General features: G+C 38.1%; 1 protein-coding gene across 9 annotated transcripts; it reads right to left on the bottom strand.

The window, feature by feature from the left end:
• Positions 1–99,212: 99,212 nt before the first annotated feature.
• On the bottom strand, positions 99,213–226,079 carry ADGRL2 (adhesion G protein-coupled receptor L2; the record flags this gene model as incomplete). Of its 9 annotated transcripts, XM_084266516.1 has the most annotated exons (24): positions 99,213–101,292; positions 104,622–104,750; positions 107,572–107,668; positions 108,081–108,209; positions 111,474–111,642; positions 112,308–112,334; positions 112,623–112,667; positions 113,527–113,618; positions 121,667–121,733; positions 123,004–123,224; positions 124,230–124,439; positions 125,497–125,670; positions 126,784–126,989; positions 127,256–127,378; positions 129,188–129,371; positions 132,276–132,314; positions 133,350–133,535; positions 134,377–134,480; positions 135,023–135,319; positions 143,025–143,825; positions 144,757–144,771; positions 149,487–149,596; positions 170,224–170,437; positions 226,007–226,079. In XM_084266516.1, the coding sequence occupies 24 exons, from the start codon at positions 226,077–226,079 to the stop codon at positions 100,538–100,540; spliced, it is 4,467 nt and encodes a 1,488-aa protein (XP_084122642.1). The 9 variants fall into 9 exon arrangements, with proteins under 9 accessions (XP_084122642.1, XP_084122644.1, XP_084122643.1 ...); XM_084266518.1 differs by lacking the exons at positions 112,308–112,334; positions 112,623–112,667; positions 144,757–144,771 and adding an exon at positions 103,792–103,809; XM_084266521.1 differs by lacking the exons at positions 99,213–101,292; positions 112,308–112,334; positions 144,757–144,771 and adding an exon at positions 101,979–102,016.
• Positions 226,080–288,358: the final 62,279 nt, after the last annotated feature.

Below are 288,358 nucleotides of genomic sequence, written 5' to 3'. Positions count from 1 at the left end.
GAAAAGTCAGTCTTTATGTACATTTAGTCCTTGTAAATTCTTCCTGGACTACCAGCAAGGGTGAAAATTGTCCTAGTGGGTGTTCTGACATTGATTTTCTTCATTAGGAGTATAATGTGACCAGCAGCTTGTTCTAGACATGTACAGCTGCATATGACCTGTTTGCTTATAATAGGCTTGATGTATACTGCAAAAGTCTTTAAAAAAAGATACTTGTGCAATATTGCAACTCTCTTTTGAGGTCACAAAGTGTTGCTATCCCTAGTTTTATTGTCTCTAGAAGTTTCTCAAAAAGAGGCGCAGAAAGCATATATTACCAAAATGCTTGAGGTTTTGTCATGAATCAGCACCTTGCCTGTGCTGGATTTTGTAAATCTGTGGATCATGGGAATACCCTGAAGTCATCTGCGAAGCCACCATAAAATCTTTTAACTGCTAACCTTTTGCTAAGATCCCTCTTCGCAATACCACCTTGGCAGTAAAGGCAACAGTGACCAGCTTGAGTCATGTTTGAGCGGGGGTCTGCTTGTGCAAGTGGCTGTGTAGGGCGGTTCCTTATGTAGGCAGAGGTGGGAAATCTGTTCTGAGTTTGCTCAATCTGCCTGTACCCAGAATGGTGGTGAGGGAGCACAGTGGCTCTGTGATAGGGCAGAGCCTGGGAAGTCTGCTGTACATTACTGATGTTAGTATGCAGTCGTGCATAAAGGGAATAAATGAGATGCATGCATCTTTGTTCAACTTAAATTTCTCATTAGCAGTTGTAGTTATTTGTAAATAAAGATTATTGATGTCTCATCAGTTATACTAATAGCTGAACAACATAAAAAAATTACTGGTGCTTTTTCTCATCGTATCGCATACTCTTATTTTTTTCTTTTTTTCATGTTTGGAAATTTGTGGCAGAACATTCTTCACTCAAAATCACCAAAATGGGTGTTTACATTACAGTCTGTGCTCATGGGACTTGTTTGCCTTCATTATAAAATTGAGATCTTACAAGTTAAACATCTCCAGGTAAAGCCAGCAGTTTTGTCATAAATATTTATTTATGGACAGGGGTTTGCATTAGTTGTTTTTAAAAGATATAAGCTATAGTTTTCACATTTGGGTGTACTCCCACAATAAAGTGTTCTGTACAGCTGGTATTGATTTGCTTGCAGTGTCTTTCCATGGGAAGGGGAAGGCAGCTTCCTAGCAGGGATGAGTAACTGTTGTTTATTCTGCCTCTTTAACATCTGACCATTGAAGCAGTTTGTCTAAAATACTGGTTGGTCATCAGTGGGGAAACTGGACCAGGGCACACCGCCAGGCATGCAGATTTCACATCAGGAAGGCAGAGGGAGATAAAGTGGGTTCATCCCTAAAAGTGATCACTTAAATCATTGATACTGCTTCTGAAGGGCATAACACAGGTTCTTTATGCCAGTGTAGAATGAAGGGGAAAGGGCATGTAACATAGTACCTCTCCAATTTGGAATTATTTCAGACTGTTTTAGCACTTAACGGCAGGTTACAAAAAGAGCAAGGCAGAGAATCAGAGCACTGGGTTGACACTTGACAACAGGTCCCTGCAATTGCCTGTCTGCTGCACCCCGTACCTGGGATTTGAGAGCATGGCCATCCACCAGATTGCATAGCTAACCTTCTGCAAAGGGTCCAGGGAAAAGGACACAGAGTGCTGGTCTGTGACAACCCCACACTTTTCCTGAGGGTTTTTGTTTACACAGAGCGCGTTGGCATTGTTGGCTTCCTGGCTTAAGAGCCTGGGGCAAGTTTTCTGAGTCTTTGGGTGTTTTCCACTCTGGAAAGGATGCTCAGAGGCAAATTATTTGAGTACACCCAGGATTTTTTGAATGGAGATAAATGAAATGAGGTTATGTTAAGCTGGGATGTAGAGTGAGGGATAAAAACATCGACAACTGTTGTTGCTGGTTGGATGACTGCAGAACCTGCTAACACTGGCTGCTATCTCTGCCTCTGCTTTCATGTGTCACAGTTGCGATATGGTACCACAATTATAGGGGTTGCCCTTGCTTTACATTCTGGCTTTATTAACGTAAGGGGATTTTTGGTGAAGCGGAGGTGAATTTTGTTGCTGACATGTATGCCACCTTTATTTTGAAGCATAAAATCTCTTGCAGCACCTGAAGTGGCCTGGCCTGAAGCTACAAAGCAGACATTGTAATGATATACTTTTAGGAGGAACTGCTCTACATGTGCTTCTCTTTTGTAGAAATTTCTGTTTCCAGATAGTGTCCTTGATGCCTGGCAAAAATTTACTCCATTTTTTTTGCCCAAGATCTAATGCCACTGTGGCTGAGTGAAGATGCAGTCACACAGTGTGTCTGTAATTGGAGCAATATGTTCTCCTGGCCTGTTGGAATCACAAAATAAGTCAGGTTGGAAAGAACCTCATGAGGTCTTCAGTCCATCTGCCAGCTCAAAGCAGGGCCAGCTGGAGGTCAGACAATATGGCTCAGGCCTTTGTTCAGCTGGTGCTTGGAAACCTCCAAGGAAGGAGACTGCAGAACCTCTCAGGTCCCTGCTCCGCTGCTGAGATGGCCTCGTGGTGCCCCAGTAAGCTACAAACCTTCTTGCTCAGTGAGTCTGATGTCATATAGGTGCTGCTTTCCCTGCAGGAGAAGGTCACGCGTAACTGTCACCTGCTTCATCCTGTGGGTGATGCTGCCCCAAACAGAGGTTACATCCCCTGGTCTGCTACCAGGGAACTGAACCTATTTTGCAATTGCAGATCTGCAGGTGGAGAAGGAGCCTTCTGCCAGCTGCCAGAAGTTGCAAACCTCCAGCTTTCCCTATCTTGGGAGAGGAAAACTATTGCTTTTCTGTTCTTGTGGCTTATATATATTTTTAAGGAATTTCTAGTGTTCATTGCAAGGACCAGTAATGAATTCCTAGGGTAAAAATATCTTTACTTTTTTCCATTGGTACTGTCTTTCAATCCTGATCTTAAGAAACCTTGCTTTGCGAGTTAAGGCAGTAGTTCAGAGTCTTTGGCCCTAGGATAGCACCGTCATGACAGACACTTATTGTATAGCATGTGTGTGTCAGACGTTCAGAATGTGTTTAAACACAGGCTCCTACTACAATCCATAGAGAATGCCTGGGGGTAGTAGTGATTGTTCACTACTTGGTATTACAATATGGGGTTGTTTTTTTAGTAGCTGCTATCTGAAAAAAAAAAGAGAATAGAGAATTTTAAATAGAAAATGCTTATAAAGAATTTATTCTTTACAATATTTTGTCAGTGTAGCACTGCCATGCCAAGGTGCTCTGGATTTAAGAAAATGAGAAGCTGGGATTTATTATTCTTTTCTCTCTGTGCATTTTTCAGATGCTTAGTAACAACCTTGAGAATTAAAACCCAAGTCCTGGAGCCTAAGTGTAGTTATGCTTTAAGTTGGGAGTGTCACTTCTTACAGTTAATAGAATTACTTCACATACGCTTCATTTTAAGTGAAACAATGATCTTATTTTTATCAGAAGTAATTATATGGTAATAAACCTGTATTTCAGAAATGAGAATGGGCTTGTGACTATGCAGGAAAATACTGAAAGTATGGTAAAGTAGATCATTAGTAACAAAGTAATGACTTTCAGTTCAAAAAGTCTACAAAGAAACCTATTTTATGGTCAGGCAAAAGGAATAAATGTGAGCATGAAGGTGTCTTCTTCAGCAGCTATTTCCTATGAACACAAGGCAATGATGTGATCACAGAAAGGAAATTATTTTAAAGCACCTTTGCAATACTGCTTGACAAAGCTTGCAACTGCCAGTATTACTTTGCAGTTTATGGAGGCTATTCAAAATGTATGTAAAGAAGGAAGTGTTAGTGATAACAGCCAGAGCCAGCCATGTTACTGTATAAAAGCCTGTATGCTGCATTGCTACTGAATTTGGGTCACCGGGCATCTTAATGTTGTTACAGAAACAAAAATGCTCTGTTCAAAGGTCTATATTTACACATTTCTCTATTATTTTGTGCCACGCTTATATTTATACATTTCTCACAACATTTGAGTGAAGAAATTAAATAGTTTTTTATATTCTTTGTTAAATAAGACTTCAATTAACTTTAGTTGAATTCACCTGAAAACTTGATTGAATTCTGCTAAGTAAGCTGACATCCTTCAGATGAAAGGACACCTCTATTTTTGACTGTCAGTTGATCCATTAGTGAGAGTGTACAAAGTCCTGCTTCTCAGTTCAGCTGCACAGCAAGCTTTTTTCTTTGCTTTTTTTCCTGCCTTCCCCCCTCCCCAAATCAGTCATCTTACTAAGAAAACTCTCTGTTAAAAATACTTAGGATAATGAATGCACAATGGAAATGCTCTGTGTCTGGAGTATGGAAGAAAGCATCGTTTGTTAGAGAGAAGTTACTAGATATTAATTAAAAGCAAAATGATGGAACTTCCAAAAATAAATATTGAGGTACTTGACATTTGAGGTATTTTTGCACCACTTCCTTTCCTTCTTGAATAATATAATGTTTGTTTCCTTTACAAAATACTTTCATTGTTTTCCACTGTAGTTAATTTTCAGAATGGAAACATGACCTAAGAAGCGTATTGTTGTCTGTCAAGATAAAACACAATGCATTCTTGTGCTATCTCTCCCTTGTTCTGTCCCTATTTCTAGGCAGTTATTTGTGGTACTTTTCAGCCCTGCAAGTAGTGAGGCATCAGAGGAAGAACAGTTTTTTAGCTGCGGGGGATAAATACCTTGAATGGGGTCACAAGTGGGATCAAAGGTGGAAACAGTTTCACCATCCATAATTAAAAAAAATAAAGAAAAACAGAAGTACACCAAATGAACAGGCTGGACCTGAAAATGGATAGGGAAAATTCCAAGTATTTCTCTGCTATTAAGGTCAAGCAGATAACTTCTGTTTTAATCTTCCATCTTCTTAGTCAGAACTTGCTCTTCCTACTACTATTAGGCACTGGTTAAGTTCATTCTTAATTTTATTAACTTGTCCTTATGATAAACTACTAAGCTTGGCTCTCAGTGAACTTTTCTGTGAACCCTACCAAAGTTCAGGGCCCGAAGTCAGTGATATCTCTTATTCCTTTCCATGGACTGTTCCTACACACTGCATGGTGTATTTAGGGAATGTCTGTCAGCAGTAATCTTGTATTACCTCCTCTAGTTTTTTTTCATTTCCTCACTGTCTTTGCTTTTCTTTGTGGTCAGTCCACATGTGCCTGTAGCAGTGTTTGTCAGGATAGCTGGGCTAGTTGCATCCTGATAAACGTGCAGGGAGTACACAGAGGTCAGCCCCGGGCATGTTTTGCAGTGCAAGCAGCACAGGGCCAGATTGCTGTACAGACAGAGGATTAACTACGTGAAAATACAATTCAGACAAGACCCTTGACAAATTTTATGAAAATGATCTGCAATGAGGAATTTGAGGAGGCACTTAGTGCTGCAGTCAGCACTAAATCCCTTGTATTTTACAACCCAATAATCAACCTGCTGCTGTGATTATCAGAGTGGAAGAGAAAGAGTGGTGAGAGTAAGTGGCTGTTGGTATGGTGCCCAGACCTACCAGGGCCCTGAAGCAGCTCCAGCAGGAAGCTATCCCCATTTGATATCCTTGCAGTCTAAGCAGACAATGAAGATTTGGGGAAGAGGAGATGCATGTAGAAGGTCTTAATTCAGTTGCATTGTCCAATGTTTGTTCTGATCAGAATCCTTTCTTCACCCTTTTCACTACTGTCCTAAAGCCAATGAAAAAATAGTGCAAGGAGACATAGTAGAATGCTGTCATCTGAGAAAAATGTCATCTAACAGTTTGCAGCTTTACCAGCATTGATTTATTCTCCCAGACATAATTGTCACCAACCACTAGGGCTGCCAATAGTTTCAGTAAAATATCTTTAAGAACATGTCTTCCTTTTCCCTTCCTTTCTTTTCTTTTTCTGAAGTCCCATTTTTCCTCAGCAGGAGACAAAGTTTTCTGGCAGATTAAAAGGTCTGCATCTGTAAAACAGCAACAACAGAAAACTTGGGTGAAAATACCACTGAACTGGCTTTTTCAATTTTATTTAATGAATTTATTTCCAGTTCCTTTTCAGTTTGGGAACTCTCTGGCATTTTTAGTAAACCAGATACTCCTGGGGAGGTGTGCAATCCTATGGGTGGGAATTCATCCATTAAGGACTGCCTATGTAATTACCACACCAAGACTACGCGTGAAATCTGAGACCTGCCCAGACTTCCTCATGATTTTGGATGTATCTTGCTTGAATTATGGTGGTCTCACAAGCCCTTATCCACTCCAGACTTGCAGAAAAGAGAGCAAGCAGTGCCCAGGAGAGCCGGCCGTTTCATTCATTTGGCATGAACAGTTTCCAAGCCAAACAGGATATTAAATAATACAGATACTACGTAAGTTCAGTCAGATCACCTAGGCTGTAAAAAGAGAGATAAGGATTGGAAATATTCCTTGTCTATAACTGTTTCACTGCCCTCCAAAAGTGGCAGCGTGTGATAAAGCGGTACAGCTGAGGCTAACCCGCTCTTAAGTGACTTTCTCCTTAGCTAGGAACTGAAGTTAGCAACCCAAGTCTGTCTACTACTCTGTCCTCACTCCTGTCTTCATTTCCTATTTGCAGTCCTTAGTAGGGCCCAACTCAGCTAGAGGATTGAATTTGGAGAGGTTGGTCTAGTTGGTACGTATTGCTCTTGTCCTTATATGTTGAATTTTTTTCTCCAAGATATCACTGATCAGGAATTAAATAAGACCACCCGGAAAAAGCACATTTCACATGGATACAAGTAAAGATTGTTACTGTAGGCAGCTTTGAAGCTTATAAAGGCTAGATGTGCTCTTTCATTGGCACAGAAGTAGGGGAGTGGAGGAAAGGAATAGATATATTGAAAGGACAGGCTCCTCTGCACACAACGTGGAATTTCAGCGTTTCCTTTTGAGTTATCTGATGCAGCCTTTCGGCAGCAGGAGAGGGGTTTGTTTGTAATGAAATTTACCTTCTGAGATTCTAGGAAAAGTTGAACACTTACTGTTCAGTGACTTCAAAAAGATTTAGGACCATTGATCAGTTACCATGTTTTCTTGTACATGAAGGGGAGGATATCTGATTAATGACCTAAGACATAAGCTTTACCTGTCCAAAGCAAACCACATACTAGCTGAATGCTAAGACAACAAATTAAAAAAAGCATTTTATGCAGCCTTTATTGAAAAAGCATATGGGGTCTAGAGGTCAGTTTAACAAGTGCAAATACATGGTTATTTTTAATTATACATAATCTTTTCTTATCCTCTGGAATAGCACAGAGGATTGGGGGGGGAGTTTTGCCATCAAGTTTCGAGTGTGGACACACTTGTTTCTTTTATTGGTCTGGATATTTTCCAAATGTTAATCCTTTTAGAACTCAGCACTACAGCTTGCTTTATTTCTTCCTTCTTTTTTTTTTTTAATGAATGTGGTACAACCGACTCCTTATTTATAAGCCTGAATCTAGTCTTTTGTTTAGTGAGTATAGACAGATTAGACACACATCTGAATGACCTATTATGCATTGTAAGGGCTGTGTTTAATTAGAAAAAAAATAACAGCTGCTTAATTTATGGATATGCACAACAGGACAAACAATTTCAACATGGCAAGCAGAACACTCATCATTCATAGAGTTGGCATCATTTCCTCATGCATCACAGTTGTAATAGGAATCTCTTTCTTTTGGAGTTAATTTAGTGCTTTTGAAAGGTGCCGGATGGTAACCCTGGAGAGCGCAGTCCTATGCTGGGCACAGAAGCAGGTGCAGTGCAGGCAGGACAGACAGCACGGCAGTGGCAAGGCAGCCTCTGTGCCAGCATCAACACTAACATGCTCATCATGCTAGGAGGGAAATCATCAAAGGAGAGAAAACAAGGGTGCCAGTGTCCCATGGCCTCTCTTCTGAGATTTTCAGCTCTGGTGTCAGTTTGGAGACAGACATCTGACTCCCGGGAACTGGGCTCTTCTCAGGAAGGTGAGAGTGAACACTCAGTCGATAGTAATGAAGCTCTTGTCACTACACTGGCACCTTGTCTTTTATGAGGAATTTGCTCGTTAATGGAATAATGTCCCTTTTACACCATGGATTTTATATGTGCAGGAAGAAAAGCAACTAAACAACTGGAAACAAGACTTACACGGTCAGGTAGTCCATGCTTTCAGTTCTGTACAAGCGTTGTGCTGCACTCATTAATCTTTTGTGAGTGCCTTTCAGTAGGTTATTAGGAAACATCTGTTTAATTTTTATTATTTTATTTCCTTATTGCATTTTCTTTTTTATTTTCAAAATATTCTCCCTAGGGGCAAGAAAGCATGTGTAGTGGAGGCTATGTGTTTGACAGTATTATTGTTGGTGTTGATTGGGTTTTTTTCTTTTTTCTTTTTCCCTAATAACAATATGTATTTGGGAAAGATTGTAAGATAACAGAAATGCACACTGAATTAATTTCTGTCTTCCATAGTAGGGGATGTTCTATCTTCTAGGTAGACAAGTCGTAACTCTGTTTCTGAGCATTATATTACTGAAAGAGTGAAGTTGTATTTTAAGGTTGTAGATCCCAGAATTTTATTTAGTCTTCTAAAAACCTCAGGCCCAGGCCATTGTTTATCTGAAAAGTACTAATTGTGAATTTCCCTTGATTTAAGAGTCAGTAAGAAGAGTCACTGCAAGAGAGGATAGATTTGCTCAGGGCAGCCCATGTATTACAACACTTTGTACTAATTGGAGTTTCCTAAGGTGTGATGGCTTCATGCCCAGGAACCACATGGCTGTAATGCAGCTTAGAGGTGACACATGTAAATAAGTAAAGTCTGGACTTCATCTGCCAAAATGGGTAGCAATCAGTGATAATAGAAACTGCTGCTTATGGATAGCACTATGTAACTTAAATGCATCAAAGAACCCAAATATCCTCAAACTATGTATCAAGGAAGAATGCACCTTCCTGCAGATTCCTCCTAACACCCCTTAGCTATCTGTCTTTTTTAGATTCAAATGCAGCCAGGTGTTTTATAAATGAACTGATCTTATCTAAGCACTTTGTATACTGGAGAGGTAGTAAAACATAGAGCTGAGTATCATCATTGCTTTATTGACACATAAATCTAGATAATCTGACAAATTCACCTCGGTGATTGTGAGTAACATAGAAAAGGACTGAAGAAAATTGATTCTTGTGGAATGCCACAAATTAATAAAGTAAAAATTACTGTTTGAGAGGGACTGAAGTCCATGTATACTTGTCTCCTCTTTCAAAAACTCCTAAGGCATCTTCTGACGAACTGTTGAATGCATTTGTACAATAAGGGTGGATATCTTCCACTTGTTTACAATTAAAGATCAATCACTGTTTCTAAGGAGTTTGAGTTTCATCTTTGAGTTTTAATCTAGGTTGTTTCAGGTCTAGAGTTAAATTTTGTCTATCTCATTTTGGACCCTTTCAAAGTATATAAGGATTATTTCTAGATTATAGTTGAATGTGCAGGTTGGTCTTATCATTGAGGCCTGGGAAATTGTGGCATATTTGAAGAAGGAAGAAAACAGTCCGAATTTATATTTTTGATGGATATCAACTCTCATACCAGGAATCAAAGGTGTTGCTGTCATCTTTGACCATCCATCCGCAGCTCTACCACTCCCTGGTGTGCTATATGGTTCCTCAGTCTGGTTGTCTCATCAGCCCCACTACCATTGCACTGCTTGAATTCTTCGTAGCTAGACTATGATGATACTCCTTGGTTGGAATTTTCTGGTTTTTCTTAAACTAGGAAAGATACAGACTGCATTGTGAAGTGTTACAATGCAGGCTGTGATGAATGTGATGTGGTGCCAGGACTCAAGGTATACAGAAGAGTTAAGCAGCTCTGGGCAGAGCAGCCCACGGGATTTGTGAAGGCTTTCCAGTGGATGTCATCCCTAAGTGTAACAAGGTGATAAGTGTGACTCAAGTCCTTGCCATTGCTGAGTGGTCTGTTTCAAACCAATCTTTACAATGATCAATAATGTCTAAATAACAACATCTGGTATTGCAGAATTTCAAGGGTATCTTTTAAGTTTAGAAAATGAGACTCAGCCATGGAGCTAATTATCGAAGCTGCTCTCTTGGTACATCTCATCTGGATAGAAGTAGACAGTACTGGGTATTTTTTAAAAGCCTTTCTCACAAGGTTTCTAGCTTCATTGGGGAGGTCCATTAAGTATTTAAAAGTTAAGGAAGTTACTGAGCCTCCTAGCTCTCTGAGACTAACTCTTCACCAGCTGCAGAGACCATTACATATCTGTATATTATGCTGCAATTTATGAGAAAATAGCTAAATCTTTTTTTGCAGTCTGAGGGCGCTTAACCTCTGAGCACTATAACATAACCAATGAATTAGGCTGTTGAGGCAGTGTACTCTTTCTTTTCCAGTCTTTAAATTTAGGACAAAGCCCATGTATCCGCCATACCACATCAGTGTGTATGTGTCTTTGTTACGAAATGCGACGTGCAAGTTTTAGGCTTTATTGAGGTGAACTACAAAATTTCCTTTGATTTCAATGACAGATCATCCTTATATTTAGATGGACACAGTAGGCTAAAACTCATAAAAAGATTTAATCAAATTTCCTGTATTGTTAATTATACCCTAAATTATTAAATCGATGGAATTTTCTAAATACAATTTATTTTTCACCACCTGTTGCTGCTAGTCAACTTCCTGTTCAGTTTGGACAAGGAGAAAGGACTGGTGCTTTTATTTTCTGAACTACATAGTATTGTACTGTTGGGGTTTACATATAATGAAAAGGAAGGTTAAAAACCTAAAAAATGTTATTTTAACTGATATCATTACCTGTGATGCTATATCTCTTTCCACATTGATTAGCATGAAAATAATGAAAAGCTAGATCAACCATAGTAAATTTCTTTTTGTGGGAAATTCCCTACTACTTAGTGGACAGCACTACCTATTAACATGCACGTATTCTGCTTACCTTACTCTTAGAAGTGAATTTCTTATTGTAAAGAAGGAATAGTGCTGTGAAATACGCTCTCAAACTTCAATTGAAGGGAAAAATGATTAAAAAAAAAATCTCACTCAGATAGACCTGATTATGATCTTTGGACATAATCCATTGGGAGTTTTTCATTATTATTTTTTAAAGTTTAAAAAGTGAAGTTTAAAATACGGTCTGAAAAAAAAAGTTTAATATAGAGTACATCCTCCTTATGCAGTACTGCATCATAGAAAAAAATGAAGTGAGTGGAAGTCTTCAGCATAATAATATCTGATAAACTAAAAAAACCCTGCATACATCATGCAAACTGCAGTTTACAAGAGGCAGACTTTTTATGCATGTGCATAAGGAACTAAGAACAGACTCATGCTTGAACATAAATGAGAATTTAATTGACAACACCCACAATTATCTGTGTAACAATGCAGTCACCTAATTAGTATTAAAATAAATGTGCAAGCCAAAGATGATTATAGAAAATGCAGTTTTACTGCAACAAAGACTACTGACAGGAAGATACTGAACAACAGAAATGTGCTTAGAGTCTGTTCTTTAATCACTCTCAAAAGATATTAATTTTACTCACAGTAAAATCCAAGTGTTTTGTTTCAGCAGCATTAGCGTGGGAAAAGCAGTAGCTGAAGGGCACTTCTTGAAAATGGTCAGTAATATGATAATAATTGTGTAAGCAACCAATGTCTTATCCTAATATGAAGAGCAGATGAACACAGTACGTGCTGCAAAGATCACGCTTTTCTCAGCTTTGGCTGTATTGCCAATGCAACCAAAATAATTGGTAGCCAAACTTGCCTGTTCACATAAGGCTCTCCTGTTTCCCAGCTCTTAATTCATTTCTACCCCTGTGACATACACTAATGCTATTGGAAATAACTATATATCCACCTGCCAGTCTCATTGAGAAGAAACTTCTGCCACTCTAATTGAGAAGGAACTTCTTGGCTTAATTATGGGAAGGAAAGAACCTGGTTATTTTAAGACCAGTCTAGAAATCGTCACCTTGCTGCTAATTTCTACTCTCCAAATAATTGGTATTATAATGCTTCCAATTTTGTGAGGCCTTGCAATGTTCCTGAAGCTATCATTCATCATTAACGTAAAAGTTAGTAGGATACAGTTTTTTAGGAGATAAAAAATAATCGCTTATCTGTAAAGGTGTTTGCTACATAGTTCTAAGAAAAGTATTTTGAAATGTTCACTGTCTAAATTCACACCTTATATCACTTTGTCACTGATGCCCCTTATACCTAGATCACTTTATACTGCAATACATAAAAAGTCAGCACCTATGTGACTGCTGCTATCCTCGAGGTAAGTGTGAAACATTCCAGGGGATAACTATCACTATAAAGTCTGAGTGTAAAAATGTTTGGGATTTCATAAAGATGCCACTGTTTACTGTTTTGAGGTTTTGTGCTTTTGCTTACTGTGTCCTCACTTATTTATTTCCTAGCCTTTCCTTATATTTCTTTTGCATACCCGTATGTTGTTAGGCTATTGACGTTTGAATTGAGAACTTTTAGTACATCGCCATGGGAAATGTGAGATGTCGGGGATGAGGAGGATAAGATATGGCTTCTGAACAATGCAGTTTTAATTCTGTATTCTCTGTTCAGTTTTTTCCCACAAAATTTTATTTTCTGAAGTGAGCCAAAACTGCCATGTTTTTCAAAGGACAGATATTCTTCCTAGTCCAAACAAAGCTCATCACTCCTCCTCCTTTTTTTTTTTAAATGAAGTGGATTACATGCCATAGGATTGAAGTTAATGGATGCTAACAGAAATTGCATGGGAAAAACACATTTTAAATTTTGAAGGATACCTTGAAGACAAACAAACTCAGAGGTAAAGCATTAGCATCGTTTCAGTGTTCCACTGGAAACATTCCTCTGTTTCATCTAAATTCTTTTGTAAATCAAAACACTTTTTGCTGATGCTTTGCCAAATGCATATTTTGCTTTTTTGAGGGATCTGGAGCAGACAACTGATCTTGCTGTCTTGAAGTCCTCTGCAAAATGGGGATACGTTGTTGGCTCTAGCCAGCTACTTGAAGGATATTCTGGGTTGCCCCTTCAGTAACTGCAGTCAGCTGTATGGAGGAGGGTAATCAGCCACTGTATCTGCCTGACTTTGAGAGACTTGGAAAACCATCACAGAGTTTGCTATTTGGAGGAAGGGCTTTTACTTATCAAAGAAAAATGGAAGTTCCTTATTCCAGTCATGACATCTGGTAAAGATATTTGTCCTATGCAACGCAGGATTTTGCACCTGATGATGTCTCTTTAACAATCTTTGTTCAAAGAAAAAGCATTCCTTGCAGTAAGGCAGTTATTTTTAACCTCCAAAGCCAGAATAAAATCTTCCTGCTAAAACAGCAAACACACTACAGTTTTGCAAAGTCTTTGCTAATTGTAAATCTATTTAATTTGTTTTAATATTTCTTCTTTTCTTTCATTTTGTTTATGCAATTGGTCTTTATGCTAAAGAAGAAGAAGAAACCATGAGAAAATAAAAGGCAACTGCTGTTTTCTGTAAGTGGTTTTAATTCATTAGATTTCTTTATCCCTTGCTCACCCCCTCCTTCCCCCATTACAACAGCTTCTATCTTATGCCACAAGCAAATATAATTTCTGTTGTTGCTTCTTCACAAAATCCAATTTGTTATGATGTATTATGCATGCCAGTATAATTGCAGAGGAGGAGTTAAACTGAATGACAGTTTAAAGAAGTGCATTCCTTTGGCTGTGTCACTCACAGAGAGCAGCAAAAAGAAAAGTGGGACAAATTGATGTCCTGATGAAAGTATTAATCTGCTAAGATTTCAGATGAAACAATGGGACTGCCCTAATCAAGCCATATCCTCTAGAGAACAAAATGATGGTAGGGACTTCTGATACAGAGAAGATTACTATAGCCTCAGCAGAAATATCAGTTATAATATCTACCGTATTCTTTGTGTATACATTACTAGCAATTAAAAAAGTGCTTGTCAGTACCAATCTTAGCATAAACCATTATTCCAAGAAATGTGAAAGCTTTATGAGATCCTATATAATGAGTTAGTCTTTTGCCATTTATTTTCTTAGCAAAAATAGAATCAAATCTGTAATAATAATAATAAATAAGAGAAAAATAGCAAGGTAGGTAAGTATTCCAAGTAAAATCTCTTTAAAGAAAATGTGTAAGATTTTCACTGCAAATGAGGATAGAGGTTATAAATACAACAAATTATACCTTTGTAATTCTGATGCCGGGGAACATGATGTACCCATTAAAATAATGGTAAAGTGTTTTATACTTTTTTATTTTCTTCAACAAATTGCGGTGGTAAAAAACAGCATTTAAAGTCAAGTTGGTGTTTTGTTTTTTTTGTTTACTCTTTTACACCATTGAACTACAATTCCTCTGCAACATTTTAGAGACAGCTGATCTGAATACTTTGGTGACATTTATTTCTGCATGATTTCCTTGTCTGACCCACAGTCAGATCAGTTGGTAACAGATGTGTGGGGCAGGAAGATTTAAGCAGTAACTTTTGATACACTGGACACTTCATGATTTCAAAGTTACCACAGTGTACTGTGGGAAAGGACCCTGCAATCCAGGATGATTCCTCTCCCCCATAACCTCACATTATCCTGCTCCAGGTCTTCAAAAACAAGTGCTCCTCATGGTCCTTGAGCAGATAAATGAATTTATGAAGTGTTGTAACAAGTCCAGAGGAGGTCCACAAAGATGATCAGAGGGCTGGAGCACCTGTCCTACAAAGACAGACTTGGTCAGCTAAGAGAAGAGAAGGGTCTGGGGAGACCTTACAGCAGCCTTCCACTGCCGAAAGGAGGTCTATAGGAAAGATGAAGTGTTTATTAGGGAATGTAATGATAGGACAAGGGGTAATGGGTTTAAACTAAAAGAGGGTAGGTTTAGATTAGATATAAGGAAGAAATATTTTACTGTGGTGGTGGTGATGCACTGGCACAGGTTGTCCAGAGAAGCTGTGTCTGCTCCCTCCCTGGCAGTGTTCAAGACCAGGTTGGATGGGGCTTTGGGCAACCTGGGCTAGTGGAGGGTGTCCCTGCCCCTGACAGAGGGGTTGGAACTAGATGATATTTAAGGGACCTTAAATCATCTATCTATCTTAAGTATCATCTATCTTAAATATCATATATCTTAAATAGTCTTTAATCTTGAAGGAATTGGAATAGGTAAATCAGTTCTTCAAATGAATAGACAAGTTTTGATTGTTGAGTGGGAATTAGTAGCAACTGGCCAGTTGTAATATCATATCAGCTCTCTTCTTCGGGAGCATTGCAGAGTAAGAAGTCCTGTCCATTTCTAACGAACATCATGAATTTGGTACTGGAATCTTGCCTGTTACTCCTGGAGCCTCTGCTGTTAAATTTCTAAATATTTGTATGTGCAAATCACAAATTTGCTCATTCAGTCATGCCAAGTTATTTGTGGAAGGTGGGGCTTCCTGTAATTGTGAAAATTAGGCCCCTGTTTTTTGCAGCATGTCTCAGTGCATAAATTCTACAGTTCTTTTTAAGGACAATGTGACCTCTGAGTAAAGTGAGTACGCCATGTCCTCCTGGTTAGGTGTGAATACTACCAGATGAGAAACCAGTCTGGCATTGTAGGTGCAACATTATGAGATCTCCCCAGGAATCCTGAAATGGAGGAAACAATACATTTTTTTAAGGTTTTTTAAATTTTTATTGTTTAATGAAAACTTTTGTATACTGCTATCACCTACTGTTCCAGAATTTTTTCTCCTTAGATCTGGGTTCAGACAGAATCAAGTCATTCTTACGGACTGAACAGGATCCTACGATAATAGTTTTATCCAAGTGAATATCAATTCAAAGAAAAAGACCTCACTCATGAAAGCCTTTTCTGAGTGCTAGTTAGCAAGTCCATTATAAATAGAATCTGTTTATTATTTCCTCAGAGTTGTCTTATCAAGTCCTCATAGAAATGAGATCTATCTAAAAGCGTCTTTAGAAATTGCAAACAGACATACAAATTGAAGCAAAGTGTTGCTATTCATGAAAATAATCTTTTTACAGGATATTTTTGTACAAAGAGGAATATTATGTTTGGTAATTTCTTTTCAAAGAGACACTTTAGGCTTCTGTAATAAATACTGCTGTTATCAACACTCATGCACAAAAGTCAAGTGACTACAAATTCTTATAGAAGTGTCACGTACTTTAGTAAATATTTCTTACAGTCACAGAGCTTTATGGTCCTGAATAGAATGGAAGTACTTAGAAAACAAAGCAAAACACAACCCTTCCAAGTTTTAAGCCCTTTTTTCACCAGCTGGTGAAAAAATAATGTACCAGTATGTATTGCATATGTTTTCAAATATGATGAACTAAACTTTCAGAACACTCATCTTTCCCGCTGCCTTCAATGGGTATGTGGGTGCCAAGTACTTGGAAAAGTCAAGCCGCCAACTCAGGTGACAGTAGTCTATCCCAGGCAGCCTCACAAAAAACATCACTCCTAAAGAAAAGGTGAAAGAATCAGTATATAGAAGCATTTCAGAAATATTCATGAGCTGAAAGTACTGCTCTTCTAAGATAGTCTTGGCATCTGTGTGGCCACCAGCCCTCAGGATCATGGATCCACAGAGTGGAGATTGCCAAGGCAATATTTCACAGCTGATAGGAGCACAGTTCTCTCTCTGAAGTTCTGGTGCTACATATAGATCTGAAAACAAATAAACAGCTCCTTTCCATTTCATGGCAGATGAGACACTGCGCATAAAAATCAGCACTGACTTCTGACATGGAAATCCTGGTGAATATATTCATTGAGTGAAAAATGTAACTGATTTTAGGCATCAATAGTGAAATTAATAGAAATCGGTCAGTGGTCATTTAGTGCCAATTTAACAACAGTATTAACTCCAGATATTTTTATTTTTCTGCTCTTTTTTTTATAGAATGTCTGTTTAGACAAAGTAATTATTGAAGACCTATAAAGTTTGGCTCAGGCCAGCTTTTCTACAGTGAAGGATAGCTTTGTTCTTAAAGTCCGGATCAGAAGAAAAAGCACAGCCATTTCATGATGACTTGTATAGCTAGAGTCAAAATACAGGGGTAGAAGGTGGCTCTAATCCTCCCAGCCCATAAGGATTTAGATCTTCATGCTGCTCTGAATGATTTCTGGTAACTGGTTGTCCAAAGAAACCATACAGGTTAGATGGGATGACAAGTTTATCAGTATAATGAACTTCAGCGTTCTTTAAAAAGATTCCCTTTGTGGAAGATGGAAGGAAAGAAGAGATGATACAGCAGCCTCGCTCTGCATTATCCATAGAATAATCCCTAAGATCCAGTTAAGACATTTCAAAGGTGATTTCTCCTAACTTGTAAGTATGGCATAATGAGAAGCTCCACATATTATCATAGGAAAGTGAATCATTCACTGTATGGTACCTTTCCATTACCTCTCTGTATGTTATAGCTCAAAGAAGAACAAAAAGTGCCTTTCTTTTAAAGATATTGTATTCCACTTGGCATTTACAGTAGGTCATCTGAAAATAGCTGCTGGCATTGTTTTTTCATCTGGTGCTTGGACAGACAGGTCAGTTTGAAAAAGCGTCCTTCCCTGACTTTTAAACATAAGCTGAGAGTGTAGTATCAACTGTCTTTTTGCAATCCTTTTATCCATGTCCTATAATGATATAAGTGATCATTATTAAAATAAGGTCTTGAGACATATTAGTCACAGGTTGAAAAAAAAAATCACTATCAAGAACTACAGAATTTAGTCTGGAGCATTTAATACAGGAACTCATCTTGTTTTTTCCAGCAGCTGGTAGAATTCTTTCCATTTTTAAGTACCGGAACTTCCCAAACAAGTTCAGTTTTTAACATCTTGTACTATAGACTGTAAGCATCTATGGAAATAGCAGGATCACAGTTATTAGTGATTTTAAAAGACCTCTTCAGTCATTAAGCCAGCCCCCTTTCAACAAAAATGATGTTGTTTTCTGTAAAACATGTGCATGCCTTATCATGGGAGTCGTCAGTAGGGCACTGCCTGTTTCAGAAAAAAAAACCCAGACAAAGTAATGAGAATAAACACTTGGTCTCTGCACTTTCCTCCTAAGCCTGTGCACTATTCAGTTGTGATATATGTGGCAACTTCTTCAGAAATGCTCCTCCTTGCTGTACAGTGTATATTTCACTGGCAAGGTTTAAATCTGCAACTGTTATGACATTAATGCAGTTTCACAAAACAGCCCTGGCAACAATATGTTAAAGACTTTCAGAAGTCAAATATGTTTTTCAGTGAATCGCAACTTCTTAGCTAGACTTTGACCTGGAATCACCCCACACAAAGTCAAGTGCAGACGAATACAGGGTGGTCCCATTGCTTTCACTTGCAGCTATTCCTTACAACTTGGGGTAGTTTTGAATGTCATGTGGGTTTTATACTGGCCTTAAGGTCATCTTCCAGCCTGTGTAATCCTGACACAAGAGGGAGAGCCAAGGCTGGGCAGCTGTGGATAGCTGGAGCCTCAGTGACTCATACAGTTCGCTCGCACTCTTGGCCCACCATTAGTACTCTGAGCAGTAAGTGGCGTAAGGACAGTAAGATCTTCTCTGAGGTGATGGTTCAGCAAGAAGATTAAACATGAGTCCAACTTGAAGCTCTGCCATACGTCATGCAGAATCGGGGCCAGATTCAAGACCAAAGAATTTTCCTTCTATTTTTTGAGCCTTTATGATTCATCCAAGTTTATTTTTTTGTTCTGAAATTTATTAAAAGAAAAAGTGCATATCAAAAAGGAAACAGGTTTCACAATGTTAGCTTTGAAGCTCGTAATCTCCCACAGACGCACGACTGAAACTTCCAACATGGTTTGCCCCACAGAGAGCAGGTGAAAACATGATTTGGAACAGCATGACAATGGCTCTCAGCTGAAAATGCATCAATTAAAAAGAAAATCCCTCTGCCCACAAACTCTGCCTGTGTTCAGTTAGAATGAAAATGTAACAGAAAACTAGATGGATTAAAGAGTACTTGTTTTAGTTGCTCTCCAGTAGCCTAAATTCAATATAATGCAACTTTGTTGTTTTGTTTGTACAAATCTAGTTGCTTGCTTGGTCACACATTTCTGGCCCGGACTTCTTCAGCTGCTATAGTGGTGCTTCTGTTCTTTTCATATTATGTATACAATGAATTTGTATTATCTATTGTTTGTTCTAAACTTCTGACTTTATTTTGCCAGGGCTATCTGTTTTTAAATTAGTAATTTTCACTCCCTCGTGCAATTCTTCTAAATTACTTTTTGGAGTACTGGCTATTAATATTTTAGGTAGCTTTGATGTTTTACTTTATAGTCTTCAATTTTATTTTACATTTCACAGGTTCCTAGTTGCAAATAATCCTACAGGCAATTTTCTCACATTGCAACTATTCCTTGAAAGATATGCTAATGTAGCAAGGCACTTGCAATACTGGGGGTTAAGTTAATCACCCAAAATGAGCCGTATTACTGTCAGTGGTATATAAAGACATCCCATAGTGAATTACTAGGCAGACTAGCATTAAAGCTCCTTTATAAAATACCAGAACCTGAAGGTTTATAAAATACCAGAATCTGTTCAGCTAAGGAGTCTGTTTTTTTGTTATTGCTAGAATTGAAGGTACCAAACAAATTCAATGTTTGTGTTTCCTTTAAAAAATCTGCAATATTGTGAATTAAAAAAAAAAAAAACACACACCCCCCCAAACCTCACAAAAAACCAGCAAACCAGTAATTACTGCCTTTAATTTAATACAATTGCACAGAAAAAGGAGTTGCCTACTCTCTGTTCAAGCAAAGCATGGCACCCAAATAATAAATTGATTCATTAGATTACATACTTTAAATGAAAATTGGAACAATTCATACATACATGATAATTTGTCCTATATATAGTATAATTCACCATACATGTTAAATTCTTTGAAGGAACATTTTGGGCTCCTACACAGTAAATGTCTGCCAGGTATTTCTACGTGTCCCCTAGAATTCCCAATGAAGTAAACTTCAGCTAGGATTCATTGGGATGTGAAGGATGAACATTTTATCCAGAAAACTTGGACGCTGTGCTGGAAATGTAACCCCTTGTACCTAGAACTAACCAGATGATACCAAGTGTGGCTCTAGCTGAATGCAAAGAAACACATAGATATGCAGGCTGAATGATACAGTCAGGACCTTCTGCCAGGTCTGATTTTTGTGGTTGCATCATGTGTGATGTCACAGCACTGTTCTGTATGGATAGTAGATGGTCTTAATGTGTTCTGGCAGAAGGGTACTTTTCTCAGCACACTGTTTACAGGGAAGCAGAGGTACAGTTCAGGGCTGCATTTTCAAACAGTGGTACGACAGTACTTGTAATGATCTAGATTTCTGTTTCTTGTCTGGAAAAAAAATTGAAATAAGATTTAGTTACATTGTAGTGATATGCATTTTTATGAGAACAAATATATTTCAAAGCAGAAAAGATAGGGAGTGTGCAGGAAAGGTTTACGTGGAACACAGTATTTATTTGCCATGCATATTTGATATGCGTTCATTAAATACGCAATAGAAATGTCAACATAAAGTGCTGTTTAGATCCTCCTATAAAAACAAACTGCATTGGTATGAAAATTGGAATGCACTAATCTTTGGTTAAATACAAGCCTTATTTGCTATCCAGCAAAGAAATGTTTGGTTGAGTGTTGTTAAATAATCATATATTTAACCTAATTTAATTTGCCCTTCATTTATAAAGTCTGATAGAGTGATACTGTGTCAGTGTAACCAGAACTTCCACAAACCATCATCTGCCATTATATGGGAGTTCTTTCCCCAGTCTCACCCATTGACATTTAATCACTAACAATTATCAACAGCCCATGCCTAACTCAAAAGTGTTTTTGCAGTCTCACTGAACCATGGCCAGTGTTTCTTGGAGAGGAAAAAGCATCCATCAAATATCTTTGTATGACATACAGTCATCTGACACAACCACAACAGATAGATTGGTTCACTAGTAAAGTAACATTTGAACTAGATGGCTGGAATTTAGGCTTAAATGTTGAGCATCCCTAAATTCTAGTATTTTGGTTTGGGTTCTTTGAGCATTTTTTTGCTGGTGAATCCAGGTTGACTTAAAGAGTTTCATTAGATTGGATTCAGGCTTTTAAATAGTGTTTATAATGATGGTTTACATATACTGAAAAGATTCTTCTGCAACAATTACTGGAAAGGTACCTTTAATCAGAACGTCCAATTAGGAATATAAAAAACACCATTCAGGATTGTCATCCAAACCTTACCTGGCCCAGCAGTTTCTAGGGAGCTTTAAATTAGGGTTTATGCCCTGCAGCATAATAATGTCTTCCTTATAGCCTTTGCAATTATTTTGTTCTCTGTAATGCAATTGTGAACGTTCCTAATGCCTACATATCTAGTATTTTGGGAGGAGTCTTACTGCACTATACTATTAACTTAATAATACTTTTAGAAGGAGTTTCATAGGTGTACAATTTATCTAGAAACTGTCTTTCTACAAGTGTTTCGGTAGGTTTACCCAGCAATCATTCAAGTGCCTGCAGTGTAATGCAGAGAAACCTGAGCTAGATTTTAATTCAAACACCGGTAACAATCTAACCAAGGCAGCAGTGAGCTCAGCACAGCCAATTTACTTTGCTGAGAAGCTGGGTAAATTAGCTCATGCTGAGCTCTGGGCTGCTGTAGCTGACTGCTGGCAGTACCCGGGCTCACTAGTTTAAAGCTAGTGTGGGTATCTCTCTGGTGTCCTGCAGTCATTGCTGATGTACTCTCGCAGTACAGTGTATGCATACACTTAAATCATTGCTTTTCTGTTTCAATGGGTGGCTTTTTGTTGGGTATGTTCCATAGAAAAAAATTCCTCATTTCCCTCTGCCATTATTGTCATAATTTCCATCATATCCCCTTTTCTGGCTCTTCTTTTTTAAAAAAAAAAAAAAAACCAACAGCAGCTCAATTTTTAATTATTTTTGCCTTTGGCCTCTTCCCAGTATTGCCACATGTATTGAGTTGGAGTAACCAGACTAAGAAGTACTGTACCTCCTTCCACGTGCTCCAGACTGCTCTGTATCTGCCACATGTGAATGTCTTCTGTCTAAAATAAGTACCAGTACGGTACACTCTCCCCGCCACCTCCCCCCAAACTTTAGGGAGATGCAGATCACATAATGCCATCATGATTGCTTCCTCTGCCCAGCACGTCTAGGCCCAGTGTCCCAAGGAAGATACACAACAGGTTTCCTGCGTCCTAGTACACTGAAGGATATACATATACATATACATATACATGTTCTGGAATTACAAAGGAGTTACAATGTGCACGAGAGGTGCTGGCAGAAATTAAATTGAAGAGGTAATCAGAAAAAAATTTTGAAAAAATGAAAAGTATCAAGAATAAGTGATATCCAGTCATTTTTATATTCCCTCTCCAAATGTCAGTGTGCCTTTTTTTCTCTCCTCTCCCTGTTCCAGTTTCTTTGTCCTTTTCTACTCTGTCCACTGTGGGTCTGACTCTTTAAAAATATGCTTTGTTTGATACAGCATCCTCTCAGCTCATTAAAAGCACAGAAGGGTTATGCATTGCTTGCAACGGAATAATTCACCACATATCTTGGTACATGAGAAATGCAAAGGAAAACTAACACAAAATTTGTCTCATTCAACAGGTTTATTACAGTTTTTTATTTTTATTAAATAGCTGGTGACACAGATACTACCATGAGGGGAGCCAGGCAGGTAGCCAAACATGAAAGTGGCTCTCCGTACTTTATTGTTTTAGAGGATTGATGAAATATTCCCATCTTTGGCAGTAATTGTTATTTTTTATGAAAGGAGAAGGGCACAGAAAAGCAGTACTGTATTTAGGGATTCCATTACATCCTTCATTAAAGATCAGAATGAAAAACAAGTATTTTAATAATGAGGTATAATTCAAAATAATTAGATAATTAGAATAAATGCCTCATTAAAATAATGAGATTTTTGTGCTATGTAACGATGCTTGCTTTTTCCTCAATACAAAATATGGAAGTTTGATCAATATGTCGAACTCCCAGCAATGTTGTTCTGCTAAAGGTGGCTTTTATCAGAGGGCTGAGCAGGGACAGCCCAGCCTGTGTGGGGTTGGTGAGCACTGCAGGCATACCCTTCAGACTGGCAGGGACTGTACCCCTTAGCTGTCCTGAATGTTTTTTTGGAAATAATGATGTGAATTTTGTCACTTTAAAAATGATCCTTTTGGGGAAATAGCTGACATTAAAATGGGTGTTAGAATGACATGAACATCCTGCCCTCTGGGCTTTCTCATGAAAGAAAAGTATTTCATTGCCTGTTGAAACAACCAGACATATATATTTGTTTGCATTTTCGTATCACAAACACCTAATCAAAATGGTATGAAGAGACAGGGAAAGCCATTACCAAGCTGAGCCCAAATATGCCAGGTTTCAGCCTGAGAGAAATTTGTAGCCTGAAGTTATAAGCCACTGAAAATAGGTGTTTATAATGGAAGTGCCATCTTAACCTTATCTGTAGTGGCACTACTGCTTTGCTATAATATCTCCTCTCCTAGCATCTGTGAAATTGTAATCTGTCCTATGGCTGGTAACTGAGGAGATGATGAAACCCAGGGATACGCTCTGAACTACCTTAATTTATCTGTACTAGTTTTTTACTGACACATGAAAAGGGAAGGTGAGCAGGGGGTGAGGGGCTGATGTCAGATGGCTGAGTGCCTCAGACGTGTTTGGGAGAAAAGGAAACAGGGCACCAGATGCATTAGTCACCAGATTATCTTTTTATACCTCAATGTTTTTTCCTTTCTCTGCAGCAAACATGGAACAAAATTGTTCACAAGGTTTGAAGGTTTCATCTCTAATATTTGTTTTTCGGCCTAGTGGACCTAAAAGTAAGCCAGTGTAGGACAGCGTAGTCCTGCTAATGAAGATGTTATCTCTGGAAACTTTCTGCATTACTCAGCATTAATGCCATCCAGATGCCAAATAGCTGTATGTGCTACACTGATTCTTTGTAATTAAAATAGCTCTTCCGTTACTGCCTCTATCATGTAGACATGTTGAGAGACACCTGTAGTGCTATCTTAGGAAAAAAAAGCCATGGCAAATATTTTGCTTGTATAACCACCTAGTTATTTTTGTCTCCTAAACTCTTTGTTGCTTTACCTGACTTCTTTGTAAATTGGTCAATTGTATCCTTACTCACACAAATTATCTTTAATGATCCAATAAATGAAGTTAGTTTCGAGGTCGTTATGTTCAAGGATATAGGACTTGAGTCCTTAGAAGTTTTCTTAAAAAGTTAACCATTTTCCTGTTTGAACAAGAACACTTAAATATTGGGGGTACAAGTGTTGTGAGCCTTGAAAAAAGTCAGGATTATAACCTTTGACAGAGAAAGATTTGCTTATAACTCAAGTCGTATCTCATGTCTTACCTGGGATGAGGACCAAACAAGACAGAACTTCAATCCTACCATCTGTCTGCAGGGCTGTTAAGATAAGTCTGGTGAAGTTTTGGATGGATTGTCTACCGGTGAAAGGAACTGGCAGGTACTTCTGTTGTCTGGAAATCACTACATTTGAACTAATCCACTTAAAATGTCTTTCTGTAGCCAGTTTTCATTTATTTCATATGCATAACACAAACTGCTAGAATGAAGGGCCAGAGGGGCTCTCTTTTGGGCACTATGCAGTGTAGCGTGTGCTAGCCCTCTGGCCTCATTCTCTCAGAATTTACCCTTGTTAATACTCTGCTTTATCCTTGCATTACCTTCTGATACTCTTACATCTGTGTGAGTGCTCTTATTCTGGCTCACATGGATACACAAGAGTCATCAATGATTTCCCAGCACTTCACATTATTCAGTCTTCTGCTAATTCTGGGAACTATTTGACTAGAAGGGACTAAATTTGCCCAAGACCGTACAGTTTGTTAGTGTCCCTGGAGACAGTCAATGTAGGAAGATTTGGAGAGTCAACTTGTGTTTGTGCACACATGTGTTCAAGACTCAGAATGTGGAGCTCCCAGGCTATGTGAAAAGACCAGCTGTCTTTATAAATAACATTTATAATATTCTTTTCAAATACACTATTCCCATATACTTTTTTTTTAATGAAATAAGAGTACAGAAGGTTATGAAATAGATATTTTGGAAAATGAGGGAAATCCTGAAACAGAGACATACGTGTAAAATGTTTTCATCCTTAGGCCAAATCTAACTGTCAGGAGCATTCAACACCAAGGTTGCAATTCATTACTTTTGCAGGGATGTGTACAGACTCTTTCCTATTTTATACCTTGTAACAGTGTTTGCCAGGGCTCGGTGTTGGGTCCAGTCCTGTTTAATATCTTCATTGACGATCTTGATGAGGGTATAGCATCCACCCTCAGCAAGTACGCCGATGATACAAAGCTGGGAGGATTGGCTGACACGCAGGAACACTGCGCTGCCATCCAGAGAGACCTTGACAGGCTGGAGAGCTGGGCTGGGAGAAACCAGATGAGGTTCAACAAGAGCAAGTGTAAAGTCTTGCACCTGGGGAGGAACAACCGACTGTATCAGTACAGGCTGGGGGATGACCTGCTGGAAAGGAGCTCTGTGGAGAAGGACCTGGGGGTCCTGGTTGATGACAGGTTGGCTATGAGCCAGCAGTGCGCACTGGTGGTGAAGAGAGCCAATGGGATCCTGGGATGCATCAGGAAGAGTATGTCCAGCAGGTCGAAGGAAGTGATCCTCCCCCTCTACTCTGCGTTGGTCAGGCCCCACCTGGAGTACTGTGTCCAGTTCTGGGCTCCATGGTATAAAAAAGACAGGGATCTCCTGGAGAGAGTCCAGAGAAGGGCCACGAAGATGATTAGGGGCCTGGAACATCTCCCATATGAGGAAAGGCTGAGTAAGCTGGGTCTGTTCAGCCTGGAGAAAAGAAGGCTTAGGGGAGACCTAATTAGTGTTTATAAATATCTTAGACTTGGGACGCAGGGGGATTTGGCCAGCCCCTTTTCAGTGGTCTGTGGGGACAGGACTAGGGGCAATGGCTGTAAGCTGGAGCATAGGAAGTTCCGCACCAACATGCGGAAGAACTTTTTCACAGTGAGGGTGACGGAGCAGTGGAATAGGCTGCCCAGGGAGGTGGTTGAGTCTCCTTCTCTGGAGATATTCAAGTCTCGTCTGGATGCCTATCTGTGTAATATGAGATAGGGAGCCTGCTTTGGCAGGGGGGTTGGACCCGATGATCTCTTGAGGTCCCTTCCAACCCCTAAGATTCTGTGATTCTGTGATTCTGTGATTCTGTAATTATCAGAAGACTGTTTCAAACTGGTCTGATTTTTTTCCTTAGTAGTGAAAAATATTTTTTTAATTGGCATTACAATTTCACATGTCTTCCTGAAAAAAGAAAAACCAAACAAAAAAAGAAGATTGCTGTGTAAATAATGTTTAGATAAACAGGTTCTTATCTGAAATGTCAGTTTTTCTAATACTTGTTAGGACACTTTAGAGTAGTTCCAATCCAAAATTGCCATAACTCTTTTCCCATCCTATTTGCTGCATATACTGACACTCTTGTTCTGTCCGTTATCCAGATGTCCTTCATTACCAAGATAATTCTCTGAGCAGCTGCAACAGTGCTGGGAAATGCCACCTGAAATTGGAAGACAAGATCAAGTTTTGAGAAGAGATAATTCTTCTTATTTTATTAGTTTACAATGAGATATGTACCTTCTTTGGCAACAAACAAAGGAAGTCAGAGATTTTTATCAGCTGTTTGGCTGGCATGTGTTTGCAAGTCGAGTTTTCCAATTAGAGTCATGTTTCCTGGTAGGTAAGTACAGAACCACAGGCAAATAGAAATGTGCTTCCAGGGAGTCCTTGTAGATGTACTTGCAGCCTTTAGGTACACTGGACTTTTAAAGTAAAATAAAGAATTTTAACAGTGCCAGTACCATCTATAAAATAGAAGTGAGGACTTTAATAGTGTTAATTACGTGCAGACAAACTGCACATAAATATCTTGCTAAAGGAAGAAGTAGGTGTCCACCTCAGTGACTGAACAGTTAGTTAGCTTCATCACAGATGGGGTAATTGCTCATATGTGTCTGTGTGGTACTGTAGGAATGTTTCACTTGTAATAACTAGGCCTAAATATCTTTGCTGTTTGCTCTCCAGGATCTTGATAGAGACTGCAGCAGCATCCAGCAGCACTGGGTAAGTCCTCTAATTTTAGCCCCTCTTTCCCTTCCACATCAGAGTGTCTGCAGAAATTTATGTTTGAAAGAATCAATATGGCTGTTGCTTATCTGTTTTGTGTATCGTAGTTTCAAGCTATTAGCTAAGATGCTAGGGGTGTTTTCTACAGTCAAAATTTAACCAAGTTCACCTCAGTTGATTTCCTTCTGAAAGAAGGAAGTAAAGCCACCAGTAATTCAAGCAGGACGATGCTGAGAGCCTTCAAAGTAAAACTTTCGGCTCTCTCTGGTTAGATGCAAAAATGCCTGAGCTATCAGGTCTTGGTTTCTGATTAAATTCTGTGTGATTTGGTAAAATAAATCTATCCTTTTAAAGTTAGAATATATATTTATATAAAATTATATGTAAATCAAACAGTTTTGCTTTAGTGAAGCTAGCTTAAAAACATTCTCTAAAAGCATAAACCGCAGGAACAGAAGCTGAAAAAAGCATTCATTGAAATTCATGCCTCCAGAATTTATACATTTATATAACAAGTGTGTTGTGCTCTTTCAAACTGGTGAGCTGAAGTCTTTACTTTACAAAGATGATCCACTGCCTACACACACAGAGAGGCACTTACAACCCTTAATTTCAAGTAAAATCCATCTGCTGCTCCGTAGTGGTTACTTTTTAATTACCTCAAGTGCCCTAATTCTGTTGTTGAAAAACCTCGAGATTTCCAAGTCCACTTGTATACTGAAAAATTGCTAGTTTGTGAGCTATAACTGAAGTCAGAGCTCAGGTATTGATCTCAGAAAAAAAAATTACTGAGGATTGTGGGGATTTTGCTCTGACAAGAAAGAATGACTCTTAAGGCCTCCAAAGATGCAAAATTCTTTCAGTGACATGCGTTAGTGATAATCAGCGTGCGTTGCTATGGTTCAGTAGAAGTCAGCACTGAACTTCACAAAACTCTTTCAACCTTTCCTCTCTAACTGTATAAATGTGAAAGTAACAATAAATCTTGTTGACAATTACTTCCACATCTATTGGCAGTCAGTCAGCTGCAATGTGAACAGCATTGTGCACAATATGTGCAGCACAGCCAACACCCATTAACTATCTCCCTAGTTTCTCCTGTGACTTAGAGAACATGTTATTTTTCCCTAGTGAGCAGCCCTTTCAAATGCTGAATTAGTAATATTAGCACCAAATACTACTAATTTGTCAGCCAGGCTGTGTTTTTCCAAAGTGTTCACAATGGGGTTTGATAACTGCTTGCTAGTACAGCAAAGCAAAGATGAAAATTCAAAAACTTTTGTAAATCATTTGTAAAAGACATAAAAAAGTCGTGGACAATTCTTTTTTTTCCATTAAAATAGTCAGTATATACCTGAAAAAAACCCCAAAACAAAACCAAACACCAAAAAAAATGGAATTTCAACCCTATTTAGCATCAAACGTAAATGCATGCTAATATGGAAGTATATACATTTTTTTGAAGAAACAGAGCTAGAAACAATATAACAATATGAAATACTTGCTCAAAGAGGGTATTGTGAACACCTCTATATTTTCAGATTTTAGTGGCTAACTTAAATAATATTTATGAAGAAGAAAAGAAACCTCTCTACTATAAATAACAAATTTTTATTGTACATCATGTATTCATTGCTTGCATACCGTTTTCCTTGACATCAGTGTGAAATCTGAGCAAATAATTGCGTAGCATACGAAACTGAAAAGCACAAAAGGATCAGGGTTGATAGTCTTATTTTTCTAATCTGTTTTCCTATGCAGTTCTTACAGGCAAATGCACACACATATTTATATGTGAAACCATACACATATAGGTGGACCTGTATCTAATTTTCATAAATACATAGCTATCTACTATCAGTAAAAACATGACATTCAATAGACAAGAGAGATTTGCTCTGGACATCTGAAAAATTATTTCACCTTCTTTCCTTTCATGAAATTGGTTATTTTCAATTCATGCTTAGTCAAATGCAGCATATGAATGATATATAAGTAGGGGTTATTACAGATAAAGCTATCCATAGTTTTCCCCATTGCAAGATTTAGAACAAGTCAGCATTAAGCTGACTGATTTAGTACAAGGGGAGAAAGGGAACCGCTTTGGTGGCTAGGGAAGATGTAAAGGAAGTCTTTGCCAGAATAGCCTAAAAGTTGGAAGGAAGCTTGTGAATTATGTGGGATTTCCAAGGAGTTTTGTCCACATCTGTGTAGCACTATTTTTTTAAGAGAGAGGATGTAATTTAACTGAAGACCGGGTGGCATTATAAGAATACTGACTGCAGGGAGAGCATATGTTACCGCATAGCTTTGTTATCTCACACTCCCGGGAAGGTTCCTCACAAGAGAGGCAGCTGCCACACACTGGGAAGGGCCACAGTGTGAGAGACTGGATGTTGTCTTCTGTGACTGCCACTAATTTCTCAACTGGACTAATGAATTAGTTCCAATTTCTAGAGGAGTCAGAGAAGTCCACAGAGTCTCTCTTGTCTGCCTCTCAAACATCCTTCTTAGCTTTTCTGCTGAATAATTTGTGGATTTTCATAGAATTTGAGGTTTACCTTCTATGTTGCTTTTCTGTGCTCTAGAAGTTTTATTACAGGAAAGCTCATAATGCAGGAAATAATTGTATTTCATTGCTCATATATCAAGGTTGAATAAAAATTTAAAAAAATACAGTGGGAGTGAGGATGTTGGGGTAGGCTCTGATCTGGGAGCTATCACCAGTTTTCTTGACTCTAAGCCAATCACTGGCAGTTTCAGTGCTATATAAACTGGATATCAAAATTCATTTTAGACAACTGGCCTGATTAACACCCACAGTTCTCCCCAAAATAGTGACTCAGGCAGTTCCTTACAGATTTGATAATTTTGAGAGAAGAACGTTTCCCAGGGATTCTGGAAATAAAACAAATTTCATTACTCTAAAATGTGTTCTGAGGTACTTAACTTCTAGTTCCCAGTTTTGTCATTAACCTTTCTGGTCCTGTTGTGTGCATTGTGGAACAAACACAATTTTGATTTATGTTTTTCGGCATGGTTAGCCAATATTTTTAGAACACTGTAAGATCCTTTTGTGGAAATTTCTACGTAACAGAAATGTACTGCCCCTTGCAGAATGTGTTAGATACTACCTCTATCTTTTTACTTTACTTGAATTTGGATAAAAAGAGTTAACAGAATTATGCAGCACTAGCAGAACTAAAGCAATGATATTGGTTGTAAAAACTGCCCCTGTGAAAGAATGTTATTTTTTTTATTGAAGTCTTCTGTTTTACGCTCAGAAATTGCCCTGTGTTTTAATTCCCTCATAAGGATCACCAAAAAAAGGAGGAAAAAAAGCAAAATATAAGAGTGTATGCTGTAAATGTTATGTTCACATATTTTTTCCCCACAAAAAAAAGGAAACTGCTAGAAATGTTGGGGTGTTTTAAACCTTTCCACAATTGGAGATTATTGAAATACTAAATTACCAGCACACAAGAGAACTAGATGATTGTTGTTCCACATTTATAACACAACCCAAATGATGGCTTGGAAAAAAACAACAGCAGCAAATATTTTGAGTCTTAATTATCAGCCTGAAAAGGCTGATGAACAAAAGAGAGAAGGGGGAGAAATATGTGGAATGGTGAACGGAAAGACAAACGTTAAAAAAAAAAATTTAAAGCCTTTGTCAGGCTCAAAAAGAGAAACAGACTTAATTATTATTTTCCCTTCATTCCATTTTGGGAGCTTTATCTGAAACTATAACTTACAAAGAGCAATTATAAACAAATGGCACCCAGCATGAATACTTTGCCGAGGTTTGATTGTCTCATCCTTGGCTCTTACATCAGCACAATGATGTGTTGCCCATTGGAAACCAGCATGACTAGGAGTGTAGAAGAGAAGCCGTGCAGTGATTTAAACCTATAGCTTCATTTATCTGCTCCATATGGAATTGCAACCTGGACAATAGTATCAATCCATTAAAATGAAGGGCTTATTCCAATGGAACCTGGCTAGATTAGTTAAAGTATTCTGCAGTTCATGGAGAACAGCAGAGAATATGGAAATAATTTCCTAGAATAATCCAGAGAATTACTTTATGCTTCTGATATAGATCGCTGGGGAAATAATTTAAAAGCATTTTTAAATATCTTCCATTTTCTATTATGAGCCTTTGGATTTCCACAGTTTGAGAGAAGTGAGACATTGTGGCTTAGAAAACTAATTACAAAACATAAAAATGCTCAAGTCTAATGGAACAAATCAGACAGAAAAAAGATTTCCATACAGAAAGATCAACGTTGGAATGGAAGCTACAGCTTTTACGCAAGTGTCGTCCTCTCAACATCTTTGTTATACATTCTCTTTGTTCCTGTTAGCTTACTAATTAGCTGTGATTTTTTTTTTAATGCCCCTTACACTGGGTTAATTTTGTCTAACTCAACAGCAGGGGTTTGTGTAATAATAATTCACATAGCAATGTCAATGATTAAAATCCTTTCATTAACATGGTACCTTAAAGATAATGAATGTGAAGCTTTTAGCTAACCCAATCTCTAGGCTCAGAAAGGCAGTTTTTGCAGAAAATAATAAAAAAAATGCTTGTACAGATTAGCTTTTGCCAGCAGAACAAATGAGATCTTTGTTTGGGTGTATTACAAACACAAAGTCATACAAATCAAAGAGCATTTATTATGAATACAATGATGTAGCATGCTTCTTTTGACAAAAGAATTCTAATAATGTACTTGAAGAATGCAAAACAGGCATTCAGAAGTGCTAATTTTCTGGCATTTTTTGTAGACAGCACTGTCACGGCACAGATAATCAACTGAGGGGTCAGAGTGCCTTGAGCTGAATGTTGTCAGAGATGTGGCGGAAGGTGCTTTGGGCTGGATACGTCATTTCTCTTCAGCCTCTTCAAGAATTTTAAACAGGTTTATCTGTCAGGATACAAGAAGTGTGGCTCAGTAATTAGAGGCATAAGATGAAATACCATTTTGGAAAGTTTTAATAAGTGCCAGAACAACTGTTCTACTGAACTTACTGTCTTTTCTAAAAAATACCTTTCCACCTACATTCTAATGGTTCTTACATTTCATTTTTACTAAGTGCAAAAGATGTTTGCTGGATGAACTCATCCACATACAAATAGTATAACTAATAAAGAAAGGTGCCTTAGCAACAGCAGCAGGGTAACAACATTGAGAAGACCAGTAACTCTCATTCAAATCCAGTCACAGCATTTTACCCTTAATGTACTGTGCTTTCACTGCTGTAAGTCAAGTCTTGGTTTTTAAAGCTAATACATAACATGCCTGTGTTTTCTACCATCCCACTGTACTATATATCTGCTTTCTTTTTAGTGTCAAATAACATTTGTACAATAGCCAACTAATTTACATGAATAAATGCTGGCTTTAACTGTTTTATTTCAAAAACAGCAAAACACTGTCCTTGACACCATCTTTCCTAGTTAAGACTATAGGATTTTTGTACATTTTAAACTATTTTTTTCCACTGCAATGGAAACTTCTAAATCTCAAGTTAAGGGATCATGCTGCAAAGGCTCAAGTAAATCTGTGCCTTTGTTTATGTAGATGCTGTCATTGAAGTCAGCTGTGTGCTTGGCTAAGCCTTTACTGTATTACGATTTTTAGCAGTTGATCAACATGAGCAGAATTCCTCAGCAAACGAGCTCAGCTGACATTTTCAGTGGGGTGATAGCCAAATGGGTCTTTCAGATTGTCTCTCTGCTGTGTCATTCACTCAAGTAAGTAATTCAAGAAGGAGGTCAGTGAATGGGTAGTTAGTGGGAACACTTACTGCAGCTGTAGCTTCTCTGTAATTTTCCCGTGGATAATTTCATATATTTTTGTCTTTAGTGCATTGCTGTTCCCATTGCTCTCAGAAGCACAAATAATTGCTTCCATTTTTTAAAAGGAAAGAAAGCAGAAGATAGCCCCCTAGAAAGCTGAGTCACTAAGCTGGCTACTAAAATTAATATAAATATGACTAAGTAAAAGTTTCATTTGATAAAGACATTATATGAATGCTGAAATAAATGCTTTTGTGTAAGAAACTGCCAGGAAAAAGCTTCAGGGTTTGATTTTTTCCAGGAAGATGCAGAATCTGTGAAAATTCTTAATCTCAAATATGTAAACCAAAATGGACTGTATCTTGTTATTTTTCCTTGTATTTTGGCTTACAGGCAATAATCGCCTGTTACATTTGGTTCAGCTGAGGAGAGTTGTACACACTATGTCACTTGCCATGCTTTTCTCTCAAAAAACCTCTGCACTGATGCATATGGGTTCTTATTTCTTCCTGGAAAAGTGAGACCAAAAACCTTGTTCTATAGATAAAACCATGCTGCAAAATATGGGGCAGTTGCAACTTCTTTGAGCCTCACGGGTGAGGTCAGTTGCTAACTGGAAACTTTCATCACTCTTCTACTTCCAGGCCCATGGCAAAATAGAGCACAATGCTGGCACTTGCATAGTGATATGGCACCAGATTGGGATCAGAGATCAGATTGGAAAATAGGCTTCTTTACCCATGTAGAATGTAGAGAGCTCAAAAGTGCCATGAGACCAGCTTTCCCTCCTGACACACTTTCATGTCCACTCTTGGTACATCCCTGTGTACCACACTAGAACAGATTTTATCCCATTACACAATCTGAACAGGAATTTTGTATGATTCTTTGGATTTTATTGGCAAAACTCCCTGAGTTCTTCCTGAAGAACTAGCATTTTAAGTTTATTATTCTGATTATTTATTCTCTCATAGCAACTTCTTTCTAGACACTTAATGACATCATTAAATACCACAAAAGGGATTACTTGGCTGTGATAGGGTATTAGAAGGAAGGGACCTCAAAGCCCATCGAGTCCCACCGCTCTGCTATGGGCAGGAACACCCTCCCCTAGCCCAGGTTGCCCAATGGCCCATCCAGCCTGGCCTTGAACACTGCCAGGGAGGGGGTGGACACAACTCAAATCAGTATTTCTGTTTCAGCATAGACAATAAGAACGCTAACTCCAGACCCTCAGAAATTCTCCTGGGAAGGGCACATTTAAAATACCAGTTTGTATCTGTTTAGTATTGAAGTAATGTTTTCTGACTGAATATTGAGATAATATTTCAGTTTGGTTTTATGTTTAATACTTTTGTACCTCTTGAGCACTCATGGAAAAAGAAGTGCTTGACAAACTCCTTGCTCCTTTTCCAGGGATGTCCTCTCAGCTCCGTATTTCACTAATTCCCTCTCCCTTTTTTCCATTCTGTCTTGTAGTGCTCCCCTCATGCTTCCAAATAATAATAATAATCCGTTTGTAGTAATAAAATTATTCCTAAAAGAATGGGCTCAAGTGGATCTGACCTGGACCTCCACGCCTCTCTACTGAATGAGCTGTGCTCAACTGAGACATAGATAGTTACCTATCTGGAGATGCCTGCTTCAGTATGTTCTTTGTATCATGCTATGCCAATCATATATTATTGAATTGAAAAAAGCTTATCTTAAAAGAGTTATTCTCTTCTCAGCCTGCAGCTGTGTGAGAGTGTATCTCCAGTAAAGACTACTAATAAAAGAATTAGACCTATTGTTCCTACATATATATTTTGCCATATTCTGATAGACATTTCAACTTCTCTGGCAGGTGGAATGGCATACAAAATAAAAGGGAGAGGAAATCAAGTGAAAATTAATATATACAATTGCATGGTAGATGAAGGAGATATTCTTCCCCTATAAAATATTTTGAAGCAGCTTATTCTTGTATGAATGGGGAACAACCTCCAGTTACTATGGAAAGGCATTGGAACAACGTTTTTTATTTATTTTTTTATTTATTTGGTTTTGATATCTTGCTGGTCTGATCATAAAGGAAAAAATTGTGAAATAAATAGATAAAAATAGCTTCAGAGATGGAAACTATTCTTAATAACGTATTTTTTTTGAAATTTCTGGTTTGGGTGTTAGGGCTTCTCAGTGCATTGAGCTTTTGTGGCTACTTCTCATTATGGAGCTTATAAGAGGCCTGCTTGAAATTAGTATAGAATATTGTCTGGGCTGGGATTTAATTTTGGTACTTTATTTGCAATCAAGACAACCTTGGCATGGCAATTTGTCACACTTCTCTGTGAGCAATATCTCACTAAAGTACGTTCTCACCAGCCTGCAGCCATAGCCTGTGCTGGCTTTGGCTTGGATAGAATTAATATTCTTCACAGAGCTGGTATGAGGCTGTGGTTTGGATCTGTGCTGAAAACAGGGTTTACAGCACAGTGCTGTTTCGTTACTGCTGAACAGTGCTACACAGAGCCAAGACCTTTTCTACTTCTCACACCACCCCACCAGTGGGTGGGAAGGGGGTGCAAGAGAAGTTTGGAGGGGACATATTGCATAGCTCACCCTGACTGACCAGAGGGATATTCCATACCATATGATGTCATGCTCATATATAAAGTTGGCGGAAGAAGGAGAAAAGGGGGGATGTTTGGAGTGATGTCATTTGTTTTCCCAGGTCATCGTTACATGTGATGGAGCCCTGCTGACCTGGCTGAACACAATCCTGAACACCCATGGGAAGTGGTGAATGAATTCCTTGTTTTGCTTTGCTGGCATGCACGGCTTTTGCTTACTTATTAAACTGTCTTTACCTCAACCCATGACTTTTCTCACTTTCACTCCTACAGTTCTCTCCTGCATCTCACTGGTGGAGAGTGAGCGAGTGGCGGTGTGAGGCTGAGCTGCCAGCAGGGGTTAAACCAAAATAACTGACTATTCTGGAGTAAAATTCTTGCACATAATGAGAAAAGTAAAATCATACCAGAGAAAATTGACAGCCAGTCCTTTCTACTGGGTTTGTAAAGACTATGACCTCAGCACAGCTGAGTTAGTGTTCGTGCTGCTACTTCTGTCTGGAGCTCTGCAAGATTTCACACTTCTATAAAATTGGTCCAGGGGAAACATGTTTGTGCAGCCAAAAGCCAATAGAGGTGTAGGTCAGGATTTGGTCTCATAGGTCTTAAGAACAACAGTATATTCTTTGCCTGGATGATGTAAGTAGGTGTTCTGAAAACTTGTATCTTGTCCTTGTGTTTGGCTTTGCCTGCAGTGAATCTTGTTGACTTCTTTCACTTATGGCATGGTAGTGGTAGCTCAGTGTGTCATCCAGATGTACCGTAAGTCCAGACAGAGATTATTGCCCCATTCTGTCAGGCTTTTGAGAAGCCTAAGGCAGTGCTAAGAAAGAAGGGAAGAGAGATTTATAATACAGAGACTGGTGTGGTTAAAGTCTTCTGGATCCCCTAACCAAGAGCTTTGTGGTGCTTTCTGCTTTGTGGAAGAGAAGCACAGGACAGGCTATCATTCCTTAGAGTAATCATTCTGACATGTAACTTTCTGAATTATTACTCAAAAATAACTCTTTTTCTGTCACCAACAGGGGCAAGAGTTGCATATATGCAGAGAAAGGTCAGATTCCAAGGTTGAAGACCACCACTGTCCAAGTAAGACAACTCTGAAAGTATTTTGGAAGGATTATTTAATTTCTGTGGCTTTACCTTTAAGATAAAATATCAAATGTATGGAATTCCTCTCAAAATATTTTCTATTGCAAATGTTAACTGTCACTTCAATGATTACTTGAAAATGGCATGGTCTTACTAGTTTTGACAGGAGTTCAGGTTTTGTGTTTGTGACCTGTCTTTACTGTAGGTGTTGGTTTATTGTCCTATGTTCAGAAAATCTGCATGTGGTGAAGGAGCTGGAAGCAGAGACAACTGGCAGAAGTTAATAAACATTTGATACAGCCTTGTACTGCTACCTGTGCTCATTTCCTTACTGTTCCTGTGCTGCCATTCAGCGAGACCTGGACAGGCTGGAGAGCTGGGCAGTAAGAAACCAGATGAGGTTTAATAAAAGCAAGTGTGTAGTCTTGCACCTGGGAAGGAATAACTGCATGTATTGGTACAGGCTGGGGGATGACCTGCTGGAGAAGAGCTCTGCGGAGAAGGACCTGGGGGTCCTGGTGGATGACAGGTTGGCCATGAGCCAGCAGTCTGCCCTGGTGGCTAAGAGGGTCACAGAATCACAGAATTGTAGGGGTTGGAAGGGACCTCGAGAGATCATGGGGTCCTAGGGTGCATCAAAAGGAGAATGGCCAGCAGGTCAAAGGAGGTGATCCTCCTCCTCTACCCTGCCTTGGTCAGGCCCCACCTGGAGTATTGTGTCCAGTTCTGGGCTCCCCGGCATAAAAAAAAAAGACAGGGATCGCCTGGAGGGAGTCCAGTGGAGGGCAGAGATGATTAAAGGACTGGAGCATCTCCCCTACAAGGATAGGCTGAAAGAACTGGGGCTGTTCAGCCTTGAGAAAAGAAGACTGAGAGGGGATCTTATTAATGTTTATAAATATCTCAAGTGTGGATCACAAGAGGAAATGACCAGCCTCTATTATTTGTGGAGACAGACAGGGCAATGGCTCCAAGTTGGAGCACGGGAACTTCTGCAACAACGTGCGAAAGAACTTTTTCCCAGTGAGGGTGACAGAGCCCTGGGACAGGCTGCCCAGGAGGGTTGTGGGGTCTCCTTCTCTGGAGATATTCAAGACCCATCTGGACACCTACCTTTGCGACCTGTCCTAGGGAACCTGCTTTGGCAGGGGGGAGTTGGACCCAATTATCTCTTGAGGTCCCTTCCAACCCCTATGATTCTGTGATTCTGTGATTCCTGAAATAGTGAGATGCTTGAGGTGTATCTGAGGAATAGAGTATGGTTTAAATCATAAAGGTGCTCTTCTGATCATCAGGTGATGATTTTTTGTCTTCATCTTGGACTGGAAACTAAACAGGAGTCCATAATTAACTGATCATTGCAGAATTAGATGGCATTAAACTGAGTTTATTTTGAAAAGCTGTACTACTTACCCAAATGAAAGGCTCGGTGCTCTGAAGGACCTCCTGAAAAGAACAGGGAATAAGCTCTGTACAACCAATATCTTTTCTGCTAATATAAGTTACTGATATAATTATCTATGGTTTAAAAATGAAAGAAACTTAGCTGAGCCAAATATGTCTTTAATAACATATAATAATGGTAGTTGCTGCGTAACTGTCCTGGTTTCAGATAGGATGGAGTTAATTTCTTTTCTAATAGCGGATGGAATGCTGTGTTTGGGAGTTAGGATGAGAGCAGTGCTGATAGCACCCTGATGTTTCTAATTGTTGCCAAGCAATCAAGGACTTTTGTAGTCGGTCATATTTCCCTACTAACGAGAAGAGGGGACGCAGCCAGGACAGGTGACCCGAACTGGCCAAAGGGGGCTATTCCATGCCAATTACATCATGCTCAGTGAAAAGGGGGACTGGAGGGAGAAGGAGTAGGAGGCTCCAGGATGTACGGTTTTTGGGTACAGTCCGGTTCTGGGACGGCTGTGGGCTGCACGGCCTGAGTTGTGTGGTTCGGTGAGAAATTGCATTGTATATCACTAGTTTCATATATTTTGTGCTCTAAAGTCCTATTATCATTGTTATATCTATCTTTCTGCTAATCTAGTAAACTATCCTTATCCCAAACCGCAGGGTTTTGGTTTCTTGGTTTTGGGGTTTTTTCCCCTTTCCCTTCCCTTCTCCCCCCAGCCCCAACTTCCCCTCCCCTCTTCCTTTTAAAGAACAAGCAACTGCGTGGTGCTCGGCTATCAGCTGGGGCAAAACCACGACAGTAACCTTACACCACAATAGGAAAAAGGAGAAGGAAAGATGAAAATATGCTATAGGAAAGAATTATGAAGAAAAAGAGAGTATAAGCACATGTGGTAGAATTTCTTAGGTTAAAAAGCTTATTTCAGTGGGAAATTCATTATTGGTCACTAAAATGCTACAAATGCACATGCTGATACTTTGATGAGCAAGGATTTTAGCCTGCAGTGTCTGGAATTTACTGCCACACCCATTTTCCACCCCTCCAACTCCCAGCTCATTTCTGTCTTGATTTCATATGGGTAGAATAATTTTTGAAGGTCATTTATGCAGCTTTGACTTGGATGATGTGTTTCTGCCTTTTTCAGCACTTCCATCTCTTTGTGGTTTGATATCATGACAAACCCTAAGTTGACCTAAGTCTCTCCCACAAAACCTTGCAGAAAAGTAGTCTACTGTAATTTAGAAAACACTTTAAGAAAAGGAACAAATTCCAAGGCAGTAAGTTATGCTACTTGAACTCAGAATTACATAGATTACTCATACTGACACTCATGAGTACCAAATGGGCACATACATTTGTGCAAGTGAGATGGAATAAGGCATAGCAAAGATATAAATATGATATGATCTGCTTTTAGCATGCATCCTGTTAGTAACTGTTTCATCAGTTTTACTCTTCGCAGTAATTTTCAACATCAGTAGGTCAAATTCAGTAGCAATGTTTCAATTATACGCTGGTAAATGGTCCTGTGATAAATCTTAGGGACTCCCCTGGAAGAAAGTTAAAAATTGTAAGGACTCTTTCTAAATGTGTTTAGCTACACCTCTGAATTTGATATTATCTGTGTTCATGTCAATATAGATTACAGTATATAATTTTACTGCAGTATACATTAATTTGAAACAAAATTATCTTATATTTACTGGGTGGTATCAGAGTGATCTTTGCTGCAGTTAGGCAGTGGTGATGCTGTGATGACGGACATCAACACAGTGACAGAAAAAAGGGACATGTAAGTCATTCTGAGCATAACAGATGCTTGAGAATTTGACAATAACAATTTGAGAGTCAACAGGGAAGCTTGGAACGATGAAGTGCGGTGAATCAGGATGATCAAATGATTTTATTAGTTCGCTTTTATTAGTCAGATCTATTTCCATTTTTTAATATGACCAGGGAAAAAAGAAGTAATTGTAATCAGTTTATCAAATAAAACCTTGGCAGAGAGTATGCCACTGGTAACTTGATTTTGTTCTAACTGAACACACTATGTTTTGACTAATCTTCAGCATCTGAGATGATTCCTCTTAAAATGTCAGGAAGATGAGTCAGAGTAATAGTTTATTTGTTTTGTTTTGTTGTTTTATTTTAAATAATGTTGAAACATGTTTCAGAGCTGGCCTTGTTGTTTCTGGCAGACATGGGACAGATGAGGCTTAAAAAACTGAAAAACATCTCAATTTATCTTCAGACTAGAGACTGGGAATCTACCACGGGCATTCACAGTATAAGCTTTGCCAGTGCCCCTGCCCTCTCCCCTGTCACGTGAACTTCACCTGAAATAATCACGTACTCAGTGGGAGAGATGGGATTCTGTAACTGTGATAGCTAATGCCCAAAGCTCCCCTAAGCAGTGATGAACAATTATTATAAACTATTCCAAATTATAGACAGTAGGCACTGTGATGGAGACTTTTGTAGACTGGACTGAGACAATTACTAAATGAAGGAAAATATTATTATTTTAGGAAATGTAACATTTTAATACATTGTGAAAAATGATGAGGGAATAATAAATGGAGGGCATAAAAAGAGCTAATAATAAAAAGGAGCTTGGTGAGAAATCCCGCTGTCATATTTGCATTTACCCTGAAACTAATGCCGTGCACATTTTTGAATGCAAATAATTCACAAGAGGAAGCAAAATGAGGATGTTAATAATAATTTTTCCCTTAATGAGAAGCTGTACTTTGATTGAAACGAGCTTTAAGGTGGCCTAAACTAGGCTTGACAAAGGAGCTTTTTTTCTTTTTTTTTTTTTTGAGGTTTTAAAGGAATAAGCTAGAATAATATTCTGTCACTTAAAATCCCCAGCATTAACATTATTATCACAAATCTTATTTCAAATTAAAAAAGACGTGTTAGGAAAATTATTCATTCCATGTGGGATTTTCTTTTTCACTATGGCTATTAACTTAAAATGCTTTTTCTTTTGGGAACAGCTTAAGTTTTTAGGATTCTTTTCTTTTTTAAATCTCATTCACAAAATAGGTTGTTCTATCAGCTCCTTATCTCAGGACTTCCACACCAAGGCTCTAGGCTGCCTTCCTCATTCTTTGACCTAGTAAAGACTTGTTAGTCCCAGGCGGTTTAAATGGAAACTGGCCTCCTGAATTGACTGGAGTATCCATCTTCTTACTGCTGCTTAGAAACACTTATCTATTTCATATCAAAAATACTTTAATGAACTAAAACTAGGTTGAATTAAAAGCACCATTTCCAAACATTAGGAATATGGAAATTACATTAGACTGGAGACACCTTGCTGGTGTTGGCCAGCACCTTTTTATACACTCAAGGCAAATGCTAAGTGGATATAATTCTATTAAATCAAACACACCTTCTGTTAGAAGGAGGTGAACCGGATTGATTTCTCCCTGTTTGGCCTGAATCCTATTACTCTCCCCAACAGAGGAATACAGTTTAATTCTCTGTATGTCGTCATCAACATAGGGAAGAGCTAATCAAACATACTTCACTGCCATCCCACATATGCTGGAAGATGGTGGTCAGGTTTTCTGCGAGGAATTCCATCAAACAGAGTTTGATTTTTTCTTGTGTATTTGTTTTCGTGAGGTATTTTGCAAACAGCCTGTGGGTTATGTATGCTCTGCGCTGCGCACGGTGTGTGGCTGATCACTGATGGGTCATGTGATGCACTTCCTCCTTGATTGCCTCTATTTTGAACAGAAGGAGTGTAAAATGAAGGTGATGAAGCACACAGTAATGGGAGTAGTGGGAGGATCTACAAAGTGAGAAGGGAGAAGTGCCCCACGCCCTGCAGGCCATCATATGGGCTGCCTGCCCCTGAAGACCCGCCTCTTCCCGGGTCATGTGGCATCAGGAGCTGGAAGTCCCTCCCCCGCATGCGGGGCCTCCAGCCTTGTGCTCAGGTCTCCCACCTGCATGCTGCCAAGTCTAAAATCCTGCACCCACTTGTGTTGGCTGAAACCCATCATCTGAATCCTCAGAAGAGCCCTGAGAGGGTGAACACAATTTAGTTGACCTGGATCACCAAATCAGCACAACTGGCCACTAATAACTGTTTTCTGCTGTGACCGTTGTGCTGTAGTGTGCGTTCACAGGACACAATTAGCATTGCCTGTCGTTTAACATGCACCATCTTTCTTATATTGCACTTAATTACCTTGATTTGATGCTCCTCATTGCTCATCAGCTGGTAATGGCACTGTAGGATAGATGAATTTTTAAAAGCAAATGGTGACTTAGGGATCGTTGTTAGCTTTTTATGGAATTAGTTTCTTTCTGAGCTGAGCCAGGTAATCATCTTGGCCCCTGCAAGACTGAAAATAAGCAGGACTAAAGTTCAGTTAATAAGATTAATTTTGTTCTGTATGCCAACCTTGTACACTTAAGTAATTTTCTGTTCTATGTTTATAGTTTTTTAAGACATTATGATACCTCCAATATTGGCGTGGTTAATTGTCCTAAACAATGCATGAAAATAGTTTGATGATAACAATGACTAAAGATTTTAACATATTTTTTAATTAAAGAAACATTTCTTTGATTCTTCCCCCTGAGGTTTTTTCAGGCTTCTCATTAATGTTGTGGCATGATTATACCTTCAGGTTGATCAACCAAAAATTGTCATCTCTAATGGTGCAGTGCTGCCATTTTTCTCATGTTGTGTAGCATTAACTCCACAAGTAATCAAATTCAAATGCACTCAGTTGGATTACTCAATTAAATCTTAGCCATCATTGAGGATGGCTGAGTATCAATCTCAGGAACAGCTTCCCAATCATTTGAGCAAGGACTTATTTAGGATCTGATCCTGTAACAGCTCATCTGTCTTGAACTACATGCATAAGAGTTATCCATGAGGCTGTTTGTGTGCATAAACATATGCATAAATCTTTGCTTGATGAAGGCCTTACAGAATGTAACTAATGAAATGATATCTCCTCTTTTAGGGTCATGAGTATTTATTTCTCATAACAAGTATGTGTGGTTTTTATGGGCTGGTTTCTGATTACATCTTAGAAAAATATTATTTCATGTAGCTATGAAACTCTGCTCAGGAACTCTTTTCAGTTTTATTTTCTTAATGGTGGTATGAGTCCTTGTATTTGTGGAATGGCTTCCCCAGTATCTGACAACTTTTAGCTCAAATTTAATTGTTTAATTAAATTTTCTAATGTGTGCTAGAGTGCAGCTTATATATACTGAGGTATTAATGCAAAACTATAAAAAAAATCATTGTACACAGCAGAGGACTTTAAATATTTATATAGATCAACATGGAAAGTATTCTGCCTGGAAAGACAATCGCATGCCATTCCTGGACTTCATTTTGAGAGGGAAAAAAGTGCATGTAGGCACTATTGGCCTTTATCACACATAACTAATTATAGCAGATGCTCTTTAATGATTACAGTAATATAATTTTAGATATATATTATCTGGTTTTATATGCTGTGTTTGTTTAATTGAAATATTGATGTTTTAAAGTGTATCACAGTGCTCTACATCAACTAAGGTTATTTAAAGCAAAGCTTTTTTAAAAGGGTCTAAAATAAATCTGGGATTCCTATTAAAGAAAAATTAACATTAATTTGAACTTCAAAAAATTGCAATGAAAAGAACTATGAAGTCTTTGGCATGTACTCTGTGTGTCTGTCTTCGGTATTTTGTTGTCAGTGACACTTACAGTTGAACTCGATGGTCTTTTCCAACCAAAACCATTCTATGATTCTATAGTTCACTGTCTTGTGGCATTGGTATTTACTCTCACACTGATTTATTGGCTTGTCTGTATCTATGCATATATGTGTGCACTTATTTTCAAAATTTTTTGTCAGTGATAATTTCACTGGAAATATGCCTAGGAATCTATCATCCATGGTGCTAGTATTTGGATTCTACTTTATGCCCTTTTCCACAACTTGTGACCTTTTATCCAGACTATTTTTCTCTCTCTTTCACCCCCTGAGCTTTGTCCCCATAAGACTTTTGAAGTTTTATACCTTCAGATCTCCAGCAAAGAATAACAGGGGAGACAGAAACAATTCTTGGATAAAATGTCACGGATATAATCTAGTTTCAGATGAGAACTGTGATTTGTGTTTACTTAGTCTTTAGTTTTCAAGTATATATGACTGTTTACGTCCCTTCCGTTACCTTCAGCAAATACTGAGTCAATCTATATCACACTAGCTAATTGCAAATGTTTTTGCAGGTTCTGCCACATGACCACTGATGGAAACTTTATATGATCTCTCGAGGTCCCTTCCAACCCCTATGATTCTATGATTCTATGATTCTGAGCCAAAAGCATATGCACATAACAACCACAGGTACATATGCTATAAACTAGTATTTACAATTACTCTCTGTTTTTCCTCTGTTGTTGGCTGAAGAGCAACTATCCTTTATTCTTTAAGAATACTACAATTATTTATGTAATGTAAATCATGGCAGTATTCTTCTCTTGAAATCAGGATTTTCAAGCGTCGAGGGAAATGGAGAGATTAATGGATCATTTTTTTAACCATGTTCTCTATCTTTATAGATGCTTATACACACAAAAAGATCTGGTTCCTGTCGGTATTAAACATGTGAATGTGGTGCTTGGGGACATGGTTTAGTGGTTGGACTCAGCAGTGCTAGGTTAACAGTTGGACTTCATCATCTTAAAGGTCTTTTCCAATAAAAATGATTCAATGATGCTATGACACAAATAATGTCTAGCTGTATTTTAACTAATGATAGACCTAAAATTCTTTCAGGTTAAAAATACCAAGAATAAATATTTTTTTTTTAAAGTAATCTTAATTACAGAATATTCCTTAAGTAGACTCCTGGATCACAATAAAAAACTATCTTGACATCCCTAGGATTAAAGTTTTTGTTAAGGAAGAGAAACTTTTAATGTATTGAAAAGGTCAGTATATTATGTGCTACATAAAATGTTTTAGCATATACTCTACACTGCATTTTCATTCTTAGAATAGGATTTCCCACCTAGGCAGCCTTTTATCAGATTGTATTAGGATTTTTGTTTTCCCCTTGGCAGCTGTCATTAGTAGAGAAATCAGTGGGCTCCTCAACAAGAGACCTTACAGTTACAGTTTTACATGAGAGCACGAAATGGAATTACATGCCTTAACTGTACTAGGAATGCTTTTCTTTTAGCATTGGAGCTTGGAGACTGAATTGAGAAAGGTACTGTTGTAGCTTCTAGGTCTTGATTTCTCCCTGTGAGACAACATGCTGAATACTTTGCACTAGATCCCTGTTGGGAGTGGTAGAAATTGTACCTTTCATGCGACTTATGGTAGCTGGAAGCTAATGACTTGGGAAGAGTCATTGATATGGTTTGGGGAGCTTTGGTGATTTTGTTATTGTTCTTTGCACAGCAGGCATTAGGGCAAATGTTTATCAGGAAATAAACCTGAGGGTTAAACAGAACTAAAGAGAAATTCAAGCATGTTTAAACAGTTTTCTCCCAGGCATTGTTCCAGTTTTTGATTTGCATACCTCTACCAAAATTAAATGGTGTTTTAAATTTAGCAACTTTATTTAATCCTCAACTCCTAACTTGAGAATTATTAGTAACATTAAATATTAGTTTTACAATGTTGCTGACTAGTAAATGGAAAAGATGTCTAAAAAGTCATCTTATTACCCTTACTCGAATCATTTTAGGTACTTAAAAGGTACAAAAGACAAGCTATTATTAGAATCCGGCTACTGGAGCTATGCGATGAAGAATAAGACTATTCAATATGATACCAATTAAAATGAGATGTAAAAAGGGATCTAATACTAATTGGTTTTATCTCTAAATTACTAAATGGGTATAGTCTAGAGAAACAAGAATCCTATTATTCCTAATTTACTCTGTAACCGATAACTGCAGTGGTTTAGAGATAGACAGAGGAATTCAGTTTTAGGATTGGTAAATCCTTGCTGCCAATTTGGATTAGCCAACCAGTTAGTAAATGCAGAAGTGCAAGTGACTTGACCTACCAGAATTAAAGGTGTTTATCTTAAATAACGCAGTGCATATCAGTGGGTTTTGCTTGTTAGACCTCCCTCTATAAGGAGTGCTTTGGAACAGATAAAGTAACGTATATTGCAGATGTCAAATTAGAATAAATTCAATTTCTTTGTTCATGAAAGTTTATATTCTTTCCAGACTGCACTATACACAGCATAGTGCATTTGGAGTGATTTGTTACTACTTTAAGTTCTGGTATTCTCAAAATCCTATTTGTGAATTATAAAAACTGATTAAATCTAATCTCTTGGCAGATCTTTTGCCAATAATATCTCACCAATGAAGCTGAAACTAAATTGCAGAAACGATGGCTGTTTCTTCATGGCACTATAAGGCAGCTTTCTTTTTATCTTTAGCAGTTTACTAGTTTACGAGGAATAAGGTGAAAGTGTATAAATGCAGAATTAGCATCTCGCTTCAGAGAGAGGTGTGTTTAGCACTTGTATGTTTTCTTGAACTCTTTGTCTTTCCTGGCACAGTGAAGGACTTTTTTTCAGTAATTCAGGAACTCATTCCTTCATGAATGTAACATGGTATATTGGTAACATCTCATTTTATGAACATGCAGTCTGCTAGCATATGTGCAACAGTGCTGTAGTTCTTCCAACCCAGAATGTTTGGGCTGCATCGACAGATCTCTCTGAATCTTATTATTTAATTAAATGTATGAGGTTGAGCTTTTGTTCGATCACAAGTTATACGTCTGTTTCAAATTAATCTAAACTACACCTAATGTCTTGGCCCACGTTTCTGTATGTAAATGAACATCAATCACCAAGTTGTTTCTTAAGTTTTTCTAAAGCTGATTCTTCACTTTCTGAGTTTGTAAAGGAAACTGGAAAAACAGTTCCCTAGTTACTTAAATAATAAAAATATTTTATATTCAAAGAGATTCATGTACCAGTAACTAGTTACATTATGGTCATTAGATACTCTGCTCATGGAAAGAATATCAGACTATTTCTATAATAATACATAATGTCAGAAAAGATAGGAGAACATTTTCAAGAGGCAGCTAATCCACTAACATGATGAATTCCCAGTCTGGCAGGACAACTGTATTGTGAGCCGTGAGCTCTTAGTGCTCTAGTGTAGGCATAAACCACAATGACCACCACATTTTCTCTTACATACTTAAAAAACCATGCTAGTCAGTCTGTTCTTAAAAGGAAATGACAAATAGCTCCAGGATAAGTTAACTGTAGTTTTGTATAGATTTGTATCTTCTAGTTGGTTTATTCTCCTGTTTGCAGAAAGTGTTGCTCACTGATGAGCTTTTATAAGGCTGTCTTCCATCTGGTGTCATTTTTTGCCGTGCTGTAACTTTTACAAATACTCTCCTTTACTACTTGGCTTGGCTGTTTTCATAAGATTTGAGGGCAGTTAATGATCTTTAACAACTCCATCCTTCTGTCAAATTTGGTTAAGAAATTAAAAATTTGGTGGACCCATGCTGAAGCAGACAGCATTTATGTGCAAGTTTATTTGCATAAAAAATACTTTGGGGGAAGAAAAAAGCTTTATCGACAGCTGCCCAAATAACTGGTATTCCATCCTCATTTTCCTCTCTTCCCTTCAATGAGGAAAAGAAGGGGTTTTTGTCTGGTTTTTCTTTTTTCTGGTTTTGGGTTTTTTTTCTTTGGGAGGAGGGGAGAAGAGAAGAAGCCTTCTCTTTATAATTGTGCACTAATTGCAATTTATTGCTCTGCATCTTTTACAGTTCTGGGTTTCTCCAAATCAGAGAAAATGAAGAAACACAGTTTACAAATGTGATTTTCAGCCTTACCATGGGGGGGCCGTACATTCCAGCTGGCAACACATTAGCTTCCGATTTGAAAGCCATGAGCTTTGTTCCGGCTCAGTTCTTAATTAACTGCACGTCCTGAGGTTAGTTGTCTCAAATTCATTCATATCCTCTAATGCAATGGAAAGACATTTCTGATATCACTAAATTTGGGGATAGATCCCTTACAGATCTATTTCTGAAGTCTTCCTGAATCTAAAGTAGGATTTTTTTTTAAATGAAAATAATATTTATATAAAATAGGATTTTAATTTTCTGATCTTCACGTGAAGAGTCTTCTAAGTGCAAAGGGTATATAATAACTGATTAAGAGACTGGAAAGGTGCCATTTGTTTTGTGAATTGGAATTCCAGCTGATCTTGGGTTTAATACAATAGATATGTTTGATGACTGTGTATCTGCATGTGTCTGCACTGAAGAAACCAAAAATTGGCTTGTGAAGGTCCATTGACAGGGATTCAGCAGGAGTCTGGGATATGTCCTTCTGTACCTGGCTGGAGTAAAATCATTCCATTAATCTTTCACACATGTAAGTAATTAATTCACAGCTCTACAGAACTCTTCTAGTATTTTAAGGAAATGTGTATTTGTACCTGGTATTCTTAAGAAGAGTTCTCATTGAAAATGTTATTCCAGAAATGTTCCAAGACAAAGCAACCTTGAATTTTGTACAGTTTAAGGAGTTGACTCTGGGAATTAGAATTTTCCACTGTGCTCTAATTTGCACAGCTCATATCTGAGGATTTTTCCAATTCAAAATCAGTCTGAAATTAATTTTTGGAGAATTTTGTACTGTAGTCACTTTTGCTTAAATTACTCAAAATGTAAAGTTCTTTCTTTAAAAATTTAATCTTTTGGAATTAATTTTGGAAATGTTCCAGTAATGTTTTTCACAGCTATAATTGGTTCAAGATCAACTCTCTTCTTATTTTGCACCTTGGAGGTTGTTATGAACTTCTGCACTTCCATTAAATGATCCTATATTTTCCTCAATAAATGCTATTTAACTATTCCATTAATTAATAAAACCAAAGAATGGCTCCCACTGTGAGTTTTGCTTGCATGCTTTTAAGTCCTTGTATCATAGGTGAGGATATGCTTGTAAAGTCTGACATTTAATTAAGTTGTTTTGATCTTTTGTTCTCCTTTTTACACATATTAATTTTTATACCTATGAAGTCTAATTCAATTCTTTGATATGTGTTGATGTTTTCATAATATAACAGGGCTTTGTTTCTTGTGTACCAGAGTTATTGTGTAACTATGATCACAAGATTTCCAGAGCTTTGCAACATAGAATAAAAATACATTCATGACCCAAGTTTTCAATACTGATTATTTTCATTGTAGGGTAAATGTCAGTAATTTGAATACATGGATTGACTTCCTTTTTAAGAGCTACATTTGATAAAAATTCAAAGCTACAAGAAGGAAATGCTTTTAAAAGCAAAACAAGTGTGAGCCCTACTTTTTACTGTATATGATTTTTAACACTGAGTTTGCACAGTACATTTCAGGAGGATTCAGTGGAGTTCATATACAAATATGGTCATTTGAAAGAAATGTCCATATACTTCTATAAATAAATCTGCATTTCAAACCTCTCAGTAATGCACTGAGTGCAATTGTAAATTGAATCTCCTGGTAGGAGAATCTTTCTGGTATAAAGCAGTGATTCTACTGAATTTAAAAATGAATTCTCACTTCACTGAGCTAGCCACTATTCAAAATCACTGGATGTTTTGCTGAATACTTTGTAAGATGGAACCTTCTTTTGGTTGACTTTTGTTGCATCTTAACAGAATATACTTTGGATTAAGTAGGAAAGTACAGCAACAGGTCATAAATCATCTGTGGAAGATAAATTGTGAACTGAGGAAATAACTTAAGATTTTTCTTATACTTTGATTCGTATTAACTCTTTCATACCTTGGAGGTTCACAACTATATATATATTATATTCTCCCATTTGTTTGTGCACAGTTATTACCTTCCTAAAGCTGAAGGGAAGGACACAGGAAGTTGCACAACTGATCTGAGCTGCTTGTCTAGCCTTGATGGAGTTTGTTCTGTTTCTTTCACAATGCCTTGCCTGTAAAGCCAGGTTTCTCTTTTCCCTTCAAACACTATAGCAGTTAGCTGCTCATGTCACTCAATATGAAACTATATCCTTTTACCTTTGCTTTATGTGTGTTACTTTGTGATGAATGAATGGGGAAAAAATCATCATATAAATGCTTGCTATTAGTATTTTAGTAATTTAGAAATATTTTAAGTTTTTCCTGATTTGAATGTGAGTTGTACTTCAAAGTGAGTAAGAACGTTATTTGATTTTTTTTCCTTTTTTTTTTTTTTAGTGGGTCTTAGCTGGTAGAAGTCTTAAATGTTTAGGATATTTATTCACATAATCTGGAAAACGAATAATTTTGATGAGCTAAAGTTTAGGTTCTTCATTTGCTTTGATGTTTAAAAACTTTTTCTATTCCACATGGAACAGCCAGTTATTTTGCTACAATTCGTTGGTTGTTCTAGTAAAGTAGCCTATTATTTCCCAAATTTTACAGATTTTTTTTTCCAAAAAAACCCCTATTTTAAGTTGTCCTTGTGAACTGTTCGCATATTTTAAGATGCTAAGGATTATAAACTCCATTAGATTTGTTTTACTTGAAGAGAAATGAACAGTTCACAACATCTAGAAGATCTCCAGAGTTGTGTAGGTCTCCCAAAAGATACTCCAAGAATTGTCTGAGTGGAAACCTCCATGTTCTTTGACAGAATGTTCTGTATATATGTAGTAGTGCTGCTGCCAGTCCTCTTATGATCAATGAGTCCTTCATGCATCAGAGAAATGCCACAGGGTAGACAGGGAATATTCTCCCATTATTTAGGTATAAATTATTGCTAACAAGGGTTATTGTCTTGCTAACTCATTGGCGTTTTAGATGGTAGTTTGCTAATGAGCAGATTTATCCTTTTTTGTTTATATTATTATACAGATATGACTTGAATCAAAACTCTTCTGGAAGACACTGTACATGCCAGGGCCTTCAAGCATTATCTTGCTCTTTTGTAGGTATACAGGCAGCAAAACCACTGTAAAAGCTCAATGGAAAATTTCCGGGAAGCAGTTATGGCAAATACAGTTCTGCAGAGGCAGATGTTCATTCCTAATATCTCCATCTAATGTGCCTTAAATATAGAATGGATAAGGATATAAAGTCTTTGATTAGAAATATATGTCCCTTATTATTTTTCTCTGTTAATAAGGTTTTGCATCAGTTGCCTGACAAACAATTATGATTCTGTGAGTATTGAGAAAGTAAGTAATCATCTAGACAGCTGATAATTGTTATTCTTATCTGAAAAAAAAGGGAAAGAACAGCAAAAATTTGTCACTAAAAATACAGTCATGGGTAATTTTTCAATATTTTCAAATATGACCTAATCCAAGTCACAAAAACTGAATTCCAATGCAATAAGCTATTACTAAATTGGCAATTTTTCATAACAGAGGAACAAATTGTTAAAAACAAAGAAAAGAATAACCTGCAAATTGATCCTGTATGCATGAATGAATCATGTAAATGTTGAAAATCTCAGAACCTTGATTATAAGGAAATAAAGATTAGTTATTCAGCTACATTAAACTGGAATTCATCTTTGGATATTCAAAGCTACATAGTGATGCTTCATTAATATTTAAAATCACTATGGACAATGTTCAGATCTTGATATCATCTCTTAAAACCATGTCTCCCCTATCTCGAGAGCCCTTGTTTAACACAGTCTAGTGGATTTTCATACTAGAAAGACTGCTTAATTTTTAGTTCTGTAATTCCACTTACTATGTAATACTACACAATGACACTACTTACTACGTACCCATTTTCTTACAACAGCTGTAGGAGAAAAAAGTAATTGAAGAAAAGTATTGCAAAGTGAGTAAAATTGATAAATGTATTCATTTTTTTACTGGTTTTAGACATTTAAAAATAACCTCTTATTTTGTAGAAAAACATGTTTTTTCTGGAAGTTCTCCAGAAGGTGTCCACCTCTCACCTACCAGCACAAGGGACAATGGCACACTTTCCCACATCATATGAACTGATTGCAATTGCGTGCATAGCTCCTTTACCCATCCATTTCAATCAGAAATCTGCTTCAGAGTATGAGCCAACCATCATGTTTCTATGAGATCTGCAGCAGCTATATCTGACAAATCGGTTCCCCTCAGATTGGCTTCAGCCACTCTGTTCAGTGTGCCTGCAGACTCTTTTCATTATAAACAGTAGGGTTGTGGGGAAGAAAAGAATAAAGAAGAAACAAGTAGATTGATATGAGTGATTTGAGGAGGAAGAAAAAAAAACCTGCACAGCAGAGTGTTTTTAAGCTTATGTTATTGCAAATTTGTCTTCCCTCTTTCTCAAGAGGGAAGTGTCAAGTTTTAATAACAACACATGACAGGCTTAAGGAAAGGAAGACAAGATTTTCTTGCCTTCTCCTCAGCAGGTGTGAGCAGTTATTTTTCCTTCTGGCCAATCAGTACCTGAGCAAAGGGTGGGTTGGAAGTGGAACAATGTACATGTGACAGATAATAAATTAGGTAGAATGTGGAATTAACTAAAGATTTGAATACAACACAACCTGTTAAAATAAATAATACCTGTCAAGACCATCATCAAAACTTTCTAATGACAAGAAAAAACTGCGTATGGTGATGTCTTAAAAAATCTCAACAAACATCAAATATGTTCTTTTTGGACAAAGACCTAGAGAAGGTAATTGGAATTAAATCCAGCTGCACAGAGAAGGTAAATGAGAATCAGCTCCAGCTGCGCCTGATTTCCATAAGTATCTGGGATTGCAGTTTAGGCTACAGGCCTAGATACAGCACAATTTGCTGGATGCTTCTTATTGCCCTTGACACACACACAGAGGAAAAAAAAAAAAGCAAGCTTCATTTATGCTGATATCACTTCAACAATATGATATTGGCATGCTTACAGAGTGTGACAGAGCTAAGCTAATCACATACGAAATATTAAGATAGATGCTGAACAAATGTGTTTGCCTCCCAGAACGTAAGGACTGTATGATGTTTTAAGTAGGTCTGATTGTGTTTCTATTAAGGTTGCTTAACATTTTCCACTGGAGTACTGTGTTTTGTTGTCATATCCATGCCAAACTATAACTCTTTCATTGATTAAGACAAACACAGTCATAGGGTACATAGTCCAACTAAGTAAGTAGTGTTATATTTCTATCACAAGGGTATGTATATGTTCATAGTTCAGCACTGTCACAATCATTGCATCAGTATCTTCATAGATCTGCAATTTTAACTGTTATGATTGTCTCTTTAGTACAATGTAATTTACATAGCCTCTCCTACTCATTGAAGGTACTGATCTATTAAATTAATGCATTTATTTGAAGTAAAAGGCTATTTTGTGACTAAAGCAGAGAGGAAGAAAAAAAAAACCCAAACCAAAAAACAACCTATGAGTGGAACAAAATGAGACCATTTGTGAGTAAAGGTCCTTGGAATGCTAGAGAATACTAAATGCCTATTGTCTGGGGAAGAAAGTGATTTATAATACATGCTGAATGAATTCAGGGTTTGAAAATGAGCAAAGGGCTGAGGTTGATTGTTCCAGGACTGCTTTTATTAAGAAATCTGGCTTTGTGCTATATAGAGGGTCTATGTTTGAATGGTTCCTATTTGTCATACAACTGGCATAGTCCAACAGTGGCAGAGTGTTTTGATGAAATAGTGGCAGCTGACAAGTAACAGACAGATAGTTGTCATCTCTATTTACAAAGGCATATAGTGATAGGACAAGGGGTAATGGGTTTAAACTAAAAAAGGGTAGGTCTTTTGCTAATGGAATTTGGTGAATAAACTAACATAATGTAAAAATAACGCTTTACATTACTTTGTTTAAAAATAAAAAAGCAGAAAAGCACAAAGACCAGAACAGCATTAGCAGTTTTCTTTTCAAATGCACCTGTGAAGAAGAAACTTCATGGTTAAGTGTGGGGCTTTTTTTGCTGGGAGATATATCTTCATCTCAGAATGAAGGAATCAAACATGTTTCCTATTTATATTAAGTGCTCTCGCTCCTAGTTTATTACACCATCACGTTCTTGCATCCATTATGAAAGGATATTTAGCTGTATTTTCATGGAGAGTAAATTTTGTTTGTACGCTGTGTATATTTTCCACCACCATGGATTGCACCCTGCAGGATTTAAAGAATCCTCTGCATAATTTTTGGATTTCTATCAGACTTAAGACAAACTAAATGAACTGCTAAAACTGGAATGGTTTTGAACATGCTCTGAAACAGACTCCTAGATCCTAGAGGAATTAGACTAAGTCAAACAAAGAAATACTTCTGTGGTTAGATAGGAGTGAGATGGAGCTTTTTCAGACACCATTCTAGACTTTTCCTCACTGCAGTTGAATTCAGGGAGAAGGGGTGGGGTTAAAAAAAAAAGATTCTAATCATTAGTGTTTTTCACGTTAACACCCAAAAAGTTGAAAGACATAACATGCGACTTGGTAGAGAGACAGACCTCTTGATTGCAAAGACATTGGTGTTAGAAAAGATGGATCAAGAACTTGAAACATATCATATTTATCCAGAAAGGAAATAAAAAACAGCTTGCATTTTTTTTCTCCTGGAGACTAATCTTCCCCTCCCCCCATCTCTGAAAAATAACCAATTTTAGCTGTTTCTGTTCTTCCATTTATTTCAAATGTGTTAGAAGGAGAAAGACAGACTACATCTTCTTTTGTCAAGGAAATTACAGATAACAGTTTCAGTCTTGGAGTAATCTTTTGAAATTGTCCATGGCCAAATTCAACAATGCAACCCAGCCCAGCCAAGTACTTCGGTATGCACATAATTTTATTCACTTACTTAAATCCCTCTGACTTCAAGAGGATTTAAGCAGTGCTTAAGTGCTTTGCTGCAACAGTACCTTAAATTGGTAGATGGCAAATTTCAGACAGAAAAAGGAAGACCATCGTTTTTGTAGTCTTTGCTGGTAGATGCCTAAAAAATTGGATTTTTTCAGATGATCTTGTAATTCCTACTGCCTCCAATTTTCTTTTATTATTTGGGTGCTTTTTTTAAGAGCTATTTTTGTCTTTTTATTAGGGTTTTCAGTTATAGACCACTCCCAGCCTCATTCCAAACCGGAAAGAAGAGATGTTCTGGTCTGGCTTGGGAAAGGAAGTTTCAGCAATTACAGATGATGGAGATAACTTCAAGACAGATCAGGCATAACCTAAATCAAAACGCATGGATCAGGCAAGAACGCGCATCCAACACATAAGACGATAAAGGTAAAAAGGGACAATTTCTAATGGGTTATTTTCAAAAGCAGTCAGGTGCTAACCCGAGTGAATGTAAGTTGCAACATTGATAATGTCACGTTTTACATTTTCTTTTTGTTTGTTTTAGTTTATATAGATACAATCTTCTTACTGCAATGACTGCTTTTTATCAATGGTCATTCCACTTTACTGGCAAAAAGATTTCAAAGTGTTAAGATGATTAATGTAACTGTCAGGTGAAATATTCATAAATTTAGCTGACCTACCTCACATACAAAGAGATAATATATATCAGGGCTTATGTGCTTCACTTACTTTGCAAAACAGCTTCTGACTTAAGTAAATGCATGCTAAATTACACATATGAAGAGAGAAGAAAAGAGTAAAAAGCACACTATTTTTACTTTTTTATTTCAAATCAATCTTTAGAAACAGATCCCTTTACCACATGTTTGTACAAAACAGTCCTCACCCTGATTGGAAATTCTGGACTGCACAGAAGTTATTAATTAAAAAGTTAATAATTAAAAATGGTTTCCATTAAGAGAAATCCATGCATCGAGAGAGGGGGAGGAGATATTGCAGTGTCCTGTGAGCAGACTTAACTTTGTGCTATTGGTCTTTTCCCCATTGAACAGAAGGTACTTTCAGCACAAAACCTGGATCTGTAGCTCAGATAAGAAATGGAGCATGTGTATCAGGCAGTTGATGTGGGTTCAGCTCTGGCCAAACTCTGCCCATTGGAACCTGTCCTTAGCTGTATCTTCTGGGAGAGAAACATCTAATTTCTCTTCAACAAAAGCACTGCCACGTGCATTAAGCAAGTAGAGGACTCGCTAGCTGTGTTGAGAAAATAAACATTACATTTAATGTGGGCTTTTTTTTCAATTTTTTTTTGCAAGTATAAATTGAAAAAAACCTCCTTAGGTACAGTGTCATGTGGTAAACACTTGACTTGGGCCTGGGCAACATATTAATCCTCTTTAGAATATATAACTTGTAAACACAATAGATCAGGTGATCTGAATGGCACCATTTTTGGTTTTCCTCTCTTCCCCCAAATACTGCTGGTCTTGTAATCCAGCTAGTAAGTGAACAGAGGAATTGAGTGAATCTGACTGTAGATTTCATATAACTGTAGCTGTTTTAGGTAGCCCACTACATATATGTGTAAAATCTTTAAAGAATTTATTCAGAAAACACTTTGGACTTTTTTTTTCTTTTCTTTTTGGTGTTTCTTTGAATATTATTAATAACATGGAACATTTCTGAGTGCTGTGCTGGAGCTTTTTGTTTCCAACATAAACTGATGGAGATCAACAGTTTTTTGACACTCCTAGTACCAAGTGCTTATAAAGTGTTTATGTCTATAATTGTGTCAAATTATGTTAATTAAGTGCTGAAAGACACTAGTAAGTTGAAGTGCTCAAAAAGTACATTACTCTGAGTGTCACCCAGGGGCTCTTCACATCAGACACTTGGGGGACAATTTTTTTCCTGCCAAGCACCTTTAGAGCACTATGTCTTAAAGTGTCATTCTGGCATTAATTAAATTAAAAAAGCAAGTGCCAGTTAAGTGCACATGATTTACTCTAATCTTTTGAAATGCAAATGTATTTTAGACTAAAATGCCCTTCCCATTTTATAATTCACCATTTTCCTCCTCAATTGTCCCCCACACCTTTTCTTATTGAGTATTCAACTACTAAAAACAACATGGGAAAGGCTGGGAATTAATTCCATTATGAATGATTAGGAAGAAAACAGAACCATTCAAAGATTCAAATACCCATATTAAGGTTTCTAATAGCCTTATGAATAAAAATTGTATTAAGAGAAATGTTGTGTAGACCTTAGCCACTCTGAGATTGTTCTTCTTATGCCTGCCTCTACTCTGGGTTACTTATGAAATTTATGCTGCTGGTTTCTACAGCAACTGCAGCACACAAGAGTTATGGTTTTCTTACAGTGAACTTAAATCTTTAGTTGGTCATTAGCCATATGTTGGTCACATACATGAGCTTCCAAAGACTAAATGGACTGGCCAAGATGATCTAGTAAAATGGAAGATGATGTTCAACATTACATGGTTGATCTCTCCTGCTGTTGTAAGATGGAAGAGCTTCATATGACACTGTAGATATTAAGTAGAAAAAAAAAATTCAATTTCTGAAGAACAGTTTGAAGATAGAGACAGCAGCTCAAGGACACCAAAATTTAATATATGTTCCCCTGAAGAGTAATAAAAAAATCCGTAAAACATTCTGATTGAAGGCTGATCAAAAATAAACAGGCACTTTTAGGAATGTTATTATTGAATATCCTACTTCAAGGGCTATTCTGTTTCATGATAGAACATTCTTCTTTTCTGTGTGAGGATAACAATCCTTACATTACCTAATTCTGACTAGGTTCTATTGAAATTATTTTTTCACTTTTCTGAGAAACTGTACTTAATCCCTATGTCAATGTGCTGAGAAAGATAGTAAAGATATATCTGAACTTTAAACATCTTTAATCTTTCTCTTTAGCTTTCATTCTTCTTACACAGCCTCAGCAATCAGATTTCAACACTCCATTCCTCAGAAAAACTCACACATTTAGAAACCATAGTGAGATAAGATTCTCCTTTGACCCAAAGACACATTGTGCTCTATCTTTGGAAGGTCTTTTAAATAATGATGTCTACTGCAATTTTCTAAATACATAGGATTTTATTTGGTAAGGACTAGAAAGTATATGGCATGTGGTATGAGTCCACAGGCATGTAGAGGTTAGTTGTGTACTCCAGGTGAAGAGGGATCCCAGTCAGTCTTCACTAGAAGCCTTATCTGAAAGGTCCTTTTTAGCCTGGAGTTTGTAAACTGATTTGTCCTTAACTTCGTTCCCTGGGGAAAGTTATCCTTTTCACAAGTGTCTCTCAATGTAGCAGGAGTGAAGAAGCCAAGAAATGGGTAAACATTGAGCTTGTTTTACTAGCTCAAGGTAAAATATATTGTCAGGGTATCTGCAGCCTTTCTCAACAGCTGCTCACACTGTGTATGTTTTGGAGCAGCTTTCACTGCTGTACAAAGCAGAGGGTTTTATGCTCTACAGATCATAGTCCAGCTCTTACCTACAGGTTGATCCAGTTACTGGTGAAGTCAATTATCAAGGGACTGATTTAGAGTGAGCTGAATAAAGTCTCCAGAGTATCAATTAAATGTAGAAAAGAAAATTTGAATCGTGATTAGTTTGAACTGTTATTCTCTGCTGTTTGGAAGGAAAGGAATCAGTGCTCTGATTGTCTTCTGTAAGGTTGCCTATTATACACCGTATCCCTCTTTTCTGTCCTTCTAGCTACTTGATTGTCTATTTATTTGCAATAGTCTTTGGAGGTAATGAACAGATTAAATTTAGATAGAGGGCTCAGATTCACTGTTGGCACAGCTCTGCTGAAATAAGTGGAATTAGCCAGGAGAGTCAAAATACCTTGTGTTCAGCAACCATAAGCTATCTGACCTGTTGATGAATTCTAAAATCCCTCCAGCACGAGTTAGTGTGTGGCTGCAGAATGTAATTTTAAAGGGCAACACATACAGGTCTGAAAACTAGAAAGCATTGAAACACAGAAAGTATTACATTATATAGATGAAATAATTGTCAGAATGAGTAAAACTAAGAATTTGGAGGAGTGACAGAATTTGGTTGGGTTTTTCTTTATCTTGGGTAAAAGAAAGCTGGACTGGTTTGGATCCAGGTCTTCTTAATAAGAGGCACATGCCATACACCAAGTGTCTTGAGCAGTTAGACAAATGGTATTGGTTACTGTTATATAAATGACTTTGTAATCAAAGCATCGGCCAGGAATCCTTGCAGCATTCCTATTGTTGTACATGCTGCCAGTGTCCACTAATTCCAGGGTACGACAGGTCTTGAAAATCTCAAATCATCTGTCAGACTTTAGGACATTTGCCGCTTGTCTGTCTGGGAAAAGAAGGACTGGGAAGCATACAAAATCAGAGGGCTGTTAAGGTCCAGATTTAAAACCACAGCCATGTAAAGAGCAAGACAGAAAGGAGCACTAACACATACATTCTGAAGTTAAGACAACAAGCTTACACAACACAGAAAAAAATTAAGTCCTGGGAGCAAGATGAATGAACATTTACCTGAAAATACGTGCCTTGATATGTGGCAGGGCATGCAGAACATACCACTTTTTACTGCAGGCCATGAGGCTTTCTGGAATATGATGATACAAAACTGTGTGTTTTGCCACTAAGCTTTTAGGCCTTCAACTCATGAAAGCAGAAATGTTGAGTCTCTACTTTTTACTTTCCATGTCCCATTTGCATGAGGGAATGAAAATGTAGCCTTCAATAAAAATGTCTCATTTGATGAATAGCTTATGCTACAGAAATTTTTTAATAAAATATTCATACATGACATACTTGGCAATTATTTTCCATTGCCCTAAACTTGTATATATCTTCCTTATGCAGTCACTTAGTACACAACTCCAGTGATGTGTTTTTCCCTCCACACCTACAGTAAGTTAGTTTTCATAAGGATGAGAAAGTGCCTCCTGAGACAACACATTGCTGAGAAGAATTAGAAGACCAAAGGTAATAGATCTTTTAATTTAGGATAGAGCCACTTGCCATTTCTGTTCCTTCAAAAAACAGTCAATTCTAATTATAGAGATTTATCTTGGATTAAGGAATAAAAATACTAAAGTAAGCACTGCTGCTTCTACTATAACTCTAGGGTTAAGGCTTTTCTAAATGGGAATTATGTATACTGAGGACACTAAAGTGACTGCCATCAAATTCTGAATTAACTGTTCATGTGATAGAAGCTTAAAAAGTGGGAAAAAATAGGCACCGCTGGCAATTACCAATGTTGAGGAAGAAAAAAATAAGGAAAAGCTTTTTGAAAGGAGAACATTTCTAATAGCTTTTGTGAAGTAATATTCATTTTCATCCACAGAATATCTTAATACCAATGGAAGAAAACACTTGTTTTAGATCTTAAAGTGAATGTTTTCAGAGTCTAATGCAAATAGTGAAGGTTTCAATAAAAGCTGCAGATGCAGTGGTTGAAAAAGATCAGCATGGAAAGGGTCCCTTTGAGTGCAGTTTCAAAGACAACTGTTGCGTTTCCTCATCTTCCCTTTTTGTCTCATGTCCATGACATGTTTTTTGTTTTATCATGTCTTCCTTTTTTCTGGTAGTGTTTGTTCTCCATATGGAAATTCTTTACTACTCATCAAGATAACTGGTATCCTTCCCTGAGATACCATTTATCATGGGACTGTTTATCACTTTCCTTATCTGGGCCACAGATGTGCTGATCTGTATTTGGAGTTTTCATTCTTTTCTGAGCTGTCAAAAAATCCATGGGAAGGAATGGGATAACAAAAATCAAGTCACTTCCAGCAAACAAGGATTCAGACTTTTTGGAACTTTAAAAATATTCATCTCTTCTTTTGTCCTTGTCACCCTCTTGTTGTAGGAAATGTGATCTAACTTTATTTAGTATGGTAAAAAGTCAGCTTTATGCTAAACTTTCTAGTGTTTTGTTATTATCTAAATGGGGAAAGTGGTAGAAATGCTGTGCTACTTGGTATTGATATTGCTCAGCCTGCAATATGTAGTGCTTAGTCTGTTTCTGAGGCAGAACTAAGGAATCAGAGTATGTTTTCAATACATTTTATTATGGATATCTGTGCTCTTACCCTGAAAACTACAACCATCTCTTAAAGCACATATTCATGAAATAAAATGCCAGAGAAGACTTTTAAGATTCTCTATTACATGTAGCAAAACCCTATAGTTATATATACTCCTAACTTAAGCATTTTCTGTAAGCAACTTTGGTAGAGGATTGACACGTGGTGGATACTAGAATTTGGAATTAAATATGAATAACTGAAAAATATCTAGTTTGGTTTTACATATTTTATTAATTCAGTGTTCTCAAACTAATATACTACTAGATGATTAGAAGTTGTGTTCTTCCAACTGCATTATACTTTTTACTCAGCATGCCTTTCTCTTATTTCTTAATACAAATATGTTTGGAGTCACATTTTCTAAAGAAAACTGTCTCAAGATGAGAAGTCACCAGGGATGAACTCTTGAAGAGTATCTATGTGTACAAAATTAAGCGATAAATATATATGAAAAATGAATGCAAAATTATAAGAAGTATATGCAAAATTATCACAATGCAATCTAAATAACGTTAAAGGAAAATGTGGCTAAGTTTAATTGCAACCATAATTGAAGTAGTTTGCTGACTACAGATGACAGCTGAAAAATCTGTTCATGTATTGATGAACTGCAAGAAGAGATAGAACAAACAACAAGCCCTATGACAGTGCAAACATCCATTTGAATTTTGACTATTGGGTTTTTGTTATGTTATTTTTCTGAGTAATGAATGGAAGCATATACTCTACATCAGCTTGGCCATTTGTGGCCCAGAGGATGCACTAAGGACATAAACAGGAGTGCAGAGCCTTTGCCTAATTACAGAAATGTGTCTCCAGTAGACCGGACTGTACTATCCTGTTAAACCTCCTCCAAAGTATAAGGACAGGGATGAAAACAGTCCTGGCAGTGTGGTGAGAGGTAGTGAGAAGCTTGCAGAAGTCTTCAGGGTCTAAATGCACTATCTTGAGATCTCCCTTTCTCCAGCACAGATTGGATGAATGCCTGGACTTCTTTCACATCTCCAGCAGAGACTGTGTCTCTGTGGAGATGTGAAATGGAGACATAATGGATGCCTCAGGAGACATCTACGCAGCACCCTAAAAATCCCTCACAGTATCTATAAAGTGCTGATGCCAGGTTGGCCTGAGCAGAAATGACATTGCAGCTAGAGAGATCACCCAGCAGGTGAGATCTGAGCAGGCAATGCAGGTGAGAAGCAGGGCAGTAGTGCTTTCTCCTCCAGCCTACTTTCTCCTCCAGCTTGTCCAAACACCTTTGGGGCACTACTAATAGTCAGTTGTTCTAGACCCTGTTTGGGGGTATGTGTTTAAATGGTTTCACACCATTCTTTAAATGGTTACTGTCCTTTCCCAAACTAATGATGTGTTCCAGTGTGTTTAATGAAATTATTTGTTTTGTACCAAAACTGTTGGTTGCAAGTGGGAATGTCTTGTCGAGCGAGTGTTCCCAGGAAAATATTTGCTTCTCCTGTGTGGTTGCTGTTTTGGTATTGGTGTGGTTTTGGTATTTTGGGTTTGTTTGGTTTGGGTTGTTTGGGTTTTTTTTTTGGGGGGGGAGGGGGAAGGGGAAGGAGGAGGTGAGTATTGAGCTGGTTTTAATTAAATTTTTTAAGAACTCTGAGTTCTGAACCTGGCAGTTGCTGCTATTGAAAACTGACAGAGCACTCAAAATACTGAATACACTAGGAAAAAAATATCTCCAGTAAATAAAGTGGTAGTAATTCAATGTTGTAGTCATTAGTAATCTAATTAGAAATAATTAGAATTCTAAAAGAGTACATTTTTCAGTAAACCTGAAGAAAGCTTCCAGATTTAATGAATGATTCAATCCATAACTGGCCTGAAAGAAGAGTATTGAATACATTTGTTTAAGATATGAGTACCAGGCTTTGGCCAGGAGGAAAAATCTAATAGATATTCTGCATTAACTTTAAAGTGTCACTGAAACAAGTCTGCATGGAGTATGGAGCTTCTGGTAATGCTTGTGTGACCCCCTCCTAATATTAAAAATTGAATGCTACATGGCTAAATGTTTTTGAGTTTTGGGTTGGGTTTTGGTTTGGTTTTTTTCAGAATGTTTCCCTCACAGCATAATTAACTACTTCATGTTTCAGGTTTGAAATTAACACACTTGATTAGAGATAGGTATTAGTTGCTTCTTTCAGAGTATAAATGAGAAAATTTAATAGTTTCAGTGTAAAAATGAAAACAAAACCTGGCCAGATCCATGGGTTTATCCAGCTATTAAAATGAAACCTCAGTAGTGGTATATTTTCTGCTGAAACTATGACATGCTTCTTCAAAAGAGCTCAGATTTTCTTTGCAAACGGAACAGCCCAAGGATCTGTAGCAAGCATCCAATATTCTGTTATTCATCTGTTACAATGCCAAGGGAAAAAGGGGAGGAACTGTTATTTAGAAGTCTGTGGAGACAGTACTTGGTTATTTTCTTTAACTCAATGATGAATCTGCTTTTAATACATGTGGAGAACAAAGCAGTTCAGACCATTACACTTTCTAAACAGAATGTATGAAGAGAGGCAATTCCTCATGTGTTTGAATGAGGTGCTTGTAGGCAATACTTGTCTAGCACACCAGCTCTCCAGCTTGCAATCTGCATTATAAACGTCATGACACTGAAGAGCCATTTCCTCATGAGTGAGGAGACAGTAAGCAGGTAGCAAGTTAATCACAATGGAAATTATGTAAGAATAAAGAAGAGATTCTAAGGGTGCATAGTTGTACCTTTGCCCGTTTAAAATACTCATCCAGCTGTCCTTGGGTATTGTGGTGTGCCAGGGTGAGGCTGGATGGCACATGATTTGTCCTGCTCTGCAGTCTTTTGGTTGGGGTAGTTGCATTTTGGAAAATGCTCGTCAGAAAATAAGAGCATATTCAGCTGCAATGTTTGATAGTTTGTCTTCAACCTTGGCACGTCATGATGGTGCTAATCTGCACGACCCGTGGGTAAATTATCTGTGGTGTGTGACTGGATTCAGTAGTTCTGATATGACTTTAAATAGTATTTATTGTATGCACTGGCCTACAGTGGTAGGCTTTGGTTTTTTCCCTGTTTTCCCAAAAGGGTCAAAGATATTAGGCAATCCCAGTCTGACCTTGGAGCTGGGTTGCACCCATCTAGCAAGTGCCTGATTTTGCCCAGTGGTGCTGATAACTCCATCCCGAATGTGGGAGTCCTGGCTTCAGTTCCTGTCTGTGCTTGACGATTGAATCCACATCCCCTGCCGGCTCAGAGGTATTTGGGATGGAGATATTCCAAATATTAATTGGATGCAGAAACTGGAAGCCAGAATTCCCTTCTCCCAGGTGAATGCTGAATCAAATTAGGTTCTGGAGTAATGTTTGTTCTTTTTGCCTTTTGTCTATGGCTTTGTATTTAGGCTGTAACAGTAAATTATACTGTGATTTGTACATTTTTGGTTTAATTCACTGGAAAAGTTTTATGTTGATTTTCACTGAATCAACCAATGCTGGATTTTTTTATTGCACTTTTCACTATCTACAAACGTGTTACCAGCTTCCATCACAAACCAAGAGCACTGCAGTGTTTCTCATCTTTATGGTTTGACAGTGCACATTAACAGAGAGGGGGTTCAACCTCGTGGGTTCTTTTCCCTCTTCCACAAAAGGCAGTCTGCAAAAGCCAGATGTCTTACATTAGAAATCTTACATTTAAGCTGAATGTTTGTTGTTTTTTTCTGCAACAAATTCCTACTTTTGGTGATTATTTCATATATAATAACTAAACCTAAGCATGACTCTACCAGTCATTGCTCTTTTTACAGTTTACTGTTCAGTATTAGACAAGCAAAATATGATGAATAAAACCTTTCATGAATGTTGTGATGCTTATATTTGCAGAAGTAAGTCAGAAAAAAGGGGTATATTATGTAATTGAAATTACAATACATTTTAGGCAGTTATATAACAATTATTGAAGTTATAATTTGATGTTAACAATCTGTGCTGCGTTTCATGTTTATCTTTAACTTTCTAACGTGAATTTTGCAGAGGACAGTACAAATAAAATCTCTACAACAACTACCAAAGTAAATAGGCATAATCCACAGACTCAGCATCTCAAGGGTATTATATCATCTTTGTCTGTTAAACAGAGTTAACATTCGCCCTGTGCATGCTCTCTCACATTTAATAAGGACCCATTCTCAGTACTTATATATCTTGATTGGTAGCATTTTAATGCCAAAATTCTGTATTTTATTTCTGATGCTATAATAGAATGGATATGCTGCTTATTGCAAATCAGGGCAATAGTTTCCAAGCACCCCAGCCTTATCAGTGTGTTTCTCTCTCCCACTTCAGCAGAGCTCCCTTCAGTACATGATCAGAAGTGAAATCATTGGGATCTGAAGATAGATTTGAATAAGCCCATTTCTATGAAGACATAAGGAAGAAATGATCAGAAGTTCAAAGGTCAGAGCTCCCTGTTTAATTTTTTAATGATTTCCAATTGTTGCCGAGGTTCCCAGTATCAACATTCTGCTCAGTTATTTGCCCAGCAGTCATCCTATCCATATTTGATATGGGATAATTAGCAACTGGCCTTGAGAAGTGCAGCCCTTTCTACCATCTGCACAATCAATGTTAGAAAGTGTTTTGCTTCCTAGGGATAGCCATGTATTTTCTGAACAGCTCCTGATTTATTAAAAGGGATGTAATGATCATGAAAAGTGTTAAACTTACAGCCTTCTATTGACAGTGGTTCTGTTTAGCTTCATTAGATGTGATGCTAACATCTGTCCGGTGAGATGGAGGCCACCTGCTCATTTTATGTAAATTCTAATAATCATCAATTACTAAAGACCCATATATTCAGCACATTAAGCAGTGCCAATGATAAGAATGAAAGTGTTTGTAGTTCCTGATCAGCCTTCCAATTTCATTTTTTACGGCCGTTATTGTATTGCAACTTCATATACTCGTTTGGAAGCAGGCAAGGGTAACAGGTCTTTGTCCTTTCAAGTCTCACTAAGGAATGAGCCTGAGATGGTGGTGCCAGCTTCACTGGTTGGCGTGATGACTAGGGAATGCACAAGCTGGGAATGATCAGATTTGTAAATGGTTCATAAACACTGGAAAAATAAGGACATTCTCCAGCATGACTTGCCAATAGGAGCAGGTGACATTAACATGAATTTACCATAAATACTTGTAAAAGCAAAAACATTTTTTTGCTGATCAGTGACACATAAAATGATGCGTTATTCCTTCTTTCCTTTAAAAATAACCAGTAGAGTCTAAACTTCTCTGTATGCAGCAACTTATATCATCTGTTATTAGCTACTAGAATGGTATTTTTAAAAACAAGAACTATTTCTTTCTTTCATGTCTGGTAAGACCCTTTTCCTTTCCCCTTAAGGGGAGTTTATACTATGATGAATAAAAGGCGAGAGATAAATGGTATTAAAGCAATGTCAACCATAGCTAAACAAGTACCTTTATCAACAAGACAGACCATTCCTGAAATCATAAAGGGATATTCTTTTTCACAAGGCAACTCTAGCAAAGTCCTAGAAAACTCTGCTTTCATTAAATTAGTATGTCCATTCAGCATGCATGCATACCAAATGGGAATTTATGCTGTGTTAGACAATAATGCACTTATACAATTTTTATCTTAATAGAAACAATGATCTTAATAAGCATATTAAATTGGAAGACACTATCTGATGATGTACATTTTATTTCACTACTAACAAACTGAATTACATGCTAAAGGTTTGCTGTCAAATTGAAACCTAGTCAGTCCATAAAAATGATTTAATAACAGGTTCCTGCAGTGCAGTAATCTTGCATTTCCCTTTAACTACTGTGGGTTTAAAATCCATTTTTTCTCATCTCATTTATGAAAATGTTTCTCTCTCTTTTGAGCATTATAAAAAGTGAAAATGGGTAGAAGCGTTTAGGAGAGAAGGCAAAACCAGCCACATACGCTGACATAAAAGCTGGCCATAGTAAAGTCTGTAGAAAAACATCACATGGTGGAAATTCTCACAAAAAGTACACCTCACACAATAAAGACATTGAAAACAGACAGTAGCATTGTTACTATATATCTCTCAACCAAAAAAAATAAGCATTTTCAGATAGAAGGGGTTTTTTTAATAGGATTATTAATCTTTAATTGATTTTTTTAAGTGGCTTATTATCAGTTAAAATTTGTTGAAGCAAGTGGGGTCATTTACTAGGGACAAGCCTGTGGAAAAAAAATTACTTTTAAACTTTTTTTTTCTAAGATAATTCTCTGTGGCTGTATTTCAGGATTTTCCCATGTATTTAATCATTGTATTGTATGATTCCTGCTCTACTTTCCTACTCTGGGCAAAATATAATCTTGGAACCCAGCTCCATAATTTCAATATGCATATAATTTTACGTAGTTGATGAATCCAGTGTGCAATGGTAAACAGCAGGGAGGGGCTCAATGGAAACTCATTTGTTAGTTTTCCCACTTGGAGGCTGTTATTTTTATAAATTACTGATATTGGACACTGTAGGAGTGCCCTTTTTCATATACACTGAAGTACTTCACTGGCCCCAGGAGTCACTAAGACTAGTGGATTTTAATAGTTATAGATCTTAAATGGAGGGTTAGAAATTGTTTCTTTTCATTACAATTACAACAAGGAATTAACCCCAAGGGTATCCACTTAATTTCATAATATATAGACTGGAACGCTAATAATGTGGCTCTTCTAAAATGTAATAAAGAAGCAACTGCCCCTTGGCTCCCTGGGGTAGATTTTTGTAAAATGTATTGCAAAAAATGTAACGTGAAGAAGATTTTATGTTAACAAGCTTTGTAATGTCACTGGCTCCAGCGCTCAAAGTGCTCCGAAGCTCAGAGACACCAACCATTGGCACTGGGTTTACAGCAGGAATTTAATACCAGCACTTTGTCTCACAGAGCTTCACTGGTACAAGGAGAAACAGTGATAGAAGGAGTGGAGAGTAATTTACAATTAAGCACATAAAGATGTGGACGAGCAGAGGGAAAGAGTATAGTAGTGCAAAATAATTGCTTCCTTCAAGGTCCACTCAAACCTATCCACTAGCCAAGTTTCCTGTGTTATTTTAATCTTCTATGCCCTATTGCAAAGCAAGCCTTGGCCTTACAATTGGCAGCAAGTGAACTCCAGTACAGTTGCTGTTCCATTTGCACTTGTGAGTAGCAAAGCAGCCCCTGACCTCTCAGTCATTATGGATGGTGACTGTGGAACAAATTCCTGGCCAAGATATTAAATACTGGATCAGGCTGTGGTTTTAAATCTAGGTTAAAGACATTTCTATTTGCTGATGGTTTTAATGGGGTCTGACTAGATAGAGCATCCTCAGAAAGCTTTGCAGTAAAGACAGCAAGAAACGTACACTAGCTCTGCCTATTCTACACCAAAAGAAATGCAGTCAGAGGAAAAATCCCATTTTGATTTGGTTTGATTTTTAATGGTAATACTTCCAGGCATTTCTAACAGAGGTCCTAATATTGTTGCTTCTTTGGGAAAATTCATTAGGGAATTAACCTTTTTCCAGTGTTTTTTAATTATGCATGAATTCTGTGTGCCAACTTATATTGCAAATATTCTGTTTGTAGTAGCAAATTGAAATAATTTTCCTAACTAATTACAGGTATGTGCAAATGCTCAGCTGATGTGTTTGTACCCATTCCCTAAAACTGGATTCCCCCAGAGTTACTCAAGTGAGAATTTTGCCTATAATTTGTGGCTTGTACACATTTATTAGACTCCTACTCCAAAATCTGGGAATCCAAAATTATGGTCTCTGAACTATTTTTTCTACTTAAACTGGTAGTTCCCATTTAATTTATGTAAAATTTTCTGTAAAGATGCAGAAGCACCTGTCTTTAAGAAAAGTTACTCGTGCTGTCAGAGATATGCCAAGGCAAGAGAAAATAGATGTCTAGAAGGCTGCCAAGAAAAAGAATGGAAACTGAAAGAGCGAGATAGCATTTTGTTCACCAAGACAGTACATGGCAGTACATCCAGCAATACATAACGAGCAGAGGTGGGAATGCTAAACACCACACATACCCAGGATTGCCACTATATATAGGTCAGGCAGGAGAAGGCACAGCAGCAACTATTTGAAAGGTCGGGATATTAAATCAGAAAGATCACAATCAGAGAACAATTGAGGTTGGAAGGGACCTCTGGAGGTCATCTTGTCCAACCCCTGTGTTCAAGCAGGGCTACTACCTAGGGCACATTGTGCAGTACTGTGTCCAGGTAGCTTTTGAATATGTCTAAGGAGGGAGACTCCACAACCTCCATGGACAACCTGTGCCAGTGCTGTTACCCTCACAGTAAAAATGCTAATGCAGATGGCACCTCCCAAGGAGCCATTGCCCCTTGTCCTGTCACTGGGTACCACTGAGAATAGTCTGGCTCTGTCTTCTGTGCACTTTCCCTTCAGTTATTTATACACATTGATGAGATTCCCCCAGGGTCTTCTCATCTCCAGGCTCAACAGTCTCAGTTCTCTCAGCCTTTCCTCATAAGAAAGATTCTTTAGTTCCTTGATCATCTTCATGGCCCTTCTCTCCAGTATATCCATGTCTCACTTATACTGGGGTATACACTGGTGAGACACAGAAGTGGACTCTCAAGTGCTGAGTATGCTGTCTAGAGGGGAAGGATCACCCCCTTGCCCTACCCCAGCCTACTAGGAATGCTTTGCTGAACACAGCCCAGGATAAAATTAGCCATATTTAAAATTAAAAATAAAAATAAGCAAACCAAAAGACCTGGCCTCTTCAGCTGGCATTTTCAACTCAGGATGAAGTACAGTGGGTTGCTTCTGAGGTGCCTTTGTGTAGTTTCAAGCCTTCCCTCACTTTTTTTTCTTATTTTTTCCATTTTTTTTTCCGTTCCTGTTTTCCATGAGTAGTTACCTCAGTATTTTGACTGATAAACTCCATCTTAAAAAAAAAAAAAAAATCACAAAAATACCTGGGAGAAAAATCTAAATTCATAAGTCTTGCCAGCTGGTTTCAGTTAATTTTATTTTACTGGTATTAAATTTGGCGTTTCTGGGTCTTTTTTCCTTTATTGGCATTAAATTAAAATAGGAAAAAAATTTACATAAGAGAATTTACATTTTAACAACTTTCATCACCTTCTCCAGGTTGCAGTGTTAATGTTCTTAAATGTATCCTGAAGCCAGTTTACTCAATAAGAACAACAACAAGAATAAAAATGTCAAGGAAGAACAGGAGAGGCAGAATAGAAGTTCAGCATGTAACTGAGTTAGAACCCGAAGGCTGAAAGTGTCTCTGAAGAGAAAAGTTTCAGGATTAAAGGAAATGCTTGCAGCCATTTCTCCCACTCTGAGTAATTACTCATATGCAATTGAGTAATAATTGCAATTGAAATAATATAAGTTATTTCAGCACTCAGCGTTATGATTATGGATCCTAATCTGGATTTAAATCTGTTGTGGTTTGTCCACTCCCCCCCACAGCCCCTCTTACCCCCTTCCCCCAGTAGGATGGGGAAGAGAATCAAACCGAAAAAAAATCAGTAAACTTGGCAGGTTGAGACCTTCAGTTTAATAGGACAGAAAAGGAAGATAACTGCAGCAATAATAATAATAATAATAAATGCAGAAGAAATTATGCACAGTGCAGTTGCTTACCACATAATGCTGATACTCAGGTAGTTCCTGAATCACCCCACCTCCCAGCCCACACCCTCAGTTATATGCCAGACATGGTATGGATTATCCCTTTGACCAGTTTGGGTCAGCTGTTCTGGCTGTGTCCCCTCCCAGCTTCTTGTGCATCCCAGCCTCCTTGCTGGCAGGTCAGTACAAGAGGCTGGAAAGTCCTTGACTGCTTGGCAGCAACTAAAACATTCATATATTATCCATATTATTCTCATCCTAAATCCAAAGCACAGCTCTGTACCAGCTTCTAGGAAGAAAGTTAACTCTCAGCCAAAACCAGCACATAATCAAGGATTAATTGAAAATTAAAATGCTGTGCTATTCTTCAAGAACTGCTTTTGTAAATGATAAGTCAGAGTTTGACCAGGTGAAGACGAGTTGAAATTATATGAACTTTAGGAATTAAATTTGAGATCTGAGCACAAGGGCATCCATTTCCGTTCTTCATATGAAAATACCCATGCTAAATTTCTTCCATTTCTTCCATCTATTTCCAAGTGATTCAAGAGCAAGTCATTTCAAGGGAAATCCATGTTATAGCAAGATAACAAATGTGATGTACTTCACAAACAGTATTATCTTCTTCAACCAGATACACACATAGATACTATAGGCTAGGTGCCAATTTGTTTCACACAAATGACATGCTGTAAATCACTCCTGCTGTATTGCCATGTATCTAGTCATATTGCACCCAGCCTCTACAACTTACTCTTCATTTGTAATGTAAGAAATGTCTGGTAAAACATATACTATAAAAAAGAGACAAAAAAAAAAAGTACCACCATATTTGAGGACTGTAAGCAGAAATCTGAAGTATGAACTATTCCTTTTTCACCGGTATTGTAATTTTTGCCCTTTTTGTACTGCCCCCATGTAGTGATAGATAAGTATGTGCTTTTTTTTCCAGTAAGGGTGATTTCTGTGATAGGCACCAGATGCTCTGTAGCCTTTATTCTAAACCCCCCCTTCTTTTAAAATAAAATAGGGATGCATGCCCTTTATAAAAGTACAAAAATATGTTACTTGTCTATTTGCTAGCTTTTTGAAAAGTCATAAAAAAACAAGTAATCATAAGTAGTAAGGTCATATTTACATTTAAGAAATTGTTTTTGAGAAACTGTCTGTAAAATGGAAGAGGTTTTTTTTAAAGAATAATACCACTTAGGCATGGTCCAAATTGTACTGGATCTCTCTGTGTTGTACACAGTATGAAACAGCACTAGACTACTGCCTGCAGAAGGACTAATACACAGATCATGAAAACCAAAACTGGTTTGGACTCTTAAGAAGGGCAATGAAGGGGAGAGTGTTTAGAGCACTAGATATATCTGTGATGCTTTACAAGAGGTTAAGACTCGAAAATGCTTCATCATAAAGTCCCATAGGGAGCCCATGTGAAAGTAATAGGATTTTTGATGGAATGCCTAGTGCTCTGACTGTATGTGAGACTGCAGTTTCTATGCTACTGAGAGACCTCAGCAGAGAAATCATGGTCTCAGGTACTTACCCACCATGGACCGAACACAAAACTGTTTGCAGCTCATACTGACTCCAGTTGCAGATGTGAACAGTCAATACTTTGGAAAATGGAAACCCACAATAGGCAAGCAAGGACACCTGTTGCCTAAGTAGTAATTTTGCAGCAGGTACAACTGAGAAAACTCATAGAAAATGGAAGTTTCTTTTGAAATGGTTATTAGTGGAAAAGAGAGAATGCTCTGTTTTCTAGCCAGAAGTGACCAGTTTCAGTCACATAAATCACAATGTTCTGTCCACAAAATGCTACAGTGTTTATAGTCAATGTGGGGGTCATGCTGAATGCATCGCTGGAGGTGTGATGGACAGACTGAAGGGATGCGGATATAAAAGCATATTTGGGATGGTGAAGTTCTCTTTCCCCTTCACTGGAGAGCAGAAGCTAAGCAAACTGATTGCAATTAGTAATTTAGCAGTCCCTATTTATTTAAATTCTAGATCTTGCAAGACTATTACCCAGCCTCTCGACCTCACTCCCCAGTATGCAAACAGTTCCAGCTGGAAACATGGCATCTAAACAGTCACTTTTAGGGGATTAGAAGGGAAACTTCTTTGCATTTTTCAATGTAATAGAGTTGAAAACAGTTAAGATCCAGCAAGTTTAATATCAGAAAACATGACCATGTCATTTCATAATAACTTGTAGCTGATATTTGTTGCAGGTAAAGGCTGAAAATACAAGCTTCAAGGGGGAGTACATGAGAAAGGAATTCTGCTAATGGACTTCCTGTTCTCAGGAGAAGAAAAACATTGCAATTGCCTCATATGAGCTCTTTGAAAATATCTATTGTCCATAAAAAAAAGTATAGTTGATAAAGGAACTTTAAAAGTGGATGGAGTCCTAGAGGTAGTCTTTGGAAATTCCACCCTAGATTGCTGCTGTTATGAGCCGAAGAGCACTTGGGGCTTGGACTCAATGATCTCTGGACGTCACTTCTAACCCCTAAAATACTGTGAATCTGTGGGACTTGCATTGGATTCAGTTAAAAACCCAGAGTGCTAACATCAGGTAAATGCCTGGTATGTATATAAATGTGTGTGTGTTTATGTGTGTTTATTTATGTACCACAGCCTTCCAGTGTTAAGTGAATGAAGTTATGACCTTCTGTGTAAACCATTTCTCTATCAGATTTCACAAGATAAGACAAATATCTGAGCATTAAATTAGTGGAGAAAGGAAAAAATTCATTATATTCTTGATTGTTTGTCTGAAAACAAGAATGCCACTTTATCAGTTGTTAGAAAGTGAAAGGAGTTCTCAAGCAGCCATCATCAGAAAACATAAACCATCTATTAGAAACCACCTCAAAAACAACTGAAAGTAATTGGTGAATTAGCCAGACCTCTGAAGCATATCTAGTAAACATCATTGTCAGAACACTTTTATTCAACTGCCAAGTAAACTGCTGTCTGAACAGACGACTAGTGGGGGAAAACCATGTGAGGTTTTGCATGGAGGAAATTCAGCAGTGCCTTTCACCATTTGGTGTTCAGGCAGTCTGGGATAAAAAAGCAGCAGGCTTTTTGAAGACCATGGTAACTGGTTTAAGGAACTATTGGACTGGATCTGGTCCCTGAGACTAGCAAATAGAAAAGTTTAATTCTCTGCACTTCGGCATTACGTGTATCTCTGTTGTTCTCTGAGGTCTAAAACCCTTCCTGAAGAGGCCTCATTCCCACCTACTGCAAAACATTACGAATCTGAGTCCAGAGTGGCTGCTGCTTATCTGGAAGACTAGCCAAATTCTGAGGTATGTACTTGCACCTAGGAAAAAAGGTCTAAAGTGGTCAGGGAGTATATTTCAACCCGTGGGTCTCCTAGCCCTACAAAAAAAAGTGTTTGCAGATGTGGCAGAGGAAAGGGAAGCTAGAAAGACTGGCCTAGCCAGACAGGAAGGAAGATATTAAACTCCTGTTAAGGACAACTTTAAGCAAGTAAATAATCTGTTATCCTTGATGTAGAAAGTTTTATGCAACACATGGTTGAGTAGGGACTTAAATCAGACTGTGTTCAGGGAGTTTGTGTATTGGATATGGTACCTGGTACTCAGGAAGTGTGCTGAAAAGGACTGTGAAAATACTTGAAGTGGTCTTTTTGTAAAGATTTTTTAAAAACTTGATTTGGTTTATGAATCTGAAGAATTCTTCTCTGTCTCCCAGTTATAAATATCAAGGAATGAAAAGAATATAGTGCACCTTGTAACTAATCTTTTAGCTGCACCAAGCCTTTATTAGTGTGGAGGGGCATATATTGAAAGTGGGAGAGGCTTTTTAGAAGTGAAGGAAGTATTTCTGATACGGGGTATGACGTCTTGTTCATCTCTGACTATTTCAAATGTGTCATAATCTTTTATAAATCATACTCCTTTTATTAAGAAAATCTAACTGGTGCTTCTTGTTTTCACGATACCCATAGAATACGCTAAAGTTCACTTGAGGAAAAAAACCCATTCTACTTTCATCACAAAGTACACCTCACCGAGAGTTGTGAATGGACTACACTCTCATATTCACAGCAAATATTCATGTTCAAATCTCATATGCAAAGCAGGGTTTGTGCCACTGTTCTTAGTAAAGGCAACGTGCAGTTGTACTTCCTCTAGGGAGATAAAACTGTCCGAAAGACCAAAGATATACTGAAGTTTAGGATGTAAGAAGGTACAAATTTCATTCTTATTTTGAAAACTTAATTATGGCTTGGTTTTGGTGCATCCAGTAAAATTTGTGCAGAGCATTCATTGTAATTATTAGAGAAATGTGGTCTGATCACAGCCAAGACATTTTTTGTGGTCTTTCTTACTTGCCTTGAGCAAAGAGTGATGAGTAGCAGCAGAGACAGCTGTGCTTGGAGCCAAAGATTGTGGCTTTCAGCCTCACTCTGAGGCTGCTCAAAAGTACAGCTTACTGCTTGAAATTTCCAGCCATACTGCTTCTCTACACTGTATTTGTTATAAAGCATGCTTTTCTGCACCAAATAAATGCTTTTGCTTGAAAAAAGTCACCACAGGAAATGGTAATGCCATGGCTATTTAAACTTGCGTATAATCCATTTCCATATGGCCATTAAGATACTAGCTAAAAGACTTATAAACACCTTATGTCCGTGTTGTTCAAGACCCTAGAGAAACCATAAGTAGGTATAGCTAAACTAATTTCAGTAATAATATAAAATCTCTCTGGTTACTTGGGAGCAGATAACGAATCAGAACACTTAAAAGCTGTGGAACTGGTGTGAGTAGTATCTGTGAAACACAAAAAAGTAGCATCATGATCCTGGTTAGCTGTGGTCTCTTACATGCTGTCCATGTAAATGATCTTACCCATCTTTCACTGTTGGAGGAGGTATTCTTGATCAAAAAATACTGAAAATCATCAAGTCATGCATGAAGTTTCGTGTTTCTTTGTTTTATACTTAGAAGCAGTAGAGAAAGAAATTTTCTGGTGGAAAAAAATAAATGTGTGTGGCATCCAACTGGATGAGGGAGCTGTTGGGTAGGGTAGGTGGACTGCAGTTTTGCATGATGTGGTCGGTGTATAGTTCTGGGTATCTGCATCTTAATAATTTCCCACTGGAAATCTCTTTTTTAAGTTTAGACATTTAAATACCTTAAATTACCTGACTATCAAGGAACCAAAACTAGATATAACAGAAGTTGTTACACAGGACTTGTGTTTATGGCAAACAAGTTAATATTTCCATTGTGTGTGAACAGGGGACCAATATCGTAACATGTTGACTGTGACACTAAATGTGCTACCCAGCCTCTTTGTAGTCTGTGTTCAGTAGTCCGCAAAATTATCGTGATGATACCTATTATACACAACCGTTGAAAGAATTAATTCATTAATGTTTGCAAAGAACTTTGAGATCCTCTAGCAGAAGGTACTACACAATTGCTAAGTGTTAATTTATTATTCTTTATTATCAAATTCAATGGGACATGTAGCATAAATCTTTAAAAAAGCAAACAAAAAGCTAATCAGGAGTCTCTTATTCACACTGTCAAAGCTGGTAATGACCAAATAGTCTTGTTTGTGGAAGTACAAAAAAAATAACCCATGCTACTTGGTATGTTGAAGCAGCAATTAGCACACATTGTAGGGAGAAGAAGTGGAGCTAGACCAGAAATGAGCCTTGATGAGCCTAATTGCCTTTAATTATCCCTAAACATTTTCTTGTTGTCTGTCTTATGAAGGCAGAAGAAACCCTGTAGCTCTAAAAGGAAATAAGGCTTGGTTTTGTTTTCGTCTTTTAAAGAGGGACATAATAGCCACCATGGAAACATGTTCTTAATCAACGACATTAAACTCCTGGCTGCTCTGCTTCTCTTGAAATTGCCTAGCTTCATTATTGTCAGGGGGAAGGAGGAGGGGAAGGGGTTTAATCACTATTTAGCTTTTCTTAGCAAATTAAAATATTAATTACAATACACATTATTTTATCTTTGCTTAAGCTATTTGTAAGTATTGGTGAATGAGAGCTCACTTTATGTTGGAGTAATTTATTCTCAAACTATTCAGACTTACTTTTCAATTCCTTTTTATAAATCATCAGGGCATGAAATGCTGTCTTCTGAGAGCCAAGAAAAACTATCTTTTTTTTTTTTTTTTTTTTTTTGTCTTGAAGATAACTGTATAATTAAAGGTAGCTTTTCTAAAAACGAAAATGATTACTTCAGCACAGTCAAATGCTATGGGAAGCTGAGCAATGGAAGGCCAGACACCTCCAGGCTAATGGACGGATGTTTCTCTTTTGTTCCTATTTGCATGACGCAATGCAGTAATCAACCTGATTTTTTTTCAGTTCATGGAATAATGAAAAAGAGAGGAGGAGACTTTTGGTAAAAGGAACTATCATAGGAAATCCATGGCCCCTGCAAATCTACCCCTCTGAAAGCTTAAGTAATATTAGTGAAGTCAGTTCGGTTGATGGAATACAGAAATATGGTGGGATTAAAACGAGCAAGATCAGCACTATTATGCATTTTTCTGAGTATCATACATGTTTTTTGTGGTGTGTCCATGTCCCTTTTAATTTTTCACTATGAACATTGTGCAGTTACATTTCATAGGAAAGAAAATTTGCAGAAAGGGAACAAATTAAACAATGTCTCTGCATCAAATTGTGGCTCAGTAAACTTTTTTCAATTAAAATGTATGCTGGCATAAATCAGTATATTTCTATTAACTGTAATGTAGCTATGCTGATTTATACCAACTGCAGATATAATTATTCTATCTATTGAAACAGTTTGTGTAGAATTACACTAAAGGCTGTAGAAAACATAGCAATATGTCGAACAAATATAGTCGTACATGCATTGCTGTAAGTCACTGGACAATAGAGAGAACCAAAAGCATATTACTGTTTTTTCACTAAACAGTGGTCTGTGACTTGCACTTTCCTTATGATTGTCTTGCAAAGTTTGTGGCTATTGCCAGAAGAAGCAGGACATGACTGTAAGTAGCTGTGAGAGCTATCAAGAGAGACCTACTAGTCACTGGATTTACATTTTAAGCTTAAGAGAAATGTAGGTTGATTGAATTACACCAAATTACCAATATTAATTCTGTTGATAAGCAGAGGGGAAAAGACAATATGAATCTGCCCTTGAAAGCAAATCTTTTTTATTTTCTTTTAAACAGTGAAATTAGCAATTAGGAAAAAAGTGAAGCGAAATTTGCCAGTGGCAGCTTCCAGTTCAGTTCAGTTCTAGACCTGACCTCTTTCATCATCATGATCTCTTCCCTTCACCTTAAAGAACAAATACTTTAAAAGCTCAGGGTATATGTGCAGAGAGGGTCAGCCAACCCAAACAATATTTTTAATTGTAGCCATGGGATATTCATCTCAGAAGACATACCACGGGGTCAAAGGATTTTCTTTTCTTAATTGCAAAAACCTTACACAGGCTTACTCTTAGACATTTTTGCTGACCTACATTATTTATGTGGTCTGACACACTGGTCCTTATTTATTTTACATGGCACCTCTTTCTCCTGCCCCACTGCTGTGTTTTCTGAGCCTTTTCTAGTCATTCTCTTTATTGTTGCTATTGTTCTTGTGCCTCCAGTAAAGCTTCAAAAACTACATTGTGAAGCCTGGCTACAGCACCTCTAGTGACTGTGGAAGCTATTGCTATTTCTCATTTCTTCTATCTAAGCACAGACAAAGTCACCTCTTGATTAATACTGCAGACCTGTATATATACTACCTCTCACCAAATAGAATTTTTTTTTTCTTTGCAAGAATGCTTTTGGCCTGCACATGACAGGAAGAATTTCTTCCTAGGACCAAGACCATTGCAATGCCATCCTTTGCTTGCAACTTTCCAGTAAATTTGTGACCCAGGAGATGAAACTGGGTCTGTAGTCCAAGATTACTTGGAGTGGTGGAATGCTAAATACTGTCTGTCTTGGAGGCTTCAAGGGTTTGACTCATCCTGTGGGACCATTAAGCCGCTTGCTGAGTTACTTTGTCTTCCCATGTTGAAATGAATTTCCATTATTACATACAAATAAGAAATTCTGACAAGATTTTCACCCTACCAAACTGTTCTGTTTGAATTTTGTTTTCTGTAGAGCATATATACTAACAGCAGCATGAAGTGGGCTTGGTCTAAGCAATACTCCTCCCTATACTTGGGTTGTCACTTTAAAGGGTTCATTGTGTTACAGCTACTCATAGACCAGATGTGCTTTATCATAATTGCTTTCCTCTAGCATTCAGTATGTATTTCATTGTATGGAGATTTACAGAAGTGGTTTAAACACATGCAATTTCTACCATTGCCTTTATAATTCCCTCCTCCCCCAGGTTTCCTGGAGTAACTCATGTGAATTCCTAGCTGAACTAAGAAATTAAATCCTTAATAGTAAAATATCTATATTATCTGCTTGAGAATGATGAATGGGTGGTTTTGTGTAGGATTATGTACATCTTGTGCACAGATGTTTGACCTTTTCTTTAGACATGTGTTACTTATGTATTTAGTGGGGAATGGGATTGGCTTTCCAGCAAGATGTTGGATCAGGGCCTTTGAAGGCTTTGTTTATGCTTCTCTGTGGCAGAATCAATGCAAGGGAGCAAATGATTGCTGCTAGTTGCCCCTTTACCTGTGTCAGCACAATTCCTTACAAGCTGAGAGGAATCCAGGAATTAGAAGGCTTTTGGGGAGTACGGGGGAGAGAAGTTAATAGGAACCATATTACTACAGCTGCTAGATGTGTAACATTTTATTTGCTCTGTGATCTTTGCTTGCTGTATACAAGGCAGCAGTTGAAAGGAGAGTTTAGTCCTGAAATCAGGTTTAGCAGCTGGGCTGCCAGAGTGTAGTTTGGATTGGAAGCCAGCAGCAGCTGTTTTTACAAAGGCAAAATCCTGCATCAGTCTCTCACTGGTCCTGTTGATGTCACAGCCTCTTTAGGGTTCTTAGCTCCTCCTATTCTCAAAGGTACAACTCTATCTTCCTGAGGATCTTGACTTTGAAGAGTGGGAGGGTTGTTGTGATCCCCAGGTCAGGAGAAACAAGGTTTCCCAGCTCTTGGTAAGCTTAAAGAGAGCCTGAGCTAGTATTCAGTAGCTTGTTCTGGAAATGCAAAAATGGGAAGAAAGCAGCAGCTTCTACTGGGTTCCTGATGATCCTTCTAGTGTTGATTTTTGTTTTGTTTTGTTTTGTTTTATTTTTACATGACCATGAGGGCTGTATGCAATTTTTTACAAGTGCCTAAAATTATGTGCAACTTACTTTGAGCCTAGGAGACCTAGGGAAAGATAAAGAGATCTTCCAGACCGAAGTAGTTATCTTATGCCTCCATCAACACTTTGCTGCATTCTTCTGTGATAGTTATTTTACCAGGCTGCATATCTGTTGCTTAAAAAAATTGCCCTTTCCCCCACTACTGTGAAGGGAAGCATTCTGAAGAAAAAGCAGCCTCATAGGCTGACCATGAGAGGTCAGCCACAGTGGGATCTGACACTGACCTCTAAATTTGATCAGAGAAAAGCACTTGACTTTTACTTGAGTGTGCTTTTCTCTTTAGTTTTGGAAAAGCTTAAGTCCAGCAGCTAGTTGAAAGTAAAATCAGGAAATATACTTTGCTCTTGTTCAAGACAAAGAGGAGACAAAGGTCTCATAGCTTCCTACTGACTAACTGAATGCAGTGTAACAACATCTAGGGATACCAAAACAAGTCTTTAACTTGGTATAGCTGTGATAACAGTCTTCAGACTAAACCTCACAAAGTTAGCAACATCTAAAGGCTGCATTACAATACTGTAAGGAATACTTCTGATAGTTATTTAATTTCTCTTTGCCCTAACAAAAAATCTTTTCATGCATAGTAAAGATGACAAAGACTGAGAATATTTTTTTCTAATGGAACATTTATTAATATTTCTTATTTATCAATTACTTGCAATGAGTGGAAAAAAAAAACCCAAAACCAATGGACATGATCTTTCCCTACTCTTTGACAACACATCTCTTTGTCTGTTAGCAAGCTCAGAACTGTTCTCCTATAAAATTGTATTTTGTTCCACCCAGGAATTGGAAGTTCTGGTGAACAGTTTTAAAAGTTGATATACACTCAATAACAAATTTCAGATAGGCATTGTGAAGTTTGAAAGCAATTCCATCCTTTGTCATTCCATAACCACACAATTGTAATTGTGTTGCAGTGTGATGCTGTACAAAGATACCAAGATAATGCTGTCATAAGAAACTGTACTGTGTTTGTAGAGTGGTTCTTTGCCAGAATAAGTATGTTGTGTTCCTCATCAGAGTTGCTAAGCCCATCTAAGTGCCTAGCAGTACAGCTAGGCAGCAATTAGCTGTTTAATTCAGAGGTAACAATAATTCATGGAAATGCAATGTTTGAGATATACTTACCCTGGGAATATCCTCCTCAGGTGGGACACTCATACTAATCATCTTAGTTCCTTCAGAGTCTGCAACAGCGGAGAACCTGCGATGGTGTCCCTTAAGAATATGGTGAATGGAAAATCTTCTAAGATGTAAATGGTTAAATTGAGAGAGTTCAGGGAAGCCTGACTCAAAACAAAGCTGTGGTATATGAGAGTGAATGTTTTCCACTAATACAATTTTTCAAAGTTTTAATTTGCGTGTTCAGTGCTACCAACCATGGAAGCTTCTGTTTCAGGCAGGAACAAATTGGAAACTGTAACGCTCAGACAAACAGCAGCTCAGTAGTGAAAGCAGAAGCCTTGACTCTGGAGACTATTGAGCTGGTATCTTAAAGTGTAAAATTGTATTTCTAAAACTGCTAATAAACCACCACCCATGGTCTCCAAAGGGCAATTTTGTCTTGTATGTTATGCTATACTTCTAGTTATATTAATTAGAACTGTCCTCATTTCTGATCTTTGCTGCATTTTCTTCCTTCATCACTTTCATTTCTCACCAGCAAGCTTGTATATTTATGTGCAGAATGAATGTTAGTCCAGTGTAAACAGCCTAAATGTGGTTTATGTACCACTGAATTTCACTTAATTGCATTGAACTGGATGTGACTTGAAAGCTGCCTACACTTATATCAGCTATCAGCATGGGATGATCACCATCTCTTAGACAATGCTGTCTGGCCTGTTGTGGCTAGGAATTACAGTACACCACTGTTATGAATTCTCAGACCATTGCATATCCATCTATAGCAGCTGCTGACAAGCTGATATCACCCAAGTTATTTGGAAACTCATGGACTTTGGAACTGAAAGTTATTTCCTGCTGTATATTTGCTTTTTTCCTGGCAAAAATGGTAAATCCAAAGCAGGTATATGTATGCACACAGTGGCATAGGTACCTCTTATAATTCAGCAGAACTCAGTAAAAGATAAACCAGATGTATTTTGAGGTATTTCTTTACGTGCCATATAAAATACAGACAAGTTCCTATCACAGAATGTTTTTAGCATGAATGGACACATTCTTTCAGAAGTGGAGCTAGCCCTCTGGAAAAATCTTCCTGAAGACTTAAGTCCAGCCTCCTGTCTTCTCATTGGCAATGATTTTTTAGTTCCTACCACCTGTAAAATTGAAGGATCAGCTTTTATCTGGCTGCAGAGTTACCTGGGAAAAAAAGGAATCTTCAATTACAGCTGAAAGCAGATTTATTTCTAGCATTTGACATAGGTTCAAGGAGTCTATTGGCAATGCAATGTCAAATATAGTCCAACCCACTCTTTTACAGTAGTATTTGACATTGCAGAGTTTTATTTTATTTTTAATAACCTTAGTAACAATGCTTTCAAGATAGGTTTTTATCTTCCTCACCTATTTGACATTGTCAACAATGAATGCCAAGTAATCAATAGTCCTAACCTAGGATTTATTTTGCAGCCTAAGATTGGCTTTAAAATTTGTCAGATTGCATTTTCCCAATATTTTTCCCCCACACTGCAATGGATAAAATTGTAGGATAGAAGAGGAAGATGGAGATGAAAACTGAGACTCTCAAGACAGCAGTAGAATTAAAGTCCATCTCCATTGCATTCCTAAATACAGTGAAAGGTGGCAATAGCACATCTGACTAATCCTTCCCAGAGGTTACACCCCCTTCATGATGAAGAACAAAGCTTGAGACCAACCCAATACTTCCAGCTTGTTCTCCTAGCAACAGGAGAAGTAGTTGGCAGGCACTAGAGAGCAGGCAATGCAGGTCTTGCTATCATCTTCCAAAGAACTATTTTTTGTGATGGCAGGTTGGAATAGAAAACTGTACCCTCAAATGCTTGCTTGTGATTGATTGGCACTCAACTGACACAAGTAACCTGAGTTTGGAAAAGCAGGCAAACTTAAGATGCGGCTTGCAAGAAGAGGAGGAATGTTTGTTTTCCCCTCTGGCTACTCCTGAACTCCAGAAGTTTAGAGAAGAACATTTGTGGAGAATTATTCTGTGTGTCCAATCTCTGTAGATGAAAAAGTTTATTAACAGAGTGGAATGACCTGGGTCTTTGTTTCACGCAGGTAAATTACAAGATCTTGAGTCACTCTAAAACACTGATTTTTCATTTTCCACTTCAGAAATTACTGGTCCTATTGTAACACTTTTTACATCTTCTCTATCCACCCTGCAGATGGCAGTGGCTGAGGATATGACCATTGAAAGAGAAGCTGACATTTTGAGAATAAAGGCTGGGACTTTAAGAGAGAGAGATCAGGTATGTATTTTAATGTTGTGTTTAGTTTGGACTGAAGTATAATGTGTTTTTCACAATTGCACAGCATTTTTGGGGTATTGTATGGTACTTGTATGCCTTTAAGAATGCATACATGATTGAAACAAGGATGAAGGCTCTTAAGTCGCAATATTTCCAATTTAAACCACAGAATTAAACACAAAAGGATTTTTATTATTATCTCCTTGCTCAGCAGAATGAAAATGCATTTGAATGTAAAATAGCAAAGGTTGTAATATCTCACATTTTTCTGCTAAACCTCTTCATAAGGTTCTGTATCTCTTAGAAGACAATGTCTGAGAGGCAAGAAGTTCTAAGATGAGGTTAAATAAATGAAAGTCTCTTGGATTTTCTGAAAATTGTGAGCTTGAGCATTTTTCTAATGCCTTCAAATCAGCAGAAGTGCAAATCCTTACCTTTGTGTATAATTATGCTGTGATTAATATTAAATATTGTGCGATATTTTAAGGATCGTGGCCCTCAACTAATAAATATGGAAACATTGTAAACTTCTGTTTTCTGTTTAAAGGAATTAGACATGTAACAGCAATCACTCTGTCTTTCAGAATGGTCCCCTAAAGTCCCATCTGGGATGCTCCCTGGGCGGATGTCTTTACTCAGTGTCTAAAATGACACTAGACACTGTTTAAGCACAGAATTATTCTCACTGTTTATTGCTTGGCTGCTCCTTGTGTCTTACAGGGGCAGAGAAATCTCAAAGGTAATTAGGCAGCCTTGGAGATTTGCCCTGTGAGTGCAGATCTAAGCGTGGCTTTTCCCCAGCTGTGCCTGAAGCTGAAGCTTGCAAAGGGCCTGGTGGAAAGCAGCTCTTTTAAAATGTTCTTTCAAAAGGATCCTGCACCAGAGGACTCTATCCCAGTTTGTTATCAGTGCTTATGCTGGGTCATCCTCTTTGTGTAAAAGGGCTTTGCCCCATAGCTTTTGATCTAGACCATGTTGCAAGAGACTTGCTTGTCCAAGTCTTTCTTGGGACATACTGCTCCAGGGAAAAGAACAGGCACAGTTCAATAAAACAGGCATTAGTAAAAGTGTCTGTCTCATAATTCTGGAAAAGTATTTAAAACAATCTTGAGGGAGGTTTTTCTGGTGTAGGAGCACTATGTTCTCCCAAATGTCTTAACTTCTGAGTTATACCACCAAGTACACATCAAATTTATCAGCATTCTGTAGATTAATATAACAGAATAAATGTAATTTTGAACTTCCACACAAGTTTGAAGAAGTATATGAGAAGACAGTCTGGCTCGTATCTCAATAAGGAAAGGTAAATCAAGAATTCAAAACTGGGTTCAGAAATGAAAACACAACTGCAGCTCATCTATTCTTTCTGGTTTGAACAGGTATTCCAGAATTTAGCTCATCTGTATTCTTTCTGGTTTGAACAGGTATTCCAGAATTTAGACATTTTTCAGCAAAGAAACAATTTTATTTAAAAAAAGTATAATATTTTTAAATTACTTGCTTCAATTATCATTTATTTTCTATTGAGATTATCATTAAAAAGCTCCATGAAGCTGATGTTAGGTAGTTGTCTGACTGTCTTCCAAAATCTGAGCCAAGTTTTAGAATTTCTAATTAATAGTGCCACAGCATTGTAGCAGGTCTCTAGTAATGACTCATGCAGAAATCTGTAAAACCCCTGTAGCAGGACTGTAATACCTACTTAGGCAGAAATTTTACCAATGTGTTTTCATTGCTGTAAATATTTTAAATATATTAAGCTACCTAAAGGCACCTTTTAAAATGTACGTCCTTCATCTTGGCATTCTCCCAAAAACTGTCAAGAGACGTGCCTTTTGCAGCCTCTCAGAAGGTGACCAAAATGAGTTTATTTTAGAATAAAGAACAATTGGGCAAGCTTTATCTTACTCTGTATGCACAGAATGACAACTTAGGGGAGACTTCCTTTAAAAGTTTTCCATGGAAGGACATAGTTTATAGTTAGCATTGTCAGGAGTATAATTCTAACACGCTTTAGAAATGCATACATTAATTTTGCAACTTCATTTCAGAAGTGTTAACCTCAGCAGGGTATACAGATATTAGTTTCGTGCAGCTGTTGTGAAACCTCAACAGCATCAATGTAACAAATGTTTCTAGGTATCCCCTTTTCAAACCTGAACTAGGATTCATATGCACAGAATGAACAGGAGCTTTTGTGGTAGTGATGCTAATGGACTATTTTTATTAGAAATTTGGCAGGATTGGGTTATTTTAAAATACATCAATTTAGCTACAATAAAGATCTCCACCAGCTCTTTGTTCTTCACACCACAGAAGGAGACTCTATTTTGGATCCCTCCTTGTGCCATTATGCCTTCATGCTGAAATCTCTCTCTGGACAAATACTTGTGCTTATTTTAGTGCATCATTAAAATTCTTTTGGTTACGTGGGTTTTTTTTTAAAAATTTTGTTCCTCTTCCTCCTTTTGCAGTTTTTATTTCTCTGTCATTTTGCTTCCTTTTGGTCAGTTTTTACTTTCCAAGGGCTCATGTTACGTTCACTTGCCTTTCCTCATTAACGTTGTGGCCACAGTGAATAACCTGAAAGGAAAGGCCTCTGAGAGTCCAGTCCTTTCCTCAGCTTAATTTTATTCTGTTTCTGGGAAAAGAATGGTGTCTGTTGGATTTACCTTTTTGTTTTCTCCTGAGTGCAGATGACCCATTGTAAGAGAAAGCAATGAGCCATGCCCTGTTACTGGCGCTGCAGAAGTCAGTGTATGAAAATGAACAATCTGATTCTCTGTCCTTCACTATGATTTGTACTAGCCCACTCTTTATTGAATTAAATGTGTTAATAAAGGACTTATGTAGCGGCTAAGAAGGAGTTATCTGTCATTTATCAATTAATTACCCATGAAAACTGATGTTACATGGTAGTAGTAATCGTACCCCTGGTGTTAGGCATATGCTACATAAAAATGCAGTCACCTTGAAATAATATGGGCAAACCAGCTTGTAACCCACAGAATGCTATTAATAATGTAATTCCAAGTACTACAGGATTGAAATTTGTCTCTGAGTGATCTGTGTATAGATTGTGGGATATTTTATTTTTTACTCAATTTGGGTCATCATATTGCTTGAGCTACCACCTTAAATGGTAAAAATCAGGGATTTCTCTCTTACCAGATATTATGTGCATGGAGTAAGTTTAACATTTCTTTCGTGAGGGCAAGGAGGGGATGGATTATGGTAGACAAGTGGTGGAAAACCAAGTTGTAAGGCAAGTTAAAGATACATTGGTAGAACTTGCATTGACTTCAGCAGCTAATTTCTATAGCAGTGGAATGAAGGCTCTGATATGATACTTTCCTCATTGCTATTCTCTTTTAAAACCAGGCTAATACAACATCAGCTGCAGCCATTTTATCGTGAGGGGAGAAAAAGGTCTGTGGCTCAATAAACTTTTCTTGTTATGAGGACTAGAACAGACAGTGAGATTGTTCATTCTTTGTGGCTGGAGTGTCAGACAATGAATGCAAATGATAACACATCATTGTTTCTGTTTATATTAGAATTTAGGCATGCTAATTAGGTTGTCAACATCTATTCTTTTCTCTTCCTACAGAGAAAGATGTAGTCACTTCCCAGAAAGCTTACAGTCAACACTCGTAGATGAGGTACGAGTGAGCAGCAAATAAGAACACAAAGAGGTTGAATGAGCAATAGCAATATGATGACCTAAAGCCTGTTTAAATCAAATGCAATATGCTCATTAATGGCAATTGTCTGAGTCTAGAAAGATTATGCAAATAAAAAAAAACTTATGAGACTTCATTTTTTATTGATAAACTTATGTTTTAGTAGGCTTTGAGCACAAAATACAGTGAGTAACTTGGAAAGATAGTTGACTTTTCTTTTGGTTTAGTTAGATGTCTACGCAGTGTGTCTGACAGGCATATGTCAAAGGTTTTCATTATTCCCCCACACACATACCCACCAGCAAAAAAATCCCAACAACTTAATATGAATGTAATAGCATAAGCTACAATATAGTTGTAGTATAAAACATTTCTCTCTCTAACTTTAACCTATGGCTTAATAAACGAAAAAATTATATGCACCAAATTGTAAAAATTATGCACAGGCACTCATTTTAGAGTCAGAGCTATTTGGATGCAGCTATAAATGTACCAGTTGTGCCAATAACTAAACAATACATTTATTCTAGCTTCATTGTTGGAGCATTTTACACTTCAAGTATATTATATGCTTCTGATCATATGCTGTGCACTGTGTACTGTTTGTAATTATGGCAATCTGATTAGCTGCTGAGGTTGAAAAAGGTAGCTGCCACTAGAAATCTAGAAAAGTGAATTAATTAATACGTTTCGTTATGAAAGAGAGCACTGTCAAAGTTCCCACTTTCTGTCAGGTTCAGAGATATGCTAAAATGCCGCCTTTTGGGGGAAAGAAATTCTTATTGTTTCAGTTTCACTGACAAAGATTCACTTCAGATTTTATTCCAAAGTCATGTATGTGTCTCATTGAAATCTGGGCAGTAAATTGTGATGCAGTAGAGCAGAAGGTAGTAGCCTCTGGAAGCAAATCAGCATAAGGAGAAGTGAGGTCAGGGTATAGGTAAAGATTATGTTGCCTGGAATGTGAAATAAGACACTGTCACCTTTTTGAGGTATGTCACATAAAACTTCAGAGGTGGGGCACTCACTAAAGGAAATATCTCTGCATTGAGACTCATTCCCAAACCAGGCACTTTGGTGGTCGGTTCATGTCAGGGCCCAGGAGGGCGTCACTGGCAAGTGTGTACTGGGTGACAGGTGTCGCTGTAATTGGCTTATTCTTCCTTGAGCTGAGGTATCCATTGTTAAATCCTTTCCAGATGATTCAAAGCAGAGATTTCAGCCCTAAGGCACCAAAGGGGTGACTGCCTTAACTTTCCTGTTGCATCTCCATTTTGTTAAGAAGCTTTCAGCTGGACTGGAGAAAGTGAGCTGCTTTTTTTCTCTGGAAACTACTTTAAGACTACGGGTTTTAAGTCTCTACTGACAGTGAACATGGTTTATCTGGTTTTCAGACAGACAGATGGAAGCACGAGCTCCTCTGAAGACAAATGGCATGTCAGTGGCAAATTTCAGGAAAGGTAAAGGATTCCAAAAGCTGTGAATATTGCAGTCAACTATCTAGAGCTTCTTTAATATCTTTTTATTCCAGCTTCTTTCATCACTTCAGTCTTTGCCAGTCAAAATACAAGTGGTTCAGTTGAATATATTCACAGAAGATACACTAACTTCTGCTCTGTTCCCATATAGAATGGATTGCTTATATGTCTTTTTTGCCCTCCTACTCTTCTTCTGTTTCTATAAAACAAGTGTCCCAGTCAGTCTTTCCCATTTCCTATTTTGATCATCATCATCTTGTCTCCTAAGCTAGTGTGAACAGGAACTGAAGGTAAAATGTGTGTTTATAGGCAGCATTTTAAACCAGCTGCAATTTCAGTGCCGGACCAACCCTCTGATTAGACAACTGGAAAAGCTGTGATGTATACTCTATAATAAATGTCAGAGCAAAGAATAACAAAGAAGAAAAAACCCCAACCTATTAGAGGCAAGCAACAGACAGGAAGTCAAAGAAGAACCTATGTCAAAAAGCAAAAAAAAAAACTTCAAGAGCAGAACAGAAGTTCAAGGGTGACAAAGAAAAGGATCACAGCCCTTTTGGTGAGTAAATATTTTTAGACAGGTATTGATCTAGCAGGGAAAAACAGCGTATGTTCTCCATTGTGAAATAGCACTTGTTGGGGGTGACGTATGCAGGAACCAGGTTAGAAGTAGTGAAGAGAAACAAAGCACTTTCCTATGGTTGGAAAGAATTTTGAAAAAATGAAGGAGTTTGTTCTGTCTTTGTTTTTAATGCCCAACACCCAAGTCTAAGATTCAAAAAACTGAAATATGAAAATATACTCTTAATGATTCAGAAGAGAAATAATCACCAGCAAAACCTTTTGCCATTGATTTAACTGGGGCCAGGGTTTTGCTGCAGGCTTTGCTCTTTTATCAAAGTTATCTGATGCTGAGGGCAGAACAAAATATGGCGACCAGAAATCCATTGTAAAAACTCCTGTCTTCTGTTTCTCTTCACTCTTCCTCCTGTTGATGTTACTGTGGCCCAGTGCTGGGCTTGGACTACGTGGTGCCTGTTATTTTTTTTATGAACTGGACTACTTGTCCCGGATTCCTTTACTCATAGGGTTGTTTGGCTGAAGGAAGAGTTGAATATGTGTAAATACAAATAGGTGAGTTGTCTTGTTTCCTAAGAGGAAATAATGCACTAAATCTTGTCATTCCCCACCCCCCAACTGTTCAATTATGCCTTACCTGTTGAGAGAAAAGTGATTAAGTAGTGAGCATTAAATTTACCAGTGATGCTACAAGGAGAGCATGGATGTGGAACAGCACTGGCTCTGCGATAAGGTAATAAAACAGAGGGGAGAAGGAACAGAGAGAAATGGCAGGAAATAGATGGTACCAAACAGCAAACCTCACCCCATTCCCATTAACCAGTGCAGGTCTGGAATAATCTCACATTTCTCAATCAAAATGTGCTATTTTCATATTGACATAAATTGAGTCAAAACGTATTTGTTCAAATCCTCGCTGTTGTAACAGAACATCTGCTCGTGTACTGCTTGTAACTGCAATGAAACAGTTGTTACAATCTTTTAGTATTTTTCTTTTGGTATTTCAGGAAAAATAGATAGCTGTACAGGGGGCCAGAGTATTTTTCTACTGAAGCCAAACAGGTATCTTCATGACCTCTCAAATGGAGGAGTTACAGAATTACATTTCATCCCTTATGCTGCCTTTCTTCAGCCGGACGCTCTCAGTAAGTCTTGCTGCCTCTAGCACCCAGGCCTCACAAGTTTCAGCACACCCAGCAGCTGCACATCAGCCATTGTTTGTCTGGAGCTACCACTGTTTGTCGCTAAGAGTAGAGCCTATTGTGCTTCATTCTGGGGCACACAGACAGCAGCATGCCGATCCACCATTCACGTGAGGACATGTTAGATCATTCTTCTGCCCTGTTTCGGAGGATAACCAAATGCTAAACATTTGATGTGCAGGAACCCTTCCCCTTACCTGCTTAAGGATCATCACCATTCACTGAGGAGGCATGCAGTTCTTCTGTAAGCAAGTACTGCTGTGGCTTTGAAGGTGTGTAGATTTTCTAGTCTGAGTGCGACTGAACGTACCAGCCATGGAGTACATAAGTCAATTGAAAACAAGGTCCTTTTCACTCAGCGTTTGCTAATGGATGCATTCTGAACCCTGTTCCCTGCTGGTGTTGCTGCCTCTTACACAAAGTGTACTGGCTAGTATGCAGACGGTTTAAAGTGCAGCCTGTCTGTATCTTTGTATACAGACCTTGAAAGCTCTCTTATTCCTGATACATTTAATCAGAATAAAATGTGAAGCAGATGCAGTTTTCTATATCACATAATGAAAAAGGACTTTTTTATTGGAAGGAAATGTTTATCTAAATAATATTAGCGACCTCTTAGAACCTTACTAATTGCAAGTAGTTGCTGGAAGACTCCCTCTAAATGACTGAAACTTGTAATTCAGTGTGTGAAGAAGCAACCCAAGCAAAAGTAGTGTTTTTCGAACGATTTTGCAGATCCTAATTCTTCTGCTCCAGAGAAATATATTTTATGTTTCCTTTTCCTGACAAATGCAAATCAGATATCAACTGATTACATTTCAATGTAATCATCATATTCCAGGGAAGGGTTGAGGAGCAGAGAGAAAGGAGTTGTTTGTTTTTACCAGGGCAACCAAGAGCTTTTCTGTGTGTATGTTTAATGAATGAATCAGCCTACTTTAGCACACAATTGCTTAGATCGATAATTATTCAAGAAACAATACTGCCTTGGGAAAATCTATAGTAATAAAAAAGAAATCTGGATGGGCTGAATAACCTTTTCAGGCAGATATTTATCTCCAAATGAAGCTATTTTTTGTAAAGTTTCTATTCTTTAGAAAATGCATTATTGAATGGTTAAAAAATAATCAGATTGTTAGTGTTTAGATTGGGAGTTCAGGGTGGCAGTGAAATGAAGCATTAATGGACGGTATTCTCAGATGTATAGCTGGGAAGATTGTTAGGTTTTAAGTAGGAAGTCAAAGTGGCAATATGAGCTGAATCTATGCATCTGTACTCTAGTGACAACTGTTACCATTACCAATATGAACAGATAGCAGGTTCTAATTAAAGTTACAAGCCAGAGGGAATAGGCATTAAGAAAGAAAAGAATAATTCCGTGAATAAATTGCACTTGATTTACTAGTTCACAAAAAAGGTCTAAAAATTAGTATCTGAAATTACTTTAAATACAGCATCTATCAAACCACAGAACAATAATCAAGTCGCCCTAATTAGAACACTTATAACTATAAGCAGCATGTAGCATATTCTTATCTTGACATGGGGAGACCGAGTAGTCCCCAAAGTGCCAGTTAATCTACAACAAACTTTTGCTGAGACCTAGAAGAACCCCCCTGCAGCAGCTACCTGCTTACTTTAGATGTCAGACCACCCAGAATGCAGCTTCTTGTACTCCCTGCATCTGCATTAAGAGCAATCTCTGTGTGCACACCATGAGTTGGATTGTGAAAGGTCCTCAGCAACTTACACAGTGTTTTGTAGGAGTAGTTTTGTCCATAAATGTAGGTTTGCCTCATTTACTTATGCTTTTGCTTACTGCTAATATTCATTCAGGCCAGCAATCCTTTAAGTATGAGACAACCATTGTCTCTGCAGATACATAGGTTCTAAGAGTGGATGTAGACAGGATCCCTTAAGTGATGCTGAGGAGTATGATAACTGTGTGTATTACCAGCACAGGGAACACTACCTTGCCAGCAGTGATCAGTCTTGTTCTCAGGGAAGGGTGTAATCATAACTTTGGAAAACTGGGCTAGCTGATCGACAGGAAGCCTCTGCTAAGGTAAATGCCTAACTGGCTTTGTTTTGCAAGGTGTATCAACTGCTCTCTTCATTTTCAGTGTTTTTGTGCATGGTGAAGTTTTAGCCCATTGAAACAAGTTGTTTTGGTTAAATTCAGTTTTGAAAGCATGCTTTTAAAATTTCAAGCATGCTTGGAATGATAAATTTCTAGACTGCTTTCTGTGAGCATATTGTGATCTGGCAATGTAAGGCTGTAAACATGAAATAACAAGTTTGAAGAGTTAGAAATGCTTCACTAAACCAAACTGCTTTGTCAAATTACCCAGACGGATGGACACTAGTAAGATTTTTCTCTCTTGCCTTGAAGGGGCAGCAGCTAGTGGTGCTGGAAAGGAGAGAAATGAGAAAAGGCAAAATTAATTCTGTACTTAATTTGATTCATATTATGCTTTTATTTCCTCCTCCATCTGTCTGTATTCCCTTCCCCGCCCCGCTCTTGAAAAAAGACCAGTCTTAGGCTCCTCCAGCAGCCTCTAATGTGCTTGGAAACCTTCACTGTTTGATATAAACTTGCATGTGTTTGTGTTTTGTCATGGAGACAACCCTGTCACCAGCCATTGCAGCTACAGTTGACGCTCTCCTCAGGAAGGTTTTTAGCAGTAGCTTCAATTAATAAGCTACTCCTGCCTGAGAGAAATAAAGCTGAGTGCCCAGCTTAACACTGGCAGCAGTAGCGTGTCTGTAACTCAGCACACATACTGAAAGAAAGGAGCTGCTGTGAGCTGCTCTCCAGTGGCATGCTGAGCTACCCCGCCCAGCCCAATTTTGACTCTGAGTTTCTTAGCTAGAAGCTGTGTGTGGGAATTGGGGGGCCCTTAGTGCAACTTGGTGTTTTGGTGCTCACCTTAGCCTGGAGACCATCTACACGCTGGCCTGCAGCACACATGGCATGGCTGGTACAGTCACCATGGCACTACACGGCTTTTCAGCAGCTTCACACAGCCTCTCACGCTTGATGGGCGTTATGACAAAAACCTGTGGGGGTTTTGGCCCTGTACGGGCAGGATCTGTGACCCTTTTGCAACATGAACACTAACCCCAGTGTGGCCAGAGCCTTCAGCTGCCATGGGGTAAAAAAGAAAAGAGCTGGTAGGAATTTTACAGCCTGTTTCTCCATAGCAAAGGGATGCACACAGGCTTGCCAGAGACTTGGAAAGATTTACAAATGCAGCTCTTGCTGCAATGAGCCAGTTGAATTCATGGGCTGGTGCAGAGCTTTGGTGGTGGCATCCACACTGCAAAGTTACACAGATTTAGGGTCCTATCTCTCATCTTCAAATTGTAATTATTGCCAGGAGAGTAGCTCCAGCAGGGGGAGGGAAGGAGCCCCTTTGTAACCTGATTTTTGGATTGTGGTGTTTGGAGGACGCACAGGTACCCACACTGAGGCAGTGACACTGCTTGTGGTGCCTGGCTTGGCTTCGCTCACCTCCACTGTAATGACATAGCAGAACGTGGGGTGACAAAATACCTTTAGTGACAAAAATGCATATGTTTACAAGTTAGAATAGTGTCTGTCCCTGAAGTGTCGCCTGTTTTACCTGTGGATGATGCACCTTGGGATTTCAGTGCCTATTTTCCACCTGAGTTTCACTTTGAACAGTTACGTGCTTTTTGGGTCTGACGTCTAGCAGCTCCACATTTAAGCAGAGAGTGCAGAGGAAACATTGCTGAAAGAGATGTAAATGCTTAGGGCAAGAAAATTATGCCTCCCTAACATGCTAAAATTAAGTCAATTGGGCAGCTGCTGAGCGAGGAGGGAATGGTTGATCAAATTTATTTGGATTTAAAAATGTTAAAAAAGTTCTTGTTAAAATATCCCTACCAAGAAGCCATTAAAGCAAACCAGTATTGAGGAAGTGAGAGCTAAAGTAGTTGTGCATTAGAAACTAAGAGGTAGAGCAGGAATAAATGGCCATTTTTTTTATCGTGGCAAAAGGCTAATGGTATAGTGCCCCAACACTCAGTATTCAAACTGGTGTTATCTGAAAAAGGGGATGAACATGCTATCTGAAAGGTGGCACTGTTTGCTGTTAACAGAGAATTATTTCAGTTAATCAGAACTAGGGAAGATTGTGAATGACCTGGGTTAACAAAGTGAATAAATGGGCAGTGTGATGCAGATGAAATGCAATGCTGACAAATACAAGGTTGGGCACACATTCAGGGGAATAATTGGAAGTATTTGTAGGCTTTGCAGGGTTCTAAATTAACCATAACTATTTAGGTCATTACTTGCTATGATCAGCTTAGTGGAAAAAATTGTGTTGTGAAGGGATACTATGAAAACAAAAGATGATGTGAGACCATGTAGAAAAAAAGAAAGAGAGTGCAGAACAGAAAATACAATTCCATCCATAAATCAACAATAACAATTCACCCATAATTTTGTTCTTGCCCTATCTCTTACAGCATACTGACAAAAACTAATTCTATGGACTGGAAACTAAATGATTAAAGAAATGGAGGAGGCTGAAAATACGGATTTGTTTAGAAAGGAGTCAAGTAATAGGAGACAGAGGGGAAGTATTTAAAACAATGACTGGTATAAAGAATACAAGCTAAGAAGTTTCTATTTATCCTGCTAATGCAAAAAAGAAGCAAAGTGCTACATTTAAAGTGAATGAAAATGAATTATTTTCATGAAAACCTCGTTAACCTTTGGGACTCATGCTCTCAAGCAATCACAGAGGCTGAAAGTTCAGGAGCATTACTCTGTTTTAAAGTAATTCTTATGCTGAGAGGACTGGAACAGTTACTCCCGACAGCTGCTCAGTGCTGCTTATTCAGAACTCCTGCTTCACTGTTAGAAAAGCCTGTATGTGTACTAACCCACTGCTTCCTATTTGTGAGTCAGACTTTTTAATGTGCATGGGTGTTGCTGTGCTCAGCTTGGCTGTCTCTGGACTTTAAAGTGGTTGGCAGTGCAGAGTCTACATTCTGCCAGGGCTCCTTCTCCAATGCAAAGAAGGAGGTGTGCACCCAAGGAAGAAATGGTTAAGAATCACATAAACTTTGCTGTAGAAAAATTTTTTTTATAAAACTACCTATTCTGAGTGTTATTCCTGCAACTGTGGCTTTCTCTGCCTGGCATCCTGGACCGATGACTTTAGCAGCTTGTGTGTTATATGGAATGGGCCTTTAAAATCTCCTTGCTGCCAAGTTAAGGCTTGTGTGATTTTCAGTAGCATTTATAACCACTCAGGCTGCACCATGGTGTGATCCTTTCACATGCCAGGAACTTTGATGGGGAGCGGTTGAGATTAATGATGACATAATACAGTAAGAAGAGATATTAATGCTCTTAGGCATGAATTAATGAAATACCATTGAGAATTTATCCTGCATGAATAAAAGGATTTGGTAGTTGTCGTTCTAAAAAAAAACACATGAAGGATTTTATTGAAAAAAATCCACCCAAATCCTCTGTTGAAATAGGCAGGGTCCCAATGAACCTTCATTCCAGATTTTTTTCAGAGCCAGATGATTGAACTGGATCCATTAATTGAATTCCTACTAATTTATAAATTATATATATGAATGAGAAGCACATATCTTTGGCTTCCAGGGCTGTGGGGATGCTAATTTTTACCCCCAACTCCATGCAAAGCTGAATGCCAATCTGTGGTGTAGTTGTGGAGACCTGGTATGCCAGTGGCATCCATTCATCTGGGGTTCTTATCTCACAGTGCAGCCATACAGACACGTCCTTGCTTACTGAAACAGCAGCAATGCTCATAAATGTGGAGGGTGACTGTCACCATCTTGAGAACACAAAGTCGAAGGTACCCTTTGCTGTGACCCCCCTCCCGCATAAACTGTCTTTGCAGGGCTACACTTGAGGTGGAACTGAAGAACTACTGGCACGTCCCATCACTCTGCATCCTCCATCGTCCCCTAGAATTAGTGAGTTAAAACCCCAGTGAAGATGTTTGTGTGTGTGTATATATATGTGTGTGTGTATATATAATTGTCTGCCTGTAGTTTCTCTTGATTTAAAAAATAACTTTATTCAGGGATAAAACTTTACACTAGCATATGTTGTCATATAATCAAGTCTAGAAGACAGGTTTTGTTAGTTTGAGGCAAAGTGGGATAAGGACAATACACAGGGACTATTTACTAGGTTTTGTTGTTCTGTTAATGTCTGAGTAGTTCAGAAAAAAATTTCCTTAAAAATTAGGACATAAAATGACACATATTTTATCCATAACTGACGTCAATTTGAAACACCTTTTATTGCCTACATAAGTGAATATATGTAAACTTTATTAGTAATTTCATTTCCAATTTAAAAGCAAAGGTGTATTGTAGAATTCACAGATAAAGGTTAATTTTAACTATAAAGGTATTACCAGTGTTGCATTTCTTCATGTTATGGTTCACTTATGTAGAATTGAGATGTATTTTATATTAAACAATGCATAGCACCATTATACAACAGTTCACTAAATGCACATCCCATTTAATCTTTTGTAGGAATTAATATAACTGGACTGAAGTTACAAGGAAGAATTGAACTGAGCCAGTAGGGTTAACACTGATACTAACAGGAGATTACTAGCCATAAGAAAATTACAGCTCTTCTGAAAGACAGTGCCTAAAATAGCAGCATATCCTTGGCACCATCATAGGAACTGGTTAACTGATGACCCTGAAGAAACACTTGTTTCCATTAATTCTGCTGTCATTATTTCGCTATTCTCGAACTCTTCCTCTGAATTCTTCTGTCCTTCTGATCCCAAGACAAGATGGCAGGAACGTGAGAGAGAACATAAAGAAATTACAATAAGCTGTCGGCTATATAATTATATTGTAACCTACTACACTGAGCAGTTACACCAACAGAAATTTGGCAAGGTATCAGCTGCTAGCTGCTAGCTAAACACAGGACACTCACTAGCATAACATTAAAAAAACAGGCTCACTAAAAAGCAACATCTACATTACAAAGAAGCTAACAAAAGAATTCCCTTATGATACTTAGGTTCAGCTGGTTCATCTTAGGTTCATCAGCTACATATTCTTGTTTTATGAGTACTTGTTACATTTGCAGTTGAATATATATTTAAGATCACAATGCTACAAACCTTTTTCCAGCATGTAGTTTTGCCACCTTAGTTAGACACAAAGGAGTACTTGCTCGAACTAGGGTTGAAGATTCTGCTGAAAGTTGGTGATGTTATTAGGTCATGTGTACTATAATTACTTGAGCACCACAATTTTTAAATCCCTAAGACATGATTTCCTAGGTAGAAGGCAGCAAGTATGCTTTTTAAGTTGCCAGACAGACCAAGGGAATCATTTTTGCTCCAAAGAGTCTGCTGTATACCCTGAATCAGAACAAATTCTCATTTCATAGAGACTTCAGGTCTTTAAAGCATCTCTACTAAGCAGAAGTAAACCGTTTCTGATTAAATTTTAAATGTTGCACTGATTCTGTAAACATTGTAACTAACTTTTCAGTGTTAAGGAACACACTGGCAGAGGTACCAGTAGGGCCGATGGTGAAGAAGCCGTTTTTCTTCAAGAGCGATTGCTACGGTGTCACAGTCCTGATTACAGAGATACTGAGGTTGCTTGAACCCCACGGTTCCATCTCAGCCTGGATGATTTTATCTTTTTCTTTTTTACAGAGTTTGAATTGTCTCAACAGCAGGAAGTTTTGCCCAAAATATTCTTCTGAAATCCAAATGTTTTTCCAAATGGACTTTTTATGTTCCAATGCATTAGGAGGTAACAACATTGGTAACAGCTCACAAATGACATTTTGCTGTTCTCACAGGTAGTCAGTGGCCACACATGAAACTGTGGCCTCTGATGCGGGGCACAAATTTTAGAGTTGGTTGGAAAAGCACAGTTCTGGAAGCTGTGACAAGTGAAGTCCTTAGCATTATCTTGGAGAGGCCATGGTTGAGAGGGACAAAAGAGGCTTGGGACTCAAGACAACAAAGACTTCAGACTTCCAATTTTGCCACTAATTTGTAGATAACATCTTGGGCATCAGCTGCCTTCTACAGTTCTCTAGTCTAATAAAAATGGGGACAGTCATGCTTATTTATCTAACTCAAAACAGTGCCGTGATGGATTAATTATTTGGAGGGCACTCGGAGTGCTATCCAAATGCTGCTTATTCATGTTTTCCCCACTGCAACAATGTATCTTCATCACTAATAATTAACTGCTAATTACTGTTGCTGAGAAGACGATAGTGGTGTTTACCACCTTGTTTTTAATTTCAGCACACATGCCTACTTAAAAGTTATGTAAATAGATGAAATTACAGTACATTTTCCTAATGACCCTGCTATGTCTGAGTTTGATCCTACCCAATTGTGACTGGAGTAATGAATAGTAAAGATGACCTTTTCTCTGTAGAGCTATATAGACAGTTTCTATTGTATTCTCGACACTTAAAGGATGAAATGTAAGAAGCCATTGTAAGCAGGATACGGCTGGGTCGAAGGAGTGCTGATGCCAATTATGCTTCGTACATAATAATGCACATTTTACCTATTTGGAAAAAAAATTCACATTTATTTACTGTCAAACAGGTGTTAAACTTTACACTGGATATTAGTGATGGGCTCATTATTAACAGGTTTACACAAAGGGATGAAAAAAAAGCAGGATTTCGTTGAAACAATTTACATTTCATTAGATTTTTATCATAAAATAAATTAATTACTAAATATAGGCAGAAGGAATATGGAAGAGTAATAGTTATGTTTTATTTATTTTTTTTAAAGGACAGGCACCTTTTATTCACGAGAAAGCTTGTGAGAAGTGTCCAGTGTCCCCTTTACCCCTTACCACCCGACCCTGATTAAGGAATGAACAGGGAATTGAGTTACAATCTTTGTTAGCTATACCAAATTTGTGCAAGGCTTGGCATAATTGGCTTCAAAAACAATTTTCTCCCAAAATTATGGTTTTTGGCAATAAAAATTCAGAACGTAAGAATAAAAACTAACTTGTCAAAGCAGAACACTGTTTACAGTGAAAAATAAGTGAAAACGGGTAGAACTTGCATTTTAAACATACTACCGTACTATGAACAGAGTGTAAGAAAAACAGCTTATAACATATGTGCAACCAAGAGCTTTTCACAATATTTTCTTCAAACTCTTTAAAATTATTTTTTAATGACAATTATAATTCAGTTGGACACAAATGTATTTATTTTACCCTAGCAATAGAACAAAATAGAATTTCTTTAGCCATTTTTTCATGAGAACGGTTCATTGTACAGTTGAGGAAATATATGAAATAAGGCCTGTGGCTTGATTGCTAGTGGTTAGACATGTATTCAATCTTTGCCCTAATGGAAAAGATTTGCAGTGAACTGCAAACTGATGCAGAATATCTCTCCTGCTTTTGCAAGTCTTGTCAGGAATAGTAAGGTACAGTAAATTTGTCCCACAGGATTTTAGAGCCTACGCCTTGTATATAATACAATGTAGGCCTAGAAAAAAAAAATGTTGCAGCCATATTTACAAATTTAGTTCACAAACTGCTGCAGTAAAATGGCTGGAAAGTGTTTATTTCTCTTTTTTTTTTTTTCACAATTTTGTTAAATTCAGCAGCAGAAGATACCTTAAAATACCTTGTTGGTATTTCTTTTCTTTGTAACAAATAATTCATTTTAGTATACTCTGTGTATATACAAAGTTTTTGTTTTATAAAAATTCACAGAACTGCGAGGTCCAGTCATCCCCGTTACTGGAGAGCCACAGGGTCAACAGAATTGTCTCTTCAAGCAGATATGAGGGAGCCTGCATGGGGCCAATTAAGTCTTTTTAATACTTGTACGTGGCCTTTAATATTTCTTTGCTACACTATTAAAGGCTTGTCACTAGTTGCATTTGTCCTTCTCTAACATCCCCTTCTGGAATACATCCTTCCTTGTTAATGGGAATTATATAGCCGTCGCTATTACCCCTGCTGATTTGATAGTACATCTGAAGCTGATGGCCAGCTCCCAGGTTTGGCATGCTCTTGTAGTAAATGTCCTCATTTTCACTCCTCCTGGAGGGAGAGAGATCTTCTTCAACGTCAGGGCTGCTCTCTGGGTACGGAGAGTCTCTGAGATTGGGCATGCTTGTGTAAAGAGAGTCTCTGTTGGGGGACTGGAGGTGGTCGTCAGCCTCGGCCGTCAGCTGTGAGACGTAGCTGTCCGTTCCCTCGGTCTTCACTGTCTTCTGGGGCTGGTACAGAAGGGAGTGAGTCCGCTGAGGAATGAGTGGGGCCTCGAGCTCTTTGTGGTGGAGCTCCAGCCCGGGGGTGTCACTGTGCATCAAAGATGAGGCATCTGCCACGATGGCGTCATCTTCGCTACTGCTCCCGCCGATCACAGCTTTGGCTGGTAGTGTGCGCTCCAGGTTGTGGTTCTTGCTGCTGCCCCGCAGGTTGTTGTGCACTAACTCTGAAATGATCATTTTCTCAAAAGCAGTATCATTCAGGCTTAGTCCACAGTCTACAACTTGCACACTGTCGTTATAGTCTCCATTGCGCAATGAGTAGCTGTTGTTGAAATTACCATTTAGCGGTAGAGTATCCATGGCACTTGTATCCCTGGCATTGTTCAGTGAATGTCCTGAAATGGAAAAGGACAGCTCTGGTCATTGCCTGATGTGCTTTTTATCACTTCAGAATTTTTCTTAATAAAATCTTTAATGTAGTTCAGGACAAAGTTGTACTCGGCAGTAAGACTTGAGAAAAGTTAGGTTATTATTGAACATTCCCAAACGTAAAACAGTCGCACACCTTATAGGAAAGATGCATTTTAAAAATAGTAACGTGGATTTCCTGTGGGGGATAGTGGCATTTTTTTATTTCTTAATTTAGTGTCAATTCTGTGACTCTTCCACAAGGAACTGTTCACTCCATGCCCTTGCATATGTAATGCAAAGCAATTCATTTGGAAACATCTATGGTCTGAAGTACACCACCATGATTTGGAAAAAGAAAATTAACAGAATTTGTCCTAAACGACACTAAATTAAAAAGGAATTAGATCACAGACATAACTGAAGGTAAATGTACAACATAAACCCACATAACTGGCAAGCAACTACTTTAACAACAGTTCTAACATTTTTCCTTTTTTTTTTTTTTTTTTTTGAGATGAAGTAAAGAAAAGAATGAAAAAAATGGATAAATACAAAGAATTTATGTTAAACGAGGACAGCCATCTTTCACACTACAGGGACCAGGGCCCACAAGCACCATCCAACAACACGATAGACAGCAGGTGGAATGACTCACTTTGGACAACTCACATCATGTCTGTCTGCTCAGGCTATCTGGCCTAAGAGTAGCTGATATATAAAAGAAAGTAAAATGATTTATTGTAACATGATGAAGAATTACTGAGCTTCTCAGCAACTTAGTCAGAGCAAGGGTTCAGCAAATTAGATTACTAAGCAATAACAGCTTTTCTTTTCCCACTTAATGTAATTTTTTTTGCACTAATATTCTGTCTGCCAACAACGGCCCCAGGCTTCTAAAGGTCAAAGTTTGCCTGCAGTCTGCATCAGTCACAGTGACAGCGCTGAATGAACCAGAATAGTTAATTAAGAGTTAGGCCCACAGTTACCATGGGCATGGAAGTCGTATGCAGAAATGTTAGGAATTTCTGTAAGTATGGGTCACAGAAATTAAACCAAAGAATAAATATTAGTTGTGGAATGGGAAGAGGAAATCAGCCATGGCTGATATCTCATAGCTGCTGGAGGGATGACAGATTGGGTAAGTCTGCTGGAAACATGAAAAGAAGTTTAAGGGGGGGGAATGAAGTCTTATGATGATTAAGGTCTTTATGCTTTTGGTTTTGGCTTTTGTTTTGTTTTGTTTTATTAACACAATAAAGAAAAGGTTTTCCTACAGACACAAAGACATGTAAACTATGACAGCACAGTGCTTCCAAAGCAAAGGAAAAAAGAAAAGAAAAAAAAAACAAACTTTGAAAGAAATTAAACAGGCTGAACCATGGAAAGTCAGATGGTTAGAGCATTCCTAGAAAACCATTTTATCTACAGATATGTCTGGAAGTAAAGAAAGAATGGAGTGACTTTACTGAAATGAGACTGACCACTGTGAGGCTGCTGCATTATATGCAAGGCTTGGAGGAGTATAAGAAAAAAGTTGTTTAGGAACCGATTATGCATTTTCCTTTTTTTTTTTTTTTCATAATTAAAGCTGCAGCTTATCCTAGAAAATTCAATCTTCTGTGGAAATATTGTTTTCAATTAAAAGGTAATTGCATTTTCTCATTAAAAGATTTTTGTCTTCAACGTTAAAAAATAGAGTAATAATTTCCAAATAAATTCTGAGTAATTTGCACATAATTTTGAATTTGTGTTACTGTTAACTCCTCTCCATGTGTACTGATTTAAACAGTGATGAGGGTTGTTTGAAAGGTCTCTTTAGGCTTTGATTAAACAACTTTGCAGTTTTGCAATTCCATATATGTTCCAAGATTCTTCTTGCAATGGATTTAGCTGCACAGAACATATGGCATTTATAAAAGTAGACAGCACATGGACCACATGCTGGCATTCATTTCCCTCATGAAAGTGATTTAATTCTATAATTTTAATTCTCTTTTCTTCTGCTAAACAGATACCAAAATATATCTGATAATCCAAAATGAGTTTTCTATGATATACTGCAGAGTTAAGCATGCTAGAATATATTCAAATTGGTTTGATGAGGCAAATTTTGTTGCCCATGATCAGGTAATTCATTTGAAATCTTTCCATAGCCTGTAGCAAGATTACTGTGGGAATGTAAAAAATATAAGTAAGTAAATTGTTAAGCATTTCTGCTTGACACTGCTTTGGTTTTAAACAGCAAATTATTTCAGCATTGCATAACTTCTGTTACCAATAGGGTTTGCTACAGACCTCATGTTGTTTCCCAAAAAGCAGTATGCAAGTACTTTTTGAATGTGGAAACATTTCATTTGCAAATTGTGAACCACTTGCCCGCTGAGTCTACTTCATGACCGCTAGTTATGTTTTAATTGTGCCCATTAAAAATCATGCTGAAAAAATTTACATTTGATAGGCAAAGTTAAGTTTTACTCCCATACTTGTCTCTCTGTAGGTTGCTAGAGGAAAGCATAAGGAAAGTAAGAAAACAAGAGAATGAAAATAGAAACTACAGTTCAGTTAAAAAGGAAACTTGAAATAAAAACTGGAAACAAAGTTTTATGAGCTCTTTATCAAAGATTTATAGTTCCAGTTATAGTAAAGTGATCTTACGACTCATCAAACAGTAACTGCTACGTATTTTTGCTGATGGATTGCACCATAGTTAAATAAAGCAACTAGATAATGTAACAAGAAAATGTTAGGTAAGCGATGACACCCTTTATTCCCATAGAACTAAACTGTTCTAACTGTTAATCTCAAGATTTCCCTACGGGAAAATGATCTACCATAAAGCTGCACTATACTATAGTTTAGATCTGTTTGATGCTGGATACAATTTTCTACACCAGGGTATCCAAAGGTGTCAAGATGCCTTGCGCTGCTTTAGTATCTAATCTGTTCCATAGGCAAGTTTTTCTCAGCAAGCTTTAGAGTCGACCTTATATTGCATAGACATGATACCTCTAAGTGATATATATCTTGAAGATGGGCTCTCGGACCATGTGGTGTCAGTCCTGTAATAGTATATTAAGATTTATGCCACCTGTGTTAAAAACATGGATAATTATTGGTAAATACTGTTATGGCAAAGGCATTACTATAATATAGTGCAGTTTTACAAGCTGACATTGGCATCACTGTATTTCTTGAAATGACAGAAATTCAGAACGGACAGCTAGGGTATCACAACTGGAGTCTCTATCTAGGGGAAAGAAGGGATTTGGAGCGAGCCAAGAAAAGCGGTTTTATTCAGGAAGTATAAGCACACCTGGTGAGTTAAACACAGGAGCTGAAGGGGCATTACATACAACTGTTTCAGCGAGCAATGTGTTATAGGGGTTGTTAGTGCCGTGTGGTCGAAGAAGAGGGTTTGTTAGTAGGTAATTGCCAGTCATTCCTAAAGCAAAAGAAACAGAAAAAAATGTCAGTTCTTTAATTTTAGGTTGACAGTTTCAATAAAGAGTATTTTTTTATTCATCGTGAATCATGTAGGACTTGTCAAATGTAATTCAGCTGAAAATTTCTAAATGTGTTTGAGCTATGTATTTGAAACGGGAGTAGGAAAATACAGTTAGATTCCAGTAATTCACAGGTGCTGTCCAAATCCCCAAAGTAAACATCTGGTGAGAGTGACATTTACTAATGTATACAAAATCACTGTTACACAAGAATAGCAATTAAATGTGTAGAGATCAAGGTACTACTAAAGCTATTATAACTTTTAAAATGATCGTGTGGAGCACTTCTGTCCAGAACTGAGAGAACCGAGATTCTCGAATTGAAAGGTATTGAAAAATCTCTTATGACAGGATCAGAGCTGTTATTCACTTTATTAACAACACACAGATAGTGGAAGGGTATTGCTGTTTTCAAACAGACAGTGGATGACAAACTGCAAGAAGCATATCTTAGTATATGCAAAAGTATGCATGCTGAGGGGAAAGCAAAATATTTGCTCTAAGAAATCAGAGCATTCACATTTCCTCCCGGGACATTCATGCTGTGAATTTATCTGCCAGGTTTTAAAAAAAGAATTCCTTGAATGAGAGAATTTCTTTAAACAATCTGTTTACAAACAATGCAAGAGGAAGCAAAATACTACACGAACACATTTTTTTTAAAAACCATTTTACGTGTCAATTCAACACCATTTTAACAACTCTTGGAATAATTATTTTAAAAACCAGCTCATTTTAAGAAATTAATTAAAAGTCAATTAATCTCCAATTTCTACCTACTGGAAGAACAACGTGTTGGAAGAATGACCAAAGAAAACACCCACAAAATGCTGTGATTTAAAACTTACTGTAAACATTTCATCAAGGGAAACAACCACTTTCTTTTCTATTGCACTGCACAGCGGTATATCAGGATCAGTGTATTAGAGCCCCAAAGACAACTAAGCAGCCAGCTAGATTTTTATAGCATGATCATTTTTATTTGGCAAGGAAAAGAGTATATATTCCAATTCCAAATACTAATCCTTCTGTACTACCACAGACACGTGATAGTAGAAATGAGCAGAAAATTTGAAGATTCAGATAATTATTGCCTGATTACACTAATCTGAGCTGAAAGTTTGTATCAGTGAACAACTAAAAAGGTTTTATCATAGCTTTTGTCAGGTCTAATGCACTTGGTACTAGAAATACTACCTGAAGTGCATTTCGTTCAGGGTTTTTTTTTTTTGTGTGTATTGTGTTTAATCTTGGTTAGAATTATTATCCTGTAATTTGTAGGCATGAGAATTTTTTTCAATCCAAAATTACTTTTGCCACCCTTAAAAGCTTAATTTTTCTTTTACAGAAAAAATTACACCTGCCATTAATTACTAAACTACTCTTATGTTTGTATGACTGAGATAGTGACAATATTACAATTAAATAAAGATGACATCAATTTTTCTAATTATGGCAGGACAGAGTGACTGGAGATCTGTGCTCCAAACAAAGGGAGAAGCTTCCAAGAGCTCTGTTCAACTCAGAATTAGCTAAGGTGGTGCAACACGGTTAGAGAGTCAAAGACATCAAATTAGGCTGAAATCCCAGCCATTTATCTGTAGTGTATTTATGGGATTTTAGTAATACACTGGAAGGGAATGTACGTCTTTCTTGAGCATGAAAAATATACATTTTCTACTTAGGAGAAATTACTTAATTTTGGTTTTACCAGAGGAAGAACATACACGATTCACATGGGGGGGAGCAGCAAGACTCACAGGTCTTCTCTACTTTCTGTATCATAGAATCCTAGACTCAGCCACATAGCAAAACTGGAATTGTGCTTTCTGAAATATTTTCTTTTAGAAAATACCACATTTTTTTACTTTCAAAAGTGAATGTGAGTTGAGTACATGTCCTGACTACAAAATCTTGGAAAGAAACAAAGGGGGGGAAATTTGCTAGTTGTGGTTGATGAGAACTTTACAGCAGCCCTCAGTGTGAATTTTCTATTTGAAACTTGAGTTTGAACTGGCCACACAATGAGATCAGGGCTACATGGTCTTCTCCTGGGGACGTGGGTGGATGAACAGGCTTTGGACTTGGCTTGCACAGAGCATTCCTCTCTCCACTGCTAGCTCAAACTGCCTTACAGTACACAGGAGGAAGGGCAGAAAGGAAGGGACAATCTGTATCAGTTAGTACCCTTGTCCTCTAACTGGACATGAGAATGGGGTTACAGACTTCAAAGTCTCTTTGAGCTGAAAAATTTGGAGTTTTGGCTTCTCTGTGCCTCAAAATCTGGATTCTATCCCATGTGACAGATATGATGCTCTTTGAAATAGAAAAGATAAATGCTTCACAGACATCTTTTGCATAGAAATGATATCAATTAGATTTCACTGGGAAAATTTCTGCACCTAAAAATCATTGTCAAATATGCATTAAAATGTTACTGCACTCATATTTCTGTTTCAGATTTAACCTATAAAGGTTAGTAAAGATTTAAAATTATGATCTTGCTTTTAAGTTAAATTATTGACGAATCTTATTCAAATACATTCCCACGAATGGAGGAATTCAACTTCTATAGCGGGGCCACTTGAGGGAACGCGGTTTTAAAATGTCCTGGTGGATAACTTTAAAACTCTGCTTTTGGAGAACATTTGTTCCCAAATATTTTTTTCAAAACATTCTTTTCAATTCTTCTGGGTTAAATGATGTAAAGTCTCTATAAAATTTAAGGCTTCTACAACTGAAATGTTCCCAGTGACTGACCTTGATTAAGTGTTGAAGTGCTGTTGATGTCACCTGAGATAAAAGACGATTCAGATTGTTTTCTCACAGTGTCATTCCACATCCTCCTTATACGACTCTGTTAAAGCAGTGAGACAGAAGCACAGTAAGTTACAAAGAAGATTTTTTTCCTACTTATGTGCTATTATGTAGAATATTGGTGGATATTTTGGCCTACAGTAAGCCATTCTCTCACTTACTGAAACTCCTTGTTATTAAAACTCTAATTTATTAAATTTCATTTAGATGAAACATGATGGCATAAACCTTCCTATATCCCAGCCCCTAATTACAGGAAAAATAGGGTGTTTGTATTAGACCAAAGTAAAAGGAAATATTTTAAAAGGAATCAGTCCTACTACACAGAAGTACGTATTTGCCATCTAAATGATAATAATGAAAAGACAGTTAGTGCTTCTGATTGGAATACATCTCAGTAGGCTTTTTATAAATAAGGTTAATTAAAAGATGCTGTCAAAAATCTTTGTTACCTGAGTGCCAGAGGAATAGCGAGCACTAGTTCTTGTTGTTGATGCCTTCACTGAACTGTGGGGACTCTCAGTTGGTAGTCCACCACAGCAGTAGGAATGTCGGAAGCATTTGCCGTATTCTTTACGTACCTGGGGGTGAAAAAAATTGCTTAGCACAAAACATAGTGTTAAGTATCTCTGCTGCATTGAAACTATTCACACATTTTACCAAGCAAATAGGTAATTCCTGTCTTGTTGGCCATTAGCAAAATCAGGTTTTTCTCTACTTAGTGAGAGCATTGTCAGCTAATCAGGATTTCCAAGGTATACAACACACTTCATTTAGATGAGCCTGAATAATCATTACTGAGTTATTTATGGGATTATTTTTAATTTTTCTTCCTATTGTAAATTAATAAATATAGTTAAGTTTACCTGAATTGAATAAATGGTTCACCTGAATTGAATCCTGGCTGAAAGTAGTCTTTTTTATATTAGCTTTTGGTGGAGAACCCATAGAAAGCCTCTCTTCCCACCCTAGCAGGCTAGAAGGGCTAGTAACTAGATTTAGCATGCTCATTACTGCCCATTACATTATCCCTTCTAGGAACGTGTGCAAAACTGAAATGACTCTAGAGGCTTTTTCATATAGAGTTACTCCAAGTAACTCAAACAGCTGCCAGTTGATATGGTCACTCCCGTTTCAGGATTGTACAGAGTTGACAAACATCCCTGTCCCACCCCAGAATGCCAGCTTGGCACCATCACGGTTCCAGCGCCAAACTGTCACACAATGTTAGGGGTTGGAAAGGACCTCAAAAGACCCACAGCAGGTTCACCTAGATTCAGTCACACAGGAAGGCATCCAGGCAGGTTTTGAATGTCTCCAGAGGAGACTCCACGGTAAAAAGGTTTGAACTGTAAAGGCTCGGAAAAGAAGCATCTTTCACTTTTAGGATCCAAAAATAAAATCCTCATTACTGTCTCTGCTGAACCCAGAAATATGAATGTACCTGTGTATATGTTTTTTTTTGTCTCACAGAGCTATGAAACTAATTAATGATTCCAGTATTTGGCCTACGTTTATTTACCTCCTGTTTCCAGTGACCTAACTGGAAACTTCGGTTTTGTAATTTACGTGTGTTAACATTTGTCATGGAAGTATTCCCTCATATTTGGTGACTGCTACCCCGACTACTACATTCAGGTAAGAGGAGAGCACACACACATCTCGACAGCATGACAGCCACCAGAGAAAGGACACAGTGCATACAATTTGTAACAATGCGTGAGTATAGATTCTTAAATCTTCCACCAGACATCCGGGAATCTAAATGTCTCTTCTACATCAATGAGCTTCCCCACTTAAGTTTCTGGGAAAAGTGGGATTTCATCTAATCTGGAAATTCTGCTTGACCTATGACTATATATAGGACAGAAAGGAAGTTATGTGTGTGTAAAAAGTGGAGCAGGGAAAAGGCAAAAATTTAATAGTGTGGATTTACATATACCCTGTGCTGTTTTCATTGTTACAAGAATTTTACTCACAGAGTACATACTGTGATGTTTCTATACGCCACAGGGTTGAAGAAAAGTTGAACAGTTAGTGCCCAAACTCCGAACTGGGGACAATAACTCATCTTTTTATAAAAGTAGATGGTATGTCAGCACAAAAGACATAAAAAAATGAAAACAGAAATGTGTGGACATAGAATTATAATCTTTAGCTCTCTAGTCTGAAAAACATAAACCCCTATGTATCGTCCCTACGTGGTATAACACCTAAGAAAATACGACCCTGAATACTAATGGATATTAAATGCTCCAAACCACTACACAGCAGAGACAATAGCAATCAAAACTATATTTTTTTACCCAAATACCACCCTCCAGGGCTGGTTTTGCCTAATGCCTATATTGCAGTGAATGTACATTATCTGTCAGTACGGCGCATTCCACTGTCATTATTTCTAAATTATAGCTTGTTGGAAACTGATGGAAGCAACAGCACTATCATCCTGTCAGAACTGGAAACATAATAGTTTTCACTTTCACAATTCTATTTCTCTGTTCAATTTAGTGACCAACTAGTAATAACAGAATAAAAAGACTACATTAGCTATGCAGACAGAGGATAGGATGATATCCAGTCAAAGGCATCGAAACTTAAAACCTTAAATGGTAGCTTTAACATTCTTTCAGGTATAAATCTTATTGCTCTAGGTTATGCTTTTTCACACTTGACTGGTATTTTAATATTGCTTTTTTGCTGACTCCACTTAATATAAAAACAATGCACAGCTGTAAAAAGAAATAAAAAAGGAATCTGTTTTTGATTTTCAAGTCCAATACAAGTGGTAGAAAGGGCAACATTATATGAAGCCCTAATCTAGAAATTATTTGCATTTTGAGAATGTTTGCATTTTCTTCCCTCTCTTCTTTTCTTGGGCTCAATCTCCTCTCTAAGTGTGCTTTTGTTCTCTCAAAAATGAGAGGAGTGCTGTGTTCATCTGGATAAAATTCTTTCTGTCTACCAGATCTTTTCTGAAAACATGGCTGTATGCCATTGTCTACACCAGATTTACAGACAGTGATATTGTTAGAGCTCGTACAGTTGAGAATATGCAAGAATGTGATTTTTTTTGCATGTACAGAGCAACGCTTTATCCAATAGTGTCAAACCATTTTATAAATATCAGTTAATTATGTCTCTGGTGAGCTAATTATAATGGGAGTTAATAATTGCTAGGTCTCCAGCCTAAAACTGGTAAAAATATTTAGAATCTAAATATTGCAAATTGGGTATTTCCAAATGTAGGATGTATTGCATTTGATGTTCATTTTTTTTGGTGGGATTTTTTGATGTTTACGCTTCCTCTCAACTCCTGTTACTTTCATTCGCTATGCCTTCTAACACAGGCTATGAGCTTTGCTTTTACCCTTCACTAAAGCACCTCTAAAGCATCCTTGGTCTTTACCCTCAGTCTGGGAAAGAGAAGGGCTGCAGGAACCCAAAAAGATTCCCAGCCAGTTGCACCCTTCACTTCCATCTCTCCTGCCTGCTCCTCTCTCCCCTGCAAGCTTCCTCTCTTGCCAGCAGATCTGCTCCTTCTGGACCGCTCTGCTCCCACTAGGCAGAGGGGACCAGAACTAATTTAGGACATCTTGCTCACAAGGAAGGCTCATTCCAGTTCTTCCAGCTGACAGTATAAAGCTGCTGGATTGCTGAAGAAGGCAAATACTTGAAAAAAAGTAGTCATGCACAACAAAAATGGCTTCTGAATCCTAGTCCCCTCCTCAAACTACTTAAAAATCCTTCTCTTGACATTGCTGTTTTTTCCTCTATTTTTAAAGAAATACTTGTGATATTTTAAAGGAGTTAGGGAATGCACATCTGTGTTTTCAGTAACTTACTTTCTTTTGAAGGGCACAATGAAAGATGAAAATAAACATTCCTTGGAAAGCATTAAATACTGTGAAGAGATACGTCATCACAACAGTCCCCTCGTTGATAAACAGCAGGCCAAATGACCATGTGAGGCCAAGGAGACACAGGAGAGCAAATGCACCCAGGACCCAGGATCTGCAAGAGAAAATTAATTTTAGTAACATTACTTATGAGAATGCATGTTGCCAAATCCAATATTAACATTTCAGTTCCTGCAGTTGACTTTTACTAGGTTCATATTCAAATGTAAAAATTCCTTGGGTTTAACCTTTCATCTATTAAAGAGAGAACAATTCCATTTGGTACTCTTAGTCTCCAGTGAAAACAGCAAGAGTAGATATGACCTTTTTCTTTCTCAAGAACTGCACAGGATGTCAAAACTACTCTGAAATGCAGAAGTATAGCACAAGCCCCAGCTACTCCATTGCTTTATCTGCTTTTACAAGAGATTGATAGATCTGGCTTAGCCACTAATCACACCATAGATTTTAAACAGTGGTGCTGCCATATGACACCAAATAACGTAACACAAATGCACAAAGGTTAAACAGCAGATTAAAAGCCTAGAGCCCAAATCTTTAATGCTCCGATAAACTCAGCTAAACTGAAGCTAGTTGATCTAACTTCCGCATGAAGAAACCCTGCTGAAATGTGACAAAAATATGGATATTGCTCTACAGAATAGTCTAAAAAAGATTCCATCATGAATAGGTTAAGGAAAAGGAGTTGTAGAGAACGGCACAGAATGAAAGGGAAAGGGAATTTAGTCAGTGAATTCCACATCTAACTAATGATCTTACTTGATAAATGGCTTATTATCTTCATAGCTAGAAAGCATTATAAGCAGAAAAGAGAAACAAAATTATTAGACAGAATTGAAACAGAAATTAATAAGAGCATTTTAAATTGTCTATAAAAATTAGTCAAAATTAGGAAATTCAAAATGCAGAGGCAAGCAATTTAAAATTATAAAGGCATATAATAGTTAAAAATTCTTTAGCAAATCAGGTATCTTGAAACTAGTTAATTAAAATTAAGGGAAATCCACAATATTGACCGAGTTTGTAAAGTTAAAAGTCATGCTATAGATTTGTTAATGTAGGGTTCTATCTTACCCAGGTAAGTCCGTATTATAGTAGCCATCACAAACACGGTAATTACTGGTGTGGATGAGAAGACAGAAAGAGGAAAAGGAAGAAAAGAGAGAGAGATGCTAAAGATTAGCTCTCTCTCTCATCATGCAACATGCAATGAAGCTGATACTGACCTAGCTAGAACATCTAGTTCACAATGTTAGCCTTACTGAAAATCTCCCTTCACCATTTTCAACATTCAAAGCAAATCTGTAAGACCCTTTCACATCCAACCCTCAGTGTTAAGAAAGTTGCACCATCCCTTCAGTGTTGGTAACAAAAACCTTCCGTACAAGGTAAAGCTATGCAGAATACAGTAAAAGACTACCTAAGGAAGCAAGAGCAGCTAAAGCCTCGTTGAATATCTAACACTTATATTACTCTGCAAAAGGGATACTGCAATACAGCACCATGATGAAGTAAACATTTGTTAAATTAGCATGAAAACAGCAGATAATCTTCAAGTTAACAATAATAATAGAGTCAATTCTTTTGGGAGAACAGGATTACAAGTAGAAACTGCTCAGAATCCCTAAATCAAAAAGTCATTTAACAAAACAAACTTAATATAATCATATCGGCCATGCAAACAGGAACATCATTTTTGAACTGCATTTTAAATGCAAATGAAATTACTACAGTGCTGTGGCATTTCCGTGAAACAGTTTCTTGGCACTAGTTCCAGTCTGAAATTATCTAATTTTGACCGGTGTTTGTGACATTACGGCAACAATGTGACGAAAGCAGGATTGGCTCTGTTTGCTTCTAATTGACATCTGCAGTTGCTGGGAGACAATGGCATGTGCTCCTAATGGAGAGTAGCTTTCAATCAGTTCAGCAATCAGAAAATAATCATAGTTCTCATACTTGAACACAAAGCACTTACTTAATGTTTTCCAACCTGCTAGAGTCTGGTTTCAAAGTGTTTGAGTGCTTCACCATTTTGCACAATGTGATCACCAGGAAGATAAGATTCAGCTGTCAAAACAGATAAGAATGAAATTAAACTACTTCAAGTAATAGGTTGAATAATGATGATGTTACAGACTAAACAAAAACCCCATAGCTTATTTTCAAATACAGTCAAACTGGGTAACTATATCAGAGTCTGTAAAAGGTGATTGCAAATACAGATGAGAGGGAAAAATGTTATAAGCCTGTGTTTTCACTTAATTTTCAAAATCACCTTATAATCATGAACCACCATATTTAGCTGATGCCCAACACTCATCACTGTCACTCTATAGCTGTGTCTTCCAGCATGTCATGCCTGGTCCCTGTTCCTCTTTGCCTGTCACCTCTGGCCCTGTTCCTCATCTCACCAACTTCCTCCGAAGACCAGAGTTATCCCTTTACTGTACTATACTAGCTATCTTTTTAATCACCTCATCCTGCTTCTGGAATGTTTTTCACCTTTGCTGGTTTCTCCCATTTTATTTTTTTATTATTATTCCCTTTTGTTCTCACAAATCCCACTGGGGTCTTGAAAACAGCTTAAATGTGACTGAAGAAAAAGGAAAAGAAAGAGAAAAAAGGAAAAGAAACACAAAGATGTGGCAAATGCATCAAGCTTAACAGTGCCACAGACGTGTGCTGGTGGTGCACCCTCCCACTGCCCTCTTTCCCTTTGTAGTCTGGATTCTGTCGCGGCGAGACTGCACGCTGCTTGAAGGAAAGGACTATGCTGTCTTAGTCTTGTTATGTCACTCATATAGATAATACCAGGGAAGGTAATTTTTTATAGTTTTCCTATTGTGAAACAGAATCACAGATATCAAAGGTACCAGGTGCCTTTCTCCTATTGATTTCAAAGCATGCGAAAAGCACAGGTAAGCCAAATACAAGCATGCCTGTAGAATATGGGTCGAAAAGTGGTGTACAGATAATCTGAGTATTTAGTATGTGCTGTCCTGTATCACACAGACAATTCAAATAAAATTGTATGTTTGAAACCAGTAAGAGTTATGTCCTTTCAGGGAGAAGACAAACATCCTTATCTACTAGTACAATGGTCCCCAAGAAATAGCTGAACTGGTAGCTAAAAGATGGGGAAATATGCTTGGACATCCCTGTAAAACATGCAAGAGATGATAGATTATAACCCCATTCTTAGAACCTTCCACATACATCTGCAACTGGTTTCTGATGGACAATATTCAAGCCTAGGCTCTCATTCTGAGGAGCCTTTGTTTTGGGATCGTCTCAAAAGCCTCACAATTTTTGTAACATTGGGATATCAGTTCATACCAGATGTGCCCCTACAGCTGTGCCACAACATTCAGAAACATCATTCAAATGCTAAAAAAAGAGCAGGTCTTAACAAGATAGAAGAGAGGAGTATTTTGAAGGCTCTGATCTGAGTCTGTTAATAAAGCCATATATTATAGAAATAATTCCTACTGCTAAAGGCAATCAAGTTATCACTGCTGCTGCTATCTCAAAATCAGGATGGACAGTATAATGGAGTTCTCAGCATCAGAACAGTGTTTGGCAGCTTGTGACCTCATCAGTCCTGATTCAAAGTAAAACATTTTTACAATTGTATCCTGAGATTAGTACAAAATCTCTATGTGATGCAAATATCAAAAATAAGCCTTTGTAATTTATTTCTGGCTGTGTTTCAAGAACTGACAGAAAATACTTGACCTGTAAGTGGAGGTGCGTACACGGTGTAGGTTAAGCAGGATTTCTATTGCTGCAAAATGTAATGGCAATGTCAATATCTCATGACCCTGCTGATTACCTTTTATGATTCTTACAGGTAATGACTGACCAGTTGAGAAACACTTCATTATATCATTGTGATCATTTTATTCCTCTTATCTAGGTTTCCACTGTACTGCATTAAGTTCCTTGGGTAAGAAAACAAGTTGCTTCACTCCTTGGCCTTTGCACCAGATGGAGGATGGGGGCTCGGTGTGTGACCTGATCCTCAGGTCTGTGCCTTTGCAGGCAGACTTTCTTCTTCTGCATTTGAATGTTTCTTGCACATTTTGATAGCCAACATATAATGAATTTCTCGAGCCTGCTTAAAAAAAATGTAACTTCAATTTACTTTTTGTGAAAACAAACAGATTAAGGGCTAAGAGACATGCCCCATGCCAATGCTTACATGTAAATTAACTCTGGCTGCAACCTATGCAACTGGGAGTGCACAATCCAGTTCAGAATAGTATTTACAGCACAGCTGGAAGCTAATCCTTGCCTAAGTAGCTACCCTGGAGTATCCTGTATTGTACTAGCAACATCGTTCTTGGATCAAAAACTCATAGACATGGCTTATCCCATAAATGACTGCCTTATGAAACGAGAGGTTTTTATCCTCTGATTCTTTGTGTGACTGAAGTGCTGGTCCGACATATGAAAAACAAAAGCTTGTATTTACATACAGAGGTGCCTTTGGTGGCATGCAAGCAGACACAGCCCTACCGCAACACCTGAGCCAAACAAGTATTAAGCAGGTTTTATATAGATACTCAACTCTGTCTGTCTTTGCTGGACTAGGGAATAACTGTACATAGCAATTTCTTAAGAGACACTTTAATTCTAATTTAGGCACAGCCCCCCCCCCCAAAGCAGCCCACAGAAATAATGCTGTATCACAGTAGTTGAAAAGTCCTTCCAAGAAACAACAACACAAAACCCCAAACCAAAACAAACAAAACAAACAAACAAAAAAACAAACAAAAAAAACCCCAGCAAAATATTGTACTTGGAAGACAAAGTAACTATGACAACAGAGCATATGATAGTTGTTACTCCATCACTGTGAAACTGCATACTTTTCAGTTTCAGCAGTCAAAAGACCACGGTTTGCCACTTGTTCAAACCTGCTGGCATCTCTGTTACACACTGTATCATTATCAAAAGCCTCTTTTGCCTGCTTACAAATACTGCAACCATACTTTTCTATAGATTCTGTTTTGGCTCCCTTATTGCTCTTCATCTAGAAATTGACTGTTTTGGAGGAACTCATGGGTTAAAGACTTTTGGGCATCCTGCCATTTTATCACACAAGGCACTAAGCAGTGAGGGATGGGAATTTCCTGACGAAAAATTGCTTTTAGAACCAATGGTTGAATTACTTTTCTTGGTGAGACATGGGGGGGCAGGAGGAAGGACACAATGTTTTTACATTCCCTTGTACCAACTTTGTGTTAGGAAAGCTTTTTCAGCCTTGAGCAACCTGGTCTGAACTCTAAGCTGAGCCTGTTTCGAGCAGTAGGTTGGACCATTGCTCTCCTTAAGTCCCATCCAAAAAGAATTGTTTTACGACTGTGTGAGAATTGAACTGTTACTGGTCAAAGCAAATGAACCTGTAGATGCTTGCCAAGCTTCACAGATGCTCTGGATAGGACACCACTCTTTAAGAAGAATGTTCACCACAAACACGCAGTACTCTGGGGTCACCCAAAGGCCAAAATGAATGGCAAGACAGGCTCATCAATGCAAACTTGTATAAGAAAAAAAATGGGCCACAGACAATGACAACTCTCTCATCACTCTCACCCCATTAAGGGCTAGTGACTGGCTGGGCCTCATCCTGACAACTGGGCCGCATCCACCCCAGATGAACCAAAATCTACACCTGAGCAGTACTGCTCTCCTTCAATTATAATAAAATATATAAAAACATTGCATAAACACACAGCCACTGTGTATACATCTCAAGCAGCTGTAAAAGTATACCCTTGATAAAGTCAGTAAAATCGCTTTCATGCTGCGTGTCTGAAAATGAGATCAACACGCTTTTGAAGGCTAAAAATAAGAATTAAAAAGCCTGATCTGGCATCAGGTTCAGATTTGAAGATTCTGCTGTGATACCAAGAATGACAAAGCACAGAGTTGCAGAAGGTGGAACTATAATGTGAGATCTCCTAGAACATTAGCTGATAAGCATAAGCAAAAACTTGGATTGACAGTATTTCTTTAATGTTTATACTAGGTTTTTGCTGTTATTTCTAAAGTATATTATCCAGTATTAGAGACAGGCTACTGGAGTACATACAGAACTAGCTTAATCATTAGAGCACATTTTAAAATACCAAGTTCTTCTTATCTCTTAATATGACAAGTGTAACTGGATAGAACAGAGCAGAAGAATGATAACTATGTACTTTTAAAAGTAATTATTTTAAAGTATCAAATTTTGGGAATCAAGACATTTTAAATGGTAATAAACAAATGTAGCACCCTGGAAGATCATGCTTCTTTGACAGCCAACAGACAGAGAGACATTTCTTGTTTGGAAATCAGAAGATGCTGGACATGAAAAACGGTGTGAATAGGAATTTTGTCTTTCTGCCACTTGAAACCTATGTAATTTTGTGAGAGGGAGTGTCTTCAAAGCAAATTAATTTTTTTAAAAGTGGATGGAATAACCCACACAGAAAACTAATAGACTGGAATTAGTTGCAGGTACAATGAATTAGTGGCCAAATAAAGCTAGATTTTGCAATAATGATATTAAATTCCCCCCCGTGAGCAGTATGTAAATATAATTTATCAAGTGTCTACTATAGAAAGAGATGCATATATTATTTATATGCATAAGCTTACAAATACAGTCCATTTTCATATGTGGAGCTAGCTTACATATGCATCTCTGTGTTTACATCCACTAGCTTTGGGGAAGTAAAGCCTCAACCTGAGTGAAAAAAGAAACTCTTTTCTCTGTGAATGAAACAAGACATCCAAGGCGTTTTTGGTTAAAGAACCTTTGGTAGCCTAATACATTGGCTTCATCTGTGTGAAGCAAACTCCAGTGGTTCTGGCTGAACTGAAGTCAAACTGACATCACCCATTCCTTGGATGTGAATGAGTATGGATCTACATAGAAATCAAAATACTCTGGCTTTTCTGACCACAGATTACAAGAACACACTGTTTGTTTTATAGCCATCAACCTGCTCAATTGGATCACGTCTGCCTGAGCTTAGCAGCTTAAAATTCGTTTCACACAGCCTGCAGTGCTGACATGGATATGATAAGACAGAAGAACAGAAACACCAGTCTGAAGTAACCTAGCTGAACTGCACATGTTCTGACCCTTTTTGAACTCCCTGGAGCTTTTGTTACCTGGCAAATGCAGCTCTAAGACTGCTCTTGTATCTCCAGATCTTTGCTCTTAGCCATGCAGAAGCCTATTTCTCTCTGGGACTAGCAGCGAGAGAGGTGCTCTCTGAAGAAGGCTTCTAAATGAGTGTGCACACTGAACTCTTACTGAACTGAATTAATTATTAAAGATGCAGATGGAGCTGTCCAAATGATAAGAACAGCTCCTGACGTATCATGATCCAAGCTTTCATTAAACCATTTCAGGCATACTAATGGTTTCCCACCGCTCATTACTTACATGCTCTTTTCTCATAGATATAATAACCCTGGTGCCCAAAGGCATGACAGGCTATGGAAACAGTGAAGTTGAAAGTTCCTCAGAAGATGTAGCAAGGAACTTCATACTTCCCCCCATACTTCCCATTATTCTATATTATACTTAATTTTATACTTCATTTTCTACAAATCTGTATGCAGATACAAGTGCAAATTATAGTAGTAAGCAGTATTGTGGGAAAAAAACCCAAACCTGAACATTTATGTGCATTTACAGTACTGGTGAACAGAGAATCATAAAAGTGATTTGATTAATGTGATTAAAGCTTAGCAAGGTGAAATTCTCACATGCTACCAAGCTACACTACAAATATGGCTCTTCTTCAGTTACACTCTATACGACATATTATTTTTCAGCCATTACACTTCTCACACTTCTTCCTCCAGTCTCTCTTGCTTTCTCAGTTGGGACGATTAGAGGGCAAAGCAATTGCTAGAGAAGAATTACTCCCAGGAACTGTGCCGTGATTGCTACCTGCTGTTTCATATTTTTGAAGTTGGGAATACTACTCCCAAAGGCCTTTTGCGTCTCAGCCTAAATGATTTGCTGGAGGATAATAATGTCATGGCCAGTAAATAATAGTGAACTATGTCTGTACATGGTCAATATGATTAAATGTCCTTCACCTCTATTCTCACTCTGACCTGGTTATGAGGAAGTGAAAAAGCCGTTGGCAATGCCCAAAGCTTCCCATGTGAAATGTTATTTTAAAGCAAGGGAGAGAAATAGAGGTGACTTAGCAAAATACTCCCAGTAACAATAAAATAAAAAGCTAGGCACAAAAAGCAAAATTATCACCACACAATCAGACCTGAGGTAACTGAACTATTGTGGCATGAAACTTGGAACAATTTTCTAGCAATGATTACAACAGCTGCAAGGAACAACTTTGTGTTGAAAAATATTGTCTGTTGCACTGAAAAATACTAAATAGATCTTTCAACTGTATCTGTAGGTTTAATTAGAAAAAATTCCTATTGTCCTGGGACTTATTTTTTTAAAAAAAATGTATTTAGAATAAGCTCTCTAAAATTATGGTTCATACGTAAATTTTATGAACACTCTAATCCTTGTAAATCAAATTATACATACATGAGATTTGGCATCTCTATTTCTTTGAAAAAATGCCTATGATTTCAAACAACTTCTACACTGCATAACCATCTTTTCTTAAGTGACTGCTCAATGACTGAGATAGCTTTGATATAAACAGACAGTAAAACAAATCTATATATAAGCTTAATATTGAAGATACCATGAAGGAGTGAAGTGCCTAGAAAAGACTGGCCACCTTCACTTTTAACAGAAAGTAAGTTTCACCATTAAAGCATCAGTTTATTTTGACATGGAGAAGTAATGTTATGTAAAATATAAGCTATAAAAAGTGTTGAAATAATATTACACTGGGGTATAGACCTGTAAAAGTCAGAAATTTCCTAATTATGCCTGATGTGTGTGCTTCAGGCTGAAAAAATAATAATGACAAAATTCCTGAATTTGGAAAGTCAAGAGAAGTGAACTTCTGTTAATGTTTCACAACTCTATTACTGTTTAAAGGCAAGAGAACAGGTAATTATTTAGACTTTCAGAAGCATGAAAACAGATTAATTCAGCCTTCCAAACTATCAGCAGTTAGGAGAAAAGATCTCTACGTACATAGGCTGTGTCCCCAGCCTTCTGGAGTATTTCCCAAGCACAGCAGGCTTTAAGGATACTCAACCAGCAGAGAAAAACCAAGGTGAGCCAAAACGCACACGCTGCTTTCCCTTTCCTTCCAAATGGCTGTGTTGTGCAGTGTTGGTATTATTAGGCCGAAATAACAGAGAGATGGTTTTGCCCTGGGTTGACAGATGATGCTTTTTACCTGAAAGCGCTCAGAGAATGGGCAAGTGATGTGTGAACACAACACCTGATCTTAAATGGACAATGGGACAGACAGGCAGCAGTGGGTGTACAGATGGGGGTGTGCACACATACAACAGCTTTACTCAACTGACTGCAAGGAAGTGTGCATGCTTTCTGCTGGTTACATAATATTCTATTATTTATACTAAAACAGATGAACTCGTATGTCTGACATACTTTACATGTAGCATAAATACACAGGGAAGTAGTCATGGGAAAATACGCATATGCATATGCAAATACACATACAACTACTGTGTAAGTGTAATGAAATATAAGATTAACTTAATTATCCAATGTGCTAGAACACACTTTTGAGATAATTATGTTGGATAATTAGCAGTTAAATTCCGGAACGTGTACGATAGTGACTCAATTGAAAGCAATAATAATGGTTCCTTTAAAGAGGAGGAAAAAAAAAAGCCTGTGTTTAGTACTTCATTGATTTTTCATATGACTACACATGTCAATACGACCTTCAGAGTTCAAGCCATTAGGAAAAAATGACTATGCGGAAGTGCCACCACAGCTTTGACAATTAATCATTTGGTCAGCACTCTTTAAAGATTTCTAAACATTTATATAACCACTGGTCACATTACAAACTGTTTACAAGCATTTTCATGAAATGTCTTGTGAATAAAGATGGTATTGATTGATGTTATTCAATCTTTTTAACTTTGCTGTAAGGCAACCTAAAAGGAAAGGGAAAAAACCAAGCTCTTACCAGAATAATAAAGGTAACAGGTCCAATGAAACTCCAGATAAAATAGTTATCTACATGGAGCCAGCAACTATCGCGGAAGAAAAAAGAATGAAAAGTGAACAACTGCATTAGCACCTCAGTCCAATAAACAGGAAGTGTAAAAATACTTCTTAAGCTAACAGCTTGTCACTAAACAATGACAAACAGTGCACAGTACCACTTAGTCTGTGGACAATTTCTCCTAACCTGGATGTCATATGAGTAAAGTTTAATAATGCAATTGAACTTGAAAATACATCAGCATCAGGTAACATGTAAGAAGGAACAAAGCCAGTCAAAAGGTTTGGTCACAGGAGCTATCACGGACTAATGAATCTAACATCAGGAAATACTTTTCACAGGTTTCCCATGTAATCTTCAAAATCTGCTTTTAACTTTATATCATATGCAAAGTGTTTACTCCTGAGGAATATGAGACAGAAAACGTTCAGATGCCATGTTTTTTTTATTTTGCTGAAAAACTACATGGTATATATTAAATGCCCCAACTGGCAGCTGAGCTGCAGAGAAAGAGCACATATGATTCCAGACTAAATGACATGTAAACCTACTAGGGCCAACTTCACTTAGCGATTTGTTTTTCATACAGCCCAGTTCCCTGCTGAATTACTCTTATTTGTCTTTCATCAGTAGCAAAATCAAGTGGCTTTCTTGTAGTCAACAGTATCTTCCCATTCTGTAACGAATTTCATCAAAGGACAAAGTAAACACTGTCGGAAGGCAAAGTCATGCCTCCAGCAACTCAAATCCTCAGAAATGTTTTCTGCCTACCTTCTGTCACTTTCTATATGTATCTGCATTTTTGTAAATAAAAGGCAGTGGCTAATTTTTAATCCTGCTCTACTCGCCTGATAAACTATTATCAAAGTGAAATATATTGGAATATTGTACTGTCATAATTCAGGACGAGAGTTAGCTAGAGGGGCAGCTGGAACAAAGAGATCTAATGAAGCATTAGCTTAAAACTGGGTGGTTAGGCCTGTCAGATACTTTAAGTTGAGATTTTTTTACTTAATATACATTTGAGGCCAAAAAGTTATTTACTTTTTCAATTTGTTTCAGGTCAATCTTTTGTGTTAAAAGAAAGACCATAATTTAGAATCGGTCTCTCTAGAGTACAAATCCTCTGAACCTAGAGAATTACAAAAGACTTGATTGTAATTTGTGCACAGCATTGCCATTCTCTTACCAATAAAGCTTTCAGATGGTATTTTAGTCTGTCAGGGACCCTCTGACAGCTAATAGGCTTTAAAAAATTATTCACTTGAAAAACACTCAGGTCACTTGCAATTACTTACGCTTTCTCTGTTCCATAGCTCTTATAGTCAATAGCTGCTGAGACGCCAACTACTGTAGCAGGGAAGAGGTAGCCAGCAACATAATAGTACTTCTTCCTAGAATATTCACTTTCAAATACTTCTACTAACATTAGATAAAGCTGCACTCCTTCTAGACACATCCAGGCAAAGGCTGCCAGGAAGAAAAAGTGTAAGAGACCTGCGAATATTGGACATGCAATCTGCAAAGAAAAAGAAAGATGGAAATAGAAACCACAAAATGTTCTCATCATCATATCTCTAACTAAATAGTGTGTAATAGAACAGAGTATACTTCTATCAGCAATATTTCACAAATGCAGGAGCCTTTTCCCTACCTGAAAACATATGCTGAACATTTTCAAATACTAATGTGCTCAGAGTAGCTGGACAAGAGTAAATTCTGCTAAACAGTATGAATGAAAATAAGGAAACCATGCCCTCATCCCCGGTCTTCAATTACAGAGTAGACTTTTCAATATTATAAGCAACCCTTTAATTTTGAAACTGATATGGGTTTAGGGCTTCTAGTTCAGATTATATGAGACAAACAGTTAGTTCTAGGTGCATAACGTAATACCGGTTATTTAAAATTATGAAGCAGCCATCAAGCCATTTTCATCTGCTGTAATTTGGAAGTTTCCACTGTTGTAACAGAAATCAGACTGAATTCTCACCCCTTCCACTGAATTCTGGATTCAATTCTACTGAATTACTAGATTTCAACCCAATGAATCACTTCCGAATGACAGAACTCATTTCACCAATACTGCCAAAAGCCGCTGCGTGAATGTGCATTGTAAAAAAAAATGAGTAAATATATAAGTAAGGATCTGTACTAATAGACATATATATACACCCAAAAAGTAATCAATAGCTGTTGAGATATATGGATATATACAGAACATATATATGTTCCCAGCATGTCAACATTTAATTTCATCTCCTCTTTCAGAATTTTAAACCACCTGCTTTGTTAATAGGCGATGTTTCTTAACTGAAAATGAAAAACATTGCTGTAAGTGGGAAATTAAGGCCACAGGGATATTTTTGATGGATGTAAATTCTATTTATGAACATGTCTATCTTATTTTCAGGCTTGCTGTGTCAGAATGCTGAACACTTGGCAGTGTTGTCATGTTTTAATTCAAATCTATTTCAAACAGTCATTTCAGAGAACGAAATCGGTACACGCAGCAAAAACTTACCTTGTACTCTGTCTTATCGATGCCTATTAGGAAAATGAACTCAGCAATGAATAGGTTGATACAAAGGTTCTTGTGAATAGTGTTACGATCACTTTGCAGGCCACGGAAAAAACAGAATGTGAAGATGCAGATGGCCAGGCAAACAAGAGAGATGACAATTCCCACCCAGGTGATGACAGTGAGGAGCAATTCGTGCACTCCATCTTTGTACTAGAAATAACGAAGAATGGAGAAAATTAATATGACTCTTTATGGGTATAAACAAAAGCCCATTTTCACAGATAGCACCCAGAAAAGTTACTTGTTCATTACATGAGATGGGCAAAATGTACTCAGTAATTTCTCAATCTCAGGTCAGCTTCCCAGAAGAGCAAGATTAGGGTAAGTACAAAATGAGCAGGTCTGAGAGAAAAATGTAACTATTTTAGCCGGATCAGACATGATTTTTACTTTTCTTATGACTCGCTGTAAACTTGTCAGACAAGGACAAGTAGAGAATACAACATTTTGAAAGTGCCACTAGGCTCTGACAGAAACAGAGGAGAGCCTTCCCTGGGACCTCCTATGGGAGTACATGTTCTTTCCTACAGACCCGCAACTCCACAGCAGAGAAGAAACTAACAATTTATACACCAATTAGGACATAATGCAGAATATATTACGTGTGTAATTATATCTCTCATCTCGTATCTAGCTAAAGAAGCTCCCTCGCTTCAGCTGCAACTGAATCTCATTTGTCGTCTTGGTTTTTCTTTCCAGCAACTTTTCCAAATACGAGTTTATGAAAAGTCTTATATACCTGCAAATATCACATGCTCTGGCCCCCCTGACATCCAGTAAGTGCTTTAACTACACAACAAAATTTCGAAGTATGAAGATGCATTTAAGCAACCAGTACGGAAGCGCCTTGACCTTCCTACAGAGAGCTGGCACTTGTGCTTCGGGAACAGCCTGCACGGCTGCCCCTACAGATACTCTCCAGCTGAACTGAGGGGATGTCTGTAAGATGGCTGGGAGGTTGGGTCAGTAACTTTAAAATACGACTGGAAGAAAACTCTTGTCCTTCCTTGTTTTTCTTTCCTGTTATTTTGTTTGCAACTTTATAGATGAGGAAGAAAAGTGCTACAGAAAGCAAATTGCTTTGTAAAGAGTGCATATAAGCTATAAATACTTAAGAAACTTCAGCAATTTCGGATCTTGCTAAAAATTTATAGCTAAATCTGTAGAAGACTCTTCCCTGCCCATGGCTAGAAACATCATTACCTACCACAATTTCCCGATGAGCCATAAGAATTGCAAAGTTGGTTAGGTGACTGCAAGCACACGTTGTGTGAGTTTTATTTGTGTCAACCAGTTTGCAGCCTTGAGTTGACCAGTATCCCATCATAGTCCTCTCTGAGTAGTTCCAGAAGGAACAATTTGCATTGAAATAATTGTCAGGCTGGGAGATAAAAGGATAACATAAAATGAGGCTTTTTATACACTAAGATGGCAATAACAATTGTTTAATATGTGTAAAGGGTAATTTAGATTAAACTTTGCATGTTTCGGACAATAAAGTTTTTCATCAGCAAAATTGTGGACTATGTTATACAAGTAAGACATCAGTTTAAAAGGGACTTTATAGTCCGAAACACTCTAAAGTGTAGTCTCAATTACTGTAGACCCAATTTTAAACAATTACAATTTCCATCTTGCGATTTTATGCACTGATGGTACATTATAGCCATTTTTGCTTTCCGCAAAATTAGGACTGCAAATTTATTCTGAAGATATTTTTCTTCTAATTAAGAATTTGAAAATATGATCTTTTCCCTTTGATTTTCACCTTTGGTCAGACCAAAGTCATGTGAACAAGCATCAGGAAAAAGTTCATTCCTCAATGCCTATCTATTTTGACGGAAAACAATCAAAAAGAGGCAAAATGAGAAGAAAAATCCAAACATATTTTCTCTATCATTGTGGTGATTATTTACTTTCCTCATGTGAGACATGAAAACAGAAATGGCCAAACTAACAAGCAAAGAAACACATCAAATAAATTACCGTGAAGAAAACACACACAAAATTACAGTATAACAAAGCAAGATGTAATACTTTATTCTGCACTGAATAAATGCATTTCAACAATTTGTATAGGCTATTCTGCACTGAATAAATGCATTTCAACAATTTGTATAGGCTTCTAGAACTTGATCCAAAACGAATGTAAAAAGTTAAATTGTCATTAAAACTTGCTATGTTGGACCATCAAGAATCTTAACAGTTATTTTCAACCCTGCTACTAAGGTAAGAGTTAATTTTCAGTAAGAAACAAATTAGTCATTTACATTTTCATGTTGATTACTGAATTAGCTTTCATTAAGAATACACTTAAGTTCTAATAATCACTGAACCAGGCTCATTTAATTTTATGTTCATAGACTTAACTAAGCTTGTGTCTCTGACCTAGCCCAACATTTAAAATTCAAATGGAAAAAAGGTTATTTTTCTGCATTGCTTTTCTCTCTTGCTGATTTTATGACCTTCCCATTAATTCATTAGCATAACTCACATCAATGTGCTCCAGCGTAAAATGCACAGGATCAGTCAGGTACACCCGGCTCGACTCCTTGTTGATAGAGGCTGCAATGACGTGGGAGTTCACGGCAATCGTGCTGTTCCGCCCAGCAAAGTCACTGCCCAGCTTTATGGTGGCATTTTCAGTACTGAGAAAACGCCCCAAACTTTTGTAAATAATGAAAACCAGTTTTGCTAATCCTACAAAAGCAAAAAACAAAAAATAAATATTCCATCATTGTGCCACGGGGGTCTATAGAAAGCAAGCTGTACTCTAATGAACTGACAATAAAGCATCAGTATACAGAGAGGCATTTTCAGGCTAGGGATTTGCAGAAAAACACCCAGGTACCCACAATCTTTGAGAAGCAGTTTTGCTGTGTTTTGTTTTGATATTTTAACTAGGGGAGGTAATGTAGGTTTTACAAAAGTTAATGGAGTTTCTGTGCTCTGTGCCCAAGACTCACCATTCCTGCTGTTCTGTTTCACAGTGCTTGCAGACAGCTGAATCGAGTTGCCTCCTTTACTGCCCTGAGGAAATTTCAAGTCCTGCACCTGGCCCTCAGTAATGAGCACCGCAACATCCAAAACTAAGCAGACCAGAGGAAAAAAAAGTGGTAAAAAAGGAGACAATATTTCCCCCCGTTCTTTCTCATGCTGCTGTCCTGATTTGCCTCTCTAATACAGATCTCTGCTGCATGCTTCAAGCACAGAGTTAGTTTCTTTAACTAAACCTAGTCCACACTACTAAAATGACAGCACTTAAATAGTGATAACATGACATCAAACCTTGGTTTAATTTGTGCCCTCAAAACATCCACTTAAAAATCTCACACACATGTTGCTGTGTTAATTCTGAAGTTCCTAATGTCTATGAAGTATCCTCTGCTAACAAATTTAGAATTTTAGGTATTGATTTAGATAAAAAGTTTTTGAAATCATCAGCAAATAAACATCTAAGTAAACTTATGCTGTGTATTTAGCTAAGTTAGTGTTAGTATCTAAAAAAAGAAATCTATTTTTTTTCCTAAATCTAATTCTATATAAAGTTTTATAGGAAACCGTTTTAGTGGTTCTGCTAAAAAATATTTAAACTGAAAACTTAGATGCCACTCAGCCTTCCTGAAGTATCACTTTTATAAAACACTGTATATTAGGAAGCTTTCATGGAATTACCATCGAAGGCTGGATTCCCTTGAGTACAGGTCAGTGGTCAATTTGTTGACAGATATCTGCATTATATTAAGGTGGTTGAACTACAGGTCTATAGACCAACAAAAGGTATGAAATGAGGGAATAACTTCTTTTTCTCTAAGCCACATGTATGTAACGTGGGCTGGGAATTCAGTCTTGCGTGACATCAATAATGTGTTACTAACTATGACTTGAGGACAGCTTATCACAAAAAGTGATGTTCAGTCTACTGAGCTCCATGGAACTGCTGGTGCACATCCTGAGAGAGATTTTCTCTCATTCTACCGCCATTCCTGCAGAAACCACTGGTGCAGTTACTTTGATAACAGACTGTAACGCCTTTCGCTATCCTTTTCCAGTATAAAAACTTGGCCGAATCATCTACAGTTACAAATATGCAGCCATTGAAATGTGAAAAGACTCATTTCTGCAGTCTATTCTGAGTGTCCATCTCGGTACCCCTCAAATTAGCAGGCTTTCAGCTTCCTCATACCTCACTGAGACTACATTAATCTCTGTAATAAGATGAAGGAATTTTAATTTTATGCATAGCAATGATTTTTACTTTAACACATCCTGCGTACCAATATTTGCACATCTCTAATACTAAACCCCTTCATTTCTCTGTCACCACTTAAATTCCAAATTATGCTCCAACTATCTTCAGCTATTTTGCAGCCTCTGGAGCATAGCTATTCTGCATTATGGGAGATGTAGTTCACTGAACACATTTTTACCTGAAGGCAGTCGTGTTTAATATAAACATTTGGTCTATGTTCTGACTGCCTAAAATATTTAACTGGCAGAGTACGTTGCAAAAAAGTAATTTAAATTCATTAGGAACAGTTTATACATAACAGGAAAGCATTTCTGCAGCTCTACAGAAAGCAGTTACTTCAAAAAATCCATACTCCGCCATTTAGGCACTCTTCATATCCATACATTCTGCTAATGATTTTTCAGTGGTAAATCAACTTTGCAACATCAACTCCATTCCATTTTACACTGTATTAATGACACTAGAGAAGAATGCTAATTTGGAAGAACTAAACAAGAGAAGCGTGTCTCCCCAGCTCAGGAGCATTTACCAAATGTTGTGCAGCTTGGCTTACCAAGAGTATATCACTGCACAGAATACTCTTCCCTGATCTCATGTAAAGCAATGCACAGCTCTTTAAATTGCGCTTGAAAAGAATTTCACTTACCAATGTTTTCTGTGGGCATCGAGACTCTAGTTGGTTCCAAGAGATTATCAGCCAAGACAAAAGCCCCTTCTTCTAATGTATCAAGTAGCATTGTGGCTGCATGGGCTTGTTCAGAAGAATTCATGTCCTTCCAGGACTCCAGAGCTTCAGGCCTGAGCAGGTTGTCCACTGTATCCACAATTGCCTGCATTCATTAGAAAACTATCATTAGGTCTGATTGCCCTAGGCAGCTGAGGAAAATTTCCAACGTTATCTGGTGACAATTATAATACTTAACTGTCAGAATGATTTACTGTGATTTAATGGCACTCGAAAACTATTTTCAACATAAAAATGTTTTCCACCCTCTCGCTGGATTAGCATTAATAGAAGTGCAGTTAGCCACTAGCATTGTGTGATCTCTAAGTGGTAAACATGCAGATTTGACTTGCCTCGTGTCAGATATAAAGACAGTCTTATTTATGCGCTGAAAAATGTAAAAAAAAAAAAAAGCCAGAAATTTTGCCTGAAGCTTTAATCTTAAAGTTAATGTCAAAAAGTGTAACTTCTATTTACACATGCTAACACTAAAATTGGCATTGTGCAATTTAGGCTGAAATGACAAGAATAGTCTTCTGGAAACTTAGCCCAACTCATGAAGCCGTAGTGCTCTCAACTACTTGTCTATGACAAACTGCCTTCTTTATTACAGGAGGCACGAAATGAAGCTGACTCAGTGGATATAAATTAGTCAGGGCCGCTCTCACTCCCCCTCCTGTTCCTGTACCTGTTCGCAGATGCTGTAAAAGATTACTAACTCCCATTCCTGCACAAAGGTCAGTTAAAAAAGGAAATCAATAGAGCAAACAAGATGTCCACTGACTGTCCCTGTTATCAGTGAAGGCAAAACTGTAAAACTGAATAAAGCTGCCATTTTACAAAGTCTTTCTTGTAACAACTCTATCATCATGTTTTAAGGTTCATTAAGCCGCATATAAAGTAACGGTAAATAAGGAAGACGAAGAATTCAGCGACATGATTACATTATTTTTACAAAATAATCCAATCAATCAGAGTAATCAGTTAATCAATTGAAGGCAGGCTCTTACATTAATGCATAATGTAGCTGTGCATTGAGTACACCATGCACTGCTGAAATACCCTGTTTACTCTGTCCCATTTACCTAGTCATAATGTGTCATTAAGCATATATATAATTTGTTTGATCAATTTAAAAGCATTGGGAATGGAAACAGAACACATTGTACAAACAGAAAGATGTCGGTCTGGAATACTACATTGTGCAAATAAAACGAGTAGGAAAAGTTGGTCAAGGCTATTGTCAGAGCAAGATTAATTAGCCTAATCCATTTTAATATCCTCTTTCTGTCTGCATTGTGAGCCACCACGACCTTCCTGGCAGGTGGAAGATACTTCGAAGTGGCACTAAAGCCTTTTTTCTTTCTCTAATGGGAGACAGAATAGTCAAAATGCTCGCACTGATACTGCTGCAGCCATTAACTAGAGTGGAACAGAAATTGGTCTGCAGAGGCCAGATTCATTAGTCACCAAGAAATACAGATTGGAGCCTCTAATCTGAGGTACAAATGAATCCTCTGTCACAAAGTGGGAACTTGCTTCATTTGCATAGTGTAAGTCAGCTTTTGATTTGTAATTTCAAGAGGTTTATTAGTCTTATCTAAGCAGAGAAGCCCATTTGAGACCTACAGAAAATGACACTGGTCGGAAATTAAGGTTGTGCTACGGTTTCTTGTGTATCTCCATATAGTGCTGATGGCATGCGTTCATTAATATGAGACACCTTTTATTTATTAGGGTATAATCTAGCTGTGGAAAATGATCACCTGCACAGTAATACTTCTGAGGCACTCTCTCCTCTCAGAGAGGCGCATGGGAGGTGGGAAGACCACGTGGCCCCTGTGATGCAGTTGTTGGAGCAACCCCACCACCACTGCTCTTCTCAGATTCAGGTTTACTATTGAAAATGAACCATGAAAACTCACTACTCGAACCGTATCTGATGGATTTCCATTTACTTTTAACAAAAGTTTTCTCATTAAAAAAACTATTACTATCATTATTATTATTATTTGAGAAGTGAATTTCTTTCCAGATCTTTGTCTCTTTTTGTCAATTTTTTGCATGACTAGATATCTCCTGTCTACTTCCTGGGCTGCACGATAAAAAGCAGAAGTGCCCTACACAGAGAAATGTCTCTTCAGTAAGAGTAAGAATCATTTTATTACGCTGCAAAGTACTTCAGAGTTCTTTTTAAAAATCATTCTTAAATTTTATCTCAGAGGTTACCAGTAAAACTCTTAGTATTTAAAAGAAACTTTTAAAAAATGTGCAATAAAATCTTTCTGAGCCAGGCAGGATCAGTCCTACAATGTCTTCTTCTTCATCTTCACAGTGCAAGGTGGCATTACCGGCCTTGTATTGCAGAGCTGGAGCTGGCCACTATGGACAACTATTCTACAGCAGATAAAAGATACTGAAAATCAAGTAGCAATGTATTGTATGCCTTCCACACAGCCTGGTCAATGCGACACATAGCACACATGTTCCTAGTAAAAGTAGATAAATGTTTATCTTTACATTTTATCCTGAAGTCACTGAATCTGGCCTTTGTAACAATTCTCAAAATGGTAAGAAAGCGTGATTTTACCAGGTATAAGGATACACAAAGAACAAAGCAAGCTATATAATGTACATTTTTCATGCAAGCAAATTAACGCTAAACAGTCTTTGATATCAAATACGACCAAGCTGAACCAATTTCCGTTAAGTTGCCAGCTTTTTCCTCTACCCAAGGTTGTATTATCAGAGAGATGCTACTTCCAATTCAGATGATAACCATTTCTGCTCTTTTAGTTTTGAACAAGGTGAGGTAAAAGAGGTATAAACTTTGATCTTTTTTTTTTTTTCCAAGTGTTATACCTGTGCAAAGCCAACATTTGTACAGTTGATATGGGGCACAATACACATTTATCAAAGACTGAAATACATAGGATCATGCAGCAAGATGATAAAGCGTGGCAGGTTGCTGAAGCAGGGAGAAAGCAGGGTGACAGCACAGGAGAGATACCTTAAGGTAAGCCCTGCATGTCTTCTCTCGTTTTTGGAGCTTTTTAGTAAGAAAAAAGAAAATCAGAAGTTAGACACATTCTGGAAAGCTTCAGAAATATAAAAAAAAAAATTAGTCTGGTGTTTCAAATCCCAAATTTGAACTACAGCCTGGACATTAATCGAGTTTCTGTCCAGTGATGACTATAAAAAAACATCACACAGGAAATGTTTTTCCCCAACCTTTATATAGGTGCCCAAACGGTGGGATTTGTGTGAAAAGGTCAAAGGAGAAAATCCCTGTGTGGGCACTTGATCGGTGTCTGGGAAAATTCTTTCAAGGGCAGCTAGAGATTGTAGATAAAACTATTGCCAAAATAACAGAGGAGTGCATGAAGCTCTCTTTCTAAAGGAGGCTGAAAAAATGTTTTGTTTGTAGCTTGTCGACTAAGCTGATGCAAGGAAGAGGCTTAGAAATACAGCATTACCTCTGAGAAAAAGAGGAATGGTAATAACAGTTGTGATTTGTATTTAAACCACATTTTCTCTGAAATGTTTCTCTGAGCAACATTCCCAAGAAAACACTTATTCATGTTTTAGATATGCGTATTAAGGCATTTTTATAAAGATCAATTCTAAGTTATGTTGGCATCTTTAAAAGGCTAAGAAAGTGCTATTATTCTGCAGGAAGTCAGATTAAAATAAAACCCTGCACCTATGCAGAATCCCACTGATTTTATTACATGTTCAGGGTTAAAAGGATCACTGGATAAACATGCTGATTTGTTACAGAATTTCTGAGAGCTAATGCCCATTTCCCTCACACTAGTTATAACGCATTCCAGATTTTAATAAGGGACATGGCTATGTATTTTAGGACCAGTCAGCTATTGTGAATTATATCTTATTCCCTAAAGAAGGTAATTGCAACTTTCCGCTGTATATTTACTGCTGTTTTCTCTTACATGTTTATTCCAGAACTACAAGCACGCAGGAACCAAGTATAGATTAATATTTCTGAAAGGAAAAAAACAAAACAAAAAAAAAACAAGCACAATGGTTATCCCAGCAGGAGGAGGTGACAGGAGGTGCGTACCTTGTTATAACTCCTTCCAGCAGAGTCTTTTTCACTGGGCCGCAGTTCCTGCAGCTGAGCATCCAAAATGTCCACAAGCTGCTCCATCAGCCTCACTGATGAACTAACATCGCCAGCGAAGACCGGTCCTTTGGTGTGTTTAGCCAGTTCATTGGCCAGACTAGCGGCATTTTCTCCACTTCTGATCTGCAATGACAATTTATATTATCTCAGCAGGGTCCCTTGTTCTGCTTGCGGCTCCAAATTCCAATTCCCCCTGTACCTTTGTTGTGGTGAAATAACCATTTGCACATACATTGAAACCTGCAACTAATTGAGACCAATAACGCTCTCTTTATCTCAGAAGATTAAAGGTTCTTAGATCCCTGACACACAAAAGCAGTTCTTAACAGCCATCAAACCCAGAAATCAGGCTGGGACTTTTGGGCTAGATCTTCTATTCATCCTCACTTTTATTTTCCTGCCATTATCAGACAGTAAGAATTCTATTTGTTCATATTAGTGCTCGAGGCATTTGGAAGTCAAGTAGCCTGGTACTGACAACAAATTATCCAGTTTTCATAAACTTAGTAAATCTCAGTAGGGAGGGAAAACACAGAAAGTGGCTCTGTGCTCTAATCATACTGTTATTAACGCACTCAGACAAAAATCTATTTATTACGGAATAATTTTTTCTGAACCAGAAAACCTTGTTGTATGCCACAGTTTTTGCTGCCTGATTTATAATATTTGACTTATTAAGCAAATACAGCTTTTGTTTATTGAACACCAGCAAAGTTACTTTGCTTTGAACAGCAATGAGAACACGTAATCACAGATAAAATGCAAGGATTTAGAGGGAAAGTGTACCGAAAAACACATATAAACCTAAATGTTGGCCAATGCTCTGCACACAAAGCATGCATAGCTCCTTCTACTTTAAATGAACATAGAGTAATAAAGACAGCTTTAACAAACCAAATTATTAACCCTCAGAGTTTAAATCCTTAATCACCAGTGTACACCAGATTAAAAGGTTTCAACCAACCTTCTGAGCCAGTTGATTTACCCAGTGTGAGGTGCAGTTGCTAAGATCAGGGCCTTTGGGGTTCCACATTCCCGTTAAGACCACGCAGAGATATGAGGCAGTTCCTACAACAGATGCAGAAAACTACAGTGAAATGGAAACCATTTTTCTGCATGCATTCAGGAAATCGGCTACACTGTGCTCCTAAGCAATGCTAAATTCTGAATGCTGCTAATAGCAGTAGTTGACAATAATTGACAAAAACGTAAGGAAATAATGTAGATTACAAACAGCAATAAAAAAGTCAGTGAAAAGTACCAGACGTTTTCTGCAAACAAACAAAAAGCCCTTGATTTTTCCTGGAGCTCATCCAGAGGGGAGCTCATAATGAGAAAGGCAGCTGTAAGCATATTTCACAACAGTCCTCAAGCAAAGCCCTAAAATTTGACCTGGATTCTCAAAAGCGCATGTGCAAGGTAATTCTGCGGTTATGCTCAAATGCCGTTTGCACATTAAAACTTGACCACTGCCTGTAGATACTGCATTCTCCACCTAACAAAAAACCGTGTCACAGACAACTTAAGATGAAAAAGAAATTCACTGTGAGAGCATGGCACACAGCTTTTGAAAAGTCTGCTTAAAATACATATATATTTAAAGGCAATACCTCGTGTTCCTTTGGGGCAAGGGCGCTCAACCATCATTCCTCTTTGTGTCTGAGGCCAGCTAATCCCCCTGGCCTCAGTCGGTTCACAAAATCTCTCTGGCAAGGGGAAAAAGCTTGTCACGGGAGGAATTTTGGTTGTGGAAATGGGTGGTGGTGGCTTGGGTCCTCTGCTTCCTTCCTTTGTTCCTCCAGCTAGCGTTGTGCTTATGGGACCTTTCTGTGATGTAGTGCTAGTGGTTGACACTGTGGTTTTGTATAGCTCTGCTGAAGAAGTTATCGTCACTGCTGTGGTAGGCACTGCACATAGAAAATCAGAGTAATAACAAAGTAAATTACTTCAGATTTATATAAAATAAAGTTCTTTAAATGTTATTTATGTGGTTTTAAAGGACTCTCTGGTGTCTCCTTTCCTTTATCTTAATATTAGTCTTATTGCTATTCTGAGTGCTTAAGACATAACTTTGACAGATTTTTGGGTTTTACTCCCAGATCCTACCAGTGTGATGTTTCAGCACATTCTCCAAATAATCTCTTCTGTAATAAAAATTGATAGGGGCTGGAAAGCAGTACTAGTGAGTTATCAGTACATAGCAAACATGCTCAAAGCAATTAAAGATTACTTAATCACTTTTGCAGAAGGAATAACTCAATAGACAGCATCATTTGAATCAGTGTGCCATAAACAATGCAGTCCAGCTGTAACAACAAATGCGTCGGCCTGTAACTAATGAGACCATTTTTAAAAGACAGACCCCAAAACTTCAAGTCATCCACTACACACCTTCCAGGAAAATAATTACGATAACATCGTCCCACCCAGCAGTCGTTCTGCTCGAGAGAGCTGCAGCACACGCCCGATTAGCTCCAGACAGAAGCAGCGCCCAGCACGGACGCGGTGTTCCCCTGTTTGAACATTTCGGGCCTTAATATCCTTTCTTTGCTAAAGCAGGTATGAAGACACAACTTGATCGAGCCGGTGAGGAGTACCTATCTTAATCTTTTATGAAACACTAGAATCAGCATAGGCCCAATCCCTTCTTCCTGAAACTCAGAGCCACTGACTCCTCTGACCCACGGTGGGAATGCATGGCTGGAGCTGCTGAGGTACAGCCCAAGGCCTACCCTGGTTCTGAGGCTTTGGAGAGATAACACTAGTTAATACTAGTGGAGATAACAGCTCCTGATCATCGCCTTCGAATGTATATTGAGCAATGGCTGAAACAATGCAAGTGAGCAAAGCAACTGAGACAGCTATCATTAATTATTTCCAAATCTTCGCTAGTGTTCACAGTGCTTTATAGGCACATAAAAACACTGAGAATAAATAAACTCATATGAATATTTTTTAAATCCTAACTGAAACAGAAATAAATGAAGCTCATTTTAGGATTAAATTTAGTGAATAAAGTGGCTTTTTACTATTTTTTTTTTCTAGGTCTTTTATTATTCTTTTTTTGCTAGGTCCTTGAACTCTGACTTATTGGAAAATGCATCGTTTCTAAATTAAATCATAAACAAAAGAAGGGCTGCCTTGCTTTCTTTTAGCAGATGTTTTTAAAGTTAGTGTTTTCAATAAGATTAACTTTCAGTAGTTTGGCAGATAACAATTATTTCAAAATCCTTTTTCAATTATATTTCAGTTGTAATAGATGAGAAGTCTCAAATATCAATTTATCTTTTTATTTTTCAGATTAATAGAGAGGAGTTTTTGAACATCACAATCTGGTTTTAAAAACTAGACATAAAGATGTGCTTTTCATCCCTCTCTTGCTCACAAATGAGAAACTTCTTCAGATGCTGTCTTCACTTCAGTCTCATTCTTGGCTGCTTGAATACCGTCTGTGTAATTGTGCTGAACTCGTGGCGCAGCCAGCTACTATGAAACCTATTGAAATCCTCGGATCTGTTCTGCAAGTGCTTGCCTGACATCTTGTGAAACTGCTGTAATTTTCTTTTGATTACAATGCATGCAGCCTTCTAGTGCTTTCCCAATTAACATTTGTCAAAAGCATTTGCAATCTCTTGCAGAAGTGTCAGGCAACGCCTGCTGAATCAGGTGCTAGGAACGGGGAACTGGTGGGGACCGAGAATGATGCAGGGGACAACCAATTATTACCATCCAACCCCTAACACATTGTGCTAATTAGTACATATTTAATCATTGAAATGTATATTAGCATTATTGCAATTACTACTCAAAACCTATAATGTTTAGGATAGCTTTGTCTCAGGAGCAAAATATCACTGTAACAATAGATAACAACTCTCTGAAGTTCAATAGTGAGGTAACAATTTTCAGAACGTATTTTGTGCTGTGCCCTAAGCTAAAATATCTTGCTGTCATTACACAACTTTAAGGAGAGCAATTTTAATGCTATCCATTAAAATCAATTTCAAAGGATTCAAAAGTGACCTGGATAGTTTAGTAGTAGTACATAATTCAGAAATATATTTATAATCTCACATTTTAGGAGGACGACTTCAAATCATCTCAAAAAACTGGAAAAAACACAGATACTTTCTAAGCTATTTTCTTCTGAATTAAATTTTTTTAACAAGGAGAATTCAGTATATTTAGGAACATACCAGGAAACTTCAGACAGTGCTGGAAGTCTGGAAAAGAGGTTATAAAAATAAGGAATGACTGAACACATCACTTTAAGGAATACAGCTAGCTTTTAGGAGGCAGATCGGTTTTTTTTCAATGACCTGTTGGGGAACTTATTCTGCAAAGCCATTCTCCTGGGCTGCAAGAAGACACAAGATAGCTGCCATCACCTGATGTGTCTCATTTGGAAAGCTGAGGTGATGATGTCTCGCTGAGCGCTTGACCAATCTAAGATAATGGCAGTGGTAATTAATATGCTGCAACTAAGAAGAAGAACAAACTCCTTGTCGAGGTTATAAACCTCTTGTTGCAAGCAGCAGGGATGAGCCTCTACAAGACGAACAATAGGTAATTTTTGTCCAATGCCAAAAAACCGCCACTTTTACAGTGTGAGAGTCTATTTTGGACTATTTAGACTAGGCTTGATGTGCCAAGGAAAAGCCCAAAACCTCAACTGCCTTATTCCTTTTTGAAGAATAGTTGTCTATCATTATCAGCTGAAGACAGTCTTTGTAAAATTTTAAAAAACTCGAAAAACAAACAAAAAAAACCAAACCACAAAACCCCAACAAAACAAAACAAAAAGGAGCAACAGAAAGTAAATCCAAAGACTCGAGTTCAGGGAAATTAATTTACATTTCTTTCATGCAGTTCCTAACAGCTGATTTGAACAGTTATGCATACTATCTGTTTCTAAAAATGAAGACACCACTGGAGTAAAACCTAACACCTGTTTAACAGTGTGATGTCTATAAAAAACCTAACACAATTGCCTAGGACAGCAGGGGAATAGTAACTTTGTTTCCCCAACTGACAGTGAAGAGTAGATTTAGAGAAGGCACACAAGCCATCTAGTATGCTTTGCCAGCAGATTTCTATTCTGAGCAGGCATAAAATATGTTTAAAAAAAAAAAACCAAGAAAAAATAAATTGCACCCAAATTACAACTCTGACCTTAAATTTAAAATTGTGTTGAAATGCCAGATGATGCGTCACTTCTGAAAATACTAATGGTTCAATTTTCAGCTCCAGCACCTAGGCAATCCAAGAAGTCAGCTGCATGGATTTTTCAGTTAAACATGCACTCCTATAGTCCAGGTATTCCTGTGTATTTTGACACATGAAAATCCATGTGCCCACCTTCATTTTCAGAAGGTGTCACACACTGAGCTGCCATGTAAAGCAGCAGAGATTTCCCTGCCTTCTGCTTATTACCGCTGCATGTCTGTTTTCATGCTTCAGAGAGTAGCAGGGAAGTCACTAAGGCTCACCTAATTACCTGTAGGTTCCAGCTATTATACTAGCCAGGACTCTATTGACCCTGCCAAATCCCATTTAGTTGAAAGCAAAATGTTTACACAGCCATTTATAATTTTATACCCTGAAAATGATAACAAACATGCCACAAAATTAGCAAAATACCTATGATCAAGAAACATATCTGGTCCCATTATGTCGCCTTCACTTCTACAGCCACTTTCTAATCGCTCTTTAGTATATCGGATTTGATATAATAGGAAAGATCTAAATTACTTAACAATTTGCTACATGACTTGGTTGTACATTTTTGGTGTTACAAAGATTTAGTTGCACTGGTTTCCTATTACTTCAAGCCCTCAGTGATAGTCCTCGAGTTTCTGTTCTGTCCAGGCTCACAACATCCACATTTTCCTGCAGTGATCCAATAAAACTTAATGATGGGTATCATGGTACAAAAGGGGAGACAACTTCAGTTTGAACAGTTTGCACAGTTAGCGCAAATTGGGATGAGTGAAGATGAAATCTCTCCCTAACGCACCAACACAGAACAAAAGGATTTATCTTCTTTTTGTTACCAAGGAAACCTTACAGTGTAATGCTCATATTCACATTTTAGGGGGAAAATTCCCTTCATTCTTGCCAATCTTTTAATTTAAAATTCCTTTAAAAATTCCTATTTCATCCAGGATTCATTCCTTCAGAAAGAATGTGTTAGGACATATCCACTAAATTTACCAAGAATATAAGAACACTGTTTTGTTTCAGATTTTTTCATATTTGATTTTTGCAGGGCCTGACATATTTTATTTTATTTCTAAATTAAGGTTTTGATTTTTAAATGTGATTTTTCCACTTAACCTTAGAAAACCTGCTCTTCTGCAGTATCTGAGTGGTACTTGTCAGCTGTAGCTCTGAAAGCCATTTCTGCATCTATGTACTGCAATTCCCACGAGAAGAAAAAACAACAGACAAGAATGAGGTTAAGGGGGGAGTTCTAAGGGCAGGAGACCCTATTGTCACGGTAAAACGGTAGCCTGGCTGCTGCATCTGTGGGTTTAGAAATCTGAAGAGTTCTCCTGAAGATTAAGAAGATAAGGACATAGGGAACACACAACAGTTGCAAGAGGAGAAAACGGCATAGATTTGAAGCAAGGGCAAGGTCAACGTTAGGTTAATTACAATGGTATTTCAGATGTTTCAAAAGGCAGATTTAAAAATGAAAGAAACAACAGAGAGAAAAAAAGGCAGGTTTGGGGTCACGGATGAGTCCGAGATTTGGGCCCTGTGAGCAAATGTAAACCCTCGACCTCAAAAGTGTGACTCAAATGTGACAAATTCATCTTTCATGTAGGAAGAAAGACTCTTGTTTTTGAAGCACTCAGTAGTTGGAAGTTATGGTTTAGACAAGAACTGATAGCCAGGACAGATAGATGGCGGGGGTGGGGGGAAAAGGAACCAGCGTGTGTCTATATATCATTATTGCTCCCAGAGCAACAGAAGGAACACAGATTGCTGAGTTTCCCACAACAGCCCCAAGTTAACCGTTTGAACAGAAAAGGCCACGACTTCCAATTTTGAGGCACTGACCTTGTGACACCATTAAATACTTGATATTAAAGTACCATTGCAAAAAGACACTGAAAGAAGTTTCTTGTGTTAGATGACTTAAAGAATGTTACCCTAGCACCTATGTCTTTTGAGTTATGATTAAGAAAACTCAGTCAGCCACAAAAATCCCCAAATAAAATGTAACAAAGAAAAACAAAAATGTACTTCATCAAATGTGCTGAAAATCTGATCTAATTTCATACGAGATAAAACATTCAAATGTGTATTGCACATACAGATAATTTAACTGTGCAACAATAGAAGGATTGATCTTCAATTTACATAGACTTAATGCTAAAACAACAAGGAACTGAGAACATATACAAATAAAATACAGAGTTAGAAACTGTACAGCATCTCTTCTTGGTGTTATAGCAGTACATCTCAAGGACAATCAGATTTGTTTTCCTTCAATTTAGTAGTCTCTAACTACAGACAACTGGCTTAGGCAACAGAGGAAATATTAACTGAAACATTCTTAGATCTGCTACGTACAGATCCATACAAAACTAAAATACTGGGAACTGGCTTTACATAATGAAGAAAAAAGGTGAAAAAAATTGTGAATATATGCATCATGTATTCAAATAAATCAAGTGTTGTTATATGGTTCCTATATTGAAAAAAACCCATGATCAAGTATGTTTACTGATGTAATAATGCATTTAAAACCCAAACACAGAATTCACTCACCAAAGATTCCCTCTCCACCCTTACAGGTGAATGGGCAAAGAGCTCAGAGGAGAGGCGAGCACCCTGCAGCGTGCCCTGCACTCCTCCTCGTCTGGGTCTGGTTGGAATAAACTGTTTCTCCCCTTGCCTTGCATGCCAGCAGGGAACCAAGGAACATGAAGGTGTGCTGGTGGATGTCCCAGTCTCTTTTTGATATTAGATGGGTTGTGGCCAGTAAGTGTACTGTAACTTAGGATCCTGGAGACTCATAATAAAAACATTATGAAATATCTTACTGGAGACCTTCAGTGGTTTACTAAAGCAAAGGGAGGATTCTACAAAGCTTTTTCTTCTCTCCCAGCTCTTCCTTAACACTTTTTCCTCAATGCAATGATTTAAAGATTAGCTTTTGCCACATTCATGGCAGCTGCCTGAACTGCGGAAGCTACTTAGAGCCTGAACCTCCATTTTCTTCTCTTACTGTTAAAGCTTTGGAGGATTTAAAATGCATCTTCATCTCAGTTAAACCGAATGAAAAGTGACATGCATGAGAATGTATGAAAATGAAAGCTATAATTTTTTTCTAATTGCATAGGTGGGTATGACTCTGCTAAGCACAGCTTCGAGTCTCCCTGAGGTGTGGACTAGCTTGGCATACAGAGAGTAAAGCTTGCCAGGACGGCTGCCCTCACTCAGTCCCCAAATGCCCGGAACTGTCTTGAGCCTGGCTAGGTATTGTCAGGGAGGTCTCCAGGAGACAGGCTGGACACATCTTCACTTAGCTCTGGAGGTCACTAATGCATTGGTTCTAAACTGCCTTGTTCGGCTGCATCCTACACACTTTTATACCTAGGGAAAGCTCTACGTATGTTGATACTGTTGTGTGCATGCTATGTGGTTTGCACTGCTGTGCATGAATCAGCTTTGCTGAAGCGGGATACCTACTTTTCACGTGGAGAAGCCATTATTACTCTTTTTTTTAAGTACAAAAACCAGCTGCTAAACATACGTACCAGTTAGATGAGAGAAATGAAGTATTACCTTCGTCGCTACAGCAGCTTATCAACATGCTGCTCCTTACTGCATGCATCTTCTGACACGGAACATTTCTCTTGGTATTTACTCTCCCCTGCAGATGTTAATATGTGGCTATGCCTGTTCATGTCATTTAAAGGGATTTCTGAGACCTAAAGACCTCTGGTTTTCTTTCCTCTTTTGGCAGTTAGTGTCTTTCCTTTAAGGTTCTAATGTCAGGTGAGCTGAACTGCAATTGTAATGGACTTACTAAGAAACCTGCTAAAAAGAGGTCAGATAATCTTGCCTAACCTGGCATTAGAAACTGTGAAAATAGGGCTGCGGAAAAATATTTATGCTTGGTATTGCCCATTAACCCCATATATCTCCTCTGGGACCTCCCAGCACGCATCGCTCTCAACTGCTGGCGCCGAGAAGTTAAAAGGTCTGCATGTATGTTGTAATCGATTCAGAAGTCAGGTAACACTGAACGGATGGGAACAAGGTTCTGGCTCAGCATGAACAAACTCAAACTTACTTCTGCTATAGAAAGCCAAACTGCCCGATGGTATATAGTAAATGAACAATTCCCCAACACAAACACAGATGAAAACAGAAGGAAAGTACAAGCCTCTAAACATAATAAAATAATTCTGTCACTCTTCACAGGTGCTGCAAATTCGCCTTGCACCAGGGCAATGCGATAGTGCTCAGCACAGAGCAAGCAAGCCCTCCTTGCCTTTCTGCCAGGAGACAGTCAACAACCAAAGATATTCTAACATAGTTATGTGAATGAAAGTATAGAGAGATTAAAAGTGAGAAAAAACCCCAAATTGTTACCTTGGGCAGGATCAGGAGGGCCAAACTCCAACGAATATCGCAGAATGAAGTTGTTATTCCACACGTACAGCTGGTTGTCTCTGGGGTTGTAATCCACTGCAGCGATGTACTGGTACTGGTTGGGGAAGGGAACGTCCACGTGCTCACCTCTGCTTAACCTGGTGTTGTAGATGTAATCGATGGTGTTCTTGCCAGTCTCGCTCTCATTGTCCTGATACACTGACCGCACTACATACAGGACACCACAGATCATGAAAGCATTGGATGCTGCCCGTTTGTCGTATGTTGTTTCCCAGGTGGCTTCGAAACGCAGGGTGTAGGGGTTCAGCTGGCTAATTACTATCATCCCGTTGTTTTGCTCTGTAGCATAAATTACCCATAAGCCATTTTCATCAACTGCCAAGTCAATATCAGTCTTTCCCCCCCATCGGTATGGAGAGGTGTCATGGTAATTAGCATAATTGATTATGGCCTCTCCACTCTTAATTCTAGTCCTCAAGTCGAATTTTACTATGTTCCTAGTTCTTTCCTTGTTAAAAAAGACAGCGCCGTCATACACCACAAATCCAGTACCATCCACACGATTTGGGAGTTTATACGTCGTCTGCTGGCGTCCGTTTTGGAAGTCCTCTAAAGAAGCGTATTCTATCAAAGTATCGGTGCGATACGGAGTCCATGGCATGAAGTAAATTTTATCTGCAGCCTGGAGAGGATCTTTGCACCAAGCACCTGCTTTTTGTTCAGCTTCATATAAATACGGTGAGTCCACAATTGCTTTCAACGTCCCCGGGCAAACAAAAACTAACAGTCACAGAGAGAAGTAAGACAAGAATTACGTCAAATTAAGACTGTCTCATAATAAAAAGACATAAAAAAAGAAAAAAAAAAAAAAGGTAGGTAAATCATAATGACTGTGTCAGGAAGAAAAAAAATCAATTTAATTGGCACTAGATTATACCTTATAATTAATGCAATTATCACCCTTTATCATCCACTTTTCTTAAAGTTACCATGTTCTTGCTGTACCAGTATGGAAAGTGGATGGGAACTGTTTTCACTAGTACAGACCAAGGCTCAATGGCATTCACAGACAACTGAAAATGTAGAGCTACTCTTGCATTTTCATCTTAGACTTTTAGTGAGTACGATTAACGCTCCAGAGCTTTTAACTGGTGTGCAGCAGTGCGCTAGGTCATTTCAGTCCAAAAAAAAATCACATCTCTTGTTTAGAACTTTAAGAAGTGGTGAGGCTGAAAACGGAGGTGCCTCGATTAAAAATAAAGGAACAAAACAAATCATCAGGTATATAGAGATAGCAATTAGGAGCAGAGAAAACAAAACACAACCAAAGCAATGAATGAAACAGACCAGGAAACCCTGTAACCATGGCATGCTATGGAGAGGGTTCTGGAAGCCAGGCAAGATGACACTTGATTAACAAGAATTTACCCAAGGGTGAGAGAAAGAGAGGGAAAGAAAGACAAAGAGAAAGGGAGAGAAAAAAGCAAGGGAGTCTTCCCTCCAGCCCAAGTATTTCAGACACTATACCCCGCCACCTACTTTAAGCAGCCAAGTCACTTTATTGCAAACAGTCGACTTCTTTATGAGGTGTACTTATGAGATCCTGCTGATTATCATAATATAAGAGTGTTGTGGGAAGGGGAAGGGAAGAGGTTAACATCCATAAGGCACATAACAAGGAGCTGGGGTTTGGACTGTATACGTTATTTACCTTTTTGCTCCACTTCTATTTTAAGCATCGGAAGAAAAATAAAAAAGTGCAAGGAAAAAAGAAAGAAGATTAACATAAATTGACTATTAATCTAAAGATTAAATTAGTAACAGACGCTAAATATAGGGAGAATAAGAACTGCACTATATTGGATAAAGAGAAACAGACAACAGGAAAACCTAGCAGGAGAGAGATTCTACGGTTACACAAGTGAACATGGATCAATCATTTTAGTAGATTAAGGAGGCAATACAGATATGTTGGCATGTAGTTTCACTTAGTGAACCTGAATAAATAATGAATGACACTACTAATGCATGCTATACATACTTTTCTTCTTTGCAAAGCATAATGCTATCAAGTTGGATTTTAAGTGACGCATTAATTTATCATATATGTGCAGGTGCACATATACATATTTAATTAGATAATTATAAACCCAAAATGCAGTGTATTAATTATATAGTATTGTATGTGTGCTTATGAAACCTTCCCCCATCTTTGCCCCAGACATCCCTCTGCTTTTCTTTCTTGTAAGGAAAGCAGCTTGAATCCTTTAGCTCTCCTTAGGCTTTATTTAACTTTTTTTCCTGAATATTAATCTTGAGAACTTTTGCCACTTCTTAGTCTATAACTGCAAAATCAGACTAGAAGGAATAAGCAAAAACATCTAGAAAAAAGAAGCAAAAGCACAGTAAGCAAGAGGAAAAGAGAAGAAAAAATTAACATTTGGCTCATTCAGATATTCTTCAGCATCATCGATTTAGCCCGAAACAGCAAGCTAGTATTCAAGGACAGTCACACTAAGTGTTTAAAACAAATATCCATCCCACCACCACACATGGAAAATATAAACCGAACCTGATTAACAAAGTTGTATTACTACACCAATTTTTCCCCAAGGAAGTTTTAAGGAACATATTACAGAAAGACGTATAGCTGAAGTCCTGCTAGTAAATAGCTTTCCAGTAATTATTTGCAATAAAATCTATTTCATATACTCAGTAGCCTTTGAAGTATGCTCCTTCAGTTTCATAAAGTGACCTGGAAAATGACAGATGTACCAATCTGTGTAACAGTAGCTGCTTGATACCAAGGAAGTGTATCAAACTATTTGCACAGCTATTACATTTCCACTATTACGGTATTATCATGAAGAATATATTTGTATGTTCCATATAAAGTTTTGGATTTTCAGTTCCATTTAACAAAATTACATGTGATTATTTTGAGAGAATGGTATTGGCTGAGCTGATCTAGTGTTTCTTCAGGGAACAATTCCAAAACTTTATGGGGGAGTGGGAGGAGGTTTATATTCTCAAAATGAGGAGTAGTTTTCCCAGTCTTTGTTAATTTATTCATCTTTAGGTGAAACACTTGTTTTTCTGCAATTTGTAATTCTTGAGTTATCCGAGAAAACAGAGGATGCATTCTGAGGTGGATTCCTGGGTTTCACAGTGTTAATGACGTTCAGATTATTCTGTTTGGGAACTTTTATGCGTGAGTGTATTCCTCGCCAAAGAGTGATATTGATATTGTACCTGCTTAGAATTAGTAATAGGAGACGGGGGGAAGATAGGGATAACTAAAATCATTACTGGCATGTCTGTTCTGCGTGCATTGGTGTACAGCTGTACATTTTTCAGGGACAGATGGGCTTATTGAAATAAACAAATGCTGCAAAGTCCAATCAATACAGACAGAGAGAGAATAAACCACTTTAAAACGTTTTATATTGAGCTCCCGAGTCCAAAAAAGGCTTAAAATAAAAATGCACAGATGCACAAAATGGTACTTTTGATGTTCTTCTTTATAAAAGGTCTGACTTCTGTTATTCAGTCAAAGTGTCAACATACATTGTGCAGTATAATTGAGAGAAATGTCAAGTACAGTACTCTCAATTTCTGTGTAATTTAATCAATAACATTCTTATTTTAGGACAAAGCAATGCCTATCAAATTTGTCTAGAAATTTAGTTTTGTTGGAGATCCAACAGAGATTTTTCTATCTTTTTTTTTTTTTTTTTACTACAGAGGATTAGAAAAAGATCAGCAACAGGTCTATGCTTTGAGATGCAAAAAAGGAAGCTTTTCATTACGTACTTTCTTATGAGGACGATGAATACAGAACCCAGAGAAAGCTCAATCAGTATGTATGATCATCAAAGCAACTATGTATTTCTGGAAGCCAGCAAGACATAGAGGAGCTTGTAAACTGCATTTTGTACATGGGTGACACCAACTCCAGTGTGTAAGACCTCCCAACCTGGTATGATTGCTATTTGTAACCTCTCATGGACTGTAAGGTGTCGCAGACATTAGAAATTTTGCAGTCTGGCAACAACTGAAGATGAAGTTCAGAAAAAAGAACTGTAACTAAACTTTGGTTAGAAGTGCTCTGACCACTACAAACCTCCCTTCCTAGTCCCACAAAAGCCTATCCCACCTTCCCAACAAGTCTTATTCTGGGACAGCTGCTATTTGCAAACCTAATGATTTCAGTCATGCTGTAAGTTTAGATACTAACCACTGGAACAAGTAAGGGAGAAAAAAAAATTAGACTTCATAACTCGAGTTTACTTAGAGTTCAGAAAAGATACCTGGAAAAATAACAGGACAGGCTTTGTGAGACATGGAAGAAAGACGGTCAGCAATCAAAACAGCTACTGAAGCACAGTGTGGTTTGAAATCAAATTTCAAAACTGATTTTACCAGCTGACAAGCTTTCTGATGACAATGACAGGTGATGTCTCTTACACTTCTGGAATTGGGCATGGTATCATCATTGTACATGCTGCAGTTGACAAACTCCAAAACTTAAAAGGCTTTGAAAGACAAAAGTATCCAGAATCCTGAGTTATGATAGACACAAAATTACATAATTCAAAGGGTAGGCCAATGCAATTAACAGTAAACGAAGATAAACATTTTAGAAGTAGAATAACTACATGTTAGAGTACAGGGTAGGCCGCGCTGTGGTACTATACTTCTGAAAACTGGAAAAGAAAAGATTCCTGTAGATAGCAATACCCAATCAGTAGAACATATCCACACTTCTCTTCCTAAAACAGCATAAAAAATTATGTTTCAACATTATTTGCATTATAATTTTTCTCTACGAGCTAGCCTACTGGAACTGGAAATGTAACCTCTTGTTATTTGACTGACCTCATGGTTTGGAATCAGATGCACTGCCCTCTTTCTGAGAATTTGGGAATGAAAATAGCGCTAAAGTAAAAGTGATCTTTGTGGAACAAAACTTTGGTTAGATTGGGGTAAGACATCAGTCCTCAAAAGTGGCACAAGAAGAACGGTTACAACAAGCCACCGATACTACACACAGGAGGAATGGTACTAGGGATCACTGTATGCAGTAGGCTTCCAATCCTACAAATGGTACAGAAAAAAAAAAATCAGCAAGCAACCATTTCACAATGACACAGCAGAAATGAAGAAAAAACAGATGATCTGTGTTTGGCCTTTAACAACAGTGAAGACTCAGTGTGGTGAAGCAGTACCGAGTAGCTTTTTGGTTTAAGAAGTCTAAATTTTAAAACTGCGCAGGAAACAGAACGGACAGTTTTGACATAGCTTTGCTTATGCCAGAACTCATTTCCTTCATTTTTCGATATATACTGTCACCACAGTGTTTTTGCATCTCAGACTTGGCCTGTTTCCTGTACCAACAGAAAATGCGACTTTGGTTAAGAATTACTGCAGATCAAGAAATTCACGCTTAATAATAACTTAAGGGAATGATCAGTGCACTGCTCAAATTCCATTGCAAACACAGCTATTTCTCTGTTGAGTTACGGGACGAGGGAGAAGTCACTGCAAAGAATGAGCTTACAAGGAAGCAAAACCAGTTAAAAGTGTTGAATCTGCAGAACTTTTAGAAACATGCATACATGTCAATGAAAAAAACATTAATTATTGTAAGGAAATAAGAAGTATGTCTAAAGCTAGCGAATTCTGGCATTAGAAAGAATATTGTACAAAACTGCTGAAGTTGCTGTAACTTCAAATTTTTCTACCTCAGTATGACTTCAGTATTTACTTTGTCTTCAGAGAAAAAAATTAATCTGTTCTGGCAGCTGATTCAAGGCACAATTCATTTTTTCTGTTGGCATTAGAAGTGAACATTTCTTTCTCACTCTTTTCCCCAATGTTTTTAAGATCCAAATTTTAGTAACTTTTTGATGAATTATTCACTCTGAATCTGTGTTCACTTACAAAGGTGCCCCTGAAGCACAAAGTCCTCGTACAGTGTCCCCCAAAAGGGGGATTTGCCTCAGAGTGTCAGCGTTGGGTTGTGCTGTGCACCCAAAGTCACCACAGCAGCAGGTAGTCTTTCAAGTAGATCATGATTAAAATTGAAGTCAATTCCTGCTTTAGAAGTCTGTGAGCCAAGCCAATTTGTCAGCAACTGGTAGCGGGCAAAAGTACAAATTTCTATCTGGCCTATTGAATAGCTAATTCGAGTTTGTTTTCTGGAAAAACAGTAGCCTTAAAAGCCAAACACTTAAGAACACAGACAGACACTTGGCCAGCATCACACCATGGCTTCCTTCCACACTTCGTGAAGCTAATTGGAGGCCCTAGTCTGCAAGTGCTCTGCATGCATAATGGGTCCGTGGGCCATAAACATATGCTTCTTTTCCATGTAACAGCTCTCCAGCTTTAATTGTGAGGGCCAGAGGAAGTGAGCAAGAATAAAAAGATTATACTTACTGTAAGGAACACATTCGTACTGAACTTCTAGGTATTTGTACGTTCCAGGACAAGGATCAGGAAACACATCTGACCCAGTAACTACTATACATTGTGTTCGGTTGTTGCACCTGTAATGAGGAAAGAAAGCAAGCTAATTAATTTAAAATTACATTTAATTTGCAAGTTCGTGCTAAAGTACTATACACAGTGCTAACTCACTTCGCACTTGGTCAGTCCAATCCGTAAGACAACAAAGTTAATTAATACTGGATCAGTCCATAAATAAGGGTTCAAGACAGTATTTCAGTTTAGGCTTTATACTTTTAAAATTGGAGATCAGTGTTATCTCAAATGTCACTCGTTCCCACTCAGAGATAGAGTTGTCCCAAGTATATACTGATTTGATGCTACCACTCAATAAAATCCAAATGCAAAGATGATGCAAAATAGAAAAATGTGTAATTCTGAATAACATACACCACCACAAATGACCAATTCCTTCTGTCTTTAGAGATACACGTACTGCTGAATGGTTTTAAGTTTTTTTCTCCTGATTCAAGAAAGTTACGATTTTGGTTGGAAGAGGTACTGCAGACAAAGAGCATTACCATTTCCATTTTAATTATTTTAGGGGCAGTTGGTGGACTCTACGCTTCCTCTATTAGGTTACAGGAAGAGGTAAAGAATGACCATCTGAGGAAGTAAGAAAAACAGCTAAGAAGATGAACTGCACGATAATAAATTAAAAAGTATTTCAGAGGAGACTAAATACTGAAGTATATATATGATTTGCTTAACAACGGATTCGAAAGCGTTGTGATACAAAGAACTTTATTACAATGCCTCTCACCATGAGTGAGGGTCTACTGAATTTAATGATTTTTGAAGCAATGATGATGATAATGATAATAATAACTTACACTACTATTTTTTTTTCCAGAAGGAAAAAAACTCAAAAAAACTCAGCAGCTAAAAATAGAAAAACAATCACCTGATCCTGAAGAGATGGTCAAAATGTGATATAGAAGAAATAGTCAGAAGAAGTGGAAGGGTAAATAAAAGGTCAGGGAATTTGGTGACTAAAAGAAAAAGAGGTTGGCTGATCTTCTCAGGGGTTAGTTTTGTTTGTCAGCAAACCGAATAACAGAAGCCTGAACTTAAGTAATAGTCTAGCCTTTGACTCTAGCTGTACATCAACTTCCCTACTGCCCTACTACTTTCCACACTCCCTGAATATCGCATCCCAAGCTAAAAGAATCTATCTTGTATCAACGGCTTTCCACAGCTGTACATTGCCAACAGGTATAAGAATAATTCATGCTACCTCATAAAAGGTAGAGCAAGCACATTTGAAGAACTCTGATATAAATCACTTTCCTTTTTATATACTAATCAAACTGGCACAGAGCTTGTCAGGACATACTGTGCCTCTTGCTGAGCAAGACTGACTTTATTGGTTAATTCTTCTTTTCTTTTTCCTTTTTTCTAGGCCTCTTACTTCTAGCCTCATAAGGTTCATAATTGCAGAACTAATTGGAAAAAGCCGGGGATTTCTGTATATATGGATATAGGTAGACTGTGAGGATTTCACCTGTCACCTCTGTGCTGCTCATGACAGTGATTTTCCAGAAGCTCAGGCAGGCCACTATACAGCTATCACACAGGTGACACCACAGCACTCCCAAGAGCACCATTATTCAGTGCAACAGCTCATGCAATGTAGTAGGGAGTCTGGAATGAGTATAATGCATCCAATGGCTTTCAGACCCAAGCTGAAGTGATGAAGTGTGCATCCAAATTGCAGTGAAAATCATTGTTCTGCATCTGTAACACTAAAAACATACAGTACAGGCACTTCTTTGTACTTACAAGAGGATCAAAGTACTGCTCTCGTGTTGTGTAGGAGGAGGCTGTAGAAGCAGAAGGCAACATGGACCAAAACCTCAAAGGTATCTCTATTCTAAGACCCTTATGAGTTTTTTTTTTAATGCCCCACGCTTAGGGCAAAGGGTTAAACCAGACTAATCAACATGAGAAAACATCAGATGTAAGATTTTATAATTAATTTCTTCAAATTCCTTTCCATTTCTTTAGTGAAAACCTTATGCTGAAGTCCAAATAATTCCTACAAAAAGACTTGTGTAGTGCATCATTCAGTATAGCAGTTTTCACAGCTTAGAGCTGTATGAAAATTTCATTTTACACTTGAATGAGCAGCAATTAAGAGAGAAATATTGATTTGTTACAAAATAAAACGGATACATATTGGGAGAAATTGCTTGCGAATGAAACCAATGAAGGTCATATTTAGCTGTGGAAAAAAAAGTTTTACTAGCACTATTTGTAAAGCTTATGAAAAACATGGACTCTTGCATTCCTATGAGAAGTTGTTTTCTTCTCTTTTACTGTCCCCCAGTGAAAGACTGATCAGGTTGCCATCAGTCAGGAAACTGAGAACCTCATGCTAGCTTGTATCAAAGGATGCATAATAATAACAACTCAAGAAAATGCAGTATTTTTCTCTTTGTACAATAAGAGCCAGTGTCAAACTTCAGACACCAAGTGGCATTTACAATAAGTTGTTCACCTTCTAAAAGCTTTTGATGGTTTCTTTATGTAAGACTTCACCCGCTCTGGATATGGTCACCTTTTGCTCACCTTTGGCCAAAAGGAAGGAGACCTTGATTCCAAACCAATGAGCTATGCCCACTGCTGCAGTACACAGCAATGCCACAAAGCACATCACTACCACCGCCCCGAGAAGTGCAATTCCTCAGATACCTGAATAAGCAGAAGTGCTTAAGTCATAGTTTTCTACATTCACATCACGGATTTTGCTGCACTGCTGGATGCATTTTATAAAATGTAAGTAATCTGTATTTAAGGTTCTGCTTCTCATGCACTTTTAAAGTTTTCAAATTAAAGACATCTGATTAAAACAGTCACACGTAAAAACGGAAATTTCAGGTAACTACTTGTTACATAGTTTGAGGTCAAATTTCAGTTGAAATTGTGAAACCTTCACAAAAACCTGACAGCAACTACAGCAGCTGTCTATCCCAATACATGGGTTACAGAGAAGAGATGAAGAGTAAGTGGACTTCGCAGAGGCAGTTCTGAGACAAGCAATCCAGGGAATTTACACTGCTGTGATTTGTTTTCTAGATAAATGAAAGTTTTCTGTCTGCTGCTTTTCCCCCTGTAAAACCAGGGATACTAACTTCTCTATTAGTTATTGGCCTACAGTTCTGCTGTTGCCTGCAAACACCATTTTATAAACTGATAAAGGTTTCAGTTGAGCTTCTTTAAGGCAAGGAGTCTGGTATTTTGAACAAAAGATACTACCCTCTCCATAAAGTAGTACTAAAACAGCAGATTATCCCACATGGCTACAGATTGTCAAAGCTATCGCATCGCTGCTATAGCAGAGCTTCATCATTTTGAGAAATCTTTATACTTAGAAACACTGTGCCCGATGGAGAGGATATTACAGTGTTACAGCCTTCAATGCAACCCTGCGACCCACTTCATTCCTTCTGGTCATGGGCAAGCCCTTCCTCAGTGTGGCCACTTCATGAGATTCTTCAAAACAAAACTACAGTGGGAATAAAGTTCCTAATGATTTGCAAAACTGGCCTAGACACAATTAGGGGAAAAAAAAATCCAACTCCCAAAAACCTTAACTGGCAAATAACATTAAGTCTCTTGTGTTCATTTTAACGAACTTTTTTACACAATATCCTGTCAGTTCGATCCATATATTCAGACTCAGAATTGTTCCAACTGAAGGCATGATACAAACCATCTCTAATTTCTGCAAATTTATGAAATCAAATAACAAATACTTTAGTGTTTCAATGTCTGTATTCTAGTGTTTAAGTTTTATGTAGGTTTTAAGTACCTTTTAAGTGTTCTGTAATCTAGTTACCTGCATACTTCCCTAGCATATGTTAAAATACTCACTTTCTCAGGTTTTTTTGTACAATCTTGTAATTCTTACGATCTCACACCGAGAGATGTCTTCACGCTTAAGACATTCACAATATTCACAAAGATTTATGATACGACTTTGTCATTTACAAGGAAATAAAGCATATCTGCAAAGAACTCTATACAAATTCAGTAACAGCTGATTTAAGGAAGGCAATGTACGAATTAAATCTGAAACCCTAGTTAGGAAAAGACTAACTGTGGCGCTGAAGGAATGATAATTCAGGTTCCTGTGGTAGCAGCAGCAAGCGTTTTGCAAGGGGAAATGTAGGAAGTGTCACTATTCTCGTGGATGCAAGGAGCAATTGTACACTCTTAATGCTGCTTCTTCAGTATTTTAGTTTGAATGAAAAAAGGTTACATTTTCATAATGCAGATGCATCACTTAGAGTAATCTAAAAATCAAATGGAGTGTTTAATTAACAGTTACAGTACAATGTCTGAACTCCTTTCACCTCAGGAAGAAGACTGTGCAAATGAGGAATGGCCCTTTCACATTTCAGATGAATGCAGAAAAAAAAAAGTAGTAAAGCAGCTCGAGCAGGGCTGTTAGGAAGTATCTTCTGCTCAGGATGTCGCCATGTCCCTGCTGCAGCCATCCTCTCCTGCGCTCAGCTTTAAGGACAGCTGTACTTTCCATGATAATTTGTTTGCATTTCAACTCTAATCTTGACTTGTACAATTCCCAACAAATTGCTTTTGCTCCTTTTTTATTATCTTATGCTCATTATTGCACTTTTCCACGTGCAATGTATGGAGATGAGATTCCATGTGCAATCTATTGTGTGAGGTGTTTTAATCAATAATCTTGTTCTGCTGATTAAGCAGGGGCTTCTGTTTTGGCAAGATAACATTAGTTTCTCCTGTCATGCTCCAAAAGCTATTGGGAATCTTCAGCAGATCATTAGATATGCTACAATAAAGCTTTGGTACATTCTCTTTTCTTTCTTAAATTACTTCTTCACTGTCCTATCATTCCCCGTCACCGCTGGCACTGCGTTATTATTACAGCTCCCCTGAAACTTGCACTAGAGCTATGTCTCCAGGCCACAGGATGCCATTTTCAATTGAAGCTTCTGCTTGAAAATATAAATTAAGAAAATTTCATTATCTCCTGCCAAGGGCCATTATTCACCACTGTTCTAAGGAAGATTAAAAATGCAAAATCTATGGACTTGAACAAATACTCCAGCATTAAAATGAAACACACAGTGTATCATGACCGGACCAGAAAGTGAAGTACTGGAATCTGAGAGGCAGACTTTGGGAAGACATTAGTGTTACACGGATCAAACAGACTGAGGGATGATGTCGTCTTAATGGATAAGTCACATCAGTCACATGAACGTACACACAATTCCTTCCAAAATGGTTTGCAAAGTTGATGAAGGAAATAATGTCCACATTACAATTTCACTGCTTTTGTTTTGCATAACACACTTTGACAAAGATAGCAACATAAAAGAAACATCAATGTTATTTTGAAGAGGACATGAGCTCATGTCTAGCCAGAAATGGGCTATCAAAATAATTCTGGGTGTTCCTTATACTGCATTTCTGTGAATGCAGAGTGTCAGTGAAGTAAAACTGGCAAACACACACAAGAGTCACGTGCACTTCACTAAAACAGATACAAAATAAAGCCATGAGTTATAAATAAAATTAATTTTAATAAAATTGTCAATACATTTTAAAAAATCTACGTTGTTATGTTTTGAAACCTGTAAGTCAGATCTGACAATATTTCTCTTTCAGCATATTGATTAAATACTTAAAAGCCTGCATGATGACATGTTCCTGCATATCGCCTGCAGCAACCTGCTTAAACACCACTTGAAGCACGTAAAGTCTGAGTTGTAGCACCACATACTCCATATGGTCTTCTTGTTCCTTATTCACCCTGGGTGAGCTGCAGTCTGAGTAAAAAGAGATGGGAATGTGGGATGACTACACTTCGTGTATTGACTTTTAACAACAGCGTATTATAAACTGAAAAATTCCGGAACCTTTTTACCCAGAGTAAATGGCTCTTTACATATGTATTCCTAATGGTCTACAACTGCCACGTGAGATGTGCTGCTTCTTTTGTATGCATACTCACTAGACCTCCACTCCTGTTATTAAACTCAAAGTTACATATGTATGAAGATGTCAAATATTACTTAAATGCTATGTTTTATTAATTCGGTCTTAGAAAGTATGTACAAAACTTACATATAAAATAGCCAGAGAACAGAGATTTTATTTTAGGGGGGTATAGATACATATGCATGCTCACACACATACCACAGTAGATAAAATTATTTAAAGAAATGTATTTAAATTCTGAGTTTCAAATTCACCTCACAAGAAATACATTATTACATACTGATACCTAATGAGTTAGCAAATTTGCCTTACCAAAGCCTGAAAAAAAGGACTGCTAAAGAACCCAGGCCTTGCTGTAAAAGCCCTGATTTGAAGCAGCATTACCAGCCATCACTGCAATATCCACAGGCATCCAGCAGCCCGAGCTGCAAGAGCACAACACTACCCCTGCACCTCTACAGAGCCATGTGTCCCTAAAGATAGACATGTAATCCTGCAAACGGATTTTTTAAAAAAACAGGATTGCTTACACAAGTAAGCAATTCTGCTTACTCATATTTAAGATTTTTCAAAAAAATATTTTCAGGTTAGAATCTTTAAAAATGTCATGAGAGAACAAGCATTGTGGGGAAAAAAAAAGCAAAAATAAAAAGCACCAATCTTACCAAGCTCAAAGAAAAAACAGATTTAGTGTGCTGTGGTGGTAGCTTTCATAATCTAAACAAAACATGGGAGAAACATGAGCATGTATGAAAACAGAATTTGGCCGTAAGAACTGTGTCTAAATATTGGAGATCTTCCTGTGACCACTAAAGCAGTAAGGCATGCTAGGAATTGGTTTGAAAATTCACAACCCAGCCTTGGGATTTTCTATGCACTTGGCAGCATGACCACTACAGCAATAAACCTGGTAGCTTCAGATGACAAATACTAGGGGGAAAAAACACAGAGAAAAATGTTTCTACTTTCTTTTTAAGTATAATATTGATGATTTGTTGAATCTTCCTAATTACTAAGTAAACATGACATAAGGAAGCTAAATAGTGTATAATTAATAATGTAGAAGAAGGTGCATCATAGCATTGTTTCCATTTGCCCAATAAAGAGGCAATAATATTTAATTGTGTTTTCTTTATACAACGTAATCTTGTGGGAGTCTAAGGCTACGTACACATTAAGGACAAAAACTCCAAACAGACAATAAAGCACAACAGAAAATATGCAGCTCCCACAGGCCCTCTCTGAGGATTACCCAGTTTGATTCACTATCAATGAATGTGTATCGGGCTTGTATGGCAAAGTAATTTAACAGACTATTTCTTGCTTTCAACCTCTTCTTACATTTTTAATACATTTAGTTATGACCCGTTTGCCTTTTAGTATTCATGTTCTCTAAGTTCAAAGCAGTCACTGTTAAAAAGACAAATCTTCTCACTTACATCTCAGCTATCAGGGATGATTTTTTTCTTGTTACAATTCATTCTTGTTCCGGTACTTTGTTTATTGGTGTAAATGCTACTGTTATGTGGGGTTATTATTAACCTGAAACTGAAGCATCAGATACAATAGGGAGAAGGTAAAAAAAAAAGAACACAGAAAAGGAAACATAGATTCCAGTGGCATACAGAACTCCTGCCCTCTCTCGGTAATTTTTGAAGTGCTTTTATCATCCCATCTTTCTTTCCCCATTACCTTCCACCACCTCTGTGAAAGGCTGACTAGAACTACCAGAGCCTGTGAGGAGCTGACTGAAAAGCACGAGCAAAAAAACTGGATAAATCAAAAGACGTGATGAGGTTTGCAAAGTAATCTGAACAATCTCCCTGTAAGGCTTGGTGCAAGCCAAACCCAAAGCTTCTAACAGTATGGAGCAGAAAAGACCTGCTTTTTACAGAGAACGTTTCTAATGCAACCCCACCTGAGGCAGAAGAAATGGAAATAAACTCATGCGCGTAATCCTGTCATATTATTTACGCATATGCATATTTGCAAGCAAAATGCAGCCTGGGATTACAGACTGTGTAGGTCTTAGCACCCTAACTAGGCTCAGCAGATCTGCACTGCTGAAAAGTAATCAGTTCAAAAGATCCAATTAAATGTTTCACCATTTAGACAAAATAAATAGCCTGCAGCTACACTTATTTACTAATGAAAACTTTAGTAGTGCAGCATCCTAATATCTAAGCAACTTACACAGATTATTCACACTGAGTGAGTGTGAGAGCAGCATCATGCCTCGTGGGTTGAGCAGGTTTCAGGGGGAAACACAGGGCTGGGTAATAATAACAGAGCTTTACGAAGGGGCATTTATTTCTGAGGCATAGTGCTAAAGCAGCGCGCATAAAAATCCAGGTGAAAATCCTGAAGCACAGTGTCTGATCCTTAGGCATAACCCCACAACCAACTTGCAGGAGAAGAGATCCCCAGGTACAGCACACAGGATAAGAGCAAAAACCCTGGAAAACTTTTTTTTTTTCAGCAATCTTGATCTTTTTTTATCCATGGCTTGGCATGCAGCATATTCATAATGTAGTTAAAAGTTATATAATTTAAGACAGCTTCTGAGTCATTATTAAATGAGTGACTTGAAGAATTACAATATTGAAAACGTGTAGCTTTATCCTTCATGTTAATTTGCACAGATCTGAAATACATTTTAAAAAATCACCCACTTTAATTACTAAAATAAGGTATTTCAGATGACAGGTGTGATTTGTTACTGCAACTTCTGAAAGGCAGAAGCCTCGGCATGTTTTTCATGTTCCCGCTTTGACTGGACCTCCAGGTCAGTCCAATGCAAGTTCAGCTTCCCTCACCATGGGTCTCCTGAGTTTAACACAGCTCTTTTGTTTGCAGAAATGCATATTCAACATAAATGTATCTTAGCTGTAAAAGGAAAGCAAGACTTCCTAATTTACAGAATTGGCTGCTGTGGCAACATTTCATAGGGTCCTTCAGTTTCCCTCTACAATGGACAGGATGAGGACAATTTCAAATGGGGGGGTGTGGTGGGGGCAACCCTAGCTGAACTTTCACATGTGCATTCCCCTTGAATAATTAAAAATATTATAGCCTGTATCAATTTGGAGCAATTATTTATAAAAATGTTCACCTATTGCAGTTTGCATATAGAAAAATGATCACATTTTTAACAAGGGAAATGGGAAATCGCTATGGGATGCCCTACTTAGATTAAATTAGCAAGAAACTTGTTATCAGACCATATAAAAGATACACCATAATAAGACGTGACCTTGCAGAACCTTGGAGCCAATGCGTGATTTTTTCCCCTGTAACCCTTCCTAATTATCTGCAAAGTTACAGACCCTTTTGTGGCAGGTTATTTTTCTGTGAATAGTGAGGGGTTTTGGGCTTTTAAATATTTAATTAGTCTTCTGATATGAGAATTGTTGCACATGCCAACTGCTTCGATTTTCAAACTGTGTTCATCCTAATTATGTTCAGATTTAGATTGGTCATCCCAAACCTCTCACTCTTGTAATTATTTACTCCTTAAAGATCATTCAGTGGAGAAATATTTTTCACCCTTATGGCTCTTTCTTTCCACAAATGGCTTTTCTGGTCCGTTAATTACCCACTCAGAGGATTAGAGTTTGTAATAATGCAAGAGATCCTGCATGTAAGATGAGTTTTACAGGGTGAAAAAGAATAAATTGTTTTTTGTAAACTTGCCTCGGGGAATATCCCCTTTTTGGGTTATAATTTTCATCAACAGAGGCCTTGTGCCCACCACTGCATATCTACCAATTCCACAGGGCTACAGAGTGACTCATTTCTACAGCTCAACAGAACTCGGAGCAAAATGCTGAGCAAGAGGCCAAAAGACATGTTGGTTGTTTTACGAGATTTATAAAAGCACAATCTGCTAGCAAGATGGAACAGTCTTTCTCATCATTTTCGATGTGGATTTCATGGGTTTAAAGTTATATACATTTAACCAATAACTAACAATAAAATTACAACTTTTCTTATTTCATCTGCTGATTTTTTCCAGAAGTGCTGTCCCTTGGTAGTTCTTTAATCAACTCTGTAACAGTGGTGTCATTTCCTATAAAAATGTGTCTGAGAGTCCTCACTACAAATACTTTCTTTTCTTTGGAGAGGAATGCCTGTCACAAAAGCACTGTTATTCATTACCCACAGTGATGTCTGGATCTAATTATCATCTGGAAAGCTTGCAGGGCTGCCAGGTATAGGGCTTCCCCTGCCAAACTTGGAAAGCACAATTCCACTTTCTTTTTTGCAATTTGAAATTACGGGATTAAGTTACTGATTCAATCTGTGCACTTTCTGATTCCTGGAACTTCCAGTTTTAGGCCCAACAAAGTTCAAGGGGCTGCTTTCATTTCCCTGTTTTTACATCTGCAATAATCCTGTGTTTTCTGCAGGTTTTTATGCAAGTCAAGCAGGTTCAACCTCTGCAAAAAATACAAGTCAGAAAATTCAATGCCTTGACTCTGTCAACGCACAGATAATCTTTAATTGTGCCAAAAATATTCATGATCTAATCCTTTTATCAAACTGTCTACCACTGAAGGAGTCTCATGTGCCTGCACAATTAAAAACCCCATGTTAGCCATACATAATACTGTATTACATTTGATGCAAATCCTTTTCTATTGAAATAAGCACTGGGCTGACAGCAGGAAGTGACTGATAAGAAAGCAACAAGGCATTGCTGATGGCATGCATGATAACTGAGCACTAACTCATATGTGTTCTGTCTACACCACATTACCCAAAGTGCTCCTGTTTTAAATGCAACTCCAGGAGGTGTTCTTTTGCTGGATCTCTGTCACAAAGGCAGCAAAATTATCTAAGAAAGCTAAATATACAAAGTAAATTGTGTTTTTCATACCCACCAGTGATGCTGGCACTAGAATAATATACTGAAGGCAGTATCACTGCTACTACATCCTAGATGAGAAAACACTTAGAGCTTCACAAGTGTAACAGTACAGTTGAGTTCAACGCTGTTAAGAAATTCAGTAAACAGGGAAAGGTTATGGGTTCAGAACTCTCATCGCAACGCTTATAACTCAGCCTAAATTAATGTATTAAACAGAGGAAAAGGAGCATAAAATCTGAGTTACAGTGAAACAACAATTTTACAGTGCTGGAAAAATGTGTCTATTAAATACATTTCAAATTGCTCCTTCATCATATAGATATACATCACAAGAAGCAAGATACCTGAGAAGCAATGAACAGTAAGGTTAAAGATCACAGATTATTACTAAGAAAGGAGCATAGGTGCCTTTGCAAATTCAACAACAAAATCTGTGTCTTGACAGATAAAACATTATACAGCTCGGTGTCATCAAGAAGTAGTAAGGCTTCCTGTAAGGTGTTCGAACAATATGACTTTGGTCAGGGCAGCCAGCTCAGTGAAATGATTCTGCTACCTAATGCATTTTAAAAACGTTACAGGACCCGTTTTGCCTGTGTGCGCGTGTGCGCGCGGGAGAAGCAATTCAAATTCAAAGGTTCTGATTGATATCTTATTGTAGTGAAAAAACAAGGGGGAAATATACAGCTTTCAGTAGTAAATCTGTAGTAAAGATTCTGCACTACAAGCGTATTGTAAAGCAGGTTTGACATGGAAAAATTCTACGTGACAAGAACCTTTCCTCCCCATTGATGTGTCTACAGCAGGCTAAAAATATACTGAATACCGAGTATTCAGTCTATGTAACACTCTTAAGACTGCATTAACTTCATTGCAGTAACTTGTTTTATAGGCTCAGTTCATCATGACCTATAAAATGTTAGGCTGAAGTGCTTTAAATATCTGCTAACACCATGTGCAAGCCTGGGAGTACAAGGCACTGTGCTGTGAAGCGGCAAAGACAGTACTCTTCTGAGAAAGTAGCACGCACTCTTATGTCACTGATATAAACAGGGTAAGCATGTTAAATAATGTATGAAACAGGCAGGCAATCTTTACATAAAATGGGAATTCCAGTTGAATTCTTTGTTTGATTTTATCTTACCAGTATGGCACTAGTTTTTAGGATTGCTTCTTAAGAAACAAAGAAGTTGACTATCACCCTAAATTAAAGAACATACACCGAAGTCCTTTCATTCAGTCATTATATGAAAGGGAAAGGAAAAAAAAAAAAAAGAAAAAACCCTCTCATTTATGGCCATAGCATTTTTGCTAATTATTTTTCTGCAATATGTAGAAAATAAAATGCAAAGTGGGGAATTATCTATGTCTTTCAGTAATGATGGCCCATTTATTAAGCAATTAGGCTGCAATTTTATTATTAGAGAGGAAAAAAAAGAGAAATGCTGTAAAATACTGTTATTGCTTGTATCTTTGATCCTTAAACTTTTCCATTTCAGCAACCTCATTAATGTCAAAATGCCATGAATATGGCCACCCCTTTTTAGACTATACAGCCTGGACACAGGCACAATCTATGGGATTCAATAAAGAAGTTTTTTCTTGTTGAATTCAACTAAAAAGCTTAATTGAGCCACAAAGGTCAGAAGGTTCTTTTTATTATAAGTAGGAGATTATTCCGTGGCAGAAGGAAATTTCCAGAATATGAGATCTGCTCATTTCTATACTACTCTGTAGCTACATTTTAATTTTTAAACCCATGTTACTCTTCAATTCCTTTCCTCTGAATTAAACAGCTTCACTGTAATAATCTTTAAATTCTATTTCCTTTGTGTTACTAATGAAAACTTTTCACTTTCATTGCTCCTGCTGCCTTTATACCACTAAAAAGTACTTATAATTTACTTACATATATTTAATTCATATTAATCTGTCCTAATTTACGATCTATACCCTGCTCTGCCCATCTTCATGTACCTTTTCCATGTCAGTTCTGTTTACTAAGTGATATTCAACGGACTTCCTATAATGCAATGAACCTTAACAGGCAGCTTTTAATTGCCTCGCATAGGAAACCACATCACTATTAATTCCACAGCAACAGTATAAAATAAAACTATTGCTTCTCAGACTCTAGAGCAATTAGACCTCTCGGCTATTTGGCTAACTCTGCTTCATGATACCCAGTGCAGTTAATTATATTTTTTGATGTTAATAGTCTCTGTCAGTTTCAAGCATAACTCCTCTTTGATGAATATTTAAATTATATTTGAATAAAAAAATAATCTTGGTTACATTTCATATTCAGCAGTCATCACAGCTTAATAAAGGTCTCTTCAGTGAGGGTTGAGATAAATGGCTATATGAACACATGTGTAAAGTCCTAAATCAACTTATCAGATAATGTAGCTGTTTTGGCTAAGTATTATAGAGTATATATTGGGGTGGGAGGAATTAATAGGCTTCAATTATTACAGTATTATTCTATAAGAACTAAATTTGGCACGGTAATATGTAAGTAAATCAGGATTTTTTAATACTGAAGTTCTGAGTGCAACTAAACCAGGAACTTACCTTGGCTAGACTAGAAATTCAAAACCTATATAAAATTCATACAAATTCACCCAAGAGCATACAATGTCCAACGGAAAGATATTTAAAGTTAAGCAGTGTTGTCTCGGTCAGGTTCTCAAAAACATTAGTAAATTACCGAACTAGTACATGTTTAACTGTAGGCTGAACAGTATGTACACCTAGTAAAGCCCATTTCAGAAATCAGGGGGGAAAAAACCCTAGAAAATCACAGGCTGAAGCATGTACTTTATATGATGCTCAACTATATGAGAAACAGCATATAGTACTTACAAACTTATGTATATGTATGGAGAGTTATTTATATTTAATTTTACCCATGAACAGCAAGGAATGACTGATGAATGTGTATACACATTCATCCTGCCAGATAAGATATACACTGACTTAAGAAAAATTTGATGGGTGTTTTTGCCAGTAATAAAGGAAAGAAAACAACTTAAATATAAGATATGAAAACACTAAATAATATATCAAGCTACACCCTGGTAAAATAATGAATCCAATCTTTTTTGAAGTAAACTAAATCTAAATTTTAAATGTCATTAGTTGGTATCAATGATCCTTTTGTTGTTTCCTTTGTAGCTTGTCCAATGCCGTGATTACAGCAACGCACATGTGTGTTATGTGCTTGCACATGTGCAATATAATTTCTTCTGCTGAAAATATTAATAGAACACACCGCAAAAAGATGATCAAGTACCACTGACAGCTATTTCACCTTACCTGTCTGCTCAGAACCTCACAATATGAGGATTTGTATTTATTTTACTAAGTAATGCCATGATGGAACAACCCCATGAATAAAACCCCCTATATTTAATGAGTAAACTAGACCTACTACTCTCACATTAAGGATTAATGATAGTAAAAATGCACAATGCTAGATAAGGTTCTTCTCAGTCATGGGTGTTACTGTTTTTTTCTGAAATAAAGCCAAGGACTATTGTATGCTTCATGAATATTCTAGGCTCTGTAATTATGCCTAGTTCATGAAAAAAGGCTACAAGAATCGCTGCTTTCTTCTTTACATTTGAGTCATAACTAAGTTTTGCAACAAACACACAGAAAACAAAACAGAACAAAAAACCAACCGGGCCATGGCCTGGTACTGTAAAAGCTTAGTTTAAAAATAAAGAACATTTTAAGATTCTGCTACATCAAAATATTCAGGGGAGTGACTGCCACGCTAAGATCTATGTCTGTTTCAGATGAGTAAAAGCCTTCATTTTTAAAGGATGCTTAAAAAGAGATATCTAATGTTGATAATCTTGTATGGTAAATGTTTTGTGAAGCGTGTTGTCAGCAAGCTGAAACAGAAACTGCTGCCGTGCCAAAGCAAAAGGACCTAGTACGTGAGATAAGCACCAATACCACAGTAACTCCACCCTGCGTAAATTCTGCGAGCGCACCTTATCCACACAGGGCTGAGCTATCCTGTCATCAGCACCTGTGCTTCCAGACATGAAAAGGACAGATACACAAGCCTTTAATGACCAGAAAGTAGAAAAAGGCATCTCTTGTTCTGAAATACTTCACTACATAAAATCTTTGGCAAAGGGAGGCAATCTTGCCTGCAGAAGCAGAAGCAAGGGAAAAAGCAAGGATAGCAGCAGGGGTCAGCAGAGCCCTTGTCTACGCCTGGCAGACCCCCGAAGATGCATCCGCCATTACCACAAACACTGTCACCGGTGAACGGCAGTGGATAAAACCCTGCCCTTGAAAACGGTTTTAAGTCACATTAAGAAATGCAAATGTGAAGTGTGCTACAGCACAGAGAATCAACCATGGGCCCTGTCCGAGGAAGCTACTTCTGCGGCACTAAAATGCTTCGTTGTGGAAGTCTTGTAAAGGCTCAAATTGAGCTCTGCAGTGACCCCACAGCAAGTTGTGCTTCTACTGGCAAAGACACCCTGTGTGAGGTTTGCTTTTGGCTAGACCTTTTCACTCCCATGAGCGAGATTAATCGGGAGATTTACCCACTATCCATCCAAGCCCAGAGTCCAGTGGACGAGTTTCTTTATTCACTTGCATTATGCCACAGACCAAACTTGTTTTCACTTGAAAGGACACTAATGCGGTATGACAATGTTTCCTCTGCAGACCTGACAAGAGGGAACAGGACGGGGAGCTTGAGAGATGTGTCTTCTTCAGGGGAGAACTCATTTTGCTTTCTTTCAAAAATGTCTCAAAATGATGTATTTGTTGGACATGTGAATAGGTGGAAAAGAATGAACATCTCCGTTCTCCCAGTCTCCCGTTGGGACGGATTAAAACAAACAAAAAAAAGTCTCAGGAGAAGGAATGGATACACTGCTTCTTTCAGCTTTCCCTTGATCGCTCTGTGGGGCAGGAGGCACTTCACTTACATTTTTAAGACCCTCTGTTTAAGCGCAGCTGTCTTGCAGTGAGATGATGGACGTAACAGGTTAAGAGTATTACCATGTGAGAAAAGTTCATGGTAACAAAACCCCAAGCATGAACTCTTCACTGGTGTAATGATGGACATGGTAATTGAAGGTACATGTGTTCCATGTGCTATAGATAGGACAGAATACGTGCAACAGAAAAAAACACTCACTGCTGAAGAGGATTTATTATTCTTTTAATCCTTTAACTTCTGCAGCAATGTTTTAAAAGGGAAGGGTATTTTTAAAAATGACAGTTCCCTAAGTTCATCTATGTAATGCATTTTCACATTTATGCTATTTTAATATATTTATTATAGTGAGGTTTGCTTTGTTTGTGTGCATTTTAAAAGCAAAATGATACTGATTAAATATGTTTAGTCAAGATGTAAAGATCACATGAAGCTACAATTACAGTATAAATTGTAGATGAAAATAGAATTTCAAGGCCATTTCAGTACAGTAACTTCCTTTCTGTTGCAGATCAAAAATAAACTGTATATGCAGACTGTGAGATTGTATTTTTCAATGTGGATGTTTGTATGGTCTGCCAAGTTTGTAGTTTTAAACATTTTTCCTCTTTTTATTGATCACAACCTTGGTCTCAGTATCAGAGCACAGACCAGGAGCTCCTTTCTAAAAATTCAAGCTACTTTAGCCTTTATTAGGAGGGAAGCAATGTTTTCTTCTGAAGTTAATATTAATTCGGCTGTCAACATTAAATGCTTGAATTTTGCATCTAAGTAAATGAGTCCATTGATTCAGGTTAATAGGCTGTATTTTCTTTAAATACATTAATTTTCTACAAGTCCCACCAATAGCTATAACTGTAAATTACTCAAAAAATGAGGTGCACAGATTGGAGTGGACATAAGTTTTTTTAATATTGTATTTCTCAAGATTTCAAATCAATCGTATTATTCAAAATTATTATCTGCCACACTATCTAATTATTTATTTAAATACACGGGCAAAAAAATTCTATAACACCTAATTGTGCTGTATTGGAATCACAAATCTAGTTACAGAGCCTAATCTTTACAATAATTTGGAACTTTTCCTAAAGAAAACGTTTAGGACTGGGAAAAATGTTTCCTACTACCCCCACCCCTCATCTTTAATTGAGAAAAGAAAGGTCCCAGCATACAGAAGTTATTTTAGCAGTTTGTTTTTCTATGGTAAAATTACATACACAATATGCCTTTGCAATGTATTTTACCTATATATTTAGAAGTACTTTTAAATACCTCTTATCATTTAAAGCTAATAAAACAGAAATCCAAACACGCTTCAGTATCTCTGTAACCCTTAGAGTCTGTCCTAACACAACCCTGCAGTCCATACACCTGCAGTGGCAGAGCGGGGCTTTGAAGTTGACACTGGAGGTGGAACGTCCCCAATAAACCCAAGAGCGGTTTACATAAAACTCAAGCAATCCACCTGCAATCCACTTATAATCGAAGTGGACTTAAGACTAGGCCGCAAGTAAATTTTATCACGTTAATTTTCAAATCTCTGCTGCACCTATAAAGAGCAGTAGTACCTGGTCACCTTATCAGCTTCAAAGTCTCGTGACAGTTTCTGGTTACAGCCACGCAAACACACCTTATGAGCGAGCAAATACAGCAATTTCCTCAGACTGGTTTGTATCTTCTGCTTCATTTAATTTCTTTCTAAACAAAGAGGAAACAGAGGAGATCTGTCTGTCCCTGCTGCAGGACAGCAGAGCACCTAGGAGTTTTAAGATCTAACTGCCTGAAACGTGGGGGTCCTCTGCACTCACACTGCTCCCTCACCAAATATTCTAGAAATAAGTTTACTTCTACACTTGGGACTAGCATGTGGTAGGATCGCTCAAACTGGATGGTATGCAAATGCTGGGGATAATTATCAGAGAAGTGTGAAAGAGGAGTGGGATTTTCTGAAGGTCTAGCCTCTTCTTCAAAGCTTGAATTTTAACTGTGCCAGCCTGAAGTTTACTCGGAATCTAAATACATCTGAAATACTTTATTCTAGAATAATTGGGATCTAATTTCAATCAGGGTCTAAAAATTTAATAACTACTTTACAAAGGTAAAAGCAAGGCAATGAAGTCGTTAGTGGTCTCGTCAGGCTTCCTAGGAAAGCATTAAGTTAAAAATCTTTTGAGAACTGCAGAAAAGAAAGAGAAGGGAGGGAGGGAGAAGAGATTAAGTAGCAGCTTCTAAGAAAGAAGCGTTGATGCATCAGTGGACACTGGCAAAGTTTGTGTGATGCTCTCAAATTCTCTGGAAGGGAAGCAGGGCACACAATTACATGGCTTTGTGTTAAACTGGAAACCTCATCTTATTTTTCAATCTTGAGATTTCACAGTATTGATCTCATTAAGCCAGTGTTTTCATGTTGTAACTGCAGTAAATGTAGTTGCTGTGCAAAAGCTGTGGAGTAATGTTGCAAATGAATGAGGAGCATTTAATAATTGCCATGGAGCTACATTTACCTGCAGGTCTGAACTGAATTGAGTGGTCAAACACAGTGGTAAAAACACTGCTGGCTGAAGTGATAAAAACAAGTCATTAGTCCTCAAAAGTAAGCACTGTTAGATTTTAAGCAGCAATGCAGAAAATATTGCTACTTATTTCTAAAGGTATGGAGGAGATGTTTTCCCTGTGATCAAATGCTCCACAGATTGGGTTTTTTCTAGTCAGTTTAAAAAACCAAAAACAAACTAATGAATCTGATAGTCCTTCAGGTGAGATTTTTCTGTGGAATTGCTGCCATCAAAATACAGCTGATGTGATACTTTTAGATATCAGATCAAGGACATGTGCTGAGTACCAAACTACAGTTTGCCTTAGACAACAAAAAATTATGATCACCAAGGCAGTTATAAATAAATGAGATACAAAACTTTCAATATTTCATAAGAAATTTGCAATGTTCTCCTATGCTTGCAATATAGCACAAATTGAGCAATTTCGAGAAAAGCTTCAAAAAGGCAAGAGGCAGCTTTTCCATTTAATAACAGGATTGGAGAAAGAAAACTACAAAAACAAACTTCCAAATTACTATAAACGCCAGACAAAAAGAGAAAGCAAAGTGTCAAATGATATTTGCCATTTGTTCCGGAAAAGAAAAAGGGGGGGGGGAGGGATTAAAAACTCTCTCTAAGCATAGATATTCCAAACCAATGTCATACATGTGATCACAATTTCTTTTTAATCTGTCCAAAAAAAGGGTAAGAGCAGAAGATCGGAGAAGTTAAAAATATTCTCTGTTATCATAAAATTACAGTTGATTAATTGAAAGGGGAGGACTGAAATTTCATTTTTCCAGTAACAGTTTGATGTCACTTTAAGCAAGATTGTGCTTCTGTATTTCTCTCAGACTACCTTAATCTGTATATTTGCAGTGAACATAAGGAGGACTTTGATCAAAACACAACATGCATTTTACACAACAAGGAAGTCTACAGTGAGGCACTACATTTACAAAAGCAATTGAAGGTGGTTTCAAAGGGAGTTGACAGATTAGAGGATGATGACACTGCTGCTGCAGTCTCAATGGAAATCTGGCTTGATCTAATTAACAGCAACGAACTAGAACCGCAAAAAGATAATTCTAACATGATTTAAAGAAGTTATATTACCTTTTTACTAGCCTAGCAATGGAGCATTTCCCTTACTGATCACAGAACAAGTCACAGGTTGAACACAGTGCAAGTATAAAAGGCCTGATATCCTTAATTTACCTCCAGCATTGGAAAGTAAAGACTGAGACCTAGGTCAAATAATTGCCTACAGCAGTAGAGAACATCCGTGTATTTACATGAAAATCATAAAAAACTGTAAGAGCCAAACTCATGACAACTTCAGTGAGATGGGAAATCAAACCAGATTACTTTTCAGACATGACTCTGTGCTCTGAATGCAACCACAGTAAGTGGGGCATCCAATTTGCATGTTCCCTTTGACACATCTGTGTACATGCACCAAAAAACTCCCAGGTTATTCCCAGCCCCTTTTTCTTCAGATTCCTCATCCTAGGAAAAACGCACTGGGAAGAAAACTTCTCACCAATCCTGAACTTAGTCAGACTTGCCGTTTAAGCCAGTAACATGCCAGTGACTGGTTTTCCATAGCTGTCAGTACTACGTGACTGCTGCCTGTACGCAGCCCATAGTACAGGAATTTCTGTGCATCTCCATTCTGACACAACTTTTGTGCTAAAACCAGTTTTGTTGGCTCTTCTGACTGACACTCTTCTCTGAATGACAACTGCAGTCACTAAGACATAATGTAACTTGTGCTTATATGAATATATGCTTCTGTACACAGGTATAACGGCATATAATCATTCTAGCATTTTCCACTGGATGCATTTTATAGGTGAGAACTACAGCAATGATTTACTGCATTCGTTGGAAATGTGTAGCTTTGCCAGGGAATGTAGAAGATACTGAAAAAAATGCATCAGCCATTTGGACACATTTTGCATGCTGTCTGAGCACGTAGAAGACACAGAGACAGGGAATCTCCAAATAAGTGAGTTGTTCTATTCTCCTTGCAGTTATCTTCCTGCTTTTGAACATTTGGTCATGGAATATTAAAAAGAAAAAAAAAATCAACCAAAACCCAAACCCACCTCTCTAATTGTAATTGGTAGATTTTATTTCCTTCCAATATTACTAGATAGAAATAATACTACCTCAGTAGCAAACTGGCAATGACAACTCAGCACTTCCAACAGTATATACCTCTTACCATATTAATTTAGGCATTTTTCCTCTTTAGTCCTCAAAGTGATATGTTTATTTATTTATTTTTACCTTTGTGTCATAATTTTGTAGGCATCTGGAAGGAAGCATTCTGTGTTCTCCATCTGGAAAGGGTCAGCATCACAAATCTTGTCATCTGTCCGTCCATAGTTAGCACTTTCTATCATAATAACATCGCTTCCTGGACACCGGAGGTCAATGGAGTAGCCTTCGCAGGAGAGCTCCCTCCTAACCAGACCGAACGGTAGCGCTGCTCGGCTGAAACCTAAAGCAAAAGGGGAAAGAAATGGGATTAAGCCTAAAGGATGTATTGCATTGGACAGGCACTAACTCTCATCATCGTACCAAAGGAAGTGCACCTTGAAACAGTTTGACCTGTTACCATGTTAAGTGAAGCATCCTTCTGAGCAACTGTCACATCTCTACACCACTGCTGCTGTGTCCTCAATCCAGGAAAAGAAGAAATTCTTATTCACTCTTTCTAACCCTTGCCAGGGCAGCCAGTCATTACATTGCACGTTCCTGTTCCCACCCCTTCTCTCTGCTTCTTTCTCCCCTCTTTGGGTACAGTCAGACAGGCCATGTCTCAAAAGTGGGAAGCAGCAGAGAAGTCAGGATTTGCAAATGAATAAGTGATTTTTAAAAAGCAAAACAACAAACCCCTCCCCACCCAAAAAAAACAAAGCCACAGTTCCAACTTCATCAGCCTTCCTTAACTTGTATCTTCCTTTCTCCAGGAAGAGCTGTTTATTTAGCTATTTTATTTCCCAGCATGGACATGTATGTGTCAACAGATCCAATATTCATCTAGTTGAACTTCAGTGCTCCTTACTCTGCCTTTTACATAAATAAACTACAGATAGTTAAGATTTTTTTTTTGGGGGGGGGTGGGATATATATATGCGCACATATATCTACATGATTAGTACAGCAAACTGCAGATGTGTACTGCAGAAAATCTCTCTGTCCCTCCCAAAAATTACATATGTGTTTCAGGGAATTCTCATTTTTAACCTGTTTTCTGCATGAGAGAATTCCTAAAAATAGGTAACTTCTCTAAAAGTAATGAAGCAGTATCAAATGCTTTAGAAACAAAACAATGGTCCAGATATTCATCCAGATGTTTTGTCTTTATAATTACAGACATTTCTTTATGCCAAAATACAATGTGTTGAAAAACAATTGTAGCTGTATACTACACTTTTTTCTACACAGCATATTATTATTAAACAAAATATTTCCATTTCTTACAAGACGTATGCATTAATGGTTTTTGGAAGACAAGTTGTGTAACATGATAGCGTTAAATACCTATTTCTTTAAAACAGTAAATATTTTCCAAATTTTCAACAAAATCCTAGATATTTCCTTTTTTTAAAAAAAAACTCTAATACACAAGGCCATTAATATTTCAGAGCAGGCTGCTGGAGACAAGTTGTGACAGCAAAGAGAAACAGCTAGTAGTACGGATGTTGGAGCTCTATGGTGTTTTGGAAGCAAAGAAAATAAACTTTTCTTTAAAAGTATGATGAGTTAGAAGAGGCAAGGAAGCAAGGATCTAAAAAGATCAAGAACAACTTGAGATAACCCCTTGATAGCAAATTTTCACATGAACCAGAGGCTGTCACTTTTTCTACTGAATTAATGATCTGTGGATTAAAACTCCTGGTGTATGAAGATGATTATCCGTTAGGACTGCAAAAAAGCTGTTGGTAATGATCACGCCAGTGTCAGGACGTGGCTCCCTGGCAGCTAAAGTCCACCCTCCCATTCACCCCTCCACCTGCACACCCTGCCTGCTCCTCTGCACCAGCACCAGCTCTTGTTCAAAGAGTAGTGAAGTGATGAACGTGAGGGGCTGGTTGACTCTGACCTCTCCCTGCTGCAGAAGACCTGATGAAGTCTCAGAGCACCAGGCTCCTTGGCTGGGTGCGAATTCACCCCAGCACATGGGCAATGCCAGAGCGCAGCAACCCAGTCTGCCTTTACATTACGTATCCAACATGTAGTGGGTACCATAACCCTGACAGCATGTTTCAGTATTTGTTAGTAAGGGAAGAGGCCATGTTGCTGTAGAAAGCACCGCAGCTCCATCTCAGCGTCACGCCCGGCCGCTGGTTTGGCTGCATAAACCACGCGCAATAGCAAACACTATTATTAGGGCTTGCTGAAGTATCATGAGCTGAAAGCTGGAAAAAGCTAAAACACGAATCCATCACATTAACACCCTACATGTTCCTCCCATGCAGCAAATTAATACAACGAAGACAGAAGCTGCTCACGGCTCAGTGAGGGCGTGAAATGGGCACAGAGAGGGGTACGCGCAAAGCCCCCACCACATACGCATGCAGCAGCTCCTTTGATTAATTACCATCACGACAGCCGCAGTGGGACCCAATATAACGCTGCTAGTGACTGCCATTCCTACATCCTACCGCTCCTGTCACATTTAACGCCGTCCACATAAAGCTCATCCCTCCGGCTGGCGGCAATGGTGCCTGTATCCCCTGCGCTCAGCAGGGCTTCCCAGTGCAGCACTACCACAGCCTGGCAGAGGGGTCTCGCAACCCCTCCATCCCTCCCTGCCACCCAGAGGAGCCCCGCTCGTGCTGTCACATGTGTGCATGGCCCCATTTTGGGGCGGTGATCTGCAAGGAGGGGACCAGCACCTTCCTCTGTTTGTCCAAAGGGGATTTTTGTAGAAGGGCAGAGCGGGGAGGGATGGGGGTGCATAGGGTACAGCCACTGAGGTGTCAGTGCAGCATCTCTGCAGCAGCAGGTCAGACGTATGGAACGTTCTGGGGCCAGAGCTGATAAACCCACACCAAGCTGCCTGTGAGAAGTGCTGAACCCTTACTGAATCCTGCAGCACAGCCTCCATTTCTGCTAGGAAATACCTTGAATCCAAATACAAGACCTCCTCAGTTTGTTACAGGGACCAGCTGCCTGCAAATCTTATTTCATCATCTACGGCAACTGCTATAAGCACTATGAATGTGTTTTATCCTGCAATTTTTCCCCCTGCAGGCATCCATGAGAAGTTCTGTATTAGGACAAACATTAAAAGTACTAGAGCAACGTTAGATCACTCCACAGGCAACAGAGGACACACCTGAGATTGTAATGTAGGTGTTACACTGCAAAAGCAGCAAGCAATAAAGCAAAACAATACAGCATGCGTTAGGTGGGGAGACTACGCTAAGGAATCTCTATGGCGCCAGAAGAATTTTAACTGAATGAAGTAAATAAATTAAAAGTCCACTAACAAAGCTGCTGTGATCTTTATTCTGGAGCTTTATTTGTAATCTTTTCCTATCAACAAAGAAAAAAATAAGCATATCAACAAGCAAAGTGTAATTCAATCCATCTTGCAACTCTGACAATCGAAGAAAGAACTAGTGGGAGGCCCTGTGAGCGAAAAATCAATATTGCAGCTTTGTGCCGTGCAAATGTGAATACTGCCAAATAGCAGTGCTTAGGGTAAAATGAACTGTTTTGCTCCATTTTCTCTTCTCTGAACAAATGATTTTGAAACGACAGGTTTTTTTTGAGCTATAAAATGTCAAGCAATAACTCCCCACACTTTAGGCAAGTGATTGGAATAAATACCTCTTGGCAACAGGTGCAATGACTTAGGACTGAAATTCATTTACATTCAGGAGATAATTCCCGATAAACAGATGCACTGCCAGAGGATGGAAGTTTGAACGACCGGCATCTGAATGCTGCTGACTGGCTCTGCATCATTCCAGAGCTTCTGAGACTTAAGTATGTGGCTGTGTCAATAATTACTGTTGTCACCGGTAACTCTGTATCTCCAGTGCAATTCCTCGTGAATATTTTCAATACTTTATGTTTGTACCAACCTGCGCTCAACCCACTGCTGCTTGCCTTACCATACCTCACAAAAACCTCTTTTGTTTAGCTGTCCTCCTGCAGTCAAACCCAACCCTCCTCATCTTCCCACTAACTGCTTTGAGGCGAGCCCTGACAGGGATGACACAGGGATGACACCGCTCCTGCAGTCTGCCCGAGAACTCAAAGTGCCTCCCGACTGCAAAAACCTGGTGCCGGGGCTGGGCCTTCCAGCACAACCTAAGCCTTAACCAAGTAAGCGCCTGTTGCAAAATGCAGCATATGCTGTCTCTGATTCACTCCCGTTTGTATCTATTAATCAGTGTTGTGTGTGTTTGTTGTGGTTTTGGCTTCTTTTTTTTTTCCCCCAAAAATGGAAGAAGATTAATACCTAATGAGAAAAAGAGCGTGGTTTCTATCCAGCTGACCATTTTGATTATAGAAAAGCTTCCTGGCAAACATATGTTTCCTGCATATTTTATCTGCTCACAAATTAGTTGAGTGCAGGCTCTTTACTGAACAAAGAAAATACACTGCTTTTGCAAAATCGCATTTCTAAGAAAAAAAAAGGTAGAGGGAGTGTTTAGTGGTAACATACATTCTTCAACGTTTTATTGATCAATCCATGTAGAAAAACACACTGACAAAGAAGTCTAAATGAAACATCACAAAAATCTGTCCTCTTATGCTTTAGTCTATGAAATGAAAAAAAAACAAGTCCTAAGAAAGAAATGTAACACTGAGCCCTGTTTCAGGAATATGTTAAATTCACACTTGGCCAAAAACTGTTTTATGTAAGTTTGCTATGTCTTATTTACCATCCTACTGTCTTGGTTCCTTCATAGATACTATTTGTCTTTAGAAAGATAACCTAAATTTGTCAAGGTGCAAAAAAAAGTTAATAATTCACAGCATCCTGCCCACTCACATACCATCTTTCTGAGCTGTCAATAATAAGAGAGTGTGCTAAGTTTGGTAGATAAAAGGAAAAAGCCACCACCACATTTGAATGTTCACCCCATACACAGGAAAAATAGTGGAATGTAAACAGGCTAACATCAGAACTCCTCGACATCAGAAGCAAAGAACCTTTGATTAAAACTTAAAGCACAGAGAAAGTCAACATGGAAATATAAAATTATTTCAAAGAATGCAGATACTGGAAGAACTGAGAATCCAAAACAAATCTTTGCAGAAATAAATATATATGTGTCTGCGAGTAAGGAAATATTGCTTCTTGTGTTATTTGGCTCTAACAGAAAGGTCTTTTGAAAAGAGCACATCTTTTCAAACAGAATGTTTACAGTTGTCTCTTTCACAATCTCTTTTATTTTACCAAATCATGCAACATGATGATTCAAGTTCTACACAAGATGAAGTGATGCATCTTGGGCAGCATTTCAATAATATATGTTCAACAAATGCAAAGCCCGACGAAAACTGTGCTGAGAATCCTCTCCCTCTCCCAGCGACGTGTGTACGTGCGCGCACGGAGGGAGCACAGAGACAGCTGAACATACTTCGCCATCTGAAAATCATGCAAATGCTCAACATGGGCTCTGCAAAGCTTTTATAATTCCACAGAAAAGCCTCAGCATCCTGCAGATTCTAAAGAATCCCACGAACTCTGTCAAGGGAGACTTTTCTCCCCGTCTCTCAGTACCGTATATATTTCCCACAGACAAGCATGTTATTTTGTTAAACAGCTTTTAAATTATCCAATCCTGGTCAACAGATCACTACCAACTACTACAAAGATAGAGGCAATTTAAATGACAACTGTGCTTTCTAATTCTATCTTTGAAGGGAAAAAGTCATTCTGGCAAGCATGTCTATTAAAAGATTACATTGGCACAGTAAGAGCTTCTGATACTGCACAGAGGTCTGGAGTTCACAGCACTCGGCTCTTCTTTCAGGGAAAGCCAGCAGCTAGCGCGCAGCCAGCCCGCGCTGCAGCCCGGCAGACAAAACCCCACTGTTCTGTCGGGGGAAAATTAGGCAGGAAGCGATCATTTCAAAAATATTCTCCTACAGCTGTATTCCTGCCCATTTTAAGTATATACTCAGTATTTTCACTGAAGATGCTGGAAGGAGGGGAAATCTAGGGAAACGGGATTGTTTCAGTGAAAGAAACCTATTTTCGTGTAGGAGACATCTATCACCTTTTTTTTTTTAACTCATTCATAAAAACGGGATTAACTCAACACAAGGTACATGAAAGTAAGTTCGTTATTGGGACTGCAACAAAGAAGCCCAAAGTCCTTCAGAACAGACTCAACCATTTAAACGTGCACACCAATTACACTGAAGCAAGGCAACTATTGTGTTGAATAAATTAGCTGCAAGGGGTGATTTTTAACCCTGGTTTCTAGAGCTCAGTTTCTCAGACATACCACGTCGTATTTTAATTACTTGGCTAAAAGCTGGAAGCTTGTCTCTTACAAAACAGAAATAGGAACTGCTGTCAATAAAAGTTTATAGAATAGTAAGTAACTAATGATGGTTTTTCATAAATATTTTTTACTTTTTCTTAGATTGTGATGTAGTCTTTGAAAAAAGAATATTTTTTTGAACTGTATTTCAAATGACAGTGTTTTTCAAGCTTCAGTGTGAACAGCAGATTTACAAGTCTAAGTAATTTTCTGTAATTATATACTTAATATTCAGTGTACATAAACATAAAGCACAGTATGTCTGATTAATGAAACTCAGGACAGAAGCCTGAGTTACGCCCTCTGACTCACACCAGGACAGGTCCTGCCTTCCAGGTCCCCTGAAACTTATTACAATTTTCCTCTTACATTTTCCAGTCTCCATGCAATTCTCAAAAATATCCCTGTGAGGCTCTCTTCAGCAAAAAAAGCAACAGGGCTTACCTGCTTTCTGCACCTTGTTGAATGATTCAGCAAAACCTAAAGTGAGCAGCAGAATCTCAGCCTTTTAGTGTACAGCTGGCAAGGATCCCTTTTAAAGTCTCCTATACAGCTCTCACCCCTCACGCAGAAGGGCAAGAATATACCTCTCTAAGGTAGGGGGGGGGAGTGTGAGTTGTATTTTTGTTGGGATCTGTGTTTTCTTTTATTAAATAGCAGGAGACAAGAGAGTGCTACACTGTACCTGCAGACTGACGTCCTTCAATCATACGGAACGAGAACAACACAGACCGCAGCCACGCATGCATCCCCATGTTAGTCCATCATGTCTCAACCCTATTTTGAAGGAATCATGACTATGGGAAAGGAGATAGTTTGGTCTTCATGCCCATTTAATCCTTCACCTCCCTGCTGAAGCTGCCACAAGAGTGCTAATTAATGCTAAACTGTAAAAATGGGCTTCTGCACTTTGAATCCAGCCACGCTGAAACTGGATAGAAACCACTAATTCCTTTAATGAAAGTCACCAAACCAGAGCCTGGTTCCTGGCAGCATTTAAGCTATGCCTACATATGGCAGATGGAAACCATGTGATCTAAACATGAAAGTCTAAATATCTAGTGTAAAAATATGCGTGTTGTTCAGTTCTCACTTAGAACCAAATTTTATTCTCATATGTGTGCACCTTTCCCATCCCTTGCAGTGGGAGCTGTATGCATGAGAGCAAAACTTTGCCCTCTTGATCTAAAATTATCCTGGTTTGAAACAGTATTCATCTGTCAATGATATTTCTCTTCTTTTGCCAGCCAGATGTCTGTTCTCAGGCTACAAGAATCTCCTTCCTTTTTTCCTTCACATCATACACACTTGATCCTCTGCCAGCGCACAGAAAGCACTCTACTCTTTTCTTTCTTGCCATTAAATACATTGCATCTTCAAAATTTCTCAAGGCAACTAAGTCCCATGGTCTCTGTAAATCCCCCTCCTGGAGGTTATCTCCAGTTTACCAACTGTGAACTCTCTGAGCATACCACCTGTCAGGAAGGAGAAACTTCTGAATCAGAAACAATCTCTGAAACAGGGAGGTAAGACACACAAAGGCTGATGTCTCAGAAACGTTGTGTCAACAGGATTTCCCGTTGAATTATTTCCTCTGCACAGGATGCTGGTAGCAGAATAAAAATAAATATTCTTTTATTTTCTATAAAAATGTATTTTGACAACAATTTATACTTCCAGTTATCTCCATCAATTTTTATTGGAAACGATGTGTTGAGGGGGGGCAGAGGAAGAGGAAGAATGGAGGGGCGGGGGGGGGGTGGTGGTGTGATTTCCATCAGCAGTATTCAGAATGAACAGCTGACAAAAGAAATATGCTTTTGTTCCCATATTTAAGAACCCAAAGCCTTGTCACCTCAGAGGTTGATAGAAACCGTGCAGACATGTACCATTTCCTTGGGAGTATGTGCACTGGTGAAAGCTAAATCACTCCACCAGGTGACATGTTGGCTGCCAACAATAACCCTCAGAGTGCTGTGTACATCACCTCCTAAAATGGTTTATACCCTACCCTGTTAAAGAAAGCAAAACATTTAATCTCACTAAAATGTAGAAATTGGATCCTGATAATTCTGTCTTGTTTTAAAGAAAATGTTGTTCTGCAAGTGCCAGAGTTTAAAATACCAAATACGAGCCTAGAGCTAAAAAATATCACAGATTTAATTAAAAATATTGTGCGATTGCTACCACATGGTAATATTTAAGATCACAGTTCTAAAATTACAAAGGGGGTGCTTTCTTGTTTGCAAACAGCAATATACGTATACACATTAGAAATGGAGTCAAGCAACAATGTAAGAGTTCATATGCTTTCTTGTTTCAATAAAATGATGAGGTAGACTCAATTGTCACAGTATAATTTACAGTGGAAAAATTATGTGGTAATTTTAATGATGGCAAGCTGCTTAAAGAGTGCATACAAGCATGCAAATAGCACAGCATCCACCTCTTCTCATTCAGGATAGCTTCCGAAACATTTCTGAGGACTCGGAGTAGAAAGAAGAAACATAAAGGCTCAAGATCCCACAGATGAAACTGCTAAACCAAAACACACAGTCATACCTTTTGAAAACAAGGAGAAGAGCAACGTGATGAATGTACTTTAAGGCAAATGTGCCGTCACTTCGGATATTCCCACAAATAGATATAAAACAAGACTAGCAAGCAATCTCAGAAAATACCTGTCAGACAGAAGGGCTTTCTTCCTGACCTTACCTTCAATGAAATATTTGTGGATTTTTAAAAGACTATTATAGAGAGAAAGGGATGTACCATGCCTAGTTTGTACAACAAACTGAAGTTTCTGGCACATTCTAGGAACCACGGAATAATCCTACATAGATACTTAAGATCATCCTCTGAATAATAAAGTACACGAAGGAAAATTATTTAATTGTTTAGAAATAAACAGGTAGTTTTACAAGTCCTAAAGAATAGATGCAGTTCTACCATGTTCCCTGGGCAGCAGGGAGTAAGAACAGCAACAGAGGTACCACTTCCAGAGTGAATAAGAGAAATACCCATGGTCCACTACCCTGTCACACTGCTGTTAATAACCCAAGAAGGAGCTGCTTGTCCATATGCCTTACTGCAAACAGGAAAGACAAGGCAGATAAAGCGATGGGACAGCAAAATTCCACCTGGACACTAATTCAAGGCTTCTCAACTTGGATTCTGGGTTTTAATCCTGGAATTTCTGTGTGCACGTCCCAACTGTCACGACGTGAATGCAGAATGCTCTCAATTTCTAGAGAGCCAGCTAATGAGTGCTGAAATGAAATAAATGAAAAATCAGATCCCCTGAAATCTCTTTCTGAGTACCAAGACAGAAAGTAAACAATTTTCTGTAATTATGTGATAGGAGTTCCATAATTAATGTTATTTACATTAGAAAGTAACAAAAGGGATGAATACACACCGTAGGAAACGCAGAAAGGAAAACTTTGCATTTGCTAATTACTTCTATTTAGAAGCATGGGTCTAATAGCTGAAAGACTCTGCTCCTAAAGTTGTTCACTGATCTTAATACGACCAGTAATAAAAGAAAGGACGAGGGAAAAAAAAGTCGTCAGTAGGTGCTCAAGTATAAGCTCAATATCCAGCAAGACAGAAGTACTGCACCGGGACTACAGATGTGGAAGTTGAAGTAATTTCCTCACTAATTAATGCATTTTACATACTGCTTTCCTGTACCAAGTCACAGTTTTCTTTTAAAAAAATCTTTCCCTACACATCTAAAGCAAGCATTTCAGGAGGAGGCAGCTGGAAGTATAAGAGATCTGATTGCTCCACTTTTTTCCACACCACCTAAAATGACACTTTCCGACCAAAAGCGCCGTGTTCTCCTGATACATTATTTAGGTGTACAAACAGGCGAACGGCTTCCTCAAGTCAGAGGGGATGGCTCCAGACCCAACTGCCAGGCCAGGAGGGAGCAGCGGGGCTGCCCAGGAGCTGCGGGTCCCTCAGGGCTGCCGTCTCCTTGCTGTCCGGGAGCAGTGAAGCTGGACTTGGCCGGCTGACTGCCAAGACTTTGCTCCCACCCGCTGGGTCCCTCCGCTCGTCCATCCATTTACATTGTTGTTTCTTCTACAGCAGTGAGTTTTATTAATCAAGATAATTTCCAGTGCGAGCTCAGAGCATGATCAAAGCAGCCATTATGGCAGCGTAATTGAGGAGGGAGCTGTTAATCTTCTGGGGATGCCAAGGAGGGAAGGAGAAGGTTAGGGGTGTCCAAAGGAGGCAGGAATGAGCAGGTGTTAGGGTAACTGTTTAAATTAGGCATCCTGACATAATCATTTATAACGGAGGCTTTAGACTCCCTGGAAGGCACTAAAGCTGGAGAGCCTATCTATTCTGCTTAGTAAGGAAGCCGAATTTATTTTGGTACAAATAGCGATTTTACTAAGTCTGCGCTACCCACAAAGCCAGCTGTATTTAATGAAACAGTTCTCTGCAATTTATGCAATCCCACAGTAGCAATGCAGTTCTTTATCCATCTCTGCTGCTGCTGAACTTGAAGTCCAGATTCTTAACTGGTTTCATCAATGGATGATCCATGTTATCTTCAAATACAGAATAAAGAAAATGTTTGAACTCCAAAACCAAACAGGACATGATCTTTCACAACAACGATTTGCATGTACACGAGCCACTAGAAGATTACAATGGTACTTTATGAATCAAATGCAGAATATAGAAATAGTATTATCTCTCACTAAAGCACTGTCATCTCTGAATGATGTGTTGAGATCCTCCAAAATTATACAACTCTTCCTGGTAGTAATTTTGTAATATTTTATCTACTTGAAAATAACACAGAATTTTAGGTAAGCAGAATCTTAATTACCCCAATTAAGTTCTCATCCTGCATCACTAATGTCACTGGGAGCTTTGTCATTAACCTCAATGAGTGCAGGATAGATTCCTTAGAATTTAACCTGGACACTCAATATTCTTGTTCTAATGAAAAATGCATTAATGAGCTTCATTATTCTACTCCATTTTAAAGAAGCATCTTCAGCAGTCACTCTCCCTCAACAGCCTAATGGGGCACTGGTGCATTAGTGAGCCAGGACTTGACACAAGTGTTTAGGTCACTGTAAATCTTATTATTGACTCAATGAGCTTCACGTTCAACCCACCAAGGGAAGCGCAACACCTATTGACTCACTTCAGGAACTCCCCGCGGTAAAGATGTGTATAAACTTTTGAAATTAAAACCAGGGTGGTACAGCTGAAAGATTATTGGTAGTGAAATAAACACAATTAAAATGACAATTCCTCCCTATAATTACAAAATGACACAATTTTTCTGTACAGAACATATGGAGGATGCTCAACCCATTTCAATCACTGCCTTTTTTCCAGTCATCTACTGGGACACATTACGGGGAAACTAGTGATCTTCTGTGACCTTCATTTTATTTTATTAAATGCAGCAGACACCTCATGCTGAATACGAAATAAAAATATGCAACCCAGGAAAGTACTTTAAGAAAAAATGCCCTTTGGAGGACCCAATTTCAGTCTTGATATTTAATGACACAGATTTGCCAATGACATTTGAATAAAAGTCTCTATTGTGTGTATTATTGTGTTCCAAGTTCTATTCTGAATTACTAAATTCAGAACAGGGCCTGTGGATCACGATTCAGGCGCTGCTTTGTGAATGTGGGAAATAGGTAATTGAAATACACGTGAAGTTAGAGCAGACTGACTGAAATTCCCAGCTCCCTACACATTTTAGGAGAGCATCTCTGTTTCAAATACCTATCCAACTGGTAGTAGTAAAACAACCAAACCAAACCAAAGCAAACAAAACCCCTCCCAAGTATCAAAACCCACCTTTGTTTACACAACAGTGGCCGATGCAGTGCTAATAAAGCCTTCATGGAGAAAAGGGGAATTGCTCAAGAAAGGGAAACCGGGACCTTATCTTTCCCTTGCTCTCAGGGCAAGGGAAGAGTATCACTTCTTGTACCCCTCGCCTTTAAAACCTGCTGGGGGGAGGCTGGCGAGGGCGGAAGGGGAGGTGGTGGGTGACGCAGACGTCTAGGTCTCTGCTAGTAAGGGCACATTAACAAGTCATCACCCAACATAACACCCAGTGAACCTCAGTCAACTGCTGTCGGAGCGGCCAGCTTGCAGCGCCAAGCGCGAACCTGCAGTGGTGCGGAGCTGCCCCAGCGCGGGGTAGGTGTGCAACAACGCTGCGGGGTATTCAAATTTGGAAAGGGAGGGGACGACGACGACTTATGGAAATCCCTCTCCCTAATTAAATCAGAGAATGAGAGTTTGAAGTGGTAAATAATAAATCACAAAGAATCCTCAATCTGGTTGTCAAGGAAACCAGTATGCCTCTGCCATAATTGCTGTGAGCCCAATCTTGCCCTTTTTGACACCAAGCCTTATCATGCATTCTGGTCAGAGACTGAGAAAGTGGCGTTGCCATTCCTCTCAGGCAAACCTGCAACCTGCAGCGAGCCGGCCCGGGCGCGGCCGCCCCTCCGCCGCCGCCCACGGCCGCTCACCCGCTACCGGGCCGGCTCAGCGTGCTGCCCGCGGCTCCCGGGGCCGACCGCTCCGTCTCGGCACCGGGGGGGTCTCAGCAGCTGTGCCTACTAGAAGGGCGTTTCTCATTTACCGCCGCTAAGAGCCTGAGCCTGGGTACCTCGCCCTGCCACCAGTCCCGGGAACTGCAAGCTCCCCTGCGCGCCTGCTCCCCGCAGCGCATCCTCCGGGAAGCAGGCACCAGCCGCTCCTTTTGCTGGTGGACGTGTGAGATGCTTATGAAGGAGATGAACAGGGAAAGGGAAGTACGAGACAAAATAAAGGCTTTCAAAAGCACAACAAAATAGACTAGAAACTGACTCAGTGCCAAGTCATTCAGATAGCTTACTGCATGGTTGTCTTTTTTCCTCTGCGATGATAATTACCTTGTATCAAACATATCTGAACTTGTTTTTTCCTTCTGTTCTTACTGTAATCACGCATCGCCACTGGACAGACACCAAACTCTGAGCATAAGCAATTCCCAGTACTTCAAAACCAGGAAGGCCAAAAAGGGGAAAAAGTTGTATTAGTGTCTCTATCTCATCCTTCAAGAAATCCTGAAGCAGGTTTTAGAGGAAGTATCTTCAAAGTAAGGAAACAGGAGGAACAACAGGCAAGTACATTATGTTCCCAGATGACTTCAAGCAAAAGAAAATCCAGAGAGACAGGGAAGGATTGTGGGGAAGGGAAAAAAATAATAATAAATTAATATATCCCTTTAGTAACCACAGAGAGGAAAAGACTCCCAGAAAGGTTTCCAAAGGAAGAATCACAACTGATTCTTCTTTGAAATGCTGCAACTAATTGTCTCCTTGTTATTCTACCAATGGACAAAACTTCTTCTAATGCCTAATCCTATTCCAAGCAACAACTGTCAAAACCAATTTCCTTAATATATTTTATAAGTTTAATGTTAGCAAAATATGTTAAAAGTAACAAGACTGATAAACCTTGGTGATTTTAATCCTTCACTGTATGCTGTTCCAAAGATCTTTGTTTCTTTCAGCACTTGAAGAATGCAAAGGACTCAACTCAGGATCCAAATCTCAGTGGGATACTCTGGATACCCACTATGCAATTCCTGAACTTTATCATGAGATCAGATTTGGGTAAACGTAATTTACAAATTTCATTTTATTCATTACTTAAAGGCATATAACATATTAACAGTACTTTCTTTTTGTCTGTTCAGCTACTACTGAAAGAAATCTATTTATTCATTTATTGAATCTAGCAACTTTTTTTTGGTTGGTAGATAAACCAAGCATCAACATACAGTGTGCCGAAGTTTTTCTGCTGTAATATTCAACTATTCCAACGTAAAGTATGGACCTTGGTAAAAACCTTTGTACACTCAAAGCATAAAAAAACCCCAATAAATTATTGTTCCAGAGCAGGCTCAATCAAAAAAAAAAATTAATCCCTTCTCCAAACCCAGCCCAGATCACATCCCTATTCCTCTTCCCAGGAAGCATGATACACATGTTCGTTAGCTAAGAGAGGTCTGGCAACTCCATCTTTGCCATTTGTTCCAAAACATTTTGTAGGACCAGAGCTTCATAGGATAATTCAGGCTGAAATGGACTCCTGCCTCTTCCTATCCGCTCAAAATATTCTTTAATTTAAATACCTCTTCCAGCTATAAAACCTAAATCACGTATAGGAAGAATTATTCCTACATCATTTAAAAACTGAAGCCCCTGTAGTTGTCATTCCAGTTAAAAAGGTGCAATTATGGATTAATTACAGCCAATTACAATAATGCATATTAATATCTGTATCACTGTACATGCCTCTAAAATTCAATAACCTTAAGAGGGGGGAAAAAAAGCAACCCCAAAAGAAAAAGACAAATAAAGGCTTCTGTTAGAAAAGATAATGCAACAGCAAATGAATGTACCATTTGGGTATAAACATGCTCATTTGCAAAATATGCTTGTAGCATCTATCAGCAGGGAAAAGGCCTTTAGCTGATTTACAGATAATTTACTATGGCGCACTCTTACTACTATTTTATTCTTATTTGAAAAATTAGTCTGGATTCCTGAGCACAATGACAGCAACCAGTTTATTTTTATGCCTTTCGCTATATTTTAGTGCTTTTGAACCTTTAGGGCTAAACATCTCTCTGACAATCTATTTCTGTCATCCAAGAATTTCGCATTCTTCAAGATTCGGCATTCCCAAAGACACAACATGCTGGAGGAGTCCACTATTACCCAAACCCTGCTTCCTCAAAATCCACTGTGAAAAAAATACCTCCATCTCTTCTGTTGGTAGGAAGCCATAACAACCTGATATTTCTCCTCTGAACGATTTTCCAGGTGGTCAATTTGATTTGTCAATTCTTTAGAATTTTTGTGTCCCCTGTTTGAGCAGTCTCTATCCATCACGTTTTGTCTTCACCTTTTTGCTTAGACTCCTGCAGTCTTGAACAAAAGCCTTCAAACTTCTTATTCTGTACAACACTAATCCCTGGACTTTGCTATCAAGCGGTGAGTGTTTGCAAGGAATTACTGTTTCTTTATCTGAAACCAACTTGTTACTCATGTGGTATGAACCGAAATGGAGGCAGTTTGTCCCACAGCGGTGGAAACCAAGGGTGTCCCATCCCTTTATGACCGTCCTAGCGCGCATGGCAGTCCCAGCACACTCTTCCCTTGCTGCTGCAAACTCCAACTCACTGTCCGCACTGCAAAGCTGTGCTGCAGGGAAGAGCCCTGCTGACCATGGGCTGTTCCCTTAGGTTAGCGCATGGTACCACTAAGCTCTCTATAAGGAGTTTCTGAACAGTTCTGAGCTCAAATGCAGTTTTAGTATGTCCCTTTGCAGTGCAATGCAGAAATAGCCACAACTTTCTCCTGCAGTAGTTATGAGAAATGGTTATTAATTTTAATTGGCCTAAACTAGCTTTTAGGGAAATTACATCTTCAGGCTTCATCACCTATCTGAATAGCCTCTTTTTTGCAGTTCCGATTGCTATTTGTCTACTAAGAAATACAGACAATGCATTCTGCATTTCCTCACAGACTACCAACTATATCAAGCAAAAATGACTGGAAGCAAAACAGAAATAAAAAATTAAAGGTGCTTTGGAACAAAGTGGAAGTGATGCTGATTTCTAGGCAACTTGTCCATACACCTTTTTCTGTGAGAGTATGGAGAGACTGAAAACGAACTCTGTAACAGCAAACCACAGCATCCCCCTTTGTGAGAAGGACACAAACTTGATGTTGAAGCTCTGGGTGCAGGACAATGTTCTAGTGGCTCTCTTCTTTCCCAACTTTCTCAACATCCTTCCAGGATGTATTTCACAATCCCCCAATTCAAAACAAAAATGAAAATTGACTGAGAAACAGATTTGACATAAAAACTTCCTAGCCACATGGGACTGATCATTTTAAAGCTTACCACTGCTAGTTATTTTGAAAGCCAAAACATTTCCCATTGTCATGACAATTTTACAGACTTAAAAATCTGAATTTTTAGCCTTTGGACATTAACTCTTTAACAGCCACTGTTGATGGTGTATTAGAAGAAATGAGGGTTGCCTTAGCCAGGTAACTAGTGAGAAGCTTTGCTGAGTGAGGGCTTCCCCATCACATTTCTTCATCTGCATAGCAGTAAACCAGTCAGTGGGACAGACACAGGGGCTACATTCGTTCCAAGTCTTGCTGCTGGAACTAGGACATCGCAGAACATCATCATTTAAGGCAGTTTTACCACGAAAAACAAATTTGGCACTAATATGAAATATATTACAGTTCGGAGGCTGAAACTTAATCAGTTCTGAAAGTCTGTGCTTTATGAAAAGTCACCACTATGACACCAGCAGAGTAATTCAATGAACTGAAATCCGTGGCTTCAATTTTTTTTCTGAAAACATCACATTTTCTCTGAGGCCTGCAAACAGTTTGAACAAGCGGCCTTTGCAAGGAGTAATTTAGTAAACAAAAAACCGTTACCTTGTGAATTAAAACTGCTTTAAGTAGAATCTATTGCGACCACAATTCATATTAACATGGCAAGCTCTTACAGAACGCCTTTTCAAGGAAAGAAATATACTCCTTGTGTGTTCAAGTATAGAGCCATAAACCATATGAGACCCTATTTATTTCAAATTTCCCATGATGCCATTTACTCCAGCTTTTAACCTTTTATGTGACATTGAGCTATTTTACAATCATAAAATAGTAGAAAAAACGACCTGTTAATTTGAAAGGGACACATTACAACATCTCTCCCCGGCACTATAATATTTTAATTTCTTTTTTCAAGGCAAACCAGTTGGAAAGTGACCATCTGCTAGTCTGTTAGTACTATTCAAGCAAAGTAATGCACAAAATGTCCTCCTTTCCCAGCAAGAGTAGAACCATTAACGGAAGGGAATTTAGGGTATTGCCATGTGAGCTAAACAGATCGATTCACAACAAAATAAAATCTCTGTTTCTTTAATTACTGTTAGATATGATGACTATAAGGTGATGATACAGTACTGCTGCGCACTGCGTGACATCTAGAACAGTACAAGAAATCTGAACCTCTTTCAAAGAAAGAAATTAGTATTACCAAATTTCATATGCAAATTGTGTTCTTCTATTTTGAGTGTTAAGCTAAATGCAAGCACACTTTTACAAGTACAGTTCTATTTCTCACTTCAAAATACACAATGTGCTTTGGACACTGGGTAAGTTTTCAGTATCACTTAAGGTTTTGAATATTTCAAAACAGTTGATAACGGCAGTGAAAGAGGAAACTCGACAAGCTCTCCATGCTGATAAATATAGAACTTTTTGGATGAGTAGAGCTCAATGGAGCCGTAATCTTGGCTGGCACCTGTACATGATACTATAACACATACAGCCAGAACTGCAAGTTTGTGAGAATAAATTAAATTAAATTCGCATTCATGTTAGCACTTTAAAAGATGTTGTCAGTACAACTTTGTATGCATGCAAGCCACTGCACTTTTCAAAGTTTTACCCTGGAAGGTTTAGAATTCGAGCACGCTGCCTCTAAAGGTTAGGAGATACACTGACCGGATCTTAATCGGCCTTTATCCACATTATTCATATCCGTACCTCTTCAACATACCTAACTAAACTGCAAATCAGGCTGAAAATTAAGTAACTGCACTTCAAATTGTTAAATTCTAAAAGAGCTTATTGGATCTTGAATTGTGAAATATAGCCCATGTCAAATGCCATTACCAAAACATGTTCCACGTTTGCCTTAAATCTGATGTATATTTTACTTAAAAGCATTTTTCTCTTCTTCCCCTTCCTAGTCTCCCTATCAAAAAATAATCAAGCAATTCAGGAATTTACACTAGGAGTAAAATACCTGCTAAATATAAAAGACTGTTTCTCAGCTTTTTTTTTTTTTTAAACAAATAGATCTTTTTGACCAATTATTAATGATGTTGTAGTCATATCCATCTGCCCAATAAATGTGTAAGTCTTACTCCTTTCCTTATTTTTATTTATAAATTCCATAATGGCAGTAAGGCCCTTCAAGACATGTATTTCTCGGGGAATACTGCACTTCAGGGACTGTTAAAGTCACTCTGCCTTCAGCCTTTATCACCCTACGTGAGGTACAATAAATACTGAGAAATGTGATGCCTATGGTGTGCCTTGTTATAAAGTTCATGTCCAGCAATTCTCCTGTCCTTTCTGTTCGAATTTCCTTTCTTCCCAAGCCTGTCTCGGATGTGTTCTCAGCAAATCCAATTTGTAATGATTTTGGACGACAGACTGGTGTTGAGCAGTACAGGCTCCAGTTATGCAACAGCCTCATTCACATGGCTCAAAACTCAGCAAATACTCTTTAAGTCATTACTAGGGAGTACTGCTCAAACATGTCCTGGATTCTGGCCCTTTTTACCTAAAAGCTTCCATTATTCCATAAGAAATCTACTGTGCTCCTATTGATGTTGAGTTTTCCCAATAAATACAGGATAACAGGCTTAAACCACATGAAGCAGACCTCGCTCACAATTTTTCTTAGAATTCGGGGTACACTTTTAACTGAATTTTAAGGAAGGTTTGATGTCATTGATGCAACTTCTTTACCAAAGGGTCAGATATCTTGGTGCTACTTTGGAAAGGAAAGTTCTAGTTAAGCTGTAAACTACAAACACAATGCAGAAGACAGAGTGATCCTCCAAATGTGCGTGGACACAGTGTAGGAATTCAAAAGTGGCATTACCTACAGTTGCTGGTTGGACTGGTGGAATCAGATGGGAGGGGAAGGCCAGGTGACACTACAAATTTCTCTTTCTGTGAAGATATGGTTGTGAATTCCCTGTGTGGCTCTAATTCTCATGTTGAAGGCCAGGCACACATATGAATATGTATTTATTTGCCATTATGCTAATATTGTTAAAAACCATCAATAGTTTATCAGCTGAAAAATGTGTGCAATTTTGAAAGGCTTTTGAAAACATACATGTCTGACTTGACCTTATGACCATTTTCTCCTTCAGGCAAACCAATATTATAACCAGAACAACACGAGAGGATGAACATTGTTGGGGAGTTGCTCACTGTGCCTGTCATACCCCGTTAATGCAACTTTGATTTGCCTTTGTTCTGACAGTAGCAAACAGCTGCTTGTAAATGAGCCACAGTCCCTGGGCTGCCTCCCATTATTCCACACTTTTGTTTGACAAGGTCACTTGCTGTGGGGATTTTGGGGAGAAAGAGTGTGCAGCCTATAGAATTAGAGTTAAACCACAGGCAACCCAGCTTGAATGCTTTTATTATATTTTTTTTTCATAGCACCAGCAAAGCAAGAATAACAAAGAGAAAATCTTTTGCTCTGTGAGCAAGTCAAACTTTTCTTTTTCCCAGTGTTGATTTCATAATCCTAAAACTATCTTATAAAAAGCAAGTCATGTTTCCATAAATCCCCTTTCATTCAAATCTTAGCAGAATTTATATGAAAGATGTATTTAATTACAAAACAGGATTAACAAAAACAGATTAATATTGTTTTGTTCATCCGCTGCTACAATTCATCAGGCGACAATACCCAGCAACAGCTAACAGCAACTCCGACAAACGCTGCAAAACCACGAAGAAACAATCTAGAAGATTTATGCCAGTTTCCACAGGAAATTGATTTATTTTTGATAGGAACCGAGACAGACTAGTCTTCCAGAAAGAAAAGCGTCTCATAAGCAAATTACTGCCATGATAGCTGCCCATTTAAGGACGAGCAGACATTTCTTTGACTTGGAAGTTTTATAGCAACGAATTAAACTGTAAAATCAGTATACAAAGACATGAGGATAGTATCTGGTGCTATCGAATCATCCCCAAACTTTAATTTTCCATTTTGACCCATGGTCTCAAAGACAGTGAAAGCTGTCATTTGGGATAGCCTGTTTCTTTAGGACAACTGTTGCTTAGAAGCCACACGCAAGCAAGGAATGGGTGGCAAATACTCACAAGGATGTCTGATACTATGGGTGGAGACAGCCAGTGGCAGTCTGCAACCACCGATGAATCACTGCGGAGGCTTTCAAAATTTACAAGTGAAGAAAGAAAGAAGAGGTGCTAACTTTAAAAAAACTGTCGTTCAGGCTCTTCAGGGAGGGTCACTGAAAACAATGAATGGAAATCACTTCAAAAACCTCCCCCAGCAGCTAACTGCCCTGTTCTGAAGGGCCAGTCCTGATTGTTCAGATTTTTATCTCAACGGCCCAAAAAGTGACTGAGCTCTTCCTGCCCTTAATCGTTTGCTTCCTAGCTTTTTGTTAGGCCGCTGGAAGAAAAAATGTCTCCATCACAAAGACCTTTGCATCCGCATTAAAAGAAAAACCTACAGAGGCTTCTGTAATCTTTGATTTAATTTCCGGGTCTGCCGGTGCTCCCCGCAGAAACGCGCTGCTGACCGTTACAGCACTTACACGTCTTCCCCGGACAGACTGGAAACGCTCACCGGGAACGTAAAATCATCTCTACTGCCATGGGATAGGGATGGACAGCCTTAGACTTTCTGCCCCTCCGCTTAAATCTCGCCCCTCACCACAAATCCTTCAACAGCCACCTACGTGCAGGTGAGAGAAGTCTTCCCAAGTTTCAGCTGGAAGCAGTTGTCCTTGTCAAATGCTGGTTACAAAATACATAGCAGGTGACATACCTGCAATATTCTAACTGAATTACGCTTGAATTATCCACTGCTAACAAGTAGTCATCATCAACAACAAAGTCTAATGATAATTCCTGATGACAACACTCACTTTCCAATAAAGCACGCTGAAAACATCCCGGTAGTTGACTGCCAGAGTGCGGGACGGGAGGTTGTTAGCCTCATTTGTATTCAAAGGCAGGCAGATCACTAAAACTCATTTACATCCTTCCATCTTTCTTAGTGCATGTCAACAGCAGGTGGTCTATCGATACTACCTTTGAAATAAGTAGGTGGTTTAAATTGCCTTCAAATTTCAGTAAAAACCCTGAATTATAGAATAGACCTTGAGTCTTAACTTTCCTGTTTTCTTTGTGTGGGCTGTAATGGAACATGAATAAGTACGGCACTTACTTTGTTCATATGTTAATCTACATTAAAAAATAAGTTTTACACATAAACCTAGGCACCTTAATCTTGAACGTTAGCAAAGACAGCTGCAGACACAACCATCTCAGCGAAGTGAGTTACAGAAGTTTATTTGCAAAGATTTGAGTTAAATCCGCACTAGATTATGAAAGCCTTCTATAGATGATTTTTTTTAAAAGCTCACACTTTAGGATAAGCAGATGAAGACTGACTCTTGAATCCTTCCATGCATGTGTTTAAGTTTCCCTGCTGCTAGCCCACTGGAAACTACTACTCTGAATAGATTATGTTCACTACATACTTCTAGGGACATATGTCTCCTATTTTATTTTGTGGCACTGTGACTATTCCTAACAGCCAGTTTAAAAACACAAACGTGTGTTGTCAATCAGGACCAATTTCTGATGAAGTGAGAAGAAACACTGCCTGAGACAGGAATCAAGGACATCTTCATGCCCAAAAGAGTACACAGCCAGCAGTAGGCAACATCACAAATGTGTTTATACAAAACCAGAATAGATTAAAGTAACTAAAACCAGCATTTGGTTGCTCTTCCTCTGTGATGTTTGCTTTCACATTTTGACAACTCCCTCAGAATTTCTGAGAAATTCAGTGTCCGTCAAAATTAATACTTTGATGTCTGGCTTCAAACTTCTATAAAGAACGGCGCCTTTTGAAAGCAAACACAGAGGTCAGTAATAACTCCCCAGACTCTGCAGATTATGCTAAATTAGCTCCCACATTTTGGAGAGCGGGTGGAGAAAACCTAACTCGCTGCCCCTGTATCCCTGCAAGACGAAGCTGGAGTCAGTCCCCACAAACCCACTGCAACCTAAGGGGGTTGTTTACTACCCTGTCTGGCCTCCATTGAGCATTAGTAAAAACTGACATGCAAGATTTGCACGTAAAGATCTGAGTAAGGTTTGGTTGCTAATAAATACGCATATTTGTTTATACGAAGGCGATTTTTCTATGTAGATGAGGTCAGGATGCCAAAGGTGCCCCCTGTGTTACTACTAAGCATAAGGGAGCATGTACTTCACAAGGAGTTAAAGATTGTTTAAAGACCAGGACAGTCATTAAGCTGTATTTACTGTCTAGACAGGAATAGCTCCACCTAACCATTCCCAAAGGTTGTTAGCATTTCTAAGAATTAAGCAGCAGCAGAAAAAGGTTAAGATCAACTTACTAATTAAGTTACACTCACAGAAATCTGGAGAGGGGAAGGGAATGTAAATCTGAATGGCATCCCCCAGTCTGAGTACTGATCCTAAAATATAGGTCTTCCTCCAGGAAGGGAAACCTTAGGATTGAGCATGTGTACAAGGTTGATGCCCAGTAACATGGCTGGACAGAAAGCCCATCAGCTTGAGACAGATAAAAGAACCCATTGGCGTTTATCTGAATTACTGGTAGACAAAAGCAGCATTTTAATTTTATTTCAATACTGTACATCTGCAGTCTGTTGGTAAGTGCGTTTTCTGGCCTTTTTTAGCTTTTGATGTTAAAAGGTGAACTCAAGATAACTGCCAAACAATGAGGCATGTTGCCTGTCTAAGTTATCATGTTAATTGTATGATAAAAGTAGAGATTTAGGTCACTTCCATAGGCCTTAGCAAATTCCCAAGGGCACCTGACAGGAAAACAGAACTCCTCCGCCAAGCTCCACTGGCAGCAACTGAGATAAAAGAGATCCCTTCTGGTGACAAGCATTACTCAGAAATAAATCCCTTTGCAAGTGGTGAGACAGGATTGTCTGAGAGATCCCTCAGACTCCTGGGATGGACAGAAGCTATTCTGCTCTACAGGTTTATGTAGGTGGAAACCTTGAGTAAAGCTCAGAGAGGTCTCTGGTTTCCATTGTTACACAGTGCTCCTATGTATGATACGCAGTTTCGTTTGTGCTTGTTTACATAGTGGAGATTAAAAGAGCTTGTTGATGCAATAGTAATTAAATGCGAAGCCAAGGAATAACTGCATGAGCAAAGAACAGGTGGCCTGCAGAGCCACTGCCGTCCACACGTCTGGAATCAGAACAGATGAATCAAAATCAAACTTAAATTGCTGTTTAAATCAAAGTTCAATTATTTAATTTGTTGGAAAAAAGCCCTATATTTAGAGAATCAATTTATCCTTATTTACATCAGTATTTTTATTATTAAAAGATAACTTGATGATCGATAATCAAACATATTGACAAACACAGATTTTAAACTGAATTTGCACATCCCTTTTCCAGTTTGCAGAAATATATACCTCAGCGATATTCCACTTGAGATTTTTACATTCTTCCTCTTTTTGTATACTAGGCCGAATAAGTAAGGGGTTTTTGCCTTTCCCAACCCTCCCTCCAATTACATGGGTATCCAAACTTACTTATGTTGGACCTTTCTAAGGGGAAAAGCAGACTGGGAATCACGTACAAAAACACCTTTTAAAAATCCTGTGGATTACTGCAATTTAAACTCAGTTATCCAATATGCTTACATTACAAATGGACATATTAACAAAGTACAGCATTTTCTGGAATAAAAAACTGAATTGGTTTGGTTTGGTGACCAAGTCATGCAAAATTTAAAACCATTTTAATCTCTTACTTCTAAAAATTTAATTAGAGATTAAAAAAAAAAAGGATTTTTCTGCTTTCACTATTCCTAAATAACTGTTAGAAAGTAGAAGAGGAATAAACAGAATAAATAGAAATTTAAAAAAATATCCTAAACTATTTCTACACCTGCAGAGGACAGCACTCGTGCCTAAATGTAGTTTAGCATCTGCCAGACTTCTGTTCCAGATCAAATCGGTGCTTTCACCATTCCTTTCTTAGAGAGAGAGGCAGTGCTTACACTGCTTATTACATGCAAACCGAGGAGTGCGTGCAAGGGACCCACAGTACCTGCAAGGGCACAGCGGTGTGCCTGCCCGCCCTCCCCAGGCCCCCCAGCCCTTCGCCCACCCACCTTCCTCCCTTCCCAGGCACCGGGGAACTAATAAACACAGCTCTGACTCCTGACATCACTACTGCTAAGCAGACACTAATGACTTTTTTTTCCCTTTCTCCTAGTTCCCTGTGGGCAGAAGTTGATAATAAACTCTGTATATGGTGCTGGCACTCTTACTGGGGAGAAATAATAAACTCTGCAATTTCACCTCTTCTCTGCCCATCTCTCTGGGAGGGTAGATTAATGGTGAGGTCTACATTTTCTCTCCACCTCCCTCAGATAGAAGGTTAATAAACCACTCAGCATTTGCTTTTCGTGGAAATGATATGTGTGGATTAATTAGCATTTCCTAGGTAACACATTAATACCATTGTGAGTTCCAGAGACCTATTATAAAATTGTAACCCAAAGGCAGTTGAAGATTCATTCATTTTAGCACCAAACAAATAATTCTGGCTATGACTACAGCTCTAACTTGGCGTAGGACTGAGCAGAGACAGACTACTGCATCAGATCAGGGGCATGACCAGGAGCAGAGTGACCTAGTTAGAAGCTTTTATTTTCTTTTGAGATCACTGGCAGTAGGCCTTCAAGTTTCAAGACAGTTTATATTGATCAAGGTTGGAGGATATATATCTAACATCAGCATCGGACTGTTCTATAACAGCATCTTGCAGGGTTTTTCTTCTATAAGCAAATTATTGACAGGAGAAACAAAGCAGACCCCTAAGCCTGGAGCTTAGGGTGGCCTTAGAGGAGATAAACATTCAACCTGGGTCAAGCACAGAAGACACTTTCCAAGTTCCCAGCTCTGCGCAAGCGTGCCTGCACAGGAGTGTTTTTGTGTAAAGGTGGGAGATGGCATCAGCACTAAGAACAGAACCACTTCTGGCACGCTCACCTTTGAGAGATGCTAAATGCAAGAACAAGTGTTGACTTACTCAGGTGAAAGGAGATGCCTGCAAGTGCTAACTCAGAACCATGTCCCAGAAAAACACATTTCCTACTGGTTAGCAATGGACAGCTTCAGGTTAGATCACTAGTGACTGCCCTCTTGGGGGTACCACCAAATGTACAAGGAACACAGTGACCTTAAGAGTGTGGGACCACATACCTACTGTTAAGCATGACCAAGACTGAATGTTCAGCCTACAAAGGTCCTCTGCCAATACTGCAGATGTCTGAAGATTACTGCTTCCACAATTAGCTATTATGTTCTGATAAAAACAGTAATTGAAAAGAGGCAAAGAATAGGTATATGCATATATATGCCCCCAAAAATAAGCCAAACCAAAAAATACAGTGAATACAGTATCTCAAACAATGTGTACAGTAATTTTATATGACTTCATTATATTTTCAGGAAGGCAGCACATGGCTTCAGAGCAAGGCATCTGCCAAATTAATGAGAGCCCAAGTCAAAACAAAAGCACAAATAAGGGCTAAAAAAATCAAAACTCCCCCAAACTGTAAGTAGACTCTTCTGTCTAAAACTGCAGGTGCTTAGGAAGAAATAATTTCTTAACTGTAGCATAAACATTTACAAAAGGTGACTTTTTCTTCATCTGGTGTTCATCAGAAACTTTTGCTCAAGTCTCAAAGCAGGAGTCCACAATTTTTGCATCTTCCAGCACAAAAAAACAAAGGGGTTTTCACTGGGGAGGGGAAAAAGAAAACCTTGAAGAGCTGGCTCGGAGTAACTAAATACTTCAAATCTAAATTTTAGTCACTTCAACATGTTTGGAAGCGATGCAGGTTGGCCAAGAGCCATCCTCAACCCAACAAGTGTACCTCACCAGCTGGCATGACACAGACAAGAGCCCCCGACACCTCAGGAGGGAACAGTCGGGAACAGATCGGGTGAATTAATGCAGCACTCCAGGTTGCGTGCCTGGGCAAAACTGTTTGTTCTTCAGCTCTAGTTTCAAAATCAGTCAGTATTTAAACCGCTTCTTCTTCAGCTCTGATTTCAAAATCAGTATTTATGTTTTATTGGTTTACAGTTCGGCAAGATCAAGCACAATTAGCTTATAAAATACTATACTGCCTTTCTTCAAGGTTGAGGGAGGGCGAGGAAGCACAACGTAACATTGAGTAGTCACACACCTGGGCAGCCCTGGGCACACTCAGGTTTTATGCCATAGTATACTCCGGCAGCTGTTGAAGCTACTTCGTAAACCACGACAAATAAAATTGTGCAGGCAGCATCAAAGTAAACCTTGTCTGTGTTTGCCAAACCAGGCCAGGCCTGCTGAAACGCCACATTTCTGCTGCGCTGGGAGGACTGGCGAGGACGTGTGGACACCGGCATGCAGCAGGGCCTGTGGCGATCTACTGTAAATTTTACCCGGTTTTGTTTCCAGTTAGAATTATGAATGAGGAAGAGCAGTTTCAGAACTGTCCTCTGCTGGAAACCTGTTGGGTTTCAGGGTCCCTGTGTTTGGTGCAGGAGCTCATGGGTTACTCTGGGTGGTTGGGGGGTTCTAAGCATGCAAAGCCTGTAGCTCTTTCATGGCAAAATGTCTACTGCAACTATACAGAAATGGCTCAGAGCCTATCAATTTCCATGAGATGGGGTACAAAATCAGTCCCATCGAGGGTGAAACGTTAATTTATGTGTGAGTACCTACAGGAGGGAGAAACCCACTAGTAACTGTCGTCATAACCACAGCAAGTGAAGGCAGAGGCAAGCAGAACACAAGACAAAGTCACAAGGAGCTGTGCCCATTTCAAAGTGGCATGCTTTAAAGCAATGAGGAACACTCACTGTCTTTTGAACACAAAGAGTAGTTCCTTCTGACCAGTTCTGAAATCTGACATCCACCCAGCACACATGCTGTGACATGTGCGTGTACAATATGAATCCCTGAACTAATGATAAAGCTAAAGAAATAAAAAAAGAACAAAAGAAAATAACAAAGAACATTCAGAATTGCCCCTCGTGAGTTATTTAACATAAGAAATATTTTTGCATAGTCTGTAGCTACAGCTAAGTAATTCAAATACTATTGGTATTTTAAGAGGAACCAATCCATGGTTCAGAAATACTTTTTGATATTTGTTTTCAAAAAATGCATGCCTGGGCATTCCAATTATCCCTAAAATAGGGGGAAATATGAATGAGAAAAAAATTTTGTTTTCTACATTTTCTTTCATTATTAGCTTAAGAAAGAACACTGCCTTCAGAGAGCTAACTCACAAGGTTTATTTTATACTTGATTCTATTTTCTAAGCAGAAAAAGACTCCTTCAAAGCAGGTTGCCTCAACTCCTGGCTTCAGACGTACAGTGAAGCCCCACAAGTGCATGCACACAGTTGTTTTGTAAGATCTCAGTTTATTTTCTAGCAATTACTGCTCACTGCTTACAGTGACACGTTACCAGATTACCCATTCCAATTGCTTATTAAAGCACGAACCAGGTATCTCAAGCCTGTCACAGACATAGTCCTGGGGGTGCTTCTTCTGGTCTCTAGGTGATACCACACACATCCCAAAACATCATTGCTACATTACCCTTTCAGTTGCATGAGGTACCTTCTAGCTAATAGCCCAATTAATTATGAGGATGTACTTGAAAAGGAAGTTGAAATCTTGTTTGGATAATGAAGCAGAGATTATAGGACGCCTAAGAAGAAATTGTGCCATACAAGCACAAATTGAACATGTTCATTATAGTGGTACAATACACTTATTAGAACCTTAAAAAAATTAATTGACAAAATCTTAATTATCATTTTACAAATTAACAACTTCGGGAAAAAATGGATGTGGATAGATGAAGGGGTCTGAGGAATCTAATAGGGTCAAATTGTATGCTGTTGAGAATCCATACAAATTAGGTTTTTTTATTTATAGTTATTAGCTCCACAAAATTGCTCAAAAAATGGCATCTTCTTTTACACACAGATTGAAGAGGTTGAAAATTAAGAGGTAAACGTTTTTCTAACTGAAGATAGAACACATTTTAATACTATTGACCTACATTTGTGGAGCCTAAGAATCCATTTTATAGTCTCTTTTCAGAGTTTCATTGTACATTAAAGAATATTTGAGTCCAGCCATGCGAGGTGCTGGACTCTGGTGAAGTTAGGTGGGGGATATGTCCACAACCTCACCCTGATGTTGTTCTCTCAATAAAGATGGTACATCTGCATTAGCTCCTCCATAAAGGTCTTCACAAACAGAGTAAAAAATAATCTTACATGATTTTGCAGTCTGCATGTATGTCCAGCAAAGCAGTAATTCGTTGCTTATTCTTACTGCTACCTTTTAAAAGTATTTTTTTTAACTATCAGTGGATTCAAAACAGCCAAACCTCATTATCTAGTTTCTCTGAATTTACTTTCAAATGCGAAAGTAACTGTATTCCACTTCAGTTATTGTAGTTATAATTGTCTGTATTCCAGTAATTCCAGTTATCCCATTAAACTGTTAATATAATCATTAAAATGTGAGAATATGGAGGACCTCCTGATTTTTTTTTCTTTTCTTTTTAGGCAGCAAGCAGCCTTAATCATCTAGAAGCCTTGTTTTACTATAATTTTAACCACCGCCCACCTACCACACCAATACCTGCGTTCACACACCTGAATCAAACTTTCAGAACCACTGTAAGACTGAGAAACATCGAGTACCTTTTTTGTATGACCAGATACAAACCTCTTGCAACTAGCAGAAGGCACTGTGCTTCTGAGTAATCAGAAGACAACAGCTCGACCTTTTCTGTGCTGTTATCCAGTTCACAAATAAAGAGCATTAAAAGAGATTACAGGAAAGCCTTAAAGTACCCAGTATTATACCTGTTTATGTTTTTCTTAGCTCTGAACACATAAACAGAGGTAGGAATTAGTGAGGGCACTAAATGCTTGTCAATTCTAGGGTTTATATGTATATTCTCAGACTCTCAGAAAAAGAGGAGATATTTACAGAAAGTCATAAAAACAAATCTTCAGAGGAAGCTAGCAACAAATTCATGGCTAGTGTACTCATCACAATTAAACCTGTTCTCATTTAATGAGGTTCTTGTCTAAAATCTCTCACCTGCAGGAATAAAACAACTACCATGATGTTTTTAATTTTATTTTACCTTAATTTAATTTCAGGATTTTTTTAAGGAAATAAAACCTTACAAATTCAGATCTGTTAAACTACCTAAACGAAAAGGGCTGGACTACTAAAATGGGCACTAAATTCTGTGCTCACATATAGTCTCACAGAGGCTGGTAGGCTCTACTTTCATGGATAAGCACATCCTAAAGAGATTACAACATCTTAGGCAAAAGGCTATTGAGTTACAGTGTGGATTAAATTACAGAATTTGGTAAGTGTGTAGTATTATATATCAGCACATCCACCGGTTTTGTTCTGGAGATAAGTTACTAAAACTATGCAAGAAACAGAATAGCCTCTTATGACAGTTTGATGCATTATTGATTTTTTTTCCATTTTTATTTCCAAAACAAATTTCATTTAATTTTCATTATTTAATTCCCATCAATTCAGGTAATTCACAGGCTTTTTTGGCTGTTGAATGGCTTTGTGCAGAATGCGTTTAAGTAACTGAGTGGAAAATTCTGTCATAACCACGCTTTTTCCTTCTAACTACTGGCAGTTATTCTCCCAACCCACTGGCAGAGTTACAACCAACTTCATTTTTATATGTGAAGACTGAAGAAAAAAAAAATTTTACGGGAACACAGACTCAGTTATCAGTCCTCCAGCATTCCGGGTTGCTACTCATCCAAAGCAATAATTATCCCTTGATTCAGCTCACCAGGAAGTCACCTATTGAATTTTTGCCCTTCTATTTTAACAAAGGTTTCCAAATACAGTTTTTTGCCTTTTCATTTCACTTGCTTACACAGGATACTTAAATGCTAAAATAAAATGATCTATATTGTATTATATTAGATCAACCAAAAAGCTGATTATTCATACTGTAGGCAAGCAAATCAAAGGAGGTAACTCTCTTAAACACTCAGTCCTGTTAAATCTTAATAACAACAATAATATTTCTAGGATATTTGTACACTACCGGGTATTATGAAGCAACCCAAACTATAATAATGAAGAATAACCAATTTATGTATTTACAAAAATATGTCTCTTTATGGGAACTGTTCAAACATAACCCAAGAAAGAATGAACTATATTCAGCCTCTGGGAACTTTTGCTAGACACATTGTTTTACATTTATATTAGATCATAAAACATAATTGATATTTTCAGAAAAAACCTGTTTAAATTAGATGAGAAAAAGCTGCTTCAGCAGTAAGTCCATGCCGGTCAACTAGAATGCAATACCATCACCCACATACGCATTTCATATTTGAAGAAAGCAGAATGTTTCATAGACCCAAACCTGAATTACTAGAAACAGGGAAACTAGCACATTTAGCAGAGTCAGTTATCCTCACTGCAAGAACCTAAGGTTTTAAGCGTATTTTAAGACAGACAAAGACAAGATATATTTTGCCTGCTAAGGGAACATATTGCAACCTTATTTTTTACCAGTCCCTGTGGCCTGAGGGGCTACAGACTGTACAACGATCAGACCTAATCGTATAATAGCACAGAAGAATTTGGGATCCCAAGCTTTCTTTTTACCTGTAATAAAATATTGTTCAGTTCATTCAATAATGGAATATTCTACTTGGGTCAATGATGGCAGCTCAGGCAAACAAAAGAAGCCTTTATGCTCCATCTAGACGTTGCAAGGTGCTTATTCAATTTCTTCTGCATCAGGGGCACTGTTCCTTACCTAATATGTATACATTTGCTGAGTGTTATTCAGCCTTTGTTGCTTCTGACCCTCACTTGGCATTTAATTCCCAGTCCACCAGGGTATTCATGCTTGATGGCACTGATGCACACACTGAATGCTTTATTTATTTAATGGCACAGAGAATGAAGCTATAAACTGTATTAGACAATATCCTGTTTAAAGATGCCAATGGTTGGTGTCACAACATTACTGACCCACGTCTACAGGGGTGAATATGTCACTGGAATTTAGAGGACAGTATATAATGATTACAGATCAACAATGAAAATAAGGAAAGAGTAAGGTTTTCATTCAAATTCCTATTTAACATTTTTCAGGAACATTGTTGTAGTACTGAAAATGTTATGCATGTCTTCATGTTCTTTATTTTTCAAAGACGCACATTAATCTTCACTGTTAGTGACAAGGAAATTTTCCTCCAAATACTGCAGTCCCTGGTAAAAACTGCTGACACTACAATGAAATTTAGGATATATCCCTGTGTAGCTATGCAGAATTGTTTTAAAGCACTGCGCCTAAAGCAGCAAAGAGCTGATTGCAAACAATTCATGTACAATTTGGTAACAAGTGAAGAAAAATACTGATCTTTAGTCAGTTGAACAACTTTGTCATTTGTAACAATAGAAGTCACATCACCTACACTGCTACGGTACAGTCTTTTTTCTCCTAGTTAAGATAAGGTTTTCAAAACAGCAAAACTCATGAATGTTATTCAAATATTCTCTCAAAAGCTCTAATCATTTAAAACCAACCAAACAATGTTTGACCAAATTATGGACGTGACAGACAGAGTTGTGACCTGCTGAAATCCGCCGCCCCCCCCCACCATTCAAATGTACTGACTAAAGGGAAATATCGCACAAATGCTAATAGGCAACAACAGCAAGAGGTATTTCAGAGGAACTTAAATTATTCTAGAAGCCTGGGACCTAAGATCCATAACAGCCTATATCATCCGTTGTTTTTAATTATGTCTTTTAAAAAAGCTCCCCTGCTGTGTTTCTGAAATACTAAATGGCCTCCACTGCTACTTGGCATAACTCATTCTAATTCATGATTACAAGATGGTATTTTCAGACTATTCCCTCTTTCCCAGCAACTACTTAAATGGAAAAAAAAAATCATTTTGTCTTAATTCCTATTTAAGCCATCCATTTGAGGCATAAAATTTGAAATGCAATAAATGCCAAGTCACAGTACATAACATTTACTTCATATTTTTGCAGAATTCCTATGTAAAAGAAATTTTTTTAAAGTTAAGCATGCCAGTTTTAATATCTGAGGAAAAAAAGCCCAGCTCGTTAAAGTTTTAGGATAGCATGACCTGAGTAAGATTCTGTTCCAATTTTTATTCTTCTGTGCAGGACACAGAATTTTAAGATTACTACCACATATGCCAAAAGTAAAATGTTCTGCTCAATCCAGTAGTCATCACTTTTCCTACCTGCACTTGTACCTTCAAATGCCTGGAGTTGATACATATATTTTCCTGTAAGTTGTGACTTTTTAACTATTCATTCAATGGAGGTTATGTCCTTAAGGTTCAAACAAAACACACTGCAAGGCACACTTAAAGGAAAAGACTTTGTATGATGCATCCTCTGAAGGATCAGTCCCATAAACACTGGTAGCCTTTTTTTCTCTCTTTACTCTTTTCTTATTCCTAAACTACTACCGATTCTGTTTTAAAGAATACTGCCATTAGGAATGGTATCATCTGCACAGGAGAACTGCTATTGTCACCTCCCAGAGAGAAGGAGAGCAAGGTAATGGAAAGGGAAGGGAATAGCTAACGCTTGGGGTCATAAGGACTAAGCCTTAAACAAAGACAGAATACAGAGTATTCATGAATTTGCAACTAGTCAAAATGTGCCAAGGACTGTGTTTCCTTTCTGTAAGCTCTTTTGTGCCGCATGTAAGCAAAAGTCAAGCTAACCCCAAAAGAAGCACTATCTGATTTTCTGGACAGTTTCTCTGATACGATGTAGCTTGGGCTCTGTTTATCTGGAATAATGCTTGACAGCTGCATCCCCCAAGCACATGCTCCCATACAACGTCCCAAGATGGGTGAAGCATGTATAACAAAATGAAACTTAAAGCAAGACTGCCCAGTCAGACTAAATCCCCTTTTCATCGAGTCCTTTCTTGACTGAAAGATGTGGGGACTGTCTCTTGGTAACCTACAGAGAAACCACCAGGTCTAGAGGGGGGAAAATACTGTCATTCTTTGCCTTTTTCTTTTTTCTTTTTTTTAAACATTGATTTTGAACAGCACATTAGAAAGGAGGATGACAGAATCAATAGAATTTAAGATGCTCTTGTAATCTGGGTTTAACATCATAGTAACACCTCTAATCAAAGACGGAGAACCCTTTGTGGCATTCTGACATCTACATCTATCATGTGGATATGGCTTTATTGAGCTGAATTAACAACTTTAGTCAAATAATTAAAATCTAGCTGCCCAAATGTCAGAGTAAAAGTAGTTTAACACTTCATCATTCTTGTAAAAGTGTAATTTTAATCTGCACATTATGCCAGCTGGTTTGTGTGTTTACAATAAAAGTAATCAAGCAGTAGAACAGAAAAAGAAATTGTAAAACAGCGAAAGAAATAACATTACAGTAGCCTACCACATGTTGAAATTAGCACCGATTTTACTCCATGGAAATTAAATCCACCTATAAAAGCTGATAATACCTCAAAACTATAAGCAAGGGAATACTTATAACATCAAATCCAACCTGGGTTCTATTTTTCTCCTTAAATAAAAAGGGTCATAAAAATCTCTCATTTCCTCCCAAAGGTGAGAGTAAAAAATATCATGGGTTCTATCCTTCAATTTGTCTTCTCATATCCTGTTGCGTTAGGAAAAATCCTGATTCTCCAATTACAGAGTTTAAAAAGACTAAGGCAGTCTTTTCCAATGGCATAAACGAGCGTCACCAGAAAAAAAAAGGAGGAGGTGGGGAAGAGTTTGGCTTTCATCTTTGCTGTTCCTCCCTTGTTTTGGAGAGGTGTTTTGTGGTGGGTTTTTTGTTGGTTTTGGGTTTTTGTTTTTACAGTGCAGGAGGATCACCCATGCTGAATACCTGATCAGGGCTTAGACTACATTTCTGTAGGGAGGGGCAAACTCAAGTAGGAAACAGGTCCCAGGGGTGTGGGAGAAGGGTAGGATTCTTTTTTAAGTGGTCACGCTGGTTTATTTTAATCGCAAATGAGCATAATCTCAGTTTGCTGTTACTCTTAGCAGCTGAAGGATTTATTAATTTAATTAATAATAATTGAAATATAGACCAGGCAATAAGTATTGGCAGTTCTCCATAATAGAGAATCCTTTGCCTCTCCCTTCTATTATTATTGGTACCGGTGTACAAGACCATTTACACTAACAGATCTGACCTTTTCAAAGCGAAGGAGTAAGTGTGAGACAGGGGAGGGAAAAGAGATGAAAGATGATGCCACTGCCGCAGTCATTTTATGTTAAAGGCTCTGCTTATATGCGTAATTCATACCGCTGAAGTCAGAATAATTTGAGAGCTGAGTTTTCAACAGCCTGTATAAATGGTGTGTTTTGTTTCAGGAAATGTCGTCTTCGGTGAAATGCTGGCAACGTGTATATAATTATGTCAAAATAAAAATCACAATTTAAAAAAAAAACTTCAGTGCCTTAATTTTGAAAATGAACTATAGCTCAGTGACTATTTTCTACCATCTTGATGCCAATTATTTTGAGTTTTAGTGATACATCTTTGTTTCAGCCAGGTTCTTTCCTTACTAACTTCATTAACAATGTTAATGAGAGAACTGCACTTCCCATACAGATAAAAAACCCCTTAATAGTTGCATCTTTTTTTTCCTTTTTTTCACTTCTCTTATGGTTTAAAGCACAGAGTAGCTATTTCCAATTGTGAGACCTGTACCATGGCAGTAGAGACCCTACACTTCCAAAGGGCCAAGCACTGTTCCCGGATGCATAGCATCACTTCTATCTTTCTTCAGTGGGAATCTTAAACAGGCAAAGAAGACAAAAAATAAGCACTTGGGGAAGAAATTAAATTTAAGTAATAAGAAAAAAATATGCCTAATCTTAAATACTTCTACTCATTGTGGGAAGGTGCTGACACACTTCTCACCTCTGCAAAGTGAAGAGTAATGAGACAACTTAATTCTTTCCTATTTCGACAATGCTAGCTATGTCTAGAGACTGCAGTTAAAATTTCTGGCAAGAAATTTTATTCCTGCAACTTGGATCCAAGTCCCAACAAGCACCTAGGCTGATAGATCTGAGATAACTCACAGATCAAGTTTCTACGTTAAATTAATACATCCCTCTACTACTCACTTTAGGTTGAGTAAAGTGAACTGAATTTCATTAAGAAAATCTGGAAAGTGCTGTTTCAATTGGCAAGGAAATAGAGAAGGATGGTGGGAGGCTGAGACTACCAGCTGAACACATCTGCAGCCTCAACTCCAAACCTTTCTAGAAATTCACAATCACTGGATAAAAGAGGGGAAGAAAAGATACAGGAACAAGCACCAAAGAATGCTCTCTTATCCAGACAGGCGACTAAACCAACATTAACTTGAATGGCTTGATGCTTCTGGGAGATTAAGAATTACCCCAAAGGGAAGCACTGCAAAAGAAAGGGATTAACAAGTAGTAAACTCTGGAAAACTCTTTTTTTTTTTCTTTAACGGTAGACAAGCCAGAAATGGAGAACAACAGCTGAAGGGGAAATCAGAAAGAAAATGAAACTCCTACAGATGATAAGGATTTGAGAGAGTTCAGATCTCTCAGGGATTATTATGGCTAACAACCCAATTCAGAGAGATGCAAGACACACGTTACCACTTCTAACCCCTTATAGCATCAACAAATCTGACTAGCTACCATGCTGAAAATAAACACTACAGGCAAATATTTTAATTGCAGTGCTAATTCAGTTGGGTTTACTCTCTGTTTAAAAGTACACTGTGTTCATATAGCTAAATGTTTTTGTTTGGGGTTTTTTTTTGCATCAGCCCCAATCAAGCACATCACTATGGAGAAGCCTGGAGTGGGTAACTACATGCCTTTGTCCCTCAGATACCTTCCAAATATTCTCAGCCTCAAAAAAATTAACTAGAAAATCTGTACAATATTTGGTTCTCATTATTTTAATGTTCCATGTGAGAAACTGGATATTGCTCATTACAAATGTCTTTCACGCACAGTTGTTTGGACTGAGAGGTTGTAGCTTTTCCTGCACGAGAAGTGTTTTCTTCCTCCTGCAGGAACATCTTGCCTTGCTGCTATCTGCCTCTCACCAAACCGGACACCTCGCTGCCTGCAGGGAAATGAACCAGGGGAGCATCTTCCTCCTGCCTGACACTCACAGCATAGTGAGTGTCTGGCCAGGCTGAGGCCAGCAGCCGCATGGGAAATGCATCCTGCTGCTGCCAGTCCCAGGGGCTGGACACTCCCTGTACATGTTAGGGAGACAAACATTTTTAAAAATTGAGAAGTGTGAAAGGGTCACGTTCTTGATTACAAGACTGGGGAGAGTTAAGAAAGAAATGTAAAATACGAAAGCAAAATTGGAGAGCTTACTTCCCCAGGAAACCATTCCTAGCTCCGTCTTGGTTCACACTTGGCAGGTTTTGCAGCTCCTCCTCTACCCATAGCTGACTTGCTTCAGACAGTTACTCGCAGCTACAGTTTCCTCTGTTCCTTTGTTAAAGATGGAGTCCCCCCAGGGCTGCTCACAGCATTTGCTCAGGGCTACCTTCCTTCCATCAAAGTGGAATATCTTAGTCTCCTATCAGGCATCTCAGCCTTTCGCAATTTCCAGCACTAGTAATATCAAATATGGCTGTGGATTTGTATTTTCCCCTTCTGCTTTCTGGAGTGAAAATTATTTTTTTTTTAAATGCAGTTAAGTGGGAGACCACTCTCCCTGCACCAGGAAATGATGTTTCATTCAAATGAGATTTGAGATTTTCTGTAATGTACAACTCCAGATTGTGTATCTTATATATTTAGACGTATTCAGCATGTGCGCAGCTTACGTATTACCTAATGTCTTTTTTCAGCGTTTTACGGAGGTCACATGCAAGGTAGGAATAATGTGGCTAGCCTCTGGAACGCCTCCTACAGACTACTGTCCATTACTGGTTTGTTTCAGTTTGGGAGACTAGTCACTGCAAAGCACAGTTCCCTCCAGCAGAATCTTAAGCAAAACCACTAAAGATAACAAATCTGCCTTTCTGGTACTAGTGTAACACCCGATTTCTTTGTTCAAGATTTGGATCCACTAAGCTCCAATAGCTTATACTATGGAATAGTATGCCATGTTAAGAGGTGAAAGAATACACAGTCCACCTTTCTTAGAACAGCAGCAAGGTTTTCTTTTCAAATTGTTTTAGATATTTCCTACATATCCCAAAGGAATCCACTGCCTTCTGCATGAATCCAGCCTCTTCTGCATGGTACAGGGCAACCTGTACCTAAAAAATGTCATGCCATGCCTTGGCAGCAACAGCTTGGCAAGTGAATGATCAAATCACAAGGAGATACTTGAGAGGCGTAACAACTATACTTAGGAATAGAATTGAACTTCACAATAATGTGTTTAAATACTTCTTGGTTGTTGACATAACAAAGGAGATTATGTGTGGACCACAGAAAAGATAATCGTGATGAAAACAATGCAGGAGTTTATTTCTAAAGACCCACTTCTCTCTCCGCATATATATATATGTACACAGAATAGAGTGTGAACGTAGTCTTAATGGTTTAAAACTGATCAAAAGAAACACACATTGTAGTAAAAAATTGGGAGTAATGAAACTATCCTTCAAATAATCTTTATATTGTAGCTACAAGACATAACAGTGTAGTACTGTGTTGTATATAATATAAACAGTAATTTTTAATTACAGAATATATAAATTTCATTTTCTTAATATGATACATTGAGTTTTATTTGAATTTTTTCATCATTTTAAGAATTACTCATTAAATTACGATGTCATAAACATTACACTTAAAATCACTATTTTTTTTCCCCAAGATAAAATACTTCACTATGGATATTTCCCATTTGTTTCATTTTGAGGCACTTTTTTCTATATTGTGAGTTTTGGAAAGGAGTGGAAAAATTATGTTTATGTGAAAGTATCCAGTTTTCTTGAAATTCAGTTTGCTTCTACTGATCAATTGATTCTACTGATCAATCCCAGGTGAGCTCATAAATCTCACAGTAAAACTTATGAAACAGCTACAACGAATATCAGAAATACAAGAAATGGCTGATCTGACTTTCTGCTTGGGCTGTTGCAGGATGAACAGATCAGTTTCCCAGATGTCTATTCATGCCTGGACTAGGGAAGCCATTGCAATGAAAATCAGAGTTAAAAGGTCTGGGGCCTTACCTGGCCTGAAGGTATTCTCTGAAAATCCTGTTTTTCCAGGTCTAGGAGTCGCCTAAAGAAGTGACCCCATGAACGAGGTAAATGAGTTCTTTGGAGGCCTGAAATAAATTCCTAGGTACAAGATGCTATTTGGTTTTTGCTATTTACCCATTTCCCTCAGGTTAATGTACTTCAGCAGAAACAGGAGCTGGAAAACGACACTGTCATAGTCTCCCATGACTACGCTTTGAGCACCTAAAATGCAGACACAATGCCTAATGGCCTCCATAAGCATACTTCTCCTAATACTTAAGAACCTACAGCTGCACCGTCAATGAAGCAGTCGCCTCCACCTCTAAGCACATCAACACTTTTAAAAATACCTGGCTTTCAAGACAGAGAACTGAAGCTTTGTACAAACTAGGGCATCAATGGGAGACAGGAGACATAGACTCAAGAGTTAATCTGATGCACCATACAACTGCCACAGAAGGCAGTTCTCCCCCAAGTCCCCATCAACACCCAGCCCCTCACACCACCCCCAGGGCTAGGAAATGACCCAGGCCAGCACCGTGACAGAGGCCCGCAGGGGTGGCCATGCCCACCGGGGAGAGGGGAACCAGCAGTTGAGGCTGGGGCAGAGGAGGAGCACCTCCTGTTACTCACAGGACAGACCACTGCTGGGACTGAGTTCATCACGAAACCAGGATCCCAGTTTCAAGTCCCCAAAGCCCATGAAGCAAACTGACCACTGCTGCTGCTGCATTTCAAGTAAGCTCCAGTCTTCACAAATTAGCTGGCCGATTCTACCTCCAGAATCAGATCAAGATTTAAATTGAGTTAATTGATTGAAAAGATTCTTTGAGAAGTTAATTGTTCTCTGAGCTCGCTGAATTGCTGCCTACAAACTCAGAGACAGAAAACAATACAGATTAAGCACACGGAGAACGTTTAAATTAATTTTAGGGAGCTGAATCCAATTATCATGAATATTTATTTTACTTTAGATTGGCACTAACAGAAACATGCATTGCCAATAGTTGAGATATGCAAAAAGAAGAGAAAGATCTAATCCGTTACATTAAAACCCACACACTGTTTTTTAAGGCAGTCTGACTTGCATAGAGAAACTTCACACTCAGGTATTATTCCAGACACATTCCTCTTAAGACTACACATTCAGGATAGTTTCCCACCTATAAGAAGTAAAAAGAGAGATATGTATTTATAACTATCCTTTTGGTACCTGCTGAGGTTTTAGTTGAAACTGTTCATCATGCAACAGATGCCAAAGGAAACAACTTGACTGTAAGTGAATTAATTTATTTTTACAATGTTTTCTTTAGCATGTTTGGTTTGAGAGGAATGGACCTCTGAATGATCATCAGGGTTCCAGCGTTTACTCCCTCTGTATTTTAGGGCAAGTAACTTGACCTTTCATGCCAAGATTTATTCATTTATAATAAAATGAAGAAAAGTTACCACAACAGCACTAGAAGGTAATCCTGTGTCAAATGTTCTCAGGACAGCAAGCAGTGGAAAGCTGTCCTGCGCTGTACTGCACACCTCCCCAAGCTTTCAAGCTACATATTTTTTTCTTTTTAAAATCTTCTGCCATTTTTAGTTCTCCACCCCACCACTCCCACCACCCCCAATTAGGAAATTCAGTCCAAACCAGTTTGCTAACACAAGACCAGGTTTAGTAGGGGGGAGATAAAATTCTATGGATGGATGTAGGTAGCTGTTCTCTTCTAATGCCAAAGTTACATTTTCCTCTCCAGAAACTTACGCACACGATGGAGAGGCAGAGAAATGTACCAGGTTCCCAGCCCAGCTAACCTGACCCTGCCACCAACTGCTTCTGTTGAGCCCCAAGACACCCCCCCCTCCAAGGTTAGCACCAGGACCAGCACAAGAGTAGCAAGGGGTGAACACAGACAAGGCAAGAGTGAAAGGAATCAATGATTAGTTCAGCATAATCTGTCCATGACATAAATGTGACCTAAACTTGATTAGTCTTCCGAATCTGAAGAAAGGCAGAGAGACCCCCATCAATTTAGGACTGAGCATTTCTCAGTTAAGTGAGAATTCTTATCCAGTGCTGTATTTTTATAAGCTTCTAAAGCCCCTGATTCTCCCTGATTGAAATGGAAGTTACGCACCTAACACATTCAGCAACGCACCCAGAATTGTCAGCCTTAACTCATGTATTAACTAGAATTATTACCCTGATCAGTGTTACTCCTACTCAAAGTGATAATGAAATGGCATTTTTTTCTAGCTGTTGAAACACAACCTCCTTGTTTTCTTGCAATAACACAGAAAACCAATTAGGTTACAGGAGAAATGAAAGACAGAGATAGGCATGGATTTGTTTGCACAGAACCATAGGAAAATTAAGCTTGGAAACAACTTGAAATCCTTTAAAATAGGCTTTGGGATTGATACTGATATTTTTTTGAATACACTTAAAATCACTATTTTTAAGCACAAATTATCATGTAGCAGCATGAGCTATATCAAGAACGTAAGTACACCAAGAGATGGTAGGAGTAATTTTCAAGCTAGTTAAAATCCTGTTGATTTGCTAGATTCTGTAATTACTGATGAGCTATGTACTAAAATATTTTTTAACTCCTCATAACTAGTTTTAAATAATGCACACTAGTAACTAATTTTTTTTCATCAGCATTCCAAACTCTGGTTTGAGACTTAAATTCAAAAGGAAAGTACTGTCATCCATCAGGCTTTTTTTTTCTTTGGTTTTTTTTTTTGGGGGGGGCTTTTTTTTTCTAAAATTTTGTTTGCTTGGTTTGTGGGTGGTTTTTTTTTAAACTAACAAGTTGCTATATAATGGCTCCTGAGTGCCAGTAAATATTCATTTGGAAATCAGAGGCAAGACATTAAACAAGTGTGAAGGTGTAACTACTAATAAAATTGTTTTAGGCTTACGTACATAACTGTGATGCTCAAGCGAACATCATGAATTCTGGTTGGTACAGAATGCCTGAGAATGAAAACTGTAACTTGTATGAGAAGTGTGGAAAATGTAAGGACAAATTGTATCATAAAGAAACAGATGTTGCACTTACTCATAGTAAGGAATGAATCTATTCTATAAACAGCATTAAAGAAATCTTAAAGGGCTACTGGATGACATCAACACTTCTGAAGTTTTCTGGATATCAGGTAAATGGAGGCATAATTTAACCATCTAAATTACTGGATTATGAATTAAAAGGCTCCTTTTACCATTCCATACTCAAACCACAGTCATATTAAGCATCAGACTGTAATATGAATTCTTAAAGAATGAGAAAATATTATCAGTTCTGCAAGTGATTAAGTCTAGCCCAAAAAGAACATGTAAGGCAAATGCTTCAGAAAGCCTGCCTTTTTGTATAAATGACAGATCAAAGGGGTATTAGTAAAATTACATAATCCTGTTAAACTGGATCCTGGAAAAGGAGTACTGAAAGGCAATTTAGACTTTACCACTTCCTTAAACCACCACATTCTATTTATTTTAACTTGCAGATCCTTGCAAAACTTACTGGCATGTATGTACTTTCCTTGCTGCTGAAATTGCAAGACAGGACAATCAGGTTTGTTATCAAAAAAAACCCAACACAACACAAGCACAGATTCTTTCTTCTTTTTTTGGGGGGGGGGGGGGGAGCTGAGGAATAACAGTCTTCTGCTTTTCACGCTGACAAATTTTATAAAGACAGAGAAAAAAAAATTCTCAAATTTGTCTGCTGTTCTTCACCGAAGACTGAAAAAAACCCATAAAACCCACCCTAGAACAACCCATACACAGATGGATGGAGATTTCTGACATGTTCTGCATGCTGTACTGTCACCACAGGACCACCTGCAATCCTGCACTGTCCAGATAGGTGTTCTCAAAAACACCTGGGTAAGCTGTTTGCCCAAGGACTATGTACTGGAGATAAGAGGTAATTAGCAAATGAAACTATTCCTAGCGCTCTTAAGTGCAGAGCTGCAGCAGCAAGCTGGCACCTGGTAGAGGGAAATGCTAGATGTGATCATTTCAATTTACACATTCAGCACTACATCCCATATGCTTGTCAATGTGAAAGTGTCAGTGATAACAGAGATACCCTAAGAAAATGCTCTGTTGAAATGCTGACATGAAGTTTTTATGTATGAAGCAGACCCTCTTCCTCTGGACCATCTGTAACTTCTTCCTTTCCTCATGGGGCATGTGTTGGCCATAAAATCTTTTCATTAAAAAAAAATTAAAAATTATAGTTTGACTTTAAGGAGAAAATTATACGCCCTTAAACATCCATAAACCACGTTTATATATCGGAATATCATTCATATAAACACAGTACTTGCTCAGCAAGAAGAAAAATCTGCTGAGAAGGAAAAGTTTGCAGCAATTAGATATAGCAAAATTTATAACTGTGCTGCAAAATTAAAGTATCTGGCACTATGACTTGTATCACTATATGAAGTTAACCAAACTGGCAAAATATGACCGCTTTTGTCTCCTGACTCTATAGCCTGTTTTCCCATGCCTATGTTCTGTGTGCATCTTAAACTCACAGGTGTGTTTCCAAAACATTTTCCAACAATTTCATAACCAGAAATTCTTTAAGTACAACAAAAGTAGGAAGCCTATTTTTGTGTGAGAAGTGACGAGCTTGCTGATTTAGGTGACCAGCTAAGGCTAAGCAAGACAATGCAGAGAAGATGAATGATTTCCTCTGCGCAGCTGAGGTTTGCAAGGTGGCGCAGATCATCAGAAAAGGCTGATGGAGAGGACAGAGGGAGGGAAACAGGATGACAAATTTTACAGGGTATTCAGTACACTCCTTAAATGACCTGGGAATGGCGTGAGAAGAGAGAGACGGGAAAGTCTGCTCCATGACTGTGTCTTTAAAAATACAAAGTCTGCAAAGGACAAGAAGATTCATGACCACAGTAATGAACTCCAAAACATAAAGATATAACTTAAGATATTAAAAAAGTATTTAATTAAGCAATGAAATGGGCCATATCTACTGGGACTCAATGACAGTAGATAATTAAGAAGTGTCCACTGTAAGCAGGCTACTTTGTGCATTTTGGCACCTTCTCTTGAAGCTTCCAACACTGCCAGTGAAAGGAAAAGATCTGAACTATAAGCACCAAGACACAGTGATGCAATTTACAGTTCCAGTAAAAGTATACAAAATCTTACGATCCTTAAACCTCCTTTGAAAGCACCAGCTTATCTGGGAAATCAGTCCTTCGGGACAAAAATCAGATACAACTCTGACATCACACCCTTATAAAGCCCCAAAGTGAATCTCCATACTTGTACTTTTAAACACCTGCAGACAACTTGTAGTTGTGAAGATGCTGAAGGGCATTCCATCAGGGAGCTTCATGCTCTAGATACTCTTGGCTTTAGACAACAGAGTCCCACAAAGTAGGGTTAATCATGTTAAGAGTCAAACTGGTGCTACACTGTAACAAAAATGACACATTTTAGACCTGTTTTCCCTCCTAAAAATAAAAAGCCCGGGGTGGTTTCCTAAGCTACAGTGGACCCACAGATCTCACTATTTTTTTCATCTACTTAAGAGTGGAGCAATCTGACAGCTCTACCATGACCTATACCTGTCCTGTTCATCCAAGGTGCAGGTGACATGGTTCAAGGAGGTGACTGGGGGAATCATCTTCCCAAAAGAAAGACCATCTCCTGCCAGTCCCAGTCCCTGTACCAGTCTACCCACAGGGCCACCACACAAGTGGGTGGCCAGAGCCAGCACAAGGGAGCTGGTGGAGCGACAGAGCAGGACTCAACACTCCCCCCACTGCCATCAGATGAAAACGAGCTCAGCATTATCTGGCTTACCCCACTGATGTGCACATACGCAGAAGCGCAGCTTTGCCCTACCTCTATGCCATCAGCTCCTGGGGCAGGCACAGATGTCCTCCTGCCCAGGTGTGTGGAGGACACTCACAGCCCTGCCCTTGACAGTCTTCCAAAGGCACACTGCCTACTGCAAGCATCTTCTGATAATTAAATCTTAATACTTTCACTTTGGAAAGCAAACACCTGACACGAGGAAGCTGTGCACATTCCCGCATGCTCCAGAGACTTCCCTAAATAACTTGTCAGCAGTACTAATTGAAAGTGTGTAGTGTTAATATGTTAACAGCAGACACATGATCAAAAAATAAGTATTTTTCTCAGAAAATTGGTATCTGTCAGGGTGAAGGGAAAAGGTGCAAGTGGATCTATTTTGTGGTTTTGGTTTTTCTTTTTTTTTTTTTTTTTTTAAATTATTTATTTGGGATCTAATTCAGAAATTTATACATTCTAACCATATGCTTTGTAGGTGGGTTTTTTCTCCTTCTAAACAGCAACAAAACCTCACATTGACCTCATTAGAGATACTTCAAGTTCTGATCTCCTACACACCACTTATGCAGGAAACAACTGCAGTGCTTCTCTTAAAGTTTCTGAATATAACATCTGGTTGCATATTCAGATGACACAGGCAAACCTGACAGCCCTAAAAACTTAGGGGTTCAGGTTGCAGACATGGTATTACGGTGTCTGCTCTCTGGAGTCAGCAGAATGAGCATTCTTGTAACCTTCAATAATCTGACTGAGGAAACCAAAAAAGGCATGAGAAAAACTCAAGAGAGAACCAAAACAAGCATTCTAAGTCTAGGGATGTTAGTCTATCATCATCAAAAGGAGATACTTGCCTATATTGCAGATCTAGTTTAGGAGGCCTTACTTTATAAATGCTCAGAGTTAAAATGACATTTTACTATATACTGTTAGATGTATCTATACACACACACATATACGTATAAATCGCTGGTTTTAAGTTCAAACTATGAAGACAGTTTGCTCAAAAATTAATTTCCAATGAAGGGTATACATTTGTGCGAGTAATACAAGTGGAAATTGACTCCAGAATCTTTATTTCCAATACCTACTTCACCTGTAATTTCTCCAGGTTATCTTAAGGATGTTGCATAAATTTGAATTATTTTCATGGAACAGCAGTTTTAGATAAATGGGATAGAGGAGATGAGAGCTGTAGGTCTAAAAATGCTTTCACGTCTAAAAAATCAAATATGGTGTAAGATAGCATGTTTTTCCTATTTAAATGGTTAACTGGCATAAATAATTAGTATACATTAAGTCTTTTTAAGAACTAAATTTAAGAATGAGCTTCTAGGCAAAGTCACTCTAGGAGAAGACCTGGAGGCCAAACTAAGGTACCACAAAAACGTCAATAGTCTTTTGACTGACAGATCTATTGTTAATACTCACGAGAATCACTTGCTTATGAGTGGTTAACCAATGCCACATTATCAAGATACAAACATGCTGCATAAAAATTCCCAAAATCTTCAATAATGAGCTTTTCTCGTATTATTTCGTCTTAGTGTCACTGGAAACAATTCATTGGGCCTTATCAGACAAGAGTTCCCATTTTCTATCATTCCATTTTAACCTGCTTAATCAGTTGAACAAAAGTACTTTATGTAAAATGATTCCTTTAGTTGCCTTAGCTACAAATCCCTGCAGTATTGTATAATTGAAATCTACTCACGTAAGTTAGGAATAATTAGGACCCCAAATTAAGCCAAACACAAAGTTAATTCAAATAGTCAGCTGCTGTCATTTAAATGGTTACAGAGTTTTATTGTTGCTTAACATCTTTGAATGCTTTTAAATGTACCTTTCCTCCCACCCCCCTTCCTTACCCCAAACAGAAATAGGATTAAGAGAGTAAATTTTGCTTAGGTCACAAGCATCCCTATCTTGAACAAAGATTTATTTTTTTTTTAATTAAAGATTTTCTCTGTTATTGTCATAAGATTTTTTTTTAAATCAACCAAATAAAAGAAGGAATTAAAAAGAATGGAAACAGACAAGGCTTTGAGGTAAATAAAGTTAGAATCATGGAATGTTAAAAATGGTATTAGCATGACAACAAACTTTTAATAATAAATATTCAGAAAGTCTCTCTTCATACTTCAAAAAAATTTTTTTTAAAAAAAAGGCAACATAGAAATGCTGTTAGAATGGATCCGTAACAAATCCAAGAGCTAGAAAGTAACGCATCAAAGAGGGATGGTTACATAATTTAACGGGAGTTGTTGCCAGGATTGAGTGAGGACTCTGCTGATTTAACAGAGTGAAATTCAAAATAATTTATACAGCAAATTAATTGTTATTGTGTTATATATATAACATATAACAAAGCAGTTGTTCTATTACTAGATTACAGTGTAACTGGTAAAGAAAACACTCGTGGTTAGATGGATTTCTCGACTGTTTTTCTGTCGGCACTTGGTTTACACTGCAGAACAAAACACTGTGTGTTATAAATCCTTCAAGGCAGTTTGTATATGGATGACTTCCAGACTTTTGTATTCTGAATTTTTAAAAACGTATTTGCACAGATGCTTTTTATATATATATGAAGATATATATATATATTTACACTAGTATAGAGATACAGATTTAAAGTTTTTTATTACTGAGCAGGATTTGAATTGAAGGCCTAAACCAAACAGTTTATGCATGATATGCTATGCTGGCATATTTAATTTTTTTTTCAGCTGGCACATTAATATATGAAGTGATGTTTTGTGGACTCTATCCATCTTTACAGGTAATAATCCACATCACAAACCACCAGTTTGCCCTCTAGTATTTTCCATGCTTCACTCTTCACGCATGCCAGCTTCATCTGTTGCAAATTAAATGATGCAAAAGCATAAGCAGCAAACTGTTCATTTTTGTTTACTAAAGGCATATTTATCTTATGCCACTAAAATGCATGATCAATTCTAAACCACAAACCCACGTTCTTCCAACAGACTTTCAACAGTAAATGTTAACAATGGCACAGAATAAATCCCAATCCTAAAGTGACATTTTATAATTTAAAAAAAAAAAAACAAAAAAAAACCAAAAAAAGCCCCACAAAACCCAAAGACAAAACACTAAAAGCAATCTGCAAGCCTAAGTTAGAGAAAATAACTGGGGCAGCTCAACAGGGAGAAACAGGAAAAATTAATGTGAAATACTGTGGAAGGCAGATCATGTCACATGCATAGTCAAACAGGATCAGTGGTGAACAGGCAAATCCAACTGAAGCTCACTAAGAAGATGGTTAAAACAGAAGTGATACGAAATAGCACTGAAGTCTGTAAAAAGGAAACATTCTCGTTGCTTTTCCAACTAAAAATGTGGTAGATAGGAGAATCTAGTTTCAGTGTCAACTTCCTCTCAGGTTTCCTAAGTGACATGCTGAATTTAAATTTAACAGGAAAATTGCTCAAACAGCACCTTTCATTAATTATACTTTCTTCTAGAACAGAACAAAACTACCTAACTCCTGAGAGAGACATCAAAATCCCTGACAAGGGAGAACACAAAAGCTAGCTCTCCTTCTATCGTCAAGATCCCTCATAAAACTTGCCGAGTGCTGTATCCAACAACTGAAAGTTACGTGGTCCCCAGGGTTTCTCACATGTATGTGTTGCTCAGGCAACAGATGAAAAAAAAATAAATTCATTTTGCTTCCTGACTAGTCTCCTCATAACCCATTTTATACACTAAGAAAACATGAGTGATTCTTATACCAGTATAAATCAAGAAAATAAAAAGAATGAAACATTCCCAACCACCTGGACTGGTCCAAGCTCAGGAGGAACAACCGAGGATCTCCCCCACCATCACCAACACACTCATGTACGTTTACATGGGTTGCCCTAATGCACCCTGACATGGATGAATTGTCCCCAACTGAAAAAAATAAAACCCCTCAAACTCAGCTAACATTCAAACAACTGTTTCTTTGCGCTTCAAAAGAAAGCCAGGAGAGAGAGATTACAGAAACATGAAATACCTTAGCACAATTAGAGTTTTGAAAGCCAGTGGAGTAGTTCAAGACTGGAAGGGCGGGAATTTTGGACACCTTCAAGCGAAAGGATTTTTGCAACTCCTATCTATCAGAAAGGACTGAATATTCAATTTATCATTTTTGGATTTGAGGTATGTCTTATTTACAGAATTACCCATACAAAATTTATCCACTGTTATAAATGTAAAAAATTTAGTATTCCTAAATTGATTGGAAAAACATCCAGTGCTCATGCATCTCATTCCAAATGTCAATCCAAACAAACCATCAATGGATAAACTATTACTATTTATAGAAATTAGTAAAACTGGAGCTGATCCAGCTTTGACAGAAAGAAATTTTATCAATTCTGAAGTGATTAGAAATAAAAATCTGTAGTGTGATTCTACTGACACAGGCACATCATAAGTGCCATGTAAAACTGAAAGTACACTAAAATTATTCTATAGATGTCTTTTATTTCTTTAGCTTCCTTTGTTCTAGTTATATACTTGTACAGCATGTAATATGATGAAGTGCTACTTCAGAGCCATATTATCCAAGTGCAAAGTCATATAATAATAAACAGAGGGAGCAACCATAAATATTCTTCTAACCTACCAATGTTGATGAACAAATATGATGCTGATTAACCACTGTAAATGGCCAACATTTAAGTGTTTCTTCCATGAAGATTACTGTGTAAATATATACAACTACATAACAAGATGCTGGGAGCTCCTATACTATCGAACGCATTTATGACAAGACTATGGACAGACAACAAGCCAAGAACAACTTCTCTGTGTGACTGTCTTTAATCTCCTCATGTAACACAATCTGGAATGCTACCACAAACATGGAAGTGAGCATGTAGATGAAACACGTATTTGCAGTAAGTTCTTTTTCTGCAGTGCTTTCATCCTACATACACTTGCTGCTATTAAGATGTCTCTAAAACACACAATTAGCAAAAAAATGTATTAGCTTCCTCTACTCATGCTTCATAGATAACTGAGGGGTTGGCTGAGAGGTAACATGGCTCAGAACTAGCTGAACATTGGTTCTCCCTGGTGAGCAATTGTGCTGTTCATCCCTGCGTTTGTATACTACTACCACTACTATTACAAAAAACCCAACAAATACAACAACAATAAATAATGTCTTCCTTTTCTGTCCTATTAAACTGTCTTTATCTCATCCCACGAGTTCTACCTTCTTTTCAGTTCTCTCCCCCATCCCACTGGGGGAAGGGAGCAAAAGGCTGTGTGGTTGGTTTTGCTGCCTGCCGGGTTCAACCACAACAAAGTATAAAACCCATTATGTGCTTGTAGAACTTGGCAACAAATATTAAATCTAAAATCATTATGCTTTATGATAATTTTTATAATCTGATCATAGGGACACTAAATGTAATAAGAAAGCCAGTGCTGAGGCATTCACTGATGTCAGATGCTTCAGGCAGTTGTACTCCCATTTTACACTATGACCTAAAAGCACAATATAAAGACAGACAATGCTGCTAAAGCTATATAAAAAACCCCTTGTTACTAAGAAAAGCAGTGTTCTTCCACTTGACAGAAGACTGAAATGAAAACAATTAAACACTTATCAAATACAACTGTTAGTAAAAATATTTTGTTCCATATTTAGTACTAGAATAGTAATGAAGCCTATTAGTTTTGTAAAGACTTGTATGTCCAAATTCTGCCGCTGTGTTCTTGGAAAGGTGCTTTACCATAATAATCTAAAATTTACCCAGGTTTATATTTAATGAAAGAAAAGCCCCTTAGGCAGTGGTGTCAGTGCAGGTTAGCTGAAGTTTAAGTCCAGTCCATCCCCTCTCTCTGCAGTGGTCAGCTGCTTGGCTCACTTGGCCCACCAATACCCACCAGGGGTTACAGCACCAAAAGACAGTAAACTGAAGGAATAGCTTAGAGGGGTCTGAAAATGTAACATCTGCCTTATATGTTATAAGGATTATAACATATAACCCCTTAGCACAACAAACTGCGCTTCTACAGTTTTACATGTTACAGGGTTCTATTATTCTTCTGAATACAGTGCTCAAGAAGATAGAAAATCTCCCCTCATTTATGAAGGTATCATGTTTTAAGCTAACTGAGGAAGATGACAACATACCAAAATAGTAATACTGTTATTCATCTCATGATAATTATGCATTTATACTTTTTTCCTTGCTTAAATTATAAGACCCTTAAATTAACATTTCCTAAAAAATTCTCATATAAATGTTAGTTCAGTATTAAAATGGTTCTTCGTGCATTCTTCTACATTTTAGAAAAGTGGTGGTTTTGCTTTGGTTTCAAGAATGTAATGTTACGGCATGGGATCCTGCAGACCTCACTGCTCAGGGAATATGTGAAAGGATATTCACTGCCAGCACGTTAAAGAATTTCTGCCTTTTCCAGGCAGTCTGTCAGTCTCTATAAGCTGGAAATGCACTTGAAAAGTTTAACAGACATTCTTCTTTAAGACGAAGTTTGGTCTCACTGTTTAGATCAATTTCCTTTTTAGAAGACACATTGGGCCTACACCACTCTCAGAAAAGTGAAAAATGACATGCTCTTCCAGGAAAGAAATCAGGCCTCAGTGCAGCAGTTGCTTTCTGCAGAAAGCCCACTGCTCCCTTCATAGATATTTTCTTCTGCATAATCTGCATTAATGAGTTAAGAAAAACACATTTGTGAAAGAATTATAAAGCACATTAGGAATACACCGTAAAAATGAAGATAGCACTGGAACACTTATTAGAGTGACCCTCCAAAGAGCAGGCAATAACTGGCTGGCCTTGGTCTGCTAAGTCTGCTTACGGATGCTTTGCAACCTCTGTTAAACCAAGTACTTGCCTACTAACTGTGTGCTTCACAGAGCTCTCACTGTGATAAATTCCCTGGCTAGAAATTAAATTAGTGCTCCTATTTGCTCTAGCGTGACTCTGTAATGGGTTTCACCCCTTGTAGAACTTAAATCCGCTAATTAACAGAAGTAGATTTCTTCTCAAGTCCAAGATTTTTTGAATTTTTACCCTGGGCAAAATCCTACTAATACAACCTAGCAAAGGCAGAGGAAAACTGACATGCTTCTGCAGTTTGTGGAATACCTGTGCCATACGCCTTAGACACTCCAAGTGCCTTGACAGGAGGCTGAAGATCTAAAGCAAAACATTAGAACAGCAAATATCTTTGTACTGGACGAGACGTACCTTATCTGTATTTAGTATGTCTTTTCTGCAGTAAATGCACTCGTGTTGGAAACATGCATAAAACTGCTTCCAATTTGACACTCAGGTCCTTGGCTGGCATAACTAAAATTTACAGCAATTTATATTTCCTATCATAATATTAATTAATATGTACATTCAGAGGCAAAGACAGGCTGGATTTTTTTTTTAAAAGCGTTAATGCCATTTAGGGAAACAGAATTAAATAGATAATGAAAGCATGATGCTTATTCCTTTGGACAAAGCACAGATAATAGATCATAATAAAACGAATTAAAATTGTATTAAACCTTCATTAAAATAAAATGCAAGCAAACAAAACTATGTCAGTGCTTCCCAAGCACTTGAGCTTCTCAAATACCAGAAAAGAATTAAAGAAAAAGGCATCTAAAGCTGGTCAAAAAGGTGGACTTTGTCCCCAAGATAAAGACGAAAAATATTAAAACTTGTACAGTCCAAAATCCAATCTTAATCAGAATGTTTAGCTCTTTCCTTTTTTTTTCCCACATGTATATTACTGTATCTGTCTTAACTTGCTCAAAGAGAAACCGATAATATGTATAATAAGCTTTTTACTAGGCTTTGCTATGGAAACAAGGCATGTATGATCTCACTCTCTGACTTTTTGTATTTTTTCAGATAATTTTTAACTTGTTGGATTATTTCACCTAATTAGGCAGGAGGGAAAAAAAAAAAAGAAAAAAAGAGGTTGTGTCAAAAGTAATTAATTTCCTACAGTGAGTAGGCAACAGGTAAGTTAAAGTGTGGGACTCCAAACTGCATGGGACCGCCAGGAGCACCACCCCCCTCCTTTTGTGAGGCCAGAGAGCCAGGATGGCGTGAGACAGGGACTGATTCTGGCCCGGCCGTGGTGAGATCTCCGGTCTCCACCAGGCCATCAGCCGCGGTACAAGGCCAGGCTTCACACAGCTACCGGCGTAACTCCATTCAAACTGCTTTCCAAGGCAGTCCTTTCAGTCTTTCTTTTGTAATAAAACTGTAGTTTCAAAGACAAACCTATAGCAAGAAGAATATGCTAGAAAAAGGGACAGAAAAATACCTTTGGAAATTACATTAATATTCAAGCTCCTGACTTCAGCTTTTCAGTCTTTTTCCTACCTCTCATCTCTCCCTTATTTAGGGCTGCAAAGCTTGCTGTTGACGGTAATAACAATGTTTTTCAAGCCTCTACACAACAATATTGACCTGTTGTTGATCAATGTACTAGCAGTGTATAATAACTCAGTGTAGTTTTCCCCTCCAGCTGCCACCACTCATCCTTTCCAGGTTCATTTTACCTGAAGGAAAGGACCGCTACAAAAGCAACCCCACCTGGACTGCACTAGCCAGGAAAAGCAAAGCGAAACTGAGACCTTCTTAACTGAGAATATGATTCCTATTTGGATAGGCAACACCAGAATAAAATGACAGCCTTCATGTAACTGTGCCCACTTCCTAATTCCCTGGTGAGTTCAAGTTAAGGCACTGTGAGAGTCATGAAGTCTTTGTCTTGATTGGAAAATGTTTCATTATATGAACAAATGAGTCACTTGTCCACACCCAGGATCTTTTTTCCCTCCTCTCTCTCTGCTTAACTCTACAGAAACATTAAAATACAACAGCAGGGAATTCAGCCAGGTTTCATATCCCCCGCCAACTGCAACAACCTGCATATACACATAAGATTTCTTATAAAAAATACCAAGTTCCAAGCAAGAGAATTAAAGATTTTCTTATTTCAAGCAAAAGTTAGATGCTCTTATTTTAACCTTTGTTCATGTTCATACTTCCAGGCATGAAGTGCTACTAAAGCACGTTACACTTGGCATCTCTTATTACTGAAGCAGAAGGCAATGTAATCTTGTGAGAAAGTGTAATAATGCGGTATTCATTTTGCTTCTGTGGCTGGAAGCCAACTCTATATTAATATTCATTTCCAGTATACAGAGCCACAATATTTCATTTATTTTAAGAATTTACAATTAATTTGCTATGATTCTGTTATCTGCTCCCAATTTCCTTCCCTGTTTCTTTTAGCTGAAAAAGCAGCTCTTGTATAGACTTTAAAAAAGTAAATTCACAACTGAAGCATCAAAAGATTGCTACTGGCTACTAAAAGCAAGAAAAACAGGGACAGAACAAAATGAACTTGAAATATTACAGATGACAATGAAAATTAGCTTTCTGCAAATGGCAAAAATTCCATCTGCATAAGTTCTCAGTTGACTTTTTCCTTTCCAAACCAGCAGATAAAACAAAGCTACTGTAACCAAAGCAGAGAATGTAAGTTGTTTGTCCGATTTTCCTTTCTGCTTTCAAATGTTTAACCACCACGTATCATTACAGTACTTGTAGCACAAATACATGAATTTTTGTAAAATGTATTAGATATATCAATTTTAAACAACTGCAATAATAAAATCCTTACTATTTTAAAACTTCAGAAAAATATAAATAGATGCCTCTACTGCCCATACCTTTGTTTTCAAGTAGTGCAACCACTTTTGCAATGTAAGTGCATTTATAATTAACAGAAGTTATTACATAGCCAGCCAGTTGCAAGTTTTATTATTCATTCTCCTAATATGCATTTACCTTTCTTACCTGTGAAAGAGGCTGGAAAGCATTTTACTTTCCAGCTGCTGGCACTTACTTTCCTATAAAAGTGAGATTATACCTACTTCCACAGACTCAACAGACACTGTGAGAACAATCAATCTAGCAGCTACCAAATCAGAGGTCCCACAAATGATGAAACCATCCCAGATCTGCAGTGTGCCCTGGGAAATGCCTGTTTTCTAATATATCCTGACAATATTTAATCAAAAAGGGGAGAGGGAAGAGAAACTGTCAAAGCTACTTAAGAGAAATGAGACATCTCCATGTTCAAAAACTTGCATGAAGACTCTTAGGACATGCCCTCTGATATATGTGGACATTCACACATACACGTGGGCAACCTATTTCAGCAAACCTTGTCTGTCAGTACAACATAAGACCCAATTTGTGTTAGTCTAGAATAAATGCTTAGGAAATTACACAGCAAACATGGAAGACCACATACAATATTAAAAATTTCAAACTTGCATTTTGCCATTTTTGAGTACTAGATCATTTTTTTTGTATAGATTTGGGAAAGAAGATAGGGGAGGCAGAGCAGTGTTCCTGAAGTACCTCTGAAAATTTACCCTTAAAATTCAAGGAATTTTGACAGAGTAAGGTATGTATCTACTTTAAAAGACAGTGAGATCACGCCCCAAATGCACCAAAATATGTCTGTATATTATACTGAATTATGTAAGATGGCATGGAGGTACTATTTTATTACTAAACCAGTCTTTTTACCCACTATTCAGTCAATCAAAATGATTACACACAGAAATAGCCTCAAATTCTATACAAATATTTGTAACTAAAAATTCATACAACATGTTTTCATTATATTTGTGTTGCTCTATTAAAAGGATCACAGAGACAGACTAACTGGACAAAGCAGTTTGTGAAGAAAAGCTGATAAAGTAAAGCTGATACAACTTTTTTCTTGAAAGCTTTTTACTTCCTCATCTCTTTAATTTAAGAGTTACTTTAAACACCTCATCTGATAGATGTGAACTATTTTTCCTTTTTTTTTTAAAGCAACATTATTTTTAAGGAGGTGTTATTTCTATATGCACTTTGAGTTTTATTTCCTGAAATTTAACTTGCATAGTTCTAATCTCAGTGAAGTGTTTGTCATTTTATTTTCAGCCACCCAAATTAGAAAAGTAAACCAAGTATTTAATTTGCACTATTTAGTTATTTTATATCACATTTAACGTATCTAGACATTGCTTCTAAATGGCTGCATAATGAGAACAGAAAGAAGAATAAACAGAACAGTCCAAAAATAAGGCATCTACCAATCAAAGATATTAATACTGTCACTTCAGTTGCCTGAACACTGTATTTCAGTTTCAACATACCACATGGTATCAAACAAAAAAAACATAAAAAATACTTTCTGTTCCATTAAAAAAATGTAAAGCTTATAAATTACACCTAGAACATGCTGCAGATATTTTTAATTTGGCATCCTAAAACTTCAAGTCATCTAACAGAAATTAATTGTACAGACCACTCATCTTATCTGCAAACCCAAGTAAAAAAATAAAGTAAGGCTTACCTTCACTACACTGCAGGAAGCTGATAATGAGTAGAAACCAAAAACTTTGCATTCTGCAGCCAGAAGACACCATTATTGATCCCTGTAAGAATTTTCTTTGTATTCCTTAATGAATCCAGTTATAAAAGCCCAGCATCATCGAAACCAGTGGTCTGCATTATTCATCTTCATACCTGGAGAAGCAGAGGTTTGGAAGAAAAAGAGAAAGAAAAAAATAAAAACAAACCACATCAATAGCTGAGCACCAATAATTGGGAATACCAAATTTTAGTTGACATGAAGACAGAAATTTTTAATAAAAACTGACAGTACACCTGTACTGTAGCTGGGAATTTGGCAAGTTTGTGGGATGTAATCTCTCAAGGTCAGTGATCATTAAACAGAATGCCAAATAATAATACATGTTAAAGTTGAAAGTACAAATGTTATTGATGTACTTGCACTAATACACATAAAAAAAAAAACAAACCACAAAAAAACCCACCCAGTGACATTTTCTCCAAATATAAGGAACCAGATTTGCAGATGACTAGGCTAAGCATTTCCCACTCCCCAAATCTGACACAACCTGCACTACTCTACTTCAAAGAACAATAATAAAATTAAATCTAGGACACTGACGTATTTCTTAGGGGTTCAAAACATGCAGTGGCTGAGAATGGAGCAACAGCACTCAATGCTGAGACTCTGCAGGTCTCCTCCCTGCCATGGCTCCAGACTTCCCTTCCCTCTATACACAGGTTGTTTCTCTTGGATGAGAAGCAGCAACAGCAACTTTGCAGACAAAATACTGTTCAGTGAGGAAACCTCATCAGTTTGCTGCACTTCTACCCAAAAAACCACCCTCAGAGAAAAGGGAGTAAACGTAACAGATGAGACTGTCCTGTCCTTAGGCTCTGACGGAGATTTGTCTCTGAGAAATATGAACCAAACTGCTCCTGCAAATGCCATACCAAAGGAAGAATTCGTACAGCTATCATTTGCATTTGAAAAATATAATTACAATGATAAAGTGCGGTAGCTGTGATAGAAGATTTGACAGCAGACTGCTCCCTTTCACTAATGACTTCATTCTCTCACCAGCCAACTGAGTAACTACGCACATCCTCTTCCATATCTCACTGTACAAAGCTACATCATGCTTCAGCCCCGACTATTAGTGTTATGGAAGCTAGAGAAAAATTAACATCCATATACAAACAAATTATTTTTTAACTACAAAGCTGGCTCTATATATTACAGATGCATGAAAAAACTCAGCAAGAATGACTCTCTGACCACTGCAGCAATTACAGAGCCCAAGATGTGAGCCTGGTGCCACTCTGGCTCGGTCTCTCCAAGACCAAAGGACAGGACTGTGTGGATGTATTTATGAGATATCTGAAATTAACATTACTTTAAAACCATGTAACAATGACTACGTAAAAATTTAAGTGGTGGGATCCAAGGGCCGCTTACGAGTCTTGGGAGTACTGGAGCATGTTGAGGGCTTTAAAAATACATTTACCCCTTTGGCAAGGACAATTGGAAAAGATGAAGAGCACAAAATGCCAGACAAAGAAATCTATGAACTGTAGATCATTTTCAGAAGTAGAAAGCATAACTCCTTTTATACTAGTCAATGTTAATATTAATCAATGATAAAGTTTGTTCCCTGAGCACACAGACAGCAACAAGACTGACACTCTTTTCCCCAAGCAGAAAAAGGCAAGAATTATCAGAAAACATTGTGGAACAATTTCTCTGGCTCTCAATGCAGACAATGCGACTGTGGCAGAATATGAGACTAATAAATAGCCAAGAAGGCTTCTTTACTTGGCTCCTCTTTAAGAGAAGTGATGCCGCTTCAGTGTAGACATCCCTCTCACACAGCACAAGCGTGCTGGTGATTTCTCACACTGGGAAATGAAAGCGGACTTCTGAGGCCAACTGATTTTATGTTTATTTATACATAAAAACAAACCCTTTTTCCAATTTCCAACTACAGACAGGTGCTCTTCAATCACAGGCACTTTAATCCATACATGTTTCAACAAAGACCATGCAGTAGCCAAAGGAGTGCTTCAGTGCAGGACAGCCAAAGCGTGGCTCTCCCTGGCTCAGACCCATGTGCCTCAAGGTAAAAGATGTGCCCTCAATTTAGATGGTGATACACCAGCTGCTACAAGACAACCCAGAAGCAGTTATGAAGAGACAGTCATATTGTATCTCTAGATCTTTCACATTGGGCTGAGAGTGTTTTGCAACTACCAAAAAAGGGGAAAAAAAAATTCTAAAAATCCACAAAGGATGCACTGCATTCAGCAGAAATTGCAATTGAAAAGGAGCTCCTGCTGAGCAAAGAAGAAAAAATTACCAACATGATATCTCAAAAAAAAACCCCAAACCAAACCCTTGGGAAGAGCCTGGATTAATTTTTTACCTGTAGCACCCACAGGAAAAAAAGTAAAACTATTTCACAGACACTACAGGATAATCAGCATAATTTCAGTGAGCAATCAGAATAATCTGAGAGAATAGAAGAGGAACAATAATGGCTAAAAATGAAATTAAGTCAGCCTTCTGATTGTTCCCAATCTGTCCAGACAATTTTTGACTTCCCAAGACTCAAGTTTTACCATTACTTCCACTACGTATCACTGCACACCCAGATTTTGAGACGTCTTCCTTCCCTTTCAAGAGGGTAGTCCTTTATCATCCTTAAACTCAGCTTTCTTGTGAGCTTTTTTTTTAAATTGGAGGGGAGGAAAAGGGTTGTATTAAAACAAAAAAGAATAATAAAAGCACCACTTGCTGTACCAAACATCTTCCTAGGAAATAGCTGAAAAATTTATGGCAGGGACATTTTGATCGTGTACAACTTCCTGACCTTGTAAACTGACTTATTTTAACTATTTTAATAAGAAACCACAGTTTCTGAAAGGATATTGATGTTTTTGTGATACCAAAACCAGCAGAAGTCATTCAAATAATAATAAATGCAAAAGACTTTAAGGACAAACTTAAGTGTTTTGTACAATATATTGTTCTCTCTAGATTGCCGCAGCCTACATACATAGAATTTAACTCAGTGTGCTGCTGCACAAAAGAATTCAGAAAGAACTAACCACCCCCTACACCAGATTATCAGTAACGTATTTTTCTAAAAAAGAAAAAAAAAAATTGAGCTGTGTTTGAAAACTGATGCAATAGCCTTTGCATTTGCGTCTTTCTTCTCTTTCAAATAAAAATCAACGGCTTCACAGCGAACAATTTTAATGCAACCTATATATTTGAGAAACTCTATGTGGCTCCCAGTAAAAGAATGGCATAGCTCTGAACCAACTATTCATCAGCAGAACAAAAGCTAATCCTGAAAAAGGTACCCAGACATGAGCTGGAGCCAGAGAGCACTCCAGCTGTAGACATTGCCGTCAGCCGCGTCCTTCCGACCATCCATCTATCAGCGACACAGAGACTGTCAGTGGCATCTCACAACAACAACAAATCCCAAACCAAACAAGAAGGACCAGGAAAAGGCGTATTAAGTTACTTCTTTGTAAACAGAAAAAGGAGACCATGGTGAGCGGTTGTCCTGCGCAAATAACTTATTTCCCCTCAGACCTTAATAAACCTTTTCTCTGGATCACTGACTGCTTGGGTTTGTGGGTGGGGCAGAGAGAAACTCCCTAGAGCAAAAGGTTGCTTGAATTTCAGAGTGTAATAAAAGCTGCCCAGAAAATTTCAGCTGTAACTTAAATCCCTACCTCTGGGCCATACAGCAGTCTCCCATAGAAAAAAAACCCTCAACCCTCCACTGGAAACAGAGAGGTTCAACTTGTTAAGTTTCTCCGCATATGTGCTGGTAAAGAAGACTAGATCAGTAATGGAAATGTTAATGTTCAAACCTGTACATTGCAAAGGTATTGGGCATCTCTTCATAGCGTATTCATATGCTGTGCTCCAAGTCCCAAGTATCTTAGTGCCCTGCCTTGCTTCCTTGTTCTTCTGTACTTCGGAAACTTCTTACAGACAGAACACAACCGCTGCAGAATACGAGCCACTGTTGGCCATCCCTCTCCCCGCAACATTGCTCAAGAGCACCCCAGAGATAAGAGAAAGCTGCTCCAAGCGTGCTCCTTGAAATACTTTCATCTCTGAAGAGACAGACCTCTAAAGGACTGCCGTGTCCTGACTCTACTCTGTTTAACCTTCCCAAGGTTTTATTTTCAAAAGCCAAAAAAGGGTCTTTTAAGAGCTTCTGGACAACTGACACAGCATGCTCAAGAGCTGCTTTTCCCTCCTGCTCCATCCAGCTTTTAAAGCAATTAAGACAGAGGTGAATGCAGAGATCTTTCCAGCTAAGCAAGGATGTTTTTTCTTTAGCTGAAATTCTTTCAGACTAACACTGATGTATTTTAAAATATAGTGCATAATTTTCCAAATCATCTTAGAAACACCGCGAAGCTTTTGTAACCTCGGTGAGGCTTTAACATCCCTATTACCTAAATAAAATTTACACTAGCTGCACAGGCGTTGATGAGGCACAGAGAGGTAAGGAACACCAGCCATAGCTGCACAGCTCGTACGCGCCGAGGAACTAGCAGGACCCAGGCAGTTCTTCTTATAAATCCTGTATGACCTACCTTGCCACACACGCAGCACCCCCACTGCCTTTCATAACCCAGTTTATGAAACTAAGTAATTCTGTAATATATCTGAGGCACTCTGCAGAGGAAAGGAGGGGGAAGAGGAAGCAAGGGTGAGTAGATATATATTCATACAATGTAATAGACTACTTAGTCTCCTGAGAAATCATGTGTCCATGTGCTTTCCCACCATGAGGCTTTCCCAATTTAAAAAAAAAAGTTACTTCCTATAATCTGTAACATAAGAATTTAATTAGTGCAGTGTGATTAGCAGAACTAAGACACATTAGTAAAATTCTAGAACGAGACTAACACTGTTTATGATCTAAGTGCTACAGTTTTATACTCATCTGCAGTAAGACCCTGCTCTAGTTTTCAACATTGAACATATCCTCTGATGCATTTAATATGTGTTATTCCTAAATCTTCACTAAGGTTAAAAATTTACTTACATTAATAACTTTGCATTAGTGCTATAGCATCAGATTGCAGAAAATCTTAACAATTACAAGATCTTACCATAAAAATTGAAGACAAACAAGACCCTGTCCTGGTTTAGTTAGCTTCTACTACCTATGTTAAACAGTCAGTGCCTGATTTGTTCCAATTAAGTTGCATATTGCATCAAGAAAGGAAAGGCTAACTCTGCTTTGTCTAAAATTGTTAACAAAGACTTCTTTTTCATTAAAAGCAATTCAATGCTTAAAAAGTACCAGAGTCATATCTTCAATTCTGTATTCAACACTCCCTATTAATTTTCACCTTGGACACTGGATTTCTAACTCAAAACATCTCTTTCCAAGTTGCACAGTAGGAATACAGCATCAAGGAAGGCAATAATACAGTAGGACCAAGACCTGGCCAAGGTCATCCAACTCTGTAACAAAAAAACCTATTTCAATGCATTCAGCCGCATTGTGCTCTGAAGTGACGTACCCAGCACCCTGAAATACTGTGCTGTCAACATGCACCCTAAATTCATAACACCCATGGAAATGCCCACCCCAGCCTGGGTTCCCGGCTCATCAGTCCCACAGATCATTCACAATACTAAATCTACCTGTGCATGACATGCCACTAAACAGTGCACTGACACTACTTTAACAGTGCAACATGACAATTTAGTCCACCGGTCCACAGCAGCTCAATGGTCTACCGCAATCATTCGTGGAGAAAATAAATAGAACTTAAGAGGAACAGATGAAGATTTTCCTCATCAGCACTCCAGTTTGGCTTGGCCTCGCTCTTGTGTTTTACGGACACGTTATACAGCGCTCCATTCCTGACAAGCCAGCTTTGCCCCTTCTTGTTAACACAGGATAAAGCCTGGACACTCTAGGGAGTTTTCATTCAATAAGCCAGCAAAGTAAACCTTTGCTAGTGCTAATAAGAATGGCTTTTTTTGGCTCCAGGCACTCTCCTTTTGCCAAGTTTGAATTTCTCTTTTTGCCTTTGCTAAATGCTCAGAACCGTGCATGTGTGTGTGAGAGACTCAGTCTTCACTGCAAATTCCCCGTATTTTTTTCCTGGATCGACATCGTGCCACTCCATCAGACCACCTCCACTCAAACAGTGCAGGTAAAACCTTTTTAACACTTCTGCCCTCTGTGTCACTACATCTTCCTGGGGCCTTAAAGATAAATTCCCAGTACCCAAAGAAAGGGGGAGGGAAAGGGATGCTGTAAGTCAATTACAACCGTTATCGGCTGTAATATCTTAGTGTCACGCTGAGCATGTTAAATATGCTGATCACTTTGGACACCAGAGGCACAGTCTGAGGCTGTTTGCCATTCTCTTCATTAAACTGCAAAACAAATAGCTCTCATTTTCAAACCTACGTAGGACAGATTTTATGAACATCAAAAATAAACAAGAAAATAATGAATAGCTATAAAAAACACCGAGAAACATATGACAAACCAAAGAAGCAATCATAACAGCTGAAGAAAATTCAAAGGCTTTTCAAACTTCTCACAGAAATCCTCGGAATAATCTATTTATATTAGAAGATATTATTCCTTTCCCTTGGAAAAAAAAAAAATCACTAGACTAACATCAACCAAAGACACTGCAGCCTTGTAAGACAGTAAACTGTTTGTTGACAGCCTTGACAAGGCTTTGCAAAGGCCCATATTTCTCAAAGCTGTTATGCCACTTAGCTGATCTCTTTTTTTTTTTTTCCCTCCCATCCAGTGTTTTTCACAGCTGAGAACTTGTTTGAAGTGGAAGTAGACTGAAAAACAAAACAAACAGAAAAGTCCTGGGACTGTGGTCAGACATGCCTGTACGTGCGCAGCGAGGTGGTGTTGCTTGAGCTGACTGCAAGGCCTGACTTTCCATGCAACCCACCTGCTTTATAATCCGCTTGCTCATTGCTGGGCTTAAGCAGGGAAATGAGTTCAGATATGCCTTTCACTGCATAGTGAGACAACCTCATTAGTCCAGTATAGAGCCACCAGCAAAACCCCCACGAGCTACTAACTTCCAAAATAAAATCAAGTTACAGGCAAGAAGGTCAAGAACATGTTTTTACCCATGCATTTACAGCATCTTTACCCAGCTACAACTGGGTTAATGGGCAATGTATATCCCCAGTGCAAGAGACCTACAAGAGAATCAGTGGGGGACCAGGCTGTGCTGCAGCCTCGGCATCTGGTACTTATCCACAAACCTCAGTTTGGTAGTACCAAACCCTGGAAACCACTGCACCGACGACTTCTTTTCTAGGTATGTGCCAAGGAGTATTACCCAAAAAATTTATGAACCTGCTGTGATAGCATCCATTTTACAAGAGTCCATTTTTTATCAGTTGTATTTAAGATCAGTGTTTCTGGTCTGTATTCAATATAAATGCTATCATCCAAGTTTTGAGAACAAGCTTGTGTGGGCAGCAAAGTATGTTTTGATTATTTTTTAAAATTCTATCAAAAACCTTTGTTGTTACCAGAAAAATGCCAACTCCTTAAAAAGTAACTGGAAAATATTTATCATATTTGAAAAAATCAAAAGCAGGAGGCACATACATATATATACACAACGCATGGGGTGTTAATTTGTGGCATATTTTTTGCTTAAAGAGGAATATGGTTCTAATGTTAACATCTGTGAGACCATGGCCTAATCACTGTGCAGTGAAATATGAAACAAAATCAATGGTCGCACATAAAATGTAATCTCTACTGTGTTTGGCTCACTGCACTGAATCCTTGACTCATAAATCATTGTTACTAGCCATTCAGTGAATCAATATTCAGATTCCCTCTTGGTCTATACATATGACCGCTAAATGAAATAATAATGACCAAAATCTGTCATATATTAGGTTATCAATATTACCAAAAGGGATTTCTTTGGAGCAATGAGGTAATCTAGGATAGACTATATCAGATGAGCATGCAAAGAAATGTGAAAAACCTGTGACTAAATATAGACAGCAGGAAAAAGGTGTTTTTAAATACTACTTCTTTCATCACATCCTCAAGTATTAAAATTTACCATAGCATCACAATAAGGTATTTTATGAAAGACTATTCCAATAATGTCTGCTTTTAATTATGTTTTAAAGCGTGCTGTACTTCAGCATTTTTTTCTACTTCCAAATAACCCCAAGTTATTACAAGTTTTGTTTCTTTTCTCTAAAGCACTACTAATTTTACAGTGATCAGAGTAGTATTTTCTTCCCAGCAGCCTGACAGTCAGGAGCTTCTGAAGACCATGTTTTAATTCCACTAAAAACCAACAGCAACAAACTTCTAGGAGGAATTGCATAAAGCTGCTTTTCCCGAAACATCCATAAACCATTTATCTGTTAAAAGGTGAGGGATCACCTCTTGCAGAATGACCTGTCAGCCATTCCATACTCCATCAGCCACATCAAAAGTTCTAATTTTGACAACAGAAGTGAAGAAATGATAGAGACCTCACATACACCATCTTTGAAAGAATAATCAACTAAGAATGATCTTTAACTACTTTTTAAGTATGCAAAAGATCCTCCAAGCAAGTATGACTTACAGGTAGAAACTTCAATGAATTTCCATAACCTTTTGGAGGACTTTGGCACAGATCTATCTCATACCAAAAAAGCAGCACACATTTAGGGAAGACGTAACTTTCAGGTTCACCAATTTTACGTAGCAGTAGCACTTCGAAGTAGAAGGCTGAAAACTCAAGAACAAAATAAAAATCAACAAGCTGTTTTTCTTCCCTCGTACTTGGCTCTTCTCACACGCACATTATTCATGGTGAAAACAAGAACTCAAGGGTGAGAAGCCACACATGACAGTACTGCACAGACTGCGTAACCTCTTCCTTGCACCTACACACAGATATGTATGACCAAATTACACAACTATCACTTGAACATCATTAAGAATGGGTGAAATATACACAATAAACGTGGCAAATAATTCTTTGCTATTTACTCAGAAAGGGCCTGATTCTGCAATGAAAATAATACAGTTTCTGTTACTGGGTGATGAATTCTGTAAAGGCTGTATGAGTTGAGTATGTATCGAATAGTGCAACTATAATTAAGAGCATTTTCTTTTACAATTTTTTCTTCCATTTCTAGAAGGCTAAGTTGGAAAACTGTAATAATTACATTTGGAGCAGTTATGAGCAAAAAGAACTCCTAAGTTGTAATCCAACAGAAGGGCTCCTTCTAACTGCTTGTACCACTATTTGAAACCCTTCTCCCTAGCATCTTACATAGTATTTTCTTTTTTTTTTTTTTTTTGAGGGGGGAAAACGGGGAAGGAAAAAAGAGAAAGGAAAACAAGGGGGGAAAAAAGATCAAGCCTCTCCTATGCTTTGTGAAAAGTGAAGTGTAAAGTGACACCTTCTATTAAACAAAACGGAATACGTGTTACCTCCAGCATTGCCACACCAGGCACAATGAGCACCTCAGGACAAAGCACCCCTAAATTCCTTAAACTTGGAGAACCTTAATGAATTAATACTTTTTAAAGTATTCAAAAGAATGAATTCTTGGTTTTAGAGTGACTGAAAACATTGTTTCCCATACTTTCTTTTTAAATCACCCATACAGTGCAGATGAAATTTAAGATAAATTTTTAACATGTTTTAGCAGCAACACGACCTCTGATGTTCTCTGGTTTCAGCAAACAGATCAAGAACTTACATTTACACTTGCTTTTAAATAATATAGGTCTTGGTAGCTTAATGGGATAGTGGCACTGCTACTTTGGAAAAAAATAATGTTTTTCATCAATGAGGTTACATCATTACTTAAAATTGTCATTTATTTACCCCTTCACAATTACAAATACTTGAGGACCTTTATTTTGTATTGTTTTACAAGAAATTAATTTTTTTGTTTTAATACAACTCTGTTCTTCATACGTTCTGCTATAGTTCACTAACTGTATGTGCACCTAAAAAGAAAAAAGTAAGTCTACATTTGTCTATCAACAATATTTATAAGTGAATAGAGTGGAAAGATTACAAAATTTTAATAAGAACATTATATTATAGTAGCAATAATCTAGGTGTTTTACTGGGAAGTGAAGTGGATTACCATAAATGAAATTTTAAATGTCCTTTCCATTTTATAGATAACACAAAATGACTCTTTTCATGTGTCCAGCGATAAGGATACATGTGCCACACATTTAAATAGTGCCTTCACCCTATCCAACCCTGCTCATGAATTAATAATTCAGTGACATTAATACAAGAAGATAAATGATAAAGAGGTTACAGCACGAGGGCCAACGGTACACATATACTTCTTTTAGAGCAGCTAATACCTCTCTGCCAATTACAGTTAGAACTTTTTAACAGTTTTCAATGGCATTTTTACAATCTAAATAGCAGCTTATGCACACACAATTTCACACAACTCAAGCTTAATAAATCTCCTGCTGCTACCAAACAATCATTCTGGGGGATTAAAGTGCAACATCTGCTAACATTAATAAGCATTTTACATAGCAATATGTATAAAAGCAGTTGCTATCAGTCTTCTGAAAAAGCTTGTAGACTGGTTTGGCATAAATTATACCTTTATCATTCAACTGGTAACTTTAGCTTACGGCAACAATAAGGCAGCTATATTGCTATATAGCCGCAAAACCCAACAAAATTATATACTGACTACAATTATCATTTGTAGTGGAACAATTTTCAAAATACTTGAAAAATAAACAAAAAAAATGTATGTATGCAAAGAATTTCAGGTAAGAACCTGGTAAAGTCTCACAATTTCAATGCTTAGAAGAAACGGAAGCTACCTATCTGTTTGCAAGAGACAATTTCTCTCCTAATACCAGTTACAGCTTTTTATCCACCTTGAGCTTTTTTTCATTTGTATTTCTACTGAAGTAGAATCTACTGTGAAAGAATGCATGCCTTTCCAAGGCATAAAATAAATATCAAGGGTTTTATTTAATTAGGAATTCCAGCATACATTTTTAGGTAGAATTTGGCAAATGAGTGTGCCTTGGAGTCGAGAGACATGTAACATCAGCCTGAGCCAAGAACACAGTTGGCAAACACGGCACTAACTTTTACATGAAGCCCTGCCAAGGCAACTCAAGCCCTGCAGTTCAGCCGTGGACAGCCGAATGCCAAAGCCTGCCAATCACCCTTTCCCTGTAGTGAATACAACGAACACAGCCTCGCTGGTGTTACCGTTCTATCGTAAAGCGGTTTTCAGTGTATTTTCAAAAACATGGAGAGGTACAATACTTCAAGTCCTTACTTCATAAGCCTAAAGCCTTAGTATTTTTTTAGAGACTAGAAAGAATCAGTAGTTAACTCTGTGATAATAGATACTATAGTAGTTATGATACCTTTGTCTAGCACGCCAAAACAAATTTGTTGTATGGACACACAGGGGCCAGTATCTGCAAGCTCATTTCTTTCTTTCACGCAAAAAGAAATTCGTATCAAAAACATCCAGAGAGATGACAGAAGAGCAAAACAGATCAATTAAGTATGCAGAAAATATTTAACCTCCTCTTTGTTTTAATTAACAATTAATTTTCCATTATGAACTATTTAAACATGATTGTTTTAACATTATTTTTAAAGTCAAAACATAGCTTTAAAAATTACTATTATCAAGTTCTCCTGACATCGCCGACATTCTTATTTGACGTGTTGTAAGAGAGGTGAAAAAAATCAAAGCAGTAAGATAATAAAAAGATTCCAGCAATGCCAGTGCTTGACAACTAACACACGGGACCTTTTGATGGTACCAGGCTTAGAAGTACCCAAAATGAGGGCTGGAGCCAGGCTTAGCAGAGAAAAAACAGTCATTTAAGGACAGAAGGAAAAAGCTTAAAACAAAAGGTAAGTATATTTAGCATCTGCTTTTTCCTCAGACTGATGGTTTCTTTAGGCTGAAGTCTGCACCTGCAATTCCCATACATATTTCAAAGATTGGAATCACTGTCGCCGGAGGAAGCACATGGGAATTAAGAACCCAGATGCCTCGGTGCCACAAACAGTCTTTCTTAAACACAGCCTCAATTTTAGATTACCATTTTTAAAAATAATTTTTGAAATTTTGGTAGCACAGCTTTACCTTCAAGTGAAAAATTCTTACTTTTTTCTTTCTGAATAGAAAAATGTGAAATTGGCACATGACTTTGCTTTCAAGCTATTCCTCCACCCGCACTCTAATTCTCACATCATACATATCCCCCGCCATGTGCTAGCCTTACATGTTCTTCAAGATTTACGGCTGCTGTAGTAGTCTCATAGCTATTTCAAAACCAGGTCACAACTTTCCACGTTACTCAGATTAACATTTGCAATTTAATCTATTTTAACATAAGAATTTAACAGCGGTGAGACAAAAAACAAGGTGACTTTTTGGCTCAAAGATGACTGACTATTAAATATGAAATTTAACAGGTTTTAATCATAACAGTTTGTAAACAGTGTAATATATATGTCTGCTCTAATTTAGTAAGATGGAATTCTCACATAACACTCATCAAAATAAGCACAAAAAAATTGTTCTGGCATTTGACTAAATTAAAATCTTCAGTCCCCACAGGAAGAATGCACAAATTTAGATTTTATTAATACCTTAAATCAAACTCACTTTTATGAAAGGCAATTTACAAGTCATCTTTTCTTGTGATAGCGAAGAACAGAATGGGGTCTTAAGCATATTTTTACAGGCACTTTGATGATAGTCTAACCTTTTGGTCTGATTGCTATTTTTAACAAAAATAGCATTTTCTTTGAAATCCAGCAAACTCTTGTTTTCATGAATATAGTTTTAAGCCTTCAGTGACAGAGTGGCTTGACAGCTCAACAGACAGAAGGTAAATTTAAGAGAAGTTGCCCCTGTTTAGAAAATGCATGCCGTTTTACCAGCTTCTCATTCAGCAATCTGAAAAACTCTAAATTTAATCTTGATCACTGTATTTCACAGCTTGCCCAAAGATGTCTTATTGTGCAAAACCTTCACACTCACAAAATCATGCAAGTTATACACATGCTCAATAAGCCACCTTGATTTAACTGGTGCTCTATGTACTTTAATATTTTAAATTTCTAACACTAAATAACACTATCAAGCCTCCTGCATTGCAGGCACTTTGCAATAGATTACAAATCAGATGCACAATGAAATCATCATCATCAGGTAGACTCCCCCGTACTGACAGTTACTCACCAGAAATCAGTGAGAGTCACATCATGGGGCCAGAATAAAGGAAAAAAAAATATATATAAAAAAAGGGGGGGATTTAAAAGGCAGAGGGAGCAGGCAGAGCTGGAAGATGGCATCCCCCCAGCTAGCTTCAAGTGCAGTGGAAGTGGGAAAGCCCCTGGGTAGGGCGTAGAAGGAAAGCAAGCAGATGGAAAAGGGAAGGCCTAAGGAAAGATGCAGCAGTGCAGGCAGGCTCATCCTGCCATGCCATGGGCTGGTGTGTCAGGGAGCCTGTGCAAAATAAAGAGGCAATTGAAGGAGCGGAGGAAGACTGACAATGAAGGAATGCAAGTCAACAGGGAACAGAAAACATGCAGCGCAGTACAGAAAAGGGAAGGACTTGCCAGTATGACATATCTGAGTGTAATTCGATTTCCGCCAAGCAGGCTGCTAGCATTTAGGACCAGTTGCCACACACTCATAACCCCAGCCTTCAAGAACTACTTCTCTCCTAGACACAAACACAAGCTACTCTAACTGTGACTATTCACTTTTTAATCCATATGAAAAGCCCACTGATCCTCATTAGAAGCCAGGGATCTGTCTGTAGCAGTATATCAAAGCAGTAATAAATGTGGAAACAGAAAGATAATGCTGGCACTGAATGTTACAAGAGGGGCCAGCACACACGTTCAATCGGATGCACGCCTGTGTGTGTACCTGCACACAATTATTTGGGAACACTTGCTGTTCTGCAAGTAATCACATTCTATAAATGACTGATGATTTCGCAGTGCTGGAATAATAGCAAAAAAGCTGACCACAATTTCAACACATCTATTGCGCATTCTGGGCAATTTTTTTGTTTAAAAATCAAGCCCAGAGGTTGTGACAGTAATAAATGTACAGTTTATTTATGGGTCACTATTGGGCTGAACTAAGATTTTATTTCTGGAAGAAGAGAGAAAAAAAGACAGGAGGATGAATAACAGAAAAAAATGGAAAGGAAAAAGACCAACCAAACCTTACCTAAAGGCCAATCTTCTCGGATACATAAGAAGTGACAGATGTAGGCATGACAGAACACTTCACCTGACACTGCCTGGTTATCAACATACTCTCCAGAAGTTACACAGTTTTATTTTAATATCTCTTCCGTCAAAAGGCGATTTGACGTTTTTGACCTAAAAATAGCAGCTTTATAGATCTTCTAAAAATAAAAATATCTAACCCAAGATTACTATGGTGTACTATACAAGAGCTTGCAGCAAGCACACTGTAAGATTTCAACAGCCAGACATTTCACCCCAATGATTTCTGGTCACCAAAATAAAAATCAAATTCACTGTTACAGTATTATTTTATGACAGTGAAGTAAATATCACCTTGTAGCTTTACCACAGTGGTGTAATTTACTAACTAGAACATGCGCTCATACAGTCCAGCTGGATGAGAGCAATCATTCATGACTCTGGACAAGCATCTCTTCTCCTGATCTGCTTCACAATTTTATCACATGATAAACTGGACACTTTGCATTTCTGAGGAAGTACCACATTGATAAACACCCATACATACATGCACTCAACCATACACACATTCCTGAGCAGACATTCATTCAACTTTTGTTATTATTTTGTTCAGTTTCAAACGGTCTCTAGTAGCTAAAGATAGCTAAATTACAAATGTATCTAGCTAAATACTTTCAAATATTTAAATATGATACTAAATGTTGCATTCCTCTCTACGAAGTTACTGATCTTGCAGTGACAGCTCTGCCAAACAGCAGGTACTGATGGCTTCAATATTCACAAAGCCCTGCTTTCTTAAAACCTGGACTTACACCAAAGTCCATTTCCCAGCTTTCATTGTGAGCTCCATTCAATAAGCCATAATTACAATTTTTTTGTTTTGTTATTCTATTACAGGTACTGGGATAGAACTCTTTAAACTTGGGTTGAAAAGCCTGTGGTATAGGAAGAAAAGCACCACTGCCCTTCTACTAAGGACCAAAACAGCAATATTTCAAGCTGATTGGGAAACACTATTCAACAAGACAATTTCTGAGAATGTGGTGGGGATAGGAACAGCATTGCAGAAAAATTTTTATTTAACAAGAATCATCAACAAAGCTTACAAATATGAAGCCTTTAAAATAAATAAATCTGCATCTCTCATTGTTTCAGGTTAAAAAACCTGGACCCTAGGAGCCACAACTCTGGAATTCAACCAGCATTGCCTGTGACCCAGGCTGCTGCACAGAGGTCCTCTGCTTCTCCAAAAACGCCCTAGAGTACTTTGTGCCATACACTGTGCTGTGCTGCTCAACACGGTTTGTCAACATAGCTCTGAGGATGTCTTGATTCCATGTAAATGAATGACAGTTCATTACCATGCTGATTTAAAAAAAAGCACAAACCCAACCAAGCCAAAAGTAAAAATGCTAAATACTATTATCCTCCAAGGTGGCTCACACTGGTAAAACACACTCCTACACACTGGTAAAACTGCATGGACTCTGGACACTTCATTACCTAAGAGGCTCCTGCAAGCTTCTTGGGGTTCTGGTGCCTTTCACCTACAGACTTGGGCAGGGAGTGTGGTCAAAGCCTCCGAAGCCCCAGCACACGCATGTTCCCTTTCTGGGAAGGGAGATAATCAAGTTGGTGTTTCCCGTGGAGCAGAGGATGAACCTTCCTGCTCATAAGTGCTCTTACGGTTTCCATAGCGAATGTCATTTACATGAAGGCATTATAAAGGTTCCCACATGAAAATGCATCTCTGGCACAATTACATTCTTTCAAGTTACTTTTCCTCCCACTTGCTATAGTTCTTAGGTGAAAGGAAAATATTGACAAAAACAGGACATGAGAGGGACATAAGATAACCACAGACTGCAAAACATGAAACCATTGAGCCATTTACAACTCCTTTTTTTTAAAACTTTAACTGTTCATTGCTACTGGGCAGCCTGAGATCAACTACACAGGGTAAAATACTCTTTTATTTATAGCCTAAGGGTTCTTCCATGTTTAAGAGAAAGGAGCATGTAAAGAAGTACAGAATCTTTCTGTACCCATCTGTCCTTTGAAATGTCTTCATTAAAATGGAGATTTTGACTTTTTGACTGTGAATAACAGAAAAAGGACAAACCTGGTTTCCAAGGATCTTCATCTGTAGACAGCACAGACAACACTCCCCTCTTTCGTCTCACAACGATCGCACTGTTGTATCACAATTTTCTATGGGAAGGGCAGGCAGGACTACCTCTGGTTCATGACGATTATTTAAATTAGTCCTAATTACACGTTTGTTTTATTAAGAAACAACTGAAAGAATCTCACCACAAATCTGGATGTGTAGCATGGCAGGACTCATATGGTCCCAGATCCGCATGGCAGCCGTAACAGACCCCCCATTGCCTACAGGGTGATGACAGTTATCTATCAGACTGTGCCACAGGAGAGCTCAAATCCAGAGCCTACAGTGAAAACAAAAGGTATTCCCTATTTATTTTCTTTGGGGCTTTTTGGATAGAAACATGTTCTACACATCAGCACGTACACGTGCAGTTTTTCACTAACACTGCAGTAAAAATACAACTTGTGCAATGGTCAGACAGGCCTGAGGGAATTTTAGAGCACAATACTGGGAGCTACTCCTTTACACCACTTGCGAGCCATACTAAAGCATATGCACTCAGTTCATTTAGCAGCAGCCAATATCTCCTATACATACAAGACCTGATCAGTTGTTCTTTTAGGTAACTTAAACACTGGCTGTAATTAAGTGACTGAGGAGATATTAATCATATCTCTCCACAGCGCAGAAGTCCTGAGCACAGTTGTGCAAACTGCTTAACCACAGCACTGAAACAGCTACAAAGTTTCCCGCTGCCCCTGGCATTTTTCATACATCCTTTCTAACCAGTTTTAGCAGTCCGCTATGGCTACAGCTGTATTTGGTGCACCAGTTATGTATCTATTTAAAATATAAATAAAAATTGTTTACCATCTGCCAGCAGACCTACTATAAAACTTTCATTTAGCTGACTTTCTTTCAACCAACATATAGGACTTTTATATATTTAACAAAAAAAAGTTACCAAACTAAAGTGAACAGAAAGAATTATTTTAAATAATTGATTAATATATCAAGTGATTTTTTGTGAAAAATACACAAAAACTAAGAAACGTATTCTTTACGGAATCTTGGCAATCTATCACATCCAAAGATCAGTCAAAGCTGGACTAAAAAATAAGCTAAATATAATGAAAATAAACCAAACTTAAATTTGCCATTAATTAGATAATAGAAAGATGCTGATTTCACTGGAATTCACTATACTATTACCTTTAAAAAAAAAATTCTGTATGTCCAGAAACAGACTGAAAATAGTACTTTCTAATCATATCACTGTCCAAGCACTGCTGTAATATCACTGTAATCAGAAACAGTATCCTTAGAAGTGAAGATGTAGTAAGGCTATGTGAATTTTGTACAGATGTATAAGGAAGAATTTCATTCACAGGTATACTTCAAAGGTTATACTGCCTTTATGTAGGCAGATTTTCAGTCACGAGCCAAGAACTGCTGATTACTTGCATCCCATTTGCCGGATACAAAAGCTTTATTAGTCATAACAGCACTGCTGTTCCGAACAGACAAAGAGATATAAATAATAATAAAAAAGGCAGGGAAAAAAAGATAGACTTATCCCTTCTTCAGGGTTGTTGTCTGTGGGCAGTTAAGTGTGACTTAGCGTGGCTTCATTTTTAATGCACGTTACAAGTAAAATGACTACAGTGTGGATTTGTGCTTTGATTTATTGTCTGGCAAACAGAAGAACACTAATTTTAAGAAGCCATTCATTACAGGATTTGTACAAGAAGAAAAATGGTTAATCTTTATCATACAGTTAAATATACATATTCCAGAAATGTTTCAGGAAAGCACATAAGGCTAACAATTTGATAAGAATATTGCTGCATACATTTTCCTCTTTCAAGCACAGAAATTGTCTTCTGAAACACGAGAAAACTTTTTTCACTATGAACACGTGTAAAACAAATTCACTGCAACCTATCTATGAATACTTTTTAAATAAAATATAAATAACTGCAATACTTAAAGGATTGATAAAAATGCTTTACATCTTCCTGAATTTTTATGGATTATTCACCCTTTTATCGTAAATGCTGGCTTCTTCTTAGTTAGGGTATACAAGCCAAGCACTGCCCTCCACAATGCAGTCACAGTTCACGCTCTTAAATCGGTTGGAGCTCCACATTCATCAGGGGGTAACATTCGTCCTTTTGTGTTTTCTTTTTACTTACAGACAAAAGATACAATCGTTTTCCACAGTTCAAAATGAATGAAATGGGAAGCCAATCTAAGAACCTACAGGAGTTTGTCTAAAATAGAGAACGTTATTCTTCGGGTCATAATTCTTGTTCTGAACACAAGACTAAAGACAAAGCTCCAGATTTTTGCTCTAGTTGTGTAAATACAAGACGTAGGAGTTACTGATGACAGATCAAATCATACACCACTATCATGATTACAAAAATAATTAAGTTTTGAATATTGATTGTTTAATGCAGCTGTGAGGCCTCAGTTATTTTCTATTAACCCACCAGCACTCATTTAAACCTGTGTGCAATGTTACCTTCTATCAGCACATTTTTAGAAGCAGCATTATTTCATGTCAAAGGAAACAGGTGCATCTTTCCTCTGGCCTCTGGTAATCAATAACAATGTAAAACAGATGGGTATGGGATCTTTCTAGAAGTCTTATATATAAAATTAATCTGGAACATTTCTCACAAATCTAGCTAATACTATCCATGCATGTATACAATACATGGAACATCTATTGCAAAGTTCTTCTACAATAAGAATTGCCATCTATACGTTTCCTTACTTTGGAATGACCTACTTATCTTTTTGTTACTGTAAATCGGAGGCGGTGGTGGGTGGGTGTAAAAGAGTATTTTGTTTAACACTCATTATGCCAGTATTTACTGATTATACCACAAGGTACATCTTAAAATGTGTGACTATTTTGTTAAACCTTGCCACTCAGGCTGTAGCTCTGCTCAGTGCAATTATTCATAAATGACTACATATCCTCATGTATTTTGTTCAATCGGTCCCCATAAGTGTTTTTTATTGATAAAACATAATTAGTTTTATTAAGCGTGACTGGTACACTACTTCTGCCAAGTGACTGAGTATTAATGCCTCACTTTGTTGTTTTTTAAAAAAAACAGATGGAAAATTTTAAGAATTAAGGAACAGCTTGAATGTCACTTACATGAAAACTGTACAAGTATGACATTATTGTCATTTTTGTTGCTCATAGTAATTTTTTCAAAGTATCTAAGTTACTTATCACCATGTAAACCTGATGCTATTGAAACAGAAAATGTGTGCTGCTACAGCTGAAACAAAGTAAAATGGTTTTATTCAAGTAGGCTCTTCCAATGTAGCAAGTAAATTACCATTGTTCTACCTTCAAAATACAAGGGTGTTAAAAAATATATCTTAATCCCAGCTGTATTATCCTCACAGCATAGTTAAAGTTACATACACATCTTGATTTTCATGTTGTACAGCACTCTCCACTGAATGGAATTTCTGGAACATCCTTACATCACCGGGAAAGAAAAAGACACGCTATGCAAAAGACGATTACGTCCATTGGCTGCCCCTAATTCCTCAACAAGATTAAATTAAGACAACTCTCTTTCTTCATCATGACTAATACAACAGAATTTTCCCATGCAAAAAGGATGATGCAACTTTTCAACTCCCAGCACCTATAAAAATCTGTACGAAAGACGTAATTTATATATTTTCTGTAAATCTCACCATTATAATCCTATTGGAGTGTAATTGCTGTGGCTAATATTCTTACCCTGTTATGAAAATGCTCAACATAAATGTGGCACTGAGTTGTTAAGATAATACATGATCATGCTGTGAGAGGGTAATACCTATACAATAGCCCTTGCCAATACCATAAATCTCTTTATTAGACAACAACCTATTACAGGAGATCTACTTAACTGTTTCCCTACTTAGAGGGCCATTTGGTGTTACAATAACAAGCTGACTTTTCACATTAGCAAGGATTAGCCAGTATAAATAATAAATCGACACTGAGTTGCTGCTCTTTTAGATACGGTAAATCTTTCCTGGTGTTTAAAAAGAGAATCTAAACTAAAACCCTAAAACCACGTTAGGCTGAACATATGTTAAGTTTAAAGTTCTGTTAGTTTAAACTAACAAAAAAAAAAAATCAAGTCTCAAACCAATTTATGTGGCAGATTTATTACAGGAATGCATGTTATAGAGAGCTGTTTCTGTTTTATAGAATGTGCATGCATACTGCTTTATTTCCTAACAGCATCACAGCAAATCATCTTTAAATTTACCAAAATATTTTGAAGTAAAACGATTACCATCATTTTTCCAGAGATAAATAGTGCAGAATTCATCTAAGTACCATCTATTATGCCTCTTGCTCAGCAAGCAAATCTGTGTTATAAATGAATTATTTGCTTCTCTGAAGTCTTAACTTTTTGAAGGATCATACGCTTTCACAACCCAGATAACTGTAATACAAGCTATAAAACCTGCAATACACCAGATCATTTCTTTCCCTGTGCTAGATTAAGGAAAATCACTATTTAAAATAAGTATTTCTGATTGTTCAAACTACTTTTAAAGTTACAATTTACACATAAACTTAGGTTATGATATTCCTTGCTCTTTGCTGTCAATAACTCTCTAAGCCTTACGACGGCAATCCTTGCCACTGTTTGCCTGCTTTAGTCCAACTGTATGAATTCATCAATTACATCAGGATGAAACTTAGTCACCTTATGTTTATAATAAAGAAAAAGCAAAATTAAGAGTTAGCCTTGCAGCTGCAACCACCTCGATTGTGAGTCACAACATCATTTGCGTAAACAGAGAAGACTTACCTATTGCTTTCTGGCTAGCACACTACCCTGCACGAGATGCACCGAAGACCTGCAAGGACTGTGTTGGCTCTCTCGTGCTGACGTGACATTTTTAGAATCAGAGAAGACAGTTCATGCAACAAAAATCTGCTCTCCGTCATACAGAGCACTGAAACTGTCCTCTTGCACCTCGACATGCAAGAACTGTTTTCCTCGGTTTCTCTTTAAACTCTCAATAAAAAGGCAGGCCCTCCTTTGAAATATGAAGCATTTCAGAAGTCAGCTTCTGCTTCCTGACGTCTTAAGAAATTTACCCATTGTTATTTACTGTTTCTGATGGACAGTCTTTTTAAAAGCTGTCTTGCAGAGCATTTCTCCTGTGCATAACACCAAAGGCACTGTGCAATGAAATTGTACTTACTGGAAACAATTCAGCCCTGAATGCCTTGATTACTCTGATTATCTCATATACAAGCTCCCTCTGCAGGTAATAAGAAGAATGAGCAAAAGTATGTGAAAAATGTGGGTAACAGCCAGCACAGGAACCCAAATAAACAGTCATCATTTTAAAGAAATTCTGCCAGAAATCCTTCTCCAATGTTATCTGACATAAGGAGTTAACACAGAAAACTTTTTTTTTTTTCCAAGCTCTGTGTCTCCTCTTGTCCCCTCAGAAAAGCTAAACATTCTGCTTTAGCCTTTCCTATATTAAAATGCAAAGATTTGTTTTTCAAAGTCACCTCGATGTTTCCAGGGCAGAGGAAAAAAAAAAAAAAGGAGAGAAAAAAAAAAAAAAGAGATAAGGGGGGTGGGGGAAGTAAGAAAGAAAGAAAAAATAATTGCTCTGCTTACCCAGAACCAAACAGAAATGAAAAACCACCCCAAACAAGAAAATAAATTCATCCTATCTGATGCATCTCCCTAACCCCAAAACAAACGAACAGCAGCATCCCTCATTCTATTTACTGCTGGGAGATAAAACCCAGTGCCACTTTCTGATACAATTACACATGCACTCCACTGAAGTTTAATAAGCAACTGAATTGAAAATTAAAAAAACTCTATCAATTTACATAAAATTATGAACAAGTAATGCCATTTTCACCCAACTGAAGCTAAAGTGTTTTCCTTCCAAAGGACATTACCCTTACCTTAAAATGTCTTAAGTTTGTTCGCCGTAATAAGATGAGCTTTCCTAGATAAAAATCCCTTCAACACAAACAGCAAAAAGCTTCAATGAATGAAGCCATAAATATTAAGCAGATCAAAATTAAGCCTTCATCCTATCTAACATTTAGCACACACTCAAAAAACAGGAAAACCATCAGGCTATATTAATGTCTCCTCTAACATGGAAAGAATTAAAGTATGCCTGTGGTTTTGTTTATCTTACAGAGCCAAATTCCACTGTCTTTACTTTTGCAAGTAGTGCCATTAGACTCATGAAGAATACTCGTAAAATAAATGCATACGCATAGGGCATAAAGTCACATATGCCCTGTGTGACTTTAATTTTCACTGGAAAAATAAACTCCAAGTATAACCTTTCAAGGTTTCAACATCAGCTTTAAAAAGAAATAAATAGGGGAAATAGACTCATGATATTCTAGTATGGCTACAGCCACTACATGGGACAAATGTAGGACAAATTTGGGGCGTTCACTTCAAGATGATGAGAGTGCTGCATACAGAGCTCTCCTATGCTGCTGGAATATCTTTAATAATTGGATCCACAACCAGTTATTATCAGATACTATTATACACCTTCTCAAATGAGGGAAAGAATGAGGAAGTAAAGCAAGCAGGGGAAAAAAAAATATCCAACATTTTGGAGAGATGATGCTCTCAAAACACTGGGTAAGATTATTGCCTGAAGGGCAAAAGGATTTCTTCTCACTTTAAAATTCTGTCAGTCCACAACTCCCCTCCCTCTCTAACACATCTCCCAGCCTCAGCCCATTTTCCTGGCACAGCAGCTCAGCCAGAAACACACCTCAATTGCGGAGGCACCTTCTCTCCTTTAAGCACTTTATACTGATTTCTACAAGAATCAGCCTCACCAGTTGACAGTCTGCTTTAAGAAATACCTAGACTGGAGTTAATCAAAGCTGCAGGAGGTACTGCCCTTCAATAGTTAAATAACAAATTCACAAACAAAATAGTTATGAATTGGTCTTCTGGAGAACACTTGCTGTATTCAAACCAAAGATTTAATCATTATTCATTCTGGGAAAGCAAAAGCAGAGTTTTCCAAATCAGTCACTTTGCGTAGAGTAAGTCTAAATTAAGCTTAGAAGAATGAATAAAAAGGATGCCTGGATCAGACAAAAAGAATCCTGCCTACCATCACAGGCATCAGGAATCTGGCAGAGAAATGCAGAGTCAACAGCAGAACTTCTCGGGAATCTTTCCTTAAAAATGTCACTTTATTTGGGAGCGATGCTGCCTACGGCGAGGGCACCGCTTCCCTGCGCGGCTCACACCGGCGCAGACTGCTACGCCGTAAGACGTGACAAATACAATACTGCAAGAGAATATATAGAGAGGAGATCCAAAGTCTCCTTCTGGCATGTGATCTCTCGCCACCGCTGCAGGACTAATTTCAGAGTAAGGCTCACGCTCCATTTTCACCAGATCCCATCAACAGCAAAGCAAGTATGATAGTCAGAAGAAACAAGGTCGGTCATCCCCTCCCCAGCTGCCAGAAACAATTTTTAACAGTAATCGGCGTTAGATTATTCTGTCATCTAGATTTAGAGCAATAATCGGGTTGAGGTGTCGACTGATAGGAAAATACCAGCAAAGGGCACAAAGGAAAGCAGCAGCCTACCCTAAATGAGAGATCGGGGCTTTTATCACGTCCAGAGGCAACTAAATAAACAGCAGTAGCCTAATTCTTAAAGTCCAATTCTCCAGTGATAAATTGTTTTGCTGTTACTTTGCTGATAATCTCCATTTCTTTTCAAGAGTCCGAGATGCAAATCTAAGTGTACATTAAGGAGACAGAGCTCTCCAGCAGCGGCGCACGATGCGTGCTCAGCTGCTCCCTGCGCTGTCCCCACCAGAGAGAACAGGAAAGCAGCCCAAGAAATAGGAAAATTCCCTTCTCTGCCCATCTTCTTTACCATAAAAGGTATGAACACTCCCAACACCTAATCTATGCATCAAGACATCCCTAATTTAAGAATTAACATATTAAACACGGTTTTATTTGTACAGTATCAGAACTCAGGATCTTACATAGCAGTCTTCATTCCTGTTATTTCATTCCAGCTTTTGCAGCTCATTGTGGCCAAGTAACACATCATTAAAATATAAACATAGCATAAAAAAAACCTTGCACACATTGATCAATGTCAAGTCAATCTGCATTCCGTTTCAAAAGCTGTTCCACTTCTTCCTTATATTGCTGCTTGGGCGAAAGGAAGTATCTTTCTTGGGTGGTAAACACATTGTAAAACACTGCTACAGCGAAGAGACAGTCGAGTTACTTAGTACACCCAGGGACAGAACAGGCAGACCTAGACTCTTACTGTGTTTGCATGAGGAAACAGCGTAAGATAAACCTGCTACGACAAAAGAGTGCATTACATTAAAAGGAAAATATTCTTAATATTCCATCTATGTAAGAAACCCAAGTAGCTCCTTATTAGCTCTAACTACATTTCCTCTGAAGCTAGCTACTTTCACTACTGAAATACAGACACCGATACTTAAATCTTTCCGTGTAAATGTTAGTGTTTATAATGTGCTCCTAAGAGATTAAGATTAGAAAAAAAAATAACCACACAACCAAGACAGGCCCTGTTTTTCTCAGCCCATGATCACTTGTCAAGCCATGATTAATGCTGTGCTCTGTAGAGGGAGACATTACATCTAGGCTACAACAGACCTAAATTTTAGCCTACGGCAGAAGTCTGATTTAAACATCTCTATTCAAAGTGACATTTGTCCTCTCTTTTCAACCAGTTTCCTCTGAAATTCCAGTAAACTGACTTTGTGACCTACAAATGGTCCATTGATTCTAACTTGTCGTGTTGCCTGTCCTTGTAGCAAAGTTAGTTTTGGTGACTGAATGAAGCAAGATGTTATGCATTCAAGAAAAATACAGGAACAGAGTCCATTAGGTGCTCTATTAAATGCTCGGTTGGATAACAGCAACGAGAATTTACGGCTATAAGGATTCCCGCTTACAGTGAAGAGCTAAAGATAAATACTGAGGTCAACATTAAAAATCAGGAAAAAAATGTTATATTCAGAAGTAACAATGGCCTTCATATTCTAAGGTGATGAGCAGAGATTTTTTTTTTTTGTGTTACAGACAAGAACACGGGCATCGTCAGAGCCACCCTGAAAAGTAATTACATTTTATCTCTTGCCTTTCACTCCGAAATGTCTGCTAAGGTATTTACATTTGTCTGTTACAAGAACAACAAGCTAGACAGGAGAAAAAACTAGTTGTGATCACTTATCTGAGGCAAATACTATTTCTCCAGTGAATGGTATTATTCCATCTATTTTATAAAGTTATTGTTAGATCCCCCGATTTATCTGTAACTGCTATTGTAGGAATAAAAATAAGACATGCTTATACCTTGTAAAGAAATAGCCAAATAGCAGACCTAGACATGTAGAATAGTCAATATCCTTCTTACTGAACACGAAAAATGCCAACGTTTGATAATATTAAGCAATTTAGACAGTGCTGGCAAGTTCCTACTCGCCAAGGTAATCTTATTTCTGGTGCTTTTCAGGGTAAATTGATTTTTTTTCCCCCTCCTTTTAGCTGCTCTGATAATTGAACAAATTTATACAAGTGTGATGGGATTTTACTTAGCAGACAACACACAAAACACTCCCCAAACATGAAGTACCTTATTCATAAAAACGAATTTTTGTTGTAATTAAGCAAACTGTATTTAAGCTTGCTTGGTGCCAGGACAACAATCAATAGCATTTTGTTGGAGACTGCACTCTACCTGCAGGTGTTAAGCACTGTGCTTGCTTCAGTCAGGCTGCAATGTTTTTCATTATTATGCCTTTCTAAATAATTTGGGGAAATAGCAGGCTACAGCAAGTCAAATCCTTGCGGTACCTTATGAAAATCAAAAAGAAAGAAATCGTGGCATATGCAGATGACACATTCTTCTAAAGCCCCTAAAATGCTCCGTTTAATCCACAACCTGGAAGTGCTAGGATTCTGAATTTGGAGGTGCTTTCCCCTCCCCCACCCCTTAGGAATCCATTTCTGGCCAACTAACAGTTTTTATCTAGAGAATGCTGTGAGACCTTACAATTCATTACACAAGTGTATTTCTATAACTAAGTCGCTTAGAGTAAGCAACACAAGCTTCACAGCCTATGCTGCAGAAAAACATCCTGTACATTGCAGGCCGAAAAAAAGCATGAACTCAAGAAAATTTTCTACTGAAAAGGGCTTTATGCCTGTCATCTTTTACCTTTTAAATGAAGAATGTTAAAAAGAACCATATTTATTAAATAAAGACTAGAAGTATTTTTTTAACCAGGTATATATTCACGTGAAATCACAAGTTAACAATATTCCAACAGAGCCACCTACTACCTTTATTTTAAGAACTGTTGGAAACAAAATGCAGCTATCTTTGAAAACTATTTAAATATTAAACACGGTCGTTAAAGTATATTGAGAATGGCCTTAAAATTGCTTTTTGTTTTTCCAGTATTCTTGATATCCAATTACGACTGTGATGGTTTAAATCATTTACTTGTTCCAAACTGAGGGTTTTTAAAAAAATGACAGCTTTTAAGTTTAAAAGCTGCACATAAATACTTAAAAAGGTGAATTTCTTGCAATTTCAGATCACTTTTGTACATCACAAACATCAACCCTAAAAGATACTTCGAAAGAGTCTGTTTAACATGACATCTCCAAGTAACACGTCTGACTATAAATTTCACTAGCCTGTGTTCTACAGTATATTGCTTTATAAATGACTGCTTGTCTACCTATGCATGAATATGATTTCCATTATACACCGGGCGTAGTTTAACTTCACCTGCAGTTCACCAGGTAGAACCAATTAATCGTTACTTCCAGTTCTTGTATTGCCACCCATCCAGAGACATTCCTCAGTGGAAATGCAGAGGAGACGTTGAGCAGTTTTTGGATATAAAATATCTCCGAGTGGTTATTGGTAGGCTTTTTTCTTCATTATTATTAAGCATGGTGCTCTCATCAGCAAGAGCCACACTTGAAGTTACGTGTATTTTCTTACGTGTCTGTCAACATCTTAGGTGGACACACAATGAGCAAAGGTTTGGAAATACATAAACTTTCTAGACCAGATGTCGGTTAAAGCTTACATTTCTACCCTAAGTGTTAAACAATTAGTTATATTGGATGGATATTATTATTTATAGGAATTTATGAGACCATATGGAAATGTATCGCAAATATAACTTTGGCAAATATTTTGCCCAACCAGCAACTTCTCTCTCCAACATCCTTAATTAAAAATGATGGACCTTTCTAAAATGCTGTCAATCAAGACTGCAGCATTTTTTCTTCATCATAACTATTTCCATTTTAAAATATATGTATTAATCAAAATGTCGTGTCTTCTCATTGCATTTTCAGACTTAAGAATGATCATATTATTATGTATTATTGACCATAAAGACAACAAATTCCTAAGACTATGCTACCTTGCTCATTTAAATGTTAATAAGGTGCTTCCTTACTAAAGACTGGAATTCCTGAGTAATCCCCTTTCCTGACTTTGAGCATTAAAAGCAGTAAGAGATAAATAAAACATTGAGAAAGCTTCTGAAGTGATCAAGTAAGAACTAACTAAGCAAACTTTGGGTTTTTTTAAAAGCTCTCCTCTTGCTCATTTTAAGGGAAACACCCAGAAGCCTGGTGTTAATGTCTCTGCTGATTGTGAAAATTGCAGCAATAAAAACTCCAACTGCTTGTCTTAAATTAAGACTTGCAAGACTACATGTGAGATCTGTATCTTTACATTAGTTTTTATAACATTTGGAAGTTTGGTTGCCTGCTTTGATGTTGGTCTATTAATGAGCAGGGGAGCCAAAAGCCAGGGGAAAAAAAAATGTTTACTGGAAATTCTCAAGTCAAAACCTGAAGTAATTGGTTTGTTCTACCCCACATGATTCAATATCCTGATTCCCCCAACTACCAGCTCCCTGAGCTATACGAACGTCTACGCTTTTTTGCTGTTGCCAACACATAGTAACCCACAGTGATTGAAAATGGCAGCTGAAGTGCTGCTGCAGCACATTAATTTTTCTCTAAGTGGTCCAATTTTGTCATCTGAATGTTGAAAATCTTCTTTCTGCTACATTTTTTTTACCTTTAGAGATTTCTCGAATTTGGGGTTTCCATCATATAAACCGAAGTGCAACATTTTCAAGACAATTTTTAGATTATCTCTAATAGCTGAAAGGATAATGCGCTTTCTTTATAGCACTCTGCATTCAAAGCAGACTAGTTAACAGCAACTTAAGTGTGATAATGGCAATTACATCAATATGTTCCTTTTATACCACCAAAAGGTACTACTTCAGACAGCTGAAGACATTAGGTAAATAAACTGCTGAAAATTACCTGAAAGTAATGACATGCAATTTTAGGACCACTAAACACATGTATTTAAAAAATGCCCAAATGGTAGAGTCCATTTAAGAATAACATGAAATCTATATAAATTATTTAATTAACTGCAGGGGTTTTGCCAAGACATACCATATATGCTCAGTTCCTTCATTAAATGAAAGGAAATTGAAGCATGAGTGAAGACATCCTACTTAAAAGACACATCACTTTCATGGCTTAAGAAGAGACACCCCTCAAAACCACCAAATGGAGAACTAGAAGAAGAAAGGAGAAAAAAAAAAGTGGAAGAAAAAAAAACCCAGAGCAAATGCTACATACTGAGCAGTTAAACCAACTTTTTAAAACCACAGAATGTATGTTTTAGTATCAGTATCATTGAAGTTAAAGGTCTGGAAAGAAGGAACAGGCAAGGAAGGCAAAGGAAGTTGTTTTTTTTTTGCCAGAGATACAAACCAGAATACAGTCCCCAAGAAACATCTGGTCCCTGGAAAAACTCCCAACTTATTGACAGATAACTGGACTTTGTTTGGCTTTAGGTTTGCCAGATTATCAATACTGATTTGCAAAGATAATAAAAGGGTAGGCCGGGCCACATCCCCTTTCAGACTGGAAGAAATAGCAACAAAAGAATAAAAAACTGTAAATATGTAGTCATGTGAAACTTAGAAAGCGCTAAGCCTTCCACATGGCCACCAAAACAGCACTCTTGCCATGCTTGGTTTCCAATTATTTATTATAGGGTAGTGCTAACCGCAAATTGAGTTATCTTTGTAAACACAGTATCAGAGATTAAATGAGATTACAAGAATAACTGATTTTCACTTTTCCTAAAATTGAAAAAAAAAAGGAAATGGAAGCATATGGCCGATGGTGATCAAAACTTCTTTTAAAACTCTCCATAAAAATATCTATTATTCCAGCCTACCCGGCCATTAAGGAGGGAGGCATATTTGTTTCAAAGGTCTGGAATCGAGAGGTCTTTTATTACAAGATTTCATTTGTTTTCTGAAGTAATTAGAAGGTCGTTCCCATTCAGTCCCCGCAAGCAGTAACGTGTAGGCCATACCCAGAGCATGAGTGCGGCAGAAAGGGCTTTCTAAATCCCCCTAAACAGAGAGGAGACATCAGAAACCACGCAACAGTGCCTGTCATAAAAGGTCACTTTTTTTTTCTCCTCGGAACAAACCATTAATCAATAGAGTGTAATTGTCCGGGCGCTCGCAAGGGCTCTGCAGCGAAGGGACCTTGTTTTTCACCCGCATAATTGCAAAACGGCAAAAGTTCAGAAACATCACCCAAATCCACCTCCCCATTTTACCCCTTTACAATTCCCACTGCCCTTTGGGCCTCTGCTTGGAAGCAAATGGAAGACAAGCTGAAGTTTTCTCAATTGAGCCGGAGCTAAGAAACCTTTGATATGCTAATACCCTCCTTCAAACGGTAAGAATTCACACTTGCATTAATTCAAACAATTTGTGCAGAATGATGCGAAATGGCACCTCTTTTCGTGGCGAGCAACAAAAGGAGGGAGCCGGGGCGTCTGAGGAAACCAAACAGCAGAACATTTGTTCTGCAGGACTCCTTCCGTCGCGCACAGGGGCATTTCTATGCAAAGAAAAACACACCTGAGCACCAGCAGATCTCTTTAACTTTATGACAAACCACGTTCAAACCCCAGCAGGGCTAGCGCAGACTAACAACAAGATGTTATTTTTAGAGCCAGACACAGCAACGGTGCCTCATGACACACTCTGTTTTCTGTCTCCAGATGGCCCCAGATTTCTACATGTGAAAATAAATAGAAATAATTAAAGAAAAAAAAAAAAAAAGTTGCTCTCTCACTCCACAGCCGACAAAGGGTAATTTATTCCTCTTCCCAGAGCCATCCCCCCACCACCCCGCACGGGCTGGCGGACGGACGCGCGGTCGACTTACCAAAATAAGCCCGCAACAGGTAATTATTTACTGAACGGATGCAACTTTCCCCGCTGCGCGATGCGCGTCGGGGAGCGCCGAGCAGACGCGGGGCCTGCTCTGCGGGCGGACCCCCGGCCCCACAGCCCCCGCGGCGGGGCGGCCACCCGGCGGCGGGCGGGGGCTGCGGGGACCCGCCGCGGCTGCCGCAGGCCCCTCCGCAGGGCTGGGGGGTGCGTGAACGATGCGGGGGGGGGAGGGAAGGGGGGAAACGGGGGGGAAGCCGGTTCCGCGCCAGCGGAAAGCGGCCGTACGGGTCGGTGGTGCCGCCGCGCTGCTCGCGGCTGCGGCCTCACTGAGGGACGTGTTCCTCGGCAGCGGCAGGCGGGGTGGCGGCCCCCGTGGGAGTGCGGGGCGGAGGAGGGGTGCAGAGGCCTCGGTCACCGGCAGGCGAGGCAGCCCCCAAAGTCTGCGTTTCGCCACCGGCTGCTCGGTGCGAACGGCCAGAAGTGGGGAGCAGGCGCGGGAAGAAACGAGCGGCGAGGCTGCAGCGCGAGGCTCCGCTTACCTCTGTCTGGGAGCCGAAGGCGGGCTGGGATCTCTCGCCCGGCGGGACCCGCGAGCCGGGTCAGCCCGCCGAGCGCTGGGCTGCGGGAGAGCGCGGCGGAGTTAGTCCCGGGGCTCCGGCAGAGGAGCGGGCGGGCGGGCGAGCGAACGCCGGGCTCGGGCAGGGAGCGGGAAGGCAGCTGGCTCTGCGGCTCAGCGGGCTGGGGCAGCGCAGAGCAGAAGGCGGCTTCTCCTCCAAACAGCCAGCCGGGAGGCTTTGCTGGGGCTAAGTCAACATTTTCCTGCAGTTTCCGACACTCCGCTCCGCACGAAACGTAGGATACAGCCAGGCTCCCGCACGCACGCACAAAAAAAAATTAAATCATAAAAAAAAAACAACAAACCAAAACAAACCAACAACGAAATGGAGGGGCGACGGGCGCAGCGTGTGTGCCCAGCCTTTGGAGTCCTTTCTGTGCAACGATCAGGAGACGGGAAGCCGAAGCGATGCCAGCAGCAGGAGTAGCGGGGAACTCGAAAATGTTACAAAGGACCCCCCCCGCCCCCTCCTCTGTGTCTCTGTCGCTCGCACCGACCGGATTTACATCTCCCGGGATGACATTCTGGCCTCTGGCGGGGTGCGGATTCGGCCCCTCCGCGGATTTTCTCCTCTTCCTCCCGGTGCTGCTGCCCCGCCAGCGACTGGAGACCGGGCGCCGGGCGCTGAGCGAGTAACGCGCGCAGCAATGGGAAAAACGCAATACATACACAGAAAAAAAAAAAATCCCAATGAATTGTATCGCAGCCTTTTCGCTCATGCACCTCTCCGTGTGTGACTGGGGATTGCGAAGTCCTGACACAGACTCTCCGCCGGCTCTGAACTGGAGTCACCTCCAGCCTCCTCCCCCTCCAATCTCCACCCCCTCTCCCTCCGCTCCCCACCCCTGGGCTCAGCTAATCATATAAACATATTATCACGTAGAGCAGCACCGGCGAAGGACAAAAATCTCTCCATTCCTGTTTTTTTTTTCCTCCCCTTCCCCCCTTTCTTCCAGCTGCGGGGGTGAGGGCTAATAGCAACGGCCGGGCCGCTTAGCACCGAAGGCCGAGCGGTTCGGCTGCTCGCCAGCGCTTCTGGCTCACCGCCCCATGGCCGCGGCTGCAGAGGGGCGCGCACCCCGCGGAGCCTCCCGCCCGCCGCCGCGGAGCCGCTGGGCGCCCCTGCTCGGCGCCTCGGGCCCCGTCCCTCCCCGGTCCTGGGGCCTTGGGCCTGCCGCCGCCCCCTCGCCCTTCCCCGGCGGCTGCTGGCGCGCTGCAGGCCGGCAGGCGTCTCCGCGGCACTTTCTCCTTGGCCGTATCCTCCAGCGCGATCGCGCACCGCGACCGCGCACCGAAACTTGTACGGCGGGCCCTGCTCAGGTGCTGCGCGGAGGGGAGCTGCCCTGGCTGGGCCAACTCACTGCACCACTATGTGTAACCCCCCGTACCCCGCCTGCACCCAGAAATAATTCACCGGGCTGGGCGACCAGCGAGCGAGAGCAGGCGGAGGGGCGGAAGGAAGGGGGAGCTCGGCTCCCCGATGCCTTCGCGGCTATTGCGGCCCTTTCCCTCCGTTTCCTCGCACAGAGACTGCCCGCCGAACGCTGTTCCTTGCGCGGCACCAGCCGTCAGGGACGGCGCTCCGAAGCACAGCGATACGTCAGGTAAAACATGTCAGGACAGGGTAAACGGCGCTTGGAAACGATTTAAAGGATACTAAGTTGACTCATTCCTGTACTGAGATACAAAACGCACTCTAGAAGCGCTGGCGCGTTCTTTCCAAAAAGCCTGCTCGCAGAAGCCAGGACCTGGGGTTGTTGGTAGGGTTGGGGGTTGTTTTTTCTCCTCCGTACCAATGCGAAACACCGAGGATCCGCTCTGACTTTTCGGGATGTGCGACATGATCCATTTCCAGCTCTCAAGGTCAGGGAGGAGCAGCTGAGCATTAGCAAGGGCTCCTTTCTGCGAGGAGAGCGGTCGGGCCCCGGGGAGGGGACGGGGGGACGCGGGGGGCGAGGCCGCTGGGAGCGCCCGTGCGCGCTTCCCGCCCCGTGCTTGGCCAGGGCTGCGCGGAGGCCGCGCAAGGCTGCGGTGGCCGCGGGGAGAAGGTGAGGTGCAGCCGCACATCAGAGCAGCGCAGACCTGTCCCAGTAACGCCCCACTCCCCGTTGTTTGGGTGGGTTTTTTAGCCATTCCCCCCCTCTTCTAGCTGCGGCTATGAAAGCTTCTCAGCTGAACCTACCTACAGTATTACACGCGCCAGACAGGACCACTCGGGGCTTGATCAACTCTTTCAGGTCCAAAGCATATTGACAGTTCAGCTTAAAACACCCACACCCCACCGGGAAATCAGGATCATTACCTCTGTTAGTGGTAATGATTTATTTTTTAACTTCATTATGTAGACTTCATACCCATGCAGGCGGTGTTCCTGTTCAGAAATTGTAACGTACATTAAGAGAAATATGACATGTTTAAAAGGAAATTGGATCTTTAAGACCTTCCAACATGAGGTAGTAAGAATGATAGAGCTGGTCCAAGGCTCTTCAAAACTACATTAACATTTCAACAGTGCTAGCAATGATCCCAGGGATTAGTATCTAAAAGTCAGTGAAATATGGGCATGCCATAGCCACCCTGACCTTCCTCAACTCACAGTACCTGTTGAGGGGACTGGGAAGTCCAAGCGCTGTCCCAGGCTTTTAGGACCAAAGGAGTTCTGCCACAGTGAGCAGTACATCTTCCTGAGGCCAGTTTCAACTGGAATCTGCAAACCACCTCAAAATCAAACTCAGCATGGGAGGACTAGGGAATCGTGTGACTCTCTGATAGTTGTGTACCTAATACATATACCTAAAAGGTGAAAGTTTGGGTTGCTGTGAGAGAAAAACATAGCAAAAGAGCAGGTTCTCTGTTTTTTCCCCCAGATTTCAAGTTCTTTGTGTTCCTCATACAGTCAACTGCCCTTTCTTGCTGAAAATATCTATAAATATCTGTATAAACCCTAAATAATCCCTTATGGATTTCTAATGGCATGAAATCATACAGACATTTTAATATATTTTGTTAGAAACTGGTTTTCATTGAAAGGGTTGGATGCATCTGTCATGGAAACATGCTTAAAAAGAGGGTCACAGAAGTATAAAGATATACATATTGATTTGCAATCATTTTAGCAGAGTTCACAAACATACTAACAAATCCTACTTCTTTTTTACTTCCTGAAATCACTTTTAAGTGATTGCAAATAAACAGTGATAGCCACAAAACAGTCGAGAATACAAAAATTATGTGGGATTGGTGGATTTCCTTCAAGAGGACGTGAGAGAGGGATTCTTCTATTTGAAGAAAAAGTCCGTTGTTTTTTGTAAATTATTATTTTTTACCCATAAAAAGATTGAAAATAAGTGCAGAACTAAGGCCCAGTGTTAATATTTGCTGAAATCGAAGTAAATTCACCTACGTGGATTCAGCTGCAGGAGTGAAATTTATTTTCCCCCTTTTCATCAAAAACTTCTGGGATCATATTTCTTCCCACATGCAGAAATGGAATTTTACAACTCTTACGTTGTAAAACTGAGTTTTAAACAATTGGTAAAAATGCAGACAGAGACCTTTCACCATTTGTTTCGAAAACATGTGCTTCCATTAATTCTCATTAAATCTGGATTAAGATACAAGAATACCTGGCAGAGGTGTATATTGTTTTGGCAAGTAAAATATTATTATTCAAGTGATTAATTTTACTTCACACAAATCAGCATCTGTTTCTTTAAAACAGGAAACTTGTATGCACATATACCCATGGCATGCTTGAGTGTGATCCTTTAGCTTTTACTCAGCCACAATTATTGCCAGATTTGAATATTGATGTATAAGAAGGGATTATAACAAATCAAATTTCTTTTCACCATTGAAACTGCCTACTCTGGTTTTTGCCACATTCGTGTAAAATACCTGCCTCGTGCTAGACAGACTCCACAGATAAGTACGGACAAGTAGATGTGACTTTACATCTGTCTATGCTGCAACAGTGCAAAATACCTAGCTTGAAAACACTGCAAGAAACATTATAGTCTTAGCCAAATCATTTGGTAGTATTTTATTCGCCCCTTTTACTAATGTTAAATTTTGTAATGTTTCATTTTAACTTGTATATTCTGTGTGTATTGCTTCCAGATTGCTTCGGTCAACCTCCTGGATCATGTCCTTGAAAAACTAAAAGCAAATTCATAGTTTTTTGTTGTTTGTTTTTCTTTTTCTTTTTTTTTTTTTTTAATGATCACAAGACCTACGTATCAATTAGCATTTCTAGGGACTATGTGCAGGACAGTGACAACTGGAAAAGATTTAACAGTCAGCTGGGTACTTGAAGGAGATGCATCTGAGGAAGATGATTTAGCTTGCGGCAAAAATTAGCCAAATTATGATGTCTGTAATATGATCTTGTAGACTCCACTAGAGGGGTTTTTACCATGAAATTGCAGCTTACATCTACCTATTCTTAAAAAGGTTAATGTAAAATGTTTTAATAACTTGATAAATAATATTTTGTATCGCCCTAAGTGTCACTTCCCCCATTAGAAATGGTTTACACAGTTTTTACGCAACCTGTTTTTTTATTACTGGAATTTTATGACTGAACTTTAAATACTGACATTTCCTCCTATCTGTTTGTACTCCTGTGAATAGCGTATCAATGAACTTATAATTAGATATAATGTTAGCAAAGACTGGCAGAAGATGTATATATGTAGTACAGTAACAGCTAAAATTGGTGCAATACAGACACGCTTTAATTGGTATAATGTAAAGACATGGGTGGGTTTGTTTCATGGTACATGAAAAAATAACAAATGATTCCCTGATTTTACCCCTTCAACACAAAACTGAAAAGGCAAAATTTTGCTTGTTTTATTTAGGAAAATCCCCAGTTAATTTTTCAGACAAATTTATATAAATAAAGTGTGAATGATACAACCCATATGAGGAAATAGCCGATGTATTGCCTTAAAAGTTTGGAAATATATCTTGACAATTACAAGTCTTTTAAACTAATTGATTTTAGTGTCACTTGGGAAAAAATGAAACCCATCAATAAAATAAGAGAATTCTGCAGCTGTTCCTAACAAATAAATATAATATGAATTTGCATTTTACATAGTTTACTTCAGTAATCCACTTTAATGACTCATAATCTATATCATTATTTAAGAAATGACAAAATCATTGACTTACTCATAACACTTGCTAATTGTTTTTAAAAATAAATTCTACACATGACTAAGGAAACACCCATTTCCATTTGCTTTATGTTAAATCAACATCTAACCACTCATGGTGATTTCATTCAAAGAAAACAGAAGGAACACATTAGCTGTGTGGTTAAAGAGATTGATGGGCTTCAAACATTTTAACCATGGATTTTTTTCCAACTGTAGAAACTCATGCTTTTAATTTAAATAGCTTCAAGAAAATGAAGATCATTTCATTCAACAAAGCTGTTGTTTCTTGTTTCTTAGACAGAAATTAATTTAATTTTGTTTAATTATGTAGTAATGGAAACAACCTTGTTCGATGAAAATGAAGCTATGAAACCAAATCATGTGTATGCCATATTAACTAGGTATTCTGAAACAGAATTTTTGTATGATGTTAATAAATTATAGGAGATCAGTATGGTTTTTGCCATTGAATTTAGATGCATTTTTTTTATTTTCATGATAAGACCATATAGTTGCGTCTCCACTCTCTGAACAGTAAATCTGTAGGAGTGATGGAACTCTGTTACTGAAGAAGTGCCTTCCTTGCTTTGGGTATTTATGGGTGTTTGCTGGTGGAGAAAAGTTTACAGTTTAATGCTGCAGGCATTTATAAAGGCCAAAGAGTTTTCAAGATTGAGCTGTTAGGAGTCACGTAGCAGAACACGTTTAAAAAGAGACGAGTACAATTCCCTGTTTTCATATGAAAAGCCCGACACAGAAGCTGAAACGATCATACCAGGAAAGGAACTGCAGTGCTGAGCTTTTGGGGAAAGAGAGATGTCATGAGATCCCAATTCTCCAAATAGTTTTGCACATTTCTAGATCCCCTTTTCTCCAACTGCTATATCTGCATAGGCATTACTTCTGTATTTGGGCAGCAAAGAATGTTTTAAAAAGAAAAGTAAGGCCCAAGAGAATAGTAAGAAATTAAATAGGGTTGGGTTTTTTTTTATTTATTTAAATTGTGATTTTTGCTTGGCAGGTAGGAAGCTCCTTCCCCTCCCTCCCCCTTACACCACTATATTATACACTTTCTAAATCTCCGTACCTCTTTCAATCAGTAATTTGAAGCCAGAGAGGGTACCCTATGTCTCACACTGGCACGTGTGGAGGTTGTAGTATATTCTAACCACTTCTCCTCACCTCTTGCTACGCTACTGCTTGATATAACAGAAGTTTTGAAAATGAATGTGAGGAGTGGATGTCTATATTAAACCCCCTTACTTTATCAAACTCCAATTGCAGATCTAGAACTTACATTCACACAGAGTGCTTGTAACTCTAATATTACCTAGGTTGCTGGCCACTCTCCTATTGCTTCTGTGTTACAAAATGAAAGGTAATGCAAAGAAGACGAACACAGAGTGGAGAATTCAGAAGCAAACATGAACTTATTTGCTAGTGTGAATCCATTAAATATTTTCTTACCCAAGCAGCTAGTATAATCATCCTAGGCACTATTAAAATCCATGTTCTTGATGGCCAAGTTTTGAAGAGAGATTAGTCTCTATCTGCACAGCTCTACAATCCTATAAAGATTCAGATGCCTACATTTGGAGTGAGGTTAAATTTACTTTCTTGAGAAGTTACGGGATTAAATACGTCAAATTCTTGGACCACTGACCAGAACTCAGGCCTCCCCATTCCAACTGACTGCCCAAATCATTAAGCTACAGAGTCATGTTCCCTCTGGTGCTCTCACTTTCTAGCCCAGTGAATTCTGAATCATTTTCTGCCTGTGCATGACTTTTAACAGGAGAAGTGGAGAATATCTCCATCTCCCATCAGGCTGTGGGTCAGAGACCTGTTAAGCTGGGGAGAGATACACATTTGAATCCTTTCATGTGAAGGAGAGAACTGATCCTTCTTTCACACACTTTGGACAAGTTTCTAACTTGTAGAATAAAGCTTTAGAATAAAGACTGTAGGAGATAGCTACACCTTTAAAACAAGGCGATGAGGTTTAGTGACAGGCTAACTGTGTTGGTTGGTGTCAGGTGCTCTTAGAGTATGACTGTCACCTTTAACTGCTCAGTTTTGTTTAACAGACAGCCTTAGCAATGCTACAGCTGCAGAGCTTCTTAGTCTGGTTTATCTTGAAGGACACAATATTCAGCAAGATGAGCATTAGGGCTGTAGGAAAATTTCATGTAAGAAATTGGAAGTACCTGTTGAACAGAGACATCCTTCCCAGGCAGGGAGCAGTGAAGCAGAGGGGGATTTAAACTTAAGGGCTTAAACTCCTTCCACATTTCTCTTTAGGAGTCTAGTTGTTGGAATTCTGTACGATGCCTATGTGAAAATCTGGTCCATAGTCACAATAATCAAGTTCAGAGATATGGTAATAGGTTATGAACAGGAAAGAACAGGGTGCTCACGATCAATCATGAACAGAAAAGAACCTCCCACTGGGACTTCCTCACTTCATGATTGCAACTTTCAAATCTCCTTATCGAAAGGTGGGGCATGAGACCCAAATGCTTCCAAATTGCTTTCGAATTTGCATATTTCAGTTCACATTTACCGTTTCCCCAGTGTGCTGCCAGGTGTAATTCTGTAAGAAGTGATGGATTTTGTTGTTTTCTTCTTTAATTTAGAATTTTCAATTGGTAGCTTTAATCAAGACGACGTGTAAGTCCTGCTTTACGTACAGTTCATCTGGTTCTGCTTCTTAGTTTCCCATGCCGCTCTGGAAGTGCTCATAACCTCAGTTGATTGGTTGTACTTGCTTTGATTTTGTTTTGCGGTTTAAACCAAGGACTCGGTCCCTTATATTTTTTTATAAGAATATATTTTTTTCCTCTTGGTACTGATTGCCATTGAAATGCTGACAGTTATGTGATTGGCTCCCTCTGGAGCGGATACCAGAGATGCATCATGGATCACTGGTCAGAGAGCCTGGAAACAGCAGCAAATTCAGCCTCTCCCCCCTCCCCATCAACTTTGTACATCAGCACTGCTTTGCAATCCATCTCAGCTGGCATGGGCAGAGCATGGAGAGGGAGACCCAGATTTGTTTCCAGGCTTACATCTTCTAGTTCACATTTTGTCATGCTTGTGTTACATTGCCAGGTGTAACTCTGGCAGCTGTGAGAACAGTCATTTTCCTTCACTGAAACTGCCTATAAAAGCCTCTGTTTCAGTAATGATTTGTTATACATTACAAACACCTGCAGCACATGGGAATTAATATCACTAAAGTATAGGGATCAAAGATATTCCACCTTTTTTCTTTAATTAAATGATCATTTACTTCTGACAGACCTCGATGTTTTTGACAAATAGTATTTGAATCTGATTGAAGGTATGGTTACGCCTTTCTAAAAACACTGCAGTCAAAGAGTGATATTACTACCATACTCCTGTTGTGAGGAACATCGATTGACTGCTTAGTACTACTGCTAATTATAAATATTAAAATATATTCAATAATTAATTAAGATGCTATTCCCCACCTCACTATGAGCTCTGGCTGCTGTTTGTTGAATAATCAGCCCCAAAGTAGGCTCTTTTCATAGTATATCTGATAAATCATAGTACTACATTTAATATATCATTAAGACAACACACTCAAGCTCTTATTGCAAGTTTGGAAAGCAATGTGATAACTTTGTATGCATTTACATAGGAGTGGGAGAATTTCCTGCATGTGTGATTACTGAGGCTTGCTGAAGAATAAACCACAAATTTGCATCATGCCATTTAGGTGCCCAGTTGTACCTTTCTGTTTTCTCTTCCCGTCGCCTCTCTATACGGCCACGTTGGTTTAATTTGCTTTCTTTAGAATTTTGTTGATAGTAAAATTAATGTGCAAATTCCCTATCAGTTGTATATATTAATATAATTCCCTTTCAAATACAGCTCATTGAAATTAGCACCGGTAAAAGGTGAGATACATATTCATACACTTATTTACATAAATCCCATTCAGCTTTATGCACCCTAAGCTTTAATGCAAAGTATCTACGACCGCAGGTAATTTTAGCACAAGCGAAACAGCACATAAGTGACATCTGACTTCCCAAAGATTAGATGTCTTTTAATAAATAATTTTAAGATTAAAATTTCCAAAAGAAATAATAATGTTGCAAATGCTATTTTTATGAATAAAAATTAATTTTATTTAATATTCTGCCTATTTTTGCCACTTAGTTCAACCCAGTTTTTTAGTTTCCAAAGAATTTATTGGTCAAACTTTATCACCTTATAATCCATTATCATAGTAAACCTTACAAATTAGATCTTTTATTACAGTGCTGAAGTTGGCAGACCAACTCTATTCTGCCTTGCAACTGAATTCAACTACATTTTCAGAAAGATTAGTGTATATATATGGTAACACATTTGTTTCCTTTGGAGAAATTAGTGTCTTTACAACCACAAGTTGAAAACAGTGATGCATTTCTCCAACTATCACACAGAACTGGTTCTTTGCAAATTATATAAATCATGCATGACGCTTCATTTATGATATGGTATAAGCCAGTGTGTTAATCTGTTAATAAACGACACTTTTCAGTAAGAACTATGGTACGAATCAAGCTATAAGATAGTGAACACACTGGACCACAATGTAAGTGTTACAGAAATGAGTATATACTGGGAATTGATCTATCCAGCAGAGTGTTTGTATCAGTTTTAGTGAGAAACGTATCTTTAAAATCAGTTGCAATACGCATATTGATCTGCAGATTATTTACTTGGATTACTGACTGCTAGCTATAACGAAAGTCATCAGGTCATTATCTATAGAGGTTTAGGGAATTGAGGCACCGTCTATTCCTTGTTGTGAAAGACATTTGCTACTAAAAATACAAACTGAAATCTACTATGTGCAGGTGCAGATTCTACTTAGCAATGCAGCTCTGTTTGTGTAAGTGATGTTTTCCTTAGTAAACAGAGGAGCTGCAAGGTCATGAGACAGACAATGGCACATACCTCTCAGAAAATTAAGCTTTACTGTATAGAGTTGCAATTTTTATATTTCCCCTGGCATAATGCAGCAACACATTGTGACTTATAGCAGTCTCCATTTTTCACAATTTTCCAGTTAATGAAAGTAATGTTTAAATACTCTGAAGTTAGATTATTAACTTCTACAAAACAGAAACAGATGTGTGTCTTAGTATGCCATTAAATTTATGATTTACATAGTATTCTTGAATACAGCTGAGCAGAGGCCAATGATTATAATTTGCTCTAGATTTACAATAACCTGATCTGGTTTTTGTAAGTACTGAAACACTTTAAACAAAATTAGAAAGCCGTTGTGCTCTGTGTGATTAAAGATGCAATTCCCTTTGGGGTAATGAGAAGAGTTAGAACATGTTTCTTTCTTTATGGATGTTTCTATTATAAACACGAGTACCATATATTATGTATTTTTCTTACTATTTCCTTGTTTTTAATTATAAAATAAACTGATTGAGTTGTCCTGGAGTTACACTGAATCAATGCCAAAATCTAGCTAAAAAATGCATACAGAGGTTCATAAAAATCCCTAAAATTCTTTTAAGGGTCTTAAGATCTTGTTAGAAAAATACCAGTTCCTTAAAGTTTGCAGTGACCAAAACATCTCTCTGATTTTAAACTACACAATTTTATTTATTTAAATAATTTAAATTTAATTAATTTATTTTAAAAGCCAACACGTTTTTCAGCTTAATAAACTATGTTAATGCACAAAGTTTTACAGGAGGAAGTTTCAATGGATTCATAGCAATTCACATCTGGAGATACGGATATGGTTTATCCCATGGCAGAAATGACAACTGCAACGAGTATTATAGTTTAAAACATGGTGTATCTATGATTAGAGATCAAGTTGTCTTGTTGCTTTGCTAAGTACTGATTTTTTTTTAAAAGAGGCAAAATGAGATTAGATATGTCAGATATAAGCAAGCAGCAGGCGAGAGGAATACCCTGTATATGAATATTTAAGGCCCGATTCAGAGATTATGCAAATCAGAAGTTAGGCCTATAAAGATGTACGGATTCTGAGTTAGCTAGAAATGGTGTATTTCCAAATTTTAGTCTATGACTCTAAAAAAGGTTATTCCTTTTGTATTGTGGCCAAAATGTGTGTCACTTAGCATTGTAATTCATTTTTCACACAGAAAGGTGACGTAGCAATAAAGTGTATGCATCAGTTTCATAGGGGCTTTTTTGTAATAATTTTTAAGGCTACCACAACTATCCTTTGCATACTGCCCCCCTCCCAATATAATAGATTTTATGGACATAGGAGTATTGGTCTAGGCCTTTAATTTACATAGTACCCGGAATATAATATTATTTCAATTACTATTTTATTCATTTGCTGTTTTATGTAGTGCACTGAAGATAATATATGCTCAATGTTATATATTCATTCTTAATCATACTACAATATATGTATTTATATTTATCTTTACCTCTGGTGAAATGTTTAATATTACTAATCCTTTCATTTTAATTATATATAATTAACTATCATTAAAACAGGAGCATTACCTTTTAATAAAAATTTAATCATACATTTACTCAAGCACAGGATCAAAATTCTACACACGGAGGAGATGTCTTAAAAGTGATTGAATGCATTCAATTTATTTGGTCACTCACTCTTCCAGTGCACTTAGAGATTGCCATTTGTGCTTCACTCAAGAGATCTCCAAGGGTAAGCTCCCACACTCCTACCACGTTCTTTGACTTGGGATTACAGCATTAGACAGTCATATACACTGAGCCACAAGCAGAGCTCTCCGCCTGTGTGTCGCTCCAAATTCAGCTTTCATTTCGTCTGCACACCCCCTGATAGCTATAGCATATGGTAACGTTACAGGTATTTTTGCATTTGGCCGTGGACTGGCATAGCACAGCACTGTAGAATTCCTGACCCAGGCAGACTGACGTGTGCATATTTCATTTTAAGAAAGGATGAGGATCACTATGGACTTTTGCTGGGGGAGCCAACAATGGCAAATGGAATGAAAAAAATGGTAGGAGAAAAATTTTCCATCATACATTGAGGCTGAAGTGCATATAAATGAACTAGTTTTGTGGCTTCATCTGAACTTTCTGGGGAATATTTCTATTAAACACATAGTGACCCATGCAAGAGGCATTAGGCTGACAACAAGACATTGCCGAACATAGTAACTAATTCAAGTTTAAGTTACATCTGGGGAAGAATAAATATTAGAGAATTGTTTGTTTCCTTCTTGAAAAAATGAATATGTCAGGAATGAATGGCATCAGGACTTTGGAACCTCATATGTACTTCTCACCTGGAACTTAACATAAGCTGAGGCCCAATTTCTGCAAACACACAGGTTTAGGTGAGCACTTGTGCCGAACCAGGACCAGATCCCCAGTCCTACAAATATTTATGCCGGTTAAATCTCATCAACAATATTTGGAAATCACAGATACAGTGAACTGTGTCATCTTGCTTCTTTTATTAGAACTGATGGTGAGTTTTTAATTCTGGTGAATTCATACTAACTCACTGAGCAATTGTGTTTGCAGCAAACTATTGTTCAAGGAGCCCTGTGTGATTAACTTGGAGACTGGAGGTAAAAACTGCAGATGAGAATTCCATATGTCTGAGGCAAAGCACCTGAAAGGAAAGCTCACATTTTACTGACAGAGCATGGGATGGCCATTATAGGAATGTATTGTATTGATAAAAGGGGAAAACACCTGGTCAACAAAGGGTTTTTTAATATTTTTTCATATTATTTATTTTAAAGTCATATTAACCTGTCGGAAGACTTTGGTTCATAATGAACACTCTGTTTCTTAAAGATGCTCAGTAAGTCTGGATGCACTTAGCATAATTTATTTTCCAATCGACTCTTGAGTTGCCCAGACCTACTTCTACTGAAGTCTTCATTTTATTTTTTTTTTTCCAAAGAGAATTAAATCAAGTTTAATTTTTCTTCAAAAAGAGACTTACTTAGATTTCTTAATTGTCAATTTTCTTCAAACAATTACTGCATGACAACGTTTTTTAATAAATGAAAATCCAATACATTTTGTGATTCCTTATATTAAAGCCCACTCTAAAAACATTTGTCTGGTGCAATTACTCAGCAAGTCAGAATGCATTGGAAGTTTAAAACTGTATTTATATTGGTTTTGAACCTTCCTAATGTGATTTAAAATTACCTTATCCGAAAATACATTTAAATCTCAAAGGGGACTGTATTTTAAATGTTTCCGTGGCTGGAAGGCTTCATACATTAGAAAAATATTAACTAAAAATACAAAGGACCCTTTTCTACTCTTTCCTTTGTATTTCCCGGAGCTATTTCATATTAATATTGACATGGGTAAGACAATTCAACAAACTTCAGGGTGATAACGAGGCCATTTTGCAATGGCTCTTTTGTTGAGCAATAAAGCTGTGTGGAGCACTGCAGATTTGACTATTCAGTTCCTGCCATTCTGATCACTCTCTAGTGCATAAGACTCAGGTCAGAAAGTTTAAGTGTCTAAAATCTATAGGCTGCTCAGCTTTCAGAAAATACCAAAATACAGATTCTAGTAAAAATCTGTAGGAGAGCTTTCCATCTTCTGACAGACATTTTTTACTTATGCAGAACTGGTCTTTGTTGAAGAGCTTCTGTCTTCATTATTTAATTTCTTTGTGGAGCTTACAGTCAACATGATCCTGTTGAGTTCTTTATTTAATATGTTTCAGAGCACAGGACACCTGCCGACTTCTTTAATAACGAGTTGTCCTCAGTTGGCTTATATGTGAAAACTCTGCAGCAGAGGCGAGTAAAGAATAACCTTAGACATTAAGACTGATTCCATTAAAAAATAAAATAAAACTATGTCCAGGCTCCACACCCGAAGTCCGTAAAATAAATTCGCAAGGGCTTTTCACAGCATGGAACCCAGGCGGACTTTTTTTAATTGAATTCTGTTCTGTGTAAGTGCAGCTCAGTGGAATTCAATTTCCATGTAGGCTCCCAGGAAAGAAATACATGCTAAGTATTTTTATTGCTAATGTTTTGGATTTAGTTTCTTAAGTATTATTTAGATTTGACTGTGGACAGAGTTACTAGTGTTTACTGTAACACAGTGCTCTGTGCCTTTTGTTGGAGAAGGGACTCTTTAAAAAAGGATTGTCTAAAGCACAGAAATTTAACCATGAATAAATTCCAGGGCTTTGTATTGTATTAATAAGGCTCAAACTCTACTTCTTTGTACAAAGCCTATGAATCTGATGGAAAATCTCCATATTCCCATTTCAACCTTTATTTTTTGTCCCACTTTAGTATATTTTCCCTATTTTGTTGGAAGCCTCTTTCACACGTTGTCAGAAGTATGGGGAAATACTGTTGTTGATGATTCAAGGAAGCCCTAGAGTCTCGGTCCTGCAGTTCGTAAATAAGGGGAAAAGACAATGGGTCCTTCTGCTCTTAGTGGATGGTAACTAAAACAGAGAAGTCAGACTTTGACCAATTAGTTTACATTAATTTGCTTTATACTGCACCCATTCACATAATTTCTCCCATAATTCTTTCACTTCTGCTGAAACACATTATTTTACTACAACCCACAAAACTTAGACGATGAATAAAAACTATCTAACAAAGGAAAACCACACTTATCCACTATTAGTTCACACTCAGATGGATTTTCCTTTGTCAATTAAAAATAAAAAGCTTTTAAAAAAAGTTTTTTGCCTTACAACTTGTCCTGCATTTTGCCTGGGATAGAGTTAATTTTCACAAGAAGCTGAAAGGGGGTACAAACAGGACAGCTGACCCAAACTGGCCAAAGGGATATTCCATACCATATGAGGTCATGCTCAGTGTATAAGGGAGGAGCTGGCCAGGGAAGAGGGGTCACTGCTCGGAGATGGGTTGGGGATCAGGTTCTGGGCAGTGAACAAATTGCATTGTGTATCACCTGCTTTGTATATTCTTTTATCAGTACTGTTGTTATTTCCTTTGCTGTCCTATTAACTGATGTTATCCCAACCCACAAGTCTGGCCTTTTTCTTCTGCTGCTTCTCCCCATCCCACGGAGGGGGGATGGAGGAGTGTGAACAAATGGCTGCATGGTGCTTAGTTGCCAGCTGGGGCTAAACCAAAGAGAACTAATAAAACTGTTGACTGATAAGGCAAACTGTTAAAACAGATAACTGGTGTATTTTATTTTTTTAATGTTAATCCTTGGTTTCAGACAAAGAAATACTCTGAACCAGAGGTTCAGCCTTGTTAATTATTCCATGTTACAGTCAATAAATTAAGCAGTCTTTATCCATGTTTGGTGTTATGTGAAGGATGCTCACCCGGTGAAGGAACATGTGGTCCCACTTCAGATTCTGTCCCAAAATTTGGACCTAATCCAAAGTATGCCCAAATCTGTATTAGAAAAGAGATCCTTACTGCTCATATTTAAACCTACTTCTCTTTCTATTACAAGGAAATGTCTCATTTTACTGTATTTTTACAGTATGTAGTCTATTATCATTACACCTATCTCTCTATATTCTATATTACATATTATCTATTGCCTATTTTTATTATATTGCCAAAGAATCTTTAAATGTTGGGCTAATTGAATTATCTTTTTTTTACTTGTGTATTTATATATATAAGCTTGTTGATACCCATGTAACATTTATTAATATTTTGATTAAGTTTTTCAAGAAATTGGTGTATGGTAGAGATATGTCCTTTTAAAATCTGTCTAGCAACATCTTGTGCACACAATGTCTTTCCAAATTCTGCTTATAAGGAATCATTTTTTATGGGCTTAAATCACATTTTGATTTTCTCTAGATACAGTTCTTGCTATATAATATATATCATTGCTAGTACGTGTTTCCACTGTTACTTCAAAGAACTGAGACAAATCCACAGCTAATCTGCAGGATGATGGTGACCAGGGCAGCCTGTGCATGTGATTATCAAAGGATTCACATCAGGTCTGATACCGGGCAACACACAGAGCAAACAGCACACCCAACCCAAAGAACTTCTGTAGCGCTCCCTCCTTTTGAAGTCGCATGAGGTTTCTTTTCGGTCTTGGTATTGCTCAAATTATCATGAGAGTGGTGGTCGGGGAGGGGGGAGAGTGAAGAACCAACACTGATCCCAACAGAAATCTCCCTGGCATCATGATGCCCAGCAAACCAGCACAGTTTCAATGTGTGCTGCTAGAATGGGTCCAGAGAGCCACTGTATGCTGTAGCTGCCTGCAACCACAGTCCACCAAAGAGATGCTGGATGGATTTAGGTCTGGGAAATAGCAGAGGCAATAAATAAATAAATAAATAAATTGGTGAATACATACTGGCTAGGGATTTGTTTGAGATTCAGGTCTGGTTTCACACCAACTAGGAGCAAAAGTTGTGCAGGCAATGTGGAGCCGCCCAGGCTGTGGACAGGGCAGGCACTTGAGCTTTGCCCTTCTCTGCAGCTCCCTGCAGCCAGCTTCATCAGGGAGGCCTTCAGGAGGAAGGCTGCACTCTCCAAAGATTTTTTTTTTGTCATAGTTCATCCTCCTTGCATTTTATTGTAGTTCTGTAAGGTGCAGATGAGCCGTTCACAAACAGATAATATTATATATATCTTTTTCACTTCAGCTCATGTCTCTTCTTCCCGTGCTCCATACAATTATTTTATAGCACATGACGAAAAATGTTTATGTTCTGTCTAATTTGGTCTAAATAAAATGTTAAAAGGTGACAGTCTCTTTAAACATTACTGATCATTACTTACAAAACTATATTTTAAAATTGTGAAAACAAATGCTTTGACCTTGTGAGTTATGGAAATATTTAAAAAACAAATCTGCTATGCTTTTTTGGCTAATAGTTGTGATTTGCATAGTTGAACCTTGAATGCAGTCATAAATAGCTACAGAATCTAACTTGGCATAATGCCCAGCAATGTTAGGGTGCCAGACAAAAAATCGGGTCAAACACTTACCAGGGAAGTCATTCTGTCTCAACAAGGTGATGTCTAACAAAGAAGCTACAAGGCTGAAGACAGATAACATATTCAGCTGCTGTTCAGAAAGACAAGAACTTTTCATTTATCAGGATAATCTACTACTTGTAATCAGTACACCGAGTGAACTCCCTCTTGTAGAAAAGAGAAAAGCCCATCAATTGTTTTTGCTAATTAAGATGAATATTATTCCTGTGAAATGAACCAAAAAGTTCTGTGTAACCAGAATCCCAAAAGAGATCTATAATCTAAAAGAATAATTGCACAGAGTTTTAATTGAGAGGAAAGTGAGAACTACTTTTGTTGTCTTCAGTTTTTAGCTACAGTGGCCTCTCACATATGTTAACAGGTATTGTATGTTCTTAGTTTATCTAACATGATTTTCCATATATTAAAAGTTGTGGGATTAAAAATTTGTGACAAAATGGCTATATATTAAATGAAATGCTACCACTAGACGTTACATATTTAGGAATAATTTGAGGTAACAGAACATGTATTAACACATAGAAAAAAGTCTGGCTTTAGATGAAAATCTAGTTGTTGTGACTGTTCATAGTAATGTGTATTTAATCTTTATTCATTAAGCACAGCTAGAGTTAGAAATGAGAAGGAAAGTGTATTTTCTTAAAGTGATATTAATTATATTCAACAATTTATTTTCTTCTATGATATTTATCTTGTTTTTAGGATTAAAAAAGCCTTGCAATGTTGAAAGAGAGTAATATGAGGAAGCTGAGTTTCCTATTCCTTACACAAAAGACCCACAGATTGAAAATATATTTATATTTGAATTAATATTTACATAAAGGAAATCCATAATCAGCAGAGTAACCCTGTATTCTCAAGGAAGTCAGGGAAAATTCATTGGGGTGTACATGGTTATACATATAAAAATTAATTCTTCCCAAATAATCTATTACTGTCTTTGTTGTAGTAACCCTTAAGGTCCAAGCCTTTGTCCTATCTTCTTTGCTTACAGTGTAAATCACACAGTTGGCCTCAAAATAAAAATAATTATAATTTCACTTAACATGCAAATTTAGAGTTATAAATTACCTCAAATCAGGATACTGGCTGAATACATTTGTTTTCATGAAAAATGAAATGTTGTGTCTCTCTTCTGCCCTTCCCCCAAGCCTTCTTCACAAGATCAGCCTCAGGCAAAAATGGTTTTAATTAGACTAAAGCTGCTGGTAAACACTTACCTTTGACAATATTATTGCCTAATGAACATAGCAGAAAAGGGTGTATGCAGTGCAAGTGTCTGTCTGTGGCTGCAACCTACGTATGAGCCTTGTGCCAAGTACCTACTGCTAATAGGCAAATATACACAAAAGAGACAGGCCCTTTGATGGTTTAATCCCAAACATACTTAACTGTCACATAGTTAATCTTTTTGATTAAAAATGACTCTTGAGTTCTTCTTGAACATTTTTATGTTTGTGGATGAAGGAGGTTAAATGTGGTTCTCATGCCTGCTCGGATTGTTCTTTTTTTTTAAACTACACACACACACACACACACACACACACACCCCTTCCCCCTAGTTCAACATGACTTTTCCCTCTCTTCAATCACAGATACACCCCTAAAGGATCCTCAGCTCTGATATTTCTGAAATACCTCCAGTTAGCAGTCAGGTAAAAATACATTACAGGCTTTGCCAAAGCAGGTCTCATTGTTACAATCAGAGGACCAAATCTACAGGTCAAAACCAAGTGTTTCAAAACAGCCTCACCTGCAGGGTTTACTTGCCTAGAAAAAACGTTTCAAACAACAACTAACCTTCCATGTTCATCAGAAATCAAGTCATCATTCTTAAAGTTCATCAGAAAACTCCTGTTTTGATATTGGTTTTCCTGAACACAGGTAGCTATGGTATTGTTTCTATCAAAGACCACAAAAAATCAGTCCCACGTATTTCAAATCTATCATTGTTTTAAGCTCTTACGCATTAAAGTTTATGAATGATCTCCTTTTTTAAAGGGTCTTGAGTTCCTTTCGGGATTAGATGGAAGATCTTTCAAGTGTAACACTAAGAAGCAGTCACATTTCAAGTCAGAATTTGTGCTCCGATGGGATGTTTTTCGAGTAATATTTCTTTCCTCTTTAAAAGTAGTTTCACTTCATGATGGTTTTATGTTGATTTCAGGCTACATTTTTATGTAGTGGGAAAGAATATTTTTTTTTAAAGTGAATGCCCAAGACCTGTTAGAAAACATTTCTCCTTAGCAACGTACTCACAGGATTCAGTATAGTTTGCTCAGAAGTGTTATTTTAGGATGACCTTTACACATACAGTATGATGAATTTTTCTTTTTATTTGATTGTAAAGATGTTATGATCAAGGGGCAAAATAAATATTGCCTTTTTCAGCCATAAAAAAAAAAGAACGAAAAATGAAACCATCTTTTTTTAAACAACATGATAGCATGCAGAAGTGATGTCTACGTTTAGAAACTACATATTTTTAAATTCACAGATACAGCAAAGCCCTAGTGAAACATAAATAAAGATCCAATTTTATACAATTCAAATCGTAATGCGTGCTATGGAACTCACTCTTTCTCAGCCTAAGGAAGAGAGGTATTTATGTTCTTCACTGATAGAACAATGTATTTATGTTTATGGGAATTTATCCATTATAATAAATTGTTAAGAAAAATTAAAAGTTGAGCATTACAGGGTCAGCTGCTTTTCTAACAAGGATTTTTAAATCCGAACTTATTTTCTTTTGAACAATTAGCATAATGTTCTGCAAATCTTTTCCAGGTAGCTGACAGGATTTGAATATTCAAATGTTTTCAGTGTATAAGCCATATAATTATGAAATTGTACAGTACAGTTATTTTTCAAGCAATTTGGCAATCTTTTCTTACAAGAATTTACCTTATGTTCTTTGTTATCAGAAACAGAAATAGCTTTCTGCTTACCATTCTGGAAAAGATGGAATTCATCATTCTGCCATAAAGACCCTAGAAAGCAAAGAAAATGTTATTAGTTATTATACTCTTATCTGCAGGGATTCTAGCTGCCAAACAATGCATCAGCATCAAAACAAAAACTGAAAATATGTGTTCAAATCATAGATCAATAGTTTAATGCAGTTCTGAATATATATTACATGTACTTAGCAGGTACCGGATTAGAAAAAATCCCAGGCTATTGTGCATATCTGTATTTAGAACTGCATGCCAGCTGGAATTTATCTGCATAGTGTTCATAAAATACAGACATAGGATCTTGGCATCCAACTTGTGATTGTGCTTTTGAAAATAAAACCACAGGCTTGCTGTCACTCTTCTATGGAGTGGGCGAAAGCAGGGTAAAGTATGTGAGTAAAGGGTTAAGATGAGAAGAGACAATTATCAATGAAATGTTTAACATTTTCCTCTTAACTCATTAAGAAATTTGTATTACGATAAAAAAAAGAAAAAGGTCTTCAGTGATATTACAATAATTAATCAGCCTTTGCATTTTGCTTTAGAAAAATATTGTTCACAGGTGTAAGTTTGCAATGGTTAGAGTAGGGTGCTGAGAAGTGTGAAGTGCACCACACACCTCATCAGCTGCTTTAACGGTGATGTGGAAATGAAAGACTGGTGACTAGTTAACTCTCTTTTTGTCCTTCTTTCCTATTATTCCTTTCAGACTGTTTTATATCTGACATTGTAGCTATTCTGTTTTCTTCAGAGAGAAATGAATTGTTGCTACCAGTTCCTGTAACGAAAGGCTGAGCAGAGCGACCACTTTCACTCAATATCTACACAGGGAGGATTTTAACTTTTCTGTAACATCTTGTGCTATATGTCCCAATTGTACAGTTTGAGAATAAAAAGTTTTCAGGACAATGGGCTAAATTCTGTGATCAGTTCTCACACACAATACAACTTTACTCCTGCTGAAGTGGCCAGGGTTAGGTACAGAGCCCGCCTGGCTGCCTTGTACATAGTTTTGAGAGGTAAAACGTTTTTATGCCAAAGAAGGGACAAACTTAAACCCCATCTGTTATTCCTAAGTATTTTTATTTTTTGAGAAAATTAAATCCCAAAGTAAACATGCAAGAGAGGGAATTAAGGAATTAAATTTAAAATTATGTCTAGAAAATGTTACCGTAACCAAGAGATGCAGTCACAAACCGCTTAGAAAAAAACAGTTGATGTCTAGGTAGGGCCATTACCTTTAAAGAGGAGAACTAAAATAAATGATAGATTGATTACAGGTTCTCACCATGACCACATATACCGCTGGATGAAATACAGGTATTTACAGGTAAGGGAGTGTCCAGATAGAGAAGTACGGTACAGGAGTTATTTCCGTTCAAGGAGTTTACCTTGGGCAAAAAGGGAGTTTCCAGGGTGTTCAGTGCTGCAGAAATTCAGACTTAATCTAGGTTGCAGCACAGCACAAGATATAAGGAGCCTGGAAAAGCTAATGTAAATTAGAACAGTCCCTGAGGGCTGCTCTAATTTACGTGGAGATTCATTGGCCCGTATCCAGCCTTGAATCTGAGCATCTACAGACATGGTTTAAAGCCACTTTTGCTCCATTCTTTCTGGGCTACATCTTCTGTACAGTGCTTCATGTGAGATTCAGTGCAGAATACCTCCATTTATGAAATGCAGGAAAATAGGGCCCCCCTCAGCCAAAGAAACAGCATTTCACGTAAGCCTCAAATGAAGCCTTTGAACATCCATCTCAGTTGGGCCAAGTTCCCACATAACACTGGCTTCTGCGTCCTTCCCACGGATCTCTACTCCTCAGCCCTCAGAGTTTGCAAACTGCTGTTTGGGTGAGGTAATCATTAATCCACTGCCTGTTCAGGACTGTTACATAAAAAATTCATTTATTTCAGCAAAGTAGTAGTTGCCTTTCCTCCACACAGCTTTTGAGTCCTCCTACCATACATCCATAGTATTTTTTTTTCAAAGCTATTTGTAAAGCAATAAAATGTCACCATTTCATAAATGAACAAAAGTTCTCATTGACTTCAGAAGGAATTATATTCACAAAAGGGTAGAGTTGGCCACTAGTTCTTACCTGCTTAATTACTAAGACTCTACAGCACAACTTACAATGTTGCAATATAGGAACTGAAAATTGTGGGCCTGTCCCCTACTACCTATCAACCACATATGCAGGCCTCCCAACCTGGACAAGCCCAAGTTTTTCACTACTTTCACATGAGTATCTCCCTGGAGTCATTGCACTAATGTCTGTGCTTGAAGTTAAGTGTATGTCTTAACGCTTTGCTAAATCATGGCCTAAATCCTTACTTGGATTCAGATGAGCAGAGTAAAGAGCTGAAAGTAAATAAGTTTAGTGTGACAGTTAATGTATGAGTTGCTTTTGGATACAAATCATTTTTAATAACAGGTTATTTGCAGAACGCAGAATTATTATTTTAAAAGTGAGTCAAGGCTTCTCCTAGCTTTTGCTTCCACTGGCTGAAATAAATAATCTACGTGGATATATGACCACCCAGTTCACAAATTTTATTTAAGAAATGCTAACAATTTTTAAAAGCAGGGTTTTTTTCCTCTTTTAAAATCAGATTTGCCTATTAGTGTTGCAACTACTTTCAGTGTCTCTGTCCTTGGCATTACAAACGTCAAAAAACAAACCCAGCTACCTCAGTCCTGTAGTTCTGTTTGCTCACTAGTTTCTGAATCGATACACAAAATCACCTATTTTTAATCACTAGCTCCTGAAGAGGGCAGCACGTTCTAGATATTATTGAACTGTAAGCTTTAAGATGACAGCCCGGGCTTTACTGTACTGCACACAGAGGAAAGGGGAATAAAAACTATCTGGATATTTTGTGTAGCCAGTTCCCATGATACAATAAGTCAGCAAAAGTTCTAGGCTGTTATAAAACAAGGTCAAAACTGTATTTGATTATTAAAGAGAACATTCAAATTAGCTACCTGAAGCGATGCATTTAGAAAGAGAGCAACAAAATACCAGCAAGGAGTACTTCCACGAGGAATATGTTTTATCTTTAACACTGTAGATAACTTTTCCTATTGGCAGTGCATTGACTATCAAAACTACTAAAGGGGTTAGATTTAATTATCTCACTTCTTTCCACATTTCATCTCAATTGCTATGGCAACATTCAGTTGCCTCAGCAGCAATGTACACTTTAATCAGATATTTCCTCACTCATTTCTCTGTGCACCACAGCAATGTAGTCAAATTTACAGCCAAACCCTGATGCATCTGATAACACCTCTTAGGAATTAATGGCTAGGTTTCCCCTGCCCCTCACCCATAGCTACAAATATTTCCAGGAGTTTTGCACCCTGATGACAAAGGCTTCAGGAGATGAAAAGTGTGCATACTTTAAATCTTTACTACTTGCACTGATTTTATGTTATTTTCTGCCACCACTCCCTTTCTACATGGCTTCTACTTACTCGGGAACTCTTCCCATCAAGCTATAGGCAGGTCTTCTGGTCCCTTCAGGAACTCTCTCAGGGCTGAGAACAGGAAACACAATAATCGGGCAGACAATATGGTTCCTCCCATATTACACCCTGCCCTGAAAAGCTTTTTGTTTGATTACTCAACCCTGATTAAATGCTTCGTCAGACTACATCATAGTTCTCTAAACTTCTTGGCCCAGAAATCAGGAACATGGGCTAAAATAAAAGTAATTAGGAGTGATGAGCAGATACTGTGACTCCATGTTGAAATGCAGACAGTAAGAAGAGTCAGGAAGCCGAAAGTACACAGGGGTTACTAAATTCAGGTTATGGGAAGTCTTGATATTTCTGACAGAATATTGTCTGGTTTGAAAACATGTCACCAGCAAGGTGAAGTGGGAACAGAGATAAGTTCCTAATGGTGCCTCGCTTCTATGGTGAAAAACATATTAGAAGTGCATTAGATAGACTGAATTAGATTGGGTTATAGGCAGACATATAGGAAAGAATGATAAACATAAGGCTTTAAAGCATAATTCTGCAAATACTGAAGATTGTCTTTAAATAATCAATTAGCTGATTTTCATAGAATCATAGAATATCCTGAGTTGGAAGGGACCCATAAGGATCATCAAGTCCAATTCCCAGCTCCACACAGGGCCTGCCAAGCCAGAGCATGGGACTGAGTGCAGCATCCAGGCGATTCTTGAACTCAGTCACGCTCGGTGCTGTGACCACTTCTCTGGGGACCCTGTTCCAGTGCCTGACCACCCTCTCAGTAAATAACCTCTTCCTAACATTCAACCTGAACCTCCTCTGTTGTAGCTTCATTTTGATTCTTTTGTATTAAAGAACATACTTCACACTGCTTTTTGCTTCTACATGCATGTCTCATAGCTGTTCATCTGCTCACATGCAATAGTCACAGCTCATTTCCAAATAAGGTCCCAGATTACTGCTGTCTTAAAGATTTTTGGAAACCCTGGGTAAGTACAGAGTTGACTTGGGCCACTGTTGTCCCAGAGAGGTGTAATGGAGTCAGAGTCATGCTACATCTTGCCAGAGATAACAAAGTCTGATCAGCCTTCCTGACCATGCAATAGCAATATGAAGGCTCTCTCTACAGTTTATGTCCATGTGAGCCAGAGCAGCTTTTCTAGAGGCCTCATAACTCAAGATACTAAAAAATTGTAAAAGCTTCAACTTACTTGGAAAAAAAGAACCAGGAAAAAAATGTGTCCAGTATGCTTTTCATACATGACAAGGTGTCTGATCATGTATAACATGGAAGTCCATGTAACACAGAACGCCTGTTGAGGATCTGGGGAGATTTTCCAGCTGAACTGCTGAAGCCTAAGATTTGTAGGCCCATGTCATGTAACAATGTTGTCTCCTAATCCATCAGTGAAGTTGCTATATTTTTAGGGTTCTGAATGAGAAGCTATAAGTTGCAGACTCTACAATGCTTTTCCACATCAGTACTTCTGAAGATGTACTCATATACCCTTTGAAATCAAGGCATCCAATCTTAAAAATGAAAAATATTTATGTTTGCAGGTCTGGTCCCAGTAGTTTAAAGTAGGTATTTCCCTGCAGCTTTGTATATACAATATAAACTTTATATAGAACTATAGGCTGTAAGTTTTCATAATGTGTCCAAACAAACTTTGAGCCATAGTGGATGCAAAGATCATTTAAAGTTCAGTTTGCTGGTCTCTATTAAGATTAAAATTTAAAAAAACCTCCAAAACTTTATACCTAGAAATTCCAACATCCACGCATAGATAAATATTACAAAATGTTTGTAGTATAACTTATTCCACTTAAAGAATTAATTTAAAAGTTGAATTTTATAACATGGGAAGAGCTATGCTGATTTCCACCAGCCGAGAATCTGGTGCATAGTCTTTATAGTAGTAATCGTTTTATGGTGCTGAAATTATCTGTGCCATATCATATAGAACTGGAAATCTGTGCCAAACAATATATGCATCCAATATAAACTGGAGACTTTTGTAAAAGATATTGCAAATGCCCCCTTTTTCCCACTAGCCCCACACCAAACGGTGCCTTTGTCAATAGAAGGTGCTTTTTCGACCTTGTGGGATTTTACTGCCATAAAGAAAGGAAATTTGACTTTTTTTCTTTATAGGCTCAAAGACCATATGAAGAAAGATGCATGGAACAGAAATGAACAGAAAATATTGAATGGAATGTGCACATTCCTGTTTAATTTCTTAATTTTATGAATTTATTAAATATAACTGAGTTAAAGGCTGATATATTTGGGATTATTTATGTACATTTCCAGTATAAATATTCTGGTTCTGGATCATATTTTCCTATCCTTTTGATTCTTGTCTAGGATTGTATGAAAGACATACCCAGCAAATGTTAGGAATAAGTTACCTATACAAAAAAACCCAGAGTTATTAGAGATGAAGTATTTTAAACTTTATGAAGCACTTCACCTGTTTATGTTTATTTGTAATAATTGGAAGTTAAACATTTTCAAACAGTTTTTTGGTGAGGCTGTGCTTTCCACAGGGTACAGCAGTGCATAATACAATGTAATCTCTAAACCAAGGCACACCAGGCACCTCTGTATGGGGGACACAGTTCCTACTGCGTTTCCTATCAGCAGTTCACAAATTTTTGCAATGGGTCACTTTCAATTTTCAGTAATAGTTTGTCTCCTCCCCCACTTTCATTGCTTTGCTATGTAGGCTTTTCCTTACTCTCCCTTTTAACCTTCCCTCATTGTGAGTATAATAAACAGTAGGGTCCTCTGGTCCTGACATCCTTCCACTGCCCAGCACCTCCCTGCTCTCTGTAGGCACCTTCTCCAAGAGCTGCTGCACTCCAGGTATCCATCACACAACCTCTTCCTGATCCACCAAAACATCTTGGGCAAACTGCCTGTTTCCCCTGACCCAGGCTCTTTGCAGGATGAATGTCTTGCCTCAAGCAGAGGCACGGAAGCTCAACAAGAGCTATGGCACTGGTAGCTGCTGCAGCGCCATTTTTCATATGGTTGCCAAAGAAGAAGGAAATTTGTGTGACAGAGAGACAGAGTAGCACGACAGGAAAATTCAAAGGCTCAGTAAAACTCTCCAGAGTTTCATTTTTCTGATTTCCACTTCTAGGTGCTCAACACATTCTGCTTCTCCCTCTCCCCAGGGTAAAGACTCATTGCTTGGTAGATCGCTTGAGGCAATTTCTGCTCACTTCTCTAGCCACTTAGTTTCAACTCTACTTGAGTTTAAAGAATCTTTCTATAAAACCTAATCAATGCAGAGTCCATTTTCCTTGTTTATGGTAGTGATTGTATCATTATCTTTTTACAGCGTAACCAAGCTGGAGAGGGGGCCTACTACACAAAAGGCACTGCTCATTTTTATGTATGTTATACACACACGCACTCACATGCATACATATATGTATATACAGAATTTATATATGCTCTTACTGCAGCACTAATACTCCCTAAAGGTATTATTATGTTGTTAGACAAATTAAAATTAAACAAGAGGTAAAAGTGCACTTGAACTGAAAACTGTTAAAAAACGCCTACAGGCAAGACAAAAGTGAACAGCAGGAGTTTATCCAGCTGTGTGTGTGTCTAGGAGCTCCTCTGGGCCAACTGACTCTGCTCCCATTTCTGCTGCAGGAAATGCAATTTCACAAAAATTCATATAGGTGTTGTGACTTCCAAGCAAAATGACATGCATGGTTTTTTGTCTGCCTTTAAGATAAAAATGGAGGGGATTTCTGTCAAAGTCATTAAGCTACAGGACTGAATGGAGAGGGATGGTGGGAATACATAACAGAAGAGCTCAGAAACAGTATAAAACAGTGATCTACCCAGATCAGAAATGTGATGGCAGGTAGTTTTGCTGACAAACACATCTAATAACATCTGGAATATGTGGAGTATGTGAGATCAACTTCAAGAACTTTTCTAAAAGCATCTGGCTTGATACAATATTTCCAAAACTAAATGCAAAAAAACTCTGGTTCCACGCTGGGGGATTCAGAGAAATCCCATAAAGAAAACCTGAGATGTGCAGAACTGGCATGGCCAAAGGTCTGCATGATGACATCAAAGACACAATCATAAAAACCAGTAGTAGAAGTATCTGTTAAATATATACTAAATTTGTAGTTGAACATCATATTTTATGCAGGTGCAAATGGATGCACTCACTAGAGGTGAGGGTAAACAAACTGAGTAGATCATTTATCCTTGTGGGTAAAATGGTTAGGTTTACTGCTTCCCTTCATTCAAACCTCAAAACAATGTATGTCACAGTGAAAGAATTTGCTGTGTAAATCATTATGTGGTTTTCACTAAGAGAAATGAGATGGCTTGATATCCCAATCACATAATGAAATAAGGAACTGTACTCTAACCTGTTCATTCAGTTATTTTCATGACAGTGTTATCCAACAATTTATCACCATGACAGTGCATCTTTGTTGACTCAGAAGTGCTCAAAAATCAAAGAGCATTTGAACCTGGAGATGACGATATGAAGACATGGTAGAAAAGAAGACAATTCTGTTTCATTTTTACAATACTATAATCCCAGTGGCATCACTGGAGTACTCCCAGTTTGCACCAGGACAAAGAAAGCATTTCTTCCTCCATGTATTTGGAAACTATATCTTACCAATGGCTATATTTAGAGCCCAACTGCTCTATAATGAAAGGAAAGATGTGAAAATGAAAACAAAAGAAATATTAATGCATGCAGCAGAATAATACAACAAATAGGGATGTGGCTTTCTCCTGGTGAAAACGGAAATTAATCTTCTCTTCTGCTTTGAGCACTTTGGCTCTAAGCTCAAGTCTTATAATCTAATTGGTGCATCATGAATACTAAATGCAAATAGCTGAGATTCATATAATTTTTTCATATGAAACTAAACAATTTGTATACGTAAGACTACATTTCCTTCAGAATAGAGCTACATGAAACAAATCTAATGTTAAATTAAACAATAGACATTTTCCTTTATAGGGCATGCTCATGCTTAAAAGCAGTGATCTAAAATGTACTGGTTTTGTGCAACAGATCTGCTCTTTGGACTAAATCCAGATTCCAAGTTATTGGGAGAGGCTTTTACTTCTGGATCAGGCCCCCTGTGTATATTCACATTCATGTATGATTACTTTAGCGGAAAAAGTGTTTTTATTCCCACTTCTGATGGAGTGAACTGAATTCTCTTTTGGCATTACTTACTGTATCAACAATGAGATTTATGCAGTTTCGGTGCATTTAAATTCTGTGCTATACTAAATCTGGGCTATCCCAACAAAAGGCAGCAAAAAATTGTTAAGCTTTAACTAGGAGCATCTTTGGTAATAACAGGATGCATGAAAGGAACCTGTAGCAGGAACCCAGTTGGCCTTTTGCAACCCATTTGAGTTTTCCAAGTTTTGTAGTTAAAGGCTGTAAAAGAGATTTTTATTAGGGAACTGAGAAAATCAGATAAATCCTCTGAGAGTTAAAGCATGAGGAAACCTGTTCTGCCATTCTAACAAAGTAATTTTTCATGATGCAACTTCACTAAAATATTTCCTTTTGTGAAACAATTCAATTGTTAAATTATTTTTGCGTATGAGTAGAACACATTTAATACAACTCACTTGTACCCTTTTTATACACTCACATAATAAACACTCTGCTTACACTATATCCTCGTTGCTTTCTTTGGCAAAATTTGGCATATACTGTGAGTTGATATTTTGTTTATTACATGCCATATTTTAAAGGACATTTGTGGAAAGGATATAAAAAATAAGGTGCATGTGCATGTGCATATTATAGCTGAGACTACCAAAGGAGCATGGAGAACCTAGACCCCTAGCCCTGATTGAAATTCCATGGAAGGCAGGCTCCCGTGGCAATCCCAGGCTGTGTACAGAACTTAATTTCTCAGCCTTTATTCAGGTATGCACCTTAAAGCAAAACTTCAGTGTGATCAAGTACCACACACATAGTAATGAGCTTTGCAATTTCCTGAACAGCTTTTATGAGGAGGGCTCGTGCCTCTGTCTTTCTCCTCCCTGTGCTGTTTATGTCCTGCTTTCCATTTTCCACTCCCTCCTTCTTAAAGCCTCCGCAGCAACCTGATGGACTTAGCAGGAACTGGGGTCATGGTGATGATCAATGACTTGGGCGGTTGAGCATTCAGCCATTGATCACACTGAATAGATTCATATATCTTAGGCATGCCATCACAAGCAGCTGCTTCTACTTAGCTTGCCAGCTTTCTGTCACCTCGAGGATTCAATGAAGTTCAGAGGCAGTGTGAGAAGGTTATATAATTCTGTCAAGAGATCATGTCTTTGATTTTTTTCATCTCTTAGACCTACACGTCTACCCTTTGGGGGTCTATCACAGACTGAGAACTTCCAATATATTACATACCATAACACAGCAGTATATAGAGTGCTATATAAAACATATAAATGTCCTTCCTTTGAACAGAATAGCAGGAGCCTTTGCTCCTTTCTTTTATGAAAGAACATTACCTAATGCTGAAGAGAAACCACAGCTGTATCCATGTGTGCACACACATGCTTTGCTTGTAATTTGAAACACATTCTCATAAACTGTCAGATATTATCATATCTAGTGTTCCTTCTCCATTTGTGACCAATTTGTAAGAGTAAAAAGTAACTTTAATCGTTTGGATAAAATATTCAGTTTAAGAAGTTTACTGGGAAAATATATTTCACTGAGCGATTAAAAGGACACTGGGAACCTGAATGCCACTTTCTCCTGTAAAACCTTGCTGTGCAGTGTAGCTGAGAAAGATTAAAGGCCTTTTTTCCTCTATTTTTACCTGTTTACTTAGTGCAGGTAGCTTGTGTTCTAGCTCACATACAACGAAGCACAAAGCTGCTGCAATTTTGGATGTTACCACTTCCCAGCTTTATGCCCTGCCCCTCTGCTGGAAGATCATAATCCCATCGACATCCCAGAAGATTAGGGCAAAGGCTCTTTTGCTGGCAGTTTAAATTAACAGGCAATGTGAATGTAGGTGGCTCAAATACAGGCACATGCTCCTCTCTCTTGTCCCTGTAGGTTGACAGTAATTTCCAGCAGAACTGTAAGATGGACAGCTGTGAGCATGAATATCTGAAATCATGGCAGCTACATCTGGCAGAGCTTGTCTGTCAAAGACCCACGACTGAAAGGTTGGTTGGCAGCGCGGTCTCTGCAGGCAGGGGTCTGCTGGAGAGAGGTACTGGAAAGCTCTGGCCTCTCCAAACAACAGGCAGCAGTCAAAGAGTGAAAATAACTGCAGTGCACAGGACAAAGCAATGCTGTAGTAAAGTCC

Source organism: Gallinula chloropus (assembly GCF_964237585.1).
Source record: "Gallinula chloropus genome assembly, chromosome: 6".
Lineage (NCBI taxonomy): Eukaryota > Metazoa > Chordata > Aves > Gruiformes > Rallidae > Gallinula > Gallinula chloropus.
Note: the sequence above shows the minus strand (reverse complement) of the source record. Positions and strands in the feature narration are given on the sequence as shown.